Source organism: Lycium barbarum, chromosome 2 (genome assembly GCF_019175385.1).
Source record: "Lycium barbarum isolate Lr01 chromosome 2, ASM1917538v2, whole genome shotgun sequence".
NCBI lineage: Eukaryota > Viridiplantae > Streptophyta > Magnoliopsida > Solanales > Solanaceae > Lycium > Lycium barbarum.
Genome location: NC_083338.1, coordinates 28,698,331 through 28,986,688, shown reverse-complemented (window position 1 = coordinate 28,986,688; position 288,358 = coordinate 28,698,331). Strand labels below are relative to the sequence as shown.

General features: G+C 40.4%; 1 non-coding gene across 1 annotated transcript; it reads left to right on the top strand.

The window, feature by feature from the left end:
- The first annotated feature begins 188,074 nt into the window (after positions 1-188,074).
- Positions 188,075-188,180, top strand: LOC132629579 (small nucleolar RNA R71). The gene has a single exon (XR_009578347.1). It is a non-coding gene; the product is annotated as a small nucleolar RNA R71 (small nucleolar RNA).
- Positions 188,181-288,358: the final 100,178 nt, after the last annotated feature.

Sequence of the window (288,358 nt, the reverse complement as noted above, 5' to 3'; positions counted from 1 at the left end):
AACATTTTCCATATTCATTTACTAATCAAAATCATTCCAACACAATCCGGAAGTATTCCATATCATTATACAAAATATTTACAAAATATACCAAAATTTTCACCAAAATCATAATTCATCTAAAACCTCTAATCTTCAACATAAATATTCGTAACGCATCTTCATCTCCCAATTTCATTAACAACAATCATAATTTGCACCTTAGCAATTCATTTTCATAATTATATAAATTTCCCATAAATCCACAAATCTTCCTACAACACTTAACAACTACTTTTCTTACACATTTTTGGCTAACATTCTTCCATTTACTCCACAAGGCCATTACAACACAATTAACATAACAAATAGAATTTTTAATTTTCCCCCTCCATTACCTCATTTTCGGCCACATGCACACTTGCACACCCACCTTGCAAACTTCCATATTTCTATAAATTCTACCAATTTCTACATACTACAACATAAACAAGCCTTCATTACATAATTAAAAGGGATTAATTCTTACCTTTTCACTTCAACTTCTTCACTTGACCAAAGTGTTAATTCGACGGAACGAGCGGTCTATCTTCCGAAATAACTACACCACGTTATAGAGGACCCTTGAATTAGTGAAAATATCACAAGAAAACAATTTTTGAAGCAAGCTTTTTAAGGGCAATTTTTATGGGTCTTGGCCGAATGGCCCTTATTTTGTTGGTGTTCTTTCTCTTGTTCTCTCCCTTCTCAATTTGTCTTGAAGTTTCTAATGGATAAGGCTAATTTAATCACATGGAAATTAAATAAATTCCATGGGCTTGGGCTAGCATGGCCGGCCAAGCCTCTCAATTTAGGCCTCAATTCTCTTTTATTATTTGAGCCCAATAATTTATGGATTTTGTTTGTAATTCCCGAAACTAATTTCCAAAATCCCAAATTTGCCCTTGGCCTTCCTCCGTATTTCCGGATCAATATTTTTCATGAATATCACACATATGTTGAATAAAATAAAAATATAGCCTTATTTCCTACAAGGCAAGATTATTCCAAATTTTCCAAATGCGCAAAAACACGGGATATAACAAAATGAAAGCACCATGGACCTTATTTCCTTTTCAACTTCCTATGTCATCTCCTTGGTGTTCTTGTCCAGTCAGAACATTTCCACCGGCATCGCATTCTAAACCTTAGGTTTGCGAACCTACTGATCTCGATACAGTAACTGAATGTTTGGACAACTTCAACCTAAACACCTTAGGAAGGATCTCTGATATATTCTCGTAACAACAATAATAACCGAATTCTAACCCCGAAGGATTTTTAATTCATGAATTAATTTCCCCAACCTCTGAACAACTTGAGATGTCTTAGAGTATCGTGGATTTTTTCCTGTTCCGATTTCTTTGATCATCCTGTTGGAACCTTCCAGATCTCCACCTCAAACTCCAACCTCTAGCCTTAAGCTCCCGATCATGGTTTTCGCACGTTCCGGGCTACTTGCACTTGACCGCTGATCAAGTTCGCTCTCTTTACTACTTGAAGAATTAAGCCAGATCCATACTACCTTATTTTCCTGATTTTCAAACCATCCAACTAAAAGCCTGCTTTTGCGTCCATATCCTCTCTCATAAGGCACCATCTTAGTGCTAGGGCCCTGGCTATTGCTGTAACCCACTAGATAAATGATGGGCATTATCCCCGATGCTTCGAAATCCAAATATTTCTAAAATGACTCCAAGGAGGTAGCCACGAAATGAGCCCCTCCATTAATGTGATAAAACCGGCTCACCACGAAATCAAGCAATCTTCTTACGATACTATTTGACATAATTGTCGGCTATATAAGTTGTCTCAGCTAGTAAGAAATAGGCTAATGTTATGCGTCGATCCCAAATTTCCTGCATAAAATCAACTTGCGATATCACGATGCAACCTAGTAGCGAAGCCTATTTTAACAGTGCCCCACTTTCATATTGGAATTTTCCATGTTCCTGAATCTATCTTCGGTCTCTAGTGTCCCATCTACACTTGCTGACAACTCGGACTCCGAGCTAGAAGTTTTACCATACCTTTTTCTGCGTCCATCCACCAGTATGTTGTTCTATGCTCAGGATACATCTTCTTCAACTTAGAATTGATAGAATATATTCATTTAATGAGTTTCTTTCACGACCTCCCTTTTTCTAGCCTCTTCCTATCGGGTGCCCATAATTGCTCTCGATATCCTGGAGCTCTATCTTTCTCGTGTTTAGAACTGTGGTCTTATGACACTGAATCTCTTTCTTGCATTGCACTAAAATCGGACCCCTGTTCTGCTTTACTCTGACTACCAACGGTGGTTTTGTTGCATTCTAAACTACCATTCCTGTATTGACGATACCTAAGGGCCTATCCCCAACTTGTTCTAGTTGATGGAGTTCCTTGGTACGTTCCCTTATCTCTAGCTTCCCTATATATCATGCTATTCACCTGGTGACCTTTGCCTAAAACTACAACTAAGGCATCTATTATGATTGCGATGTGCTCTATACTCCGTAGACAATTTGTGCTTTACACCCTCCACTAGCAATCTAGATCATTGCCTTACCCATTTGCTGCCTGTTTTCTTCATTTTAGGGTGATGAAATTCCCATGACTATTACAAACTCGTGTTTTACTAACAGACACCCAACCTATCATTGTTTTTTCCTGTGAGGTGGCTAGTTTCTTTAGTTCCTTCTTTAGTGTCATCTGTTGGGTGATTTCTCCACTTGACCTTCCCCCGACACTTTCTATTTTTAGTTCCCATATGCTTTGGAACTCCTTTTGCGTGGTCTCAATGTTACCGCTGCGCCTTACTTCCTAGCCAACGTATTTAGCAGCAATAATGTTAATACTTTGCCTCCGTATTTAGTACCTACTACCACTTTTGGAAATCCGATGTTATGGGGTAACTTATCGTACTCCTTTTTTGTAGTGGTCTCAGCATATTCTTTACCATAGTAACTTTTTGTTGGTACCCTATGTATGATTTTCCTTGCATTGGCTGTCCTGAAGTCTTCTATTATGAACTTACTCCATTCCTTATCTGCTTTACTGCCGAAATGTATTCGTTCAGACTCATGATATTGTTTTGTCATCTTTTCCCAAAACATCAACAATCTCGCGTCTATAACTCGATCCTTCTTAGCTTGTTACTAACTTCTGAAACCATTTACCTTCTTCCATAGCCATAGTAGGTTCTTTTTAAGTCAACATCCCTTTGGATACCTTTACCTTCACCGCCTTAACCTTCTGAGTATTTTGATGTGTCACGACCCAACTAGAGGGCCATGATGGGCACCTGGAGCTAACCTACCGAGCGCCACAAAACGTACATACATCCCATATCTATACCAGAGGGGGCCATCATGCTAACGTATAATTATCATAAACTGTATGGGACAGAAGCCCAAAAGATAATATACATACATCATCAAGTGGATCCCAAGTATACATGCCGACAAGGCTATCAAAACGATGATAAAATAAAACATAGACCAAGAAGGTCATGGAACATCTGACTATGCATATCTGTCTACGTGCCTCTATTGGAGTGTGTAACATAAAAAGGATAGGACAGGCCCCTACCGTACCCATCTGTACACAAAAAGGATCATACCAACTGGACTGCAGCTCCAGAACAAGTGGAGTGCTCCGGTGCAACCGCTAAGAAGATAACCTATGAGTCTGAACCGTCTCCCTGTCTACCTGCAGGCATGAACGCAGCGTCTACAAGCAAAAGGATGTAAGAACGAATAATTTACCGAGTATGTAAGGCATGAGTAACAACATAGTAAAAGTATGAAGATAACATAAGATAAATGAGATCAATTTGTACCGCTGAATGCCTCTTAAGGCGGATGTCATGCATGTTGGGCTTTTTTTAAAAACATTTTCATACATACATACATACATACATACATACATACATATATATATATATATATATATATATATATATATATATATATATATATATATATATATATATATATATATATATATAATGTCTTACTCTGCCATATAGGCTCGGTGTTATAATCATATCATCATCATCCCGCGTCTGGGGTAATATCAAAACCTACCCACTGTAGTGGTGTGCATATTTATGCACCTGCCCGGCCGACTAGAGCGCGACGCGGTGTGAGAAAATACATATATATATATATAAAGTATGCATGAGAGCCCAAAGAAAAGCCATGACTCTATCGGAGTGACGTAAGGTCGGTAAACCTCCGATTATCATTATGGAACTATTATCATGGACATATCTCACCTTGAAGAAACAATGATCATAAGATGAGATTTACATCAATAAATGAGATCAATAACCATAAGATGAGATTAATAATCATTAGAAAAAGATTAATAATATCATAAGAACATCAAGAACCATAAGCTTCTAGTATTTCTAGGAATAGGAACATCATGGATATCATGTGTATAGGTTCATATCGATATGATCATGCCATAAGAATGAAAGGGACAACCTTAACAAACCTTGTCGTCTCCCTTTTAATCTCATCTTATGGTTATTGATCTCATTTATTGATGTTAATCTCATCTTATGGTCATTGTTCCTTCAAGTTGAGATATGTCCATGATAATAGTTCCATAATGATAATCGGAGGCTTACCGACCTTACTTTACTCCGATAGAGTCATGGCTTTTCTTTGGGCTCTCGTGCATGCTTTATATATATGTATGTATTTTCTCACACCGAGTCGCGCTCTAGTCGGCTGGGCAGGTATGTAGATATGCACACCACTGCAGTGGGTATGTTTTGATATTACCCCGGACGCGGGATGAGCCTATCCTCCCGAGCTTGTAAATCTACATTCAAGATGACTCACACTAAAGGTAAGTCATTGAAATGCTTATAAGGTCAAACTAAATTAATTGGTAAGCTAATGAAAATCGGACAGCATTTCCCTTATATATTCTACTTCCTCCAACTTCAAAACAACTCCCAAAACCACAATTAAGCATCAACAATTCCATAATCAAAAGATTACATTCAAATTATACTCAATTCAATTCCAAAACTTCTTTTCATAATCAACCCATAACAACTTCAACACAACCCTTTATACACTTGTATAAAATGCTTCCTCAACATAATTATTATCCCTCATAACAAAGATTATACTCATAGCATGCTAACAATTATAGCTCAAGTTAATTTGCAACTCAAAATATCACCGAAATCACATTTGAACTTTTCCTTCAATTTCTTCTCCTCATATCTTAACATATTTACCCCATGAATTCAGAAACATGAAATAAATGAAATGCTACCTTCAAAACTCTAATTACAAGATCATTCACTTTGAAATATCCTCCAAAGCTTTTACAAGAAATAAAAAGACAAGTTCCAACCACACTTTCAAACCCTTGGCACTTTTATCTTTACTTCGATCTTTGATTTATGCTTGGAGAAGTGTTTGAATGTGTTTGGAGAGGTCTCTAGAGCTTTCTAGGACTTGGGGTTCTGTCTAAAATGATTAAAATGAAGAGGGGTCATCATACTTAAAAGATGGAAAATTCCACTGACATTGTATTATACTGGCCATATTTCTTGGTCGTATAAATTATACGGTCCGTATCTCAAATCGTATAATTTTATGCGAGCCGTATCTTTTGCCGTACTTTTTAGATTTGCAATCTGTCAGTTGTATTGGAAAGATGACTCTCTAAACTTGAATTTACATATGTTATGCATTCGGTAACTCTTCATTTGCTAAGAGATATACCTCCCTAAAGTTGGACCAAAAATCCTGTCCAAAATTCTGTCAAGTTTTCCAAAGTTTCTACAAACTTAATTTCTTCGATTCGCTTGATCCCGGAACCTTTAGATACTTGCTTAACACTTATTAAAAGTCTTCCTTAACCTTATAAGGGTTCTATGGTATCTTCAGCTTACGCTAGTTTATCTATGACACAACCAACAGGAAAATTTACGTGGTGTAACATCATATATATATATATATATATATATATTGTCCCTATCCTTGGCCTATACGACCAACATCATGGCCGTATAAAATTATACGGACCGTATTTGGCCGTATAATACCACCTCCAAAACTGTCTTCTCTGAAAATTTTTAAAATCTTTCAATACGGTCCATATCCCAAAATACCGACCATATCTCAATTATACGGTCCATATTCTATATCTTCCAGAAACAACTTTTAATGAATCTTTCCGCTCCGATTCACTTATTCTCTAATCCTTCCGTAACTTACCAAACATGAAAAGAACTTTTAAGTATAAGTTAGGCATGTCTAATCTCTTATAACCTCTGAAGACAAATCCAGACGTCCAAACTAAAATAACTTACATACGATGGTTCTAAATTTATGAAACCCCTTATAAACATTCATCCTTGAATGTTAACTTTTAGGAATTCTACATAAATTTCGACAGAGTTTTCCCTGTAACTATACCACTACTAACCTGGCACACACCAACCCAAACCATAAAATGTCACACAGAGCCACAACAAGCAATAACAAAAATGGTCCCACACGACCAATAACAGTAACTAACAACATATACATCCTGAAGGCTATGATGTTTTATTTTGGGTCTTCCTCTTGGCAAAACAAGCGCGGTTATCAGAATCTCCTGTCTTCCCCAGCTTCTCAAATCATTTCCTTTATATTCACATTCTTTCATAGTACTTTTACCGAGGCTACCTCTTTGGTTCTCAATCCCCAAATTTGGAACTTAGTGATCTAATAGGGTAGTAGAGACTCTCTCAAGCGATCATTGTTCTGTAATCTGAAAAACATCAACTGGCGCAACTCTGGATGAACTTCCAACACATTTATGAGGCATGGATATATGAAAGACTAGATGTACAGATTCCTAATTTGAATTTGGCCCATCCTGCGTATAATCTCATGAAGTCTAAAGGATCAAGGGTAAACTTGTCTTCCTTATCAAATTTCATAAAGCTCTTCAGAATGAAATTCCAAATCTCAAATCGTCTGATACTCTTTCGTTCTTATAGGGCTTCATGCAGGCCATCTGAATATTGGAATATTGACTAGAACACACTAACTGGTCATCCCAACTTCCTTAAAGGTCTAACATACCTGTTCATGATATATATATTGAGACATTTGAAAAAAGCGCTATACATATCCACTCATTTCAAGGTGGAAGACAATACTGGGATAATCTATGTTTTCCAGGTTTCTCTTAATGTACTGATCCTCAGGCGCTAGTAGAGAATTGAACACCTTAACCGGATAACCCAAGATACTAGGTAACCGAATAATTCCACATATAGCTCATATAATTCCTTATAGTTATAAAATCCATACTGATCATTCCTTCATTTCTCAACTACATATCAATATGTTTCCTCAGTCTTTCAAGCTTCTGTTTATTTATTAGCAGACTATGAACTCTGTAATATTTCCTTTTTATCGATCCACCAAGGTCATGATACATTTTTGTTGCCTCTGAATAGATCATCTACCTTTGCTACATTTGATATAGGGTCGGTTTTGATATCTTATGAATCCACCTTATTGAGATACTCCTTTCTTGAATACCCTTTCAATATTTGGTTTAAGAGATATACCATATCTAGGATACTATATCTTTACTCAGGTTTCCCGACTTATATCGTATTGTTTTCCATTACTATCCTCGACTATGCTATGCTTCACTAGTTGAAACTCTACAGTGATATTGACAAGCTTCTCAGATACTTATATCATCTCTGCGGTATATATTTCTAGACCCTTCTACTACTTTCCAAAGTGAACGTATCGATATCGATGCTAGATCCATCCTTATTCATCTTAATGCAATGAAGTTGTTTTACACAAACTTACTTCCCATTATCCTCTTCACTACTGCCAATAGCCTTTTGTTCCTTATTTAAGCCCATCTTATTTCATTTACTTACAACGCGACTTCAATTCTTTTACGTCCGGAATCTTCTGTACCTGAAATTCTCGTATCATTTCGAAGCTTTTGTGTTACACCCCGTAGTTCTACACATTGAAATTTGTAAGTGTCGATCGCCCCAAGTGTGGATTTTGGAGTTACTTTCAAGGGCATGTATGGTTGCATGCGTTTAATTTACGATCATGAAGATTTAGTTCAGGTAATAAGCCACGAGAGGATTGGAAAGTAGGGGAATTTTGAAAACTAGTGTTGATGGTCCGACTTTAAGGGAGGATATCTTTTGGAACATGACGAGTTTTGAGATAAAACAAAAGCCCAGAGTGAAGTTCATGAAGTCCAGTCTCCAATGCAACAAACCGCTCCTCAATAGGACATTGGGTAAGGAGATATAGACGTTACAAGTTGGGATGGAAGGCTAGGAAAATAGCCTGCGCGAACGCGCCAGGGAGTAGCACGAATGCGTAGGAGGCCAAAGGCTAACTCAGTGCGAATGCGCTGAGCAAATCATAGGCTCAGGTCAGGGATGAAGATTATATGATCTGAGTATAATATATATATATATATATATATATATATATATATATATATATATATATATATATATATGACATTTGAAGACCGTATGATGTAAATTAGTCCATACGTTACTTGATGAGAAGCCCGCGTAACCGTAAGCTAAGGTGGGGCCCACATGTCACGGTTTTGTAAAGGACAGATGAAACATTATAAGATTAGTACATGGGAATTTAAGAGTCTTAAAAAGAACCCTTAAGACAAATGTGGGCATAAGCCATCCAAAAGGATGATTTAAGGATATGTTTTCGGATGACCTCACCTGGAGAGGCCAAAACGCCATGATAAGTTTTGAATTTGGAATCACACCAAAAATGAAAGTTGTAGATAATTGAATTAGCTTTCCAACCATAGGTCGTGGACCCTCACACGATATCAATATCAAAAGTTATGACCCTTTTACCGAACGAATGCGCAGGCAGTGAAATAAGCCAGCGCGAACGCGCTGACCATTTTTTAGGTCGGTGCAACCCGAGCCTAAAAACTTATAAAAGGGGCTTTACCCCTTAAACAACAACCAAACACCCTATAAGACTCCCCAAACCTCTGGAAACTTCCACCAACTTCCACTCATCAATTTTCACGCAAATCAAAGTATAATTTTCGGATTCCAGTCCAGACAGCGTATAGTTGTGATTATAAAATCGTACAGCGGCGCGCTTTGGCTTAAGTCCAAGAAGGAAAGTGAAGATATATCAATAATATTGAGTGTAAGGTATGGATCTCTTATCATTAATGTTAATTTCGATTTACTTATGGAGGTAAAGTCTCTAAACAATTGTGTAGCGAGTTGGTTAATTATGGAAATTGGAAAAAACCGTGTGGGGTGTTTTATGGAATATTTTGGTGTTGATAATTATGTTACTGTTGTGCTTGTCATTGTTGTTTTTATGGGTGGCTGAGTTATAATTTCGGGCTGGGCATATAAACAGGGGAGATGCTGCTCGATTTTTGGCAAGAAGTAGAACTGTTTAACTTGAAAGCTTAACACAAGTATTTTACGATGAGTCTAACGATAGTGTGAATCCTCTTAAATGTAGACTTACGAGCTCGGATGAATAAGTGTAGATAATTGGAGGTTGAGCAGGTATATAAAGTTATCCCTTCCTTCTTTTTGGCATGAATTACATAAAGTGAGCGAACGACGAACATACATGACTCGAATGAACTCTAGTTCTCAGTGGTACTTGACATGACAGTTGCCTTTGATTCTTAAGTGTTAGTTAATTCTAATTATTCTATCGAGACTCAAATGATGATTCAGTTTGTACATGATTGCTCCTAATATTCTATTCATGCACATTATTATGGCCTCACTTCACCGAGTCCCTCACTAGAGGGCCGGGTACGTATTCGTGCATAGTTTCCTTGCATTATTCACCAAGTCCCTCACTAGAGGGCCCGGTATGTATATTATATATTTCACCGAGTCCCATAATGGGTCGGGTATGCTATATATTTCACCGAGTCCCATAATGGGCCGGGTACGCTATATATTTTACCGAGTCCCATAATGGACCGGGTACACTATATATATATATATATGACTTTATTCACTGAGTCCCATAATGGGTTGGGTATGGTATATTATACATATGCATGACTCATCTTATAAGGTACAGATGCTTTGGTATTCCTTGATTATCATACTTGTCTTCTGTCATCTTTTCCTCAGTTATGATCTTTATTACTGTATTTCATGCTTTACTCACTCAGTACATTTTCCGTACTAAACCCCTTTCTTCGGGGGATGCGTTTTATGCCCGCAGGTACAGATACTCAGTTTGGTGATCCTCCAGCTTAGGACTGCTACTCAGCTACTTGGAGAGCTCCATTGTTCTGGAGCTTAAGTCATTTTGGTACAGATCCTTTTGACATAGACGTTGTTATACTCTTAGAGGTCTGTAGACATGCATGGATGGTATTTATGGTTTGGTCATCTATACAGATGTAGTTCATTTTGAATGTTCTCGTGTATAGTGGCAGCCTTATCGGCATGCAAATTTGTTATGTTTTGGCTAGCTGTGACTTCTGAGGAGACAGGTTCATTTTGATATATGACATGATGAGTTTATAACATGCTTTTACCGATTGCTATATTTTTTTCAGTTTCAGTCTGATTATGTCTAGCAGGTTCGTACACGGGGTGTCCAGCTCGGGCACTAGTCATGGCCATCAGTTTGGGTCGTGACAAAAGTGGTATCAGAGCAGTTCATCCTAGGGATTGTCTACAGACCGTGTCCAGTAGAGTTCTGTTTATGGGTGTGAAGCCGGCCACACTTATAAAGAGGAGGCTGTAGGGCATTTAGGAATTATTGATCTTTCTTTCTATCTTAGATCATGTGCTAGAGCCAGAGTCTGGGGGAGATCGTTTCTTACCCTTTTTTCCTGTAGGTAGGTGCGGACTAATGAGAGATGAAGAGATCAGCCTCGGATAGTGGGGGTGCTAAGAAGGCCACCAGAGTAGATCCAGGACCCCAAGCTCCAGGACCGAGACGCAAGAGCCTCAGTTATTCTATTGAGACTGATCCCTCAAAGGACCTAACGACGATTCCTCGAAAGGAGAGAAGAGAAAGGAAAAATAAGGCAATCACCAAGGACAAGCGAGAGGATAATGAATTAGCAAGCTAAACGGAAGGTAGTACATCAATAACTTAGGATGAGGATAAAAAATACCGAGATTCGATTATAGAGGAAACAAAAAGTGTATGGAAAATATTCATTAGTATGGACTAGCCTTGGCGACAGAAAGGCGAAGAAAGAAGGGAGTATATTGCAGGGATTTCACGACACGAATAAGAAGAGGCAGGATACTTGAAGAATTACAACGCATAGATTGGATGCAAATAAGTAGTTAAGGAAAATTTTGGATAAGTGAGCTAAGTGAGAAAAAGGGATTGATAGTGGGAGCGGAAGAGTGTAGTATATTAACTTTCAATGGTACATTGTAAATGTAAGGTGAAACTAGAAGCTCAGAGTAAGAAGAATTCCAGTGATAATTGTTGTGGAGGAAGACGAGGGACAAAACGGAGCAACGTGTGACCAAACGTTTCGAAAAACATTTTGATGGATTCCAATGTCCCCATTAAAGTAACCTAAGGGAAATTTGAATATACAGAGTGGTTGGAAACCCTCAAAGATCGCGAATGATGCGACGGACTAAACCGGCAAAGAGAAAGAAGGTGCATCACTGCTCTAGAACTACGATAAGTTTGAAAGGTATTCAAAAATACTTTGGCAGCGAGGCATTAGTAAATATATGTATGTTTGTGTATGACATCCCATATGCGGCCGCGTCAACCGATATGTGTGCCCCAGCAACTGGCGCTGCTATATATTGATGGTATTAATCGAACAGGGCATATTGAAGTTCAAGTGACATATGTTACCAGGTAAGTTGATGTTATTTTTACTACAGGTTAGATTTGGAAAGTCTTAATGCAATGACCTCCGGGAAAGGAAGAAAGTGAGTATACAGAAAGTAAGGAGACAAAAATGTCGTGAAAAAAAAATGTAAGGAACAAGGGTGAGTTAAGCTTCCAAGAGAGACAACGGGCAAGGCAAGGGACTATTGGATAAATTTCGACGGTAGGCATGCGAAAAGGATAAAGTGTAGTAATATGAAACAAAAGAGGAATGCGTGGGGTCAGAGAACATACTTCGATAAGTGGGACTAAATGATAGTGAACACAACTAGGAATGTGAAGTAAGAGAAAGCATGATCAGGCCTTGCAACGATGCTAAGAGATTTCCAGCTCTTGAGAGGTATGTAAAGGGATAAATGTGTAGTCATATTGACATGGTTGCCTCGGATGTGGAGAAGCTTTCCTAAAAGATGACTTAAGGATAGAACGGATTTGCACGTTTAAAGGAATATTTCATGAACTTTAGGGTCGATTCTGTAAATAAAAAGAGGAGAAGGGCGCTCGAGGATGAAAGAACCCAGGGAAGGTTGAGGATGAAGGTAGGAAAGGTATATTAATTATCTGATCGAAAGGAGAGAAGAGAAAGGAAAAATTAGGCAATCACCAAGGACAAGCGAGAGGATAATGAATTAGCAAGCTAAACGGAAGGTAGTACATCAATAACTTAGGATGAGGATAAAAAATACCGAGATTCGATTATAGAGGAAACAAAAAGTGTATGGAAAATATTCATTAGTATGGACTAGCCTTGGCGACAGAAAGGCGAAGAAAGAAGGGAGTATATTGCAGGGATTTCACGACATGAATAAGAAGAGGCAGGATACTTGAAGAATTACAACGCATAGATTGGATGCAAATAAGTAGTTAAGGAAAATTTTGGATAAGTGAGCTAAGTGAGAAAAAGGGATTGATAGTGGGAGCGGAAGAGTGTAGTATATTAACTTTCAATGGTACATTGTAAATGTAAGGTGAAACTAGAAGCTCAGAGTAAGAAGAATTCCGGTGATAATAGTTGTGGAGGAAGACGAGGGACAAAACGGAGCAACGTGTGACCAAACGTTTCGAAAAACATTTTGATGGATTCCAATGTCCCCATTAAAGTAACCTAAGGGAAATTTGAATATACAGAGTGGTTGGAAACCCTCAAAGATCGCGAATGATGCGACAGACTAAACCGGCAAAGAGAAAGAAGGTGCATCACTGCTCTAGAACTAGGATACGTTTGAAAGGTACTCAAAAATACTTTGGCAGTGAGGCATTAGTAAATATATGTATGTTTGTGTATGACATCCCATATGCGGCTGCGTCAACCGATATGTGTGCCCCAGCAACCGGCGCTTCTATATACTGAAGGTATTAATCGAACAGGGCATATTGAAGTTCAAGTGACATATGTTACCAGGTAAGTTGATGTTATTTTTACTACAGGTTAGATTTGGAAAGTCCTAATGCAATGACCTCCGGGAAAGGAAGAAAGTATGTATACAGAAAGTAAGGAGACCAAAATGTCGTGAAAAAAAAATTTAAGGAACAAGGGTGAGTTAAGCTTCCAAGAGAGACGACGGGCAAGGCAAGGGACTATTGGATAAATTTTGACGGTAGGCATGCGAAAAGGATAAAGTGAAGTAATATGAAACAAAAGAGTAATGCGTGGGGTCAGAGAACATACTTCGATAAGTGGGACTAAATGATAGTGAACACAACTAGGAATGTGATGTAAGAGAAAGAATGATCAGGCCTTGCAACGATGCTAAGAGATTTCCAGCTCTTGAGAGGTATGTAATGGGATAAATGTGTAGTCATATTGACATGGTTGCCTCGGATATGGAGAAGCTTTCCTAAAAGATGACTTAAGGATAGAACGGATTTGCACGTTTAAAGGAATATTTCATGAACTTTAGGGTCGATTCTGTAAATAACAAGAGGAGAAGGGCGCTCGAGGAGGAAGGAAACCAGGGAACGTTGAGGATGAAGGTAGGAAAGGTATATTAATTGGTTGATCGAAAGTAGATAAGAGAAAGGAAAAATTAGGCAATCACCAAGGACAAGCGAGAGGATAATGAATTAGCAAGCTAAACGGAAGGTAGTACATCAATACCTTAGGATGAGGATAAAAAATACCGAGATTCGATTATAGAGGAAACAAAAAGTGTATGGGAAATATTCATTAGTATGGACTAGCCTTGGCGACAGAAAGGCGAAGAAAGAAGGGAGTATATTGCAGGGATTTCACGACATGAATAAGAAGAGGCAGGATACTTGAAGAATTACAACGCATAGATTGGATGCAAATAAGTAGTCAAGGAAAATTTTGGATAAGTGAGCTAAGTGAGAAAAAGGGATTGATAGTGGGAGCGGAAGAGTGTAGTATATTAACTTTCAATGGTACATTGTAAATGTAAGGTGAAACTAGAAGCTCAGAGTAAGAAGAATTCCAGTGATAATAGTTGTGGAGGAAGACGAGGGACAAAACGGAACAACGTGTGACCAAACGTTCTGAAAAACATTTTGATGGATTGCAAAATCCCCATTAAAGTAACCTAAGGGAAATTTGAATATATAGAGTGGTTGGAAACCCTCAAAGATCACGAATGATGCGACGGACTAAACCGGCAAAGAGAAAGAAGGTGCATCACTGCTCTAGAACTAGGATAAGTTTGAAAGGTACTCAAAAAAACTTTGGCAGCGAGGCATTAGTAAATATATGTATGTTTGTGTATGACATCCCATATGTGGCCGCGTCAACCGATATGTGTGCCCCAGCAACCGGCGCTGCTATATACTGAAGGTATTAATCGTACAAGGCATATTGAAGTTCAAGTGACATATGTTACCAGGTAAGTTGATGTTATTTTTACTACAGGTTAGATTTGGAAAGTTCTAATGCAATGACCTCCGGGAAAGGAAGAAAGTGAGTATACAGAAAGTAAGGAGACCAAAATGTCGTGAAAAAAAAATGTAAGGAACAAGGGTGAGTTAAGCTTCCAAGAGAGACGACGGGCAAGGCAAGGGACTATTGGATAAATTTTGACGGTAGGCATGCGAAAAGGATAAAGTGTAGTAATATGAAACAAAAGAGTAATGCGTGGGGTCAGAGAACATACTTCGATAAGTGGGACTAAATGATAGTGAACACAACTAGGAATGTGAAGTAAGAGAAAGAATGATCAGGCCTTGCAACGATGCTAAGAGATTTCCAGCTCTTGAGAGGTATGTAATGGGATAAATGTGTAGTCATATTGACATGGTTGCCTCGGATATGGAGAAGCTTTCCTAAAAGATGACTTAAGGATAGAACGGATTTGCACGTTTAAAGGAATATTTCATGAACTTTAGGGTCGATTCTGTAAATAACAAGAGGAGAAGGGCGCTCGAGGAGGAAGGAACCCAGGGAAGGTTGAGGATGAAGGTAGGAAAGGTATATTAATTGGTTGATCGAAAGGAGATAAGAGAAAGGAAAAATTAGGCAATCACCAAGGACAAGCGAGAGGATAATGAATTAGCAAGCTAAACGGAAGGTAGTACATCAATACCTTAGGATGAGGATAAAAAATATCGAGATTCGATTATAGAGGAAACAAAAAGTGTATGGGAAATATTCATTAGTATGGACTAGCCTTGGCGACAGAAAGGCGAAGAAAGAAGGGAGTATATTGCAGGGATTTCACGACATGAATAAGAAGAGGCAGGATACTTGAAGAATTACAACGCATAGATTGGATGCAAATAAGTAGTCAAGGAAAATTTTGGATAAGTGAGCTAAGTGAGAAAAAGGGATTGATAGTGGGAGCGGAAGAGTGTAGTATATTAACTTTCAATGGTACATTGTAAATGTAAGGTGAAACTAGAAGCTCAGAGTAAGAATAATTCCAGTGATAATAGTTGTGGAGGAAGACGAGGGACAAAACGGAGCAACGTGTGACCAAACGTTCCGAAAAACATTTTGATGGATTCCACTGTCCCCATTAACCTATGGAATCGGGAAAAATATTCAGTCACAAAAAGGGTAAAAGTAGAAGGGCCTTAAAGAAGGTAGTGAGAATGGATCGATAATGCATAAACGCTTCGTTTAAATGCAAAGCCCTCAACTAGCAGAAAGGAAAATAAGTCCAGTTATGCGACGAGAGAAGTCTAGTATTGTAAGAGACCAAAAGAGTTGGAGGATCATTAGGTTGTAAGAGACCGGAAGAGATGACAATTGTAACAAAAGGAGCAATGGTTGGCAGTTTGGAAATTTCCAAAGGAAGGAAGAGCGTTGTTCGGCCATATCATCGGATATTAGGAAGAGCCTCTTAGATCACTAATTACACTGGATAGGAGGGCATATATTATTGGAATTATAGGAATCATAAACGTGAAGTGTTACCCAGCTAAAATAGGAAGTCGGCCACACTGGAAGGCTAACAGAAAAAAATTACTAACGAGGTAATCACCGGTACAAGGAAATCGAGGGTAAATATATTTACGTTGCGAGAAAGTTGTAATGAAGTAAGAATTTCTATAGCCCTATGCTTCTGGAATCATATCACGAGGTTGAGGAAAGGAAATTAGGGGAAAAGTTTTGGTAGGAATTCGAAGATGCGATGAGCTATGAAATTAGTTAGAACTCAGATTACAGGTTGTTCCAATCAATATGCATTGGAGAATAATAAAATGGTGAGGAAACATTATGTACATAAGAACAAAGAGGTGATAGAGTGTATAGATGAGTCCAATGAAGGAGTTAACAGCAAACAAGAAAAGATTGATCAATATACAACATAAAGATAAGGTGATCGGATTCTAAGAAAAGGCAACGAACCGATGGAGGTGTTGGGGGTTGTAAATTACAAAATTCCAGGACGAATGTTTTAAGGGGGAAGGATGTAACACCCCATAGTTCTATATATTGAAATTCATAAGTGTCGGTCGCCCCAAGTGTGGATTTTGGAGTTAATTTCAAGGGCATGTATGGTTGCATAGGAAGGATTGAAAAGTAGGGGAATTTCGAAAACTAGGGTTGATCGTCCGCCTTGGAGGGAGGATATCTGTTAGAATATGACGAGTTTTGAGACAAAACAAAAGCCCATAGTGAATTTCATGAAGTCCAGTTTCCAACATAACAAATAGCTCCTCAATAGGACATTGGGGTAGGGATATATGGATGTTACAAGTTGGGATGGCAGGCCAGGAAAATAGCCTGCGTGAACGCGCCGGAGGCCAAAGGACAACTCAGCGCGAACGCGCTACCACGGGGCACGAATGCGCTGAGCAAATCTTAGGCTCGGCTCGGGATGAAGATTATACGATCTGAGTATCAGAATATATATATATATGACCGTATAGTGTAAATTAGTTCATACATTACTTGATGAGAAGCCCTCATAAGCGTAAGCTAAGGTGGGGCCCACATGTCGAGGTTTTGTACAGGACATATGAAAAATTATAAGAGTAGTACATGGGAAGTTGAGCAAGTCTTAAGAAGGACCTTTAAGCCAAATGTGGGCATAAGCCCACCAAAAGGATGATTTAAGGATTTGTTTTTGGATGACCTGACTTGGAGAGGCCAAAATGCCATGATAAGTTTGGAATTTGGAATCACACTAATATGAAAGTTGTAGATAATTGAATTATCTTTCCAACCATAGGTCATGGACCCTCACACGATATCGGGATCAAAAGTTATGACCCTTTTACTAAACGAACGAGCAGGCAGTGCAATAAGCCAGTGTGAACGCGCGGACCATTTTTTACGTCGGTGCAACCCGAGCCTAAAAGCTTATAAAAGGGGATTTACCCCCTTAAAAAGCAACAAAACACCCTCTAAGCCTCCCCAAACCTCTGGAAACTTCCACTCATCAATTTTCACGCAAATCAAAGTATAATTTCCGAATTCCAGTGCAGACAGCGTATAGTTGTGATTATAAAATCGTACAGTGGCGCTCTTTGGCTTTATCATTAATGTTAATTTCGATTTATTTACAGAGGTAAAGTCATTAAACAATTGTGTAGCGAGTTGGTTAATTATGGAAATTGGAAAACACCGTGTGGAGTGTTTTATGGAATATTTTGGTGTTGATAATGATGTTATTGTTGTGCTTATCGTTGTTGTTGTTGTGGGTTGCTGAGTTATAATTTCGGGCTAGGCATATAAACAGGGGAGATGCTGCCCAATTTTTGGCAGGATGTAGAACAGTTTAACTTGAAAGCTTAACACAAGTATTCTACGATGAGGCCGACGATAGTGTGAATCCTCTTAAATGTAGACTTATTGTCACGACCCAGCTACGGGCCGCGACGGGTACCCAGGGCTGACCACCGAGCACCACTCCTTCTATCGCTTATCATGCTCGTTAGACATTCCTCTGCCAATTTCATACTCCATTTGTAAGAAAATCATTATACATTTCAAAACATAATACTTTTATATACATAAGCCTTTGGGCTATCAAAATAATATGTATATGGATGCATATATAAAAAATGGCAACCTCGTAAGACCACATAACCCACTCTGCGTATTTACGAGCCTCTACTGAAGTACAAAACGCATAGACGGGACAGGACCCCGTCGAGCCCAACATATACAAATATACACAAAATAATAATCAAGCACCTCGGGAACAAATGAGTGCTTTCAATCGGCTAACAGCTCCTACGAGTCTAGCTCAAGCTCGCCTCCCTGTCTATCTGTGGGCATGAACACAACGTCCAAAGAAAACAGACGTGAGTACGAGCATTGTACTGAGTATGTAAGGCAGGAATGAAACAAATATAATAAGAGGATCGTGAGCCATAAGAGAAATATATAACCTCCAAGAGTGTCATAAGCAAATACATTTCGTACATGTATCATATTTTACATAATCATCGTCACATCACATATCTCGTCACATCACAAGTCTCATCAAATCACATATCTCATCGACTATAAGAACGCGCTACTATTTCTTAGGAAAATTGGACAGCACTTCCTTTGTTTATACTACTTTCCTCATATTCTATATAAATTCCCAAACGCTCACAACACATTCACAATATTGCAAACAATAATCATCATTCGTATACATTGAGCATAATCCACCATTTCTCTCCAATTCTTTCACATTTATGGTCACAACTCATTATCGCATCTCCTCACATATAATAATTATTTCATGGTCTAAACATCATTTATGACTTATTCATAATCATAACACACCAACATTCGTGATTCAACCTAACTACCACCCAACTATGGCACTATTCACACATTAATGACCCATTTCCTATGTCCTTCTACAATTCAAGTATCTTAACCTTCCAATACCTTAAAAAATATGGTTTAGTCATGAAACTTACCTTAGATGATGGTTGAACAAATCTTGAGTGGAGTTTCTCCTCTAGCATCAAAACCCTACTTCGCTCCTTTTAGGTTTTCTTGAGAAAGATGAACTTCACTTGGGTTTCATACATTTTGTTTCATGGAGTTGGTGTTGTTGATCTTGGTTTTCCTTTGATTCTCTTGTGGAGGAGTATTAGAGAGTATTCTAGATGTTTCTTGAAGTGTGGAGTGAAAATGAAATGAAAAAGGGTCCCTTATACTTAACTTAAAAGCTGGCCGACCAACTTTATACGGACCAACTTAAGGTCCGTACTATTTATACGAACCGTATGTTTGGTCCAGTAGCTGGTGACCTCCTTGGCCAATTATACGGTCCAACATACGGCTGGTACAATTTATACGGTCCGTAGGTTGGGCAGTATAATGCCCAGTGGTTCCGTTTTCGTTCTCGTCGACTCGTTTGATCTCCAATCCTTATGGAACCTTCTTGGAACTTGTTTAACATATCAATATCAACCTTAGGGGCGTTATTACTTTTCTCTAAGACATCATTATGCCATCATAGACTTGTTGCTCGAAATTCTTATCCGATACACAACATATGATTCGCTTTCCTTGGCAACTTTAATTCCTTGCATTATATGCCTTTGAAATCTCGTTGAGGGTCATCAAATACTATCGCTTACTCATCAAAACATCGCATACGCTATGTCCATTGTTAGCCTACTCACTGTACATATACAGGGGATTTTCCAAGGTGTAACATTCTTCCCCCCTTTTGGAACATTCGTCCTCGAATGTTAAACACTCGGGATTCTACAAAACTTTTGCCAGAGTTTCCCCTGTAACTTGGCACTACCAACCTGTCACAACAACCCATAATATCATCGCCTTACAGGGCTACATCACAATATCAAATATCTATGGCCACACACGACCAAAAACATAAAGATAAAGCATACATACCTTATATTGTTGGCGTTTCATCTTGGATCTCCTCTGGGGGTTGGAATAAATGCGGGTACTTGGACTTCATCTTCTCTTCTGCCTCCCAAGTCATTTCTTCCCGATTGTTGTTTCGCCATAAGATTTTGACTGAAGCTACCTCTTTATTTCGAAGTCTTCGCCTTTGCCTGTCTAAAATAGCAATAGGCACTTCTTCATAGGTTAACTTTTTTGTCACTTGCACATCATTTATCGGGACAATATTTGTGGGATCTCCAACATATTTGCAGAGCATCGAAACATGGAAGACTGGATGAACTAATTCAAGCTCCGAGGGTAAGTCCAATTCATAGGCCACATGACCCACCTTGCGGGTAATTCTATAGGGTCCAATGTATCTAGGACTTAGCTTCCCCTTTTTGCCAAATCTCATCACCCCTTTCATTGGCAACACTTTCAAAAATACCCAATCATTAGTTGAAATTCCAAGTCTCGCCGGCGGTTGTCCACATAAGACTTTTGGCGACTTTGGGCTGTCAACAATCGATCTCGGATCACCTTGACTTTTTCCACCGCCTATTGAATCAATTCAGGGCTTATTAGTTGTGTTTCTCCTATTTCGAACCATCCGATTGGAGATCTACATTTTCTTCCATATAAAGCTTCATATGGAGCCATTTGAATGCTGGAATGATAACTATTATTGTATACGAATTCGATTAATGGAAAATGATCATCCCAACTTCCACCGAAATCCAGCACACATGCTCGTAACATATCTTTTAAGGTCTGGATAGTGCGCTCGGCTTGTCCATCGGTCTGCGGATGAAATACCGTGCTAAGCTTCACTTGGGTGCCTAGACCTTCTTGAAAGGACTTCCGAAACTTGGCTGTAAACTGTGCTCCTCTATATGTAATAATAGATAACGAAATACCATGAAGTCGCACAATTTCCTTGAGATACAACCTCGCATAGTCTTCTGCTGAGTACGTGGTTCTTACTGGAAGAAAATGGGCTGCTTTTGTCAATCTATCCATAATTACCCATATAGAATCATACTTGCCACGGGAACGAGGTAACCCCACGATGAAATCCATGTTGATCACTTCCCATTTCCAAGTAGGGATTTCTATTGCTTGCAATAAGCCTCCTGGCTTCTGATGTTCAACTTTTACTTGTTGGAAATTTGGGCACCGTGCTACAAATTCGGCTATATCTCTCTTCATGCCATCCCACCAATACACCAACTTAAGATCATGGTACATTTTAGTTGCACCTGGGTGAATGGAATACCGAGAAGAATGTGCTTCTAGAATTCGTCGGCGCAATTCTGCCACATTCGGCACACATTACCTGCCTCGGTATTAAATAATTCCATCCATAGAAACTTCAAATGAAGACTTCTCCTTTCCCTGAGATGTGTCTCTATAATGGCACAACTGAGGATCTTCATATTGCTGTTCTTTCACTTGAATATCCAAGGATGAAATTGTGGGATCATTGATACTAATCCCCATATTACCCGAATCAATTACACGTACTCCAAGATTAGCTAGTTGGTGGAGTTCATGAACCATGTCTTTCCTTTCTGGAGGGACTTCACATAAACTGCCCATTAATCGGCGGCTAAACGCATCGGCTACTACGTTCGCTTTTCTGGGGTGGTACAAAATGTTCACATCATAATCTTTTAACAATTCTAACCACCGCCTCTGCCGCAGGTTCAACTTCTTTTGCTTGAAAATGTACTAATGACTTTGGTGATCCGTATAGATATCAACATGCACAACATACAAATAATGCCTCCATATTTTTAAGGCATGAATAACCGCAGCCAATTCGAGATTATGAGTTCGATAATTCCTTTCATGTTTCCATAATTGTCTCGAAGCATATGCAATAACCTTTCCATGCTGCATCAATACGCATCCTAATCCGACACTGGAAGCATCACAATACACCACATAGCCCTCTGACCCTTCGGGAAGTGTTAAGATCGGAGCTGAGGTCAATCTATCTTTAAACTCTTGGAAGCTGCGCTCACAGTCATCATTCCATTGGAATTTTACCGACCTCTGGGTTAGCTTCGTCAATGGGGCTGAAATAGATAAAAATCGCTCTACGAATCTACTATAATAACCTGCCAACCCCAGAAAACTATGAACTTCTGTAGGCGTCGTAGGCCTTGGCCAAGTCTTCACAACTTCAATTTTCTGAGTGTCGACTCGAATACCATTATCTGAAATAATATGGCCCAAAAAGGTTATGGAATTCAGCTAAAACTCGCACTTTTAAAATTTTGCATATAATTCTCAAGCTCGAAGAATGCCAAGAACGATACTAAATGATCTGCATGTTCTGATTCCGTGCGAGAATACACCAGAATATCATCAATAAATACTATCACAAATAAATCCAAGAGAGGCCTGAATACATTGTTCATCAAATTCATAAACACGGTCGGAGCATTAGTCAACCCGAACGACATCACTCAGATTTCATAGAGGCCATATCTCATTCTGAAGGCTGTTTTGGGAATATCCGCTTCTCTAACTCTTACTTGATGATAACCTGACCTTAGGTCTATTTTAGAAAACCACTTGGCACCTTGCAGCTGATCAAATTAATCATCGATCCTTGAAAGAGGATATTTGTTTTTTATCGTCACCTTGTTCAATTGCCTATAATCAATGCACATTCGTAGAGAACCGTCTTTCTTTCACACAAACAAGACCGGTGCTCCCCACGGTGATGACCTGGGTCTAATGAATCCCTTCTCGAGCAAGTCTTTCAACTGCACCTTTAGCTCTTTTAATTCTGCCGAGGCCATTCGATAAGAAGGAATATAGATAGGCTTGGTGTCCGGCAGCACATCAATGGCGAAGTCAATCTCTGTTTCTGGAGGAAGACCTGGAAGTTCATCTGAGAACACATCTGGGAATTCATTCACTACCAGACCTGACTGGAAAGTTGGCGGCTTTGCCTCGGTGTCATGAACCCGAACTAGATGGTAAATATAGCCCTTGGCTATCATCTTCCTTGCCTTAAGGTAGGAAATAAACCTACCCTTTGGCGATGCCGCATTACCTTTCCACTCAAGCACAGGCTCTCCTGGAATTGGAATCGAACCACCTTCAACCGGCAATCAACATTAGCATAGCACGAGGCCAACCAATCCATACCCATAATTACATCGAAATCTAGCATTTCCAACTCAATCAAATCCGCTTTTGTTTGGCGATCACATATCACCACTACACAATTTCTATGCACCCGTCTTGCTATCACGGGATCACCAACCGAAATAGACACCTTAAAAGGTTTGATTGGCTCAGGTTTCACCCCAATACAACCAGCAACATATGGAGTAATATAAGAAAGAGTAGAACTCTGATCTATCAGTGCATATGCATCACGGGAGAATATAGATAATGTACCTGTAACCACATCCGGGGAGGACCAAGTTCCTGTCGTCCGGCTAACGCATATACACAGGGCTGAGTGGCACCTGAAGTAGATGCTGCCCCTCTGCCTCTACCTTGTCTTGCTGACATCTAGGGAATATGTCCTATCAGGCGCACTGAGGAAGAACCGTCTGTTGAACCTATGGGCTGAACCCCACCTCTACCATACCGCGAGGGACAATCTCGCATCAAATGCCCAGTCTGTTCACAAACATAACAAGCATCCGTGTCCTGGCGACATGGCCCAGAGTGTAATTTTCGGCACCAGCTACATCGTGGAACTGGTGGTCTCCTCTGACTGTAATCACCCCCAAACTGAGGACCCGAAGCTCTCGAACTCTGACCCTGTCCTGAAGGAAAAGAGCGATCAAATCCCCTAGCTGCGAATCGTGGAGGCGCACTAGTCACTGACTGGCCTGAATGTCGGGAATAGGTATGCCTTGATCCCCCTCTATAATCACTGCCGACTCCCATAGATCTGGCCATCTTGCTTTGCCTTCTATCGATATCACGGTCACCTCTTTGTTGTTATTGTCGCCCCTCCAGATTCTAAGCATGTGCTTGTATTCAGGAAATATCCATCCCGTCTTGCAAGGAAGCCGTCAAACAGTCTCTGAATAAATGTGGCCCTAGGCCACTCACAAATCTATGTACCCGATCTCCCAGGTCGGCCACCATAGCCGGAGCATATCTAGCCGATGAATTAAATTGAAGGCTATATTCCCAGGCACTCATATTTTCTTGCCTCAGATTTAGAAATTTTTCCGCTCTAGCTCGACGGACCTCGGGTGGCAAATAGTGATGAATAAAGGCATCCACGAATTCTTGCCAAACCGGAGGAGGCGCATTCTCTCCTCTTGATAATACCCAGTTGTTGTACCATAAAACTGCCACATCTCGGAGTCTATAAGATGCAAACCCCACGGATTCAGTTTCCGAGGCATGGAAAATCTTCAATGTCCTCAACAACTCATGTACGAAACTTTGCGGGTCCTCCTCCGGCTTTGACCCGAAGAACTCCAGCGGATTTAGGCTCACAAAATCACGGGCTTTGGTACTTGCTGCCCGGTCACTTAAACCCACATTTAGTCGTTGTGCCTGCGCGGCAACCAATTGTGTCAATAACTGGATGGCCTCAGTCAATTGTTGACCCGAAGCAACCGGAGGAGGAATTGGAGCTGGAGCTCCTCCTTGTTCTCCCACATCAGGCGGGGTAGAAGAAGTATTAGACAATGCCTCATTATATAATTCGCCTTCTTCTATATTCGTCGGAGGCTCTCTTTCTACCTACCTCTTTGTCGTAGTCTTGCCCTTCTAGGTGGCTGTAGCCTTCCCCTTTGGCGGCATTCTGAAATCACAACACCCTATTAGGGGGGATAAAAATCTCATGCATGGCTCTATCGCACGATCTCATAAGAAGAAAGATGGTCATTTTTCCTAAATGCCCTGTGGCCTCTTGTTTATTGATGTGGCGCGCAACACACCATAAACAAGACGCTACTAGACACAGCTCGTAGACACTTCCTAGGACTGAACCGCTCTGATACCACTTTTGTCACGACCCAGATAGGGGCCGGACGGGTACCCAGGGCTGACCACCGAGCACCACTCGTTCTATCGCTTATCATGCTCGTTAGACATTCCTCTACCAATTTCATACTCGATTTGTAAGAAAATCATTATACATTTCAAAATACAATACTTTTATATACATATGCCTTTGGGCTATCAAAATAATATGTATATGGATGCGTATATACAAAATGGCAACCTCGTAAGACCACATAACCCACTCTGCATATCTACGAGCCTCTACTGAAGTACAAAACGCATAGACGGGACAGGACCCCGTCGAGCCCAACATATAAAAATATACACAAAATAATAATCAAGCACCTCCGGAACAAAGGAGTGCTTTCAATCGGCTAACAACTCCTATGAGTCTGGCTCAAGCTCGCCTCTCTGTCAACCTGTAGGCATGAACACAGCGTCCAAAGAAAACGGACTTCAGTACAAACATTGTACTGAGTATGTAAGGAAGGAATGAAACAAATACAGTAGGAGGATCGTGAGCCATAAGAGAAAGATATAACCAGCAAGAGTGTCATAAGCAAATACATTTCGTACATGTATCAAATTTTACATAATCATCGTCACGTCACATATCTCATCACATCACAAGTCTCGTCACATCACATATCTCATCGTTATCCCGCATCCGAGTAACCATCATATGCCGCCCACTAGTGGTGACATGCCCGGCCATCTACGCACGGTGGAACCATATGCAGCCTGCCTTAGCGGTGAGATGCCCGACCATCTAGGCACGGTGGAATCTCATCATCACAAAATCAATCATTACCCATCACTATTACACATCTCATGAACGTATCACAATCTTATCACAGCTTGACATATTCATACATAACATAGGCATATTATAAGCTAGCATTATTGATCATCTTGTAGACATACCATGACTTTTCATCATTTCACATTTAGCATTAGGAGCATACGTTGGACTTTGAAGACAACCATAGCTATGTCGGGGTGACGTAAGGTCGTAAACCCCCGATTATATTATGAACATTTATGAGTACTTTGCCTCACCTTTAAGGAAATAGTACATAAAGTGAGTGTTAACAAGAATGACATCATCAGCGTTATGGGATCATCATATCATGAACTATCGAATCTCTATACTTTAACTCATTATCATCATTATCATGCTCGTATGTAATTTAGTATGTTTAAGGACTCATAAGTTCCATCATATAGGAGGATCATGGAAAGTTTAAAAGATTCATGCCTTTGAAGGAAGGGATAATCCTTACATACCTTTGACGTTTAATTTAGTCTAGCGTTCGCTTGTTCTCCTTCAATATCACGTTTCTACGTTCAAGAGAGAATTCGCACTACCGTTAGTTAATCGACTATAAGAACGCGCTTCTATTTCTGGGGAAAATTGGACAGCACTTCCTTTGTTTATACTACTTTCCTCATATTCTATATCAATTCCCAAACGCTCACAACACATTCACAACATTGCAAACAATAATCATCATTCGTATACATTGAGCATAATCCACCATTTCTCTTCAATTCTTTCACATTTATGGTCACAACTCATTATCGAATCTCCTCAAATATAATACTTATTTCATGGTCTAAACATCATTTATAACGTATTCATAATCATAACACACCAACATTCATGATTCAACCTAACTACCACCCAACCATGGCACAATTCAATCATTAATGACCCATTTCCTATGTCCTTCTACAATTCAAGTGTCTTAACCTTCCAATACCTTAAACAACATGGTTTAGTCATAAAACTTACCTTAGATTATGGTTGAACAAATCTTGAGTGGAGTTTCTCCTCTAGCACCAAAACCCTACTTCCCTCCTTTTGGGTTTTCTTGAGAAAGATGAACTTCACTTGGGTTTCATACACTTTGTTTCATGGAGTTGGTGTTGTTGATCTTGGTTTTCCTTTGATTCTCTAGTGGAGGAGTATTAGAGAGTATTCTAGATGTTTCTTGAAGTGTGGAGTGAAAATGAAATGAAATGGAATGAAAAATGGTCCCTTATACTTAACTTAAAAGCTGGCCGACCAACTTTATACGGACCAACATACGGTCCGTACTATTTATACGAACCGTATGTGTGGCCGTATGTTTGGTCCAGTAGCTGGTGCCCTCCTTGGACAATTATACGGTCCAACATACGGCTGGTACAATTTATACAGTCCGTAGGTTGGGCCGTATAATGCCTAATGGTTCCGTTTTCGTTCTCATTGACTCGTTTGATCTCCGATCCTTATGGAAACTTCTTGGCATTTGGTTAACATCTCAATATCAACCTTAGGGGCATTATTACTCTTCTCTAAGACATCATTATGCCATCATAGACTTGTTGCTCAAAATTCTTATCCGATACACAACATATGATTCGGTTTCCTTGGCAACTTTCTTTCCTTGCATTATATGCCTTTGAAATCTCGTTGAGGGTCATCAAATACTATCTCTTACTCATCAAAACATCGCATATGCTATGACTTTTGCTAGCCTATTCACTGTACATATACAGGGGATTTTCCAAGGTGTAACACTTACGAGCTCGGACGAAAACGTGTAGATAATTGGAGGTTGAGCAGGTATGTAAAGTTATCCCTTCCTTCTTTTTGGCATGAATTACATAAAGTGAGTGAACGATGAACATATATGACTCCAATGAAATCTAGTTCTCAGGGGTACTTGATATGACAGTTGTCGTTGATTCTCAAGTGTTTGTTCATTCTAATTATTCTATCGAGTCTCAAGTGATGATTCAGTTTGTACATGATTGCTCCTAATATTCTATTTGTGCACATTGTTATGGCCTCACTTCACCGAGTCCCTCACTAGAGGGTTGGGTACATATTCATGCATATTGTTATTGTATCACTTCACCGAGTCCCTCACTAGAGGGTCAGGTACATATTCGTGCATAGCTTTATTGCATTGTTCACCGAGTCCCTCACTAGAGGGTTGGGTATGTATATTATATATTTCACCGAGTCCCATAATGGGCCGGGAACGCTATATATTTCACCGAGTCACATAATGGACCGGTACGTTATATATTTCACCGAGTACTATAATTGGCCAGGTACGGTTTATATATGTATATGACTTTATTCACCGAGTCCCATAATGGGCCGGGTATGGTATATTATACATATGCATGAGTCATCTCATAAGGTACAGATGCTTTGGTATTCCTTGATTATCATACTTGTCTCCTGTCATCTTTTGCTCAGTCATGATCTTTATCACTGTATTTCATGCTTTGCATACTCAGTACATTTTCCGTGCTGACCCCTTTCGTCTGGGGTTGCGTTTCATGCCTGCAGGTACAGATACTCAGTTTGGTGATCCTCCAGCTTAGGACTGCTACTCAGCTACTTGGGGAGCTCCGTTGTTCCGGAGCTTGAGTCATTTTGGTGTAGATCCTTTCGACATAGACGTTGTTATACTCTTAGAGGTATGTAGACATGTGTGGGTGGTATATATGGTTTGGTTAGCTATATAGATATAGTTCGTTTTGGATATTCCCGTGTATAGTGGCAGCCTTGTCGGCTTGCAGATTTGTTATGTTTTGGTTAGCTGTGACTTCTCAGGAGACAAGTTCATTTTGATATATGACATGATGAGTTTACAGCTTGCTTTTATAGATTGCCATATTGTTTTCAGTTTCAGTTTGATTATATCTAGCAGGTTCATACACAGGTGTCCAGCTCGAGCACTAGTCATGGCCATCGATTTGGGTCGTGACATTTTGCTTCCATGTTATCATACCAATCCTTCTTTGTTTCTTCATTACTGCACCTTTCATAAAATCTTTGTCTAGTAACTTCAAGTAGATCCTTCCTTGGAATCCTATCTCCAAACCTTATCCTTTTGAGGTTGTTCCCGATTCCTTTTTGTTGCTATCATTCCATCTTCTAACAAAGCATACTCCTGATCCTATACTTGTCGCCTCATCTTCCCCTCTTAAGGTGTTAGCCCACTATTCTGTATTTAACATCCCATTTAGCTCTCTTTTTTTCTTGCAAGTACTTACTTCCAGTAATTTCTGCGACTAATCTTAGCTGTAATTGTCCATCGTCTAAGTCTATCTAGGTAGTTGCACATACTTGTAAGGAGTCATATATTCTTATACATGTACTGGCCCTGGATAGGTCTAATATTTCATCTAAAAGATCTTCATAATTTCCTTACCATTCTTCCAAAATCACGTTTCTTCTATTTCTCGCTTTCCCATTTCATCATCGTAGTGGTACCTAGCGCAAATTCTATTCTCAAAATCTACCCTGATTGTTAATATTCCTCCTTTTCTTCATTACATAAACACTCGATCTTTAGGAGAGCCTCTTTTAGACTACAAATTCATCTCATTAATGAAGGGCGCATCTTATATCAACTCGTGACTTCAGACTCATTCATCTGACATTATACAATTAATTCCTTCAAGCATTATTCACATCCTTCATTGGCTACTCAGCCTCATATTACTAACTTAATAATCCTGTGGTAAGAGAACTTCTGTACCTTGGCCTTACCTTTTTTTTGTACATTATTGCGAATCAACTCATGATTCATATATCTTTATACTCGTACCTCTGTACAACATCCTTGCCAATATACTTTATACGATAAGAAGGTCGTCGTCAATAGCTTGCTCATTACTAACACACATCGTTCTTTTACCTCTTCTAACCAGTCATATATTTTCTTTAACATTCAAACAATAACTATCCTTGGAGAACCTTTCATTCCGTATCCTATCCCCTTTAGACATTAAGCATCATCATCCTTATAACTGATACTCTTCTCCGTTTTTGTAATTCCTGTTTTACCTCTTTCTGCTCGTAGATCATTGGCATATTTTCACTCAAGGGTCATATTTAGACACATAAGTATCCTTTACACGTCTTACCTCAAGGGACAGTTACAACTCCCATCTAATCATATCGATGTCTCATTAATAAAACACTTCTAAGATTGCTAACCACTCCCTGTATAACCACAGTCGTTTGCAATCGCCCAACTGAAAATCCCATCAAACTTCTCTTCTCTTAAGTCTCGACAATAATACTCCAAAAATTTATCTTAACAGAATTGCATATAATATATCAAAATCACCCTCAAAGGTGTATAAATATTAATACAACACTAACTGTACCTGGCGTCATTACTCATCCCCCATTCTGTACTATCTCCTCTTATTTACAAGTTATTCATATCTTACGAATTCCTCTTGATACCTGTCATTCGTAATCCCGTAGATATAATCTCTCTATCTAACTATGTTCCCCACACATACCTTTCCTAACTAATCATACTATTGCCTTAATACCACAACATCTCTTCTTCCATCGTTCAATCAACATCTTCACAATTTTAACCCATTGTCTAACCACAGATTTCACTGAATGTTCCTCTTTAATATTACTCTTTCTCCTTTCCTTAATATAATCACTGGGGCATTATGACTTACCGTTGTTGCATAACATAAAAGATATCAAAATCATACTTGCTTAATATTAACGCTTTGATAAAGCGACAAATATACCTTCCATCATTAGTTGCTTTGGTCCTCAAACTCCGACGAATGTAGGACTTCCCATGGCCCTACTCTAGAACCCTGATCTGGCACGAATCGCTCTAACATGGGCTGGAAAAATTCCCCTTCCTATTGTCCCTCTATCGGATTTTCACTGCCACCCAAAACTTCCACAAATGTTCCGATTATACTAACCTGTCTGGTTTGACCACCACCGTCATTTGAACCTTGCCTCGAAGATTCTGTCAAGGCTTGGTTAATAGGCTCCTCAGGCTGTAAACTCTTCAGTTTCTTTGAAAGCCCGCACTCTCTACTAGTCTGCCACAATCCAAAACTTGTGGTTCAACTCTCAGCATTGGCCTTTCTCTTCCTTGCCTAGCTATGGCCAAAGGTGAAACTGGCAACATTGGAGCTTTTCTTGACTCCTCTACTCTTATCAAAGTTGATGATATCTGTAACACTGATTCATCGTGAACATCCAACGGGTCTGTTTCCATATAAGACATTATCCCATATGGGTCTGTCTCAATGGAGGATACATCCTCACATGGGTTCTCCTCTAAAGAGTAACTTATTCTTCCCCCTGTCATCATTACAATCCTCAAATCACTCGTGGTCCTTTCTAAAAGAGTCGTCGTCAATCTATAAAATAACAAAGGTCAGAGTTGAAGATTTACACCCTATAACTCAACTCTATAGCACGATCTAGGATACAAAGAAGGGTAACCATCCCAAATGCCCTACAGTGTCCTGTTTATAGGTGTGGTGCGCATCACGCCCATAAACAAGACTCTACTGGACACAGCTCGTTGACAAACCCAAAGACAGAACTGCTTTGACACACTTTTGTCACAACCCAACCGGGGGGCCATGACGGGCACCCAGATATAACCTACCAAGAACCACAACACATGCATTCATCTCATATCTACACCTAAGTGGTCCATCATGCTAACCCATAATTATCATAAACTGTATGGGACACAAGCCCAAAAATTAATATATATACACATCATTAAGCTAATCCCAAGTATATATGCCGAAAATGCTATCAAAATGATGATACAATAAAACATAGACCAAAAAGGTCATGGAATATCTAACTATGCATATCTTTCTACGAGCCTCTACTGGAGTGCGTAACATAAAAAGGCTGGGACAATACCCTGCCGTACCGATCTGTACACAAAAAGGATCATACCAACTGGACTGCAGCTCCGGAACAAGTGGAGTGCTCCTGTACAACCGTTGAGAAGATAGCCTATGAGTCTGAACTGTCTCCCTGTCTACCTGTGGGCATGAACACAACATCCACAAGCTAAAGGACGCCAGTATGAATAATATACCGAGTATGTAAGGCATGAATAACAACATAGTGAAAGTATGAAGATAACATAAGATAAAAGAGATCAGCCTGTACCTCTGAATGCCTCTTAAGGCGGATGTCATGCATGCTTAGCTTTATTAAAAAAACATTTTCATACATATATATATATATAATACCATACCCGACCATATAGTATTGGTATTATCATCATATTATCATCACCCCTCGTTCGAGGCATCCCGCGTCCGGGATACCATCATAATCTGCCCACTGCAGTGGTGTGCACATCTACGTGTTTGCCCGACCGACTATAGCGTGGCTTGGTGTGAGAAAAAACATTCATGTATATAAAGCATGCATGAGAGCCCAAAGAAAAGCTATGACTCTATCGGACTAAGGTAAGGTCGGTAAAGCCCCGATTATCATTATGGAGCTATTATAATGGACATATCTCACCTTGTAAGAATAATGATCATAAGATTAGATTAACATCAATAATTGAGATCAATAATCATGAGAAAAAGACCAATAATATCATAAGAATATCAAGAACCATAAGCTTCTAGTATTTCTAGGAATAGGAACATCATGGATATTATGTGTATAGGTTTGTATCGATAAGATCATGCCATCAGAAAGAAAGGGACAGCCTTAAAATACCTTGTCGTCTCCTTAACTACTCAACGTCTATCCTCCCGAGCTTGTAAATCTACATTCAAGATGATGCATACTAAGGGTAAGTGTCACAACCCATTTTAGCTTAGGTCATGCGGGAACCTATCATTCCCACCTCGATAGGCGAATCCTTAACTCAACGTTCACAATCAATAAATATAATAAAATAGCGAAAGAAGTAAATGACGTATGTCTAACAATATAATATAGTATAGGTAAGTGCTGAAGTAAATAAACTCACCCCAGTATCTGGTCTGATCATACAAGAGCATCTAAATCCAAATACTAAGGTCTGAATAATAATACATAAATGTCCCAAATCATGTCTTGAGTGAAAAGTAAGACATAAGCAAAAGAAGATTCTTTGAGGTTAGCGGACGCCATGGTCACCCTGGAAAACTCAAGTAGAAGTTGAGGAGTTGATCAGCCACGAGTCAGAGAAGTAGGTCCGACCTGATACTCTGCATCCATAAAAGAATGCAGTAAGTGCAGGTCAGTACAAACAACAGTACTGGTAGGCATCATAGGCCGACTAAGCATAGTTAACACAATTCAGAAAATAACGCAGATAAACAAGTAAACCAATCACGCATGGAACAATATAATCGTAATCGAGTATCCATCAACATCTATGCAAGTATCTAACCCCAATATAATAAGTCTGAGTATATCTGATCCTGGCACAACCAACACAATAGAATCAATAACACAATCCATCACAATAGAGTTATCAAGACATCTCACTCAAGTCATAATGTAATGCAATGCAATAATGGTATGAATGTGATACCATGCCATGCTATGCAAATGAGATGTACACATTTGCTCCGGACGGAAATATCGATGTCTCGGCAGCACAACCCAGTGTGACTCGCGAAGTATGAGTGCCACCCATCCCAGATCTTTGCCAAACAGACAGACGGGACCGTAACTAATTGCTCACAAGGGGATTCTCACCGACACCACTCTGGGGGAACCACGGAGCCCATGCATTACAATCGAATCCGGGATAACATCAGAAACAACCAAGCAACAACGATGCCCGAATATAACCGTCGGACATCAGCCTCCTCACAACCACTTAAAAGAGTTGTCAAATATCAGTTTCATAAATCAACGATTCCGGAATTGAACCTCGGACATCGACCACCTCACAATGACTCAAGTAAAAGAGTTTATCAAGTGTCAGTTTCATATAAACAACGATTCCGGAATGGATCTTTGGACATCAGACTTTTTCATAATCACTCAAGTGAAAGAGTTTATCAAATATCAGTTTCGCTCAATGAACGATATCGGATCATTCCGGATATCAGCCATGCATGATAAGTATGAGAGAATGCGTGCAATGCATATGTCAATCATCAACAAGCAAGCTCAATATCATAAGTACCTAAACGGGGTACGCCAACAATGCATCACATCACAATACCAACAGTGGGTATGCCAACATATATAATCAAGTACCAACAGCGGATACGCCAATAATATATCAATAATCTCAAGTACCACAACGGATACGCCAATAATATATCAAGTACAAATACCACCAATGGGTATGTCAACCCTATCCAAATCAGGACAACAAGCGACCCTCGTTATCTACCAACTAAAACATGGCATTAAGACAACAGAATTAAACAATCAAACACACATAACGGGGTGGCTAGTCCCAACACACATCAGGGCCCAACCTAAGTCAATGTCCATCCCAACTTCACATCCAAAGTTTCACATGTTGTCTCCGATATCATAATATAAATATGTAATTCACTATACTAAGTTCACCAAAGGTAAACCATAACTTACCTGGACTGTCGAACTGCAACACCAACAAGTCACTCTATCACGTTGACCTTTTTTTGAAGCTCAGAACCAAAGGAATCTAAGAATAATCCAATTCTAAGTTAGAAATCATGAATAATGATACTAATATTTCTAAGATACAAATTAGGTCCATTTCAACCCAAGAAATTGGAAAAACGGGCCCACAAGGGCGAAACGGGAAATTCACGGGTGAAATACCAAATTGAATCCTAGGTAATCATAACCCCATCATTAATTGTTGATTTAGCTCAAGAATCATCCCCAAATTTGATTCTAGTAAAAACCCCCAAATTGGGTATGAACCCCAATTCTCCAAATCCGAAATTCAACCTTAAAAGTGAAACATATATGATCACTAAGCCTAGATTCGTCATATTTTAGTATTACCATCATCAATTTTATCAATTATAACCTTAGGGAGAAGTCTCCCAAAACCCTTCTTCAAATTCTACTTCTAAGGGATTGAAAAGGGAAGGGATGATTCTAAGATGATAATGATTAAAGAGAAGTAAGCGATTAGACTAAGCTTTACCTCAAAACAATCCTCAATTTATCCCCAAGAGCAGCCTTTCCAAGCTCTAATATCGAGTTATGACATAATGAGGGTCTAAGACTTATTTTAAGACACATTTAATGAAATTCCCCTGCATGTAACCACCACAGTGGAGAGAGTGCTGCTACGGCAGCTAGGATACCGCCGCAGCGGTATGACCTATATTGCCCATCACCGCCCCAGCGGTCATCACATCGCCACAGCGGTGCCGCTGGGGCGGCTCTGGTGCCGCCATTGCGGGCACCAGACACCAGAATTTTCGAATTTCTCTAAGTCTTTAATCCGATTTTTGGGTTATTCCCGAGGCCATCAGCTCACAATACGACTACCTAAACCCATACAAAAATATGCTACGAACGCACTCGTGGTGTCAAAATTCCCAACGGAGGTCTCGTTGACCGAGTCAACCACCGGTGCCTACTTCCCATTTCTCATCCAAAGTCCCGAGATGCACCAAAATGCTTTGGGAATGGAACTAATCATACATACCAGTTCTAAACAATCATCCGTACCTCTCGGAGTTGATGAAACTCCAAAAAGGTCCATTCGCCCAATAGTCAACCTCGGGTCAAAAGTGAGTCAATCAATGCTCGAAAGTGGCGAAAGTGCCAAAAGAGCCATAACGCCTAAACGGGTCATTACAGTATGTCACTGAAACACTTATAAGGTCAAACTAAAATAATTGGTAAGCTGATGAAAATCGGACAACAATTCCATTATATCTTCTACTTCCTTCAACTTCAAAACAACTCCCAAAACCACAATAATGCATCAACAATTCCATAATCAAAAGATTACATTCAAAATTATACTCAATTCAATCCCAAAACTTCTTTTCATAATAAATCCATAACAACAACTTCAACACAACCCCTTATACACTTGTATACAACACTTCCTCAATATCATTCCTCATAACAAGATTATAGTCATAAAAAGCTAAAGATTATAGCTCAAGTTACTTTACAACTCAAAATATCACCAAAATCACATTTGAACTTTTCCTTCCATTTCCTCTCCTCATATCTTAACATATTTACCCGATGAATTCATAAACATGAAATAAAATGAAATCTTACCTCAAAAACTCCAATTCCAACATCACTTCTCTTTGAAATATCCTCAAAAGCTTTTACAAGAAATAAAAATACAAGATCCAACCACACTTTCAAACCCAAGGCACTTTTATCTTCACTTTGATCTTTGTGTTTGAAAGTGTTTGAGAGCTCTCTAGAGCTTTGTAGGACTTGGGGTTATGTCTAAAATGATTAAAATGAAGGGGGTCATCATACTTAAAATCTGGAAAATTCCACCGACATTGTATTATATTGGTCGTATTTCGTGGTATAAATTATACGGTCCCTATCTCAAATCGTATAATTTTATATGGGCCGTATCTTTTGTCGTACTCTTTAGATTTGCAATCTGTTAGTTGCATTGGAAAGAAGACTCTCTGAACTTGCATTTACGTATGTTATGCATTCTGTAACTCTTCATATGCTAAGAGATATACCTCCCTCAATTTGGACCGAAAATTTTGTCCAAAAATCTGCCAAGTTTTCCCAAAGTTTCGACAAATTTAATTTCTTCGATTTGCTTGGTCTCGGAACCTTTAGATACTTGCTTAGCACTTATTAAAAGTCTTTCTTAGCCTTATAAGGGTTCCATGGTCTCTCCGGCTTATGCTTGTTTACCTCTAACATAACCAACAGGAAAATTTGCGAGGTGTAACATATATATATAATACCACCTCCTAAACAGTCTTCTCTAGAAATTTTTAAATCTTTAATACGGTCCATATCCCAAATTACGGACCATATCTCAATTATATTTTATATTTTCCAGAAACAACTTTTAACGAACCTTTTTTCTCTGATTCACTTATTCTCTATTCCTTCCGTAACTTACCAAATATGAACTTAAACACTTTTAAGCATAAGTTCGGCATGTCTAATCTCATTCAACCTCTGAAACAAATCTCGATGTCCAAACTAAAATAACTTACGTACGATGATTCTAAATGTATAAAACCACAAGGTATAACATGATGTTACCTTATATTTCGCCTTTCATTTCTCCTTTCTTATTAAGCTTATCGTTCGTATACACGCACCCTTCTTGATTATTCCGCGTCATAGTTCCCCTTGCCCCTTAACCTTGCTATAATCCTCTTGTTTATTGATTGATGGAAGATCCAGTTTGCTAGATATTATTTTGACCTCCTCCCCCCCCCCCCCCCCCTCTTTTAGGGGTTGTAACTACCACCTTAGCTCCTTAGACTATTGCCTCCCACGTGTCTATTTGTTACCTTCAATTCCCTCTTTCCCCGTGACTTAATTTCCCATCGGGAAATACATCTCGTACTATGGAAGCTTAGGCGTTATTTAGGTGCCCAAAAGGGGCATGTACATATACACATACACATACTATATCTGACCGTGGTAGATATTTCTTTCCCTACGAAGATTAGTAGTGATGTTTCCCACTGTGGTTGACTTACAATAGTTATTCCTTCATTGCTTATCAGTATTCTCCCAATGTCTAGTCGCTCATCTTTTTAGTATCATAACGTCACCTAGTTCTGTTGAACTTTCTAAATCCCTAAATCGGCTTTATCTTGCCTCAAGTTTCCTGCTAACACTAGCATCCTTCTCTTCCTCTGAAAATGACCACTTTTTGACGAGCTCTTATTAGATCGTCAACTTATTTCCTTGTCCATAAGTACAACCATTCTGTTGTCAAGTTTGTCCTGTATAGCTGTTCTCGAATAATCATTTGATGCTGCAGTTAGTGTTTGTGAAAGGGACTCCCATGCTTGGGTAGTCTACCGTCACCCTATCCTACTTTCCCTATGACCCTTGTAGTTATCATACCTTAACGTATCTTTTCGTTTATTCCTTAATCAACTTATAATGCTTGGTTCGAAGGCTATCTGATTTCTCCGTCACCATTTTGCCTCTTATCTACTCACGAAGCTTCCAGAAGATGTTCTTTTTAGTACCGACAAGGCTATCATAACCACCTATGACAACATATGAAACCACAAGTCTGCATATCATCTGACAATACATAACTGTCTACAAGCCTCTACTCGAAAACAGAACACGACGTGGCCGAGACAGGGCCCCGCTATGCCCATACACATGTGCATACATACATATATATATATATATATACACACACACACACATAAGACCATGCTGACTCTCGATATCTCCGAAACAAATTGAGTGCATCAACCTCATCCGCTGAGCCGATGTCCTAATAGATGGATCACCAACTTGTATCTCAGAACCTGCGGGCATGAAACGCAGCCCCCCAAACAATAGGGGAGTCAGTACGAATAATGTACCGAGTATATAAGGCATGGAAAAAACATATACGTAAGAATCATGAAAGGAATCTGAGACATAAGTGCTTATCTATACATATCTGAATGTATCTATGTGACTGTCTATCTGGAAGTGCCTGTATAACTCTGTATAACTGAAAGTTCCTGTGAGGGAGTATGATATGCAAGCTTTCTTTCAAAAATCATATACATATATCATACTACAACTGTTAGTGTTGTAGAATGTACAGTCCAATCCATAGATGTTAGTGCTACGGAACGTGCAGTCCGATCCATATATCATATCATCCCACGTTCGGGGTAACATAGCGTTGTTCGGTGTGAGAAAATAGCTATACATATATATAAATGCGTGAAAGACTCGGGAAATACCCCTCTGAACTCTAGAACTATAGATATGAACTATGCCTGAATGTACATACGAAGCCAAAGGTATGAGTATCTCTAAAGCATTTACGAATAGAATTCTTTGGAACTTGATCGTTTATTTCTTTCGTTCGTATCATAAAGATCATGTCAAAATGAAAGAAAGGGGTAGCCTTAACATACCCGTCACTTGTTCAGCCACTCAAAGCGCTCAACTCGAGTAGCACTTTAATCTAAAACAATAATAAGGACGCTATGGTTAAACTTCGAACGAGTCCATTATTGTATATCAAAAATCAAACTTATTCTATAACTACATGGGCAGCATTTTCCCTGTTTCTTTCACTTTCCTCAAGTCCACAATAGGCATCACATGAACTCAAAACAACCAGTAACCTCTATAACAAGTTTTACAACCCAAACAACGATACAACGAGCGGTAAGCTCCGCTACGACTATCAAACACCCTTCTCCAATCTTTTCTTTCCTTCAAATCACATATCAATGACAATAACAACAATATATTCAAGTTACTCCAACAATCTCTATCCATAAAGTACTATAAATACACCTTCAATTCAGTTTAACAAGTTACCCTAACTCGAACATGAGTTCTCCATCAATATCCCATAAGTTCTAACTTCCACAACTTAGCTATGATCTAGATTAATTCAAATTCATCTAGAGGAGGAGAACTCTTACCTTATTTGACAAGAACTCTTCTTCTTCCACCTTAATCCACATCGAAGAAATCCCAGATTCAACAACAGGATGAAATGGAACAACGAGATCGAAGTAGAGAAAAATCCATAAGTTATTCTTGAGATGGATTACACATTTCTTCCCTAAAATATAACGTCACGTTGCTGTTACAAATGGTATTACATTTATCTATACAAAAAGGTAGCTGCTACATATATATATTTTTTTTGTTTATGTGAAATCCTACGGGAGTTAACTAATAGCGTTATCAAACCCTCTTTCTACCTTTACACGTGTAACCTCTTCAACTATGTTTTTCATCACTTAACAAATGCCACTTCACCATATATGTATTTAAATTGCATGATGCTCACCATAACACACGTCAACATGTCTACACCAATAATTATCCACCATTCACTAATTGATGCCATAATTAATCATTTACTCTCCCACATTATCCAAACATTTAACCAGTTGTACACATAATTAATTTCTTGATCTCAATCCACCTAAATAATAATCTTTTTGACACACTTCATATACTCATTATCATGATCAAGTGATATACCACTAGTCCATAGCTTCATTTGCCACACACAAAATATTATTTTCAACCATCATCGTCACACTTTTAAGTCTAAAATCATTTCCGGACTTCCTCTTATGATACAACGAGCTCTTGTTTTGCATGCTTGAATATTACCAATATCCTCCGTGGCTTGGATCTACTAATATACACCACGTGCTTCAAACCATAGCCGAAAGCCCGAGGTATTGCACAGCGAAACTTATACTCTTGATTCATCTAACCATAAATACTTATAACGTCAAAAATAATATTGTCCTTGAACTTATGTTGATTAACTTACGACAAATCCAACGTACAAAAGTACGGGATGTAACGACGCCTGTCTGACATAAAATCCGATATGCTTTTGGTACTTCGCCTCCATCCTTCCTTTATGTTACCTACTATGACTGTTCTCTATCGGCACATGCTTATTATAGTTTCTCTCATAATGAGTTAAACAATACGCCTAACCTACTCCCAATTGGATAACTCAACATAATGTAAGTCCGGGGAATTAAACATCCATTGGTGAAATCCCATATCTTATTAGCTTGCTACAGTAGTGTTGCGGTCCCGTTACTTCTACTTTGGTCCCTCATTTACAATCACATTCTATTGCTACTAGAGTAGCATTCGTTCCCGTATAACAAGTAATAAGTTGCTTCTTGGGTTCATAAGTGTATATATATATTTAGGAAATTTCAATAGAGGGATTAATATACCTGTAACCATCCTGGCTCGGTTCTATATGAGAGCCTCGATCAGACATACTTTGAAGCGGAATCCTCCTATCTTTATCATCTACCCTCATCCTCTTGGCCCAACTACTTACCTCTTTCTCCGTATATCTCATGACGTACACAGGCAAACCCTGATTGACGGACTCCCAAGACTGTGGACTATCCGGCATCTCAGAAGAGCAAATGTCTGTAAATACCCTAACATAGTGCTGAGCCTAAGGGGAACTCAGCTATGCCAATCCCTGCACCGCTGCCCTCATACCATGATCAACTATCCCCGGTAACAAAATAAAGGGCCTTGGCAAGGTCAGAACTCTTCTCACCCCATCTAATGTTGGCCGAACCGAAATTGCTCGAACGGGGGACTCATATGGATCCTTAGACGGATCCTCCTCAATAGAAACCATGATCTCCGAAGGGTATTACTCGATAGTTTAACTTATGCCTCCTTTTACCCCTTTCATAGCCTTATGACCCATACTTACGGGTGGCGCCTATCTAGCATCTATCCATACAGCCGTACCCACACTCCTACTAACCGGGGTCTTTCTTATCATAGGCATTACTTCAATTCAAAACTGGAAAATCAGTTTAAGAATGAATTTTCTTACGACTCGGCTCTATTGCACTGACTGTGACAACCCAAACAGCCGTAAGTGGCACCCACCCAAATCCCCTAGTGGGTGAACTACCTACTTGACCAACCATCCACTCTATTCTCAAATTACCTAGCCAAACTAAAGCATTCAAGGATATAACATTTAATAAAATCTACAAATATCTAGTCATGCCATAAATAAATAACATCTGCAGAAAGCTAAACTATTACAACCCCAAAATCCAAAAGTTATCGTACAAGAACTCTAACATAACTGTCTAAGAAAGAAACAATGTCTAATAATAACATAAATGTCTGAAATGAAATAGACATCTAGAATAGGAAAGATCTTCAAGCGACCTGGCATGGAGAATAGCTCACCCTCGAATCTGTTGGAATTTGGCCTCAGCTAAATATGAGGCCTCACAAAAGTCTATGGATCACAATTTGCACTCAAAGAATGCAATAAGGTAGTATTAGTACAAACACTATGTACTGGTAGATATCATAGGCCGACTAAGATTAGAATCATTCATACAATTACCAAATCAATAAAATAGACAGATAAGGACAACAACATATAATCTAAGGATCTATAAACAGAAATCATCCACTACCGAAATATCAGCCAACACAGGCATAAGGTACATCCATACAAATAAAATAAGAGTAACTCAACGCACATAATCACTAAACACAATCACAAATTATCTCAACTCTATCACATATCTATACACACATGCTAAATGGTAGTGTTTGACCCATTAGCCATAACCTGCATGGGACCCATGGTGTCCATGTACCCTCACTCCGGAATCTTACCTCGGATCACGAGCCTTTAACTTAGGCCGCGTCCTCACCCCCTGTAAAATCTGCCTTTTCATATTTATAATATCTTCCTCATCACAATGTATTTCCGTTCCACAAACGAAGAAGGAATGGGAACAATCAATAAATCGATATTAGGGAACACAAGTCACTATGTCAAAAGTCATATCAAGACTCAACAATCAATAACATGAATAAGGAAATTGTCCAAGTCAACAAGAAGAGTATATATGAACTCCTACTTTATCTTTTCATATCAATTCATCGTGTAATTAACCAATCTGTCTCAAACTGTATGAATTATCAACCACACTTTATGTCCCAAGCCCTAATCATGCTTCTCCTATCAATTTCGTGTCAAATACAATCAACTAATCAAAGTCTAACTCAAGTAGACTGTAACCTACCTCAAAACAAAATTGGAACAATGCAATCACTCTGTAATAGCTTTTCCTTTTCACAAAGCTTCAGAACCTTCAAAATCTAGAAATATAGAGCTACATAAGTATTCAATCATCAACTCCAATATTGAAACAATTTGGGGAAAAAAACCCCAACTACTTCTAACCTTTTCAAATGGGTGAACTATCATTCAAGCATTATTTCATCACAATATCAACCCCAATATTCATATACTATCCGGTCTTGGGTGTTCTAATTATTCCAACCCTATTACAAGCAGTTTTTATGCCAAAGTCATCATTTTTATGGAACCCTAGGTCCCAAACCACAAGTTCCACCATTGATAGCCAAGTTCTTATCCAACAAAGCAACAGGATATACTCCTTGATGATTTAGTAACAATAAAATCAACAACCCATTCAATAATCAAGGGTTTTCTTATGTTCTAGGGTTTTAGCCCTTTCATTCACCATTGATGGACCTTTAACTTGTCATGGATTCTAACATAACGATGGAATTTACAAAGTCAAGGGTTGAGAATTACCTTTCAAGTGCACTTTAGCCCTAGCCATAATTTTTCTCCACAACTGTTCTTGGAAACTATTTTGGTGTCATGTGAGGAAAGGGTTAGGAATAAAGAAAATAAATCACAGATTTTTCCCCCTATCGACCGCTGCAGTGGTCTCGACATAGCGGGAAGGCTTCCGCTATGGCGAACCTCACTAAAGCCCTACCTCCCGCTGCGGCGACCCCCTGACCGCTACGACGGACCCGCTACAGCGGTCCATTTTGACCAGTAGCTCGGGTTTTTGCATTAGTGTTTACCCAAAAATCCCAACACCAATTCAAGGCCCTACATACTCAAACAAAACATGCACAAACACATAAAATTATGCTACGGACTCACCCGCAGCCTCAGAATTCCCAACGGAGGTCTAGTTTTCTAAGTCACCCTCTCATAACGACCTAGTAGGTCGTTATATAAGATACCAATTAAACAACCGTTCGTCCCCGAACAGACAAAAGAAAGAACAAGGGGAAGCTAGCTGACTCATTCAAACTATGGGGATAATTCTTTCGTATATCAAAATTCGGTCTTCCAAATAGCTTCCTCAATAAGATGATTTTTCCATTGCACCTTTAAGGACGATATTTCCTTCGACCTCAACTTACGAACATTTCTATCTAAGATAGCAATAGGATCCACCTCATAGGACAAATTCTCATCCAACAAGACAGAATCCCAACGGATGATAAACACTACTAAAAAAATAGGTTTTACCGACCTCAAAAAATCGACCTCAGTTGAGGTCGGAAAAAAAATCGACCTCATGAGGTCGGTAAAGTCGTAATATTTATTTTTTAATTTTTTTAAAAATAAACCGACCTCATGATGTCGGTAATATTGTACCAAAATTTGAAAATAATAATGTACCGACCACACTAGGTCAGAAATTTATTTGATGACAAATATTATAACTTTATTTTTAATTTAAAAGAATACCTATTACTTTAAATAAAAAATAAAATTATTAAATATACCGACCTCATGAGGTCGGTATATTTTGTCAAAAAATAATTATTTAAGTTACCGACCTCGTGAGGTCGATAAATATAATTAAAAAAAAAATAAAAATCTGATCACTTAATTTATTAACCCTTTGTTCCTTTACCCGCATTTTTACTTTTCACTCAAAATTTAAAACCCCCACCCCTCTCCCCCGCCCACTCCTCTCTCTCTCCTCCTTTCACCACCACCGTATCCTCACCCACATTGCCGTACCTTCGCCGATAGCCAGCTCCGCCGCCAGCCAGCCAGATCCGGCTTCGTCGCCACCACCATCTATTCCAGGTATGTTTTTTAATTTCTTGGGTTCTACTTTAGGGTTCTTCAAGACACATTTAGTTTTTTGCTTCTTTGGTAAGTTTCTCACTGATTTGGTTTTATGGGTTAGTGTATTTGGTTGATTATAGCCTGAAACGTTAATGTGCATTGGTTTTTTGCTCCCTTTTTTGTGGGTCTTGTTGATTATTTTTTGGGTTATAGTTAAACGAAATTAATATTAGTGACCAGTGATTACTTTTATAATTTTGGCTGTAATTTATTTTTAGCTCATGTATCTTGTTCAAACGAGCATTTAGTCGTAACTCTATGGCATTTAGGTAATGGAAACATCTAGTTCTTAAACTAAGCAAAAGAATATTTTCTCTTTTTCCACTGGATTTGTAGAAGTATAAGTATGTTTATGTTAGTCTTGTGTTGAGTAGCTACAAGTTATTTTCTTACTGGTAATTCGATTTATATTACTTTATTTTTTGTTTTAACTTGGCTGCTTATTTAACCTTTTGAAAGATCTGTTTGTTTTTCTTGTTGTGGGTGTTACATATTTTCTGTCTCATCATAATTTGAGATTTTTTTACCAGAGTGGAACTGTGGTTGTTTGTTGAGAGAGACCTGATTTTAGCTATGGAAAATTACATTACTAGATTGAGAATTTTGAAAAAAAAAATGTAGTCTTTACATTCTTGTTCTTTTTTTTAAAAAAAAAAAAAAAAGTGGGGGTGTTAATGGTTCTTGATGTTTGATAACTCATTTCCATATTGCTTCTTGGTTTTGATTATGAATAGGTGCTTTGTGTGCTCTTGGATCGTGGGGTTAATCCATAAATCTTGAATCGCCACAAACAGGTAATTAGTAGTAGTTCTGATCCATGTGTTCTACTCCCTCTATTCCAAATTGGCTTCTCGAGAGTTAATTATACTAATCTTCAAACCAAAATTGGATTAGATTCAAGAATGTACGAAAAGTACTACAAGTTGCAACTTTTCTCTTATGTCAATTTGATGAAAAAATACATTTTAAAATGTTGGTCAAAGTTCATGTGACTCTCAAAAAGTGAAACACGACAACTAATTTGAGACAGAGGAAGTTGCGGTACCAGTAGTATTGTATTTTGCCAATTGTATACACCACTTCTCAAGAAGTTTCATCTTGTGATGTTCATTTGATTGCATGGATGTGAACTTTTTAACATTTGGCAGAGATGGTCATTGATTTTTTTTGGTTCTTTTTGCTGTTTTGATTTGTTTTGCTGTGAATTATTTCATTTTAGATGTAATTATCTAATCTTTCTAATGCATATTTACAGAAGTGGATTATGGAGCAGTGGGAGAAGAACTATTATATCAGTTCTCTTGCTGGTGCCACCAATGGAAGCTCTTTAGTAGTAATGTCAAAAGGTGGGTTCTCTTTAACATGTTGTAGGTTAATTCTTTGTGCTTGTTTTGATCTTTTAACCCACCTTTCAAGAATACAGCTAGATATCTTTTATTGCCTTACATTTTAACGTTGGTAATTTTGTTATAAAATAAACTTGATTGCTTATCAGAAAAAAAAGTTGGTAATTTTGGTGACCGACACAGATAGATGTTCCTGACATAGTATTCTAACATGCTAGAAATGTGCTTGAGACGAGTGATGGTATTGTGCGCTGTGGGAATCACATTAGTATTTGGTGTGTCGGTTTCTATAGTATTCTATTGAGTTGATTTGTAGATGCTTGGTGCCTATGGTTTTGGAGGGTTTTTTTCTATGCACAGGCAAATACAGACTAATGTTATGTCACGCAATTCAGGCTTCAGTGACCAGGTTGTTTGTCCCTCTCTTTAACACTCACACACACAATATCTATCCTGATTCCTTCTGCGCAGCTCTTTAAGACCTATTATAGCATAATCAATTTATTTCATTTTCTTTATTAATTACTCAATTATTCTTTTTGTAGGAACTAAAACAAGAGAGGATATTGCCTCAATATGAGACATTCAGAATCACTCATGTGAAGAAGAAGAAGAAGAAAAAAAAACAGTGAAGAACCCGAAGAATGGATTTATGGATTGTGTAAGTGTTTTGTGGATGTTTGCGAGGGGTGAAGTAGTCTAATATTGTAGAATAACTTAGTCTAATGTTGTAGACTAACTTAGTGTAGATCTACTAGTTTAATGTTTTGTGGATGTTTGCAAAGGTTGTGAAGTAGTTTAATGTTGTGTAGATGTTTGCGAATGTTGAAGTAGCTTAATGTCTCTTCGGAATGTTTGAATGACGTTTTGATTCAACTTTGAAGTAGTTTCGAATTGAATTTGACGTATTATTGGTTGTAATATATGTGTTTGTTGAAGTAGCTTAATGTTTATGTTTTTCAGTACTTTGGTTAATTGTTGGCAGCTATTTGAGCCGGTTTTAGTTGAATATAAAATTGTTTCATCTTGACAGGGGGCGGCTGGAATAGCAGCTGGATCCTAACAATTGTTTTGCAGAATAACGACCTCATGAGGTCGGTTTTCTGCAAAATTTTCCATGAAATTGCAAATTACCGACCTCATGAGGTCGGTTTTATGTGAAATATTCCCAGAAATTGCAAATTACCAACCTCATGAGGTTGGTTTTCTGCAAAATTATCTAGAAATTACAAATTATCTAAAACAATATATCATTTATTAATATAAATTACTGACCTCAGGAGGTCGGTACACTCATATCATTATATTATTAATATAATTTACCGACCTAATGAGGTCGGTATTTTATTTATTAATACCCGGCTAAAAAAACATTACCGACCTCATGAGGTCGATTTTTTGCGACCTCAAATTCCGACCCACTATTTTCCGACCTGATTTTGAGGTCGTTTTTTTGCCTAAAACCGACCTCATAGGTCGGAAATTGCCGTTTTTTTTGGTCGGTAAAACTTGTTTTTTTAGTAGTGAAACAAACCATCACCATGATATCTCTTTAACATAGATACATGGAACATTGGGTGGACACTTGACAAACCTAGGGGTAAAGCCAACTCGTATGCTATATCACCCACGCGATTGAGAATTTCAAACGGACCAATGAATCTGGGACTAAGCTTACATTTCTTCCCAAACCTCATCACACCTTTCATGGGTGAGACCTTCAAAAACACTTGTTCCTTAACCATGAACTCAAAATCTCGAACCTTTCGATCCCCATGGCCATACCTCAAAAGCATCAAACCATGCAATACGAGATCTATATCTCCTCCCATAAAGAGCCTCATACGGGGCCATGTCAATGCTCGAGTGATAACTATTGTTATAAGCTAACTCAGCTAGTGATAAGAACTGATCTCAATGGCCACCAAATTCAATCACACAAGATCGGAGCATATCTTCTAGGACATGAATCGTCCGCTCAGACTGACCATCCGTTTGAGGGTGGAAAGCTATGCTAAGGTCTAATCTAGTACCCTACTCCAAATGCAAATGCTTCCAAAATTGAGATGTAAATGTTGTGCCTCTATCGGATATGATGGAAATATGAACCCCATGCAAATGAACAATTTCACGAATATAGATTTAGGATAACTTTTGGGTGGTATGGGTAATCTAAACCAATATGAAATGGGACGACTTTCTCAGTCTATCAACAATGACTAAAATCGAATCAAACTTGCCCAAGGTCGTTTGAAGACCAACAATGAAGTCCATAGCTATCCTCTCCCACTTCCACTCGGAAATGGGCATCCTCTGAATGGTACCTCCGGATCTCTGATGCTCGTACTAAACCTGCTGGCAATTCAAATACTGTGAAACATATTCAACAATATCACGCTTCATCCTAGCCCACCAATAGTATTGCCTCAGGTCATGGTACATCTTGGTAGCACCAGGATGAGTGGAATATCTAGAACTGTGAGCCCTTACTAGAATTATTTTAATAAAATCACCAACATGGGGAACACAAACATTCCCCTTAATTCTCAAGACACCCTCATTGTCGATCACGCCCTCCTTGGGGCCTCACCACGCAAAACCTTGACGTGAATCTTAGACAAACTCGCTTCCTCGAACTATCTGGCTTTAATTTGCTCTAGAAACGATGACCTCGCCTCAACAAAAGCCAACACCCTGCCTGAATTAGACACCCCTAGCCTCATGAAACTGTTAGCCAGAGTCTGAACCGCCTTGGCCAATGAACGCACTAATGCAATCAAACGAGCCAAACTCCCCATACTGGCTGAATTCCTACTCAAGGCATCCGCCACCACATTTTCCTTGCTAGGATGTTACAAAATGGTGATGTAGTAATCCTTAAGCAACTCCATCCATCTCCGCTGCCTAGACTTTAGGAGTCTCTGAGTAAACACATGCTGAAGACTGCGATGATTAGTATATACCTCGCAATGGGCACCATAGAGACAGTGCCTCTAAATCTTGAACGCAAACACCACAACTGCCGACTCTAAATTTTGAGTAGGATAGTTCTTCTCGTGAACCTTCAACTGTCTGGAAGCATAAGCAATCACTTTATTTCCTGCATTAAAATAGGACCCAAACCAGAACGAGAAGCATGGCAATAAACTACAGAGTCCTTGCCCTCAACGGGTAAAGGTAGGATAGGAGTTGTAGTCAATAAAGTCTTAAGCTTTTGGAAGCTCTCCTCACACTCATCAGACCATTGAAAAGGTACCTCTTTCTGAGTCAACCGCGTCAAATACGAAGCAATGGAGGCCAACCCCTTCACTAACCGATGATAGTAACTAGCCAACCCCACGAAACTGCGGATCTCTGACACATATGCGGGTCTGGCCCAATCCCTGACTACCTCAATTTTCATCGGATCTACTGTAATCCCTTCATTCGAAACCACATGACCCAAGAACGACATCGACGTAAGCCAAAACTCACCCTTAGAGTACATAGCATAAAACTCCCTGTCTCTCTGCAACCTAAGAACAACCCTCAAGTGTTTTTCATGATCTTCCTTACTCCTCGGATAAATCAAAATATCATTGATGAACACAATCAAGAAGGAATCCAAGTATGCTTAAAAATAGTGTTAATCAAATCCACGAAAGCGGCTGGGGCGTTAGTAAGCCCGAAAGACATAACCAGAAACTCATAATGCCCATACCGGGTCCGGAATGCAATCTTAGGAATATTTTTTGCCCAAATTTTCAACTGATGATACCTCGACCACAAGTCAATTTTAGAAAACACAGAAGCGGCTAAAGCTGCTCAAACAAATCATTAATACGAGAAATAGGGTATTTATTTTGGATGTGACTTTATTAACTAGCGGTAATCAATGCACATCCGCATAGTCCCATCTTTCTTTTTCCCAAAAACAATAGGAGCGCCCCATTGGGAGACACTCAGATGAATGAAACCCTTACTAATAGGATCCTGAAGTTGTTCCTTTAATTCCCTCAAATCTGCTGGTGTCATCCGATATGGCGGAATGGAAATGGGATGAGTCCCTGGTTCTAAGTCAATGAAAAAAACAATGTCATGATCCAGTGGCATGCTTGGAAAGTCTGCGGGAAACACCTCTGCAAAGTCACGTACTATAGGAATTGACTCAAGAGATGGACTATCAACACTGGTATCGCGAATACGCACCAAATAAGCCAAACACCCCTTCTCAATGAATTTATAAGGTTACCATTACACTCAAGTCTAGGCACCTCGGGCATAGCTAAGGTGACTGTCTTGGCATGACAGTCCAGAATTGCATGATAAGGAGCTAGCCAACTCATACCTAAGATGACATCAAAATCTATCATATCGAAGATCACCAAATCCACCCAGGTGCCATACCCCATAAGTGTGACAGTACAAGACCAAAAAATTCTATCTACAAGCACAAAATCTCTAACTGGAGTAGATATAAGTATAGGGGCATTAAGTAAATCACAGACCATATGAAGACCCATAGAGAAGTATGCAGACACATAGGAAAACATAAAACCTGGGTCAAACAATACAGAAGCCATCCGGTGACAGACTGAGATTTTACCTGTAATAACTACATCTGAGCCCTCAGCCTCTGTCCTGCCAGGAAAGGCATAACAATGAACCCGTCCACCAGTAGCCTGTGAACCGTTACGGTCAACCTGCCCTATCTAAGCTCCGCCTCTACCGTACTGATGACCACCTCTACCATACTAAGACCGACCTCTGTTAGGTTGGGGGTCAGCTTTACCAGCTGTGTGACAACCACGCCTAGACTGAGCACGACTCTAACCGTAAGATCCTTCCCTTCTACCTTATGTTGGGGCTTGGGAAGCCTGAAACTGAGTACCCTGACCACCCTGCCTAAGTCTGGGACAATTTCTCTTAAATGCCCCGTGTCACCATACTCAAAGCATCCATGGTCTGGCGTCGGACGCTGAACTGAAATGGACGAAGTCGATTAACCTCCATAATCTGGAGCTTTGGTCAGTGAATCCCCTAGCTGACTGGAATATTATTGACTGACCCCTGATGGGACTCTAGCTGAAACTTGCATAGCTGACTGAATAGGGCATCTCGAATAAAGCTGGGAACTTTGGTGCTTAGCAAAAGAACCACTGTAACCACCACCCTTTCGGACCTTCTTCATCGCGTGCTGATGTTAACCCTGCTACTGAACTCCTTCGATAGTCCTAACATGATCCACCATTTTCTAAAAGAAAGCACCTGTCACTGCAAGATGAAAACCCAAAAACTAAAGGGCAGTATTCAACCCCTTCACAAAGCGCCTAACCCTCTTCTCCTCAGGAGGAAAAAGCTGGAGAGCATAATAAGCCTAGCAGTGAAATCGAGACCCGTAAGCAGCCACAAAAGAATTTCCCTGCTTAATATTACTGAACTCATCACGCCTCCTGTCCTTCAAAGTACGAGGAACATTCTTCTCAAGAAAAATTTGGTAGAATTGAGTCGAAGTTAATGGAGGTAAATTCGCTGCCCTACACTCTACAAATGCCCTCCACCATAACTTGGCATCTCCCATGAGCTGGAAGGTCACGAACTCAACGCCACATTTCTCCACTGCCCCCATCTTATGGAGCCTCTTATGACAGTCCATAATGAACTCATAAGAATCATCAACCTTAGTGCCATAGAACTCTGAAGGTTTTATCTTAGTGAACCTCCAAAATAAATCATGCTCCTCCCCGGTCAACACAGGACTTCCTACTGGCCTAGGAAATACATCTAGTTTTGTAGCCTCACCTGAATGAGGAGCCACATCTGCAGCATGTTGTAACCCCAAAGCATGAACTCCAATCGGAGCTGGATCACCCACTCTAGCCCCCTGTGTATTTGGAACAGCTGTTAACATACCTGCCTCTGTCAAACCATTCAACTGGTTCAACACTTGGACCATCACATCTAACAACACTAGAGGAGCTATAACATCTGGTTGTGCCGGTGCTGCTGTAAACTTTGTTGCCTCATTTGGAATTTCCTGAGGCTCAGGGACTCAGCGCGTTGTTGACTAGCCGCAGGAGCACTGCCCCGGGCTGGTGCTGCAACTCCCCTACCTCTACCATGACCATATCTGTTATATCCCGTATTTTACACGTTCGGAAATTTCAAGGTAGTCGTGGTAAGTTAAGGGAATGACCATCTTCCAAAATAATTTTTAGTGTACAAGTGGGTTATGGATATTATTTATGGACATAGTTGGTAAGGAAATATTGAGAAAGAATAAGGTTAAAAAGGGGAAATTCACAAAAACGGTTTATGGTAATATTGTGGAAAGGCTAGGGGTAAAATGGAAATTTTACACAAAGTCTTGAAAATTCTTAAAGAATGCCATGTTGGCCGTATGGTGTGCCATATTTTTATTTAATGGGGCTAAGTATAAATATGCATGGGTCAAAGCTTGCTTAAGAAGACAAATGATCATCTTTGACTATTTTAGGAAAATTCAAGGAAAAAGAAGAAATTTCTAGAAAAATATGGAGAGAAGGGCATGTGCCCCTCACATGCTAGTAGAACTATATATATATAAGAGGTCATCTTTTAATTCAAGACATTTTGGAGAGAGAGCAAGAACAAAAGAGAGGGAGAAAAAAAATAAGAAGGCCATTCGGCCATGTCCTAATCCACAAGAACCTTGGAAAATTTTTCATTAAAAATTATTCTCTTCTAGCCAAGCAACTAATTGAAGGGCCCCTAGCAAAGTGGAGTGTTCATTGGAGCAAGAAAAGCACATATTCTTGTGAGTGGCAAGACCTAGCCGTGAAGGGAGATAAGAGGAGAGGTAAGAATTTATCCTCTTTTGTATGTTATGGATGTTTGTGCATGTTGTAGTGTATGAAATTGAGTGAAATTCATGAAGAATGTGGATGTAGGGGTGGTGGCCGTGAGGTGTGGTGTGTGTGTATGGCCGTGTATAATTGTTGTTATTGTGTGGATTCTACGTTGCTAATAAAAGCTTAATGACCTTAATGAAGTTGTAGTAGTTGGAGACTTGTTTTAGAGGTTTATGTAAATTGAATATAATGTTCTTGCATGCATGAAAGGTAATGTTGTTAGTGTAATGTTGTTAGTATGATGTTGTTAGTGTGTAGTTCATGAATTTGGAAGGAAAAAGGAAATGTGTTGTTATTGTTTTTATTGGAGTTGAAAGGTCTTGGAGGAAGTGGTATATTGATTGAGTTGTTAGAGTGTATTTTGGATGAATTGTTAAAGTTATTAGTATGATTGTTGGTATTGTTGTTGATAGTTTGGCCGAGTTGAATTCTCGGATTGTTAGTTGATGATTTGGGCCGAGTTAGATTCTCGGGGATGGTATATTTACAGGGGAGATGCTGCCGAAATTTCGGCAGATCATAAGTGAATTTATTTGAAAGGTTAAGACAAGTATATGCCGATGAATCTACCGATAATATCAGTCTTCTTGAATGTAGACTAACAAGTTTGGGCGAATAAAGTAGCTAGTAAGGCGCGGCGCAGGTATGTTAAGGCTTGTCCTTTTCCTTCAAGGCATGATCCCGACGTTATGATTTCATACTTGCTTCCATATTTTCTTTATTTTCAAAAGTTAGATGTTTATGATTTCAAAGCATGATTACTTTCCCGATAACCCGTCAACGTTTCCAAAACGTCCATACTTTTCTAGAATAAAGGTTTGTGGTACTATAAGTTTTTAGGACAACAACGATAGATATGTTTTACAGTGACAATGATGGTATTAAGGATGAGTATATTTTATGAAGACTATGATAAGGATGATTTTTTTTAAAAATGACCTTTGAAATGATCGTAGAATGTTCTGTACTTCAAAAGCTCGTAACGTTTGTATACTAATTCCGATTGACCCGAAATTTGTTTTTGAGTCTTCATATGTCGAATTATGTACGTACCTGTCGAGTCTTAACGTTGCTATTCGTTGTTAGTCTCCCCATATGATTATCGTTCCTTCAAGGTGAGACAAGCGACCACGGTTATTCCATAAAGTCATCGGAGGCTACCGACCTTATGTCACTCCGATAGATACATGATTTTCTTTGGGCTCTCGTGCATGCTGCTTACGGGATATATGTATATGTATTTGGGGAAGATGGGGAAAGGGAGATATGTTGCGCTATAAGACGCATTGCCACCTGGTCAACTGGCGTATTCATCCCGGACGCGGGATATGTGGGGGAGACGACGTATTCGACGCTATGATATGATATGTTCTATTTTTCTACATATGTGGGGGAGCCGACGGGGGTCGGCGCTATGACATGTTCTATTTTCTATACATATGAAAAGAAATGTTTTCAAAGGAAAGCTAGCATGCATGGCATCCGCCCTAAGGGGCACTCAGATGTACAGGTTATTCTTTTATCTCATGATATGCTTAGGCAGAAATACACCATACCTATATGGTCGGGCAGTTTACTTGTAAATACTTATATGTTGTTTCAAAAGGTAAAGTTATCTTACATGATATCTGCCTTAATAGGCAAACAGAGGTACAGGTTATTTTCTTACCCTATGTTATGCTTTACATCCCTTACCATGATCTTATGTTACTACTCTTGCCTTACATACTCAGTACATTGCTCGTACTGACCCCTCTTCTTCGGGGGCTGCGTTTCATGTCGCGCAGGTACACCCAAGATGAGTTGAAGCTATTATAGAAGATGTTCCAGCGAAGTTGGCGAGCTCCATTTGGCCCTGGAGTGTAGCCAAGTCAGCGTACTATGCTATGAGGTCTTGTTTGAAGTTAGAGACTTTGCAGACAGAGTCGTGGTTATTGGTTGTCAGTTCGGTAAGCGGCTCCACCGGCCGATGTGTCATTTGTGTTATGATATAAGTTTCGTATACTTACAGATTTTGTTTAAATTGAGTACAAAAAAAAAAATTCTGAAGGCTTTACTACGTTTTCATTTCTTATTAATGTAAGAATCTAAGGAAATTAAGTATGTAATAAGAGTCATCGGGTTCGCTCGGCCCCGGATATGGGGTCGGGTGCCCATCACACCCTAGTAGGATCGGGGTGTGACGAAGTGGTATCAGAGCGGGTCGTCCTAGGGGTTGTCTGCAAAGTCGTGTCCGGTAGAGTCTTGTTTATGAGTGTGAAGCCGGCCACATTTATAAACAAGAGGCTGCGGGGCATCTAGGTATTGTTGACCTTCTTTCTGTCTTAGATCGTGCGATAGAGCCAAGTCATAGGAAATAAGATTCCTTATGTTAATTGTTGATTTCCGCAGGCGCCTAGTGGACATTTGTTCTTGAAGTTCTGGATGGCTGGACTATGTCATATAGCCGTATGTTATGTGAAGTATTGTCGATATTTGATGCAAACAGATCTTGAATAGTAGAAATGGTAAAGGAGATTTTGCCATAATGGATACGTCTAGCAGGAAGAAGCGTGGAAAGGAAATACTGTAAATGGGTAATAAGTAAGATGCGTTGTTGCGGAAAGGTTATGGGTTTGGCATGGCGATGAAGGTGTGATCATTACCATCGAGAATCTGGAGGCCCAGGACAGGAAGTAGGCATACACACAGGTGGGAAGTGAATATTGGGCATTAAAAAGGGTAAAATGGTAATTGAAAAAGAAAAGACGTGTTACGAGAGTGTCTCGGAATCTGTAAGACCTCGACTCGCTCCAGATCATGTAATAAAGGTCATGCGATAAAGTGGACGCGATTATATCAGCAGTAAGACACCAGATTCTGTCGAAGTTTTTAGGTTAAGCATGCTCAGGTGGGAGCAATTTCATGATGGGTGACCCCCTGGGAAGTATGCAAGAATTCTATAAATTGAGACATGAGAGGCAAATGAGAAGTTAGGGTAGCCTAAGGGAAACTAGAGCATATGGGATGTTTGGAGACCATAAGAAGACGCGTAGGACGAGGCAGACCAGCTCGGTGACGGGACAGAAAGTGCATCACAGCCTTGGAATTAGGATAGGCTTGAACAGTGGTTGGAGGTATTTTGTGGACTAGTTGATAATATATATACATATATGGAGGCGTAGGATATCCCACATATGATTGTATCGGTGGACATGTAAGTTCCAGCAACCGGCTCTACGGTGAGGAAGGCATTGTCACGCAAGGGTACCGAAGTCCGAGGGACGACAAAAAAATAAATGGTACAAGTGTTACCAGGTAAATGCTATTATTTTTACCATAGGTTAAGCTTGGAAATTCTAGTATAACGATATTTGAAAAAGAAAGGGGGTGAGTAGATGGAAACGAAGAGAACAAAGTGTCGGAGGGAGGTAAAAGGTAAGAAACCTCAGTAAGTGAAGTTCTCGAGAGAAACTACCGGCTAAGTACGAGACAATTTGGGCAAGAAGTCAAAGTAGGCATGTGAAAAAGAGATAGAGTGTGGTAAAAGGAAACAGTGAGAGGAGTGAATGAGTTTCGAGAGCCGATTTCGATAAGTGGGGCTAAAGGAATAGTGACTAGGATAGAGGGAATGCGAGGTAAGAGAAGGAATGTTTAGGCTTTGCGATGGCATTAAGAGACTTAGGTCCTTGAAAGGACTATATATAGGAATAGATATGCGACTATATTAAAATAGTTAAAGGATCGCGAGCAAGGATAGGGAGAGTAAAAACTGTAAGGATTCTGTGCTGAGAACAAAAGTAGCGGAACGCTTGGGAAATATGGATGCACGGCTACAGCACAAACGCGCAGTTAAGGAAGAATTACGAACAAGTGAACTAAGCAAGTGAAAGGACGAATAGTGGATGGAAATGTGGACAAAGGATGACATAGACAGAAAGTAAGAGAAAAAGAGTGAGGAATAAGGTATAAACGAGGATTTTATAGAAGAACTGTTGGCATATAGGGGACCCCCTTAAGGGGGGGGGGGGAGACTATATTATATTAGGCCAAAAAGGGGGTCACAATATTTTCAAGTACCAGAAAAGGAAACCCATGACATGGAATGAGGACTCGTGTAAAGGTCTAGGAGTTTGATTATGAGGAAAATAGGATAAAAGATATGGAATGGGCATAGAGAAAAGGACAACTATAGAAGGGACCCTCCCGAGGTATTATGACACCCCATAAGGTCAGTTGAACATTCGAGGACGAATGTTCTAAAGGGGGGGAGGATGTTATATCCCGTATTTTACACGTTCGGAAATTTCAAGGTAATCGTGGTAAGTTAAGGGAATGACCATCTTCCAAAATTATTTTTAGTGTACAAGTTGGTTATGAATATTATTTATGGACATAGTTGGTAAGGAAATATTGAGAAAGAATAAGGGTAAAAAGGGGAAATTCACAAAACGGTTTATGGTAATATTGTGGAAAGGCTAGGGGTAAAATGGAAATTTTACACAAAGTCTTGAAAATTCTTAAAGAATGCCATGTTGGCCGAATGGTGTGCCATATTTTTATTTAATGGGGCTAAGTATAAATATGCATGGGTCAAAGCTTGCTTAAGAAGACAAATGATCATCTTTGACTATTTTAGGAAAATTCAAGGAAAAAGAAGAAATTTCTAGAAAAATATGGAGAGAAGGGAATGTGCCCCTCACATGCTTGTAGAACTATATATATATAAGAGGTCATCTTTTAATTCAAGACATTTTGGAGAGAGAGCAAGAACAAAAGAGAGGGAGAAAAAAAATAAGAAGGCCATTCGGCCATGTCCTAATCCACAAGAACCTTGGAAAATTTTTCATTAAAAATTATTCTCTTCTAGCCAAGCAACTAATTGAAGGGCCCCTAGCAAAGTGGAGTGTTCATTGGAGCAAGAAAAACACATATTCTTGTGAGTTGCAAGACCTAGCCGTGAAGGGAGATAAGAGGAGAGGTAAGAATTTATCCTCTTTTGTATGTTATGGATGTTTGTGCATGTTGTAGTGTATAAAAATGAGTGAAATTCATGAAGAATGTGGATGTAGGGTTGGTGGCCGTGAGGTGTGGTGTGTGTGTATGGCCGTGTATAATTGTTGTTATTGTGTGGATTCTGTATTGCTAATAAAAGCTTAATGATCTTAATGAAGTTGTAGTAGTTGGAGACTTGTTTTAGAGGTTTATGTAAATTGAATATAATGTTCTTGCATGCATGAAAGGTAATGTTGTTAGTGTAATGTTGTTAGTATGATGTTGTTAGTGTGTAGTTCATGAATTTGGAAGGAAAAAGGAAATGTGTTGTTATTGTTTTTATTGGAGTTGAAAGGTCTTGGAGGAAGTGGTATATTGATTGAGTTGTTAGAGTGTATTTTGGATGAATTGTTAAAGTTATTAGTATGATTGTTGGTATTGTTGTTGATAGTTTGGCCGAGTTGAATTCTCGGATTGTTAGTTGATGATTTGGGCCGAGTTAGATTCTCGGGGATGGTATATTTACAGGGGAGATGCTGCCGAAATTTCGGCAGATCATAAGTGAATTTATTTGAAAGGTTAAGACAAGTATATGCCGATGAATCTACCGATAATATCAGTCTTCTTGAATGTAGACTAACAAGTTTGGGCGAATAAAGTAGCTAGTAAGGCGCGGCGCAGGTATGTTAAGGCTTGTCCTTTTCCTTCAAGGCATGATCCCGACGTTATGATTTCATACTTGCTTCCATATTTTCTTTATTTTCAAAAGTTAGATGTTTATGATTTCAAAGCATGATTACTTTCCCGATAACCCGTCAACGTTTCCAAAACGTCCATACTTTTCTAGAATAAAGGTTTGTGGTACTATAAGTTTTTATGACAACAACGATAGATATGTTTTACAGTGACAATGATGGTATTAAGGATGAGAATATTTTATGAAGACTATGATAAGGATGATTTTTTTCAAAAATGACTTCTGAAATGATCGTAGAATGTTCTGTACTTCAAAAGCTCATAACTTTTGTATACTAATTCAGATTGACCCGAAATTTGTTTTTGGGTCTTCATATGTCGAATTATGTACGTACCTGTCGAGTCTTAACGTTGCTATTCGTTGTTAGTCTCCCCTTATGATTATCGTTCCTTCAAGGTGAGACAAGCGACCACGGTTATTCCATAATGTCATCGGAGGCTACCGACCTTACGTCACTCCGATAGATACATGATTTTCTTTGGGCTCTCGTGCATGCTGCTTACGGGATATATGTATATGATATATGTATATGTATTTGGGGAAGATGGGGAAAGGGAGATATGTTGCGCTATAAGACGTATTGCCACCTGGTCAACTGGCGTATTCATCCCGGACGCGGGATAAGTGGGGGAGCCGACGTATTCGGCGCTATGATATGATATGTTCTATTTTTCTACATATGTGGGGGAGCCGACGGGGGTCGGCACTATGACATGTTCTATTTTCTATACACATGAAAAGAAATGTTTTCAAAGGAAAGCTAGCATGCATGGCATCCGCCCTAAGGGGCACTCAGATGTACATGTTATTCTTTTATCTCATGATATGCTCAGCAGAAATACACCATACCTATATGGTCGGGCAGTTTACTTGTAAATAATTATATGTTGTTTCAAAAGGTAAAGTTAGCTTACATGATATCTGCCTTAAGTGGCAAACAGAGGTACAGGTTATTTTCTTACCCTATGTTTTGCTTTACGTCCCTTACCATGATCTTATGTTACTACTCTTGCCTTACATACTCAGTACATTGCTCGTACTGACCCTTCTTCTTCGGGGGCTGTGTTTCATGTCGCGCAGGTACACCCAAGATGAGTTGAAGCTATTATAGAAGATGTTCCACCGAAGTTGGCGAGCTCCATTTGGCCCTGGAGTGTAGCCGAGTCAGCGTACTATGCTATGAGGTCTTGTTCGAAGTTAGAGGCTTTGCAGACAGAGTCGTGGTTATTGGTTGTCAGTTCAGTAAGCGGCTCCACCGGCCGATGTGTCATTTGTGTTATGATATAAGTTTCGTATACTTACAGATTTTGTTTAAATTGAGTACCAAAAAAAAAAATCTGAAGGCTTTACTACGTTTTCATTTCTTATTAATGTAAGAATCTAAGGAAATTAAGTATGTAATAAGAGTCAGCGGGTTCGTGTTACACCTCGGAAGTTTTCCCGTACTGGTATGATGAGTGTATGGTGTTTCACTAAGTCGGGAATGGCTAATTATGAAATCTCGGATAAATAATAAAGTTGCAGAGAAATTCATTGCCAGTGGTCGTATATGGCACTATACGGACCGTATAGTGGTTTACGGACCGTATGGTGCACTCGTCCTTCAACCTGCCAAAAATCTCAACTTTCTGGAAATTGTTGAATATGGTTAAATACGACCCAGTTTACGGCCCGTAAACTGGTTTACGGACCGTAAACCAGGTCGTAAACTGCCCTGTCCACCAGCCAAACTCTCTGTTTTTGGAGAATGCTTAAATACGTTCACTGGGACGGACCGTAAATAAGAATACGGTCCGTAAACTGCACATTACAGTCATTGTTCATCCCGACAGAAACTCATTAAAAATTAGCTTTTGAGTTATTAAAAGGAACTTAGGCCTCATTTTATTTCATTCATTATTCATGCAACTCAGGAGACCTCTAGAACTTTCCAAATATTTTCTCCACAAGAATTCAAGAGAATCACAAGGAACATCAAGATCAACACCACCAAGCTTATGAAATCAAGTGTAAGAACACCATAAAAGATCATCCAGGTCAAGAAATCCCACCAAGGGTGGAACTAGGGTTTTAGCTAAGTGAAGAATCTCAACTTAAGGGTTGTTCAACCTTCATCCAAGGTATATTTTATGATTATTCCATATTGTTTGAAGTATTGGAAAACATAGACACTTGAAATGTAGAAGAACATAGAAATGGGTCATTAGTGAGTGAATAGTCACATAAATGAATGATAGTGGAATTGAACTATGAATATTGAAGTGTCGTGAATACAAATACGTTATGAATGATGTTTATATCATGAAACAAGTATTAAATGCATGAAAACACAAGAATAAGCTAGAGGTAGGAATAAGGGAAAATTGGAGGAAAATGGTGGAGTTTGCCAATTGTATGTAAATGACGAATGTTGAGTACGATATTGAGAGTAGTATCATAAATGTTGGGAGTGATATGAAACATGAGAAAAATGGTATGAACGATGGAAGCGTTGTACGACGTTTCCTAGAAATTGCGATACGTTCTTGTAGTTGGTCTATTAATGTTGATATGAATTCTTTATGAAGGTAACGACGCGATATTGAAGGAGAACGAGTGAGCGGTATCTTAGCTAAACGACCAAGGTATGTGAGGCTAGTCCCTTCTTTCTGATGGCATGAATCTTGTAGCACGAAATTCGTATTCTCTTCATGAGTTCTTATAGCCCGAAAGGCTAAGAGTATAACTCCTTAATGTCTATATAAGATGAGGAATACGATATGATGATGCTAGTATAATGATGATGTTAATTATCGCTTACACTCACCTTATGTACTAGTTCCTTCAAGGTGAGGCAGAGTATCAATAGTTGTTCCATAATGGAATCGGGGAATCACGACCTTACGTCACCCCGATAGAGTAAAGTTGATCTTGAGCCTTATGCATGTATTACAATGAGATAAGTATTTTATGATGAGTATATTATTATTATGAGCCTTTTATGATAAGCATGACATGAGCATTTCACACCGTGCCTAGTTGGCCGGGCAGTCACCGCCAAGGCGGGCAGCTATACGGATACACCATGACCTTCGGGCGTGGGCAGACACCACTAGTGGGCGGCATGAGATGGTACCCCAGACGCGGGATGCCTGGACGCGGGATTATATTATTGATTATCATACCGTTCCGACATGGACGGGCAGCTTGCATATGATGCATATATGTTACGAGGATGAGTATGAGTAAGATGGCACGCATGATTTCCTTTATGATTATCAGACAGATCCAGATATTTCATGTTGATGTGATTACTATATTGTTGATGTTTTCTTTCATTGTGTATGCTTCTCATACTCAGTACAACATTCGTACTGACGTCCTTTCTTCGGATGCTGTGTTCATGCCCACAGGTAGACAGAGAGGAGAGCTTGGCCCAGATCCTCAGTAGCAGTCAGCTGGTTGAAAGCACTCCATTGTCCGGAGGTGCTTAGGATTATCCTTTTGGTATATATATACATGCATATTTTGGGCACGACGGAGTCTTGTTCCGTCCATGTATATACAGTATGTTAGTAGAGGCTCGTAGATACGCAGTGTGGGTTAGATGGTGTCACAAGACGTTTTCATATGCGTGTATATTATTTTGATGATCGAAAGGCAATTGTATATAAAGTAATTATGTTTGTTAAATTATGATTTTCCTACAACTGGTATGTAAATTGATAAAAGAATATTAGATGGGCAAGATAAGTAGTAGAGTGTGTGGTGCTCGGTAACTAGCTCCGGGTACCCGTCGCGGCCCCTAGCTGGGTCGTGACAGAAGTGATATCAGAGCAGTTCGTCCTAGGAAGTGTCTACGAGCCGTGTCTAGTAGAGTCTTGTTTATGGTGTGTTGCGCGCCACGCTAATAAACAAGAGGCTACAGGGCATTTAGGAAAATGACCATCCTTCTTCTCATGAAATCGTGCGATAGAGCCATGCTTAGGATTATGTTGTTCCTAAAAGTGCGTTATGGTTTCAGAAAATGCCGCCAAAGGGAAAAGCTACAGCTGCCCCGAAGGGCAAAGCTACGACAAAGAGGCAGGCGGAAAGAGAGCCTCCGGCAAATGTAGAGGAAAGCGAATCGCAAAGTGAGGCCGCGCCCAATGTAGGAGAGCAGGGAGAAGCCTCAGCCCCGATTCCTCCACCGGGTGTTTCGGGTCAACAAGTGTCCGAAGCCATCCATTTATTGACACAATTGGTTGCCGCTCAGGCACAACGACAGGATGCGTGTCCAAGGGATCGTTCAGCTAGCACGAGAGCCCGTGACTTTATGGCCTTAAATCCTCCAGAATTCTTTGGGACAAAGCCAGATGAAGATGCGCAAAATTTTATCGATGAGATGTTGAGGACTTTAGAGATTATCCATGCTTCCGAGACCGAATCCATGGAGTTGGCTTCTTATAGACTCCGCGATGTGGCGGTGTTATGGTATAAGAATTGGGTGATAACAAGAGGAGAAAATGTTCCACCTCCCGTGTGGCAAGAGTTTGTAGATGCCTTTATTCGTCACTACTTGCCACCCGAAGTCCGCCGAGCTAGAGCGGACAAGTTCCTGAATTTAAAGCAAAGGGGTATGAGTGCCCGAGAGTATAGCATGCAATTCAACTCATTGGCTCGATATGCTCCGACTATGGTGGCCGACATGGGAGACAGGATCTATAGATTTGTGAGTGGTCTGGGGCCACATTTGTACAGAGATTGTTTGACGGCCTCCTTGCAAGACGGGATGGATATTTCCCGGATACAGGCCCATGCTCAGAATCTCGAGGAACGACAACGACAGCAAAGAAGTGATCGTGATGGTGACAGAAGACAAGGTAAGAGGGCTAGGTCTATGGGAGAGAACAGTGAGTATAGAGAGGGATCGAGACAGAAACATCCCAGGCACTCAGGTCAGTCCGCGACTAGTGCGCCTCCCATATTCTCAGACGGAAGGTTCGATCGCTCTTTCCAGTCAGGGCAGGGTCAGAGTTCGAGGGCCCCAACTTCTCAGTATCAGGGATATTTTAGTCAGAGGAGACCTCCAGTACCGCGGTGTAGCCAGTGTGGCAAATTACATTCCGGACGGTGTCGTCAGGGTTCGGATGCTTGTTATGCTTGCGGGCAAGTTGGTCACATGATGAGAGATTGCCCCTCAGCAAGAGATAGAGTGGGGACTCAGCCTATAGGTTCAGCAGCGGGTTCTTCTTCAGCACGCCCGACAGCCCAGACTACGGCAGGGAGAGGCAGAGGTAGAGGGGGAGCATCTACTTCAGGTGTTGTTCAGCCCCGTGTGTATGCTTTAGCGGGGCGACAGGATCTTGAGTCTTCCCCAGACGTTGTCACAGGTACCTTAACTCTATTTTTTCGTGATGTATATGCTCTGATTGATCCGGGTTCTACCTTCTCATATACTCCGTATATCGCTGATTGTGTTGGGGTGAGACCTGAGCAAATTAAACCTTTCGAGGTATTCATTCCGGCTGGTGATCCCTTGATAGCGAGACAAGTATATAAGGACTGTGTAGTGGTTATATGTGATCGTCAAACGAGAGCTAATTTGATTGAACTTGAGATGATAGATTTCGATGTAATAATAGGTATGGATTGGTTGGCATCGTGCTATGCTGATGTTTGTTGCCGGACAAAAGTAGTTCGATTCCAATTTCCGGGAGAGCCCGTACTTGAGTGGAAGGGTAATACGGCTTCCCCAAAGGGTAGGTTTATTTCCTACCTTAAGGCAAGGAAGATGATAGCCAAGGGTTACATTTGTCATCTAGTTCGGGTTCATAATACGGAAACGGAAGTGCCAACTTTGCTGTCGGTTCCGGTAGTGAATGCCCCGGCAGTGTTCATGAATTTGATGAATAATGTGTTCAGGCCGTTCTTAGACCTTTTTGTGATAGTGTTTATCGACGATATCCTGGTATATTCTCGCACAGAATCAGAACATGCAGATCATCTAAGAATTGTTCTTGGTGTTCTTCGAGATCGGGAATTGTATGCAAAGTTTTCGAAGTGCGAGTTTTGGCTAAACTCGGTGGCATTTCTAGTTCATGTTATTTCAGATGATGGTATCCGAGTCGACACTCAGAAAATAGAAGTTGTGAAGACTTGGCCAAGGCCTACGACACCTACGGAAGTTCGTAGTTTTCTTGGGTTAGCAGGATATTACAGGAGATTTGTAGAGGGCTTCTCATCTATTTCTGCCCCATTGACGAAGTTAACTCAGAAGTTGGCTAAGTTCCAGTGGAATGATGCCTGTGAGCGTAGTTTTCAAGAGTTGAAAAACAGGTTGACCTCAGCACCAGTGCTAACACTTCCAGAGGGATCAAATGGCTACGTAGTATATTGTGATGCCTCCGGTGTGGGATTAGGCTGTGTATTGATGCAGCATAGGAAAGTCATTGCATATGCCTCAAGACAGTTGCGAAAGCATGAACAGAATTATCCCACTCATGATCTTGAGTTAGCCGCGGTCATTCATACATTGAAAATATGGAGACACTACTTATACGGTGTGCACGTGGACATCTATACGGATCACAAAAGCCTTCAATATATTTTCAAACAGAAGGAGTTGAACCTGCGGCAAAGGCGATGGTTAGAATTACTGAAGGATTACGATGTGAACATTCTATATCACCCAGGAAAGGCGAATGTAGTGGCAGATGCACTTAGCCGCCGATCGATGGGTAGTTTATGTGGAGTTCCTTCGGAAAAGCGAGAAATGGTTCGTGAGGTCCATCGGTTATCAAGTCTTGGTGTACGACCAATTGATTCAGGAGATGCAGGTATTAGCGTTAATAACCCCACAGTTTCATCATTGAATCTAGAAGTGAAGGAACGACAATATGAAGATCCTCAGTTAAGCCATTATCGAGATCTAGCTCATGAAAAGGGAAAGTCTCCATTCGAAGTTTCCATAGAAGGGGTCCATAGATATCAGGACAGGTTATGTGTACCGGATGTGGCAAACTTGCGCCAACGGATTTCAGAGGAAGCACACTATTCCCGGTATTCTGTTCATCCAGGTGCAACCAAGATCTACCATGATCTTAAATCGATATATTGGTGGGATGGCATGAAGCGAGATATAGCAGAATTTGTAGCCCAATGTCCGAATTGCCAGCAAGTAAAAGCCGAGCATCAAAAGCCAGGAGGCTTATTGCAAGCAATGAAAATTCCTACGTGGAAATGGGAAGAAATTAATATGGATTTTGTGGTAGGATTACCCCGTGCGCGAGGGAAGTGTGACTCTATATGGGTGATCGTGGATAGACTCACGAAATCAGCTCATTTTCTCCCCGTTAGAACCACATACTCAGCGGAAGATTATGCTAAATTATATCTCAAGGAGATTGTACGACTTCATGGTATTCCTTTGGCCATTATCACAGACAGAGGGCACAGTTCACAGCCAAGTTCTGGAAGTCCTTTCAAGATGGTCAAGCTCAGCACGGCGTTCCATCCGCAGACCGACGGACAAGCCGAGTGCACTATTCAGACCTTAGAGGATATGCTACGAGCATGTGTATTGGACTTTGGCGGTAGTTGGGATGAGCATTTGCCTCTTATTGAATTTGCCTATAATAACAGCTATCATTCCAGCATTCAAATGGCCCCGTATGAAGCCTTATATGGAAGAAAATGCAGATCTCCAATTGGATGGTTTGAAACCGGAGAAGTACAATTGATAGGCCCCGACTTAATCCAACAAGCGGTTGAAAAGGTTAAAGTGATTCGAGACCGACTATTAACAGCTCAAAGTCGCCAAAAGTCTTATGCGGACAACCGTCGACGGGATTTAGAATTTCAAGCTAATGATTGGGTATTCTTGAAAGTCTCGCCAATGAAGGGAGTAATGAGGTTCGGCAAAAAGGGGAAATTGAGTCCAAGATACATTGGACCTTATCGAATCATCCGCAAGGTGGGTAGAGCAGCCTATGAATTGGACTTGCCTTCAGAGCTCGAATCTGTACACCCAGTATTCCATATTTCGATGCTTCGCAAGTGTATTGGAGACCCCACGAGGATTGTTCCGATTGATGATGTACAAGTGACAGAGAAGTTGACATACGAAGAAGTGCCCATTGCTATTTTGGATAGACAAGTGCGAAGGCTTCGGAATAAAAAGGTTGCTTCAGTCAAAGTTCTGTGGCGGAACAATAATCGGGAAGAAATGACTTGGGAAACGGAGGAGAAGATGAAATCTATGTACCCCCATTTGTTCCAATCCCCAGAAGAGATTCAAGATGAGACGTCGACGATATGAGGTATGAATGTTTTAATTTTATGTTTTTCGTCGTGTGTGGTCGTAAATGTGTTGATATTGTGATATAGCCCTGTGAGGCGATGATATTATGGGTCGTTGTGGTAAATTGGTAGTGCCAAATAACAAAGGAAACTCTGCCAAAAATTTTCTAGAGTCCCCGAGTGTCGAACATTCGAGGACGAATGTTCCAAAAGGGGGGAAGAATGTTACACCTCGGAAGTTTTCCCGTACTGGTATGATGAGTGTATGGTGTTTCACTAAGTCGGGAATGGCTAATTATGAAATCTCGGAAAAATAATAAAGTTGCATAGAAATTCACTGCCAGTGGTCGTATATGGCACTATAGTGCACTCGTCCTTCAACCTGCCAAAAATCTCAACTTTCTGGAAATTGTTGAATATGGTTAAATACGACCCAGTTTACGGCCCGTAAACTGGTTTACGGACCGTAAACCAGGTCGTAAACTGCCCTGTCCACCAGCCAAACTCTCTGTTTTTGGAGAATGCTTAAATACGTTCACTGGGACGGACCGTAAATCAGAAAACGGTCCGTAAACTGCACATTACGGTCACTGTTCATCCCGACAGAAACTCATTAAACATTAGCTTTTGAGTTATTAAAAGGAACTTAGGCCTCATTTTATTTCATTCATTATTCATGCAACTCAGAAGACCTCTAGAACTTTCCAAATATTTTCTCCACAAGAATTCAAGAGAATCACAAGGAACATCATGATCAACACCACCAAGCTTATGAAATCAAGTGTAAGAACACCATAAAAGATCATCCAGGTCAAGAAATCCCACCAAGGGTGGAACTAGGGCTTTAGCTAAGTGAAGAATCTCAACTTAAGGGTTGTTCAACCTTCATCCAAGGTATGTTTTATGATTATTCCATATTGTTTGAAGTATTGGAAAGCATAGACACTTGAAATGTAGAAGAACATAGAAATGGGTCATTAGTGAGTGAATAGTGACATAAATGAATGATAGTGGAATTGAACTATGAATATTGAAGTGTCGTGAATACAAATACGTTATGAATGATGTTTATATCATGAAACAAGTATTAAATGCATGAAAACACAAGGATAAGCTAGAGGTAGGAATAAGGGAAAATTGGAGGAAAATGGTGGAGTTTGCCAATTGTATGTAAATGACGAATGTTGAGTACGATATTGAGAGTAGTATCATAAATGTTGGGAGTGATATGAAACATTAGAAAAATGGTATGAACGATGGAAGCGTTGTACGACTTTTCCTAGAAATTGCGATACGTTCTTGTAGTTGGTCTATTAATGTTGATATGAATTCTTTATGAAGGTAACGACGCGATATTGAAGGAGAACGAGTGAGCGGTATCTTAGCTAAACGACCAAGGTATGTGACGCTAGTCCATTCTTTCTGATGGCATGAATCTTGTAGCACGAAATTCCTATTCGCTTCATGAGTTCTTATAGCCCGAAAGGCTAAGAGTCTAACTCCTTAATGTCTATATAAGATGAGGAATACAATATGATGATGCTAGTATAATGATGATGTTAATTATCGCTTACACTCACCTTATGTACTAGTTCCTTCAAGGTGAGGCAGAGTATCAATAGTTGTTCCATAATGGAATCAGGGAATCACAACCTTACGTCACCCCGATAGAGTAAAGTTGATCTTGAGCCTTATGCATGTATTACAATGAGATAAGTATTTTATGATGAGTATATTATTATTATGAGCCTTTTATGATAAGCATGACATGAGCATTTCACACCGTGCCTAGTTGGCCGGGCAGTCACCGCCAAGGCGGGCAGCTATACGGATACACCATGACCTTCGGGCGTAGGCAGACACCACTAGTGGGCGGCATGAGATGGTACCCCGGACGCGGGAGGCCTGGACGCGGGCTAATATTATTGATTATCATACCATTCCGACATGGACGGGCAGCTTGCATATGATGCATATATGTTACGAGGATGAGTATGAGTAAGATGGCACGCATGATTTCCTTTATGATTATCAGACAGATCCAGATATTTCATGTTGATGTGATTACTATATTGTTGATGTTTTCTTTCATTGTTTATGCTTCTCATACTCAGTACAACATTCGTACTGACGTCCTTTCTTCGGATGCTGTGTTCATGCCCACAGGTAGACAGAGAGGAGAGCTTGGCCCAGATCCTCAGTAGAAGTCAACTGGTTGAAAGCACTCCATTGTCCGGAGGTGCTTAGGATTATCCTTTTGGTATATATATACATGCATATTTTGGGCACGACGGAGTCTTGTTCCGTCCATGTATATACAGTATGTTAGTAGAGGCTCGTAGATACGCAGTGTGGGTTAGATGGTCTCACAAGACGTTTTCATATGCGTGTATATTATTTTGATGGCCGAAAGGCAATTGTATATAAAGTAATTATGTTTGTTAAATTATGATTTTCCTACAACTGGTATGTAAATTTATAAAAGAATATTAGATGGGCAAGATAAGTAGTAGAGTGTGCGGTGCTCGGTAACTAGCTCCGGGTACCCGTCGCGGCCCCTAGCTGGGTCGTGACAGTTCGCTCGGCCCCGGATATGGGGTCGGGTGCCCATCACACCCTAGTATGATCGGGGTGTGACAATATCCTCTGGTCTGGCCTCCTTCACGAACTACAGCCCCAGCGGCCTGACTTCCACCGGGAGCTGCGGCCCCAGCTGCCAGCGCGGGTGCCTTATTTGCTGTTGTCGCCGCACGAGTCCTCACCATCTATGAGAGAACAGAAAGAAAAGTCAGATACCAATTTGAATCATCCACATACCAATTGGAATGTAGTAGCGCGAAAGAAAGAAAGAAATTGAAGTTTCCCAGTGTCATATAGCCTCTCGAGGATAAGTACAAACGTCTCCGTACCGATCCGCAAGACTCTACTCGACATGTCCTTATACAATGAGATCGATGAACCTAAGGCTCTAATACCGACTTTTCTTCGACCCAAACAGTCGTGAGTAGCCCCACCTAAATCCCCTAGTGGGTGAACCATCTACTTTACCAACCATCCAATCCATTCCAAAATTATCTAGCCAAATTAAAGCATCCAAGGATATAACAATTAATAAAATATCCAAATATCTAGTCATGCAATAAATAAATAACATCTGCGGAAGTCTAAACTATTGCAACCCGAAAATCCGAAAGTCATCATACAAGGACTCTGACATAACTGTCTAAGAAAGAAACAATGTCTAACAATAACATAAATGTCTGAAACAAAATAAACATCTAGAATAGGAAAGTTCTTTAGGCGGCCTGGCATGGAGAATAGCTCTCCCTCGAATCTGTCGGAATCTGACCTCAGCTAGATATGAGGCCTCGTAGAAGTCTTCGGATCATAATCTGCACTCAAAGAATGCAGCAAGATAGTATTAGTACAAACAGTATGTACTGGTAGATATCATAGGCCGACTAAGATTAGTATCATGCACACAATTACCAAATTAATAAAATAGACAACAAATAGTCTCAAGAACTATCAACATAAATCATCCAACACAGGGATAAGGTATATGCACACAAATAAAATAAGAGTAACTCAACCCATGTAATCACCAAACACAATCGTAAATCACAAATTATCTCAACTCTGTCACATATTTGTACACACATGCTAAATGTTAGTATTTGACCCATTAGCCATGAACTGCAGGGGTCCTATGGTGTTCATGTACCCTCGATTCGGAAAAACATGAATAAGGAAATTCTCCAAGTTAACCAGAAGAGTATATATGAAATCTTGCTTTATCTTTTCATATCAATTCATCGTGTAATTAGGCAATCTGTATCAAACTATATTATCAACCACACTTTATGTATGAAGCCCTAGTCATGCCTTTCCTATCAATTTCATATCACATACAATCAGCTAATAAAAGTCTAACTCAGGTAGACAGTAACCTACCTCAAAGCAGAACTGGAATAGTGCAATCACTCTGTAATAACTTTCCCCTTTCGCAAAGCTTCAGAACATTCAATGTCTAAAAATATAGAGCTATATGAGTATTCAATCATCTACTCCAACAATGCAACAATTTAGGGAAAAGAACCCAACTACTTCTAATATTTTTCAAATGGGAGACATATAATTCAAGCGTTATTTCATCACAATATCAATCCCAATAGTCATATACTATCCGTTCACGGGTTTTGTAATTGTAAGTCACCCTCCCATAACGACCTAGCGTGTCGTTACAGAGGCAATCCTAAATGTTCTATAGCTTTCTGTTTATAATTATGGCATGCCATATACCTTATTAACTAAAACACTATAAAGACTATAAAGAGGGATAATTTCCCGATAGACTAGACTCACCAATGGCTGATACGAGATGTCCTAGCAAGCAGAATTGTCAACCTGTAATCATTACCTGCATCACGAGATGCAGGCCCCGAGCAAAAAGGTATGTCAACATATTTGAATTGCACTAGTATGTAAAAGAACTGAACGAAACAACTATAAATACTGAAACTGAAACTGAACTGATAACTGATAACTGAACTGAACAAGGAAGTAAAGATATGAATACTCCCTATTCTAAATAAGAAACCACCTGCTTATCTAAGTAAATAATCTACGGCCTCAGGCCCAATATATAAGTGCACAAACTGCGGCCTCGGGCCCAAGTATACATATACATAACTGCGGCCTTAGGCCCAATATCACAAGTGTTCAACATTAAACAATTTACATAAAAGAACTGAGAATCATGCTGAAAGATACAACTCTGACATACTGGGAATTGATTTATTTAGACATGTATACATGAACTAATTATGAGACCTGAAGCTTTAACTATTTATAAAGATGCCGAGTATTCTAGGATGAGACTCATGGATATCAAACACAAGTCTATATTAATTACGTACTGAGCTCACAACATTCGAAATGAAGGTCATGAACGAATTATGAAACTAGAGGATAGAAGTTCTGAAACTATTCAAGGAGCTAAGCTTAACTATATTTCTGAGGCAATTAGTAACGTTGTAAAAGAACGCGATGTAGGGAGAATCATTAACATTCCCAAATGTAGAGAGTTAGCCTAACATTCCTTAAGTTCCAGCTTTTGAGCGTAGTACAACGTTCGTCAACGCTTTCAACTTGAATATATAGCAATACAAGTCAAATAGATGTCCATATTAGCAATAATATCCATGCTTTGGCCATCTAAGCATTTTATCAAACAATTGGTGGGCGTAAAGCTTCATAGCCCTTACTAGTGGTGTTTTCTTCACCCAATTCTCATTCTCTTGCTTCTAGGTTATTTGACAATCCCAAATAGATATTACTAACACCATTTTTTATCACCCATATGACTATAACAATCCCAAGTTAACAATCTAAAACCCTAGCATAGTTCATATAATTCTCTTTATCAAACCCATTTACTATTCTCCTAAGAACTCATCTATTCACAACCATAAATTATGAAAGAGTAGAAGCATTACCTTTTTGAAGTTCAATCCTCTTGAATTCAAGTTCTAGGGTTCTTTTGTACAAAACCAAGTCTCTAGTGATTATCTATAGATTTGAAGGGTTTAATCATGTTAATAGAGTACTGAGGAATTGAAGACAACTTAGAATAATCATTAGAACTTAATTTGAAAGGTTCTTGAGGCTTGGGATGAGTTTTATATCTTTCTAGGTCATTTTTCGTGTTTGGGGAAGTTAGGGAAATAAATCCCGACCTTAAATACATAATACATACGTAACATGGAAAAATACAACCCCTACGGGACCCTTGCAGCCGCACAAGGGCAAAATTTTGGTCAGAAAAGGCTTCTACTCGTGCCACCCTTGCCATGCGAGGGTGCCGCAATACTGTCTTCAGTAATATAGGCATAACTCTTTGCACAAATCTCTATTTGGGATAAATAATATATCGTTGGAAAGATATTTTAAAGGGCTACAACTTTCATATTTTGAGTTTTCTCAAATTCTGAACGAATTTCTACAAAATTGGGCTTGAAGTAAGACTTGTCGTAAACTTAGTCGATTCTATCGAACCTTAAGCACCTCACTATTCGTCTTGATTCCAAAACAACTATTTCCATCCATACTCATCCCGATTGGAATTCACATGCCTAAAATTTCATATCAATACTCATTTAACATATTCATATCTAATCTAAATTTACAGGGTGTTATATTATCTACCCTTTAGGATCATTCGTCCTCGAATGATTATGCTAGTTGTAACTACGACTAATTCTGAATCATAAATGTGACTGATGTAAACATGTGGACACTAAACTAATATGAACACGTGAATACTGAACTAAATGAATGCTGAAATGAATAAATATTGAACTGAATAAATGCTGAGCTGACTGAATTCTAGACTGAGTGAATACTGATAGACGTGGAGGTTATAATATAAGGTCTGAATGAAAGGTTAATTACCTTCAACACTTTCGGCTTGCTATTCAATTAGATAAAGGTACTTGGACTTCATGTTCTCTTCAGCTTCCTACGTAGCCTCTTCAACTTTCTAATTTCTCCAAAGCACTTTTACTAAGGCAATTTCCTTAGTTTTCAGCTTGTGGATTTGACAATCAAGAATAGCCACTAGAATTTCTTCGTAAGTCAGGCTATCTTTAACCACTGTAATTTCTATAGGAACTACAAGAGATGGGTCTCCCATGAATTTCTTCGACATAGACACATGAAATACTGGGTGTACAGAAGCTAATTCTTGTGGCACTTCTAACTTATAATCCACTTGCCCAATCCTTTGGGAGATTTTATATAGCCCAACATAGCAGGGACTAAGCTTCCTCTTCTTCCTAAATCTCATGAAATCTTTCATAAGTGAAACTTTCAGAAATAACCAATCATCAACTTGGAACTCTAGGTCTCTACGCTGCACATTTGAATAGGACTTTTGGCTACTCTGAGTAATTTTCAACAGCTCCTGAATTAACTTGTCTTTATCCATAGCCTGATAAACGAAGTCTAGGCCTAACAACTCTGCTTCACCAACCACAAACCATCCAATTGGCAACGAACATCTCTGCCCATACAAGGCCTCAAGCGATGCCATTAGGATACTAGAGTTGTAGCTGTTATTATAAACATACTCAATGATGGGTAGATTTTCACGTCCCAAAATACCCGCTAGACGTGATTAGCACCTGTTATACCCTATTTTAACCGGAGTCAAAATAGTTTACAACATCTGGGTAATTTCGAGGTTATTTAAAGTTAGGAGTCGTCACCTAGTTATTTACGGTGAATTAGGGCACCTAAAGTTTATTAAAGTCATTTATTTAAAGTCAACTCTATTTTAAAGTCTACGAAACCAAATGATTCTAGGTACGGGTTCAACTAACCTAGAGGAAAGGTATTAGGCATCCTCTAAGTTCCATTAATAATGGTTAACCGACCGGACTTAGGTGATTTAATTAGGCTAAGTATAAGTTGTAAAAATATGTATTAACCTATAAGGTAGTTAAACTAAGAGGAGTAAAAATTAGCATTTAAAAGTGAAAGGTAGTGACTAACTTTGCATTTGAAACCAACTGACACTTAAAAAAGAATGTTGTGGGATTTTAAAAAAAAACCTCTTTCTTTATTGGATCTAATAACCTTTCTAATTCCTTCCAATGTGAAATTACTTCTTCACTACGACCTAACTGAACTTGAACTTTCTTTAATCTCAATTTCTCTTTCTTTTTAATCTCGTCTTATTTTGCTTTAACATTGGCAGTGTTTAATTTTGACATTTCTGCATCCTTTTACTCGCATCCCATTAGAACATAGGCTCCCTATTGTTTGTCCACTTTGAATAAGTGTTTACAACTATTTTTGCTATTTATTGATTCTGCATTTTCACACATATTGTTTTTACTAAGGAATGGTAACAAATAGCAAAACAACCCTAGTTATTCTTTATATTGTTAGTCTCTTCTAACGGAAAACACATAATTCAAGATAAAGTCATTTCAACATAAGAAAAATGAAATCAAGCAAAAATAAATAAGACGACCCATAGCCATGTTCGGCTTCAACAGAAGGACAAAGTTTCTTATATCTTTCGCTGTCCAAGCAATGCAAAGTCGTGGAAGAGCAAGAGTATGCGGACTTCCGTAAGCGGTGTCGTTGAGTTTCGAAGTGAAACTCTCCGGCTCCGATTGTACATGCAAAACGGGAAAGAGACAAAATAATTAGAAAAGAAATCTGATTTGGAATAACATATAAAGATGGAAATTAAAAGAATCCTACAGTACTTAGTTTCAGCTTCAATGCATAAGAGACACGATGTTTGTATAGCACATGGGTAAAAGCATGTCATCACATGCAGTGGTTGGAAAGTCCAATTCAATCTCGTGAGTGTTTACGCTATGTCACATAATGTTTAACTACTCTTGCTAAACTTATTCTAATGTGACTTAGAGATTGCAGAAGACATTCTGATAAATGATAATAGGTAGGCATCACAAATATGCCATCAGTAGCCAAACGTGGGTTCTAAATATCCCTAAGCATGGAATTATTACGAAAAAAAATCAAAACCAACAACAGCAAACTGGACATGGCAGCGGGGTTTTTTTTTTTTTTACCAGCAAGACCAACCAACAATCTCAGTTTTATTTAACCGCAAACATGTAGTATGTTGTATGCACATAAGAGTAATTCAAGATCTCGCAAACATGATTTTCGGAGTAGAGTAATCTCAGTCATAGTTCAATAAGAATTCGTAGGCATTGTTTTACGAAAATAGAGTCATATATCACACTTCGTCGCAGCATTCAAACAAGAACAATACAAACTATGAAAAGCCTTTAAATATTATTTCTAATATTAAAGGAACACATAATCTTATTGGACAGAGACAACAATATTACAAGTTCAAATTTACACCACAACTACAACTAAAGAGGGTAACACACAAATCTGGTTTAACTTATTTTAGCTAAGCCCAAACGAACCCACGTTTAGACATGATCCCAGAAACTCAAACAACTTTAAAAATTATACCAATCTATCATATTTCCTCGAACAAGATAAGGGAGAAAGTGGTGTGGTATAGTAGAAAAACTTAACAGGAAAACTGAAAGAAGAAAAGAAAGTAAATGGAATTCAACACCTAGAACTTAAATAAAAAATGATCATGAAAACACCGAACTAAAAAAACGTAAGATCGATTTATACACTAAACTCATACAATTGCCAAAGTACAGCTAAACTATCCATGAAATCAAACTAGCTAGTTCTTGATTTAAAACAAGCTAAAACAGAACTAGTAAATAAACATAACAAAGCAACAGAACTGAAATTGAACTAATTCATCCTATTTGAACAAAATTGAAGGTATTCAGAGAAGAAAAATTATACTAAAAGTGAACTACAAAATCAGTAACCTAACTTACGACATTAAAACTAAATTAAACTAAAAAAATTACATAATCCTACATTGAACTGAAAAGGAGAGGAAGTAGAGTTACTGACCTTTTGTTGGTGCAGTGAAGTGGACGTCTAGCCTCGAATCTACTCTCGTATTGACAGATTCGACACTCGAGTCAAAATTAAAGTATTTCTATCTTAATTTAAATGCCTTTTCCGAACAGCGACGGAAGTTAATGAATCGTCAAGAATTTAATCTTTCGGCATAATTATCATATTTCAACAAGAAGTGTTTTTCTGATTTTTAAAGTTCAAAACCAGATTAAAAAAAAAAGGGAAACTCAAGACTGTTGTGAGAGAAAATATTCCTATCTCCAAAAAAAATCCCCAATCAGTCTTCAACAAATCCCCCTTTCGGCTGAGGCATAAGATGGTATTTATAAGAAAAAGGTTAGGGTTCTCTATTTGGGCGGGATAAAAAATTTCGAAATCTGGTCAAAACTTGTTTGAGACTCGAACGTTGGAGGAGTTTTTGGACGAGCTTGTAGCCCGTCCACGTGATTTGGTCAGATTTTTCTCGAAATGGTGAGATTTAGTTTGAGTTCGGGTCTACTATATTTGGCTTCATCCGGTTTTGATACGCACGGGATAAGTGTGGGGAAACTTGCACGAAAATGGGGTCTGTTAGGTTCTGCCATGGTTGAAAAAAGGTTTAGCTCTTTGCTAGAAATTGAGAGGGAGAAGGAGAAGTGAGGCGTGAAGAGAGAGGGAGAAGGGAAAGAAGGAGGCGTGGATCTGTTGAAAGGATTAGGTTTAGGGGGCTGAAATGTGTTATGCGTTGGGCCGGGTCGGGTAGTCTTTAGGCGGGTATGGGCTGGATATCGAATTCAACTAAGTGGGCTGGCTAGTGAATTATAGAGTGGGCCGCGGATTTGAATGGATAGTGGACTGATTTGGGCTATTAATTGGCTGAAAATTGTGGTCATTCTTCCTTCATTTAATTATTCTTGGGATTTTAACTTAATGACTAGTACAAAATATATTATGTGAAGACAAATAGTAATTAGTGTGTATAAAGTAAAAAATTAATTTAACGAGTATAAATCCTAAAGTAAAACGATGACGACAGGCCTGATATCGTATCCCTTTTGAACGGTTTCATTCTATTGTTGCTTGTGATTCGAAGAGTAGATCTGTGCTCAGCTGGATTCGTTGGACCATTTGGGAAGTTGGTCAAAATGATTTTTTAGTTTGAGTGAACACCCTGAGAGAAATTCTTTTTAGGAGCTATTTCACGCCCTAGGTCCTATTCCTTTCTTTCTCGATGCTTTTCATAGCCGAGTTTCGTAAACAAGGGAATGACCCATGGCATCAGTTGACTTAAACGAGTTGGGGAGCGAAGCAACTTCCGGTAGCTACCGGGCGTAGAGTTTGCTTTTGGCAGCTCATGAACCGACCGAAGGAGGGGTTGACTCTGCTGCCGGGCTTTGAGGAATGGGATTTGTGATAAAGTAATGAAAGTAACGCTGTTAATAGTACTAAAAATAGTAGTGAAACAAAGTATTTAGCTCGTTAATAAATTTAAAAGCCCAAGGAAATAAATTGGAATAAAGGAGAGACAAAATTAGGTGTCAACAGATGCCCCTCTTCGACCGGAGACGATGTAAGAGTTTTCGGGCGAAGAAGTTGACGTAGTAGCCAATTTTGCTCCGACCAACGAATACGAACTTGGAAGAACTTGAGAAAGAATGAGTTAGGAGAATCGGTGGAAAATATTACGGGGTGGAAAGAGTTATGGCCGAACCCGGTCTCGAGTTGCCTATATATCTCGTGTTCTATGAGAATCAAGTTGTATGTAGTCCGAAAGAATTGGATCGATACCTACGCTATGCTTTTTGCCCAGTGTTGAATTACGGTGAGACCGAATATAGAAAATGCTCACCAGATCGTGAAAGGAGTTGATTAAGTAGAGTTTTAGTGGTGGATATGAAAGAGAATTAACCTTACGTATCACGTGTTTGTTGACGTAGGCGGAGTCGAGTTCGAGAGTATATTTTTTGACCTTTGCTTATGAGTTTGGTATTCCTTTTCAGCAAATTTGCCCCAGTTCACTACGTAAGATAAAGTTCCACGTTGTGCTGTGTCTCTGTAGATTGTACTTTCTGCCAAAACTGAAATTCATGTCAAAATCAGTAATAAAATTTGGGGTAAAGTTGAAAATGTAAAGTAAACATGAGTGTGAGAATGAAGCCGTGTGGCTTATAATGAAGCAGTGTGGCCAAATGTTGTCTCTAGTTGTCTTCAGGGACTTGAATGAATGTGTGATGTTTAGGCTGGAGATGTAATAATATTTTGAGACTTTAATGATGATAATAAGGCCTCCGACTGTCTTCCGGGACTCGATGATAAGTGATGTCTGTGGAATTTGAGGTAAAGTCGTTAAAGTAAGTAAAATGGATGATAAAATAAAGTAATAAAGTAGAGAGTAAGGTAAAAGTGTAGCCGTTTGATTTATGCAGATGAGGTCGTGTAGCCATGTGATGTCTCGGGTTGTCTTCGGAGACTTGATGGTAAATGATATGCCGATGAGCCGTACAACCTAACGGTGTCTCCGGTTATTTCGGGGACTCGATGATATCTGTGAAATTAAGGTAAAGTTATTAAAGCGAATGATAAGGTAATTGATGAAGTAGAAAGTGAAGTAAGAGTGCAGCCGTCTGGCTTATGAAAATGAGGTTGTATAGCCATATATCTCCGGTTGTCTTCGGAGACTTGATAAAGATTCCCGTAAAGTCCGGGGTAAAGTTGTAAAGTGGATGATGTCTCCGGTTGTCTTCGGAGGCTTAATGATAATTCCTATAAAGTTCAGGGTAAAGTCGTTAAAGTTGGTAAAGTAAAGAGTAAAGTCATAGTGTAGCCGTCTGGCTTATGCATATGAGGCTGTATAGTCGAATGATGCCCCCGGTTATCTTCGGAGACTTAATGATAATTCCTGTAAAGTTCAGGATAAAGTCGTTAGAGTTGGTAAAGTAAATGATAAAGTAATTGGTAAAGTAAAGTGATAGTGTAGCCGTTTGGCTAATGCGGAAGAGGCTGAATAGCCAAATGATGGCTCCGGTTGTCTTCGGAGACTTAATGACGATTCCTGTAAAGTTCAGGATAAAGTCGTTAAAGTTTGTAAGGTACGATAAGAATGTAAATTCCTGTAAAGTTCAGGATAAAGTCATTAAAATTGGTAAATTAAATGATAAAGTAGAGAGGGGAAAGTAATAGTGTAGCCGTTTGGCTACTGATGAAATTGTGATAAGCCCAATTAATGACGTCTTCGATGTAATATTGATTTAACTCGTCTTCTATCTCGACAAAATACAAAAACAGGTGTATCTGTTAACAAAGTCATAAAGGTATTGTGATAAAAATGAAATTAAAGATAAAGTTGGAAATAAAGTTGTTTGGCTTTTAAGGTGATGCCATAATGGGCCAAATGATGCTTTTCGGCCATGACTGATCAACTTGACATGTTGGTCTCGCGGCCTTTTAATTCATGCACTCAAAGAAAAATTCTTAGTTTTGGATGGGAGGGGGAAGTTGATTCGTGTTGACTCGAAGCTTGACGTTGTTGGCGCTCCATTCGTCTTGTTTGTTTGGATCTTGTGATCTCCGTTTAAGCCTCGGTAGATGAACAGAAGTGAAAATGGTTGAAAGAAAGTGTTTCATTTGAAAGGTATATATGTAAATATATGTATAAGGAAAGATATTTACGCGAGTATACGTATATAAGGAAAGATATATATGTAAATATATGTATGTAAGTTGTAAAATATTTTTGCCAACTTCAGATTGTGACACTTCTGAAACGATTGAGACGTCATTTTTCTATAATACTTCCTGTCTGGTAGCCTTAATCTTATCGATGTCCAACATTTCTCTTGTCTAATCTTTCGAAATATGCCCCAGTTTTGGGTTCATAAGGGTGTACTAAACTTATGTTGTGGTGTGACCGAACCTTATATAGGTTGCCTACGTATCCCTCAAAGGGAATCAGGCAGAACGTAGTTCGTAAGGTACATGAAATGGTTTGAAATATTCTGATAAAGGGACCGAACCCGATATGGATTGCCTACGTATCCCACCAAGGGAATCAGGTTAGCGTAGTTCGTATGTAAATGGCTAAAGGTTTGTCGGATTTCTAACTAAATGTGACTGTCCGTATGTTGATAGTCTGCGATGCCCGCCGAGGGAATCAGGCTATGCGTAGTTCTCCTTACATAAGGATTTTTTAATTTTCTGTTATAGCGCAACCGAACCCTATGTGGGCTGCCTACGTATCTCGCCACGGGAATCAGGTCAGCGTAGTTCGTATTGATTGTTAAAGGAAAGGTGGAAAACTAGGGTGTCTAACCTAATGTCGTCCTTTAATTTATTCTTGACTGATAGCCTTCATGCTTGTGTCGTTATCTATTGGCTATTTCAATTTCTTCCGAGTATAATCTTGTCTTGTCCTCTAATTTCTTTGTCACTCTCTCGAGATGTATGTTATTCATTCGTTCATTTTATGTTACAGTCATAGAGTTGGCAGATTTGATAAATAAAGTAGAAAATAACAATAATAGATGATTAAGGGAAATCAGAAATGCATTCATAGATTGTGCAATTTAAGTGTCCAAAAGATGAGGCAAAGTAACAAAGTTTTGAGGCACGATTTAAGCCTCAATTTTAAAATCGTGCTATCACAAAAAGTTCACTACAGTTTAATCTACCAAGACTCCCGGCGAACCAGGGATAGAGTACGAGTCCAATTCCTCAAAGTTTCTCCTGGTTCGGCACCCCGGATGGTCGGTCTCTCGGTTTCGCGAGTAGTTGTAGAAGTAATCTCCATTAGTATTTGTCCTTCGATTGTTCCCACGGGAGCAACAAAAGTTGATGACATGATGGCTTTATTCAAATCTCCATCCTCCTCAACAGTTATCATGTTCACGTTGGCATTTTCATGAGTAGGTAGAGGGCTGTTGTCCACGTTGGGCCGAGCTCCAGTAAGTTGGATTGCTCCTTCCTTAATCAAGGCTTCAATTTTGTTTTTGAGCCCATAGCAATCCTCAGTGTCGTGCCCAGCAACTCCAGAATGGTATGCACAACGTTTGGAGCCATCAAACCATCTTGGGATAGGATCGGGAATTTTCCCTTCAATCGGCTGTATCACGCCTGCAGCTTTCAGTCTTTCGAACAATTGAGCCAAAGGTTCAACGAATTGAGTGTAATTACGGGTGATTTTGATGTCAGGGTTTGGGCGGGCTTTAGGTGTAGTATGTGGTCGATTTTGGTAAGTGGGAGCTTGAACAGATTGGTGTGGACGTGGTTTTTGATCTGGAGGTGCTCGGGGTTGGTAGTACTTTGCTTGCGTATTATAGACAGGGTAAGGAGATAGTGGAGCTTGGTAGGGTTCAGTGTAGTGGTAAGGGTAGAAAGGTTGTTGTGGGTGGTTAAAGTATGTAATGGCTTGGCTCGGCTTATGTCCTTGGACGTTCATGATTGCAGCGACATCTTCTTTTTAACCCCGCTGATAGAACCAGATTGAATAGCTTTGTTTACAGCTTACAAAGCTGTAAGATCTTGAATTTTCCTTGATTTGATTCCCTCTTCTAAGGCTTCTCCCATTCTGATAACTTCTGTGAATTTTTGTCCCATCATGCCTATCATTTTCTCATAGTATATGCCAGCCTAGCAGTCATTTCTCTATCATTCATCGGTGGTTGAACCCTGGCTGCTTCTGACCTTCAACGCAGTGCATAGTCACGAAACGACTCAGTTGACTTCTTTGTTAACTTAGTCATGTAGACTCTGTCTAGTGTGATGTCGGTGTTGAAACTGAATCGGTCCATAAAGTCTTGGCCCATGTCACTCTAACCACGCCACTTGTGGACGTCTTGTTGTGTATACCAGGTAAGAGCTTCACCAGAAAAGATTCTTATGAATAGCTTCATTCGTATGTTCTGATCTCTACTTACTCAAACCAGCTTGTCACAGTAAGCCCTTAAGTGTGTATGGGGATCGCCGGTTCCATTGAATGTATCAAATTTTGGCGGTTTGTAGCCTGCGGGTAAGTCAACGTTAGGCTGAACACACAGATCCTCATATTCTACACTCTTGCTTCCTCTGGAAACTTGAAGGTTTCTCATTGCCTCTTTAAGGCTGTGGATCTCTTTTAGCAATATGTTATCTGCCCCTGCTTTTGCTTCCTTTTCCATTTACTCGTATTGATCTACCTCGGGCTGGAACCTGACCGTTACTGGGTTAGTGAAGGCTTGTGTTTCTGCTGCATATACCGGAGGAACATATTGTGCATTAGGAGTGACAAAATGTACCCCTTGTATATGCTGGGTTGGATAAGTTTGGACGGTGGGAGTGTTTTGGGCTAGAGGTAGTGTGTTGTAGGTGGTATTTGTAGGTAGTTGGTTTGGTGGGCTTAGAGGAGTAGTTGTAGGTGGTGGATTAATGTTGGTGGATAAAGGAATGTAAGGAGTATGAACTAGTGATTGATTTGGTGGGTTGACAGGTGGTGGATTTGGAGTAGCATAAGTAGTGTAGGTCGGTGGTTGACTTTGTGGAGGAATATAGACGTATGATGGATTCGGTGGATTTGCGAGGGTGATTGGAGAAAAGTTACTGTTGGTGGGTGCATTGTTCTGTGGAGGAAAATGTTCAGGCACTGGAGATTCAAGTGATGGAAAACGAGGTGGATTTGGTGCGACAGTTCTGGGTTCAGGAGGTGGACTTTGGAGTGTAACAAATAAGCTGGTCAGGTCCCTAACCCGATTCAGTTCTCCACGTAGGTCCTCAATCTCTTGAGTCAGGCGGGCGATGTGTTCATCATGTTAAATAGTAGTTCTGTATTCAGAAGTCTCAGGGGGATCACTAGAGATCGCGATGTTTTCCAAACCAGTTGAAATGGATGCGACTGGATCATACATGATAATTTCTTTTCCTTGCACGGCCCAGCTACGTCGAGGTAATGATGACGTTCTTGACCTTGTGCGGTAAGGATGGTCGGCCAGCTCGAGAGTCAACACGAATCAACTCTTTGGGAATAAAATAAAAAGAAACATAAAGTGCAAATGATGTTAGTCTAGGTAAAGTCATGATCACGTAAAATCAAGTAAGTCATGTACCAAATAATTCATCAAATAAAGTCAAACAAGTAGTCAAACAAATGTACATGGGTATATCAAACAATAACGCGTCCTAATATGCATGTGACCTCTTTGTGCCAGAGGTAGGCCTAACGTTTGTTTGAAGGTTAAAGTGTACCATAATACATCATCCCATTTCTTTTTAATTAATTAAACAAATTCTATTTCCCAAAATAAAGTACAAAAGTAACGTAATTTTATTACATACCAAATGAATACAATGTAAAGTATTTCCTAATCTAAGTAAAGTAAATACAGTTTCCTATGTCTAACTTCTAGCTCCATTTGTGATGCCACTGGTCTTCGTCGATTGTTGATCGAAACATCGTCCAATGTAAAGTCTTCATACCTGCCATAGAAATGTTAGTCATTCCCTCCCTCCTAAAGTTTAATTAATTAGAGCAAATAGTCAATAATTAGGCACAGTTATCCTTCAAACATGCACATAAAGTATGATTTAGTGTCACTTGGGGTCGTGAACCCACTTGGACGTTTTGGGTAAAGTCATCTAATGGGTTTAATACACCAAGGGTATTAAACCTCCTAGGTCATGAAATGTATGCTCCTAATAAAGGGTGTTGGTTTATCGCTATCTTAGGCTGACTAAGAGTTGGCTTCCTATGACACAAGGTTCTCCCAAGTGGACAACTTGGGAGTGGAAAGTCCGTGGCTGTCGACTACACCGCCGATCGACTAAGTCCACAAGATCAATCCAACTAAAGGGTGATTTTGTAGTGTACGGCCGCGAACCGCGAAACCGCTTTAAGTGTGTGAATTTGTGTGAATTTTCCAGGAGTGGAGGAAAGTGAAACGGAATGACAGTTTTATCAAAGCAAGTAACACATAAACAGTTTATAGTAGACAAACAATTAATAACATGTAAAAAACAGTTAATCAACAAATAAAGTAATAAAAAAACACACAAAGCCTATTTAAACTAAGTCCGTTATGGTTAGAACCTAAGATGATCCCCAGTGGAGTTGCCAAGCTGTTATACCCTATTTGAACCAAAGTCAAAATAGTTTAAAACATCCGGGTAATTCCTGGGTTATTTAAAGTTAGGAGTCGCCACCTAATTATTTACGGTGAATTATGGAACCTAAAGTTTATTATAGTCATTTATTTAAAGTCAACTCTATTTTAAAGTATACGAAACCAAATGATTCTAGGTACGGGTTCAACTAACCTAGAGGGAAGGTATTAGGCATCCTCTAAGTTCCATTAATAATGGTTAACCGACCGGACATAGGTGAATTAATTAGGCTAAGTGTAAGTTGTAAAAATATGTATTAACCTATAAGGTAGTTAAACTAAGAGGAGTGAAAATTAGCATTTAAAAGTGAAAGGTAGTGACTAACTTTGTATTTGAAACCAATTGACACTTAAAAAAGAATGTTGTGGGATTTAAAAAAAAAAACCTCTTTCTTTATTGGATCTAATAACCTTTCTAATTTCTTCCAATGTGAAATTACTTCTTCACTACGACCTAATTGAACTTTAACTTTCTTTAATCTCAATTTCTCTTTCTTTTTAATCTCGTCTACTTTTGCTTTAACATTGGCAGTGTTTAATTTTGACATTTCTGCATCCTTTTACTCGCATCCCATTAGAACATACGCTCCCTGATATTTGTCCACTTTTCATAAGTGCTTACAACTATTGTTGCTATTTATTGATTCTGCATTTTCACACATATTGTTTTTACTAAGGAATGGTAACAAATAGCAAAACAACCCTAGTTCTTCTTTATATTGTTAGTCTCTTCTAACGGAAAACACATAATTAAAGATAAAGTCATTTCAACATAAGCAAAATGAAATCAAGCAAAAATAAATAAGATGACCCATAGCCATGTTCGGCTTCAACAGAAGGATAAAGTTTTTTATATCTTTCGCTGTCCAAGCAATGCAAAGTCGTGGAAGAGCAAGAGTATGCGGACTTCCGTAAGCGGTGTCGTTGAGTTTCGAAGTGAAACTCTCCGGCTCCGATTGTACATGCAAAACGGGAAAGAGACAAAATAATTAGAAAAGAAATCTGATTTGGAATAACATATAAAGATGGAAATTAAAAGAATCCTACAATACTTAGTTTCAGCTTCAATGCATAAGAGACACGATGTTTGTATAGCACATGGGTAAAAGCATGTCATCACATGAAGTGGTTGGAAAGTCCAATTCGATCTCGTGAGTGTTTACGCTATGTCACATAGTGTTTACGAGATTGGAGAAGACATTCTGATAAATGATAATAGGCAGGCATCACAAATATGCCATCAGTAGCCAAACATGGGTTCCAAATATCCCTAAGCATGGAATTATTACGAAAAAAAAATCAAAACCAACAACAGCAAACTGGACATGGCAGCGGGTTTTTTTTTTACCAGCAAGACAAACCAACCATCTCAGTTTTATTTAACCGCAAACATGTAGTATGTTGTATGCACATAAGAGTAATTCAAGATCTCGCAAACATGATTTTCGGAGTAGAGTAATCTAAGTCATAGTTCAATAAGAATTCGTAGGCATTGTTTTACGAAATTAGAGTCATATATCACACTTCGTCGCAACATTCAAACAAGAACAAGACAAACTATGAAGAGCCTTTAAATATTATTTCTAGTATTAAAGGAACACATAATCTTATTGGACAGAGACAACAATATTACAAGTTCAAATTTGCACCACAACTACAACTAAAGAGGGTAACACACAAATCTGATTTAACTTATTTTCGCTAATCCAAACGAACCCACGTTTCGATATGATCCCAGAAACTCAAACAACTTTAAAAGTTATACCAATCTATCATATTTCCTCGAACAAGATAAGGGAGAAAGTGGTGTGTTATAGTAGCAAAACTTAACAGGATAACTGAAAGAAGAAAAGAAAGTAAATGGAATTCAACACCTAGAACTTAAATAACAACCGAACGTGAAACCACCGAACTAAAAAAATGTAAGATTGATTTATACACTAAACTCATACAATTGCCAAAGTAGAGCTAAACTATCCATGAAATCAAACTAGCTAGTTTTTGATTTAAAACAAGCTAAACCAGAACTAGTAAATAAACATAACAAAGCAACAAAACTGAAATTGAACTAATTCATCCTATTTGCACAAAAATGAAGGTATTCAGAGAAGATAATTTATACTAAAAGTGAACAACAAAATCAGTAACCTAACTTAGGACATTAAAACTAAATTAAACTAAACAAATTACATAATCCTACATTGAACTGAAAAGGAGAGGAAGTTGAGTTACCGACCTTTTGTTGGTGCAGTGAAGTGGACGTCGAGCCTCGAATCTACTCTCGTATTGACAGATTCGACACTCGAGTCAAAATTAAAGTATTTCAATCGTAATTGAAATGCCTTTGCCGAACAGCGACAGAAGTTAATGAATCGTCAAGAATTTATTCTTTCGACATAATTCTCAAATTTCAATTAAAAGTGTTTTTCTGATTTTTAAAGTTCAAAACCAGATTAAAAAAAAGGGAAACTCAAGACTGTTGTGAGAGAAAATATTCCTATCTCCATAAAAAAACCCCAATCAGTCTTCAAAAAATCCCCCTTTCGGCTGAGGCATAAGATGGTATTCATAAGAAAAAGGTTAGGGTTCTCTATTTGGCCGGGATGAAAAATTTCGAAATCTGGTCAAAACTTGTGTGAGACTCGAACGTTGGAGGAGTTTTTGGACGAGCTTGTAGCCCGTCCACGTGATTTGGTTAGATTTTTCTCGAAATGGTGAGATTTGGTTTGAGTTCGGGTCTGCTCTATTTGGCTTCATCCGGTTTTGATACGTACGGGATAAGTGTGGGGAAACTTGCACAAAAATGGGGTATGTTAGGTTCTGCCATGGTTGAAAGAAGGTTTAGCTCTTTGCTAGAAATGGAGAGGGAGAAGGAAAAGTGAGGCGTGAAGAGAGAGGGAGAAGAGAAAGAGAGAGGCGTGGATCTGTTGAAAGGATTAGGTTTAGGGGGCTGAAATATGTTATGCGTTGGGCCAGGTCGAGTAGTATTTAGGCGGGTATGGGCTGGATATCGAATTCAACTAAGTGGGCTGGTTAGTGAATTATTGTCACAACCCGTCTCGAGGGCCGCGACGAGCACCCGGTGCTAGCCCACCCGGGCACCCCTTGCCTTATATTTCCCCTTACATCTAGGTGAGCCACATAATTAAACATAAATTTCTAATCATTATTCATATTAGTCCCACTGGACGACACTACTTTTATATCATCATTGGCATCTATGCCACATCAACGTACATGAGCCGACAAGGCTATCAAAATGATACACAAAGTATAGGCCGACAAGGCCAGAAATATCTAACCACATACACGTGACTACGAGCCTCTAAGAAGAGTATAACATATCACATAAGCGGGATAGGACCCCGCTATGCCCATAATTATGTACACAAAAGAATAGGTACCCAAAAGCTATAGCTCCGAATGAAATGGAGCTCTGGTATATAATCTCCGAGAAAGCAGCTATGGATCAAGTCTATCTCCCTGTGCACCTGCGTGCATGACACAGCGTCCACAAACAAAAGGACGTCAGTACGAAGAATGTACTGAGTATGTAAAGCATGATCAATATCAGAATGAAAGAATAATAGACAACATATGAAATAGCATGGGGTAGGAGACAACAATATCATCATCATGGCACTTACTTGCTTGCCATAGGGACATCCCATTTCTATTGCGTATTCGCGTGCATACATCCATATCCATACTTATTTACCCTCATATTCCTTTCCGTAATCGTATTCGTATTTCCATTCGTATTTTTATTCATATCATTTACATCTCATATACATAACATATTCGTACTCTTATTGATGTCATATACATAACAGATATACATATGAATATATATACATAGCGTACCCAACCATGAAGGTTCGGTTCATACATACTTGGCCAGCCAAGGCGCAAGGTTATATCTACCTGGCCCTACCAAGGCTTAAGGGTTATATCTACCAGGCCCTACCAAGGCTTCAGGGTTATATCTACCTAGCCCTACCAAGGCTTCAGGGTTATCCGTACCATCTGCAGATGTGCGCGCGCGTTACGTACTCATATACATAATCTATATACATCCATATACATATATTCTACCCGGGATTATAAGCTCGGGGTTTCATTATATCCCTTCATGGGCATACATACGTATAATAGCCCATAGGCACATTTAGCATCATCATTATCATTACTGCCAATATCACTATATTCGTCGTTATCATTACATCTATCTTATAGCCTTACTAGTCATATGAGGAACGTGGTACAATCGTAGTATATATATATCAAGGATAATAAGCTCAGCAGCTTTCGAGAATACAATCAATTGGAGCGCATCATGGGTTCATAGAAGGATTAATGATTGGCCAAAGAACCATGCCTTATGAAAGAAGGGTTAGCCTTACATACCTTTCCGTTCCACTATTCTATACTTGCACGTTATCCTCCAAGCTCAGATTTCTACCTTCATTAAAGTCATACTATCATGAGAATTGATAATTAGCACACATGGCTAAAGCTAGAGAAAATCGGACAACATTTCCTTTATTTATACGACATGCTTCCATATCGTGATTCAACTTCCAAACGTAAACAATACATTTACAATATCACAATAATAGCCTTTAGTCATCTACATTATCCATATTCTCAATTCACTTCCAATTATCCATATTGAAGGTCGTAACACATAATTTTGTCCATTCACATACAATGTCTATGTCATGATCTTGACGCCATTTATAACCCATTCATGTCACAACACAACAACAATCATGATTCAATTCAAACTATTCCTCAAAATGGCACTATTCAACATTCTTGACCCATTTTACCATATTCTTCTACAGTCCAAGTATTTTAACTCTCTAATACCTTAAACAACATATAAATGTCATGAATCTTACCTTAGATGTTGTAGGAACAAGCCTTAGTTGATAATACTCCAGTTGAGCAAAAACCCTAGTTTTCCTCCAATGAGATTTCTTGACTTGAATGACCTTTAATGGGTTTCCCTACTCTTGATTCACTTGATTTATGTTGTTGATGATTAATAATCCTTGAAAACTTGTGGAATAAATGTAGAGAGATGTTTTAGAGAGAAGGGATGAAATGTGGAAATGAAATAATGAACTTGGTCCCTTATTTAATAACCCACAACTGTTCTGTCGGGGCCATTATACGGTCCATTATACGGTCCGTATAATCGACCGTGAAATGATCCTGTCTTGCACCCTTCACTGTGACCATTATACGGGTCATATAAATTTATACGGTCCATATAACTGACCGTATAATCCCACCAGTGACCAACCTTCACTATGATGGTTCTACGGTCCATTATACGGCCCGTATAACATTATACAGTTCGTATAGTAAGCCGTATAACCCACCAGTTCACTGAACTTGATCTCGTCACTTCGTTTGATCTCCGATCCTTATGGAACCTTCTTAACACTTGTTCAGTACTTCATTATCAAACTAAGGGACGTTATAATTCTTTCCCAAAACATCACTAAGTCGTTATTAGCTCGTTACTCGTATTTCCTTTCCGAGACTCATCGTATACTTTGCCTTTTCTTTGGCAACCCTCTTCTCTCATCTCTAACATCTTTAAAATCTCAACTAGGGTCATGATCGTTCTTTACATATCGAAATACCGTATACTCCGTGCCCTTCGTTAGTCTATTCGTTGTCCATCAACGGACGATTTTCCGAGGTGTAACATTCTTCCCCCCTTAAGAATATTCGTCCTCGAATGTTAAGCACTCGGGGATTCTACAAAAATTTCGCCAGAGTCTCCCCTATAATATGGCACTATCATCCTGTCACAACAACCCATAATAACAATGCCTCACAGGGCAACAACATAATAGCAATAGAATTTGGCCACACACGACCAAAAGGCATAAAAAGGAAATCATATATACCTTATGATCTTGACGTCTCGTCTTGAGCCTCTTCTTGGGGCTGAAATAAATGGGGGTACTTGGATCTCATACTTTCCGCTTCCCATGTCATTTCTTCTCGGTTATTATTTCTCCACAAAACTTTAACTGAGGCAACTTCTTTGTTTCTAAGCTTCCGTACTTGCCTATCTAAAATGGCAATGGGTACCTCTTCATAAGTCATCTTCTTTGTCACTTGAACATCATTTACTGGAACGATCCTAGTAGGATCTCCAACACATTTTTGAAGCATCGAGACATGGAATACTGGATGGACAGACTCCAAGTCAGGGGGTAAATCAAACTCATAGGCCACTTTGCCTATCTTTCGTACAATTTCATACGGCCCAATATACCGGGGACTAAGCTTCCCCTTTTTGCCAAATCTCATAACTCCCTTCATTGGCGACACTTTCAAAAATACCCAATCTTTCACTTCGAACTCCAAGTCTCTTCGACGATTATCTGCATAGGATTTCTGACGACTTTGAGCCGCTAATAGCCGATCTTGTATAAGCTTGACTTTCTCTATGGCTTGTTGGACCAAATCTGGCCCTATCAACTTAGCCTCTCCAGTTTCAAACTGTCACGACCCAACCCCGTAGGCCGTGACTAAGTACCCGAACTGGGCACTCATATACACTCCCGTTAGATACATGTTCAGTCCACAACAACACCATATGGAATTCATAACGATCAACCCATATTCTCAGATTTGTCGCATAATTATACATATAAAAGCAAGCCGACAAGGATGCCATCACATATCAATATCATATGCAAGCCGACAAGGCTGCCACTATAGACGAACAACATACCACAGCACATCATATAGACACAGCTGAACAGAACCCATACACAACCCACACATATGTCCACAGACCTCTAAGAGTTTCAACAGTGAAATATGACGGGACAGGGCCCCGTCGTACCCTTTAGACAACATATGCATATATTTAGATAAAAAAGGATCTATACTAAAGTCTGGGCTCCGGAACAACGAAACTCTTCAAGATAGCAGAAGGGAAGTCTTAAGTTGGCGGTTCACCAAAACGTGTATCCGTACCTGCGGGCATGAAACGCAGCCCCCCGAAGAAAGGGGGTCAGTACGGAATATGTACTGAGCATGTAAAGCATGAAATACAGTAAACAGGATCATATCTGAAATGAGGAGTACAGAACACAAGTACAATATCTAGAATACGAAGATGCTTGCCTTTGAAACATAAATCATGCATGTCCGTATCATATATCATATTCAACCCGTTTTGAGACGTAGTAACATAATTAGATAATCATCTTGTACGTATGTATATAGAACATGTCCCAGCCCTATAGTGAGGGACTCGATAAATAAAATCATATCATCATCATGCATATATATATATATATATATATATATATATATATATATATATATGTATATGTATATAACGTGTCCCGGCCCTCTAGAGAGGCGCTCGGTGGATAAAGTCATCATATGCCATCCTGGCCGCCATCACCGTATCATCATATCATCATATCATCATATACATATACAAATAACGTGTCTCGGCCCTCTAGTGAGGGACTCGGTGAACAATGCAGTGAAGCTGTGCACGAAAACATACCCGGCCCGGGACTCGATGAAAGATATATTGAGGTATGCACGAGCAGAGTAGTGAGAAACTATATGCAATTCAAAACATTTTTAAGGACTCAATATAATAGTGAACACGAACCATCGTTCGCAAATTCAATAATATTCATATCATTTACCTTTCGGATGTCCCTGCGGATTATATCAAAATGGAACTTTGAAATCATATGTACATATCAAAATATATATATAAAATGTAAATTATGAGAATCAAGATCATTAGCCATCCTAGTGGTTCTAGGAATAGGAAGTCCTTTGGAATCATATATATATCGTATATTCATTTCACAACGATCATGCCAAAAAGAATGAAGGGTTAGCTTCACACACCTTTAGCGCTTATTTGTCACACAATATGTATACGCGGCCCAATAATACTTCAACCTATATTAAGACGCCAACAACTACGGTTAAGCTACGGGGAGATTCAAAACGTATTCTAACGTTAGCAACTCCTTTCTAGATGTTTAGACGACCTTTTCTCTTGTAGACAAACCAACTACATACAACCAATCCCACATCAATAATTATACATTCAATACCAATCCGGACAGCCCACACAACATTCCAAACAACCCACATTCACAACATTCAATAGCGATTCACATACGGCTACTACATTCTCAAGTTATTCGTAATAGTTTGTAGCCTTAACGTTTGCATGTAACAACTTTATAACAGCCCTTTCAACATACCTCACAATGCATAATCTTAATTATCATTAATCTTCGAATCTCAATAAGAACAACAACAACGTGTCAAAACAGCCCGTATGCGATTTCAAATCAATCCATACCTTACAACATTCGATAATAGTTTACATGCGGTTATGACGCCTCTATTTTATTCTCATTAGTCTATTGTCGTAATACTTCATCAAAATGATTCTATAACATCCCAATTACTATGACAACATGATGTATACTCTTAATTATAATTAGTTTTTCCAACTTAACAAAAACAACAACATGTCCAAAACAATCCTTTACAAACAACATAAAGATGCTCGGAATTCTTGCAAACGTTTACGAACATATTAAGCGAACTACATACGATTCTTACACATTATTTCATGTCTTCTTTTCATATAGTTTCAGTAAGTTACGACCAGCAACCACACAACATGTACATCATCACTTCATACGCAACTAAGCTACCTTGTCATCACTATAATCCTTACAACAACCCACAAACGATTTTAGTTCCATCTCCAACCATTAAACACCTTCATTTCCATCATAAAATTCATGACAACAACAATCAAAATATCAAGTAAAATCAGTTCATTATCTTCCACACAAAACAGTCCCTACACGGTTTCAACATGCTTCAACATCTGACACAAGATTTCATGGATTCAATTTATATTCATACTAACACAACTTCACCTTTAACCTTCCAATTCTTTTCATTCTTTTTACCATGAAATATATGATAGCATCATCCATAATTATTAAGGAAAATCAGTCCACCATGGCCACTAAAACAGTCCTTACGGCCACATTAACATTCCAACACCAACATTCATGATCTTATGCATGCAATTCATGTTCATCAAGTTACAACCATACTTCAACATCAACATATATAAGTTCATGTCTAATATCATGTTCCAACATCAACACACATCATTTCATGCATGAAACTTATATTCACACATCTACATCACCCTTAACACATGTAAAACAAAGTTAGATCTTACCTTGACAATCCGACTTCTCAACTTGGCTAGAGTTTGTGAATTGAAATGATAATGGTTCTTGTTGCTCCAATGACTATCTTCACGTTTATAGGGACATTCTAAAGGGTTGAAATGATTGAATAAATATTTTTTTGATCAACACATAAAGAGCTCAAAATTCAGCCACTTGGCCGAGAGTTTTTCTCTCCTTCTCTAGTCTTTCTATTTTTGTGTTGTGAAGTTGAAATGAGAAGATGAGCTCTCTTAGTCATCCATTTGATTAAACTAAGATGACTACAAGTTGGACACAACACATTCTCCACTCATGACATTGAGCACTCAATTAACTTTACCCTAAAATTCAAGTCTTTTCTCTAAACTTTCGGCTGAACTTCCCTCTTTGTTTCCTTTCTTCTTCTTTCCATTTAATTGTTTACAAGACAATTGCATGTGTAGTGGATGATTCATACACTAACCTTGTACATTTCAATCATACAAAGATGAATGGTCAATATTTAAATGTGCAATGACTCATCCAACTTGTATACCTTCATAAAATAATGCATGCCTTCATAAAATAATGGATACTTTCAATATTCAAATGCATGCCTCAACTTTTTCTCCTCTTATTTTCATCCATCTTGGCCGAATTTTACATCCCTTTTTCTTTCCATTTGGTTGTCATAATATAATGAAAGTGTAGTGGATGAATCAACATTAAATGCATATTTGTATGTCTTCCATAATAGCCTTGTTTTAGATGACTTTGAGTCATCTTTTGGACATGGCATGTTAATGTTCATATTGGCTCATTGTTGCTACTAATTTTTACTTAACACCACAATTAAGTAGTTCCTAATTTCCAACAACATTCTTATACTAAGTAAAATTTATAACCGATTAGTTTTAGTTTAGAAATTAAAATCCGAGGATTCTATCTCACGTCGATTCTTTCGCGAATAACTCGACGTATAAGATATGGGGTATAACACAAACCACCCAATTGGGGATCTACATTTTTGCCCATATAAACTTCATACGGTGCCATTTGAATGCTAGAATGATAACTGTTATTGTAAGAAAATTAAATGAGTGGCAAATGATCATCCCAATTTCCTCCAAAATCTATCATACATGCTCGTAACATATCATCAAGAGTCTGAATGGTGCGTTCAGCTTATCCATCGGTCTGTGGGTGAAATGTCGTGCTAAGGCGCACTTGGATCCCTAGACCCTCTTGGAAAGACTTCCAAAAATTAGTCGTGAACTGAGTCCCCCTATCAAAAATAATAGATACTGGAACACTATCGAGTCTCACTATCTCTTTAAGATAAAGCTTTGCATAATCTTCTGCTACATAGGACGTTCTGACCGGTAAGAAATGAGCTGACTTTGTGAGTCTATCCACAATCACCCATATAGAATCATACTTACGTCGATAACGGGGTAAGCCTGAAATGAAAACAATATTAATCACTTCCCACTTCCAAGTTGGGATTTCTATAGCTTGCAACAATCCACCCGGCTTTTGGTGCTCGATTTTCACTTGTTGACAATTAGGACATTGAGCTACGAATTCCGCTATGTCTTTCTTGATCCCATTCCACCAATATGTAGACTTGAGGTCGTGATACATTTTTGTCGCTCCGGGGTGAACAGAATAACGGGAACAATGAGCTTCCCTCAATATCTGGTGGCGTAAACCTGCCACGTCGGGAACACATAATCTGCCTCGGCATCGGAGAACTCCGTCTCCTGAAATATCAAATGGTGACTCCTCCTTCTGAGGGAGTGTATCTCCGAACTGCATTAGCATGGGATCCTCATAATGTCGCTCCTTCACTTCTGCTACTAGCGACGAGACTGCAGAGTTCTGAATAGTAGCTCCTCTGCTACCTTAGTCTACTACTCGGACTCCTAGGCTAGCTAATTGTTGGAGCTCACGGGCCATTTCTCTCTTCTCTGGTCGCACACCACATAGACTTCCCATCGATCTACAGCTAAGAGAATCAGCCACAACATATGCCTTTCCGGGGTGATACAAGATATCAACATCATAATCTTTTAGCAATTCCAACCATCGTCGTTGCCGCAAATTCAACTCTTTCTGCTTGAAGATGTACTGAAGACTCTTATGATCTGTATAAATGTCCACATCGAAACCATATAAATAATGTCTCCATATCTTTAATGCATGAACCACTGCGGCCAACTCTAGATCATGGGTTGGGTAATTCTGCTCATGTTTCCGCAATTGCCTTGAAGCATACGCAATCACTTTGCCATGCTGCATCAATACACAGCCTAGCCCAACACATGAAGCATCGCAATACATAACATATCCTTCCAATCCCTCTGGAAGTGTCAAGACTGGGGCAGAAGTCAATCTACCCTTTAACTTTTGGAAACTACGTTCGCAAGCATCCGTCCATTGAAACTTTGCCGATTTCTGGGTAAACTTTGTGAGCGGTGCCAAAATAGAAGAAAAACCTTCAACGAATCTTCTGTAATAGCCTGATAACCCCAGAAAGCTACGAACCTCCATAGGAGTCGTGGGCCTTGGCCAAGTCTTCACAACCTCAATCTTCTGACTATCTACTCGAATACCATCGGCTGCAACAATATGCCCCAGAAATGCTACTGAGTTCAACCAAAACTCGCATCTGGAAAACATTGCAAACAATTCTCAAGTTCGAAGAACTCATAGGACAATGCGCAAATGATCCGCATGTTCCGCCTCGGATCTAGAATACACCAAGATATCGTCAATGAATAAGATTACAAATAAATCCAGATAAGGCCTGAACACATTATTCATCAAATCGATAAATACCGCCGGTGCATTAGTTAGCCCAAATGACATTACCCGGAACTCAAAATGACCATATCTTGTTCTGAAGGCCGTCTTAGGGCTTTCTCCCTAACTCTCACTTGGTGATACCCGGACCTCAAATCTATCTTTGAAAACCATTTGACACCTTGTAATTGATCAAATAAGTCATCAATCCTCGAAAGAAGGTATTTGTTCTTAATTGTCACCTTATTCAGTTGTCGATAATCAATGCACATTCTTAAGGACCCATCTTTCTTTCGGAAAAATAATACCGGTGCTCCCCACGGGGATGAACTAGGCCTAATAAAGCCCTTATCAATCAAGTCTTTCAATTGTTCTTTCAACTCTTTCAATTCTGCGGGAGCCATTCTATAAGGAGGAATACATATAGGATTAGTTCCTGGTAACACGTCAATGGAAAAATCAATCTCCCGCTCGGGAGGATGGCCTAGAAGCTCTTCCAGGAACACATTCGGAAATTCATTTACTACAGGAACTGACTGAAGAGTCGTCGATTCAGCTTCTACATCTTGGACCCGAACTAGATGATAAATGCAACCTTTTGTGATCATCTTTCTTGCCTTTTGATAGGAAATAAACCTACCTTTCGGTGACGCCGTATTCCCTTTCCATTCTAAAACTAGTTCTCCCAGAAATTGGAAACGAACCATTTTCATTCGGCAATCAACATTGGCATAACAAGAAGCCAACCAATCCATGCCCATAATGACATCAAAATCTACCATCTTTAATTCATGCAAGTCAACTATAGTACGACAGTCACATATCACAACTACACAGTCTCTATACACTCAGCTAGCTATTACCGATTCACCCACGGGTGTAGACACCTCAAAAGGTTTAATCGACTCGGGCTTGACTCTAAATCGGCCCGTAATATATGGAGTGACATATGACAATATGGAGCCCCGATCAATCAAAGCACATACATCATGAGAGAATGCCGATAAGATACATGTAACCACGTCAGGAGAAGACTCAAGATCTTGGCATCCAGCCAAAGCATAAACGCGGTGCTGAGGACCGCTAGAACTGGGGACTCTCCCTCTGCCTCTACCATGACCAACCGGCGCATGTGAACCTGGCCCCATAGGGCGTATAGACGCTGAAGATCCGGCTATCGACCCTGAAGGCTGGGTCCTACCTCTAACATGAACTGAAGGGCAATCACGCATAATGTGGCCCGGCCGACCACATAAATAGAAACTATCTGAACCTGATCGACATTGACCCCAATGCAACTTTTCACACTGGGAACATCGTGGCATGGGTGGCCTCGTCTGACCCGAATCACCTCTAAACTGGGACCCCAAAAAACTCAGACTCGGCTCTGAATGAGCAGATCTATCAAATCTCTGGCCTGAAAACCGTGGAGGTGCGCTGGTCATAGAATAGCCTGAATTCCTGGGAAACTGCTGCTTGTGCCCACCTCTAAACTCGCTCGTCAGACCCAAAGATCTAGCCCTCTTGCCATGTCCCCTATCTTGCTCGCGCTCATTTCTCTGCTGCTGTAGGCTTTCTTCTAAGTTCTGAGCATGAGCCTGAATACGTGCAACGTCCATACCGTCCTGAAGGGACGCAGTCAAGCATCTATCCATCAAGTGTGGCCCTAGGCCCTTCACAAACCAGTGTACCCGGTACCCCATATCCGCTACCGTGGCTGAAGCATACCTAGGCAAGGGGTTAAAGAGGAGACTATACTCTAGGACACTCATACTACCTTGCCTCAAGTTCAAGAACTTATCGGCCCTAGCTCGCCGAACTTATGGAGGCATATAGTGTCGGAGAAAAGCATCGACAAACTCTTGCCGTACCGGGGGAGGTGCATTGGCTCCCCGTGAAGCCATCCAAACTGTATACCATTGGATCGAGACATCTCTCAATCTATACGACGCTAACTCCACCGACTCGGTGTTCGAAGCATGTATCAATAGAAGCGTCCTCAACATACCATCAATGAAATCCTGAGGGTCCTCCTCCGGCTTTGACCCAAAGAATTTCGGAGGGTTTAAAGTAATGAAATCACGGGCCCTTGCAATAACAGCCCTATCACCTTGCCTTGAACTTTGCCTCTGAGTCTGGGCCGCAACCAATTGAGCCAGCAAATTAATAGCCTCTTTCACATCTTGGCCTGAAGCATCCGGTGGGGGAGCTGGAGGTGCCGGAGCTGGGACTGAGGCTCCCTCATGCTCCTCTGTAATAGGCACTGTCTGGGAGGACTGAGATTGAGCCGCATTCTGGTGGCGGTGCTCTTTCAGCCCGCTTTTCTGCCACCGTCTTTCCCTTTTGGGCCGCTGTAGCCTTTCTCTTTTTAGGCATCTCTGAAATACACAACACAAGATTAGGAAACAAGAATTTCTTACATCATAGCTCTATCGCACGATTCTTATGAAGAAAGAAGGTCATTTATTCCTAAAATGTCCGCAGCTTCTTGTTTATAAGTGTGGCGCGCAACATACCCATAACCAAGACTCTACTAGACACGGCTCGTTGAAACACCCTACGACTGAACTGCTCTGATACCACTTTTGTCACGACCCGTCTCGAGGGCCGCGACGAGCACCCGGTGCTAGCCCACCCGGGCACCCTTGCCTTACATTTCCCCTTATATCTAGGTGAGCCACAAAATTAAACATACATTTCTAATCATCATTCATACTAGTCCCACTGGTCGACACTACTTTTATATCATCATTGGCATCTATGCCACATCAATGTACATGAGCCGACAAGGTTATCAAAATGATACACAAAGTATAGGACGACAAGGCCAGACATATCTAATCACATAAACGTGACTACGAGCCTTTAAGAAGAGTATAAGATATCACCTAAGCGGGACAGGACCCCGCTATACCCATAATTATGTACACAAAAGAATAGGTACCCAAAAGCTATGGCTCCGAATGAAATGGATCTCTGCTATATAATCTCTGAGAAAGCAGCTATGGATCAAGTCTATCTCCCTATGCACCTGCAGGCATGACACACCGTCCACAAACAAAAGGACGTCAGTTCGAAGAATGTACTGAGTATGTAAAGCATGATCAATATCAACATGAAAGCATAATAGACAACATATGAAATAGCATGGGGTAGGAGACAACAATACTTGCTTGCTTGCCATAGGGACATCCCATTTCTATTGCGTATTCGCGTGCATACATCCATATCCATACTTATTTACCCTCATATTCCTTTCCGTACTCGTATTCGTATTTCCATTCATATTTTTATTCATATCATTTACATCTCATATACATAACATATTCGTACTCTTATTGATGTCATATACATAACAGATATACATATGTATATATATGCATAGCGTACCCGACCATGAAGGTTCGGTGTTCATACCTACTTGGCCAGCCAAGGCGCAAGGTTATATCTACCTGGCCCTACTAAGGCTTCAGGGTTATATCTACCTGGCCCTACCAAGGCTTCAGGGTTATATCTACCTGGCCCTACCAAGGTTTCAGGGTTATCCGTACCATCTGCAGACGTGTGCGCGCGTTACGTACTCATATACATAATCTATATACATCCATTTACAAATATTCTACCCGGCATTATAAGCTTGGGGTTTCATTATAGCCCTTCATGGGCACACATACGTATAATAGCCCATAGGCACCTTTAGTATCATCATTACCATCATTATCATTACTACCAATATCACTACAATCGTCGTTATCATTACATCTATCTTATAGCCTTACTAGTCATATGAGGAACGTGGTACAATCGTAGTATATATATATATATATATATATATATGAAGGATCATAAGCTTATCAGCTTTCGAGAATAGAATCAATTGGAGCGCATCATGGGTTCATAGAAGGATAAATGATTGGCCAAAGAACCATGCCTTATGAAAGAAGGGTTAGCCTTACATATCTTTCCATTCCACTATTCTATACTTGCACGTTTTCCTCCAAGCTCACGTTTCTACCTTCATTAAAGTCATACTATCATGAGAATTGATAATTAGCATAAATGGCTAAAGCTAGAGAAAATCGGACAGGATTTCCTTTATTTATACGACATGCCTCCACATCGTGATTCAACTTCCAAGCGTCAACAATATATTCACAATATCACAATAATAGCCTTTAGTCATCTACATTATCCATATTCACAATTCACTTCCAATTATCCATATTCAAGGTCGTAACACATAATTCCGTCCATTCACATACAATGTCTATTTCATGATCTTGACGCCATTTATAACCCATTCATATCACAACACAACAAAAATCATGATTCAATTCAAACTATTTCTCAAAATGACACTATTCAACATTCATGACCCATTTTACCATATTCTTCTACAATCCAAGTATTTTAACTCTCCAATACCTTAAACAACATATAAACATCATGAATCTTACCTTAAATGTTGTAGGAACAAGCCTTAGTTGATAATACTCCAGTTGAGCAAAAACCCTAGTTTTCCTCCAATGAGACTTCTTGACTTGAATGACCTTTAATAGGTTTCCTTACTCTTGATTCACTTGATTTATGTTGTTGATGACTAATAATCCTTGAAAACTTGTGGAATAAATGTAGAGAGATGTTTTAGAGAGAAGGGATGAAATGTGGAAATGAAATAATGAACTTGGTCCCTTATTTAATAACCCACAACTGTTCTGTCGGGGCCATTATAAGGTCCATTATACGGTCCGTATAATTGACCGTGAAATGAGCCTGTCTTGCACCCTTCACTGTGACCATTATACGGGCCGTATAAATTTATACGGTCCGTATAACTGACCATATAATCCCACCAGTGACCAACCTTCAATGTGATGGTTCTACAGTCTATTATACGGCCCGTATAACATTATACAGTCCGTATAGTAAGCCATATAACCCACCAGTTCACTGAACTTGATCTCGTCACTTCGTTTGATCTCCGATCCTTATGGAACCTTCTTAACACTTGTTCAACACTTCATTATCGATCTAAGGTACGTTATAATTCTTTCCCAAAACATCACTAAGTCGTCAATAACTCGTTACTCGTATTTCCTTTCCGAGACTCATCGTATACTTTGCTTTCTCTTTGGCAACCCTCTTCTATCATCTCTTAACATCTTTAAAATCCCAACTAGGGTCATCAAATGTCGTTCTTTACATATCGAAATACTGTATACTCCGTGCCCTTCGTTAGTCTATTCGCTGTCCATCAATCGACGATTTTCCGAGGTGTAACAATTATATAGTGGGCAGCGGATTGGAATGGATAGTGGACTGATTTGGGCTGTTAATTGGCTGAAAATTGTGGTCATTCTTCCTTCATTTAGTTACTCTTGGGATTTTAACTTAATGACTAGTACAAAATATATTATGTGAAGATAAGGGCAAAACCCACTAAAGTCACTACTACAAACCCAACTACCATTACCAAAACAAGGAAGCCAAATAGTTCAACATCCAATACAAAATATCCAAACATTAGCCAAAAACAAGGCTAACCAAAAACCAAAAAAAACACTATCCGAAATGAAAAGATGCTAACAAACCAAGGAAAAGATTGTTTCAATATGCAAGCCCGACATGAGCAACCGAAACAACAGCATAATAAGAGGGGGAAAGGGGAAGAGAGATATCTAATCCATCCGAGTACTCGTGGCCCCCGTACCATCTGAACTACCTGCATACTCCGCTGATTTGCTCCTCTTGTCACCTCCCTTGTTGTCGCTCACAAATGAGTACAGGTCAGGGTCATCCTCGTCCTGCACAAGCATCTCCTTACTGGGGTCCATCTTCCTCCATAAGACCTTGACACCCCTCCAAGCTCTCAGATAGACCTTTTCTCGAGACTTATTCTTGGCCTGCTCCTTCTCAAAATCAGTCTGAAGGTGGACGTAGTCTGTAGCCAGAGAAGTGTAGACAGTCTGTAAAGTAGTGAATGACTTACCCATCTCTTTCTGAGCCTCGAGTTTGTCCTTCATCTCCTCTCTAGTAAAGTAACCCCCACCAGCACTGGATGAACCTGCCTCCATAGAACACCTCGGCATACCCTGGAACATCGCCACCATCTTACCAAAATGAGTATCAATACGCTCAAATGGGCCCTGAGCAGGGGCAGCCCCAATCCCAGCCTCAACTCTATCTCCACCTCCACCCGCACTGGTACTAGCACTCATCCTCTACAGTTTTCCGCTTCTTACGCTGGACGGCAGTGCCCTGGCCATACACCCGCAATGGGTCGAAGTCAACATAAGAATATACCATGTGATCATCAAGCCTCCTACAGACCCTAGCTCTCTATCGAGACATTTGTAGATTGAGTCTGTTAATTGACTTGCTTGAGGACAAGCAAAGACTTTAAGTTGGGGGTGTTGATGTGTCGTGAAATTATGGCACATCTAATGCTTTTGTACTCTAAGTTTTACTTGTTTTCAAGTATGTTTATGTTAGTTTGATGTGTTTTGTGTATTGTGCAGGTAATTCGAAGTTAGAATGCTTGGCAAGCGAAAAAAAAGGAAATCAAGTGTTTTGTACTGATATTCACTAAGTACTGACCGTCAACATGTTTGACAGTTCGTCGAGGTGCCTTGTCGATCAACATCTTGCAAATTGTAAAATGCATCAGACCGTCGACTTGCACTGTCGACATGATCGACGGTCGTCAAAGTGCAAAGACGGTTGAAGTCCTGTGAGTTGAAAATCTATCATCAGATCATCGTCATGCACGTTGACATGTCGACGATCGTTGAAGCACAACAACAACTCGTCAAAGTACAAGCCGACCTAGAATAGGATTGGGATTGATTATTCCGAGTTTAACTTGTATAAATACCTATTTAGGTTTAATTTTTCAGACATCTGGATTTTTAGACTTGTAGTAATTACTTTAGGGTTTTTAGTACAATTGAAGATTTCTAGACAATTACATTCCTTTACTTAAAAGTGTTATTCGTAAGTTCAATACAAAATTCAATTATGCAATCTTTAATATTTTATTTCTTTCTTGTTGCCATGAGTAGCTAAACACCTTTACTAAGGTTGTCAACCCAAGGATGGGTGTTTTGTGATTGGGGATCGTGAATGATATACGCATAATGGATTGTTAGGTTTTATTTGTTCTTCGTTTCATCATATAGTTAGTGGTTGCAAAAACATTAGCTAACGCCATAAACTTTAGTTTGTTTTGTAAAATAACTAGGGTTCGGTAAGAACATGTCACGACCCGACTAGGGGCCATGATGGGAACCCGGGGCTAACCACCGAGCACCGCTCATACTATTACCCATTGTACTCATCCTGCTTTCATTCATTATTCTTATACTCAAAATCCTAGGAAAACCATTTGCATTTTGAACATAATTACCTTTATATACATAAGCCCTTCGACTAACAAAACAATATATACATATACACATGGGAAAATTCTTGAGACCATACCACCCACACATGCGTATCTACGAGCCTCTACTAGAATACTAGACATATGGACGGGACAGGACCCCGTCATGCCCAAAACATATATACATACATACATACATATATATATATATATATATATATATATATATATATATATATATATATATTGCACCTCCGTAATAATGGGGTGCTCTCAAAGTCTGCTAATAGCTCCTACGAGTCTGGATCACCTCCTTGACTACCTGTGGGCATGAACACAGTGTCCAAAGAAAACGGACGTCAGTACGAACATTGTACTGAGTATGTAAGGAATCAACAATAATAATACATCAATGAAATAAGGAAGAATCAAATGAGGAGCAACATATAACTGACTATCAATTATAACAGAAATAATGCATGCTGGCTAACTCCATAATCATCATCATATCATGTATGCATATATGTATAAACTTCCCAACCATATAGTACCGTGTGATAATCATTAGCCCACGTCCAGGCCTCCTGCGTCCGGGGTACTATCTCATGCCGCCCACTAGTGATTTCTGCCCATGCCATCTGGACATGGTATATACGCTACCCGCCTTAGCGGTGTCTGCCCGGCCATATAGGCGCGGTGTAATATCATCATTATATACTCGTCATAATGCATGCATAGAATTCAAAGACAACTATACTTTATCGGAGTGACATAAGGTCGTGAACCTCCGATTCCATTATGGAGCATTCATAAGCATTCTGCCTCATCTTGAAGGAATTTGCATATAAGGTGAGTGTATACAATGAACAACATCGATGGATCGTAGTTAACATCATTATCTTGTAGAAACATCATATTCCTGAACTCTATAATCTTTGGACTTAATCTCATCATCATCGTGTTCATAATATCTCTTATCTTTAACTCATATGGCTATTCATGAACATAGACTCTTAGTTTTCCGGAATATAGGAAACTGATGGAGAAGGATGGAAAATCAATCCATAAGATTGATGCCTTAGAAAGAAAGGACTAGCCTCACATACCTCTTTTATTTAACAATTCTATCGTTTGATTGTTCTTCTTCAAAGCTCACGTTTCTACCTTCAAGAGAATTCGCATCAACATTAGCCAATCGGTTATATGAACGTGCTTACTAATGCTAGAGAAAATTGGGCAGCTTTTCCTTTGTTTATACAACTTTCCTCATTTTTCATATCAATTCCCAAACACCCATAACAACATTCACAATATTATAAACAACAATCATCATTCATCTACATTATCCACATTTCACAATTTCACTTCAATTCCTCCATAATCGTGGTCATAGTTCACTATTGCGTTTTCTCACATATAATACTTATCCCATGTTCTAAATGTCACTTATAGCATACTCATAATGACAACATATAAATATTCATGATTCATTCCGAACTACTACTCAAAATGTCACTATTCTTACATTCATGACCCATTTTCTATATCCTTCTACAATCAAAGTGTTTCAACTTCTAAATACCTTAAGCAACATAGAATGATCATAAAAATTACGTTATATAGTGTAGGAGTAAGTTTTGGATGATAATCTTTCACTTGAAGAAAAACCCTAGCTTCAATCCAAAGAGTTTTCTTGACTCTAAGCAATCCTAGAGAGCTTCTTGCATTTGATTTCCTTGGTTTGATGAACTTTGATCCTAAACTTCTCTTGAGTTCTTGTGGATGAATAGTAGAGAGAGTTATAGAGTGTTCTTGAGGTGAGGAGAGGAAAATGAGAAGACGGGAAATGAAAATAATGAACTTGGGTCCCTTATTTAAAACTCAAAATGCTGTCCCGACATATTTATTCTGACACACATACGGTCCGTACAATTTATACGGTCCGCATGTGTGACCGTAGAATGGTTCCAGCGGAGGCTCTTCTCTGTACAGGTTATACGGCCATACATACGGCCCGTATCTTTTATACGGTCCGTATAGTGGACCATACAATCCACATTTTTCCCGATACTCGTTCTCGTCGACTCGTTTGATCTCCAATTCTTATGGAACCTTCTTAACACTTGTTTAACACCTCATTACCAATCTAAAGGACGTTATAACTTCTCTTCAAGACATCCTTAAGCCATCATTAACTCATTACTCGTAAATCGTCTTCTGATACATAGCATATACCTTGCCTTTCTTGGCAACTTCCGTCTCCTACCTCGAATATCTTTGAAACCTCTTTTAAACTCATCAAATGTTATTTATTATTCACCAAGACATCGTATACTTCGTGCCCTTCGTTAGTCTATGCACTGTACATTAACGGGAAATATTTCGAGGTGCAGCATTCTTCCCCCCTTTTTGGATCATTCGTCCTCGAATGTTAAGCACTCGAGAATTCTATGAAAATTTCGCCAAAGTTTCCCTTGTAATATGTCACTACCATCCTGTCACAACAGCCCACAATAACATTGCCTCACAGGGTCACAATACAATAGCAATATAAGTTGGCCACACACGACCGATATACATAAAATGAAAACATACATACCTCATAATCTCGGTGTTGCATCTTGGCTCTCTTCCGGGGCTGAAACAAGTGCGGGTATTTGGATTTCATACTCTCTTTTGCTTCCCAAGTCATTTCTTCTCGGTTTTTATTTCGCCATAAAACTTTAACTGAGGCTACTTCCTTATTTCGAAGTCTCCGTATTTGCCTGGCTAATATGGAAATGGACACTTCTTTATAGACTAGCTTTTCTGTCACTTGAACATCATCTACTAGAAAAATCCTTGTAGGATCTCCAATACCCTTGCATAGCGTTGAGACATGGAAGACTCGATTGACTAATTCAAGTTCTGGAGGCAAGTCCAATTCATAAGCTACTTGACCCACCTTGCGAATAATCTTCTAGGGTCCAATGTATCGAGGACTTAACTTTCCTTTCTTACCAAATCTCATCACTCCTTTCATTGGTGACACCTTTAAGAATACCCAATCATCAACTTGAAATTGTAAGTCTCGCCGGCGGTTGTCCGTATAAGATTTTTGGCGACTTTGGGCTATCCATAATCAATCTCGGATCACCTTGACTTTTTCTACTGCTTGTTGAATCAACTAAGGGCCTATTAGTTGTACTTCTCCTATTTCAAACCATCCAATTGGGGATCTACACTTCCATCCATATAAAGCTTCATACAAAGCAATTCGGATACTGGAATGGTAGCTATTGTTATATGCAAACTCAATAAGGGGTAAGTGGTCATCCCAGCTACCACCAAAATCTAGTACGCATGCCCGTAGCATATCTTCCAAGGTCTGAATAGTGCGTTCAGCCTGCCCATCAGTTTGCGGATGAAATGTCGTGCTGAGTTTTACTTGAGTACCCAAACCTTCTTGGAAAGATTTCCAAAACATAGCTGTAAATTGTGCTCCTCTATCTGTGATAATAGACATCGGAATACCATGGAATCGCACAATATCCTTAAGATACAACCTTGCATAATCTTCTGATGAGTATGTGGTTCTGACAGGAAGAAAATGAGCTGCTTTCATCAATCTATCCACAATCACCCATATAGAATCATACTTGCTTCGGGAACGAGGTAATCCCACAATAAAATCCATATTAATCACTTCCCATTCCCAAGTAGGGATTTCCATTGCTTGCAATAATCCTCCTAGCTTTTGATGTTCGATTTTCATTTGCTGGCAATTTGGACATTGGGCTACAAATTCTGCTATGTCTCTCTTCATGTCATCCAACCAATATATCAAATTGATATCATGATACATCTTTGTTGCATTTGGGTAAATAGAATACCGAGAATAATGAGCTTCTTCTAGAATTCGACGGCACAATTCTGCAACATTCAGTACACATAGCCTGCCTCGGTATCTAAGAATTCCATCCATAGAAGTTTCAAATACATACCTCTCTTTTTCATGAAATGTGTCTCTGTAATGGCTCAACTGAGGATCTTCATATTGACGCTCTTTCACTTCCATATTCAAGGATGAAGCTGTGGGATTATTAATGCCAATTCTTGCACTACCTGAACCAATTAGATGTACTCCAAGATTAGCTAGTTGGTGGAGCTCATGAATTAATTCTTTCTTCTCCGGAGGAACTTTACATAGGCTGCCCATCGATCGGTAGCTAAGCGCATCAGCTACTACATTTACCTTTCCGGGGTGGTATAAAATACTCACATCATTATCTTTCAATAATTCTAACCACAGCCTCTGCCGCAAATTTAACTCCTTCTGTTTGAAAATGTATTGTAGACTCTCGTGATCTATATAGATATCGACATGTACACCATACAAGTAGTGTATCTACATCTTTAATGCATGAATAACTGCAGCCAATTCGAGATCATGAGTTGGGTAGTTCTTTTCATGTTTTCACAGTTGTCTCGAAGCGTAAGCGATGAATTTACCATGCTGCATTAACACACATCCTAGCCCAACACCGGAAGCATCACAATATACAACATAACCATCTGGTCCTTGTGGGAGTGTTAAGACCGGAGCTAATGTTAACCTATCCTTCAATTCCTAAAAGCTACGCTCACAAGCATCATTCCACTGAAATTTAGCTGACTTCTGGGATAGCTTTGTCAATGGGGCTGAAAATAGAGGAAAATCCTTCTATGAACCTTCTATAGTAACCTGCTAATCCCAGAAAACTATGGACTTCTGTAGGCGTCGTCGGCCTTGGCCAAGTCTTCACAGCTTCAATTTTCTACGTATAAACTCGAATGCTATCATCTGAAATAACATGGCCCAAAAATATCACAGAATTCGGCTAAAACTCGCACTTTGAAAATTTTGCATACAATTCTCGACTCCGAAGAATTCCAAGGACAATACATAAATGGTCTGCTTGTTCTGATTCTGTGCGAGAGTATACTAGAATATCGTCAATGAATACTATTAGGAATAGATCCAAGAGAGGCCTGAATACATTATTCATCAAATTCATGAACACTGCCAGAGCATTAGTTAACCTAAATGACATCACCCGGAATTCATAAAGGCCATACCTCGTTCTGAAAGCTGTTTTGGGAATATCTTCTTCTTTAACTCTCACTTGGTGATAACTTGACCTCAAGTCTATTTTGGAAAACGACTTGGCACCCTGTATTTGATCAAACGAATCATCAATCCTTGGTAGAGGATATTTGTTCTTTATCGTCACCTTATTCAACTGCCTATAATCGATACACATCCGTAAGGAACCATATTTCTTTCTCACGAATAGGACAGGTGCTCCCCACGGTGATGAACTGGGTCTAATTAACCCCTTATAAAGAAAATCTTTCAACTGTGCCTTTAATTCTTTCAATTCTGTCAGAGCCATTCGGTAAGGAGGAATAGAAATAGGCTTGGTGTCCGGCAACACATCAATGGCAAAATCAATCTTTTTTTCGATGGGAGACCTGGAAGTTCATCTGGAAATACATCCGAAAATTCATTCACTACCGGAACAGATTGGAAAGTTGGATAGTTTGCTTCGGTATCATGAACTCGGACTAAGTGACAAATATAACTTTCTTGCCTTAAGGTAGGAAATAAACCTACCTCTTAGAGATGTTGTACTACCCTTCCATTTAAGCACAAGCTCTCCATGAAATTGAAATCGAACTACTTTCATTCGTCAGTCAACATTAGCATAACATGAGGCCAACCAATCCATACCCATAATCACATCGAAATCTAACATCTCCAGCTCAACTAAATCAGCTTTAGTCTGGCGGTCGCATATCACAATTACATAATTATTATACACTGTCTAGCTATCACAGGATCACCAACCGGAGTAGATACCTCAAAATGTTTAATTGACTCAGGTTTCACCCCAATACGACTAGCAACATATGGAGTAATATAAGATAGGTTAGAACCCGGATCTATCAATGCATACACATCATGGGAAAATATGGATAATATACCTATAACTACATCCGGGGAGGACTCAAGATCCAGTCGTCCGGCTAAAGCATACATACGGGGCTGAGTGGCACCTGAAGTAGATGCTCCCCCTCTGCCTCTACATCGACCTGCTGGAATCTGGGGAGTCTACCCTACCGAGCGCACTGAAGAGGAACCAGCTGCTGATCCTGTGAGCTGAACCCCAACTCTACCACTCATCGACGGGCAATCTCGCATCATGTGCCCAACCTGGCCAGAGGCATAGCAAGCATCTGAACCTTGGCGACACTGTTCGGAATGTAATATACCGCACTGGCTGCATCGCAGTACTGGGGGTCTCCTCTTGCTATAATCTCCCCTAAACTAAGAACCTGAAGCTCTCGAACTCTGACCCTGTCGTGAAGGAAATGAGCGATAAAATCTCCTACCTGCAAATCGTGGAGGCGCACTAGTCGCCGACTGGCCTGAGTGTCTAGAATATGCCTGCCTTGATCCCCCTCTATAATCACTACCTGCCCCCATCTAGCCCTCTTTCTTTGCCCTCTATCAATATCACGATCTACCCTTTTTGGATGTTGTTGTCCTTCTAAATTCTGGGCATGGGCTAGAATGCGGGAAATATCCATCGTATCTTGCAATGAAGCCGTCAAGCAGTCTTTCAACCAATGTGGCCCTAATCCACTCACGAATCTGTGCACTCTATACCCCATGTCGGCAACCATAGTCAGGGCATATCTAGCCAATGAATTAAACTGAAGGCTATACTCCCGGACACTCATATTTCCTTGTTTTAGATTTAAGAACCTATCCGCTCTAGCTCGGTGGACCTCGGGTGGAAAATAGTGGCGGATGAAGGCATATACAAATTTTTGCCAAATGAGAGGAGGCGCATTCTCGTTTCTTGAAGATATCCAATTATTGTACCATAATACCACCACATCTCGGAGTTTATAAGATGCCAACTCCACAGATTCAGTTTCGGAGGCATGAATAATCTTTAATGTCCTCAACATTTCATCAATAAAGCCTTGCGGATCTTCATCCAGCTTTGACCCGAAAAACTCCGGAGGATTCAAACTCATGAAATCACGAGCTCTGGTACTAGCTGCCCGATCACTTGAACCCGCATTCTGCCGCTGTGCCTGGGCAACAACTAACTGTGTCAATAGATGAATAGCCTCGGTCACTTGTTGACCCGAAGTAGCCTGTGGAGGAACTGGAGGCATAGGTGTCACGACCCAACCCCGTAGGCCGTGACTAGTGCCCGATCTGGGCACTCAAACACATTCTAGTATATATAGCTTTATATATAGCAGAAGCCGACAAGGCTTTATTTCCAATTTAGATAGTTTCCAGAAAAATTTTGGCAGAGTTTCCTTTGTTTTACGGACTATCCCATATAACCTACACGCAGACAATACCAACAAAGGCCACACAGGGCCAACAGAGTGATATTTAAATATATGCGGACCGGCCGCCGCGGCGAATGGGATCGCCCAAACACAACATATACACACAGCTGTACAGAAAGATCCCAACCCACAAACATGTCTACAGACCTCTAGATGGACCAACAGAATCATATGGCGGAACAGGGCCCCGCCGTACCCATGAACGAGAATATACATATATAGAAGTGAAAGACTATACCAAAAGATGGCTCTGAATAAAAGAGCGCTCCAAAAATAGCAGAATGAGATCCTAAGCGGACGGATCAGCAAACCTGTCGTCGGTACCTGCGCGGCATGAAAACGCAGCCCCCGAGGAAAGGGGGTCAGTACAAAATGTGTACTGAATATGTAAAGCCTGAGTTACAGAAACAAAATCATAACTGGTGCAGAACATACAGAAAGTAAACGGAAAATCCAAAGTATCAGATACATATTTCCAAAACATGCAGAGTGTGTACAGAATATATGTCATATCAAATCCGGCCCCTGCCAAGGGACTCGGCAGACAGAACGTGGCCACCCTCCCGACGCTGGTGCCACAACACAGAAGAATCAGAATAGGGGCATAACCCCGTAACATAATATGTCATATCAGATGGCCATAGTAAATCATATCAGAACAAACGTACATGGCACAACATACTCCACAAACCCATGTACGCATATACCTGCCCCCTCACATCGAGGCACGGCGAACAATGCAGGGGATTACGCTTGACAACATATCCTGGCCCGGGCTCAGTGTGGGAAACATTGGGGCATCCACGAATAGAGTCGTGAGAAACTAATGCAAGTAAAATATCATGAATGTTTCCATAGACTCGATGAGGCATATCAAAGACAAACCGATCCGATGAAGTCGGAAGGAATCATAGTAAATGAGTTTCGAGTATCAAAACAATTTATCAGACATAATGGAATATTTAAAACCATATTAGTTAGGTAATTAAAAGGGTAGTCGAAACGTTTCTTTCAAAAATCGTTCAAAAAGGGGACTTTAGTACATTAAGGGCAAAACCGGGAATAGCGGGCCCACCTCGGAACAAGCAAGGCGGTGGGCTCAAATTACGCCCTTTAAGCTTATGGGGTCACCTATAAAGGTTCTACGGACATTCTATAGCTTTTCAAGGAGTTTAGAGAAAGTTTGTATAATTTCAGGAAAAGCATATCAAAATGGTTCAATTCTACTGAAGGAAAAACTGAGATTTTCTCTTGCGGATTCCGATGGCCAAGAAGGTCTTTTGAGGCCCGAATCCGATCATAAAACACTTAGACATGCCAAAAGAAGGATCGGGGTAGCTTTACATACCTTTCACGCTCCTTAAGCCTTTCCAAACTCAGTTCCCGTTTCGTCGAAAAACTGCAATTGGTCAAGTTTACCAATTGTGAGTTATGAATACCATTATTCCAACTTAAAGCATATTTGTCTACCGAAATTTCGGCAGCACTTCCCCTATACCTATAGCACCCCGAGAATTCAACTCGGCTAGAAATCATCAACAACAACCCAAACAACAACATTAACATCAACCAAGAACATCAAAAACACAAATATCCTTCAACTAGTCATTTTTCCCACAAGTTGGCATAACCTTCATTCTAATCCAAACCTTCACTAATATCAATGATTTCACATCCATTATCACTCAAGATCATCACAATATAGATTTAGAGACATTTCATATCATTTTCCTTAAGTTATACACTTGATATACATAATATACAACTTTTCGCCAAAGTCACAATTTATGGAAAACATCAAATCTTTGGCATACAATTTCATAACAAGTTTCCAACTTCCAATTTCATCAATGATCAACATAATTCACAACCAAACAACTTCATTTCCTTAATGTCGGAAAATCATACTAAAACGACATAAGTTTCTACATTCCAATTCAATACAAACTTATATCATTCTAACTTCATTTACATTACAAACATCACAACAACATACTAACACACTAAACAACTTAACTCATTTCTATCCCAAATCCAATATACCACACGGCCATATGCTTATTTTTCCATATCAACTAAATTCATCCAACTTTCAATTCCCATATGCATTTCATCACAATCACGACTAGAATATAGCATGAATTCTATACATTTTGGCTATACAACATATATATACACACGGCTACACCTCCAATTCCAAACCCACATTACAAACTTCCATTTTTCCATATAATCAACACATTTCTACATACTACAACACAAACAAAACTTCATAACACAAGAACAAGGGATAATTTCTTACCTTTTTACTCAATCTTCTTCACTTGAATATAGGGTCAACTTGAAGAAACAAGACTTCTTCCTTCCAAACCAACTACACCAAGTTGCAAAGGGGCCTTGAATTAGTAGGAAAATCACAAGAAATGAATTTTTAAGACAAGATTTTTGGTACCTATTTTTCTCCTCCAAACCCGAGACCTCTTCTTGTTCTTCTTCTATTTTCTTTTGTTGTTCTTATCTCTAATTCCTTAAGTCTTCAATGGTATAAGTAGTTGAAGTGCTTGGTCACATGACCAAGCACATGACCAACTAAAAAATGGGTTTGGGCCAAGGCCTAATGTGGCCGGCCACCCTTAAGAAAATGGGCCTAATTTTTAATTCAATTTTTGAGCCCAATAGCTTATGGATCGTATTTTGTAATTCCCGAAACTAATTTCCAAAATTCCAAAATTACCCTTAGCCTTGTCCCGCTCTTTCATGACTTTATACTCTCATACATAACTCTTATGTTCAACAAACTATCAAATTTGACCTTATATCTCAAGAATCCAATATTTATCGAATTTTTCCAAACGTGTGAAAACACGGGATAAAACATCCTCCCCCCCTTTAAAACATTCGTCCTCGAATGTAAAATTAATCTTATAGGGTTGGAAAATACTTTGGGGGAGTTTCTAATTATAGACAACACATACGACATACGATTGGTATTAAAATGAAATTAAGTAGGGATTCAAGGTTACCTGTGGGCATAGGGAACAGATGAGGGTATTTCTTCTTCATTTCCTCTTCGGCCTCCCATGTCATTTCCTCCCTATTCTCGTTCCGCCACAGTACCTTAACAGAGGCTACATCCTTATTACGGAGCCTCCGTACCTGACGGTCCAAAATAGTTACGGGCTGCTCCTCATAAGATAACTGCTCCGTCACCTGAATATCATCCGCAGGGAATATTCTGGAGGGATCACCAATGCATTTGCGGAGCATAGACACATGGAATATCGGATGTACTGCTTCCAAATCAGATGGCAGGTCTAACTCATAGGCGACATTTCCAATTTTCCGCACGATCAGATAAGGCCCAATATAATGCGGACTAAGCTTACCATTTCTGCCGAACCGCATTACGCCTTTCATAGGCGATACCTTCAGAAATACCCAATCACCAACCTGGAATTCCAAAGGACGACGTCGTTTGTCAACGTATGATTTCTGTCGACTCTGGGCTGCCAATAGTCGTTCCTGAATAAGTTTCACCTTATCAACGGCCTGCTGGATCATATCTGGGCCGATTAATTCTGTCTCACCAATATCAAACCAGCCGATAGGTGACCTGCATTTCCTACCATATAAAGCGTCGTACGGAGCCATCTGGATGCTGGAATGGTAGCTGTTATTATAAGAAAATTCAATCAATGGCAAGTGATCCTCCCAGCTACCTCTGAAATCAATAACACAGGCTCGCAACATATCTTCAAGCGTCTGGATAGTGCGCTCGGCCTGTCCGTCACTCTGAGGATGGAAAACTGTGCTCAGGCTCAGCTGAGTCCCTAATCCTTCCTGAAAAGATCTCCAGAAGTTCGCCGTGAACTGAGCACCACTGTCAGTGATAATAGATATAGGAACTCCATGAAGCTTCACTATTTCTTTAATATAAAGCCTGGCATAATCCTCGACGGAATAAGTAGTCCTGACGGGGAGAAAATGGGCTGATTTTGTCAACCTATCAACAATAACCCAGATGGAATCATACTTCCGTGGAGTGCGAGGCAACCCTGTAATGAAGTCCATATTAATGATCTCCCACTTCCACGTCAGAATTTCCATTTCCTGCAACAGTCCACCCGATTTCTGGTGTTCAATTTTGACCTGTTGACAATTGGGACACTGGGCGACGAATTCTGCGATATCCCGTTTCATGCCATCCCACCAGTATAAGCATCGGAGATCATGGTACATCTTCGTAGACCCAGGATGGACCGAATAGCGAGCATAATATGCCTCGCTCATAACCTGCTGCCGAAGACCTGCAATATCAGGTACACACAACCTGCCCCTGAATAATAAAGTCCCGTCCGGAGTGAAATCGAACGGAGTCTTTTCTGTATCGTGCAAAAACATGATCTTCATATTGATGCCGTTTGATATCTTCCTTAATAGATGATTCAGAAACCCCTCGGACAGAAATCTGTGTACCTCCAGAATCGGCCAGACGAACCCTAAGATTAGCCAACTGATAAATGTCACGTACTATCTCTCTCCTGTTATGTCCCGTATTTTCGTATAACGGGAAATCAAGAAATAAATAAGACTTGTGTGCGTTGAGGAAATATTTTGATTCGAGTTGCTATGCTCATGTGATTATGAAATCATTGATGTCAAGACCTCGGGGAAGGCCGAGGGTGAATTTGGAATTTTGGAAATTAGTTCGGGAATTTCAAAACGGGACGTTTAGTGAATTGGGCCAAGAAAGTGAAACAAGAAATGAGGCCCAACAATTTGAAGGGGGGCCGGCCACTAGGTTGGCCCAAACCCATTTATTTAATGTCATGTGCTATGCACATGACTTCCTATATTGGATATATATCATCTAGTAGCTAGTAATTATCTAGAACAAAGAAAAATTTTAAGAACACCAAAGAAAACCCCATTCGGCCGTAGCTAAGGGAGAAGAGAAAGAAAATTTCCAAGCTTGGTTATTGATCAAAAATTTCGTGTTCTTCACATATTGTGAAGTGCTCAAGACGCTCTCCGACGTGATACAAGTAGTTTGGGAAAAGGTCGACGTTTGCGGCGAATCGGAATCTTAAGAACAAGGTAAGGTTTTTATGTTTTAATGATATGAAATGGATGTATATGTGTTAGTGATTGAATTGGCATAAAGATTTTGGAATGGTGTTGTGTTTGTGCATGGCGTGTGTGTGCAAAGAGAGTGTGTTTGGCCGTGAGTTTTATAAGGTTTAAGGCACAGGAATTTGATCTTATTTAGCTTGAATGATGTGATGTTGTGGTCATTATGTTGTAAAGGATTGATTAAGGAATTGAGTTGGTGTTAGAAAATAATTTCGAACGTTATCGGAAAGTGTATACATTCGGTATATTTGTGTATATCATAGTATATATGATACTAAAGACCTTAAATAAGACTTATGGTTGATGATGACGAATTTGGAATGAAACGACGCAAGTTAGAACGTTCGTCGTAACTTTTGGTGTTTTGAATAAAAATTGGAAAGTAGTGAACCTTGGGGATGTTTGTATATGGTTTGGAACTTGTTTGTTATGTAATGGAACAATCTTGAATGAATGAATACAATAATGTGGATATGAGTTGAAATTGCGAAGTTTGGAAATAGGATTACCAACTTATGAAATAAGGTGCAATTGTGAAGTTAATGTGTTTGATTGTGATTCGTATTGTGTAATGATGTTTGGGCTGTTGATGTTGTTATATTTTGAGCCGAGCTAAGTCTCGGGGGTGTTAGATTTATAGGGGAAATGCTGCCGAAATTTCGGTAGCCAAATATAGCCCAAAGACTAAAATGTTAAGTCTCATGAATAGTAACTGGTAAAAGTGACCATTTGCAGTTTCTGGACGAAACGGGAATTGCGATTTGAGGAGCGTAAGGCGCCAACCAGGTATGTAAAGCCTACCTCTCATTTTTTTGGCATGTCCTAGACCCACTAGGTAAATTTCGGAATCTCGGGAATAACCCTGCTCTTGGAAATCGAAGTTGAAGTTCGAGCACTATTCACTCAGCGCGATTGAACCCCTTTTTGTCACTTTTGGTTAAAAGAATGTTCGTACCTCCATAACTTGTGCTGTTGTGTCCGAAACCCTTCGAAACTTTCGTAGATGGCTCTATGGAGCCGAAAGTCTGTGATTTGTGTCCGCCGCCTCAATTTGACCCGAGGTGGGCCCGCGAGCCCCGAGGCTCCCCTTATTCGGTTTGTCTGGTCCGTTTGTGTCCGTTATGATCTGCGACTGTCTGTTTATGACCCAAGGATGTGTTTGAAACTTCCTATGCCATTAATGCACGTTCTGTACTTTGGGATGATGTGAGAATTCCGGAAAAATGACTTATGAACAGTTTTCTTACGAATTTGACAGTTTGGAACTTCGTAACCTTTATATGCCTACTTTTATCAATTCGATCCCTACTCCGAGCCTTCTGGCGTCAGTATCTACCTATATGTAAACGATATGTTGAGTCCAACAAATTATTTTTAATATGCATATGGTTTCGGCACTACTCTGTTCGTGCTGTCTGCTATGACTTCGTTCGTCGGTACCCGGGCCGACTTTGTGATCGTGCGCGCTATAATATATTCGGGAGTTATGATGTGTTACGGTTTCCGAGGCCTCGCCATAGGGCCGGTTACCGTTTATGGAGTTATGATGTGATATGGCATTTGATATGTTCTGATGATATGATGTGCGTGTGATATGATGTGTCTGGAGACTGTACGGAGATTTGAAAACTTCTGGAGTTATGATGTGTTGTGGCACCAGCGTCGGGGGGTGACCACGTTCCTAAACCCTATACATGATTTGATTTGCATTTGTACGTTCGCCTCCCGCACAGGTTTGCTTTGGTTGCGATGTTGGTGTGTTTGTTCTTTCTGACTCCAGCTATGTTTGTGATTTCTGTATCTTCTGCTTTACATACTCAGTACTTCTCCCGTACTGACCCCCGTTTCTTCGGGGGCTGTGTTTCATGCCCGCAGGTACAGAAGCTCGTTTGGGTGGTCCTCCAGTTTAGGCTACTCATTCTGCTGTGTTGGAAAGCTCCCCTTGATCCGGAGCCTACTTTTGGTACATTTCTTTTGTTGTGTCTGTATTCTGTATATTTGGATGAGTGGGTACGGCGGGGCCCTGTCCCGTCCTATGTTCTTATGTTCTGTTTTGTCTAGAGGCCTGTAGTCAGATTTGTGGGTCGTGGGTCCGGTGTGTTTGCATGTGAGTCTGTTTTGCATTCTTAAGCGGCCCGTACGCTGCTATGGCCAAGTCGGCCTCTGAGTTTGTATGTATGTGTATGTACTTGGGGGTGATGTGCATTCCGCCACCCTTCTGATGTGTGTGTGTGAAATTTGGCGATGTATATTCCGCCTCCTTTCTGATTTGTGATTTGTCTGATCTGTACGGGCGACTGCTTAGGATAAGTGTTCGGTAGAGATCTGATTACGATGTTGAGTTCGAATAACGTACGTTGAGTTTGGTCGAGTCTGATTACGATGATCTGGGTGTGAGTTCGTTTGGGGTGTCCCGAAAGGGCACCAGTCGCGGCCCACGGGGCTGGGTCGTGACAAAAGTGGTATCAGAGCGGTTTGTCCTCGGAATGTCTACAGGCCGTGTCTAGTAGAGTCTTGTTTATCGATGTGTTGTGCACCACATCTATAAACAGGAAGCTACAGGACATCTAGGATGTTGTGTTACCCTTTCTTGGGATCTTAGATCGTGCGATAAAGCTATACTGTTAGGATGGTTCCTCCCAACGAATTGTTGTGTTCACAGCAAGGCTCCGAAAAGAGTGTTAGCGTCAGTATTTTGGGAAATTATTTCTGACCCTCTCCGTGCAGGTGATTGTAGGTTGGTGAAGGATGAAGAGGACGGCTTCCGACGATGAGGATAGGGGTGCCAAGAAGGCCCCCAGGCTGTCACCGGGGCCGAGTAGGCAGGGCCCCAGTTACTCGATCGAGACGGATCCTTCGGAGGATTCCCCGGAGGATAGCTACGATACGGATCCGTCGGAGGACCCCTCTACGACCCCTCCAGAGTCCCCGATTCCTGGGGCGGAGGATCCCGTGGAGGATGGCTACGACACAGATGTCTCCGAGGATCTGGCGATGACCCCTCCGGAGCTTCTTACCTCCGCGGAGGAGGATAGTGATGAGGCAGGCCCATCGGAGCATTCTTCTGGGATGACTCAGGAGGAGATTTTCAAATATGCGCCAGCTCTTATCGTTAGGGAGAACCCTGATAGCCCAGCCACCTCGGAGAGTGCTATGGATTTCTCCGGTTCTTGGCCTGGGTCGTCAGTGAGCCGGGATTTGTCTGATCGTCCGTATCCCTCCGATTCAGATGCGGGTGATAATGGAGACCGGATAGGCAGGGAGCAGACAGACGTGGATGATAGTGGACATACCTCTCACGGCAGCTCCCCAGGTCAGACCCGATATTGATTATTTATAAGTGTATGAGTTTTTAGAATTTTCTATATGTGTATGATATTCGCAAAACGTTGTCCTATGAAGACGACGGAAATTTAAAGGAATTAGAGACCGGGTGACCCAAGGCAAGGGCGACTAAATATCCCCACCGTCCGAGTGATTTTGGAAATCCTGGATGAAGGTAAACAGGAAAACGCCTCCGATGCCGTTTGAGTTGGGCACGTGTGGTAAGTGTCGACGATGTTATAATTCCTATTTGAAGTCATCAGCCCTGTGTGGCTGCGTTACGACGTGATATGATGTGTATGTGTGTACATATGTGTTGGCCCTGTGAGGCGTGGTTGGTATTTCTGGTGTACAGGTTTCGGATAGTAAGAAATACAGAGGAAACTCTGCCCAAATTTTTCCAGAAATATAGAAGTAAATATGTAGACTAAGTACAAAAGGCCCCGCGATACTTATCGGGCTTTAGTTTTCTTCTGTCGGTGGCCAGAGAAAACCTTACGGTGGCATTTCTATCGGATCACATCGACTATTTGGAGGCTTAAATTCGTGGGTTAGTTGTGATCATATGTATATGTGTATGAAAGTGAATGTTTGAAATTCAGAAAGGCGACAAGGTAATGGTACGGCTTAGCCGAGAGTGGGACCCGCTACGAAAAATTTCCGAAAGATTTGCTAAGACCCCGTTTGGCCTAAAATTGCGTGACAAAGGTCGTGCAGGGCAATTGATGGAATTATATCAGCCCTAACGCATCAAAATGCGTGAAAGTTTCGGGGTTAAGCGTGCTCAAGCCAGGGCAATTCTGGGATGGGTGACCCCCTGGGAAGTAATGCAAAGTTTTTCATAAGTGTAAGTATGATTAATGTAGATGGGAATTTGAGGTAACCAAAGGGTAATAGGATGTGTGTGGAGTAATTAGTGCCCTTTCGAGAGTCGCGCGGAATGAGGCGGACTAAATGGGCAACAAGGAAAGGGTACAACACTTCTTGGGAAATTGAGCGAATTTGAATAACAGCCAGGGATTTTCTCCAGTAAGGTCCGAATAAGTGTGTGTGTGTGTACGTGTATGTGTATGTGTGTGTATGATTTTCATTCAGTGCCATGTGGGTTAAGAGCCGAGCCCCGGAAACTGATGTTGTGATAAATAAAAGATAAGCAGTGTGAGTAATTGGAATCCTTGAAGGAGTTGGTACGTAAGACGCAAGGTAAATTGTGTGACGACTTGGTGAGTGAGTTTGCAAATAAAGGGAATTATCATGAATTATTGAATCCTTAATAGGAATGATTTGATCCTAAATTGACATCCTATCTGTGGCGCTTTTGCATTTCCGAGTCTGATAAGGCTCTGCCTAGTACGCCTCTATATTTCTGAGTTCGACTATGTTCCCGTCCGATGAACCTTTTGTGCGTTTGATTCTGAATCCGTTCCTGTCTGGCGCACCTCTGTGGGTCTGAATCTGGATATAAATCCGTCTGATATGCTTCGGTGCGTTTGATTTTGACCGCGTGTGTGTTTGATACACTTCGGTTTGACTGGTCACAACTTTGTATGAAACAATCCTGTATATTTGATTCTGATTTCGGATCCGTTCGATATGAGTCCATACGTTTGACTTCAAGTGTGAATCTGTCTGGTGTATCTTCGTGTGTTGATTCTGCTTACAAATTCGTCCGATACGCCTTTGTACGTCTAACTCTGAGCCCAGATTTGTTTGACACATTTCAGTCTGTCTGATATACTTCCGTACCTCTGACTTCGACTACGAATCCGTCCGCCATAGTTGAGTATGTCTGCCTCCGATTATGAATCTCTTCGGTTTTGGTTCTGAATCCGTTTGGCAAGAAGTGTCTGATATGAAGAAAAGTGAGATTACGACGATGTGGTAAGGAAACTAAGGAGTGTGAAAAGAAGATGATATTGACGATGATGTCTGGAAAGCGTCCGTCCCTTACAAGAATATAGTGCAGAGTTCGGTGATTACGTAAAGTATGAGAAAATGCATTATGGAGGTATTTGAGTCAGTGATGTGAAAAAAAAAAATCTACCCCAAGTATTTGTAAAGAAGACATGTCGGAGAAATCAATAAAGGACCACTATCAAGAGAACCCTCCCGGAGTAGTACGACACCCATGAGTTCGATTCAACATTCGAGGACGAATGTTCTTAAGGGGGGAGAATGTTATGTCCCGTATTTTCGTATAACGGGAAATCAAGAAATAAATAAGACTTGTGTGCGTTGAGGAAATATTTTGATTCGAGTTGCTATGCTCATGTGATTATGAAATCATTGATGCCAAGACCTCGGGGAAGGCCGAGGGTGAATTTGGAATTTTGGAAATTAGTTCGGGAATTTCAAAACGGGACGTTTAGTGAATTGGGCCAAGAAAGTGAAACAAGAAATGAGGCCCAACAATTTGAAGGGGGGCCGGCCACTAGGTTGGCCCAAACCCATTTATTTAATGTCATGTGCTATGCACATGACTTCCTATATTGGATATATATCATCTAGTAGCTAGTAATTATCTAGAACAAAGAAAAATTTTAAGAACACCAAAGAAAACCCCATTCGGCCGTAGCTAAGGGAGAAGAGAAAGAAAATTTCCAAGCTTGGTTATTGATCAAAAATTTCGTGTTCTTCACATATTGTGAAGTGCTCAAGACGCTCTCCGACGTGATACAAGTAGTTTGGGAAAAGGTCGACGTTTGCGGCGAATCGGAATCTTAAGAACAAGGTAAGGTTTTTATGTTTTAATGATATGAAATGGATGTATATGTGTTAGTGATTGAATTGGCATAAAGATTTTGGAATGGTGTTGTGTTTGTGCATGGCGTGTGTGTGCAAAGAGAGTGTGTTTGGCCGTGAGTTTTATAAGGTTTAAGGCATAGGAATTTGATCTTATTTAGCTTGAATGATGTGATGTTGTGGTCATTATGTTGTAAAGGATTGATTAAGGAATTGAGTTGGTGTTAGAAAATAATTTCGAACGTTATCGGAAAGTGTATACATTCGGTATATTTGTGTATATCATAGTATATTTATGATACTAAAGACCTTAAATAAGACTTATGGTTGATGATGACGAATTTGGAATGAAACGACGCAAGTTAGAACGTTCGTCGTAACTTTTGGTGTTTTGAATAAAAATTGGAAAGTAGTGAACCTTGGGGATGTTTGTATATGGTTTGGAACTTGTTTGTTATGTAATGGAATAATCTTGAATGAATGAATACAATAATGTGGATATGAGTTGAAATTGCGAAGTTTGGAAATAGGATTACCAACTTATGAAATAAGGTGCAATTGTGAAGTTAATGTGTTTGATTGTGATTCGTATTGTGTAATGATGTTTGGGCTGTTGATGTTGTTATATTTTGAGCCGAGCTAAGTCTCGGGGGTGTTAGATTTATAGGGGAAATGCTGCCGAAATTTCGGTAGCCAAATATAGCCCAAAGACTAAAATGTTAAGTCTCATGAATAGTAACTGGTAAAAGTGACCATTTGCAGTTTCTGGACGAAACGGGAATTGCGATTTGAGGAGCGTAAGGCGCCAACCAGGTATGTAAAGCCTACCTCTCATTCTTTTGGCATGTCCTAGACCCACTAGGTAAATTTCGGAATCTCGGGAATAACCCTGCTCTTGGAAATCGAAGTTGAAGTTCGAGCACTATTCACTCAGCGCGATTGAACCCCTTTTTGTCACTTTTGGTTAAAAGAATGTTCGTACCTCCATAACTTGTGCTGTTGTGTCCGAAACCCTTCGAAACTTTCGTAGATGGCTCTATGGAGCCGAAAGTCTGTGATTTGTGTCCGCCGCCTCAATTTGACCCGAGGTGGGCCCGCGAGCCCCGAGGCTCCCCTTATTCGGTTTGTCTGGTCCGTTTGTGTCCGTTATGATCTGCGACTGTCTGTTTATGACCCAAGGATGTGTTTGAAACTTCCTATGCCATTAATGCACGTTCTGTACTTTGGGATGATGTGAGAATTCCGGAAAAATGACTTATGAACAGTTTTCTTACGAATTTGACAGTTTGGAACTTCGTAACCTTTATATGCCTACTTTTATCAATTCGATCCCTACTCCGAGCCTTCTGGCGTCAGTATCTACCTATATGTAAACGATATGTTGAGTCCAACAAATTATTTTTAATATGCATATGGTTTCGGCACTACTCTGTTCGTGCTGTCTGCTATGACTTCGTTCGTCGGTACCCGGGCCGACTTTGTGATCGTGCGCGCTATAATATATTCGGGAGTTATGATGTGTTACGGTTTCCGAGGCCTCGCCATAGGGCCGGTTACCGTTTATGGAGTTATGATGTGATATGGCATTTGATATGTTCTGATGATATGATGTGCGTGTGATATGATGTGTTTGGAGACTGTACGGAGATTTGAAAACTTCTGGAGTTATGATGTGTTGTGGCACCAGCGTCGGGGGGTGACCACGTTCCTAAACCCTATACATGATTTGATTTGCATTTGTACGTTCGCCTCCCGCACAGGTTTGCTTTGGTTGCGATGTTGGTGTGTTTGTTCTTTCTGACTCCAGCTATGTTTGTGATTTCTGTACCTTCTGCTTTACATACTCAGTACTTCTCCCGTACTGACCCCCGTTTCTTCGGGGGCTGTGTTTCATGCCCGCAGGTACAGAAGCTCGTTTGGGTGGTCCTCCAGTTTAGGCTACTCATTCTGCTGTGTTGGAAAGCTCCCCTTGATCCGGAGCCTACTTTTGGTACATTTCTTTTGTTGTGTCTGTATTCTGTATATTTGGATGAGTGGGTACGGCGGGGCCCTGTCCCGTCCTATGTTCTTATGTTCTGTTTTGTCTAGAGGCCTGTAGTCAGATTTGTGGGTCGTGGGTCCGGTGTGTTTGCATGTGAGTCTGTTTTGCATTCTTAAGCGGCCCGTACGCTGCTATGGCCAAGTCGGCCTCTGAGTTTGTATGTATGTGTATGTACTTGGGGGTGATGTGCATTCCGCCACCCTTTTGATGTGTGTGTGTGAAATTTGGCGATGTATATTCCGCCTCCTTTCTGATTTGTGATTTGTCTGATCTGTACGGGCGACTGCTTAGGATAAGTGTTCGGTAGAGATCTGATTACGATGTTGAGTTCGAATAACGTACGTTGAGTTTGGTCGAGTCTGATTACGATGATCTGGGTGTGAGTTCGTTTGGGGTGTCCCGGAAGGGCACCAGTCGCGGCCCACGGGGCTGGGTCGTGACATCTCCTGTCTGGCTGTAAATCTACCAAGCTGCACATAGATTTCCGGCTAAGCGCATCTGCAACAACATTTGCCTTGCCCGGATGATACAGAATATCCACATCATAGTCTTTCAGGAGCTCCAGCCACCTCCGCTGCCGCAAATTAAGCTCTTTCTGCCTGAAAATATACTGGAGACTCTTATGATCTGTATAGATATCAACATGAACGCCATATAAATAATGTCTCCATATCTTCAGGGCATGGATCACCGCTGCAAGCTCCAGATCATGAGTAGGATAATTCTTTTCATGCTTTTTCAATTGCCGAGAAGCATAAGCTATAACTCTGCCGTGCTGCATCAATACACAGCCCAATCCCACGCCAGAAGCGTCACAATAAATAACATATCCATCGGGTCCCTCTGGAAGAGTCAGAACTGGGGCTGTAGTCAGCTTCTCTTTCAGCAACTGGAAGCTTCGTTCACAAGCATCAGTCCACTGGAACTTGGCTCCCTTCTGAGTTAGCCTTGTCAAAGACGCTTAAATCGAAGCAAACTTTTCCACAAATCTTCTGTAATAGCCTGCTAACCCCAGGAAACTACGTACCTCTGTGGGCGTCGTGGGTCTGGGCCAATTTTTCACGGCATAAATCTTCTGTGTATCCACCCGGACACCATCAGCTGCAATAATATGGCCTAGGAATGCCACTGAAGCCAGCCAGAATTCACATTTAGAAAATTTTGCATATAATTTCTCATGCCGAAGTACCCCTAATATCACTCTCAGATGATCTGCGTGCTCTGCCTCGGACCGAGAATAGACCAGAATGTCATCGATAAATACAATTACGAACATATCCAAGAATGGCCTGAATACCCGGTTCATTAGATCCATGAATACCACAGGAGCATTAGTCTGCCCAAAAGACATAACTCTGAATTCATAATGCCCATATCTGGTCCGGAATGCTATCTTAGGAATATCGGCCTCCCGTACCTGATGATAGCCAGACCGAAGATCTATCTTCGAAAAATACTTGGCGCCCTGCAACTGATCAAACAGATCGTCAATTCTGGGGAGGGGGTATTTATTCTTTATGGTTACCTTATTCAGCTGTCGATAATCAATACACATACGAACGACCCGTCTTTCTTACGCACAAATAATACCGGGGCTCCCCAAGGCGAAGTGTTGGGTCTAATGAGGCCTTTTTCTAACAGATCCTTCAACTGCTCTTTCAGTTCTTTCAATTCTGCCGGTGCCATTCTATACGGGGGAATAGATATCGGCTGAGTATCTGGAAGCAAATCAATAGTAAAATCTATCTCCCGCTCTGGAGGAAGGCCTGGAAGCTCTTCTGGGAACACATTTGGAAATTCATTAACCACGGGAACTGACTGAAGAGTCGGTGTTTCTGCTGTCAAGTCTTGTACCCGAACCAGATGATAAAAATAACCCTTTCTGATCATTTTCTTTGCCTTAAGGTATGAAATAAACTTACCTTTCGGCGATGCTGTATTACCGGCCCATTCTATAACTGGCTCCCCAGGAAACTGGAAACGAACTACCTTATTTTAGCAACCAACATTAGCATAACAGGAGGCTAGCCAGTCCATTCCCATAATAACATCGAACTCGACCATATCTAACTCCACCAGATCTGCCTTAGTGTCACGGCCACATACAATTACAGAACAGTTCTTATATACCTGTTTTGCTACAATAAGTTCCCAATCGGTGTGGCTACCTCAAACGGCTCTATAGGTTCAGATGTTATACCAATTTTACAAGCAACCAGAGGCGAAATATATGACAAAGTCGAACCTGGATCAATCAATGCATACACAGACCGAGAGAAAACCAATAATGTACCTGTAACGACATTAGGCGATGCCTCCTGATCCTGGCGGCTGGACAGAGCATAGATGCGGTTCGAAGGACCGCTAGTACTAGAAGCTCCACCATGGCCTCTGCCGCGACCCGCTGGTGCTGAAGTACCTGTCCCCGTAGGGCGCATAGCCACTGATGAAGATGAAGACCCGGCGGCTGATCCGGTAGGCTGCGCTACACCACCCGAACTACCCTTATACAGGCAATCTCTCACAGAATGGCCCTTACGGCCACAAGAAAAACATGCACCGGTGGCTCTGTAGCACTCCCCAGGATGGTATCTGCCACAATAAGAACACTGAGGCCTAGGTGGCCTCGTCTGACCAGAACCCCTGTCTGTCCGTGAACCTGAAGCCCTGGAGCTCTGACCTGCTCCTGAATAACCTGGGCTATCAAATCTGCGACCTGTAGGCTGTGGAGGTGCGCTCTGTGCCGGCTGGGATAGATGTCTGCTAGGCTGCTGCGGCTGCTGAGGCTGCTGAGGCTGCCTGCCCCGAGAATCTCCAGAATACCCAAATGATCTGGCCCTCTTGGGCTGTCTCCGATCCTGGCTCCTATCAGGCTGACGCTCCCTATGCCGGTTCTCCATACCCTGGGCATGGGCCCGAATCCAGGCAATATCCATGCCGGGCTGAGCAGCCAATACCGAACAACTATCGACAAAATAACGGTCCAGCCCCATAATGTACCTGTGCATCCTGTCAGCCATAGTAGCTACCACAGCAGGTGCGTATCGGGTCAATGAGTCGAACTCCATACTATACTCTCGAACACTGCGACCCCTCTGCCTCAGCAATAAGAATCTGTCAGCCTTGGCCCGCCGTAACTCCGGAGGCAGAAAGTGGCTAAGAAAAGCCTGAGAAACATCATCCCAAACTGCTGGGGGAGCGCTGTCGCCTCTGGATAACTCCCACAACTCGTACCAATTTGCCGCTATATCATGCAGCCGGTAAGAAGCTAATGTGACTGACTCTGTCGCGGAAGCATTAATAAACTGTAAGGTGCGCCGCATCTTCCTGATGAACTCCTCGGGATCCTCCTCGGGCTTTGTCCCGAAGAATTCTGGAGGGCCACAAGTCAAGTACTCACGGGCTCTCGAACTGTCACGCCTGTAAGCCCGGTCACCTCCCAGTCCGTGCCCCTGAACCTGTCCTGCCACAAGTCTAGTCAATAGCTGGACTGCCTCTCTCATAGTCTGATCCTCAGTCCCTGGCCATGGAGTTGGAGGCTCAGGTACTGGAATCTCGAGAGCTGGCGGTGGAGCCGCCTCTCGACCTGCAGCCGCTGCTGCTCCAATATCCTCTACGTGTGGCGGGGTGGAAGAGCCCTCTGCCAGGGGCAAAATATCAGGAGCAATATGAGCATGGGCCCTGGTAAGCCTCTGGGCCCGACTAGTCTCTCCCACAGCTGTTGCCTTGGCCTTTTGGGCCGCTGTCGCCTTTTTTGGAGGCATAACTGCAAATGTAACAATTCGTTAGGGAGGAATCATCCTAATAACACAGTTCTATCGCACGATCTAAGACAGAAAGAAGGGTAGTATCCTAAATGCCCTGTAGCCTCCTGTCTATAGGTATGGTGCACAACACACCGATAAACAAGACTCTACTAGACACGGTCTGTAGACATTCCGAGGACGAACCGCTCTGATACCACTTTTGTCACGACCCAACCCCGTAGGCCGTGACTAGTGCCCGATCTGGGCACTCAAACACATTCTAGTATATATAGCTTTATATATAGCAGAAGCCGACAAGGCTTTATTTCCAATTTAGATAGTTTCCAGAAAAATTTCGGCAGAGTTTCCTTTGTTTTACGGACTATCCCATATAACCTGCACGCAGAAAATACCAACAAAGGCCACACAGGGCCAACAGAGTGATATTTAAATATATGCGGACCGGCCGCCGCGGCGAATGGGATCGCCCAAACACAACATATACACACAGCTGTACAGAAAGATCCCAACCCACAAACATGTCTACAGACCTCTAGATGGACCAACAGAATCATATGGCGGAACAGGGCCCCGCCGTACCCATGAACGAGAATATACATGTATAGAAGTGACAGACTATACCAAAAGATGGCTCTGAATAAAAGAGCGCTCCAAAAATAGCAGAATGAGATCCTAAGCGGACGGATCAGCAAACCTGTCGTCGGTACCTGCGCGGCATGAAAACGCAGCCCCCGAGGAAGGGGGGTCAGTACGAAATGTGTACTGAATATGTAAAGACTGAGTTACAGAAAAGAAATCATAACTGGTGCAGAACATACAGAAAGTAAACGGAAAATCCAAAGTATCAGATACATATTTCCAAAACATGCAGAGTGTGTACAGAACATATGTCATATCAAATCCGGCCCCTGCCAAGGGACTCGGCAGACAGAACGTGGCCACCCTCCCGACGCTGGTACCACAACACAGAAGAATCAGAATAGGGGCATAACCCCGTAACATAATATGTCATATCAGATGGCCATAGTAAATCATATCAGAACAAACGTACATGGCACAACATACTCCACAAACCCATGTACGCATATACCTTCCCCCTCACATCGAGGCACGGCGAACAATGCAGGGGATTACGCTTGACAACATATCCTGGCCCGGCCTCAGTGTGGGAAACATTGGGGCATCCACGAATAGAGTCGTGAGAAACTAATGCAAGTAAAATATCATGAATGTTTCCATAGACTCGATGAGGCATATCAAAGACAAACCGATCCGATGAAGTCGGAAGGAATCATAGTAAATGAGTTTCGAGTATCAAAACAATTTATCAGACTTAATGGAATATTTAAAACCATATTAGTTAGGTAATTAAAAGGGTAGTCGAAACGTTTCTTTCAAAAATCGTTCAAAAAGGGGACTTTAGTACATTAAGGGCAAAACCGGGAATAGCGGGCCCACCTCGGAACAAGCAAGGCGGTGGGCTCAAATTACGCCCTTTAAACTTATGGGGTCACCTATAAAGGTTCTACGGACATTCTATAGCTTTTCAAGGAGTTTAGAGAAAGTTTGTATAATTTCAGGAAAAGCATATCAAAATGGTTCAATTCTACTGAAGGAAAAACTGAGATTTTCTCTTGCGGATTCCGATGGCCAAGAAGGTCTTTTGAGGCCCGAATCCGATCATAAAACACTTAGACATGCCAAAATAAGGATCGGGGTAGCTTTACATACCTTTCACGCTCCTTAAGCCTTTCCAAACTCACTTCCCGTTTCGTCAAAAAACTGCAATTGGTCAAGTTTACCAATTGTGAGTTATGAATACCATTATTCCAACTTAAAGCATATTTGTCTACCGAAATTTCGGCAGCACTTCCCCTATACGTATAGCACCCCGAGAATTCAAATCGGCTAGAAATCATCAACAACAACCCAAACAACAACATTAACATCAACCAAGAACATCAAAAACACAAATATCCTTCAGCTAGTCATTTTTCTCACAAGTTGGCATAACCTTCATTCTAATCGAAACCTTCAGTAATATCAATGATTTCACATCCATTATCACTCAAGATCATCACAATATAGATTTAGAGACATTTCATATCATTTTCCTTAAGTTATACACTTGATATACATAATATACAACTTTCCGCCAAAGTCACAATTTATGGAAAACATCAAATCTTTGGCATACAATTTCATAACAAGTTTCCAACTTCCAATTTCATCAATGATCATCATAATTCACAACCAAACAACTTCATTTCCTTAATGTCGGAAAATCATACTAAAACGACATAAGTTTCTACATTCCAATTCAATACAAACTTATATCATTCTAACTTCATTTACATAACAAACATCACAACAACATACTAACACACTAAACAACTTAACTCATTTCTATCCCAAATCCAATATACCACTGTCACGACCCAACCCCGTGGGCCGCGACTGGTACCCTAACTGGGTACCCATACGTACCTACCCGACCGAATTTCGAATCTTACGGATTTTTTTTTTTTTTAAAACAGAAGTACAGAAGTAGGCCGATACAATTACGGCACGCGCGTAACTTACATATATATATACATATATCTGAACATACAGACATTTACAGATAAGCCGAAAAGGCTAACATACAGACGAAACCCGTAACCCACATATCCATCTACAGGCCTCTACAGACATACAAAATCATATGGCGGGACAGGGCCCCGCCGTACCCAGAATATACACACATACGGAGTACACAGAAGACAGAAAATATATACCAAAAGATATGCTCCGGGTCAAAGGAGCTCTTCAAAAAGCAGAGTCGGGAACCTACGCGGGCGGCGTATCACCTGGTGCGTCTGTACCTGCGGGCATGTAGCGCAGCCCCCGAAGAACGGGGGTCAGTACGGAAAATGTACCGAGTATGCAAAGCAGAAACGTAACAGATATAAACATAGTCCGAACTAGAGTCACAGAAATATAACGGGCAAAATCATAAGTCAAACTAACGGACAGAGTTATGATCCAGACAGACATACAGAATCGTGTTACACACAAATGAACAGAATTATAGTTCGGACAGACAGACGGAATCATAATACGGACAGACGAGCAGAATCTGAATCCATACGGACATACAGAAGTAGAAGCCATACGGACATACAGAAATAGTTGTAACACAGACGGACAGACAGTAGTATGACGGACAGAATTATGCATGCAGAGTAGCACAGAGTCATACAAAATCATACAAAGGCGTGTGCTTCATAAATACAGATGGCACACGCATATATTCATACAGATCCCGGCCCTGTCTGGGGGCGCGGTAACAGAACCCGGCCCTCTTAGTACGGGACGCGGTGGACAGACAGAATCAAATCAGATCATATGCCATCCTGGCCGCCATCCCCATACACAGATCATACAGACATACAGATCCCGGCCCGTACGCCGAGGGACGCGGTGAACAATGCAGAGAATTATGCACGATAACAGAACCTGGCCCGGGTCGCAGTGAAAGAATGCATTGAGACAAACACGAATCGATAAATGAGAAACCACCTACCTACAGACTCAACATACAGACTCGATCAATCAGAAGGGTGCCAAACGGCGAGCCAAAATCAGAATATCCAGATAGTATGCATAGCACGCGCTCATATCCTAGTTAGGAAGGCACGACAGATTATCAGAATGGGATGCTCGGATGTTCAGAAATAATATTGTATAAATTACACAAAAATATCCATAATATTCACAAAATAATAGTTCAGAAGTTTTTGGAGAAGATCGGACCAAAACAGATGTATTTTAAAATCGTACCGGGAGTATCGGGCCTTGTGGGCCCACCTCGGACCAACCCAAGGCTACATACGTAAATTACTGATGATTGACCTTATGAGGTCACCCATACTCATTCGGAAGTGTTCCGACTCCGTTTGGGGAAGTTTTGTGCAAAATCTCACTTTAAGGACAATTTGTAAGAAAATAGGTTCAATTGAATTGAAGGAATTGGAGCGGTTTTCCGTCTCGAATTCCGGGGAACGGAGTCGGACTTAAGGCTCGCGGCCGAGCCTACCACATCCAGAACATGCCTAGAAGCGTATAGAAGTGCTTCACATACCTCGATGGCGCCTTATGCTCGCTCGGCATCAATCCAAATTTCGTCCAAAATCTGGAAATGGTCAAGTTTACCATTTGGTTAGTTTCATTCTTTCAATACTCTATCTTTACACATAATTGCCTACCGAAATTTCGGCAGCATTTCCTCTGTATATACGACATCCTCGAGACTTAGCTCGGCTCAATTCCTCAACACAACAGCCCAGAGAAAACATCCAAACAACAACAAACATCAATAAACACTAATTCATACACTATGGCATTATTAGCCATCTTTCGACACAACGAGTTATTTTTCGTTTTAAACTTGCATTTCCAACCAAACTTATTATTTTCATATCCATTATCCATCAAAATCATTACGACACACATCGGAGGCATCCATACCATATTCACATAACATTCATAAGTTACTCAAACATTCAACTTCCTATCAAATCACTACCTTTCCAATCTTTCCTAACTTCCAACATACAAGTTCATAAACACATTTTCATATTCCAAGTTCGTTATCGTCAATCACAATTTCAAGACATTAGGCTAACGCAACATACTTTCCGACAACGACTTAACAAACAATTCTTCGTTTTGGCTTAACCATTATCCTTCAATCTACTTCACAAAGCCATAACACAATTAACATACAACCAAAATCAAATTCACATCCCATATTACACATAGTACCATACGGCCAACATACTATATTTTCCAACTCTCACTAATTCATCCCACTTTCCTTTCTAATACAATTTCCACCATACTACAACTAACTTACACAAGAATTCAAACCATTACAATCATGCAATACATATATATGCATTCGGCCACCACCCAAAAATTCCAACACACCAAATTTCTATATTTTTCATTCATTCACACATACTACAACATACATACATCATTTTTTAACACAACAAAAGCATGAAATCCTTACCTTTCTTCAAGTTCTTCACTTGGGGTTGAAGTTGTTTTCTTGCCAAAATCTTTATATCAACTTGTAGATAATCTTGTGCTTAGCAATAATCTCTCAAGAGAGGAACTTTTTAAACCCAAGAATTAGCTCCAAAATTTTTTTTCTTTCTTTTCCTTTTCTTTCTCCTCTCACCCGAACCCTCTCTCTTTTTTTTTTTTTTTTTTTGTTTTGATCTTGTTTCTTGAATGATCTTGTGATAAGGATGCATATATTTATCACATGGTAATTATATAACAACCATGGGCTTGGGCTATGCCTTGTGGCCGGTTGGGCCATTCCCAATTGGGCCTCTTCTCTTATTATTATTTTTTTTTTTGAGCCCACTTGGCTAATTTTTGTAATTCATGGAACAAGTTTCCAAAATTCCAATTTTTGCCCTTGGCCTCCTTTCGTAATTCCACACCAAGGTATTCCTAACTTACACATTCATGCCAAGTAAGGTCCAATTGTGGCCTTATTCATCACAAGTCAATTTATCCTGAATTTTCCGAATGAACAAAAATGTCGGATGTAACATTCTCCCCCCCCCCCTTTAGAACATTCGTCCTCGAATGTTAAATTGACCTTATGGGGCGCCATACTACCCCGGGAGGGTTCTCTTTATAGTCGTCCTTTGCTGACTTTCCGACATGGCTTCTTTACCAACATTATGAGGTAATTTTCCACATCACAGATTCAGATGCCTTCATAATATATCTTCTCGTACCCCACGCAATCGTCGAACCATAAGCTATATTCTTGTAACCGACGAACGCTTCCTAAACATCATAGTCCACCTCATTTCTTATTACACTCCTGAATTCCCTACCACATTATCGACATCCCACTTCATACCAGACACTCCTTACCAACAGATTCAGAATTAGGGCCGGACGTGTAGAAGCATATCGGATGGATTCGTAATCAGAAGCAGACATGCCAAACTATGGCGGATAGATTCATAATCAAAAGAAGAGATACGGAAGTATGTCAGACAGATCTAAGATCAGAGTCAGATGTATAGAAAGGTATCGGACGGATTTCGAAATCGGAATCAGGCTTACAGAAATGTATCATACAGAGTCACACTTAGAATCAGACATGCGGGGATGTATCAGACAGACATGCGATCGAAATTAGACGTACAGAGGCACACCAGACGGATTTATATCCAGAGTCAGACATACAGAGGTGTGTCAGACAGAGTCGTAATCGGAGTTAATTGTACAGAGATATGTCAGACAGGAACGTATTCAGAATCAATCATACAAATCGTCTTGGGTGTCGCTTATTGACTTTTTCAAAGATTCTTCTTATTTGCCCTTTTTATCTCTCTTCTTCCCTACTATCCATACACTCTTTCCTTTTACAACCATCGCCATACCAGACTAACTTATGATGTAATTGGGCGTTTTCTATCCCCTGATAACATTCGGGTCGTTGCTGACTGTTATCCAGATTCGTTCGATTTTCCGAGCGGTATCGCACCTTTTCTTTTTGCCCATTTAATCCGCGTCGGTCTGTGTGGTGTCTGTAAAGGCGCTAATTACTCCATACATTCTCTTTTCCTTTAGATTACCCCAAATTTTCATTTATATCAGTCATACCTACACTTGTGCAAAACGCTGCATTCCTTCCCAGGGGGTCACCCATCCCAGAATTGCTCTGGCCTGAGCACGCTTAACTCCGAAACTTTCATGCATTTCGACACGTTAGGGCTAATATAATTTCGTCGATTGCCCCTCACGACCTTTGTCACGAAATTTTAGAGTAAATCGGGGTCTTCGCAGATTTTCTGAAAAATTTTGGTAGCGGGTCCCACCCCCGGCTAAGTCATACCATTACCATATTGCTTTTCTGAATCTCGGTATCCACCAAATTAACATTTATCTTACTATTTCCAATACCCAGAAGTATAAGATCACGTAATTCAGCAAAATACAAACTTATCCATACATACATTTCTCAAAAAGGATTGGCTGGCGTACCTGGGCGTGCACTCGAAGACGCTCCTGGATCCTGCCGGCCGGTTAAAGCAAACACGCGGTTCGAAGGACCGCTGTAACCAGAAGCTGCACCTCGTCCTCTGCCACGACCCGCTGGCGCTGGTGCTGGTGCTGGTGCTCCTCGCCCCGCAGGGCGCATGGCTGCTGAAGGAGAAGATGAGCCTGCAACGGACCCAGCAGGCCGGGCTGAACCCGAACTGCCCTTAAGTGGGCACTCTCTGACTCGATGGTCTGGGCTCCCACAAAAATAACAAGCGCCCGTAGCGCGGTAACACTCCCCCGGGTGTGGTCTCCCACAGTAAGAACACGGGGGTATGGGTGGCCTCGACTGTCCGGGACCTCTGGAGCTCTGTCCTGCGAACTGTGGGGGCGTACTGTAGGCTGGCTGGGACGAGTACCTGTTACCCTGCCGCTGGGAAGGCTCGCCCTGGAACCCCTCTGAATACCCAGCCGATCTGGCCCTCTTAGGCCGGCCCCTGTCGTAACTCCTATCAGGCCGACGTTCCCTACGTCGGTCCTCCATGCCCTGGGCGTGTGCCTGTACCCGGGCTACATGCATCCCTGGCTGAGCAGCCACAGCCAAACAACCATCAATAAGATAAAAGTCCAGTCCCATCACATACCTGTGCACCCTGTCGGCCATCTCAGCTACTATGGTGGGTGCATACCTAGCCAATGAATCGAACTCTAGGCTGTACTCGCGAACACTCCTACCATTCTGTCTCAAGTTCAAGAACCGATCGACCCTAGCTCTTCGTAGCTCTGGTGGTAGAAAATGGTCAAGAAAGGCCTTAGTAAATTCGGCCCAAACCGCTGGGGGAGCATCGTCACCCCTGGAGAGCTGCCAAGACTCATACCAATTTGCTGCCACCTCATATAATCGATACGAAGCCAACTCCACAGACTCAGTCGGCGAAGCCTTAATCAGTCGTAGTGTGCTCTCCATCTTTCTAATGAACTCCTGGGGATCCTCCTCAGGTTTTGCCCCGGAGAATTCTGGAGGATTACATGTCAGAAACTCACGAGCCCTGGAGCTCTCGTACCTATCCGCACGACCACCCCCAAATCCATGCCTGCGAACCTGCTCCGCCATCAATGTGGTCAATAATTGAACCGCATCTCGCATGGCCCTACCCTCCGCCCCTGCCTGTGGAGCTGGAGGCTCGGGCACTGGAACCTCAGGGGCTTGCGGTGGAGCCGTCTCCCGATTAGCAGCTCCTGCTGCTCTGATATCCTCCGGCAAGGGGGGTGTAACAGATCCAGACGACTGGGGCACATCCTCAAGTGCAGGGTGCACACTGGCCCTGGTAACCCTCGGGGCCTGGCTGGTCTCTCCTGCCTCAATCCTGGCCTTGCCCTTCTGGGCAGCTGTTGCCTTCTTCGGAGGCATCACTGAAACATAGCAGATCGTTAGGAGAGGTTCATCCTACTAATACAGTTCCATCGCACGATCTAAAGATCCAAAGAAGGGTAACATCCTAAATGCCCTGTAGCTTCCTGTTTATAGATGTGGTGCACAACACATCGATAAACAAGACTCTACTAGACACGGCCTGTAGACATTCCGAGGACTAACCGCTCTGATACCACTTTTGTCACGACCCAACCCCGTGGGCCGCGACTGGTACCCTAACTGGGTACCCATACGTACCTACCCGACCGAATTTCGAATCTTACGGATTTTTTTTTTTTTTTTAAAACAGAAGTACAGAAGTAGGCCGATACAATTACGGCACACGCGTAACTTACATATATATATACATATACCTGAACATACAGATATTTACAGATAAGCCGAAAAGGCTAACATACAGACGAAGCCCGTAACCCACATATCCATCTACAGGCCTCTACAGACATACAAAATCATATGGCGGGACAGGGCCCCGCCGTACCCAGAATATACACACATACGGAGTACACAGAAGACAGAAAATATATACCAAAAGATATGCTCCGGGTCAAAGGAGCTCTTCAAAAAGCAGAGTCGGGAACCTACGCGGGCGGCGTATCACCTGGTGCGTCTGTACCTGCGGGCATGTAGCGCAGCCCCCGAAGAACGGGGGTCAGTACGGAAAATGTACCGAGTATGCAAAGCAGAAACGTAACAGATATAAACATAGTCCGAACTAGAGTCACAGAAATATAACGGGCAAAATCATAAGTCAAACTAACGGACAGAGTTATGATCCAGACAGACATACAGAATCGTGTTACACACAAATGAATAGAATTATAGTTCGGACAGACAGACGGAATCATAATACGGACAGACGAGCAGAATCTGAATCCATACGGACATACAGAAGTAGAAGCCATACGGACATACAGAAATAGTTGTAACACAGACGGACAGACAGTAGTATGACGGACAGAATTATGCATGCAGAGTAGCACAGAGTCATACAAAATCATACAAAGGCGTGTGCTTCATAAATACAGATGGCACACGCATATATTCATACAGATCCCGGCCCTGTCTGGGGGCGCGGTAACAGAACCCGGCCCTCTTAGTACGGGACGCGGTGGACAGACAGAATCAAATCAGATCATATGCCATCCTGGCCGCCATCCCCATACACAGATCATACAGACATACAGATCCCGGCCCGTACGCCGAGGGACGCGGTGAACAATGCAAAGAATTATGCACGATAACAGAACCTGGCCCGGGTCGCAGTGAAAGAATGCATTGAGACAAACACGAATCGATAAATGAGAAACCACCTACCTACAGACTCAACATACAGACTCGATCAATCAGAAGGGTGCCAAACGGCGAGCCAAAATCAGAATATCCAGATAGTATGCATAGCACGCGCTCATATCCTAGTTAGGAAGGCACGACAGATTATCAGAATGGGATGCTCGGATGTTCAGAAATAATATTGTATAAATTACACAAAAATATCCATAATATTCACAAAATAATAGTTCAGAAGTTTTTGGAGAAGATCGGACCAAAACAGATGTATTTTAAAATCGTACCGGGAGTATCGGGCCTTGTGGGCCCACCTCGGACCAACCCAAGGCTACATACGTAAATTACTGATGATTGACCTTATGAGGTCACCCATACTCATTCGGAAGTGTTCCGACTCCGTTTGGGGAAGTTTTGTGCAAAATCTCACTTTAAGGACAATTTGTAAGAAAATAGGTTCAATTGAATTGAAGGAATTGGAGCGGTTTTCCGTCTCGAATTCCGGGGAACGGAGTCGGACTTAAGGCTCGCGGCCGAGCCTACCACATCCAGAACATGCCTAGGAGCGTATAGAAGTGCTTCACATACCTCGATGGCGCCTTATGCTCGCTCGGCGTCAATCCAAATTTCGTCCAAAATCTGGAAATGGTCAAGTTTACCATTTGGTTAGTTTCATTCTTTCAATACTCTATCTTTACACATAATTGCCTACCGAAATTTCGGCAGCATTTCCTCTGTATATACGACCTCCCCGAGACTTAGCTCGGCTCAATTCCTCAACACAACAGCCCAGAGAAAACATCCAAACAACAACAAACATCAATAAACACTAATTCATACACTATGGCATTATTAGCCATCTTTCGACACAACGAGTTATTTTTCGTTTTAAACTTGCATTTCCAACCAAACTTATTATTTTCATATCCATTATCCATCAAAATCATTACGACACACATCGGAGGCATCCATACCATATTCACATAACATTCATAAGTTACTCAAACATTCAACTTCCTATCAAATCACTACCTTTCCAATCTTTCCTAACTTCCAACATACAAGTTCATAAACACATTTTCATATTCCAAGTTCGTTATCGTCAATCACAATTTCAAGACATTAGGCTAACGCAACATACTTTCCGACAACGACTTAACAAACAATTCTTCGTTTTGGCTTAACCATTATCCTTCAATCTACTTCACAAAGCCATAACACAATTAACATACAACCAAAATCAAATTCACATCCCATATTACACATAGTACCATACGGCCAACATACTATATTTTCCAACTCTCACTAATTCATCCCACTTTCCTTTCTAATACAATTTCCACCATACTACAACTAACTTACACAAGAATTCAAACCATTACAATCATGCAATACATATATATGCATTCGGCCACCACCCAAAAATTCCAACACACCAAATTTCCATATTTTTCATTCATTCACACATACTACAACATACATACATCATTTTTTAACACAACAAAAGCATGAAATCCTTACCTTTCTTCAAGTTCTTCACTTGGGGTTGAAGTTGTTTTCTTGCCAAAATCTTTATATCAACTTGTAGATAATCTTGTGCTTAGCAATAATCTCTCAAGAGAGGAACTTTTTAAACCCAAGAATTAGCTCCAAAATTTTTTTTCTTTCTTTTCCTTTTCTTTCTCCTCTCACCCGAACCCTCTCTCTTTTTTTTTTTTTTTTTTTTTGTTTTGATCTTGTTTCTTGAATGATCTTGTGATAAGGATGCATATATTTATCACATGGTAATTATATAACAATCATGGGCTTGGGCTATGCCTTGTGGCCGGTTGGGCCATTCCCAATTGGGCCTCTTCTCTTATTATTATTTTTTTTTTTGAGCCCACTTGGCTAATTTTTGTAATTCATGGAACAAGTTTCCAAAATTCCAATTTTTGCCCTTGGCCTCCTTTCGTAATTCCACACCAAGGTATTCCTAACTTACACATTCATGCCAAGTAAGGTCCAATTGTGGCCTTATTCATCACAAGTCAATTTATCCTGAATTTTCCGAATGAACAAAAATGTCGGATGTAACAACCACACGGCCATATGCTTATTTTTCCATATCAACTAAATTCATCCAACTTTCAATTCCCATATGCATTTCATCACAATCACGACTAGAATATAGCGTGAATTCTATACATTTTGGCTATACAACATATATATACACACGGCTACACCTCCAATTCCAAACCCACATTACAAACTTCCATTTTTCCATATAATCAACACATTTCTACATACTACAACACAAACAAAACTTCATAACACAAGAACAAGGGATAATTTCTTACCTTTTTACTCAATCTTCTTCACTTGAATATAGGGTCAACTTGAAGAAACAAGACTTCTTCCTTCCAAACCAACTACACCAAGTTGCAAAGGGGCCTTGAATTAGTAGAAAAATCACAAGAAATGAATTTTTAAGACAAGATTTTTGGTACCTATTTTTCTCCTCCAAACCCGAGACCTCTTCTTGTTCTTCTTCTATTTTCTTTTGTTGTTCTTATCTCTAATTCCTTAAGTCTTCAATGGTATAAGTAGTTGAAGTGCTTGGTCACATGACCAAGCACATGACCAATTAAAAAATGGGTTTGGGCCAAGGCCTAATGTGGCCGGCCACCCTTAATAAAATGGGCCTCATTTTCAATTCAATTTTTGAGCCCAATAGCTTATGGATCGTATTTTGTAATTCCCGAAACTAATTTCCAAAATTCCAAAATTACCCTTAGCCTTGTCCCGCTCTTTCATGACTTTATTCTCTCATACATAACTCTTATGTTCAACAAACTATCAAATTTGACCTTATATCTCAAGAATCCAATATTTATCGAATTTTTCCAAACGTGTGAAAACACGGGATTTAACAATAGGAGCTGGACCTGAAGCCCCTTCTTGTTCTTCTATAATAGGCGGAGTGGGAGAAGTATTAGATGGAGCCTCATTATGTGATTCGCCCTCTTCTACATTCATTAGCGGCTCTCTTTCTACCCGCCTTTTCATCGTAGTATTGCCCTTCTGGGAGGCTGTAGCTTTTCCCTTTGGCGGCATTTTTGAAATCATAGCACACTATTAAGGAGGAAAAAATCTTATAACACAACTCTATCACACGATCTCTTGAGATGAAAGATGGTCTTTTTTCCTAAATGCCCTGTAGCCTCCTGTTTATAAGTGTGGCATGCAACACACCATAAACAAGACTCTACTAGACACGGCTCGTAGGCACTTCCTAGGACTAAATTGCTCTGATACCACATTTGTCACGACCCGACAAGGGGCCTTGACGGGTACCCGAGTCTGACCACCGAGCACCGCTCATACTATTACCCATCGTACTCACCCTGCTTTCATTCATTATTCTTATGATCAAAATCATAGGAAAACCATCTCCATTTTGAACATAATTACCTTTATTTACAAAAGCCCTTCGGCTAACAAAATAATATATACATATACACATGGGAAAAATCGTGAGACCATACTACCCATACAAGCGTATCTATGAGCCTCTATTAGAATACCAGACATATAGACGGGACAGGACCCCGTCATGCCCAAAACATATATATATATATATATATATATATATATATATATATATAGGCAAAAGGATAAATCAATGGCACCTCCGGAATAATGGGGTGCTCTAAAAGTCTGCTAATAGCTCCTACGAGTCTAGATCACCTCCCTATCTACCTGTGGGCATGAACATAGTGTTCAAAGAAAACGGACGTCAGTACGAAACTGAGTATGTAAGGCATCAACAATAACAATACATCAATGAAATAAGGAAGCATCAAATGAGGAGCAACCTGTAACTGACTATCAATTATAACAGAAATAATGCATGCTAGCTTACTCCATAATCATCATCATAACATGTATGCATATATGTATAAACTTCCTGACCATATAGGTACGGTGTGATAATCATTAACCTGCGTCCGGGGTACTATCTCATGCCGCCCACTAGTGGTGTCTGCCTATGCCATCTAGACATGGTGTATATGTTGCCCGCCTTAGCGGTGTCTGCCCGACCATATAGACGCTGTGTAACATCATCATTATGTACTCATCATAATGCATTCATAGAATTCAAAGACAACTATACTTTATCGAAGTGACATAAGGTCGTGAACCTCGGATTCCATTATGGAGCATTCATAAGCATTCTGCCTCACCTTGAAGGAATTAACATATAAGGTGAGTGTATACAATGAACAACATCGATGGATGGTAGTTAACATCATTAGCTGGAAGAAACATCATATTCATGAACTCTAGAATCTTTGGACTAAAGCTCATCATCATCGAGTTCATAATATCTCTTATCTTTAACTCATATGGCTATTTATGAACATAGACTCTTAGTTTTCCGGAATATAGGAAATTCATGGAGAAAGAGGGAAATTCAAGCCATAAGATTATGCCTTTGAAAGAAAGGACTAGCCTCACATACCTCTTTTGTTTAACAATTCTATCGCTTGATTGTTCTTCTTCAACGCTCACGTTTCTACCTTCAAGAGAATTCGCATCAACATTAGCCAATCGGTTATATGAACGTGCTTACTATTGCTAGAGAAAATTGGGTAGCATTTCCTTTGTTTATACAACTTTACTCATTTTTCATATCAATTCCCAAGCATCCATAACAACATTCACAATATTATAAACAACAATCATCATTCATCTACATTTTCCACATTTCACAATTTCACTTCAATTCATCCATAATCGTGGTCATAGTTCACTATTGCGTTTTCTCACATATAATACTTATCCCATGTTCTAAATGTCACTTATATCATACTAATAATCACAACATGTCAATATTCATGATTCATTCCAAACTACTAAAAATTTCACTATTCTTACATTTATGATCCATTTTCTATATCTTCCTACAATCCAAGTGTTTCAACTTCTCAATACCTTAAACAACATAGAATGATCATAAAACATACCTTAGATAGTGTAGGAGTAAGTTTTGGATGATAATCTTTCACTTGAAGAAAAACCCTAGCTTCAATCCAAAGAGTTTTCTTGACTCTAAGCAATCCTAGAGAGCTTCTTGCATTTGATTTCCTTGGTTTGATGAAGTTTGATCCTAAACTTCTCTTGAGTTATTGTGGATGAGGAGTAGAGAGAGTTATAGAGTGTTCTTGAGGTGAGGATAGGAAAATGAGAAGATGGGAAATGAAAATAATGAACTTGGGTCCCTTATTTAAAACTCAAAATGTTGTCCCGACACATTTATACGGACACACATACGGTTCGTACAATTTATACAGTCCGTATGTGGGACCGTATAATGGTTCCAGTGGAGGCTCTTCTCTGGACAGGTTATACGGCCATACATACGGTCCGTATAGTGGACCGTACAATCCACAGTTTTCCCGAAACTCGTTCTCGTCGACTCGTTTGATCTCCAATTCTTATGGAACCTTTTAACACTTGTTTAACACCTCATTTCTAATCTAAGGGACGTTATAACTCCTCTCCAAGACATCCTTAAGCCATTATTAACTCATTACTCGTAAATCGTCTCCCGATACATAGCATATACCTTGCCTTTCTTGGCAACTTCCGTCTGCTACCTCGAATGTGTTTGAAACCTCATTTAAAGTCGTCAAATGTTATTTCTTACTCACCAAGACATCGTATACTTCGTGCCCTTCATTATTCTATTGACTGTATGTTAACGAAATATTTTTCGAGGTGTAACATTACAAATAACAAGAACTCAAAGCTTTAAACCTTGTTTAATAAATTCACTTAAGAATAAGAAGAAATTTGCTTGGCATAATTAACCATTCGTCATGCACTCTTTCTTATATTTGGAAAAACCATAGAAAGAAATAATATTTTCTTATTGGGAAATAGTCTAGATTCACGTAGAGGTTAAGTGCATCCATACAAATGATCCATGAGAAGTAAATCAAGATCGATACCCATGATCATACACTTTAACTGATGGGGACACAACCTTGGTTCTTTTTACCCATATATTTACAACTTTAAATTTCTAGTCACTTTTAAATTAGTCCACAAATCAAAAATCCTATAAAACCCTTTTTTTGGAATACGCCAGGACCGCAAGACTAGTATAATACTTATTTAGTAAACGTTTCACACCATATTTTCCATGGGATTCGACCCCAACATCGTTGGGTTACTATATTTTACAACGTTCGCTTTACGCTATTAAAAGGTGTAATTTGAGTGTATCAGTGACTCAGAACACTTCCTAGTCATGATGGGTCTACATTAGGGATCCGTTCTTAGCTCATTTTTATTTTTTTTGTCGATGGATGCACTGACACATCATATCCAAGGAGAGGTGTCATGGTGCGTATTATTTATTGATAACATTTTACCGATTGACGAGACACGAAGCGGTGTTATCGCATGGTTGGAGGCTTGGAGACAGACCCTAGAGTCAAAAGGTTTCAGGTTGAGAAAGACAAAGACAGAGTACTTAGAGTACGAGTTTAGTGACATGATACATGTAGCGAATAAGGACGTACAGCGTGATACTCAGGTTATCCCCAAGAGAGAAATTTTCAAGTACATGGGGTCGATCATCCAAAGTAATGGTGAGATTGATGATAATATCACACATCATATTGGAGTGGGATGGATGAAAATATAGCTTGCATCAGGTGCGTTTTACGATAAGAATATGCTTCCTAGACTTAAGGAAAAGTTCTACAATGTGGTGGTTAAACTGACTATATTATATGGGACGGAGTGTTAGCCAGTTAAGAAAGCACATGTCCAGAATATAAAGGTAATAAAGATGCGGATGTTGAGATGGATGTGCGGTCATACCTGCAGAGATATGACTTAGAATGAAGTATTCAGGACAAGGTGGGTGTGGCCCCTTTGGTGAATAGATGAGATGGTTCGGTCATGTGCAGATGCGCTAGTGAGGAGGTGTGAGAGTCTGTCAGTGGTGCGCATGAGGAGAGGGAGTGGTAGTACAAATAAGTATTAGGAGAGGTGATTCGGCAGGATACGGTGCAACTTCAGCTTACAGAGTACATGACCCTTGATACTAGTGTGTGGAGGTCTTGTATTAGGGTAGAGAGATAGGAGGCGACAATGAGGATTTCTTTTCCATACTAGGAGTATTACTTTCGTTGTTCATTTGTTTATTTTTTAGATCTCTAATACAACTTGATTATTTTTTCACTTCATTTATCTTACTATATGTTGCTACTACTGTCTATTATTATTGTTGTCTTGACACCTTCTCTTAAGCCGACAGTCTATCGGAAACTGCCTCCTTACCTCCCAAGGTAGGGATAAGGTCTACGTACAGTCTACCCACCCCAGACCCCACCTAGTGGGATTATACTGGGTATGTTGTTGTTGTTGTTATATATCTTTAGGAGAAAAGTTAGGGTTTGTGACTTTGGGACCAAGCTACTTTTCCCTTATAAATAGAGAAGTCCTCTTCATTGTATTTCACCTCTAGAGAAATAAAATAATTCTCCTCTCTCTTTCTCTACAATATTATTCTTTTAGTTTTATTATCTATAGCACGTTATCGGCACGAGACTTTAACCAATTGAGAAATTGAATATTAGTGTAAAGTTGTCGAATGTTGTCTTTCTGCTACCTAATCATTCCAAAGGTATGATTTACTTTGTTAAGTGCTTATCTGGTTCTTAAACTACTGTGAATGACTATTTAAGCTTTTTGAGGTGAAACACATTTTTGTAAAGTGGTTAATGATGAGAAGGATGGCTCAATCGAAAGGAATACAACACTAATATTATATGGCCATCTCCACACGTTTCTAACTTATTTTTAGATTTCTTTAACACTATGTCCTTAATATTATGTTATCACATATCATGAAGCGTATTAGAATTGTCATGTGTTTCCTATCACTGCATTAATAGGAAAAATTATAAAGTGGAAAGAATAGGCTCACTTAATCTCCAGGAGAGTTCATTAGAAATATGTAACTACCAAAAGTAATAATATTTCCGAAGTCTTATTATAATTAAATTTATATATGCCTATAATCACCAGAAGTGATAATTTTTATAAGTTTATTGTGAAGGACGAAAATATCTCTCTAGGGCTCCAACACTAAGGTAAGAAAATCGTTAGCTCATTTATTAATTGAGTTTGACCAACTGCTCTCTTCTCTCTACATGAAAAACCCTAAAAAGTGAGCAAACCCTACACCATGGCAGTGGCCGGTGGCCAGCCTCCAATGGTGGCTGGCCTGGACAATGCCTCCTCCTCGCATTTTCCTCCATTACCTCAATCCCCAAACACAAATCCTACCTTACATGAACACAAAACCCTTGTTACCTATGCGGATGCTACAAGCCCTAAGTTGATTCAGGAAGCCATGCAGACGTCAAAAACTCATATTGAACCCATACCCATTAAAACTATGGAGATAAGAGATGGAAAGGCAGTGGTGAGATGGACAGAGCAGGAAGTTTCATGTATGAACTTGATAAAAGAACTCAACTATGCTGTAGTGCCAATCAATGTGGGATGAAGGGAGATTGTAGAATAGGTCTATTACGACATAGACATATACTGATGCGTTTTGATTGTTGGAAGATTTTATTACAATGACATCTAAGGGTGTTCATTATATCAATTCAAAAGATGGATATTATTATCCTATGAGACCACTGATTTATGATCCTAAGTTTAGAATTGACGAGGAGACAACAATGGCTATGGCATGGATATCTTTTCCTCATCTCTTACCTACTTTTTTTTGTAAAGGAAGCTTTGTCTTCATTGGCCTCAGCAGTTAGTAAGCCTTTACAATTATATTTGGCCACAATAAACAAAACCAGGCCTAGTTTTGTCAGGGTCAAGGTATTAGTTGATTTGGTAGCAGATCTGCCTGATTCTGTTAGTATGGAGATTATTGATGAAAAGTCTGGTGAAGTAAGATTTGTTGATGTGATTATTCAATATGATGTTCTTCCCAAATATTGTAAGAAGTATAAATTACAAGGCCACAATGAAGAGAATTGTAGAACTATTAAAAAAGGGTTCTCCAATGAGGCATTTGCATGATGTATTTTCACACAATATACCAGATGAGGAGAAGATCCTATTATCAGAAGACAATGCAATTTCTTTGATAGAAGACAAGGAAGAGAGCATGCAAGAATCTCAAATAAGACTTAAAACTTTGTCCCCAATATCTCTGGCAAAAGGTGGAAAAAAAGGAAAAAAGCAAGTGAAAGCACAAGTTTCAGTTAGAATGATGCCAAAGAGGGGTGCTACAAAATCCAACTGTAAATGATGATAAAAGAATTTATATGGAATATAAGATCTGTTAGAACTCAGCAAGCATTCCACAAGCTTCAAATGTTGCATAGACATCATAAATTCACTTTCATAGCTCTGATGGAACCTTTTCAACAAGCTAGGAATGTTGAAATCTATAAGAAGAAACTAGGAATGAATATTGTTGGTGCAAATAGTACTGGCAAAATTTGGTATTTTATTGGGACCAATGTAGATGTGCAAGTTTTGTAAGATACAACTCAGCAAATCTCTTTAAAATTAGTGCTTCTTGATCAGAACAAATCTTTTGTTATTACTTTAGTATATGCTAAATGTAATGAATAAGAGAGGTTTTACTTATGGGATGACATTTATCAGGTGGAAGACTCTGTTAATCTTCCATGGCTTGTTGGAGGGGATTTTAATGTAGTTTTGCATGAAGATAAGAAGATAGGTGGGATTCCAATCCAATCTCAAGATTATGAAGATTTTGCTTTCTGTGTAAATTCCTGTGAATTGATGGAAACCAGTTTCAAAGGCAGTCATTTTACTTGGTGGAATGGTAAAGGGGGTTGAGACTGTATCTTTGAGAGGTTGGATAGAGTTTTCATTAATCAACAATTTCAGCAATGGTTTGCATAGGTAGAAGTTGAACATCGCACAAGGACAGGTTCTTACCATGCTCTTTTGTTCATTACATTGGGAGAACAAAGTCAGGCATATATTAGGCCATTCAGATTTCTGAAGTTTTGGACTGAGCATCAAGGTTTCTTGGACATAGTTAGGGATAATTGGTCAAATAATCTGGATGGGAATCCTTTTATGTTGTTTAAACAGAAACTGAAGCATATAAAAAAGATTTTGTCTACATGGAGCAAGGAAGTTTATGGGGATATTTTCAAGCAACTGATTATTAAAGAAGGAATTGTGAGGATCAAATAAGAACTCTTTGAAGGGAATCCTTCTCCTTTCAACAGAATGGTACTACAACAAGCACAGGCTGAACTAAAGAAGTATTTGCATTTTGAAGAGGAATTCTGGAGACAGAAGGCTAATGTTACTTGGTTTGCTGAAGGGGATAGAAATACTAGATTTGTCCATAATCTGGTAAATGGTAGAAGGAAAAGGTTACAAATTAAAAGAATTCCGAATTCAAATGGAGATTGGGTAGAAGAGGCTACAAAACCCTACAAAACCCTTTTTTCTGGAGTACACCAGGACCGCAAGATTAGTATAATACTTATTTAGTAAACTTTTCACACCATACTCTCTGTGGGATTTGACCCCAACGTTTTTGGGTTACTATATTTGACATCGTCCGCTTTATGCTATTAAAAGGTGTAATTTGAGCAAATCAAATTTTAGTGTCGTTGCCGGGGAATACGGTTTTGAAATTACTAAATAGTGTTTAGTCTTCTCAAATTCTTTGTCATATTCCAACACACCTTGTTTACTACCTTGTAAACCAGGTGATCATGGCTAACAACGAACTTCCAATCGACAATGTTTTTACTGATTAGTCAGAACCAGAGAAAGACTTTGCATCTGTAATAATTTATCCGAGGGTGACTTCTACTACTATTAAGTTTGATCATTATTATTCCCTCTATCATAAGCTCATACAAGAGGGATACTTTCGCAATGCAGTCGATGATGACCCTTACCTACATATAACAAACGTTTTAGTGGTATGCGCTCAGCATATCCAATGGGGTCTGACTCAAGAAGCAGTCCGGCTGAAACTCTTCAAATATTCGTTAGCCGGAGAAGCAAAAAAATGGCTCACAAAGCTGCCCCGAAAATCTATTGCTATATGGGAAGAGATGGTCCAAGTGTTTCTCAGGAAGTGGTATCCCCCAAGTAAAAGAGATGAAATTCATTATCAGATTTACGAGTTCAAACAACGTAATGGGGAACAACGTTTTGAAGCTTGGGAGAGATACAAAGAATATTTGGATAGGAGTCCAAACCATGGTTACCCATATCATATTCTAAAGGAGCAGTTCTACAGAGGGTTGGATCCTATGACTTAAAGCAATAGCCAATAATGCTACTGGCGGGTGTTTCATGAATAAGTCCTATGCTAATATTATTGATATACTTGATCGGTTGACCACACAAAGTCAAGCATGACATTCGAGTAATTCTGATGGGTTATCACTTTGGACACCATTGATTCAAAATATTATGAAAGATAGCCAAGAAACACAGTAGACATTGGCACAATTAGGCACTAGTCTCTCTTTACTAACAGAGAGGCTTGATGAGAGAGAATCAAAGAAGGTAAACGTTTGTGAAGATATCTGAGGCATGCCACTTGGAATGTACCAAGTCCAAGAGGGTCCATATCAAGAGCGTCCCCCTTCGCTAGTTGAGAATGTTCAATATGCAAATTACATAGAGAAAGGGGATATTCCTAGGCCAATTCAGAGATGCTAGAGACCTCAACAAGGGCAGGTTACATATAACGACAACCAAGGGAACTACAATAACAACTATGGTGGAGCGAACCAAGGTAAATATAACAACAACAATGGTAACTTCGGAAACAGAAGTTCCAACCCTTACATTCCACCAAAAGGGCAGTCTAATGATCATGGTAGTTCGAGGTTGGAGTCAATGCTTGAAAAAGTGTTGGCAAGTCAGACAAATATTGAAAAGACATTATCTGGGCTATCAGAGACAATGGTTTCCTATTCAGAAGCTATTCATAACCTTGAACAGCAGATGCGTGATTTTTCGAGAGAATAACATCCTGATAGAAAAGGAGGTCTTCCTAGTGATACTATTCCAAACCCGAAGAATGGTAGTGGCATGGAACGTACTTTTGCTATTAGCACGAGGAGCGGTAAAATACTTCAAGGTGCTGACAACAAGGTGGTTGATCTAGATCCAATTTTATAAGAAGAAGAGGTGCATTCTGATGGGCCTATCGTAGATGATGAGGTCTATGGTGAAGAAACAGTTGCTGATATTCCATAGGTCGCTGCTGATACAAGGAAACACATAATAAATGGGGCTCTTCACCCTTTGACTCAGATGTACAAAGAAAAATCTCCCTTTCCTTAGAGGTTGTCAAAGAAGAATGATGATACTAAGTGTCAAAAGTTCTATGATTAGTTGAAGCAGTTAATAGTCAATTTTCCATTCTTAGATGTTGTCAAAGAGATGCCCGGATTTTTTAAATTTGTTAAAGACCTGCTTACGAAGAAAAGGTCTGTTCAACATGAGACAGTGAATTTAACTCATCGTGTGAGTTCGATTATTGCTTCCACCACAGTTCAGAAGAAAGGAGATCCGGGAGCGTTTACCATTCCGTGTAATATTAGGCTTCATGTATTCGCTCGTGCTCTGTGTGATAATGGGGCGAGTATCAACTTAATACCCCTTCTTATTTTTAAACAATTTAGATTGGTAATGTCTAGACGGACTTCTATGCGATTACAGATAGCGGATAGATCCATCAAGAAACTAGTTAGGGTTATAGATGATGCGGTTGTGCAAGTGGGAACGTTCATGTTGCCTGCTAATTTTATTATTCTGGATTGTGCGGTTGATAAAATTATTACCATTATCTTAGGAAGACCCTTCCTAGCTACGGGTAAAGCGCTTATGGACTTTGAAAAGAATGAAATCAAGTTCCGAGTGAATGATGAAGAAGTGACTTTCCAAGCAAGCAAGGGGATGAAGTTGCCAAGTGCTTATGAGAGTATCTCAGTTATTGATTCGTTTGATGGGATTGATGATACTGCCGAAAATAAAATGGAAGAAGAAAGTTTGGAAGAAGCTCTTGATGTAGTTCTGGTGAACTTTGATGCTGATGACATGGAGGGCTACATGGAAACTATAAATGTGCTTGAGGATCTGGGTTCTTACACTTACCACCCAAGAAAGATTGATCTTGACCTTGCAAATAGAACTACCCCACCAGCTAAGCCTTCTATTATTGAGCCACCAAAGCTTGAGCTTAAGCAGCTTCCATCACACTTGAGGTATGAGTTCCTTGATCCGAACAATACATTGCCAGTGATCGTTTCAGCATTATTTCCTGAGGAACAAATTGAGCGATTAGTGGAGATTTTGCGCGAGTATAGACGTGCTATTAGTTGGACCATAGCAGACATTCGGGGTATTACTTATGGCATTTGTGAGCATAAAATTCAGCTAGAGGAGGACAGCAAGCCGAGTGTTTGAACATCAGCGAAGATTGAACCAAAGCATGCAAGAGGTCGTGAAAAAAGAGATCATAAAGTGGTTAGATGATGGGGTAGTATATCCGATTGCAGATAGCAAGTGGGTGAGTCCTGTTCAATGTGTTCCAAAGAATGGAGGTATCACTGTGGTGCCTAATGCAAAGAATGAGATGATTCCCACTCGTACAATTACTGAATGGCATGTTTGTCTGGACTATAGAAAGCTGAATGTTGCCACTTGTAAAGACCACTTTCTCATGTCGTTCATAGATCAGATGCTGGATAAGCTAGCTGGGAGGTCTTACTATTGCTTTTTAGAGTGATACTCTGGCTACAATCAGATCAACATTGCCTTAGTAGATGAAAAGAAGATGACTTTCACTTGTCCTTATGGGACGTTTGCATTCAGCCGAATGCCATTTGGGTTGTGTAATGCACCAGCTAATTTTCAGAGGTGTACGATGTCGATCTTTTCTGACATGGTAGAGGATTTCTTAGATTTATGGATGATTTCTCTGTTGTGGGGGTTTCGTTTGACGATTGTCTTGACCACCTAGGTTAAGTACTGAAAAGATATGAAGAGACAATCTCGTTCTAAATTGGGAGAAGTGCCACTTTATGGTGAAGGAAGGGATTGTCCTCGGTCATAAAATCTCTAAGAAGGGAATTGAGTTCGATTAAGCAAAGATAGATGTGATTGCAAAACTTTCTCCACTCATCTCAGTCAAAGGTGTCCGGAGTTTCTTGGGATATGCTGGGTTCTAACGGAACTTCATCAAATATTTCTCCAAGATTGCTAACCCGATGTGTAAGCTTCTTGAAAAAGAGGCTAAGTTTGTGTTTGATAACAAGTGCCGAAAGGCATTTGATGAATTGAAGGAGCGCCTCACTACTGCTGTTGTTATTGTTACTCCTGATTAGTCCCTGTCATTTGAGTTGATGTGTGATGCGAGTGGTTTCACGATTGGTGTTGTGCTTAGCCAGAGGCACAATAAAATTATGCACCCGATCTACTATGCTAGTAGGACTCTTAATGCAGTGCAGATGAACTACACAGTGACTGAGCAAGAGTTGATGGCTATATTATATGCTCTTGAGAAGTTTCGGTCCTATTTATTGGGGTCCAAAGTTGTGGTGTACACTGACCATGCTGTATTGAGGTATCTTATGGCAAAGAGGGTAGCTAAGTCATGAGTGATTCATTGGGTCCTTTTATTATAAGAGTTCGATTTTGAGGTGAAAGATTGAAAAAGGTCCGAAAATCAGGTTGCTGACCATCTCTCTAGGCTTGAGGAAACTGGGGTGCCAGTAGAAGAACTTGATATTGAAGATGCATTTCTAGATGACCAAGTTTTGGCCGTATCTATGCAAGTGGCACCTTGGTATACGGGTTTTGCTAATTACTTAGTGACTGGTGTCATTTCTAACAAGATCGAATCTTCTCAGAAAAAGAAGTTTTTACGGGATTCTCATCAGTACTATTGGGATGAACCATGCTTAATCAGAGCCTACACTGATAACATTATTCTACGTTGTGTTCTAGAGAGTGAGGAAATGGAGATTTTGAAAGCTTGCCATGACTCTTCAGTTGGGGGACGTCATAGTGGTACGAGGACTGCTGCACAGATTCTCGAATGTGGTTACTATTGGCCTACTCTATTTTATGATGCTAATTTAATAGTGCGTTCTTGTGATCAGTGCCAATGGCAGGGGAATATTGGTAGGAGGCAAGAGATGCCTATGAACTTTGTAATGGAAGTTTAGGTGTTCGATGTTTGGGGGATTGATTTTATCGGGCCCTTTGTAAGATCTTATGGCATGAAGTACATCTTGGTGGCTATTGACTATGCTTTTAAATAGGTAGAAACTATGGCTTTACCTAACAACAAAGCCAAGAGTATCATAGGTTTCTTGAAAAAAAACATATTTACTTGTTTTGGTACCCTAAGGGCGATAATTAGTGATTGTGGTTCTCACTTTTGCAATAGAGCCTTTGTGGGATTGATGGAAAAGTATCGAGTCAAGCATAGGGTGGAGACCCCTTATCATCCTCAGACAAGTGGGCAAGTTGAAGTCTCTAATCGGGAGATAAAGAGTATTTTAGCCCAAACGGTGAATGCGAACAGAACTGATTGGGCCCCCAAGCTCGATGATGCTCTATGGGCTTACCGAAATGCCTTCAAGACTCCGATTGGGACTTCACCTTTCAAGCTAGTTTTTGGTAAAGCATTTCATCTACTATTTGAACTTGAACATAAGGCCATGTGGGCCTTGAAGAAATTGAACATTAATTGGGAATAAGCGACCAAACTCAGGTTATTTCAGCTCAACGAGATGGATGAGTTCTGCTATCAGGCCTATGAAAGTGCGGCATTATACAAAGAGAGGATGAAGCAGTATCATGACAAGAAAATCCAGAAGTGGGAATTCTACAAGGGTGATCCTATCCTGCTATTTAATTCTATATTGAAGCTGCTACCGGGTAAATTGAAATCATAGTGGTCAGGTCCCTTTGAAGTGGTAAGTGTCTCACCCATGGAGCAAATGAATTGAAGTCTGAAGATGGAACTCGGACATTTAAGGTGAACGGACAGAGGGTGAAGCACTACCATGGTTGAATTTCGGGGATAGAATTGTTGACCAATATCAGTTGAAGCACCTTAGAAAGAATGCTGACTCGGCGAGTCCTAACCAAAAGTAAATTGGTAACACCGTCGTGCCGCGATGTTAAATCAAGCACTTCATGGGAGGCAACCCATGTTTTACAGCTTTCCCTAGAGTAGTGTAACGTTTGTTCATTTTGTAGAAAGCACCAGAGAAAAAGTGAAGTTCGATGGTCCAAGTACGGGCTGAAAATATATCCTATACTTTATTGTACGGGGCATGATTCATGCCCATACTGGTCGTGGAAAACTTGATAAACTCACTGGAAATAAACTCAAAGTACGGGATAAAAGAATGGGTCGTACTTTATTATACGTCCTGTACGTCGTCCTCGTACTTTGACAAGGATGCAAAGGTGGGCACTGTAAGTTGGAGGTCAAGTACGTGATACAATGTACACCCCTTACTTCATTGTACGTGGCATACTTATATCACGTACTTTATCAGGTAAGTCAAATGGGATCACTGGAACTTCACAGCAAGGTGCGTGCTAATAGTACGTCCCGTACTTCATTGTACGGGACGTACCTTTTCCTTAATATATATTTTGGTTTTAAAAGAAATCAAAAAAATGAAAATTTCAAATAAAAGAAACGACCGGTTTCTTTCCCTCTTCCACAAGTAACTCACACCCTAAACGCGCTATATAATCTCACAATCACTAAAGCACACACTTTCATATTTTGTACCCAACAAATAAGTGCAGGGAAAGGAACTTGTATCAACCTTTGTCGTGTAGTCATTATTCTCATCATAGTTTAACTCTCAGGAATGTTGATCTAGTTTATTTGCTCTACTGATTGTAGGGTAGTATGTATAGTAATTTCTTAATTTGGGATCATGTGTGGGCTTTATTCGGGGTGGGGATTGGTATGCTGTCGTGATTATAGAACTCGTGGGGGTGAATATTTCATATCCCCACTGGGTTGGAGGGCATTCCAACGAATGGTTTTAGTTTTGAAGCCTAAAGTTGTTAAGCCTGCCAATTGCTCGATGAATTGTCACAAAGAAAAAAAATTATAAAACAGGTGAAGTCTGAATAACCCGCCCCCAAAACCCCTTAATTGAAGCATTAAAGAAGTGATTTACGTGCTGGTGATGTTGTGTAATTCGTCAGAAATCAATAGAGGGTCTGATGGCAGTTCTCGAGAGTACGTGATGAATGTACGGGCCGTACTTGATTGTACATCACGTACATTGATCACGTACATCAGTAGAAGATTACAGAAACTACTAAGTTGTATACCTATAAATACGTGAGCACGGTACATCCCGTACTTTATTGTACGTCACGTACCTTGATCACATACTTCAATAGAACATAATAGAAATTGCTAAGTTGTATACTTCTAAGTGCATGCACAAAGTACGTCTTGTACATCAATGTACGTCACACACCTTTTGCCTATACTTCAAAATATGCCCTATACTTCGAATACAGCTTACACAGCTGAAACACTGCATTTGCAAGCGAAGAACTTGCCGCTTCGTTCGTGATTTATATCCCAACTCTCTAACACACTTAATGTTTTCCTTCACATGTGTGCTGCCCAAACACAAAGGTGGAAGCTCTACAAAGGGCAAGAGGGGCAGGGTGACCACGTAGCTTAAATATGTCCCCTCTGACCAAGAGTTGTCTGACGATGACAACAGATCCTTGAAATAACTGAGAGCCTCAACTCGAGACCGAGCTAACCCAGTACAGGTGTCCTCCCAGTCTGAAGAGGAGGACTCCTCTAGCTCAAATGAAGAAGGGTCCGAGCAGGAACTAGTCCAAGCATCAGAACTAGCTTAGAGACTAGTGGTAACCCCTGCCACCCCCCAGGAAGTGGCAGACTATCAAAGAGAGGAGGAAAGTCAGAGAAGGGTGGAAGCGGAAGATGCCTTTCCATTCTCGATAGAAGGCGCATGAGAGCGGTTTGAAAAGGGCATTGAAAGCATAAAGAAAGGGGGTGCTCCTAGGTGAAATATTTGGGAAGAAAGGCGAATAGGATTCTGGGACTTAGAGGAACACCCGCGGATCAGGGAACTGCTGACCCGCTACAAATTAGAGGTTTTTATCAAAGAATCGAGCGAATATTGCCCAATGCTCGTGCTGGAATTCTATGCAAATTATGGTACGCACTTGAGCACCATTGTGAAGCCAGGAATGCTGAAGCAGGATGTCCCACTGGCGGACAAGGTTATGGTTTGAAAGGTGAACGTGGATATATCACTCGCTACTATAAATAGGTACTATTTTGGGGCTGAGTTTGCTCCGCCTCTTCGCACGGTTAAGTACGATGATAAGATTAATAGGAGGATGACACAATTGCTAATGTAGTGGTTGCCTCAGTCATAGCAAAGGGTGACCCATGGTTTAGAACAAAGTCGAAGATATTCAAGAACACTCTGTCGCTTGAGGAAAAGTTTTGGTGGCATGTAGTGCGGTTTCGGATGCTTCCGACACAAAGTGACAATTCACTCACCCTCGATCGAGCGGTGGTAGTGGTAGCTCTCATGACCCGCTACCCACTTCACATGGGGCTGATAATTTTGCGGGAGTTTCGGGATAGAGCACAGCATGAGGCTACTTCATTGGAATATCCGTGCCTTATAACTGCTCTATGGTCGACAGGAGAATGTGGAACCACTACTTCTTATAGACTATTGTGTCATAGCCACTCATATATATGATATCCACAAAACAAAAGAGAAGGAGAAAAAAGTTGAATTGTTACTCGAAGGTCCAGCCGCAGCAGTGCCTGAAGAGCAAGTTGCGGATGAAAACTAGGCAGATTTTTAGGCCACGGGAGCTGACACCACCGAGGCGCCCGCCTTTAAGGTGCTTCCAAAAGTAGTGACCCAGCCTCCGAACGCTACTGATACCACTACTTCTGTAGGTCCTCATGCTAGCACTGCACCCCTACATCCGTTTGGAGAACAGAAAGCCCACACTACTTCTCCAGCTACCCAGCAGTCTTCCCAAGGCCTATTTGTATTCAACAAGGAGAATTTTCGATGAGTGATGGTTCAAGCCGCACAAGCTCACGTGTGATCAAAGATTTTAGCTCGGCGGATAGGGAGGTATGTGAAGAAGCAGATAGAAATCTCCTTAGCATCGGTGACAGCCGCTTCCAACCTGGCCCAGGAGTTGTATCACGCGAGACTTGATAGATTTGAGGCATGATTGACTACTTTGGAGTGTGCAGGTCCAGGTGGTGATTTGATGGGTATTAGAGCTGAGCTAGACCAGCTAAAGGTCGATACGCTGTCATTATAGACTCGTGAGTAGGTGTTGTGGAAGAGCCCCCTCAGCTGAGCAAAGTGGACCTCTCATCATTAGTAAATGTGGTGAGTTTGATGCCCGAAGAGGATACCGCTCCCCGACCTGACAGAGGCTGTCAGGTAGTGGGAGATAAAGTTCCTCGGGAAACAGAGTTGAAGATTCGTGTCATGACCAAACTAGAGGGCCATGACGGGCACCCGGAGCTAACCCACCGAGCACCTCTGAACATACGTCTTGTAATCATTTCTGGGTGGACGATAAAATAGCTCATGGATATCATAATCAATAAGGACATATATCCCAACATAACGACACATCTTTATATAATCTTCAAATATTATGCCCATCGTCACCAGCCGACAAGGCTTCTAGAATGTTACACAACGATATGAACCGGTACCGTTATGAAATGTCTAGTTATACCCACATGTCTACAAGCCTCTACATAGAATACATGTGACCATAAAGACCAATATCAAATAGACTGTAACTCCGAAGTAAGTGGAGTGCTCCTGGGAATCCGCAGATAAAGCACCTACGGATCTGATCCATCTCCCTGCCTACTTGCGGGCATGAGCGAAGCATCCACAAGAAGGAACGTCAGTACGAACAGTGTACTGAGCATGTACGACATGAATAACAACATAAACAAGAGGTATGGAACATAACATGTGATAAGGATAACCTGTACATCTGATTGCCTCGTAAGACGAAAACCATGCATGCTTAGCTTTCAAAAGAAAACATTTCTCATATACATATATAACATAATGGTGTTGCGGAACGTGCAGCCCGATCCATAAATATAGTATATTCCTGCGAACGTGCATCCCGATATATATATATATATTATATTGCTGCGGAACGTGCAGGCTGATCCATTTACCCATATATCCCGCGTCCGAGATGATATCATAGTATACCAACTGATCAGGTGGCTATGCGTATATAATGCCTCACCTTTCCCCATACCCCGTATATACATATATATATATATATATATAAGGGTTCAAAACACACTCAAATTATAGCCAAAGTTGCCATAACACACCTCAACTTTGCGGGGGTCCTATGGCTAATTGCCGCTAATCTCATCTCTTGTAATCTATTTTTCATTTTCTTCCATAATCCAAGTGTTTCAACTTTTCCTTACCTTAAACAACATGGAATAATCATGAAACTCACCTTTGAATGCGTAGGAACGGGTTTTGGTTGGCAATACTTCACTTGGAGAAAACCCTAGCTTCACTCCTAAGAGAATTCTTGACTTGGAGGAACCCTAGTGAGCTTCTTGCACTTGATTCACTTGAATTCTTGATATTGATCTTTGCTTTCCTTTGTATTCTTGTATATGAAGTGTGTGTGGAACCCTCTAGAAGCTTGGAGAGAAGTGGAGAAGTGAGAGGAATGAATATAATAAAGTGGGATCACATTTAAATACTTGGAATAACTTAGCCTGTCAGGACTTATACGGACCACTTATATGGTCCGTATAACATTATACGGTCCGTATAAGTGTCCGTGGTTCATGACCATGGAAAACATTGTTGTTGTTGGGTTATACGGACCATTATACGGTCCGTATAAAATTCCACGGGCTGTATAATGTGGTCGTGTAACTCATTGTTTTTCCGAAGTTGTCCTCGTCGTTTCATTTGATCTCCAATCCTTATACAACCTTCTTAACACTTGTTTAATACTTCATTAATGATCTAAACATCCCTATCACTCACCCTCAAGACCTTACCAACAATTCTTAACACAATAATTTACGAAACCTTTCACAAACCCCACTTGCCCTTACTAATCCTTATTTTTGTCAATTCATATGACTTCAAAATCTTAGCGTATGCATTCTAAACCACTAAATATCCGTCTTATAGCCTTAAGAACTTCCTATCATCTTTAAGTTCGCTTTGGTCCATTCACTACATGACGACATGAAATTTCCAAGGTGTAACACTCTTCCCCCCTTTTTGGAACATTCGTCCTCGAATGTTAAGCACTGGGGAATTCTACGAATATTTTGCCAGAGTTTTCCCTATAATATGGCACTACCATCCTGTCACAACAACCCATAATAACATTGCCTCACAGGTCCACAACACAATAGCAATATAATTTGGCCACACACGACCAATATGCATAAAAAGAAGTACACATACCTCATAATCCTGACGTTTCATCGTGGATCTCTTCTGGGGTTTGGAACAAATGCGGGTATGCGGATTTCATTTTCTCTTCCGCCTCCCAAGTCATTTCTTCTTAGTTGTTGTTTCGCCACAAGACTTTGGCTGAAGCTACTACCTTATTTCGAAGTCTCCGTACTTTCCTATCTGATATAGCAATAGGCACTTCTTCATAGGCCAACTTCTTCGTCACTTCAACATCATCTATCGGAACAATCCTTTTAGGATCTCCAACACACTTGTGGAGCATTGAGACATGGAAAACTGGATGGACTGATTCAAGCTCTGAAGGAAAGTCCAATTCGTAAGCTACATGACCCACCTTGCGGATAATTTTATAGGGTCCAATGTATCGAGGATTTAACTTCCCTTTCTTGCCAAATCTCATCACCCTTTTCATTGGCGACACCTTCAAAAATACCCAATCATCAACCTGAAATTCCAAGACTCGCTGGAGATTTTCCGCATGAGATTTTTGAAGACTTTGGGCTGTCAATAATCGGTCTCGGATCACCTTGACTTTTTCTACTACTTGCTGAATCAGCTAAGGGCCTATTAACTGCACTTCTCCTATCTCAAACTATCCAATTGAGGATCTCACTTCCTTCCATATAGAGCTTCATACTGGAATGGTAGTTATTGTTGTATGCAAACTCGATTAGAGGTAAGTGGTCATCCCAACTACCACCAAAATCTAGAACACATGCCCATAGCATATCTTTCAAAGTCTGAATAGTACGTTCGGCTTGCCCATCAGTCTGCGGATGAAATTCCGTGCTAAGCTTCACTTGAGTACCTAGACCTTCTTGGAAAGATTTCCAGAACTTGGCTGTAAATTGCGCTCCTCTATCTGTGATAATGGATATCGGAATACCATAGAGTTGCACAATTTCCTCGAGATACAACCTTGCATAATCTTCTGCTGAGTATGTGGTTCTAACTGGGAGAAAATGAGCTGCTTTTATTAATCTGTCCACAATCACCCATATAGAATCACACTTTCCTCGGGAACGAGGTAATCCCACAATGAAATCCATGTGGATCACTTCCCATTTCGAAGTAGGGATTTTCATCACTTGCAATAATCCTCCTGGCTTTTGATGTTCGATTTTCACTTGTTGGCAATTTGGACATTGGGCTACAAATTCTATTATGTCTCTCTTCATGCCATCCCACCAATATATCAGTTTGAGATCGTGATACATCTTTGTTGCACCTGGGTGAATAGAACACCGAGAATAATGGGCTTCTTCTAGAATTTGACGGCACAATTCTGCGACATTCGGAACACATAGCCTGCCTCGGTATCTAAGAATTCCATCCATAGCAATTTCAAATGGGGACTTCTCTTTTTCATGAGATGTGTCTCTATAATGGCTCAACTGAGGATCTTCGTATTGCCGCTCTTTCACTTCCATATTCAGGGACGAAACTGTGGGATCATTAATACCGATTCCTGCATTACCTGAATCAATTAAACGTACTCTAAGATTAGCTAATTGATGAAGCTCATGAATCATCTCTTTCTTTTCCATAGGAACTTCACATAGGCTGCTCATTGATCGGCGGCTAAGCGCATCAGCTACTACATTTTCTTTTTCGGGGTGGTATAAAATGCTCACATCATCATCCTTAAATAACTCTAACCGCCGCCTCTACCGCAAATTTAACTCCTTCTGCTTGAATAGGTATTGAAGACTGTTGTGATCTATATAAATATCGACATGCACCCCATACAAGTAATGTCTCCACATTTTTAATGCATGAATGACTGCTGCCAATTCAAGATCGTGAGTTGGGTAGTTTTTTTCATATTTTCGCAACTGTCTCAAAGCATAAGCAATGTAATTATTTTTTGTGTATTTTGTACGCTTTTATATGGTGACCTGTACAAGCGATTGTATCTACTCTCTTTGAGCGCGTAAGATTCCATATAAAAGTGTAAATAATACATTAAAAAATAAGTCTAGGGGGGTCATAGGACCCCCGCAAAGTTCAGGTGTGTTATGGCAACTTTGGCAAAATCTGGTCAGCAAATTACTGTTCATCTTCTTCATAGAGAACTGGACTAAAATTTGATCCTAATGCATTTCAAATCTCAACCAAGAATCACCAAATTTTAGATTCAAATTCCTCTCAACGTTTCGGTTCTTTTGATATATCACCCACTCGAAATGGAGCTCATTTGCGGCAACCCGAGAATTCAAGTTTGAAGCTTCAAGCTTTCTTTCGTGGTAGTCATGGAGTCGCTCAGTTCTTCTTCACGCTCCAAACGTCTTCTAAGCTCGAGTTCAGCTTCAAACAATCAGCAACCAAGAATTTTATTCATCAAATCCAGAATTTGAAGACCCAGATCTGAAAGCTTCAAGTCGAAACTCGACGTCCCTAATGGAGTTTTTGTTTACTGGTTCTACTATCTTAATCCACTATGATTAATCTTGTTTTCAATGTCGACAATGTCACAAATCCTATATAATATCAAAAAAGAACCGTTTGATTTGGTCGTTACAATGGAGTTTTTTTGGGTTTGAAATTTTGGAAAGTGGATAAATGAAAAATACCCAATTGAAGAATAATTAAATCTTTTAAACTCAACACAAAGGAAAGAAAAAAGGCACAAATTCTTGAACAGTCACAAACTCAACACAAAAGGCACGATAATTGAAAGAAAAATTAGCTCTAACGACTGGGAAAAAATTTGGTCACTGTAAGTGCACTTATAACGATCGGATTCATCTCCCTTCGTTAAGAAGTGGTCACTAAATATCAAAATTCCTGTAGTGGAGCGCGTGCATACACTCAAACGAGTTTGGGTGACTTTATCCATTTGAAAGCGTAGATAATACACAAAAAATAAGTCCAAGGGGGTCATAGGACCCCCGCAAAGTTTAGGTGTGTTATGGAAACTTTGGTCATAGTTTAAATGTGTTTTGAACATTTTTCCCTATATATAATCATATACATATATAATATAAGTAGCATGCATGAGAGCCCAAATAAAAGCTACGACTCTATCGGAGTGAAGTAAGGTCTGTAGCCTCCGATTTATATTATGGAACAATCATCATCACTATATCTCAGCTTGAAGGAACAATTATCATAAGGTGAGATCAACAATAATGAATAAAATCAAGGAAATCATGAAATAAGCTCAATAATCTCATAAATAGCATTAAAATCATAAGCTTTGGAATTTCCAGAATTAAAATCATCATCATCATGTTCATCATAGAAAACATCTCATCTTTAGTATCATAAGAAGCTTTTAAGAATTATGGACTTCTAACTTTTGAGAATAAGGATGTTATGGAAAACATGTGTGGATTCATAAGAAAAAAAGGTTATGGAAACATCTATAGAATCATAACATAGGAATCATGCGTTTTGAAAGAAAGGGACTAGCCTTTAACATATCTATCGGTCTACTTAGCCACTCAACGTTTATCCTTCCAAGCTTGTAAATCTAAATATAAAAAATTCATACTATTATTAGAATCAATGCCATACGCTCTTCTTAAGCCTTCAATTTAATTCCGCTTAGAATCAGTTGAAATTCGGGCAGCATCTGCCCTATTTATATGCCTACCCTCGAAATCACAATCCAACAACCAACCACAACAACAACAATACCAACATCACAACAATATTATCAACACCAATAAGCTCCATAAAACAACCCACACGATGTTTTCCAAATTTCTCAACTAACCATAAAAATATCCATAATACCACAATCAAAGAATTATATTCAATTTAATCTCAAATTAATCCAAAATCTCCTTTCGAATTCATTCCATAGTCATCATCTTAACTTTAATAATTTGCAACTTCTCTACTATGATTCTCTTCTTTTATAGGACTTGATAAACCTTCAAGTCAACTTAATCATGAGAAATATGTCATGACCCAAACCTGAGGGCCGCGACTGACACCCAAGACCCTACTCGGCTGAGTGCCATACTACCATTCCATCCATGATTCACAAGTTTTGGTGAACCTTTAATTTACAAAATAATTCTTCTGTCAGGTAAAACATGAAAAACTTTTCAATAAACCTCTTTCGTCAAATCAAGGACTTCTCTCTTATCGTTAATTTAAAGCAAACCTTTAGTCACGATAAAATCTTTAAAAATAAAGCATAAAAACACATCGACCTATATGGTCGCTTTACACAACTGTCGACACCTCGACACAATATCCACAGAACACTGTCTGCAAAAGTCTCTAACATACACGAGATACCATAACATAAGTACTCTAACTCAGCAACACTCTGAACTAAGATGGAGCTCACCAACCCAGTTGACAGCCTGGGAACATCCTATAGCCAATGTCTTCGAATCATCTGTATACACCTGCGTGGCATGAAACGCAGAGCCCCCAGGTAAAGGGACGTCAGTACGAATAATGTACCGAGTATGTTAGGTAGAACTGAAACAATATATCTCGACTTGGATGATAAAAGAGTAACAGACTCAATCTGCATCTGTAACTAACTCTGATAACATGTATGTGCATATGAAATTTTGATGCAGCATGAGTGTGTGTATATATATATATGCATGCCTTCACCCTGCTCGCAGCTCCTTCGGGCATAATAGAATAATGGCCCCTTCGGGCATCATAATCATCGTATACCAGCTGATCAGGTGGTTTACATATGTAACGCCTTAGACCTTTTCCCCTTCCCCATGAAATGATGTCGTGCATGTATGTAAATATGAAAATGCATGAAAATCCTTAGAAACCATCAAAAGACTCCCTTCGGAGAAACTTTTTGTTCAAAACGGGAACTTCTTCCCTTTTCTTAAAAATGGGAACTTCTTCCCCTTTTTCTCAAAAATGGGAACTTCGTCCCCTTTTTAACAAAAATGGGAACTTCTTCCCCTTTTTACTTGTCTCCTTGGAGACTCAAAATCAAATGTGAAATGCATGGGAATAATGAACCTTAAGAATGTCCCCTTCGGGAATTAAACATCGTCATGAAATCGTACAACTTATGGATGCCCCTTCGGGACATAAGAAGTCAAGGAACTCATGATATCCTACATCTAGGAGTGGATTCATTATGGATATCATTACGCTTCGCACTTGTCACAAATCATGCCAAAAAGAAGGAAATGATAGCCTTAACATACCTGGAAGATTGCTTCTCGACTTTCCAACCTACCTCCTGTCTTGAATCTACATATAAAATCATTCATACTATTATTAGACACACCATCATACACTTTTCTTAAGCCTTCAATTTAAATCCATTTAGAATCTGCCGAAATTCGGGTAGCATCTCCTATGTTTGTATGCCTAGCCTGAAATCACAATTCAGCAACCAATCAACAACAACAACAATATCAGCATCAACAACAATATTATCAATATAAATATATTCCATAAAACAGCCCACACGCTATTTTTCAACTTCCATGACTAACCAACTTACCATACAATTATTTAACGACTTTATCTTCGTAAATAAGCCTTAAATAATACCAAAAGAGAACGATTCATACCTTTTTCCTGTCCAAACGATAATATCTTCAAGATTCCACCTTGAATCCACGCTAAAATCAACCACAGAACAATTCTAGAATCACACCCATGCTTTATTCGGACCTAAACTACTACTCCGCTACTTGGAAATTGCTCACTTTTTTATTCCCTCACCCCCTCTTCTAATTTTCTGGGCAAAATCTGGTGAAAAGGGGGGTTATTACCCTTTATATAGAGGTCAAATTCGGGGGGTAACTGTAGCAGCACTGTAGCAAGTCGGTTACTGTAGCACGCGTTTCTGCTTTGTCAGCCGAACTTGTAAGGTCCATAATTCTCTACTCCTATGTCCTATCGACGAGCGATTTGTTGCGTTGGAAACTAGACTCAACGAAATTCATTTTACGCTTTTTAAACAGCTTAAGATATTCTTCCTTCAAGTTACACTGAAATCTTCACACGAAACTTTACTCATCCTTTCTCCAAAGTCGTACTACTCCATTTCTTCCACTCATTTCCTTATAAAACCTTCTGGTATACCTTATATACATCCTCCACTCATTATGTATACTTGATAATGCTTGCTCCTTATATTCAAAAGTGGTTTTACTTAACCCTAACTCAACGTACTTATGTTTCAAATTTGATAAGTGTTGTTCGATGATACGGGATGTAACATCCTTCTCCCTTTAAAAACATTCATCCTCGAATGTTCAAACTAGTCTTGTACTCTGTCCCTGATCCCCTTTCTCTAGTACATCCCCTTATCGAATCATTCTTCCCGTTAACATATAGCATTTAATCATACCATCTCCATAACAGGTCTCCATTGGTTATATACTCACTCTTTCCTACGCTTACTTCTATCCTTCTCGAAATCTTGTTGTCCATTCCCCGACTTTTAACCTGTTTAAATCTGCTCATACCCTTCATAGCCTTATACTGAATTTACTAACATCATAGGTTTACGAACCTTTCTCTACTCTTGTAGCTAATCTCTTTGCTCTTAAAACTCATAAGTCTGAAAACATGCTTCTGAAGAAATCACAAAGATGCCTGGATACCGAACCACGGCGCTTCTGGCCTCTTCACTGAGGTCTGAACCAATTATGACCTCATGTACCTCAATTTTTCTCTTTTCTACCTTACTTACCTTTAAATCTCATAACTTTCCACTTGATACTCTCGTAACCCTCGCTCTGCAATTGTGTTAACTCTCTAACTAGTCGTAGATCTGCTCAACATAATCATCTTTGCATCAATGGCAAACATAAGTTCTGACTATACTTCGTTTTACCGACAACTCCTGATCTGTAGGAACTAAGTAGCCCCAATTCACTAACCTAACTTATATAAAATCATCTTAATATCTCCAGTATCCTAAAGTATAATAGGAACAATCCATATCTTTATGACATCCTTTAACTCAACCTTAACATATAATCAATTACATAATCCTTTCTATAAATCATTTCTTTTGAGTTAGTCGTGAAAACCTTCTCTTTATGTAAGCCACAACATAACTCATTTGTCGACTTTCCCTGAATCCCCCCAATAGACCTGTTCCTACAAAACCTCGAATGTAACCCATATTAATCCTCCAGACTATTAATCATCTTCCTCATAAACCATTCTTCATGCACACCAAGACCATCTTAAAACTCCCTTGCATTCCCTTCTATTTTCTAGTCAGATCCTTCCCATTTTGTGGACATTATGTTCCCCTACTGGAATATCGTTCAATTTCTTTTCTTCCCCATGAATTATTTTCAGTCCAGTCTCAAAAGATACTCTTTAGTCACTCTATCATTTGCTGACTTGCCTTCAGATTTTGTTAATCTTATTTCCACAACAATTCTTACTTCGAACTATCTCTATAATCCATTCCCAATACAACATCTACCACATATTATTTCAGTCCTTGGGCTTGTACCCAAGCTTACTCGCTTCCCCCCTTAAAGGCTTTACCTTATGGTGTTGTATTCCATTGCCATTCTCGATCGATATTTCATCCCATAATAATCCTTTCGTCATCGCTTTTGCTTTTTCACTTACGAATCCTTCAAGTTCCCTACTTGTCATAACCCAAAAATACTACTTTAAATCTCAAATCTATCCTACAATAATCCCTAGGGATACTCGAAATAATGAGGTACCCAACTATCTATCCAGCCGGAATAGTACTTTTTATTCCAATAACTAATGCCCAATGTCCACTTGTAGTGACATCTTAATCTTATCATTCCATATCATCTTGTCCCATACTTTCCCATTAATCAATCTGTAGCAATCATAGACGTACAATCTTCATGATCTCCTAAATCTTTGGTCCTTGTCCTTCTTTGGTCCTTGATACGCTCAAATTACACCTATTAATGGTATAACGCGGACGTTGTCAATTATTGTAACCCAACAAGGTTGGGGTCGAATCCCACAGGGAATATGGTGTGAAAAGGTTACTAAAGTCGTAGATGCTAAGTTCTAGGTCTAATGTCTTAATCCGATGATGTTGGTAAAAGTTGGTTTTCCTATAACTAATTGCTAAACTATTTCTTTGGTGGAAATTTATGGTAAAAGAAACTAAGGTTGTGTCCCCGCTAGATAGGGTGTATGATCATGGGTATTGATCTTGATATACTTATAATGGATCATTATATGAATGCACTTAATCTCTATGTGAATCTCTACTATTTCCCAATAAATAAAGATTATATCTTTCTATGATTTTCCCAAATATAAGAAAGTGACCATGAAGAACGATTAATCATGCCAAGTAAATTCATCTTATTCCTAAGTGAATTTATTAAACAAAGTTTAAAGCTTTGAGTCGTTGTTAGTTATTCTTACCAACCCTAATTATTTTCCCAAAAAAATTAAGGTTTATGGCTTTAATCAATGTTTGCAACCATTAATTATGAATGGAGAATGAAGAATAACTAAACCCTAATAATCCATTATGTGTATATCATTCACAAAACCCAATCACAAAACACCCATCATTGGGTTCACAACCCTAGTAAGGGAATTTAGCTACTCATGACAAAGAACAAGAAATAAGAAATTTAAGAATTCATAATTGCTTAGTTTTGAAGAAAAGAGGAATTGATAATACTTGAATTGATATTTGAGTCTTCAAAAACTAGAGAGACTTTTATGTTCTAAGTCAAGAGACAAAAATATAATAACTGATGACTATTAAAAACCCTACAATGACTATTTATAGGTTTTGGAAATATAAAAGTTACAGATTTGCACTTTGGTCCCGTCATTACGAAATACGGTCTGTAAACTGATATACGGACCGTAAAGTCCGTTTACGACCCAATCGTCCTTCAGTTGTGAGCAAATTCCATCTTTTGAAATACAGACCGTAAAGTGGTTTATGGCCCGTAAACTGCATGATCGTCTTTCACTTGCCAAAACTCAGACTTTTATGCCAAATGCTTGAATGATTAAATACGTGATGGAATACGGACCATAAACTGAAATACGGTCCGAAAACTGAGCTCGTAAATCACCATCTTCTCAACCTGCCTTTCTGGTTCTGTTATCCTTTAACACGACCATGGAATACGGACCGTAAACTTCATTTATGACCTGGTTCTGCACTTCAACTGTTGTCATGTCAAATCTGTTCCTTCACCTGAAAAACACTAGAAACACGTCAAATCACATGGACTTGCTTAAAAACAAGTAAAAATTAAAGCAGAAAAGCATCAATTTGTGGCGAAAAATCACGCCACATCAACACCCCCAACTTAAAGTATTTGCTTGTCCTCAAGCAAGCCATACAAAACAACGACTCAATCTAACACCTAGATATCACAGAATAACAGTGTCTACATTGGTTTTGACTCTGAACCACTGGTATGCATGTTTTTCTTCAAAGGACCAACCCAATTTTCTACTTCAAAGCAATATAAACAACTCAAGAAAGTTATGACTAATAATGAAGCTTCAATACATGACATTACGTTATCGAACATATTATGATGTACACAAACGCTACTTTCAGCGGTCACTTTATTTTGCTCAATTCTATTCCTTATGCCCTCACATAGACCAAAGAATGTCTCAACGCATATATATACAACAAGAATGGGACGAAGATGAAAGAGAAGAGAAAAAAACTCACACTCCCAAAGAATTCATATCTACACATGCAAATACCATAGGCTTGCCCTTATTTTCTCGGTTCTCATCCAAGGCTCGTTCGGTTGTGATCACATTAGGACTTGTTTCGGCTTGTAATGTAGGCTTGGGGACGGGTAGGATACTTTTTGGGTATTAGTGACTCACCCTCCTTGACACTACAACATCTCTTTACCTTGATTTCCTCTTTTCTTTCCAACCCCTTTATTTTCTTTCATGTTTTCGACCTCGATGTGGTTTTATTCCTATCCAACTTGCAGTCTTTTTTGTGTTCCAATTTTCGTTTTTTTTCTTTTTTTTTATATATATTATATGCCACCACCACATCGATTCTCTACTAGCAAACTCCACCACCCCCAACATTTGTTCTCAACATCTACGTCACATTTAATTTACCCCTAACTTAGGCGCTTTGCCTCGTCTATCTAGTAGCATCAAGGAGGGAACGGGTGCGAAGATGAATAAATTTCACAACGGGTGAGGTTTCATTCGGCTAGCCAAGCAAAAGGTCAAAAAGGCTCAAAAAGGGAAACTAGTGGTATTTTCAGCTTTTGGTAAGGCTTATTTAGGCACAGTGACTATTTGCACAAAGACAGCCTAAGATCATTTCACAACCAAACTAACTTTCGGATTTCAAACAAGACCAACCAGGCAAGTTCTAGATTATACATGCATAAACAGAATTAAACTAACAACTCACACACACATCGGCATAAAGACAATCATTTTGTTACACTTGTGGCCTCCTAAGTAGTTATTCATCACACACAATACCCCAATAATCACAATGTCATATAAAGAATCAATCATGTTAAACAATAACTGTTCTAAGTATGCATTTTTCAAAAAATTCTGAGGGGTCCAAAAATTTCAACAAACCACGACACATGCCATCAGTTACAAAGTAACACCAAATAAGTCAAAATTATTCTACTCAACCTAAGCAACATCCTAAACATGCCAGTTTCAACAAAATAAAACCCCCCTCAGGAAAAGAACTCTGGCAAAGAAAAGCCAAGAGGGTTCCTAAACACATATTTACACTACCCTACTATCAATTAGTCCCACCCCCAACTAAAGAATCAAGCACTATCTCAGTTCTTCAATAATAAGAACGAGGGAAAAAAAGAATGGTACCTTGATGTTGTGAGCATCTTATAGCTGGCCCGCCGCATCCGGCGGTTGGCTTGAAGACTCTCCTGGTTGGCGCTGCGGCTCAACTAATGACTAAAAGATCTCCTACTGTAGTTCCTTCTTTTCAGTCTTCTTTAATCTCATGGCCAACTCCTCCGGGTCCTCAGATGACTCACGGACCACCCACTTTCCAGTACCGCGAACAGAGGGTTCGGCATCCTCCGTTTCCACCTCAGAATCTAGCAGATCCAGCACCTTAAATGTACTAGGCAAAATAGAACGTGGTGCTGGCACTGTTGCGGCTACCATACCTTGCACTTTGAGTGCCTCAAGCTCCTTCTTCAGCTAATCCAACTCACTCCTCAATGAGACAGACTCTCCACCGAGTGTGTTCTGCGCTCGAGTCAATAATTTTGCCTCAAAAATATCCAGGCGAGCCTGATACACCTCGTGCTTTTTCTCAAACTCGGCACGGATTTCGGTGGTCGCTTCTGTCACCAACTGTTGCACTATTTTCACTACTTTCAGCCTGAATTGTTTCAAGATTTTATCTACTTGCCTTTCGGTCCGCACCACTTTGACTACAATCTGGCTGTAGTTAGCATGGCTGATGTGCAGCAACCCCAGCTCTGGATCAGCAGGCTCGGCTGTCGCAGCGGCAGTGGCAGACCCCGAAGGAGGGCCCTGTGTGGCCAGAGGTGGTGGTGGAGGTCGTGCCTCAGAAATACCCAGTGTGGCTGCAGCACCCTCTGTATCGACAGTATCTGGAACACCTGTCGTGGGAGCCTCAGGCCCAGTAGTAGCAGCACCAATCTCGAACCCTACTGGATCAGTCCCATAAGCACGGCTCGGACTCAACTCTAGTCGTCGTCATCACCGGACTGATCTGCCTCCCGGTCCTTTTTGCTTACCACCTTATTTTTCCTCCAATCCCCTACATGTGCAGCTGTGATGGTACCGTCCCAATCTGGAAGCTGAAATATCCTTGCCCGTCGACACAATTCTGTGATAAGACACGGAAATACCATGTTCTGGTTGGGCTTGTGTGCCAGCACATGCAGCTCCTCATCTATTAACTCTCCAATATCCATCGGGTACCTTGACATCAAAGAGGTAATAGTAACTGCCTGACTGGTGGACAAGGTATTATCTACCTGGGTTGGAGTGATCCTGTACCGCAGAAACGTCCACCAAAATTTATCCTCCGTGGATAAACAACTTTTAGTGATCTTGACTTTCCTATCAGTAGTCCATTTTTGCTCATGTGGCTCCGATGTGATAATTGCCGCAGTCCGTTCCCTGACGGATTTCTTGTCCTTCCTATCTCGTTTGTCTAGGAACAGGCTCAGATCAGTAGGAGCCACAAAATCATCACCAAACAGGACCTTGTTGATGGCTTTGGAGGAAATATCAACCAGCGAGTTCCGGACTGTCACATTCTCCAGCATGGGAATCTGATGCCAAGCACGACTCGGCTTCTTCATCGACATTAAGATGGCCCCATATGATGCATAGAACTCCCGCACAATATGCGTAGCATACTGTCCCGGCTCATGAGTGAACGCATCTAACTTGTACCCTTTGATGGTATCATCCAGCTGTGGATGAGCTGAAATACCATCGAAAATCAGTCGCCGTTCTTCAAATATTTTCCACGGCGGTTGTCCCCCAGTCTCTGTCCCGGCCATCCATTGGTCATACAACTTCTTTGACCCCTTTACCGAGAACCGCAACTTCTCTTCCTCCAGCCGTTTGGTCCTTACGACAAGCTTACGACCCTTAGGCGGCGTACCATCAACCGGATCATTACCCTCACTAAGCCCTGCTGAGTCACTCTCTGGTGGAGTTTGGGTGTCATCCTCCCTGCTTGATACTTCCGCGTCAGAATCCCCCTCTTCAGACTGGGAGGCTTCCGACGTAGACTTGGACGGGGTCATAGTTGAGGGATGTGATGTAGTTGCCGCTGTGTCTTGCATGGGGGCCCCCCTGACTTTTGGTGGCGGTATAACCTTGGCGTACTCGGATCTTGATTGTTCCCCTTCCAAATTAGAAGGTTCATCTATCAACCTTGAATCCGAGCGCGCTTTCTTTCTCTTGCCCGTGCTTTGGGCCCCCGCTTTCTTGGCATTCCTTTTCTGACCCATTCCTGCAAAAGACACAGCATATTAGTTACCATGGAACATCCAACCAAAGATAAGATAGTTTGACTATGCACAAAATATATGTTCTGTCTGTGGTCGTAAACACAAAAGACGGATCGTAAACTCGTTTACGGTCCGTAAAGTACGATCGTAAACAGGGGCAATTTTCTTGAGAACATTCTGTCCCTTCATGAAATCCGTAAATACGGACCGTAAACTGAAATACGGTCCGTAAAGGTATGTTATGTCCCGTGCTTTCGTATAATTGGAAATCGAGAAATAAACAAGACTTGTGTGTTATAAGGAAATATTTTTGATTTTGGTGAATATGACAATGTTGGTTGTGGAATCATTAATGTTAAGACATCGGGGAAGGCCGAGGATAAATTTGAAATTTCGGAAATTAGTTTCGGGAATTATAAAGCGGGACTTTTAATGAATTGGGCCAAGAAAAACTGAATACAAAATTGAGGCCCAAAGAGTTGGGATGGCCGGCCATTGGAGAGGCCCAAACCCAATTTTAAAAGTCATGTGCTATGCACATGACCTCTATATATGGATATATACCAATTCAACACTTAGACTTATCTAGAAAAATCACATTTCAACTTTGACTCCAACAAAAACCCATTCGGCCGAAGGCTAGGAGAAAGAAAAAAAAATTCCCAAGCCCTTGTTGTGATCCAAAAATATTCGTTTCCACATAGTTGTAAAGTACTCAAGACGCTCTCCGACGTGATACAAGTAGTTTGGCGGAAGAGCGACGTTTGCGGCAAATCCGGATTTCAAGAAAAAGGTGAGAAATCTATGTTTTTATGTTATGGAATGGGTTTACATGTTTTAGTGATTGATGTTGCGTGAAGATTATGGAATGGTGTTGTGTTTGTGCATGGCGTGTGTGTGGGAAAAAGGGTGTGTTTGGCCGTGTGCCCTTAGAAGGGGAAAGAATATGAATTTGATCTTGTTTAGTTTGTATAATGTGTCGTTGTGACCTTTGTGTCGTAAATGATTGATTGATGAATTGGATTGGCGTTGGAAAATGATTTCGGAACGTTATCGGAAAGTGTATACCTTTGGTATAATTGTGTATATCATTGTACATCTAGGGTGCTAAAGACTTTCAATGTGATTTATGGTTGATGTTAATGAATTCGGAATGAAACGACGCAAGTTAGAATGTTCGTCGTGACTTTTGGTGTTTTGAATGGAATATGGAAAATAATGAATTTCGGGAACTTTCGTATATGGTTTGGAACGTATTTGGGATGTGATTGAACAATCTTGAATGAGTAAATAAATATAATGATGTGGATATAGATTTGGAGTCTTGGAAGTTTGAATGAAAAGTTGCCACTTGTGTACTAAAGTAGAACTTTGAAGCTAGAGTGATTTGATTATGATTTGTGTTGTTTGATGATGTGTGGGCTGTTGTATTGATGTAATTTGAGCCGAGCTAAGTCTCGGGGATGTTAGATTTATAGGGGAAATGCTGCCGAAATTTCGGTAGACAAAAATGAAGTTAAAGGCATTTTTAAGCCTAAGAATCTCAATTGGTAACTTTGACCATTTGCAGATTTCGGACGAAACGGGACTGGACTTTTGGGAGAGCGTAAGACGTCCGTAAGGTATGTAAAGCTTCCCACTTCTTCGTTTGGCATATCTTAGTGTGATAGGCGAATATGGGAACTTCCGGAGCATTTCTGCTCCTCGAAACCCGATCCACAGAAAAGTTACTATTCATTCAATTCAATTGAAGCCTAAGGGCTCTATTTTGGCTAGAATGCCACCACTCGTCCGAAACCTATCGAAATGTGGTCGGGTAACTTAGAAATGATTATGTATGACCCTTTGGCCTATAAATGTTCGTAAAATATGTTCGCCACCTCAATTCGACTCGAGGTGGGCCCGCTAACCCCGAGACGCCCTATTTGTCTTATTGGGCTGTCCTTTTGAATAAAGTTTGAAATGATACCTTCGATTTTGGAACTTCCTCCTATGGGATGTGTTTTGAATATTACGATACGCTAAGTTACGTTTTGAGCTATACGTACTATTTTGAAAACGTTTTGTGAAATGACTAAGTATTCGATTACTTTGTATTATGAAATGACTTATGGGATTACTCTGTTTTGAAAGACTATTTTGAAGTATGATTTGCATTTGTTTGCTCACGACTCCGCTCGTGCCTTATTATGACTTCGTTCACCGGTTCCCAGGCCGGTTTTGATTCGTGCGCCTTATGATAATTCGGCCGTATGCTGTGTTACGGTTCCCGAGGCTTCGCCATAGGGCCGGGTTCCGTTTGGAGTTATGCTGTGATATGGCTCGTGATGCGATACGCTCACCTCTGATTATGTTTGTGTTCGGGGATGTACGGAGATTTGAAACCTTCTGGTGTTATGCTGTGTGTGGCGCCAACGTCGGAGTGGCGACCACGTTCCTAAGCGTTTGCATGATTTCGTTTGCATTATGTATACGTATATGATTTCGATACGGATTTTGACATACCGATTTGTACTCCATTTTGTATCTGGTTTGCTTTCGGTTTTGATCCATATTTCTGTACTCCGTGCTTTGCATACTCAGTACATATTTCGTACTGACCCCCTTTCTTCGGGGGCTGCGTTTTATGCCCGCAGGTGCAGATATCGGTGATCCTCCACAGTAGGCTTCACTTTCTGCTATTTTGGAGTACTCCTTCTGATCCGGAGTCCACTTTTGGTACAGACTCCTTTTGCTATGTATATGCTCTGTATATTTGACGATTTGGGTACGGCGGGGCCCTGTCTCGCCATATGTCTTTGTTTTGAGTTCGTAGAGGCCTGTAGTCATATTTGTGGGGCGAGGGTCCTATATATGTTCGTTTGATTTTGTTCTCTGGTCTTAAAGCGGTCCGTTGGTTTTGATGGCCCTAAATGGCCCTTATGCTTATATTTGCACTTCTGACCGGCGATGCCTATTCTGCCCCTCCGTTTGGATTTGATATGACATTTTGATTTGTGCGACCGCTTAAGACATATTTGATAAAGATTCAGTTTGATATGACTTTTATGAATTTTTGGAATATGCTCGGATTTGGTAAATGAATATGCGGTTTGGTCTGGGTATCCAGATAGGGCGCCAGTCGCAGCCCACGGTGCTGGGTCGTGACAAAAGTGGTATCAGAGCAGTTTGTCCTCGGAATGTCTACAGGTCGTGTCTCGTAGAGTCTTGTTTATCGATGTGTTGTGCACCACATCTATAAGCAGGACGCTACAGGGCATTTAGGGTGTTACTTTCTTTGGAATCTTAGATCGTGCGATAGAGCTGTGCTATTAGGGTCATTCTGATCTGACCCGTTATTATGTTGCAGTGATGCCTCCGAAGAAGGCAACGGCGGCCCTGAAGGGAAAAGCGAGGATGGGAGAGACCAGTCAGGGACAACGATCTACCCGGGCTCGTGTCTATGATTTGCCCGAGGTTGTGCCTCATTCTGAGGGGTCAGCTACACCCCCACTAGTACAGCCTGGAGCAGGACCTTCAGCAGCTCCAGAGGTCCGTGTACCCGCTCCTGAGACTCCAGCTCCTCAGCCAGGGGCGGAGGATAGGACCCTGAGGAAGGCTGTACAGCTGCTGACTACACTAGTAGCAGGTCAGGCTTGCAGATGCGGGCGGAGGGACGATGATGACGATGACAGGCGGGACAGCCTGAGAGTTCGGGAGTTTCTATTATGTGGCCCTCCAGAGTTTTTCGGGTCTAAGCCCGATGAGGACCCCCATGACTTTATTCGGGGGATGCGGCGCTCACTGGACTTAGTCAGGGCTTCAGAGACCGAGTCGGTCGAGCTGGCTTCGCACAGACTTCGAGATGTTGCTACCCACTGGTACGAGACTTGGGAGTTGTCTAGGGGAGAGGGTGCCCCTCCAGCCACTTGGGATCAGTTTGTGACAGCATTCACCCGCCACTTTCTTCCCCCAGAGTTACGACGGGAGCGAGCTGATCGGTTTTTACATTTGCAGCAGAGGGGTCGAAGCGTTCGTGAATATAATTTGGATTTTGATTCCCTGGCCCGGTATGCACCTGCCGTGGTAGCTGATATGTCTGATCGGATGCATAGATATGTTATGGGGTTGGATCGTTACCTGATTGACGGCTGTATGGCGGTGTCATTGCAGACAGATATGGACATTGCCCGTCTACAGGCCTACGCCCAGGGGATGGAGAACCGGCACCGAGCAGATCGGCCCAGCAGAGAGTATGATGGGAGACGACCCAAGAGGGCCAGATCAGTGGGGTATTCTGGAGATTCTCGGGGCGGGCAGCCTCAGTATCAGTCCAGTGGATACTTTCCTCCGTTAGGCTGGGACACGCAGTCTGCTAATAAGCGATTGGATAGTGCGGGACCGTCTGGGGCCGGTCAGAGTCCCAAGGTGGCAGGTTCACAGGTATCCAGGGGTCCCAGCCAGGCCAGACCACCCAGGCCCCGTTGTTCTCATTGCGGGAAGTCTCATCCTGGGGAGTGCTATCGAGCGATTGGAGCTTGTTTTTCTTGTGGTGGTCAGGGCCACTTTATGAGAGACTGTCCGCTGGCTAGCGGTTCTGGTAGTGTGGCTCAGCCGACAGGGTCAGCCGCCGGTTCATCATCTGCTCCATCTGTTGCACGTCCTTGAGGGCGAGGTATGCCAACACCGGCAGGACGCGGTCGAGGTCGCGGTGGCGGTTCAGATTCTAGCGGTCCCTCGAACCGCATATACGCTTTGACTGGTCGGCGTGACCCTGAGGCATCACCAGACGGAGACCCAGGTATGTTACTAACCTTTTTCTGAATAAATGTGTGCATGGATAGGTCTGTATTTCAGTATAGCACGCGATGTTCTCTTTCTACGTGTCAGTAAAAGTAGGGTAAGAATTCGAATCAATGAAAATATTCGAGGCGGTTATCTATGCATGTGGGGGGCGAATATAGGGAGTTTGGCAGGCTAAAACAAGAAACCACATAGCTAGGAGAGCAAACGACCTATTTGGGTCGGAGTGGGACCCGCTACGAAATCTTCCCGAAAAATTTGCTAAAACCCCGATTGGCCCTGAAATTACGTAACAAAGGTCGTGCGGGTCAATTGACGAAGTTATATCAGCCCTAACGCGTCAAAATGCATGAAAGTTCCGGGGTTAAGCGTGCTCAAGCCAGAGCAATTCTGGGATGGGTGACCCCTGGGAAGTAATGTAAAGTTTTTCATAAGTGAGAGTGCAATAAATATAGATGGAAATTTGGGGTAACCAAAAGGTAAATAGAATGTGTGTGGAGTAATTAGTGCCCTTTCGGGAGTCGCGCAGAACGAGGCGGACTAAATGGGCAAAAAGAAAAGGGTACAACACCGCCTAGAAAATTGAACGAATTTGAATAACAGTCAGAGACGTTCGCCAGTAAGGTATTAGTAAATGTGTGTGTGTGTGTATGTATGATTTTCGTTTGGTGCCCATGTGGGTTACGAGCCGAGACCCGGCAACTAATGTTGTGATAGACGGAAGGTTTTACTAAATCGAATACATGAAGCGAAGCGGGGGCGACGATCCGAATGTTGTCAAGGGATAGAAAATCCCCAATTACATTATAACTTAGTTTGGAATGACGATGTCTGAAAGAGAAAATGAGTATGGAGGGTAGGAAAGATGAAAGATAAGCAGTGTGAATAAGTGGAATCTTTGAAAGAGTCGATACGCGAGACGCAAGACAATTTGTGTGACAGCTTGGCGAATAAGTTTACAAATAAAGGGAAATTTTTCATGAATCATTGGAGCCTTAATAAGAGTGATCTGATTCTATCTGCTAAACTTCTGCACTCCCGATTTTGATAAGGCTCTGTCTACTACGCCTCTATGTTTCTGGCCTCGATTGTGTTCCCATTTGATAAACCTTGGTACATCCGGTACTGAATCTGTTCTTGGTTGATATACCTCTGTATGATTGGCTCTGATTGCGAATCCGTCCGACACATCTCTGTATGTCTGACTCTGGATACGAATCTGTCTGATATATCTCTGGTGTGTTTGTATGTGAATCTGTTTTGCGTTCTTAAGCGGCCCGTATGCTACGGTGGCCAAGACGGCCCATGAGTTTGTACGTGTGTGTGTGCATTTGGGCGATGTATATTCCGCCACCTTTATGATTTTGATAGGATTGTTCTGCACGGGCGACCGCTTAAGATAAGCGTTCGATAAATGTTTGTGTGACGTATGTTGTTAATTTCCAGTTCGAACAACGTATGTTAAGTCTGGATGAGCCTGAATACGATGATCTAGTTGTGAGTCTGTTTAGGGTGCCTAAGTAGGGCACCAGTCGCGGCCCACGGGGTTGGTTCGTGACAAAAGTGATATCATCTGAATTTGATTTTGAATCCGTCTGATACGCCTTTGTACGTCTGACTCCGATCTCAGACTTGTCTGATATACTTCCGTACCTCTGATGTTGACTATGAATTCGTCCGACATGCTTATACGCGTCTGGCCCTAGTGCTGAATCTGTTTGGCATGAAGTGTCTGGTATGAAGTAAAGTGAGATTACGACGATGTGGTAAGAAACTCAGCAGTGTAACAAAGAAAATGATATTGACTATGATGTCTGGAAAGCGTTCGTTTGTTATAAGAATATATCTTATGGTTCGATGATTACGAGGGGTATGAGAAAATAAATCAGGAAGGCGTTTGAATCAGTGATGTGAAAATTTCCCCATGACGTGGTGAAGGGGCCATGTCGGAAAATCAATAAAGGACATCTATAAAGAGAACCCTCCCGGAGTAGTATGACACCCCATGAGGTCAATTTAACATTCGAGGACGAATGTTCTAAAGGGGGGGAGAATGTTATGTCCTGTGCTTTCGTATAATTGGAAATCGAGAAATAAACAAGACTTGTGTGTTATAAGGAAATATTTTTGATTTTGGTAAATATGACTATGTTGGTTGTGGAATCATTAATGTTAAGACATCGGGGAAGGCCGAGGATAAATTTGGAATTTCGGAAATTAGTTTCGGGAATTATAAAGCGGGACTTTTAATGAATTGGGCCAAGAAAAACTGAATACAAAATTGAGGCCCAAAGAGTTGGGATGGCCGGCCATTGGAGAGGCCCAAACCCAATTTTAAAAGTCATGTGCTATGCACATGACCTCTATATATGGATATATACCAATTCAACACTTAGACTTATCTAGAAAAATCACATTTCAACTTTGACTCCAACAAAAACCCATTCGGCCGAAGGCTAGGAGAAAGAAAAAAAAATTCCCAAGCCCTTGTTGTGATCCAAAAATATTCGTTTCCACATAGTTGTAAAGTACTCAAGACGCTCTCCGACGTGATACAAGTAGTTTGGCGGAAGAGCGACGTTTGCGGCAAATCCGGATTTCAAGAAAAAGGTGAGAAATCTATGTTTTTATGTTATGGAATGGGTTTACATGTTTTAGTGATTGATGTTGCGTGAAGATTATGGAATGGTGTTGTGTTTGTGCATGGCGTGTGTGTGGGAAAAAGGGTGTGTTTGGCCGTGTGCCCTTAGAAGGGGAAAGAATATGAATTTGATCTTGTTTAGTTTGTATAATGTGTCGTTGTGACCTTTGTGTCGTAAATGATTGATTGATGAATTGGATTGGCATTGGAAAATGATTTCGGAACGTTATCGGAAAGTGTATACCTTTGGTATAATTGTGTATATCATTGTATATCTAGGGTGCTAAAGACTTTCAATGTGATTTATGGTTGATGTTAATGAATTCGGAATGAAACGACGCAAGTTAGAATGTTCGTCGTGACTTTTGGTGTTTTGAATGGAATATGGAAAATAATGAATTTCGGGAACTTTCGTATATGGTTTGGAACGTATTTGGGATGTGATTGAACAATCTTGAATGAGTAAATAAATATAATGATGTGGATATAGATTTGGAGTCTTGGAAGTTTGAATGAAAAGTTGCCACTTGTGTACTAAAGTAGAACTTTGAAGCTAGAGTGATTTGATTATGATTTGTGTTGTTTGATGATGTGTGGGCTGTTGTATTGATGTAATTTGAGCCGAGCTAAGTCTCGGGGATGTTAGATTTATAGGGGAAATGCTGCCGAAATTTCGGTAGACAAAAATGAAGTTAAAGGCATTTTTAAGCCTAAGAATCTCAATTGGTAACTTTGACCATTTGCAGATTTCGGACGAAACGGGACTGGACTTTTGGGAGAGCGTAAGACGTTCGTAAGGTATGTAAAGCTTCCCACTTCTTCGTTTGACATATCTTAGTGTGATAGGCGAATATGGGAACTTCCGGAGCATTTCTGCTCCTCGAAACCCAATCCACAGAAAAGTTACTATTCATTCAATTCAATTGAAGCCTAAGGGCTCTATTTTGGCTAGAATGCCACCACTCGTCCGAAACCTATCGAAATGTGGTCGGGTAACTTAGAAATGATTATGTATGACCCTTTGGCCTATAAATGTTCGTAAAATATGTTCGCCACCTCAATTCGACTCGAGGTGGGCCCGCTAACCCCGAGACGCCCTATTTGTCTTATTGGGCTGTCCTTTTGAATAAAGTTTGAAATGATACCTTCGATTTTGGAACTTCCTCCTATGGGATGTGTTTTGAATATTACGATACGCTAAGTTACGTTTTGAGCTATACGTACTATTTTGAAAACGTTTTGTGAAATGACTAAGTATTCGATTACTTTGTATTATGAAATGACTTATGGGATTACTCTGTTTTGAAAGACTATTTTGAAGTATGATTTGCATTTGTTTGCTCACGACTCCGCTCGTGCCTTATTATGACTTCGTTCACCGGTTCCCAGGCCGGTTTTGATTCGTGCGCCTTATGATAATTCGGCCGTATGCTGTGTTACGGTTCCCGAGGCTTCGCCATAGGGCCGGGTTCCGTTTGGAGTTATGCTGTGATATGGCTCGTGATGCGATACGCTCACCTCTGATTATGTTTGTGTTCGGGGATGTACGGAGATTTGAAACCTTCTGGTGTTATGCTGTGTGTGGCGCCAGCGTCGGAGTGGCGACCACGTTCCTAAGCGTTTGCATGATTTCGTTTGCATTATGTATACGTATATGATTTCGATACGGATTTTGACATACCGATTTGTACTCCATTTTGTATCTGGTTTGCTTTCGGTTTTGATCCATATTTCTGTACTCCGTGCTTTGCATACTCAGTACATATTTCGTACTGACCCCCTTTCTTCGGGAGCTGCGTTTTATGCCCGCAGGTGCAGATATCGGTGATCCTCCACAGTAGGCTTCACTTTCTGCTATTTTGGAGTACTCCTTCTGATCCGGAGTCCACTTTTGGTACAGACTCCTTTTGCTATGTATATGCTCTGTATATTTGACAATTTGGGTACGGCGGGGCCCTGTCTCGCCATATGTCTTTGTTTTGAGTTCGTAGAGGCCTGTAGTCATATATGTGGGGCGAGGGTCCTATATATGTTTGTTTGATTTTGTTCTCTGGTCTTAAAGCGGTCCGTTTGTTTTGATGGCCCTAAATGGCCCTTATGCTTATATTTTCACTTCTGACCGGCGATGCCTATTCCGCCGCTCCGTTTGGATTTGATATGACATTTTGATTTGTGCGACCGCTTAAGACATATTTGATAAAGATTCAGTTTGATATGACTTTTATGAATTTTTGGAATATGCTCGGATTTGGTAAATGAATATGCGGTTTGGTATGGGTACCCAGATAGGGTGCCAGTCGCGGCCCACGGGGCTGGGTCGTGACAAGGTAGATCGTAAACTGCTCAGTTCTCTGGATAACATTCTGCTCATTTGTGACATGCTTAAATACGGACCGTAAAATGAAATACGGTCCGTAAAGCATAGTCGTATTTCTCATCACAGACAGATACATATCATGATTTCAAAATTTCGTTGCACATCTCGGTTTCACGTTGTTTTGGGGATTAGGTTACTCAGACTTCACCTATATTTCTTCCAATTTTTCATAATTCCCGCAAGAGTCTAGCCATTGGTGGGCAGACCAAAACTTCAAATTTTGAATTTTGAAGTATGGAATGCCCTCCAACCCATTTGGGTTTTATTAACAATTACCCACGAGAATTTAAAGAGTTTAACATATCTGTCCCCTCACAAGATCATTAACCAAGATAGACAAGCACTTCATTTCACAATCCTAGCCTAATCAAAACTTACCATTAAGGGAAACTCGCTACTGGAAAGTAAAAGGAGAGAGTGTCAATCATACCTTTCTATTACGAACCCACAGATCACTATAAGCACAGATGTTGGAGAGAACACAACTTGAATCACAAACAATTTTAAACCTAGGGCAGAGATTTCAAATTTTTGGTGAGATGGGTTTGTTGGTGGATGTGAGTTGTGTATTTATGTTGATTTGAGAGAAGTAAGATGATGGGTTTAAGTTTTGAGATCGTGGGGTGAGGAGAGTTAAAGAGGAAAACGTGAAGATGGAGGGAGAATTAATGGAGGGAAGTCGATGGGGTGACTGTTCTCTGCCCTTAGTTTAAAAAAATGCTGGCCTTTATTATATTTCAATCATGTCCCAGATATATATATTTTTTTCATTTTTTTTAATTCAAAATACGGTCCGTAAACTAGTTTACGACCCGTATTTAGAGAGGTTGATGAGGGCAGAACACTGCAATGTCGCATGTTAGTTTACGATCAGGTTTACGGACCGTATTGTGAAATACGGTCCGTCCTCCATGGTCGTAAACTAGCATGTTACATTACAGTGCTCACTATTTTGTAACATTGTTAAATACGCCCTGGTTTACGAGCCGTATTGTGAAATACGGTCCGTAAACTTCAGGCGTATTTTGCAATGTTGCGAAACAGTGTCTTACAACTGAACTTACCTGCTTCTCAGTAGAATTTTTCTGTAATATATTCCTGCACAAAAACAACCATTACCCTATATGTAAGAAAAAAAAAACAAAGAAAAATAAACATTACACGTGGGTTGCCTCCCAAGAAGCGCTTGATTTAACGTCGCGGCACGACGGTGGTGACCAATCACTCCTTATCTTTGTACACCAGATCATTGTTCGTTCTGAGGTGTTTCAACCTGTAGCGATCAACAATCCTATCCTCCGAAATCATTCCGTGATAGTGCTTCAATCTCTGCCCATTCACCTTAAATGTCCGAGTACCATCTCCGGACTTCAATTCAACTGCTCCATGGGGTGAAGCACCTACCACCTCAAACGGACCCGACCACCTGGATTTAAGCTTACCCGGTAGCAACTTCAGCCGAGAGTTAAAAAGTAATACAGAGTCACCCTTGTAGAACTCTCGCTTCAGAATCTTCTTGTCATGGTATTGCTTCATCCTTTCTTTATAAAAGGCTGCACTCTCATATGCCTAGTACTGAAATTCATCCATCTCATTTAATTGAAACAACCGCAGCTTGGTTGCTTCTTCCCAATCCATATTCAGTTTCTTCAGTGCCCACATAGCTTTGTGTTCAAGTTCAACCGGCAAGTGACAAGCTTTCCCGAATACAAGCTTGAAGGGTGAAGTCCCAATTGGAGTCTTGAAAGCAGTCCGGTATGCCCATAGAGCATCATCGAGCTTGCGGGCCCAATCAGTTCTATTGGCATTCACTGTCTTTGCTAGAATACTTTTGATCTCCCTATTGGACACTTCAACCTGTCCATTTGTCTGCGGGTGATAAGGCGTCGCCACCCTATGTATTACACCATATTTCTCCATCAGTCCCGCGAACGCTCTATTGCAAAAGTGGGATCCACCATCGCTGATTATCGCCCTTGGAGTACCAAAATGAGTAAATATGTTCTTCTTAAGGAACCCCATCACACTCTTGGCCTCATTATTTGGCAAAGCAACCGTTTCTACCCATTTTGACACATAGTCCACAGCAACCAAGATGTATTTCATGCCACCCGAACTCACAAAGGGTCCCATAAAGTCAATCCCCCAGACATCAATCACTTCTACCTCCATAACAAAATTCATAGGCATCTCTTGCCTTCTGCCGATATTCCCTTGTCTTTGACATTGATCACATGACCGCACCAATAGATTAGCATTGTGAAATAATAGTCAGCCAGTAATAGCCGCACTCAAGTACCTTAGTTGCAGTCCGGTTTCCGCTATGATGACCCCCAACAGGAGAGTCATGGAATGCCTTTAGAATTGCCATCACTTCACTTTTCGGAACACAACGCCGAATGATGTTCTCAGCGCATGTTCGGAACAAATAAGGCTCGTCCCAATAGTACTGTCGAGCATCCCGCAAGAATTTCTTCTTTTGGTAGGCTTTGATATCATCGGGAACTATACCTGTTACCAAATAATTGGCAATATCAGCATACCACGGTGCTACCTCCATTGACACTGCCAACACCTTTTCATCTGGAAAAGCATCATCGATATCAAGCTCATCAGAAGGTCTCCCAGCTTCTTCAAGCCGAGAGAGATGGTCAGCCACCTGGTTTTCAGTGCCATGTTGGTCCTTTACCTCAAAATAAACTCTTGCAGCAATAGTACCCATCTGATCAGTCGCGGCTTTGCTTCCTTCTTTGCCATTAGGTATCTCAAGGCTGCATGATCAGTATAAACCACAAGTTTGGACCCCAACAAGTAGGCCCGAAATTTCTTGAAAGCAAACACATTGGCAAGCAGTTCTTGCTCTGTCACTGTGTAATTCATCTGTGCAGCATTCAGTGTTCTGCTAGCATAATAGATCGGGTGCATAATTTTATTGTGCCTCTGCCCAAGCACAGCACCTATTGCAAAACCACTAGCATAACACCTCAGTTCAAATGGCAGGGACCAGTCAGGAGCAACAATAATAGGAGCAGTAGTGAAATGCTCTTTTAACTCCTCAAACGCCTTCTGTCACTTATCATCAAACACAAATTTAGCCTTTTTTTCAAGAAGCTTGCACAATAGATTGACAATTTTGGAGAAATCTTTGATGAAGCGCCCATAGAACCCAGCATGTCCCAAGAAACTTCGGACACCTTTGACTGAGATAGGCGGAGGAAGTTTTGCAATCACATCAATTTTTGATTGATCGACCTCGATTTCCCTTTTTCAGAGATTTTGTGACCAAGGACGATTCCTTCCTTCACCATAAAATGGCACTTCTCCCAGTTTAGCACCAGATTGGTCTCCTCACACCTTTTTAGCACTTGACCCAGATGGCCAAGACAATCTTCAAACGAATCACCCACCACAGAAAAATCATCCATGAACACCTCCAAGAAATCCTCTACCATGTCAGAGAAGATTGACATCATGCACCTCTGAAAAGTGGTTGGTGCATTACACAAACCAAACGGCATCCGACTGAATGCAAATGTCCCATAAGGACAAGTAAAAGTGGTCTTCTTCTGATCCTCTAAAGCGATGTTGATCTGATTGTAGCCTGAATAACCATCAAGGAAACACTAGTAGGAACTCCCTGCTAACCAATCAAGCATATGATCAATGAAGGTCATAGGGAAATGGTCCTTGCAAGTGGCTGTATTGAACTTGCGATAGTCCATGCAAACTCTCCATCCGGTGACAGTTTTGGTCGGGATCAACTCATTCTTTGCATTCGGCACAACAGTGATGCCGCCCTTCTTAGGAACACATTGGACCGGGCTCACCCATTTACTATCAGCAATCGGGTAAACCACGCCTGCATCCAGCCATTTGATGATCTCTTTCTTGACGACCTCTTGCATATTCTCGTTTAGTCGCCTTTGATGCTCTACACTCGGTTTGCTACCCTCCTCCAACTGAATTTTGTGCTCACAGATCCCAGATGGAATACCTCGAATGTATGCTATGGTCTAACCAATAGCACGCCTATACTCCCTCAACACCTCTAAAAGCTGCAAAATCTGCTCCTCAGTCAATAAGGCTGAAACAATCACCGGGAATGTATTGTCCGGACCAAGGAACTCATGTCTCAGATATGATGGGAGCTGCTTAAGCTCCAACTTAGGTGGCTCATTGATCGAAGGCTTTGCTGGAGGAGTTGTTCTATTTTCCAGATCAAGGTTCAGCTTCTTTGGGTGGTATGTATATGAGCCCAACCCAACAAGTGAATTAATTGTCTGCACATAGCCTTCCATGGTGCCCAATAGAACAAGGAATGGTGAATGCTCCAGGATCTCCCTTTTTCTGCACAGTTGTAGTTGAAATGATGGAACTCACAGTGTGAGTCAAACTCACGGTTTCATGCTGCACCGTTTTCTTCTTGGTCAGCAGATCCTTCAAATATTTCGCAAAATCGGGCATCTCCTTGACAGCTTCCAAGAAGGGAAAATTCAGAGATAACTGCTTCAACTGATCATCAAACTTCTCAAATTTAGCATCTTCCTTCTTCTTTACCAACCTCTGAGGAAAAGGAGGTTTAGATTTGAAAAGCTGAGTTAAAGGGCGGAGAGCCCCTTTTACAGCCTGGTTGCTTGTGTTATCAGCTTCCCTCACCATCTCTGGAATATCAGCAACCTTCTTGTCAGTAGGAATCTCATCAGCATTAATGGGTGCTTCAGACTGCACCTCATTCTCTTCATCTATCGGCTCAAGATCAATCACCTTCTCAGCAGCCCCCTGTATTGTTTTACCACTTCTAGTAGTGATGGAAAACACACGGTCTACACCACCTCCCCCATTCTTGGGATTTGGAATAGTGTCACTTGGATGTCCTCCCTTTTTCGGAGGGTGCTGCTCTCTAGAAATATCCCTCATCTGCGACTCAAGCTTCTGAATAGCCGCTGTATGGGAACCCACTGTTTCTGTCAGCCCAGATAAAGTCCTTTCAGACTTAGATTGTTTAGCCAGAATCTTCTCAAGCATTGCTTCAACTTTCGAACAACCCTGCTCTGTTGACTGCCCTTTCGGTGGTATATAAGGATTGGAACTCTTGTTCCAAAAATTGTTGTTGTTGTTGTAGCTCCCTTGGTTCGCACCACCATAATTATTGTTGTAGTTCCCAGAGTTGTTGTAAGCACCTTGACCTTGCTGAGGTTTTCATTGATTCTGGTTCTGATAGCCACCTTGGTAATTTTGTCTTTGATAACCCCTTTGAGAGTTATTAACATAATTTGCATCCTCAACCTGCATAGGTGGCCCATCAAGGAATGGACCATCTTGAGCATGGTACAACCCTTTTGGCAAAACTGTATCATCCTCACAAACATTTACCTTCTTGATTTGAGATTCATCAAACTTCTTCGTCAGCAAGAAAATATTTGTTGCAAGTTCTGCCAATATTTGCTGGGTGTCTTGATTCTCCTTCACTATATTCTGGATCATAGCACTACCATACGGTACCACATCAGTATATTGTTTGAGTGCCAAGCCTGATTATGAGTTGTCAGCTTGTTGAGTATGGTGGTCACTTGTCGGAAGGTCTTGTTCATAAAACAACCATGAGCTGCATTGTTAGCTACTGACTGTGTTACTGGATCTAACCCTCGGTAGAACTTCTCCATCAATATATGTTCCGGAAAACCATGATTCGGGCTCTTTTGCAAATACTCCTTGAATCTATCCCAAGCTTCATATAGTTGTTCCCCCGGTCGCTGCTTGAATTCATATATCTTGTCACGAATCTCAGCCTTCTCGCTAGGGGGGTACCACTTTGTGAAAAAAGTAGTCACCATCTCTGCCCATGAAGTAATCGAATTTCTGGGTAGCTTCTCTGTTGCACCTCAGAAAATTCCCCGTTGGTACGCAAGTAAACGAATTAGTGATGAGTGTGAGGAGTGCGAGTGTATAATGTTTCATGAGCAATGTGCGTATATGGACGAGAATGATTAGAATGAAAAGTCGAGAAATGTGAAAAGTGGAAAGTTGGCAAAACTGCCCAGTGGTTGTAAAGTGCAAAATACGGACCGTAAAATGGAATACTGTCCGTAAACTGGCAGTCGTAATTTGACATGCAAGGTTTCAACTTTCTGCCCAGCTGAGAGGTGGTAACATACGACCTGGTGGACGGACCGTAAAGTGATTTACGACCCGTAAACCGTGGTCATAAATCACCATGCATGCAGCCAAAGTTTCTGGTTCTGCTTAAGGTTAAAGACGACCACGAGGGACGGTCCGTAAACTAGAATACGGACCGTAAAACTCCATGGACGACCATTGTACACCTCAGCACAGAATTTCAATTCATTAAATATGAGGACCAAGACTTGTTTTATTTCATTTCTACATTACACCACTTCTCTCTAGAATCATCTCTCTACATTTATTTCATAAGTTTTCAAGGATTATAAGTCACCAATAACATAAACAAGTGAAGCAAGTGTAAGCAAGCCATTAAATACCATTCAAGTTAAGAAATGCAAATGGAGAAAAACTAGGGTTTTGCTCAAAGTGGAGTATTATTAACCAAAGCTTGTTCCTACAACTTCTAAGGTAAGATTCATGATTTTTACATGATGTTTAAGGTATTGAATAGTTGGAATACATGGATTGTAGAAAATATGGTCAAGTAGGTCATGAATGATGAATAGTGACATTTTGTGGAATAGTTGGAATTGAATCATGAATGTTGTTGTGTTGTGATATGAATGCATTATAAATGGTACTAAGATCATGAACTAGACACTTTAGACGAATAGGTGAAGTTGGATGTTATGACCATGAATATGGGTGAATTAGAGGCAAATTAAGGAATCTAAATAATGTGGATAACGTGAATGACTAATGACCATTGTTATGATGTTAATAAAGGTATAGACGCTAGCATTGGAAGGAAGCAAGCAAGTGTAGAATAGTCCGACGAAAAGGTATGTAAGGCTAACCCTTCTTTCATAAGGAATGGTTCCTTGGCCAAACTCTTAAATCCTCTATATGAGTATGTTGTATTCAAGTGATTGACACTCCGAGCTCATAAGCTCACGACCCTCGATACGTGCTACGAATGTACTACGCACCCCATTGACGAGTAAGCATAAGATAGAGATGTAGCGAAAACCATGATGATAGTGATGATGATGATAATAATAATGATGCTAAAGGTGCCTACGGGCTATTATATTCACATGTGCCAATGAAGGGCTATAATGACACCCCGAGCTTATAATGCCGGGTAGAATATATGTATATGGATGTATATATATATGTATGTATATGATTACGTAACGCGCGCACACATCTGCAGATGGTACGGATAACCCTGAAGCCTTGGTAGGGCCAGGTAGAAATAACATCGAGCCTTGGTTGGCCAAGTATGTATGAAACACCGAACGTTATGGTCGGGTACGCTATGTATGTATATAAGTGTATGGCTATGTATATAATATGAATATGAATGTGAAAAGACTATGTATATGAATGGGAATAGGGGCATGTATATGAAATACGCATGAGAAATGGAAAGTTCTTATGAAAGGCAGGTAAGTGCCATGACGATGATACTATTGTCTTCCCTCCTATGCCACTTCATATATTGTCTATGATGCTTCTATATTGATGTTAATCAATGCTTTACACACTCGGTACATTCTTCGTACTGACGTCCTTTTGTTTGTGGACGCTGCGTCATGCCCGCAGGTGCACAGGGAGACAGACTTGATCCATAGCTGCTTATTCAGAGATTACATAGCGGAGCTCCATTTCCTTCGGAGCCATAGCTTTTGGGTACTTATTCTTTTGTGTATATAATTATGGGCATAACGGGGTCCTGTCTCGCTCATGTGATGTGTTATACTCTTCCTAGAGGATCGTAGTCATGTGTATGTGGTTAGACATGTCCGACCTTGTCGGCCTATGTTTTGTGTATCAATTTGTCGGCCACGTTGGCCCATGTACATTGATGTGGCATACAGGCCTATGGTGATATAAATGTACTGTTGTCCAATTGGGACTCGTTGACGAATGAATGGAAATGTATGCATAATTATGTGGCTCACCTAGATGTAAGTATAAGAGTAAGCTAAGAGGGTGCTCGGGTGGGCTAGCACCGGGTGCTCGTCGCGGCCCCGACTCGGGTCGTGACAAAAGTGGTATCAGAGCAGTTCAGTCCTAGGGTATGTCTACGAGCCGTGTCTAGTAGAGTCTTGGTTATGGGTGTGTTGCGCGCCACACTTATAAACAAGAAGCTGCGGACATTTTAGGAATAAATGACCTTCTTTCTTCATAAGAATCGTGCGATAGAGCTATGATGTAGGAAATTCTTGCTCCTAAATCGTGTGTTGTGTATTTCAGAGATGCCTAAAAAAGGAAAGGCTACGGCAGCCCAAAAGGGCAAAAAGGTGGCAGAGAAGCGGGCTAAGAAAGCACCGCCACCGGCAGTAGAGGAATGTGAGTCCCAGAGTGCGGCTCAATCTCAGTCCTCCCAGACAGTGCCTATTACTGAGGAGCGTGAGGGAGCCTCAGCCCCAGCTCCAGCACCTCCAGCTCCTCCACCGAATGCTTTTGGCCAAGATGTGAAAGAGGCCATTAATTTGTTGACCCAGTTGGTTGCGGCCCAGGCTCAGAGGCAAGGTTCAGGGTATGGTGATAGGGCTGTTACTTTGAACCCCCCGGAATTCTTTGGGTCAAAGCCGGAGGAGGATCCCCAGGACTTTATCGATGGTATGCTAAGGACGCTCCGGTTGATACATGCTTCAGACACCGAGTCGATAGAGCTAGCGTCATATAGATCGAGATATGTCTCGATCCAGTGGTATACGGTATGGATGGCTTCACGGGGGGCCAATGCACCTCCCCCGGTATGGCAAGAGTTTGTCGATGCTTTTCTCCGTCACTATATGCCTCCAGAAGTTCGGCGAGCAAGGGCCGATAAATTCTTAAATTTGAGGCAAGGTAGTATGAGTGCCCTAGAGTATAGCCTCCGCTTTAACTCCTTGGCTAGGTATGCTTCGGCCATGGTGGAAGATATGGGCAACAGGGTACACCGATTCGTAAAGGGCCTAGGGCCACACTTGGTGGATAAATTCTTGACTGCGTCCCTTCAGGACGGTATGGATATTGCACACATTCAGGCACATGCTCAGAACTTAGAAGAAAGCCTACAACAACGGAGGAGTGAGCGTGAGCAAGATCGGGGACATAGCAAGAGAGCTAGATCTTTGGGTCCGACAAGCGAGTTTAGAGGCGGACACAGGCAGCAGTTCCCTAGACATTCAGGCTATTCTATGACCAGTGCATCTCCTCGGTTTCCAGGCCAGAGCCTCGATAGATCTGCTCGTTCAGAGCTGAGTCCCAGTTATTCAGGACCTCAGTTCAGAGATGATTCAGGCCATTAAAGGCCACCTGTACCACGATGTTCCCAGTGTGGGAACTTGCATTGGGGTCGATGCCGATTGGGCTCGGATGGTTTCTATTCATGTGGTCAACCAGGCCATATCATGCGTGATTGCCCCTCAGTACAGGGTAGAGGTAGGACCCAGCCAGCAGGGTCGGCAGCTGGATCATCAGCATCTATACGCCCTACGGGTCCAGGTTCACATGCGCCAGTCGGCCATGGTAGAGGTAGAGGCAGAGCTCCCAGTACTAGCGGTCCTCAGCACCGTATTTATGCTTTGGCTGGATGCCAAGATCTTGAGTCTTCTCCTGATGTGGTCACAGGTATATTATCGGTATTCTCTCATGATGTATATGCTTTGATTGATCTGGGCTCCACATTATCATATGTTACTCCATATAATGCGGGTCGATTTATAATTGAGCCGGAGTCTATCAAACCTTTTGATGTGTCTACACCCATGGGTGAATCGATAATAGCTAGCCGAGTATATAGGAATTGTTGGATTGTGATTTGTGATCGGCGTACCCTGATTGATTTGCATGAGCTAGAAATGGTAGATTTTGACGTTATTATGGGCATAGATTGGTTGGCTTGTTGTTATGCCAATGTTGATTGCCGAATGAAGATGGTTCGTTTCCAGTTTCTGGAAAGGGAATGCGGCATCACCAAAAGGTAGGTTTATTTCCTATCTAAAGGCAAGGAAAATGATCACAAAAGGGTGCATTTATCATCTAGTACGAGTTCAAGATGTAGAAGCTGAGTCGCTGACTCTACAGTCAGTTCCAGTGGTGAACGAATTTCCGGATGTGTTCCCGGAAGAGCTTCCAGGCCTTCCTCCCGAACGGGAAATTTATTTTTCCATTGATGTGTTGCCATGCACCACACCTATATCTATTCCGCCATATAGAATGGCACCCGCAGAGTTGAAAGAGTTGAATGAGCAATTGAGGGACTTGCTTGATAAAGGCTTCATTAGGCCTAGTTCATCCCCGTCGGGAGCACCCGTATTGTTCGTCCGAAAGAAGGATGGCTCCTTGAGAATGTGCATTGATTATCGGCAGTTGAATAAAGAGACGATTAAAAACAAGTATCATCTTCTGAGGATCGATGATTTATTTGATCAATTGCAAGGTGCCAAATGGTTTTCAAAGATTGATTTGAGGTCCGGGTACCACCAAGTAAGAGTTAGGGAGAAAGATATCCCTAAGACAGCTTTCAGAACAAGATATGGCCATTTGGAGTTCCGAGTAATGTCGTTTGGGTTAACTAATGCACCGGCAGCGTTTATGGACTTAATGAATAATGTATTCAGACCTTTTCTGGATCTATTCGTGATTGTATTCATCGACGATATCCTGGTGTATTCTAGATCCGAGACAGATCATGCGGAGCATCTGCGTATAGTCCTTGGAGTTCTGCGAGCTCAAGAGTTGTTTGCAAAATTCTACAAGTGTGAGTTTTGGTTGAACTCAGTATCATTTCTGGGCCATATTATTGCAGCTGATGGTATTCGGGTGAATAGCCAAAAGATTGAGGCCGTGAAGACTTGGCCAAGGCCCACGACTCCTACGGAGGTTCGTAGCTTTTTGGGCTTAGCAGGTTATTACAGAAGATTTGTTGAAGGTTTCTCTTCTATTTCTGCACCGCTCACAAAGTTGACTCAGAAGTCAGCTAAGTTTCAATGGACAGATGCCTGCGAGCGTAGCTTCCAAGAGTTGAAAGGTAGATTGACTTCTGCCCCAGTCTTGACACTTCCAGAGGGATTGGAAGGGTATGTTGTTTATTGCGATGCTTCAGGCGTCGGGCTAGGTTGTGTACTTATGCAACACGGTAAGGTGATTGCGTACGCTTCTAGGCAATTGCGGAAACATGAATAGAATTACCTGACCCATGATTTAGAATTAGCCGCAGTGGTCCATGCATTAAAGATATGGCGACATTATTTATATGGTGTCCATGTGGATGTTTATACAGATCATAAGAGCCTTCAGTATATCTTCAAGCAGAAAGAGTTGAATTTGCGACAACGACGATGGTTGGAGTTGCTAAAGGATTACGATGTTGATATCTTGTATCACCCCGGAAAGGATAACGTTGTGGCTGACGCTCTTAGCCGCAGATCCATGGGAAGTCTAAGTGATGTACGACCAGAAAAGAAAGAGATGGCCCGTGAGCTTCAACAGTTAGCGAGCCTAGGAGTCCGAGTAGTGGACTCAGGTAGCAGCGGAGCTACTATTCAGAATTCAGCGGTGGTCCATGCTTTAAAGATATGGAGACATTACTTATATGGTGTCCACGTGGATATTTATACAGATCATAAGAGTCTCCAGTACATCTTCAAGCAGAAAGAGTTGAATTTGCGGCAACGACGATGGCTAGAGTTGCTAAAAGACTATGATGTTGAAATCTTGTACCACCCCGGAAAGGAAAATGTTGTGGTTGATGCTCTTAGCCGTAGGTCTATGGGAAGTCTAAGTGATGTACGACCAGAAAAGAAAGAGATGGCCCGTGATCTTCAGTAGCTAGCTAGCCTAGGAGTCCGAGTGGTGGACTCAGGTAGCAGCGGAGCTACTATTCAGAATTCAGCAGTTTCATCGCTAGTAGCGGAAGTAAAAGAGCGACAATATGAGGATCCCATGCTAATGCAGTACAGAGATACACTCCCTCAAAAGGAGGAGTCATCATTTGATATTTCGGAAGACGGAGTTCTCCGATGTCGAGGCAGGTTATGTGTTCCCGATGTGGTAGGTCTACGTCACCAAATATTGAGGGAAGCTCATTATTCCCGTTACTCCGTACACCCCGGAGCGATGAAAATGTATCATGATCTTAAGTCTATATACTGGTGGAATGGAATAAAGAAAGATATAGCGGAATTCCTAGCTCAGTGTCCTAATTGCCAACAAGTGAAGATTGAACACCAAAAGCCGGGTGGATTATTGCAAGCTATAGAAATCCCAACTTGGAAGTGGGAAGTGATTAATATGGATTTCATTACAGGGTTACCCCGTTCTCGACGTAAGTATGATTCCATATGGGTGATTGCGGATAGACTCACAAAGTCAACTCATTTCTTACCGGTCAGGGCGACCTATGTGGCAGAAGATTATGCGAAGCTTTATCTTAAAGAGATAGTGAAACTCCATGGCGTTCCGATATCTATTATCTCCGATAGAGGGACCCAGTTTACAGCAAAGTTTTGGAGATTGTTCCAAGAGGGTCTAGGGACCCAAGTGCGCCTAAGCACGGCATTTCATCCACAGACCGATGGGCAAGCTGAACGCACTATTCAGACTCTCGAGGATATGTTACGAGCATGTATGATAGACCTTGGAGGAAATTGGGATGACCATTTGCCACTCATTGAGTTTTCTTACAATAACAGTTATCATTCTAGCATTCAAATGGCACTGTATGAGGCTTAATATGGGCGAAAGTGTAGATCCCCGATTGGGTGGTTTGAAACTGGAAAGGCCAAGTTGATAGGGCCAGATTTGGTCCAGCAAGCTATAGAGAAAGTCAAGCTCATACAAGATCGGTTGTTAGCGGCTCAAAGTCGCCAGAAGTCCTATGCGGATAATCGTCGAAGGGACTTAGATTTCCAAGTTAAGGATTGGGTAGTCTTGAAAGTGTCGCCAATGAAAGGCGTTACGAGATTTGGCAAAAAAGGGAAGCTCAGTCCCCGGTATATTGGACCATATGAGATTGTGCGCAAAATAGGCAAAGTGGCCTATGAGTTAGATCTACCTCCGGAATTGGAGCCAGTCCATCCAGTATTCTATGTCTCGATGCTTCGAAAATGTGTTGGAGATCCCACCAGGATCGTCCCAGTCAATGATGTGCAAATGACAGAGAAATTGACTTATGAAGAGGTACCCATTGCCATATTAGATAGGCAAGTACGGAGGCTTAGGAACAAGGAAGTGGCCTCAATTAAAGTTCTGTGGAGGAACAGCAATCGAGAGGAGATGACATGGGAAGCAGAAGAAAGTATGCGATCTAAATACCCACATTTATTTCAGCCCGTGGAAGAAGCCCAAGATGAGACGTCAAGATCATAAGGTATGTACATTTCCTTTTATGCTTTTGGGTCATGTGTGGCCAAAAAATTTTATGTTGTTACGTTGTGGCCATGTGTGGCATGGATATTATGGGTTGATGTGGCAGGATGATAGCGCCACATTATAAGGGGAACTCTGGCAAAATTTTTGTAGAATTCCCCGAGACTTTAACATTCGAGGACGAATGTTCCTAAGGGGGGAATAATGTAGCACCACGGAAAATTCCCCGTTGGTACGCAAGTAAACGAACTAGTGATGAGTGCGAGTGTATAATGTTTCATGAGCAATGTGCGTATATGGACGAGAATGATTAGAATGAAAAGTCGAGAAATGTGAAAAGTGTAAAGTTGGCAAAACTGCCCAGTGGTCGTGAAGTGCAAAATACGGACCATAAAATGGAATACGGTCCGTAAACCGGCAGTCGTAATTTTCCATGCAAGGTTTCAACTTTCTGCCCAGCTGAGAGGTGGTAAAATACGACCTGGTGGACGGACCGTAAAGTGATTTACGGCCCGTAAACCGTGGTCGTAAATCACCATGCATGCAGCCAAAGTTTCTTGTTCTGCTTAAGGTTAAAGACGACCACGAGGGACGGTCCGTAAACTGGAATACGGACCGTAAACCTCCATGGACGACCACTGTACACCTCAGCACAGAATTTCAATTCATTAAATATGAGGACCAAGACTTGTGTTTATTTCATTTCTACATTACACCACTTCTCTCTAGAATCATCTCTCTACATTTATTTCATAAGTTTTCAAGGATTATAAGTCACCAACAACATAAACAAGTGAAGCAAGTGTAAGCAAGCCATTAAATACCATTCAAGTCAAGAAATGCAAATGGAGAAAAACTAGGGTTTTGCTCAAAGTGGAGTATTATTAACCAAAGCTTGTTCCTACAACCTCTAAGGTAAGATTCATGATTTTTACATGATGTTTAAGGTATTGAAGAGTTGGAATACATGGATTGTTGAAAATATGGTCAAGTAGGTCATGAATGATGAATAGTGACATTTTGTGGAATAGTTGGAATTGAATCATGAATGTTGTTGTGTTGTTATATGAATGCATTATAAATGGTACTAAGATCATGAACTAGACACTTTAGACGAATAGGTGAAGTTGGATGTTATGACCATGAATATTGGTGAATTAGAGGCAAATTAAGGAATCTAAATAATGTGGATAACGTGAATGACTAACGGCCATTGTTATGATATTAATGAAAGTATAGACGCTAGCATTGGAAGGAAGCATGCAAGTGTAGAATAGTCCGACGAAAAGGTATGTAAGGCTAACCACTCTTTCATAAGGCATGGTTCCTTGGCCAAACTCTTAAATCCTCTATATGAGTATGTTGTATTCAAGTGATTGACACTCCGAGCTCATAAGCTCACGACCCTCGATACGTGCTACGAATGTACTACGCACCCCATTGACGAGTAAGCATAAGATAGAGATGTAGCGAAAACGATGATGATAGTGATGACGATGATAATAATAATAATGATGCTAAAGGTGCCTACGGGCTATTATATTCACATGTGCCAATGAAGGGCTATAATGACACCCCGAGCTTATAATGACGGGTAGAATATATGTATATGGATGTATATATATATATATATATATATATATATATATATATGTATATTATTACGTAACGCGCGTACACATCTGCAGATGGTACGGATAACCCTGAAGCCTTGGTAGGGCCAGGTAGAAATAACATGGAGCCTTGGTTGGCCAAGTATGTATGAAACACCGAACCTTATGGTCGGGTACGCTATGTATGTATATAAGTGTATGGCTATGTATATAATATGAATATGAATGTGAAAAGACTATGTATATGAATGCGAATAGGAGCATGTATATGAAATACGCATGAGAAATGGAAAGTTCCTATGAAAGGCAGGTAAGTGCCATGACGATGATACTGTTATCTTCCCTCCTATGCCACTTCATATATTGTCTATGATGCTTCTATATTGATGTTAATCATGCTTTACACACTCGGTACATTCTTCGTACTGACGTCCTTTTGTTTGTGGACGCTGCGTCATGCCCGCAGGTGCACAGGGAGACAGACTTGATCCATAGCTGCTTATTCAGAGATTACATAGCAGAGCTCCATTTCCTTCGGAGCCATAGCTTTTGGGTACTTATTCTTTTGTGTATCTAATTATGGGCATAGCGGGGTCCTGTCCTGCTCATATGATGTGTTATACTCTTCCTAGAGGCTCGTAGTCATGTGTGTATGGTTAGACATGTCCGACCTTGTCGACCTATGTTTTGTGTATCATTTTGTCGGCCACGTTGGCCCATGTACATTGATGTGGCATAGAGGCCTATGGTGATATAAATGTACTGTTGTCCAATTGGGACTCGTTGACGAATGAATGAAAATGTATGTATAATTATGTGGCTCACCTAGATGTAAGTATATGAGTAAGCTAAGAGGGTGCTCCAGTGGGCTGGCACCGGGTGCTCGTCGCAGCCTCGAGTCGGGTCGTGACATTCTCAAACCATGATCTTGCCTCTGCAGCTAAGGAATATTTGAATAACCTCAACCGAATAGCATCTTGTGGAACGTTGTTCTGGATGTGATTAGCACACACATCCACAAAATTCTGCAAATGACGTTGAGGGTCATTCTCGGTAGAATTCTGAAAGTACCCCTCAAGCTTCAACAGCTGGTATAGAGAAGAGTCAATTTTCACAGTAGCAGCTCCAACTCGAGGCTGAACAATAGCAGATGCATAGTGCTCCTCTGGAACAAGATCAGCAAAAATATTCTCATCATCAGATTCATTCGCCTAATTGTTCAATCGATTACCCTGATTACCAGCACACTGATTTTGCTGATTTTGATTCATGTTCATCTGGTTTACACAAAGTAGCAAACAAGGTGTGATGGAATAAGCAAAAGACTTTAATCAAAGCAAACACTATTTAGTAATTTCAAAACCGTATTCCCCGGCAACGGCGCCAAAATTTGATACACCTATTAATGGTATAACGCGGACGTTGTCAATTATAGTAACCCAACAAGTTTGGGGTCGAATCCCACAGGGAATATGGTGTGAAAAGGCTACTAAAGTCGTAGATGCGAAGTTCTAGATCTAATGTCTTAATCCGACGATGTTGGTAAAAGTTGGTTTTTCTATAACTAATTGCTAAACTATTTCTTTGGTGGAAATTTATGGTAAAAGAAACTAAGGTTGTGTCCCCGCTAGATAGGGTGTATGATCATGGGTATTGATCTTGATATACTTATAATGGATCATTATATGAATGCGATTAATCTCTACTATTTCCCAATAAATAAAGATTATGTCTTTCTATGATTTTCCTAAATATAAGAAAGTGACCATGAAGAACGATTAATCATGCCAAGTAAATTCGTCTTATTCCTAAGTGAATTTATTAAACAAAGTTTAAAGCTTTGAGTTCTTGTTAGTTATTCTTACCAACCCAAATTATTTTCCCCAAAAAATTAAGGTTTATGGCTTTAAACAATGTTTGCAACCATTAATTATGAATGGAGAATGAAGAATAACTAAACCCTAATAATCCATTATGTGTATATCATTCACAAAACCCAATCACAAAACACCCATCATTGGGTTCACAACCCTAGTAAGGGAATTTAGCTACTCATGACAAAGAACAAGAATAAGAAATTGAAGAATTCATAATTGCTTAGTTTTGAAGAAAAGAGGAATTGATAATACTTGAATTGATGTTTGAGTCTTCAAAAACTAGAGAGACTTTTATGTTCTAAGTAAAGAGACAAAAATATAATAACTGATGACTATTAAAAACCCTACAATGACTATTTATAGGTTCTGCAAGTATAAAAGTTACAGATTTGCACTTTGGTCCCGTCATTACGAAATACGGTCCGTAAACTGATTTACGGACCGTAAAGTCCGTTTACTACCCAATCGCCCTTCAGTTATGAGCAAATTCCATCTTTTGAAATACGAACCGTAAAGTGGTTTACGGCCGTAAAGTGGTTTACGGCCGTAAACTGGATGATCGTCTTTCACTTGCCTGAACTCAGACTTTTTGCCAAATGCTCGAATGATTAAATACGTGATGGAATACGGTCCGTAAACTGAGCTCGTAAAACACCATCTTCTCAACCTGCCTTTCTGGTTCTGTTATCCTTTAACACGACCACGGAATACAGCTTGTATTGTAGAATACGGACCGTAAACTTCATTTACGACCTGGTTCTGCACTTCAACTGTTGTCATGTCAAATCTGTTCCTTCACCTGAAAAACACTAGAAAAACGTGAAATCACATGGACTTGCTTAAAAACAAGTAAAAATTAAAGCCGAAAAGCATCGATTTGTGGCGTAAAATCACGCCACATCAATCCTTGTCCTTCTATTTTAGAAAAATTTAAGAAGAGTGTCCCTTGTATTTCTTACTATCCAAGACCTGTACGCAGCCTAGAAAATACATACAGTGCCTCCTAGAGCTAATTATATACATACTTAGCACACCTTAGCCATACAGGGCTCTCAACATAGAATAAAAATGCAAAGAGGACGAAACTTACCTCATGCGTCACAACTCGGAATATACCTGAACCTTTATTGATTGCCTTTTTATACTTCCCTAGTCGCTTCCTCTTCCATTTATTAGCTATACATTTCAATCATACTTGCAACATCCTTACCATATCTGACTTATAATCCTTTTTACCAATACTTACCTCTGTGCAGATTCCTTCAACTTCTATTGTCCCTATAATCCCAATATCTTCATTCACTTCCTTTTCCAGTGCCATTCTTCCACTGAAATCAAGGGTTAGTGCAAGGAATTTCATTTCCTATGACTTGGCTCTCATCGCACGATCTTAGATATGAAAGAAGGGTAACAATCCTAAATTCCCTGTAGCCTCCTTTTTATAAATGTGGAGTGCAACACACCATAAACAAGACTCTACTGGACACGACTTTGCAGACAACCCCTAGGACGAACTGCTCTGATACCACTTCTGTCACGACCCAAATCGGAGGGCCGCGACTGACACCCAAGACCCTACTCGGCGGAGTGCCATACTACTATTCCATCCATGAGTCACAACTTTTTGTGAACCTTTAATTTACGAAATAACGCTTCCGTCAGTTAAAACATGAAAAACTTTTCAATAAAACTCTTTCGTTAAATCAAGGACTTCTCCCTTATCGTTAATTTAAAGAAAAGCTTTAGTCACGATAAAATCTTTAAAAATAATGCATAAAAACACATCGACCTATACGGTCGCTTTACACAACTGTCGACACCTCGACGCACTATCCACAGGACACTGTCTGCAAAAGTCTCTAACATACACGAGATACCATGACATAAGTACTCTGACTTGGCAACACTCATAACTGAGATGGAGCTCACCAATCCAGCTGATACCCCGGGAACATCCTATATCCAATATCTTCTACTCATCTATATATACCTACGTGGCATGAAACACAGCACCCACAGGCAAAAATACGTCTCTACGAATAATATACCGAGTATGTAAAGCAGAACTGAAACAATATAACTCGACTCAGATGATAAAAGAGTAACAGACTCAATCTGTACCTGTAACCAACTCTGATAACATGTATGTGCATATAAACCTTTGGTGCAGCATGAGTATGTATAATGCATGCCTTCATCCGGCTCGCAGCCCCTTCGGGCATCATAATCATCGTATACCAGCTGATCAGGTGGTTTTGTATATAACACCTTAGCCCTTTTACCCTTCCCCATGAAATGATGTCGTGCATATATGTAAATATACAAATGCATGAAATCCTTGGAAACCATCAAAAGACTCCCTTCCGAGCAACTTTTAGTTCAAAACGGGAACTTCTTCGCTTTTCTTAAAAATGGGAACTTCTTCCCCTTTTTCTCAAAAATGGGAACTTCTTCCCCTTTTTAACAAAAATGGGAACTTCTTCCCCTTTTTACTTGTCTCTTTCGAGACTCAAAATCAAATGAGAAATGCATGGGAATAAGGAAACCTTAAGAATGTCCCCTTCGGGAATTAAACATCGTCATGAAATCGTACAACTTATGGATGCCCCTTTGGGACTTAAGAAGTCAAGGACTCAAGATATCCTACATGTAGGAGTGGATTCATTATGGATATCATTACGCTTCGCACTTGTCACAGATCATGCCAAAAAGAAGGAAATGATAGCCTTAACATACCTGGAAGCTTGCTTCTCGACTTTCCAACTGACCTCCTGTCTTGAATCTACATATAAAACTATTCATACTATTATTAGGCTCACCATCATACAATTTTCTTAAGCCTTCAATTTAAATCCATTTAGAATCTCCCGAAATTCGGGCAGCATATCCTTTGTTTATATGCCTAGCCCGAAATCACAATTAAGCAACCAATCAACAACAACAACAACAATACCAACATCAATATATTCCATAAAACATCCCACACGTTGTTTTCCAACTTCCATGACTAACCAACTTACTATATAATTATTTAATGACTTTATCTTCATAAATAAGCCTTAAATAATACCAAAAGAGAAAGATTCATACCTTTTTCCTTTCCAAATGATAAAATCATAAAGATTCCACCTTGAATCCATGCTAAAATCCACTGCAGAACAATTCTAGAATCACACCCATGCTTTATCCGGACCTAAACTACTACTCCGCCACTTGGAAATTGCTCACTTTTTTATTCCCTCACTCCCTCTTCTGATTTTCTGGAATTTTCTGGGCAAAATCTGGTGAAAAGGGGGGTTATTACCCTTTATATAGGGGTAAAATTTGGGTCGGGTCACTGTAGCAACACTGTATGAAGTCGGTACTGTAGCAGTATTGTAGCACGCGTTTTTGCTTTGTCAGCCGAACTTGTAACATCCATCATTCTCTACTATGATGTCCTATCGATGAGCGGTTTGTTGCGTTCGAAACCACACTCAACGAACTTCATTTTAGGCTTTTAAAACACCTTAAACCACTTCATATGATAAGAGATATTCTTCCCTCAAGGTGGACCAAAATCTTCACACGAAACTTTACCCACCGTTTCTCCAAAGTCGTACTACTCCATTTCTTCCACTCATTTCCTTATAAAACCTTCCAGTATACCTTATATACATCCTTCACTCATTAATTATACTTAATAATGCTTGCTCCTTATATTCCAAAGTGGTTTTACTTAACCCTAACTCAACGTACTTATGTTTCAAATTTGATAAGTGCTCTTCGAAGATACAGGGTGTAAGAAAATAGGTAGAAGAACAAACCTTACACTAGAAGAACTTCACCCTACTCAACTTCTTTCAAGACCAAATTTATCACAACATTAACTAGAGACAAGAACAATCCTTCTCCATGACTTAGCTTGGGGTTTTGGAGTTTAATTCTCTTTTGTGATGGTATCGAATGTTTTGGAATGGTGGAGAGCCTTCAAGAATATTCCTATAGTGGTGAGAGAAGTGTGGAAAACTCTAGAGAGGTGTGGAGAGGTTAGGGGAGTTCTAGAGGATTATGGAGTTGAAGAAAAATGACTAAAATGAAGTACAGAGACACTTTTATAGGTGCCAAATTCGGATTGGACCGGGTCAAAACATAAGTTGGCTTTTAAGTGGATTTTTCGAATTTCCGCCCAGGTACTGTTACACCTCGGAATATTTTCTGTTGGTATGCAAGAGAACGAAATAGTGATGAATATGAGTGCATGATGTCCATGAGCAAGAAACGACGTTTGATGACCTTAGGCGAGATTTCGAAAGTATCCGATGTGAGACGAGAAAGTTGGCTAAGTTAAGATGAGATACAAGGTGAGCAATGCATGTGCATGGACGGGGGTGATTGAAAATGAGAAGTCTAAGAAATATGGGAAGTTGCAGAATTGCAACTGCCCAGTGGTCATATATTGAAAAATACGGACCGTAAAGTGCAATACGGTCCGTAAACTAGCAGTCGTAAACTGCCATGCAAGGCTTCGACTTTCTGCCAGCCGAGGAAATGGTTAAATACGACCTGGTGGACGGACCATAAAGTGATTTACGGCCCGTAAACCATGGTTGTAAACCACCATGAAGGCAGCCCAGCTTCTGGTTCTGGAAATGGCTAACTATGCCCATGGAGGACGAGTCGTATAGTGGAATACGGTCCGTAAACCTCCATGGACGACCACTGTTCACCCAACACAGATTTTCCAATTCATTAAATATGAGGATCAAGACTTATTTTATTTCATTACAACATTACACCACTTCTCTCTAAAACTTCTCTCTACATTTATTATATGAGTTTTCAAGGATTATAAGCCATCAATATCATTAAGACAAGTGAATCAAGGATAAGGGAATCATCAAGGATCATCCAAGTCAAGAAATCCAAATGGAGAAAAACTAGGGTTTTGCTCAAAGAAGAGTATTATCAACCAAAGCTTGTTCCTACAACTTCTAAGGTAAGATTCATGATTTTTACAAGATGTTTAAGGTATTGGAGAATTAAAATACATGGATTGTAGAAAATGTGGTCAACTAGGTCATGAATGATGAATAGTGACATTTTGAGAAATAGTTTGAATTAAGTTATGAATGTTGTTGTGTTGTGATATGAATGTGTTATAAATGGTATTAAGATCATGAACTAAACACTTTAGACGAATGGACGAAGTTAGGTGTTATGACCATGAATGTGGTTGAATTAGAGGCAAATTGAGGAATCTAGATAATGTGGATAATGTGAATGACTAATGGCCATTGTTATGATATTAATGAAGGTATAAACGCTAGCATTGGAAGGGAACGTGCAAGTGTAGAATAGTTTGACGGAAAGGTATGTAAGGCTAACCCTTCTTTCATAAGGCATGGTTCTTGGCCAAATTCCTAATTCCTCTATATGAGTATGTTGTCTTCACATGGTTGACATTCCGAGCTCATAAGCTCACGACCTTTGATATGTACTATGATTATACTATGTTCCTCGTATGACGAGTAAGTCTATAATGTAGATGTAACGATAATGATGATGAGAGTAAAATGAGATTAGAGATGCTTACGAGCTATGATATATGTATATGTATGCCTATGAAGGGCTATGATAAGACCCCGAGCTTATGATGCCGGGTAAGACAATATGTATATGACTATGTATAAATTATGTATACGATTACGAAACACGCGCACACCTTTGCAGATGGTACGGATAACCCTGACGCCTTGGTAGGGCCAGGTATGTATGATCTTGAGCCTTGGTTGGCCAAGTATGTATGACACACCGATCCTACGAGGTTGGGTATGCTATGTAAATACTATGTATATGATATGACCATGTATATAATATGAATATGAGTGTGATAAGACTTAGTAAGGGCATGTATACGAATATGAACACAAGGTGGTATGGCTATTATTATGGGATACGAACGACGATGTATGCAAGTAAGCGACATGATGATGATGATGATATTACTGTCTCCCCTCCTATGCTATTTCATGTGATATCTATTATGCTTCTATATTGATGTTGATCATGCTTTACATACTCAGTACATTCTTCGTACTGACGTCTTTTTGTTTGTGGACGCTGCGTCATGCCCACAGGTGCACAGGGAGACAGATTTGATCCATAGCTGCTTATTCAGAGATTGCATAGCAGAGCTCCATTTCTTTCAGAGCCGTAGCTTTTGGGTACTTATTCTTTTGTGTATATAATTATGGGCATAGCGGGGTCCTGTCCCGCTCATACGATATGTCATAGTCTTAGAGGCTCGTAGTCATGTGTATGTGGGTAGAGATGTTCGGCCATGTCGGCCCATGTTTTGTATATATTTTGTTAGCCACGTCGGCCTTGTACTTATGATGTGGCATAGATGCCTATGATATGTTAAATGATCATGGTCTTCTAATGGGATCAATATGATTAACGATAAAAAAAGCACGAATTGACTTATGGTTCACCTAGATGTTATGTTATGTACGATAAGGGGGTGCTCGGGTGGGGTAGCACCGGGTGCTCGTCGGGCCCCCTAGCCGGGTCGTGACAAAAGTGGTATCAGAGCAGTTCAGTCCTAGGATGTGTCTACGAGCCGTGTCTAGTAGAGTCTTGGTTATGGGTGTGTTGCGCGCCACACTTATAAACGAGAAGCTGCAGACATTTTAGGAATATATGACCTTCTTTCTTCATAAGAATCGTGCGATAGAGCTATGATGTAAGAAATTCTTGTTCTTTAATCGTGTGTTGTGTATTTCAGAAATGCCTAAAAAGGGAAAGGCTACAGCAGCCCAAAAGGGCAAGACGGTGACAGAAAAGCGGGCTAAAAGAGCACCGCCACCAGTAGTAGAGGAAGATGAGTCCCAGAGTGCGGCTCAATCTCAGTCCTCCCAGACAGTGCCTATTACCGAGGAGCACGTGGGAGCCTCAGCCCCAGCTCCAGCTCCTCCACCGAACGCTTCGGGCCAAGACGTGAGAGAGGCCATTAATTTGTTGACTCAGTTGGTTGTGGCCCAGACTCAGAGGCCAAGCGCAGGGCAAGGTGACAGGGCTGTTAGTGCAAGGGCCCGTGACTTCATTGCTTTGAAACCCCCAGAATTATTTAGGTCGAAATCGGAGAAGGATCCCCAGGACTTTATTGATGGTATGCTCAGGACGCTCCGGTTGATACATGCTTCAGACACTGAGTCGGTAGAGCTAGTGTCCTATAGATTGAGAGATATCTCGAATCCAGTGGCATACAGTATGGATGGCTTCGCAGGGAGCCAATACACCTCCGCCGGTATGGCAAGAGTTTTTCGATGCTTTTCTCCGTCATTATATGCCCCCAGAAGTTCGGCGAGCTAGGGCCGATAAATTCTTGAATTTGAGGCAAGGTAGCATGAGTGCTACAGAGTATAGTCTCCGCTTCAATTCCTTGGCTAGGTATGCTTCGGCCATGGTAGCGGATATGGGTGATCGGGTGCACCGTTTTGTGAAAGGCCTAGGGCCACACTTGATGGATAAATGCCTAACTGCGTCCCTTCAGGATGGAATGGATATTGCACGCATTCAGGCACATGCTCAGGAATTATAGGAACACCTACAGCAGCGGAGAAATGAACGTGAGCAAGATAGGGGACATAGCAAAAGAGCTAGACCTTCAGGTTCGAGGAGCAAGTCCAGGGGTGGACACAGACAGCAGCTTCCCAGCCATTCAGGCTATTCTATAACCAGTCCACCTCCACGGTTTTCAGGCCAGGGCCTTAATAGATCTGCTCGTTCAGGGCCGAGTCCGAGTTATACAGGACCTCAGTTCAGAAGTGATTTGGGCCAGTCAAGGCCACCCGTACCACCGTGTTCCCAGTGTGGGAAGATGCATTGGGGTCGATGCCGATTTGGTTCAGATGATTTCTATTCATGTGGTCGGCCAGGCCATATTATGCGTGATTGCCCCTCAGTACATGGTAGAGGTAGGACTCAGCCATCAGGGTCGGTAGCCGGATCTTCAGCATCTGTACGCCCTACGGGGCCAGGTTCACATGCGCCAGCTGGCCATGGTAGAGGCAGAGGGAGAGCTCCCAGTACTAGCGGTTCTCAGCACCGTATTTATGCTTTGGCTGGATGCCAAGATCTTGAGTCTTCTCCTGACGTAGTCACAGGTATATTATCGGTATTCTCTCATGATGTATATGCTTTGATTGACCCAGGCTCCACATTGTCTTATGTTACTCCATATATTGCGGGTCGGTTTATAGTCGAGCCGGAGTCGATTAAACCTTTTGAGGTGTCTACGCCCGTTGGCGAATCGGTGATAGCTAGCCGAGTGTATAGAGATTGTGTAGTCGTGATATGTGACCACCGTACTATAGCTGACTTGCATGAACTAAATATGGTAGATTTTGATGTCATTATGGGCATGGATTGGTTGGCTTCTTGCTACGCCAATGTTGATTGTAGAATGAAAATGGTTCGCTTCCAGTTTCTGGGAGAACCAGTCTTAGAATGGAAAGGAAATATGACGTCACCAAAAGGTAGGTTTATTTCCTATCTAAAGGCAAGGAAGATGATCACGAAAGGGTGCATTTATCACCTAGTACGAGTTCAAGATGTAGAAGCTGAGTCGCCGACTCTTCAGTCAGTTTCGGTAGTGAACGAATTTCTGGGTGCATTTATCACCTAGTACGAGTTCAAGATGTAAAAGCTGAGTCGCCGACTCTTCAGTCAGTTTCGGTAGTGAACGAATTTCTGGATGTGTTCCCGGAAGATCTTCCAGGCCTTCCTCCCGAGCGAGAGATCGATTTTGCGATTGATGTGTTGCCAGACACTAATCCCATATCTATTCCTCCCTATAGGATGGCACCCGCAGAGTTGAAAGAGTTGAAGGAGCAATTAAAAGACTTGCTTGAAAAAGGCTTCATTAGGCCTAGTTCATCCCCGTGGGGAGCACCCGTATTGTTCGTTCGGAAGAAGGATGGCTCCTTGAGAATGTGCATTGATTATCGGCAATTGAATAAAGTGACAATTAAGAACAAGTATCCCCTCCCGAGGATTGATGATTTATTTGATCAATTGCAAGGTGCCAAATGGTTTTCAAAGATTGATTTGATGTCCGGGTATCACCAAGTAAGAGTTAGGAAGAAAGATATCCCTAAGACAGCTTTCAAAACAAGATATGGCCATTTCAAGTTCCGAGTAATGTCGTTTGGGTTAACTAATGCACCGGCAACGTTTATGGACTTAATGAACAATGTATTCAGGCCTTTTCTGGATCTATTCGTGATTGTATTCATCGATGACATCCTAGTGTATTCTAGATCCAAGGCAGAACATGTGGATCATTTCCGAATTGTCCTTGGAGTTCTTCGAGCTCGAGAGTTATTCGCGAATTTTTCGAAATGCGAGTTTTGGTTGAACTCAGTGGCATTTCTGGGCCACATTGTTGCAGCTGACGGTATTCGAGTGGATATCCAAAAGATTGAGGCAGTGAAGACTTGGCCAAGGCCCACGACCCCTATGGAGGTTCGTAGCTTTTTGGGCTTAGCAGGTTATTACAGAAGATTTGTTGAGAGTTTCTCTTCTATTTCTGCACCGCTCACCAAGTTGACTCAAAAGTCAGCTAAGTTTCAATGGACAGATGCTTGCGAGCGTAGTTTCCAAGAGTTGAAAGACCGACTGACTTCAGCCCCAGTCTTGATACTTCCAGAGGGATTGGAGGGATATGTTATTTATTGTGATGCTTAAGGCGTCGGGCTAGGCTGTGTATTGATGCAAAACGGTAAGGTGATTGCGTATGCTTCTAGACAATTACGGAAACATGAGCAGAATTATCCTACCCATGACTTAGAATTGGCCGCGGTGGTCCATGCTTTAAAGATATGGAGACATTACTTATATGGTGTCCACATGGATATTTATACAGATCATAAGAGTCTCCAGTACATCTTCAAGCAGAAAGAGTTGAATTTGCGGCAACGACGATGGCTAGAGTTGCTAAAAGACTATGATGTTGAAATCTTGTACCACCCCGGAAAGGAAAATGTTGTGGTTGATGCTCTTAGCCGTAGGTCTATGGGAAGTCTAAGTGATGTACGACCAGAAAAGAAAGAGATGGCCCGTGATCTTCAGTAGCTAGCTAGCCTAGGAGTCCGAGTGGTGGACTCAGGTAGCAGCGGAGCTACTATTCAGAATTCAGCAGTTTCATCGTTAGTAGCGGAAGTAAAAGAGCGACAATATGAGGATCCCATGCTAATGCAGTACAGAGATACACTCCCTCAGAAGGAGGAGTCATCATTTGACATTTCGGAAGACGGAGTTCTCCGATGTCGAGGCAGGTTATGTGTTCCCGATGTGGCAGGTCTACGCCTTCAGATTTTGAGAGAAGCTCATTGTTCCCGTTACTCCGTTCACCCCGGAGCGACGAAAATGTATCATGATCTTAAGACTATATATTGGTGGAATGGGATGAAGAAAGACGTAGCGGAATTCGTAGCTCAGTGTCCTAATTGCCAACAAGTGAAGATAGAACACCAAAAGCCGGGTGGCTTATTGCAAGCTATAGAAATCCCAACTTGGAAGTGGGAAGTGATTAATATGGATTTCATTATAGGGTTACCCCGTTCTCGACGTAAATATGATTCTATATGGGTGATCGTGGATAGGCTCACAAAGTCAGCGCATTTCTTACCAGTCAGAATGACCTATATGGCAGAAGATTATGCCAAGCTTTATCTTAAAGAGATAGTGAGACTCCATGGCATTCCGGTATCTATTATCTCCGATAGAGGAACTCAGTTTACAACCAAGTTTTGGGGGTCTTTCCAAGAAGGTTTAGGGACCCAAGTGCGCCTAAGCACGGCATTTCACCCACAGACCGATGGGCAAGCTGAACATACTATTCAGACTCTTGAAGATATGTTACGGGCATGTATGATAGATTTTGGAGGAAATTGGGACGACCATTTGCCACTCATTGAGTTTGCTTACAATAACAGCTATCATTCTAGCATTCAAATGGCACCGTATGAAGCTCTATATGGGCGAAAGTGTAGATCCCCAATTAGGTGGTTTGAAACCGGAGAAGCTAAGTTGATTGGGCCAGACTTGGTCCAGCAAGCAATAGAGAAAGTTACGCTCATACAAGATCGGTTGCTAGCGGCTCAAAGTCGTCAGAAGTCCTATGCGGATAATCGTCGAAGAGACTTAGAGTTCGAAGTGAAAGATTGGGTATTCTTGAAAGTGTCGCCGATGAAGGGCGTGATGAGATTTGGCAAAAAGGGGAAGCTCAGTCCCCGGTTGTCACACCCTAATTCCGCTAGGGTGGGATGGGCACCCGGCCCCACATCCGAAGCCGAGCGAACCCACAGACTTTCATTTCGCACATAATTTTCTTTCCGGACTCTTAATCAAATAGAATATAATACGTAGTGAAACTTACAGAAATATGTATATTTTGTAGCTTCCAAATCAAACAAATCTGTAACCATACGGACTTTATAAACATAATACAAACGACACATCGGCTGATGGAGCCGCTTACTAAACCGACATACCATACCCATGACTCTGTTTGCAAAGTCTCTAACATTAACCAGAAACTGTATCACATATACTTCTGACTCGGCAGTTGTCTAGAAGCAAATGGAGTTTGCCATCTTCGCTGGAACATCTTCTATAATGTCTTCATCTCATCTGGGAGTAACTGCGCGGCATGAAACGCAGCCCCCGAAGAAGAGGGGGTCAGTACGGAAATTGTACCGAGCATGTAAGGCATAAAATATAGAACGAGGAAACATAGTCAGAAATGGAAACTTTACAGAACCAGTAAAACTGTATAAAATCATCAATACGTTTTCTTTTAGGTAACGAAGTAGTATCTCTTAAATCTTGAATCATATACGTATACATACCTGTATATATACGACATGTCCCGGCCCTTTAGTAAGGGACTCGGTGAATAAGGTCAGACGTATCAACATCACGTACCATATACACATATAACGTGTCCCGGCCCTTTTTGTGAGGGACTCGGTGAATAGGATCATGTATGGCGACATCATGTATAGTGTATGCATATATAACGTGTCCCGGCCCTTTTCTAAGGGACCCGATGGATAGAATCATGCATAGCAGAATCATATATCACATATATACATAACGTGTCCCAGCCCTTTAATGAGGGACTCGGTAGATCATATATCATGTATGCATAACGTGTCCCGGCCCTCTATTGAGGGACTCGGTAGGTACATATAACGTGTCCCGGCCCTCCCTTGCGGGTCTCGGTGAATAAAACATCATATGCCATCCTGGCCACCATCCCCATATCATCATAACATCATATACATGTAACGTGTCCCGGCCCGCAAGTGAGAGGGACTCGGTGAATAATGCAGTAGAATACGCACGAGAACATGTCCTGGCCCGGGCTCAGTGAATAGACATATCAAACTTGCACGAACAGAATAGTGCGAAACCATATGCACACAAATCAGGACCCGAGATACAACATACTTATCGACATATGAAGGTTCAGAACAAGTTTCGGGTCAATCGGAATTAGTATACAAAAGTTACGAGCGTTTGAAGTACAGAACGCTCTACAATCGTTTCAGAAGCTCTTCTTGGAAAATCAAAGCCGTAATCAGGTTAACTACCTTTTAGACATGGTTATGGATCAAACCAAATAGAACTCTTGGGATCATACGTACATATCAAAGACTGTCAAAGACTCGCTGGAATCATCAAACGTGCCATCATACTTACAGAATCCTTTTAGAAACATTTTCCGTGATAGTTGGAGACATTAAATCTTACAGAACTCTTTTAGAAACACATTTCTTTATACATATCTCGTTACTGAATCATATCATAGGCTCGATCATGTCAGAGATACTTATATCAAAAGTGACTCAGAATCGTGGGCAGACTCAAAAACATATTAAACAGAACTTCAGAGACAAATCTCTTTCGAATATCATATGGACCAAATCAAGTATAACTTTTAGGATCATATGTACATACCAAAGTATATTAAAAACTCAATGGAACAGTTAAACGTACTATTGTTTGGAAATCAAAATATTAATCATACCAATTGTCTTTCGAATGCCATTTAGAACATATCAAATAAAGCTTTGGACATTTACGCATACAGAACTTTTTAGAGACAAAACTCAGAATTCAAGAGTAGAATTTCCCCGAGGTACATATCGTATCATACCTTATGTAGCTCTAAGACATGCCAAGAAAGAAAGGGTAAGCCTTACATACCTGTGCCACGCCTTATTAGCTACGCTTATTTGTCCAAGCTTGCTAGTCTACATACAAAAGAATTCACATAATCATTAATCCATTGTCATCTACTTGTCTTAGCTTCTCAAATAAATTCACTTATATTCTGCCGAAATTTCGGCAGCATCTCCCCTGTAAATATACCATCCCCGAGATTCTAACTCGGCCAATTTTAATCAACAACAATCCGGGAATTCAACCCGGCCAAACCAACAACAATACTAGCAATTATTCTAGAAACACTTCAATATTCAATTCCATTCAATTAAATTCGATTCAATTCAACTCAATTGAATTCAACTCACACACTACTTCATCTCTAACCATTAAGTTCTCACTTTTCATCATAAAATCTGTCACAACAACGATTAATATACCAAGTAGAACCAATTTATCACATCACACCAACATGGCCTCCATTCGGCCATGATACACACACACACCTAAAATTTTCCAACTTCCATAAAAATATTGGCAACCCATTTTTCTTATTCTAGACTCATAATCTATATCATAACCATGCATTAACAACATCATTCATGCAACTATGAAAATTCATGCTAATGTCGCATTAACTTTTCCAACCACATCATAACGACCATAACTTCATTCTAAACCATTAAATCCTCGTTTTCATCATTGAGTCCATACAACAACAACCAAAATGTTAAGTAAAATTGGCCCCTTAATTTTCACAATACACGGCCACAACCACTTCCATCCGGCCACACACACACACTACATATTTTCATGAATTTCATGCATTTCTACATACCACAACATCCATAATCATCCATAACATATAAAAGGAGATTGGTTCCTTACCTTTTTCCTTCAACTCCCCACTTAGCTAGGGTTGTAAACTTGCAACCATAAGAGGGATTCTTGCTTCACCAATGGTACCATGTTGAAGAGGACCTTCAAGTTAGTAGGAAAACATATATATATATATATATATATATAGATATATATATATTTTGGATCAAAATTGAAGGCTCCATTTTTTTTCTTTCCTCTCTTCTTGGCCGAAGGCCTTGTTCTTTCTCTTCCTTTGTTTTGTTTTGTTTCTTTCTCCAAATTTCTTGAAGGCTCCCCATATATATATATATATATATATATATATATATATATATATATATATATGTATCTTCCACCTCCTACTCATAATTATTTTTAAGTCCCTCAACTAAAGAAGTATGGACCCTAGACCCTTCTTTTATTTTCTAGAAATTTCTTAAAATGGCATTAAGAAGACTAATAAGTTTTCATTTTGCCATCATTTCTTTCCATATTTTCATGCATATACCACACGGCCAAATGGCCCCCTTTTTTTTTTTTTGGAACTTTCATGAACCCTTTTGTGAAATTCCCGTTTTGCCCCTCGACTTTCCTCAATATTACCATTTTGCCCCTAGCCTTCCACATTATTTCCATGAACCATTTTACGAATTTCTCTTTCTACCCATGGCCTTTCCAAATATTTCCATACTACCAATGCTCGTAAATAATATTCCTAACAACTCGTTCATCGAAATAACTCTTGAAAATGATCTTGTCCTTGACTTGCCACGACTTTCTCGGATTATCCGAATGTATGAAATACGGGATATAACACCGGTATATTGGGCCATACGAAATTGTGCGCAAAATAGGCAAAGTGGCCTATGAGCTAGATCTGGAGTCAGTCCATCGAGTATTCCATGTCTCGATGCTTCGAAAGTGTGTTGGAGATCCTACGAGGATCGTCCCAGTGAATGATATTCAACTGACAGAAAAGTTAAATTATGATGAAATACCCATTGCCATATTAGATAGTCAAGTACGGAGGCTTAGAAACAAAGAAGTGGCGTCAATTAAGGTTCTAAATAACAATCGAGAGGAAATGACATGGGAAGCAGAAGAGAATATGCGATCTAAATACCCACATTTATTTCTGCCCTTGGAAGAAGTCCAAGATGAGACGTCAAAATCATAAGGTATGCATGTTTTCCCTTTTATACATTCAGGTCGTGTGTGGCCAAATTTCTAGTGCTGTTGTATTATTGCCCTGTGAGGCATTGTTATTGTGGGTTGTTGTGACAGGGTGGTAGTTCCACATTACAGAGGAAACTCTGGCCAAATATTTATAGAATTCCACAAGCCTTTAACATTCGAGGACGAATGTTCCTAAGGGGGGTAGAATGTTACACCTCGGAAAATTTTCCGTTGGTACGCAAAAGAACGAACTAGTGATGAATATGAGTGCATGATGTCCATGAGCAAGAAACGACGTTTGATGACCTTAGGCGAGATTTCGAAAGTATCTGATGTGAGACGAGGAAGTTGGCTAAGTTAAGATGAGATACAAGGTGAGCAATGCATGTGCATGGACGGGGGTGATTGAAAATGAGAAGTCTAAGAAATATGGGAAGTTGCAGAATTGCAACTGCCCAGTGGTCGTATATTGCAAAATACGGACCGTAAAGTGCAATACGGTCCGTAAACTGGCAGTCGTAAACTGCCATGCAAGGCTTCGAATTTCTGCCAGCCGAGAAAATGGTTAAATACGACCTAGTGGACGGACCGTAAAGTGATTTACGGCCCGTAAACCATGGTCGTAAACCACCATGAAGGCAGCCCAGCTTCTGGTTCTGGAAATGGCTAAATACGCCCATGGAGGATGAGCCGTATAGTGGAATACGGTCCGTAAACCTCCATGGACGACCACTGTTCACCCAACACAGATTTTCCAATTCATTAAATACGAGGATCAAGACATATTTTATTTCATTACAACATTACACCACTTCTCTCTACATTTATTATATGAGTTTTCAAGGATTATAAGTCATCAATAACATTAAGACAAGTGAATCAAGGATAAGGGAATCATCAAGGATCATCCAAGTCAAGAAATCCAAATGGAGAAAAACTAGGGTTTTGCTCAAAGAAGAGTATTATCAACCAAAGCTTGTTCCTACAACTTCTAAGGTAAGATTCATGATTTTTACAAGATGTTTAAGGTATTGGAGAATTAAAATACATGGATTGTAGAAAATGTGGTCAACTAGGTCATGAATGATGAATAGTGACATTTTGAGAAATAGTTTGAATTGAGTTATTAATGTTGTTGTGTTGTGATATGAATGTGTTATAAATGGTATTAAGATCATGAACTAAACACTTTAGATGAATGTACGAAGTTGGGTGTTATTACCATGAAGGTGGGTGAATTAGAGGCAAATTGAGGAATCTAGATAATGTGGATAATGTGAATGACTAATGGCCATTGTTATGATATTAATGAAGGTATAAACGCTAGCATTGGAAGGGAACGTCCAAGTGTAGAATAGTTCGACGGAAAGGTATGTAAGGCTAACCGTTCTTTCATAAGGCATGGTTCTTGGCCAAATTCCTAATTCCTCTATATGAGTATGTTGTCTTCACATGGTTGACATTCCGAGCTCATAAGCTCACGACCCTTGATATGTACTATGATTATACTATGTTCCTCATATGACGAGTAAGTCTATAATGTAGATGTAATGATAATGATGATGAGAGTAAAATGAGATTAGAGATGCTTACGAGCTATGATATATGTATATGTATGCCTATGAAGGGCTATGATAAGATCCCGAGCTTATGATGCCGGTTAAGACTATATGTATATGACTATGTATAAAGTATGGAGACGATTACGAAACGCGCGCACACCTCTGCAGATGGTACGGATAACCCTGACGCCTTGGTAGGGCCAGGTATGTATGATCTTGAGCCTTGGTTGGCCAAGTATGTATGACACACCGATCCTACGAGGTTGGGTATGCTATGTAAATACTATGTATATGATATGACCATGTATATAATATGAATATGAGTGTGATAAGACTTAGTAAAGGCATGTATACGAATATGAACACAAGGTGGTATGGCTATTATTATGGGATACGAACGACGATGTATGCAAGTAAGCGATATGATGATGATGATATTACTGTCTCCCCTCCTATGCTATTTCATGTGATATCTATTATGCTTCTATATTGATGTTGATCATGCTTTACATACTCAGTACATTCTTCGTACTGACGTCTTTTTGTTTGTGGACGCTGCGTCATGCCCGCAGGTGCACAGGGAGACAGATTTGATCCATAGCTGCTTATTCAAAGATTGCATAGCAGAGCTCCATTTCTTTCGGAGCCGTAGCTTTTGGGTACTTATTCTTTTGTGTATATAATTATGGGCATAGCGGGGTCCTGTCCCGCTCATACGATATGTCATACTCTTAGAGGCTCGTAGTCATGTGTATGTGGGTAGAGATGTTCGGTCATGTCGGCCCATGTTTTGTATATATTTTGTTAGCCACATCGGCCTTGTACTTATGATGTGGCATAGATGCCTATGATATGTTAAATGATGATTGTCGTCTAATGGGATCAATATGATTAACGATAAGAAAAGCACGAATTGACTTATGATTCACCTAGATGTTATGTAATGTACGATAAGGGGGTGCTCGGGTGGGGTAGCACCGGGTGCTCGTCGCGGCCCCCTAGCCGGGTCGTGACAGGTTCGATTTCCTCTGACTTTCCGTTTTAAAATGTTCATAACTCCCTGCTCCGATGTCGCATTGATGAACGGTTTGTTGCGTTGGAAACTAGATCAACGAAATTTATTTTAGGCTTTTGAAACACCTTAAAACTCCTAATATACCCGGAGATATAGCCTTCCAAAGTGGACCCAAAATTTTGCCAACTTTTTTCAAAATTTTCGACAAACTTATTTTCTTCGATTTACTTGATCCTGGTGTCACGACCCAAACCAATGGGCCATGACTAGTGCCCGAGCTGGGAACCTATATACGACCCGCTAGATATAATCAGACTGAAACTGAAACAATATGGCACTCTGTAAAAGCATGTTGTGAACTAATAATATCAAACATCAGAAAGAACCTATCTCCTGAGAAGTCACGATTAACCAAAACATAACAAATATGTAAGCCGACAAGGCTGCCACTATACACGGGGACGTCCAAGACGATCTACATCGATATAGCTGACCAAACCGTATATACACAACCCACATATTCCTACAGACCTCTAAGAATATAACAAGGCCTATGTCAAAGGATCTGTACCAAAAAAACTCAAGCTCCGGAACAATAGAGCTCTCCAAGCACCTGAGTAACAGTCCTAAGCTGGAGGATCACCAAACTGAGTATCTGTACCTGCGGGCATGAAACGCAGCCCCCGAAGGAAGGGGGTCAGTACGGAAAATGTACTGAGTATGTTAAGCATGCAGTACAGTAATGGAGATCATGACTGAGTAAAAGATGACAAGAGACAAATATGATAATCAAGCAATAGCAAATCATCTGTACCTTATGAAATGAGTCATGCATATATATATATATAATATACCGTACCCGGCCCTCTAGTGAGGGACTCGGTGAACAATGCAATGAAACTGTGCACGATTACGTACCTGGCCCGGGACTCGGTGAATGATATATTAACGGTATGGGCGAGTAGAATATCATGAGCAACCATATGCAAACTAAATCATCATCTGAGACTCAATAGAATAATCAGAATGAACCAACACTTTAGAATTAAAGACAACTATCATGTAAAGCACTATTGAGAACTAGAGTTCCTTGGAGTCATATATGTTCGTTGTTCGCTCAGTTTATGTAATTCATGCCATAAGGAAAGAAAGGGTAATTTTACATACACTTTGGAGCCTTTAGAAGTAGAGTCATCATCATAAAATCATTCCTATCCTTGACATCTTTGGAAGTTTTAAGAACCATGGACTTTTAGCTTTTGAAGACAACAAGGTTACAGAAAAATTTATGAAGTCATACCATAGGGATCAGGCCTTTGAAAGAAAGGAGACGAGCCTTAACATACTTGTTCAGCCACCAACTACCTATGCTTATCCGTCCGAGCCCGCAAGTTGTTATGTCCCGTGTTTTCGTATAATTGGAAATCAAGAAATAATTACGACTTGTATGTTATAAGGAAATATTTTGATTTTAGTGAATATGACTATGTTGGTTATGGAATCATTAACGTTAAGACATCGGGGAAGGCCGAGGGTAAATTTGGAATTTCGGAAATTAGTTTCGGGAATTACAAAACGGGGCTTTTGTGAATTGGGCCAAGAATTAGCACATAAAAAAATTGAAGCCCAAGATGATGAAGTGGCCGGCCAAGGTAAAGGTCCAAGCCCACATTTTAATATATCAACTCCACACTTAGTAATTATCAAAAAAAAAATTATAACTCAACTTTGAGCCAAGAACACCTCTCGGCCGAGAATAGGAGAAAGGGAGAAAAAAAATTCCCAAGCTTGGTTGTTGATCAAAAAAAATTCTTGTTCTTCCCATAGTTGTGAAGTACTCAAGACCCTCTTCAACGGGGTATAATTAGTTTGGCACAAGAACTACGTTTGCGACAAGTCGGGGTTTCAAGAAAAGGTGAGAATTCTTACACTTTTATGTTATAGAATTGAAATGAATGTGTTGAGGATTGAGAATAGACGAGAATCCCGTAGTCTTGATGTGTAGAAAACCGTGTGTGCATGTGTGATTGGCATAGGGGCCGTGTGCCCTTAAGAAGGAGAACTAAATGTGAATTGATCTTGTTTAGTTTGTTTGGTTGCGTCGTAGTAACCTTTATGTCGTAAACGAACGTTTAAAGAATTGAAATGGCGTTGGAAAATGATTTCGGAACGTTATCGGAAAGTATATACCTTTTGTATATTTGCGTATATCATTGTATATCTTTGATGCCAAAGACTTTAAATGTGACATATAGTTGATGTTAATGAATTCGGAATGAAACGACGCAAGTTAGAATGTCCGTCGTGACTTTTGATGTTTTGAATGAAATATGGAGAATAATGAATTTCGGGAACTTTCGTATATGGTTTGGAATATATTTGGGATGTGATTGACTAATCTTGAATAAGTAAATGAATATAATGATGTGGATATAGATTTGGAGTTTTGGAAGTTTGAATGAAAAGTTTCCAACTTGTGTACTAAAGTAGAACTTTGAAGCTAGAGTGATTTGTATTGTTTGATGATGTGTGGGCTGTTGTTGTTGATGTATTTTGAGCCGAGTTAGGTCTCGGGGGTGTTAGATTTATAGAGGAGGTGCTGCCGAAATTTCAGTAGGCAAAAATGAAGTTAATGGCATTTTTAAGCCTAAGAATCTCAATTAGGTAACTTTGACCATTTGCAGATTTCAGACGGAACGGGACTTGACTTTTGGGAGAGCGTAAGACGTCCGTAAGGTATGTAAAGCTTCCCACTCCTTCGTTTGGCATATCTTAGTATGATAGGCGAATATGAGAACTTCCGGAGCATTCCTGCTCCTCGAAACCCGATCCACAGAAAAGTTACTATTCATTCAATTCAATTGAAGCCTAAGGGCTCTATTTTGGCTAGAATGCCACCACTCGTCCGAAACCTATCGAAATGTGGTCGGGTAACTTAGAAATGATTATGTATGACCCTTTGGCCTATAAATGTTCAGAAAATATGTTCGCCACCTCAATTTGACTCGAGGTGGGCCCGCTAACCCCGATACGCCCTATTTGCCTTATTGGGCTATCTTTGTGAATAAAGTTTGATATGATACTTTCGATTTTTGAACTCCCTCCTATGAGATATATTTGGAATATTATGATATGCTAAGTTACGTTTTGAGCCATACGTACCACTTTGGAAACTTTTGTGAAACAGATCTTTGTATCGACTAAGTATTCGCTTATTTTGTGCTATGGAACGATTTGTAAAACTATTATGTTTTGAAAGACTATTTTGAAGTATGATTTGCATTTGCTTGCTCACGACTCCGCTCGTGCCTTATTATGACTTCGTTCACCGGTTCCCGAGCCGGTTATGATTCGTGCGCCCTATGATAATTCGGCCGTATACTGTGTTACGGTTCCCAAGGCTTCGCCATAGGGCCGGGTTCCGTTTGGAGTTATGCTGTGATATGACTCGTGATGCGATACGCTCACCTATGATTATGTTTGTGTTCGGGGATGTACGGAGATTTGAAACCTTCTGGTGTTATGCTGTGTGTGGCGCCAGCGTCGGAGTGGCGACCACGTTCCTAAGCGTTTGCATGATTTCGTTTGCATTATATATACGCATATGATTTTGATACGGATTTTGACATACCGATTTGTATTCCACTTTGTTATCTGATTTTCTTTCAGTTTTGATCCATATTTCTGTACTCCGTACTTTACATACTCAGTACATATTTCGTACTGACCCCCTTTCTTCGGGGGCTGCGTTTCATGCCCGCAGGTGCAGATATTGGCGATCCTCCACAGTAGGCTTCCCTCTTTGCTATTCCGGAGTACTCCTCTTTGATCCGGAGTCCACTTTTGGGACATACTCCTTCTGCTTTGTATATGTTCGGTATATTTGATTATGTGGGTACGGCGGGGCCCTATCTCGCCATATGTCTTTGTTTTGAATTCGTAGAGGCCTGTAGTCATATATGTGGGGTGAGGGTCCTATGTATGTTTGTTTGATTTTGTTTTCTGGTCTTATAGCGGTCAGTTTGTTATGATGGCCTCAAATGGCCATTATGCTTACGTTTGCACTTTTGACCGGCGATGTCTATTCCGCCGCTCAGTTTGTATTTGATATGGCATTTTGATCTGGTGCGACCGCTTAAGACATATTTTGATATAAATTACGTTTGATATGATTTCGTAAAATTCGGAAATAAGTTTGGATTTGATAATGAATATGTGATTCGGTCTGGGTACCCAGGTAGGGTGCTAGTCGCGGCCCACGGGGCTGGGTCGTGACAAAAGTGGTGTCAGAGCAGTTTGTCCTCGGAATGTCTACAGGCCGTGTCTCGTAGAGTCTTGTTTATCGATGTGTTGTGCACCACACCTATAAACAGGAAGCTACAGGGCATTTAGGATGTTACTTTCTTTGGAATCTTAGATCGTGCGATAGAGCTGTGTTGTTAGGGTGATTTTGATCTGACTCGCTATTGTGTTTGCAGTGATGCCTCCGAAGAATGCAATGGCGGCCCAGAAGGGCAAAGCGAGGATGGGAGAGACTAGTCAGGCACAGCGATCTACCCGAGCTCGTGTCTATGATTTTCCTGAGGTTGTGCCTCGTTCTGAGGGGTCCGCTACACCCCCACTAGTACAGCCTGGAGCAGGACCTTCAGCAGGACCTTCAGCAGCTCCAGAGGCCCGAGTACCCGCTCTTGAGACTCCAGCTCCTCAGCCAGGGGCGGAGGACAGGACCCTGAGAGAGGCTGTACAGTTGTTGACTACATTGGTGGCAGGGCAGGCTCGCAGACACGGGAGGAGGGACGACGATGACGATGACAGGCGGGACAGCCTGAGAGTTCGGGAGTTTCTGTTATGTGGCCCTCCAGAGTTTTTCGGGTCTAAGCCCGATGAGGACCCCCATGACTTTATTCGGGGGATGCGACGCTCACTGGACTTGGTCACGGCTTCAGAGACCGAGTCGGTCGAGCTGGCTTCGCACAGACTTCGAGATGTGGCTACCCACTGGTATGAGACTTGGGAGCTGTCTAGGGGAGAGGGTGCCCCTCCAGCCACTTGGGATCAGTTTGTGACTGCTTTCACCCGCCACTTTCTACCCCCAGAGTTGCGGCGGGCACGGGCCGACCGATTCTTACATTTGCAGCAGAGGGGTCGGAGTGTGCGCGAGTATAATCTTAAGTTTGATTCTCTGGCCCGATATGCACCTGCCGTGGTAGCAGACATGTCCGATCGGATGCACAGATATGTTATGGGATTGGATCGGTATTTGATCGACGGCTGTATGGCAGTGTCATTGCAGACAGATATGGACATTGCCCGACTTCAGGCCTATGCGATGGGTATGGAGGATCGTCACAGGTCTGATCATTCTGGTAGAGACCGGGACAGGAGGCCGCCCAAGAGGGCTAGGCCCGCAGGTTATTCCGGGGATTCTCGAGGCGGACAGCCTCAGCAGCAGCAGTCAGGCAGACAGCTACCTCCGTCCGGCCGGAGTACTCAGTCAGGCAGCCGGAGATTTGACAGTGCAGGACCGTCTGGGGCCGGTCAGAGCTCCAGAGCGGCAGGTTCACAGGTATCCAGGGGTCCCAGCCAGGCCAGACCACCCAGGCCCCATTGTCCTCATTGCGGGAAGTCTCATCCTGGGGAGTGTTATCGAGCTACTGGAGCTTGCTTTTCTTGTGGTGGTCAGGGCCACTTTATGAGAGACTGTCCGTTGGCCAGCGGTTCTGGTAGTGTGGCTCAGCCGACAGGGTCAGCCACCGGTTCTTCTTCTGCTCCATCTGTTGCACGCCCTGGAGGGCGAGGTATGCCAGCACCGGCAGGTCGCGGTCGAGGCCGCGGTGGCGCTTCAGGTTCTAGCGGTCCCTCGAACCGCATATATGCTTTGGCCAGCCGCCAGGATCAGGAGGCTTCGCCAAACGTCGTCACAGGTACATTGCTGGTTTTCTCCTGATCTGTATATGCATTGATTGACCCTGGCTCTACTTTATCATATATCTCCCCGCTTGTTGCTAGTAAAATTGGGATAGTGTCTGAGCCTATAGAGCCATTTGAGGTAGCTACGCCAGTTGGGGATTTTGTTATAGCAAGACAGATCTATAGAGATTGTTCTGTGACCATTTATGATCGTAGCACTAAGGCTGATTTGATAGAGTTAGACATGCTTGAGTTTGACGTTATTATGGGTATGGACTGGTTGTCTTCCTGTTATGCTAATGTCGACTGCCAGCAAAAGGTAGTCCGTTTTCAGTTTCCAGGGGAACCAGTTATAGAGTGGTTTGGATCCACTGCATCGCCGAGGGGTAAGTTTATTTCATACCTCAAGGCTAAGAAGATGATCCAGAAGGGTTATATCTATCATTTGGTTCGTGTGCACGATACTGCAGCGGAGATACCTACCCTTCAGTCCGTACCGGTCATCAGTGAGTTTCCAGATGTATTTCCTGACGAGCTTCCTGGCCTTCCGCCTGAGCGGGAGATTGATTTTACTATCGAGTTGATGCCGGATACGCAGCCTATATCTATTCCTCCGTACAGGATGGCACCAGCTGAGTTGAAGGAGTTGAAGGAGCAGCTGAAAGATTTGCTGGATAAGGGTTTTATCAGACCCAGCACATCACCCTGGGGAGCGCCGGTATTGTTTGTCAGAAAGAAAGACGGGTCACTGCGGATGTGTATCGACTACCGGCAGCTAAATAAGGTGACTATTAAGAATAAATATCCCCTCCCCCGGATTGATGATTTGTTTGATCAGCTGCAGGGTGCTAAATATTTTTCAAAGATAGATCTGCGCTCAGGTTATCATCAGGTGCGAGTACGGGAGTCAGATATCCCGAAGACTGCTTTCAGGACCCGATACGGGCATTATGAGTTCAGAGTTATGTCTTTCGGGCTGACTAATGCTCCAGCAGTATTTATGGATCTGATGAACTGGGTATTTCGGCCTTTTCTGGATATGTTTGTTATTGTGTTTATTGATGATATCTTGATTTACTCGCGATCAGCCGAGGAGCATTCAGATCATTTGAGGACGGTACTTGGCATTCTCCGTCAGCAGAAGTTATATGCTAAATTCTCTAAGTGTGAGTTCTGGTTGACTTCTGTGGCATTTTTGGGCCATATTGTCGGCGCAGACGGTATTCGGGTCGACACGCAGAAGATTGAGGTTGTGCAGAATTGGCCCAGGCCTACTACTCCGACAGAGGTGCGCAGTTTTCTGGTTTTAGCAGGGTATTATCGTAGGTTTGTGGAGGATTTTTCTTCTATTGCAGCACCACTGACGAGGCTTACTCAGAAAGCAGCAAAATTCCCGTGGACAGATGCCTGCGAGCGCAGCTTTCAGGTGCTGAAGGAGAGATTGATTACAGCACCAGTTTTGGCTCTTCCAGAGGGATCTGACGGGTATGTTGTCTATTGTGACGCCTCTGGTATTGGGATAGGTTGTGTATTGATGCAGCACGGTCGAGTCATAGCCTATGCTTCCCGGCAGCTCAGACCGCACGAGAAGAACTATCCCACTCATGATCTTGAGTTGGCCGCGGTGATTCATGCTTTGAAGATTTGGCGGCATTATTTATATGGGGTCCATGCTGATATCTATACGGACCATAAGAGTCTCCAGTATATTTTTAAGCAGAAGGAACTAAATTTGCGGCAGCGGAGATGGCTTGAGCTACTAAAGGATTACGACGTTGATATTCTGTACCATCCGGGGAAAGCCAATGTGGTAGCGGATGCACTTAGCCGCAAGTCTATGGGCAGCTTGGCCGATGTACCGTCTGGTAAGAAATATTTGGTTCGTGACATTCGTCAGCTGGCCAGCCTCGGAGTTCGTTTGGCGGATTCTGGAGATTTTGGGATTTCTGTTCATCCAGTTGCTGAGTCATCTATTATTCAGGAGGTAAAGTAGCGCCAGTTTGAGGATCCTCTTTTGATTCAGTACAGAGATGTGGCCCTTAATAAAGCAAAGACTCAGTTCGAAATCTCGCCTGAAGGAGTATTATTATACGACGGCAGATTCTGTGTACCGGACGTTGCGGGCTTACGGCGGCAGATTATGGGCGAGGCCCATAATGCACGGTATTCTGTTCATCCTGGTTCCACCAAAATGTATCGGGATCTCAGGTGTTTGTATTGGTGGGACGGCATGAAGAAAGATATTGCTGAGTTTGTTAGTCAGTGCCCGAACTGCCAGCAAGTTAAGATCGAGCATCAGAAGCCCGGTGGATTATTACAGGAGATGGAGATTCCAGCCTGGAAATGGGAGATGATTAATATGGATTTCGTTGTTGGGTTACCGCGCACTCCACGCAGGTACGTCTCTATCTGGGTTATTGTTGACAGGCTGACGAAATCAGCCCATTTCCTTCCGGTTCGGACTACCTATTCGGCTGAGGACTATGCCAGATTGTATATCAGAGAGATAGTCAGACTTCACGGAGTCCCTATATCTATTATTACTGACCGAGGTACCCAGTTTACAACTAATTTATGGAGGTCATTTCAGGAGGGATTAGGGACTCAGGTGAGCCTCAGTACAGCTTTTCACCCTCAGTCCGACGGACAGGCCGAGCGCACTATTCAGACGCTCGAAGATATGTTGCGGGCCTGCGTTATTAATTTTCGGGGCAGCTGGGATGATCATTTGCCGCTTATTGAGTTTGCCTATAATAACAGTTATCACTCCAGCATCCAGATGGCTCCGTACGAGGCCCTTTATGGCAGGAAATGCAGATCTCCTATTGGTTGGTTTGACGTGGGCGAGACTAAGCTGATTGGGCCAGATGTGATTCAGGAAGCTGTAGATAAGGTAAAGCTTATTCGAGAACGATTATTGGCTGCTCAGAGTCGACAGAAAGCTTATGCAGACAGACGACGTCGACCGTTAGAGTTCCAGATTGGCGACTGGGTATTCCTGAAGGTGTCACCCATGAAGGGTGTCATGAGATTCGGTAGAAAGGGTAAGTTGAGCCCCCGGTACATTGGGCCGTATCAGATCGTTCGAAAGATAGGCGAGGTCGCCTACGAGCTAGACTTACCATCCGACTTGGAAGCCGTACACCCGGTGTTTCATGTGTCTATGTTGCGAAAATGTATTGGTGATCCTTCCAGGATATTCCCAGTTGATGACATTCAGGTGACGGAGCAGTTATCCTATGACGAGCAGCCTGTATCTATTCCGGATCGACAGGTGCGGAGACTACGCACTAAAGAAGTGCCCTCCGTCAAAGTCCTGTGGCGCAACAATAATCGAGAGGAGATGACTTGGGAGGCGGAGGACGAGATGAAGAAGAAATATCCCCACTTGTTTCCTACGCCCACAGGTAATCTAAACTTTTAAGTTTGTTGCATTAATTGACGAATAAATCATATGTGCTAGTTTTAGAGAGAGACTCCCCCGTTACGCTCATAAGACTAATCTAACATTCGGGGACGAATGTTCTTAAGTGGGGGAGAATGTTATGTCCCGTGTTTTCGTATAATTCGAAATCAAGAAATAATTACGACTTGTGTGTTATAAGGAAATATTTTGATTTTAGTGAATATGACTATGTTGGTTATGGAATCATTAACGTTAAGACATCGGGGAAGGCCGAGGGTAAATTTGGAATTTCGGAAATTAGTTTCGGGAATTACAAAACGGGGCTTTTGTGAATTGGGCCAAGAATTAGCACAAAAACAAAATTGAAGCCCAAGATGATGAAGTGGCCGGCCAAGGTAAAGGTCCAAGCCCACATTTTAAAGGTCATGTGATATACACATGACCTATGGATGGATATATATCAACTCCACACTTAGTAATTATCAAAAAAAAAATTAGAACTCAACTTTGAGCCAAGAACACCTCTCGGCCGAGAATAGGAGAAAGAGAGAAAAAAAATTCCCAAGCTTGGTTGTTGATCAAAAAAAATTCTTGTTCTTCCCATACTTGTGAAGTACTCAAGACCCTCTTCAACGGGGTATAATTAGTTTGGCACAAGAACTACGTTTGCGACAAGTCGGGGTTTCAAGAAAAGGTGAGAATTCTTACACTTTTATATCATAGAATTGATATGAATGTGTTGAGGATTGAGAATAGACGAGAATCCCGTAGTCTTGATGTGTAGAAAACCGTGTGTGCATGTGTGATTGGCATAGGGGCCGTGTGCCCTTAAGAAGGAGAACTAAATGTGAATTGATCTTGTTTAGTTTGTTTGGTTGCGTCGTAGTAACCTTTATGTCGTAAACGAACGTTTAAAGAATTGAAATGGCGTTGGAAAATGATTTCAGAACGTTATCGGAAAGTATATACCTTTTGTATATTTGCGTATATCATTGTATATCTTTGATGCCAAAGACTTTAAATGTGACATATAGTTGATGTTAATGAATTCGGAATGAAACGACGCAAGTTAGAATGTCCGTCGTGACTTTTGATGTTTTGAATGAAATATGGAGAATAATGAATTTCGGGAACTTTCGTATATGGTTTGGAATATATTTGGGATGTGATTGACTAATCTTGAATAAGTAAATGAATATAATGATGTGGATATAGATTTGGAGTTTTGGAAGTTTGAATGAAAAGTTGCCAACTTGTGTACTAAAGTAGAACTTTGAAGCTAGAGTGATTTGTATTGTTTGATGATGTGTGGGCTGTTGTTGTTGATGTATTTTGAGCCGAGTTAGGTCTCGGGGGTGTTAGATTTATAGGGGAGGTGCTGCCGAAATTTCGGTAGGCAAAAATGAAGTTAATGGCATTTTTAAGCCTAAGAATCTCAATTAGGTAACTTTGACCATTTGCAGATTTCGGACGGAACGGGACTTGACTTTTGGGAGAGCGTAAGACGTCCGTAAGGTATGTAAAGCTTCCCACTCCTTCGTTTGGCATATCTTAGTATGATAGGCGAATATGAGAACTTCCGGAGCATTCCTGCTCCTCGAAACCCGATCCACAGAAAAGTTACTATTCATTCAATTCAATTGAAGCCTAAGGGCTCTATTTTGGCTAGAATGCCACCACTCGTCCGAAACCTATCGAAATGTGGTCGGGTAACTTAGAAATGATTATGTATGACCCTTTGGCCTATAAATGTTCAGAAAAATGTTCGCCACCTCAATTTGACTCGAGGTGGGCCCGCTAACCCCGATACGCCCTATTTGCCTTATTGGGCTATCTTTGTGAATAAAGTTTGATATCATACTTTCAATTTTGGAACTCCCTCCTATGAGATATATTTGGAATATTATGATATGCTAAGTTACGTTTTGAGCCATACGTACCACTTTGGAAACTTTTGTGAAACGGATCTTTGTATCGACTAAGTATTCGCTTATTTTGTGCTATGGAACGATTTGTAAAACTATTATGTTTTGAAAGACTATTTTGAAGTATGATTTGCATTTGCTTGTTCACAACTCCGCTCGTGCCTTATTATGACTTCGTTCACCGGTTCCCGGGCCGGTTATGATTCGTGCGCCCTATGATAATTCGGCTGTATGCTGTGTTACGGTTCCCGAGGCTTCGCCATAGGGCCGGGTTCCATTTGGAGTTATGCTGTGATATGACTCGTGATGCGATACGGTCACCTATGATTATGTTTGTGTTCGGAGATGTACGGAGATTTGAAACCTTCTGGTGTTATGCTGTGTGTGGCGCCAGCGTCGGAGTGGCGACCACGTTCCTAAGCGTTTGCATGATTTCGTTTGCATTATATATACGTATATGATTTTGATACGGATTTTGACATACCGATTTGTATTCCACTTTGTTATCTGATTTGCTTTCAGTTTTGATCCATATTTCTGTACTCCGTGCTTTACATACTCAGTACATATTTCGTACTGACCCCCTTTCTTCGGGGGCTGCGTTTCATGCCCGCAGGTGCAGATATTGGCGATCCTCCACAGTAGGCTTCCCTCTTTGCTATTCCGGAGTACTCCTCTTTGATCCGGAGTCCACTTTTGGTACATACTCCTTCTGCTTTGTATATGTTCGGTATATTTGACTATGTGGGTACGGCGGGGCCCTGTCTCGCCATATGTCTTTGTTTTGAATTCGTAGAGGCCTGTAGTCATATATGTGGGGTGAGGGTCCTATGTATGTTTGTTTGATTTTGTTTTCTGGTCTTATAGCGGTCAGTTTGTTATGATGGCCTCAAATGGCCCTTATGCTTACGTTTGCACTTTTGACCGGCGATGTCTATTCCGCCGCTCAGTTTGTATTTGATATGGCATTTTGATTTGGTGAGACCGCTTAAGACATATTTTGATATAAATTACATTTGATATGATTTCGTAAAATTCGGAAATAAGTTTGGATTTGATAATGAATATGTGATTCGGTCTGGGTACCCAGGTAGGGTGCTAGTCGCGGCCCACGGGGCTGGGTCGTGACACAAGTCTACATATAAGACCATTCATACGATGATTAGGCCCATTATCATATACTTATCCTAAGCCTTCAAATAATTCTTACTAAAATCTACCAAAATTTCGGCAGCATCTCCTCTATTTATATGCCTAGCCCAGAATCGTAATTCTGCAACCTGTTATATCTCGCATTTTTTACATTCGGATGATTCAAGATAATTGCGGGAAGTTAAGAGCAACGTTATATTTTTTATCTTATTTAACACACAAGTTGCTTATGAAAGTTTTGATGTGGAAATATTAAGAATGGCTAGGGGTAAAAAGGGAAATTCTCAAGATGTCTTATAAAAATATGGAGGAAGGCTAAGGGAAAATTTGGAATTTGGAAAATAAATTTTCATGAATTGCAAAAAAAAAAAAAAAGAGTGGGCTTGAAAAAGGGGCCAAGTGGCCGGCCAAATGAAGTGGGCCAAGGCCCACATGGGAGCCCAACATTGATACATAAAAGATGATAATTACAACACATTTCTCATCTTTTCCATTTAGATTTTCAAGAAACTTGGAGAAGACCCAAACACAAGGGCCATTCGGCCAAGCAAGCAAAAATTGAAGCCTTCAATTTTGATCCAAAAAAATAATTTCTTCAAGTATTCCATTGAGTCTCCAAAAAAATAATTTCATCAACCATGACTAATGTCTTGGTTTTCAAATGATAGCACATTTGATTATTCCATTGAGTCTTCGATATATTTTGATACGTACATATGGTTCCAAAAGCTCTATCTGATTTTATCCATAGCGTTATTCAAAAGGTACCTAACATGATTGTTGCTTTGATTTTCCAAAAATGGCTTCTGAAACGTTCGTAGAAGGTTCTGTACTTCAAATGCTCATAACTTTCTTATACTAAGTCGGATTGACCCGAAACTTGTTTCTCAGCCTTCAGGTGTCGGTAAGTATACTTGTCTATCGAGTCTTGATTTATATGCATATAGTTTCTCACCACTCCGCTCGTGCACGCCTCACTATGACTTTCACCGAGTCCCGGGCCGGGTATGTTATCGTGCGCACTTCACTGCATTGTTCACCGAGTCCCTCATTAGAGGGCCGGGTACGGTATATGTATATGATGAGATGATGAGATGATGATATGTTACGGCGGCCAGGAGGGCATATGATTATTTGATTCACCGAGTCCTTCACTAGAGAGCCGGGTACGGTATGTATATATGTATATGCATGATGATATGATGGCATACTGATATGATGATATGACTTCATTCACCGAGTCCCTCACTAAAGGGCCGGGTACGGTATACGTATACATATGTTCATTGTGACGTGATGACATGATTTTATTCACTGAGTCCCATAATTGGCCGGGTACGCTATGTGGTATTGGTATGTTTGGTTCTGTCTCGTACTGTACAGGTACAACAGTTTCTTTGTTATCACACTTGACTTTTGGAATCTCTACTTCTGTTATGATCTTTTCAGTTGCATTTCATGCCTTATATACTCAGTTCATATTCCGTACTGACCCCCTCTTCTTTGGGGGCTGCGTTTCATGCCCGCAGGTACAGACGTTCACGTGAGTGACCCGACAGCTTAGGCTATCCATTCTGCTGCTTTGGAGTGCTCCCTTGTCCTGGAGCCTACATTTTGGTACAGACTCTTCCGTTGTATATATGTATGTATATATTCAGGGGTACGGCGGGGCCCTGTCCCGTCATATGATTCTGTTGTCTTTGTTAGAGGCCTGTAGACATGTATGTGGGTCATGGGTCGTTATTGTTCGGTTATGTCTGTGTGATATGCGTCCTAAGTGGTTCCAGTTGCTATGATAGCCTTAACGGCTTGTGCGTATGTATATGTATGTATATGTTTTTGGGCGATATGTCTTTCGACAGCCTTGGTGGCTTCTGTATGATATGTTTGTTATATGTGACCGCTTAAGACGACATCTGCTCTTAGTATCTGCATAAATTAAAGTATGCTGAATATGGATAAGTCGTTGGTATGCCGATTTGGTAAGTAAGTGTGTATGGGTGTCTAGCTCGGGCACTAGTCACGGCCCACGGGGTTGGGTCGTGACAAAAGTGGTATTAGAGAGGTTTGTCCTCGGAATATCTACAGGCCGTGTCTAGTAGAGTCTTGTTTATCAGTGTGTGGTGCACCACATCTATAAACAGGAAGCTACAGGACATTAAGGGTGTTACCTTTTCTTTCGATCTTAGATCGTGCGATAGAGCTGTAATATTAGGCTGGTTCCCTTCTGACGAAATGTTTTGTTTTCAGCGATGCCTCCGAGAAAAGCGACAGCTGTCCAGAAGGGCAAGTCAGCAGTAGTTGGAGAGACTAGCCAGGCCCAGAGAGTTACCAGGGCCCGTGCCCAGACTATGCCCGAGATTATGCCCCAGTTAGCGGGCTCTGCTACGCCACCATTATCAGAGGAGCCTAGAGCAGCAGCCGCTGCCGCTATGGATCAGGGGGCGGCTCCACCATTAGCTCCAGAGGCTCCAGCACCCGAGCCTCCAGCCCCTCAGCCAGGGGCAGAGGATAGGGCGATGAGAGATGTCGTACAGTTGCTGACGAGATTAGTAGCAGGGCAGTCTCGCAGACGCGGGCTAGGGGTGATGATGTGGATAGATATGAAAGCTTGAGAGTTCGTGACTTTTTGACTTGCAATCCCCAGAGTTCTACAAGTCAAAGCCCGAAGAAGATCCCCAGGACTTTATTCGACAGATGCAGCGTACGCTGAGGTTAGTCAAAGCTTCTGAGACGGAGTCTGTCGAGCTGTCTTCATATCGGTTGCGTGATGTAGCTGTTAATTGGTATGAGTCCTGCGAGCTGTCTAGGGGTGAGGATGCTCCCCCAGCGGTGTGGGCCGAGTTTACAGAGGCCTTCCTTGGTCACTTCCTGCCTCCCGAGGCGCGGCGAGCTAGGGTTGACAGATTTCTACAGTTGAGACAGAGGGGCAGAAGCGTTCGGGAGTATAGCCTAGAGTTTGACTCCCTATCCAGATATGCACCCACCATTGTAGCTGATATGACTGATCGGGTGCACCGATACGTGATGGGGTTGGATGATTACCTGGTTGATAGCTGTATGTCGGTGGCATCCCAGCCTGGGATGGATATTGCTCGGGTGCAAGCATATGCTCAGGGGATGAAGGATAGACGTAGAGGGCGTCAGCCCAACAGAGATTATGACCGGGGCCAGCCCAAGAGGGCTAGATCAGCTGGTTATTCTGGGGAGTTTCAAGGCGGGCATCCTCAACAGCACACTAGACATCCTTCTCAGCCAGCACGAAGTGCACCCCCACAGTCTACTAGTAAGAGACTTGATAATACAGGATATTCAAGAGCGGGTCAAAGCTCCAGGGCCTCGGGTTTGCAGTCGAGCAGAGGGTTCAGCCAGACGGGGCCACCTTTGCCTCGGTGTTCTCGTTATGGTAGGCCCCATTTCGGAGAGTGTCATATTTCTACAGGTGCTTGCTTTACTTGCGGCCGTCCAGGCCATGTTATGAGGGAGTGCCCGTTTAGGGGTGGTTCAGCCCAGCCCACTGGGTCAGTTGCTGGCTCATCTTCCTCTTCTGTAGTCATGCGCCCTATGGGGCAGGGTATGCCGGCACCAGCAGGCTGTGGTAGAGGCCGCGGCGGAGTTCCTAGTTCTAACGGTCCTTCGAACCGCCTATATGCTCTGGCCAGCCGACAGGACCCGGAGGCGTCACCAAACGTGGACACAGGTATATTATTGGTCTTTTCCCGAAATGTATATGCATTGACAGATCTAGGCTCTACTTTATTGTATATTTTCTCCCTCCTAGTTACTAATAGAAGTGGGATAGAACCCGAATCGACAGAACCGTTCGAGGTATTCATACATATAGATGAAAGTGAATATTGAGGATTTAAAAGGGCAATACGACAATTGTATAATAAAAAAAAAAGTAAAAGACCCTCTCTAGATCGGAATGAGATACGTTACGAGAACCTTTCGGAAATTGTTAAGACCCCGATTTGCCCTAGATTACATGATAAAGACCGTACGGGGAAGTGGATGCAATTATACCGGCATTAACGCATCGAAATGCATTAAAGTTTCGAGGTTAAGCGTGCTAGGGTGAGAGCAATTTTGGGATGGGTGACCCCCTGGGAAGTGTATTAAAATTTCCACAAATGTAGATATAAGAGACAAATGGGAAATTGGGGTAACCTAAAGGAAATCAGAATATGCGGAGTGGTTAGAAACCTTAAAGAGGTCGGGTAGGCTAAGGCGGACTAGACTGGTGAAAAGGAAGAAAGCGCAACACAGCTCTGGAATCAGAGTAAGTTTGAATAGCGTTGGGAAAATATTCTGTAAGCGAAATGGTAATAAATATATGTGTATGCATATGACGCCCCATTTATGACTGTATTGATCGATGGGTGAAACCCAGTAACCAGCGTTACGATGTAGGGAAAACATTAACTGAACGGAATTCAAGAGACAAAGCGAAAGGTATGGTACAGATGTTATGAAATAGACTGATACTGATTTCACTACAGGTAAGATTGGAAAATTCTAATACAACGATATTTGGAAAGGAAAGAGAGTGAGTAAATGGAAGGCAAGGAGATCAAAACATCGAAAAAAGTGAAAAGTAAGAAACATGATTGAGCAAAGCCTCCAAAAGAGCCGACGGGCAAAGCATGAAACTATTTGCGTAGAAATTTGAAGGACGGGTCTGCAAAAGAACTAGAATGTGATAGTATAGGACAAGAGAGGAACAAACCTGAGGAAGGTTAACGGTGAAAAATAGGACAAGCATATGGGAGTACGAAGGATACTTAAATAATTTGGCGATAGCAAACCGATTACTTGCCAAGGGAAGGACAAGGATAGTGAGTTGGTGTAATTGATAAGAAAACCTATGACGTAGAATGAGGATTCATATGAAGACTGAGAAATTCGATTGCCGAGAAAATAGAATGAAAGATAAGGAACGGGCATGAAGGAAAGGACAGCTTGGCCGAATCCTCTATTGTGGATGGATGTAATTACTAAAGGATAAATGCGAAGCCATATCAATATGGTTGCTTTGAACATAGAGAAGCCTTCCTGGAGGGTGACTTAAGAATGGAACCGATTTGCGCGCATGAAAGAATACCTTGCGAATTTCAGAGCCGATGCTACAAACAACGAGAGAAGAAAGTTACTCCTTAAGAAAGATTAAGGATACTGATGGCTTGATCGAAGGAAAAAAAGAGTGGTTAGGAAGAAAGTAACTGGAAACGGATACGCACCAAAAGGTTAATGACATTGCTAGACATAAAGGACAGAGGTATGTCAGAATGAAAAAAAAAACAGAGAGACTTATTAGCTCGGGGCCAGAGTTTGGGGTATGTTGGCATATCGTGAAGGTTACGAAAAGACGTAGAAATAAATTTACAATAAGGGTACCATGAGGTAGATACAGGGAGAAAATATGGAAGACACCTGGAGAGGTTAACAAAAATAAAGAGGACAGCCCGAAATGGCACCATATGAGGCTCTGTATGGCGGGAAGTACAGGTCACTGATCGGTTAGTTCGATGTTGACAAAACTAAGTTGATTGTCCCGGACATGATTCAACAAGCGGTAGGTAAGGTGAAGCCATGCGGGAACAACCAATAATCATACTGGATCGTCAGGTGAAAAGACTGCGTACCAAAGACGTGGTTCCGGTTAAGGTATTGTGGTGAAACAATAATAGAGAGGAGATGACCTGGGAAGCCGAAAGAAGAGATGAAGAGGAAGTATTCCTAATTATCTCCTACGCCTACAAGCAATCTAAGCTTCTAAGACAGGCATGTTAAATGACCGTATGTGACTACCGCAAAGGAGACCTCCCCGAAGTATTATAATACCCCATGAGACTAATTCAACATTCGAGGACGAATGTTCTAAAGGGGGGAAGGATGTTATATCCCGTATTTTGTACATTCGGATGATTCAAGATAATTGCGGGAAGTTCACAGCAAGGTTATAATTTTGATCTTGTTTAACAAACAAGTTGCTTATGAAAATTTTGATGTGGAAATATTAAGAATGGCTAGGGGTAAAAAGAGAAATTCGCAAGATGACTTATAAAAATATGGAGGAAGGCTAAGGGAAAATTTGGAATTTGGAAAATAAATTTTCATGAATTGCATAACAAAAAAAAAAGAGTGGGCTTGAAAAAGGGGCCAAGTGGCCGGCAAAATGAAGTGGGCCAAGGCCCACATGGGAGCCCAACATTGATACATAAAAGATGATAATTGGAGCACATTTCTCATCTTTTCCATTTAGAATTTTCAAGAAACTTGGAGAAGACCCAAACACAAGGGCCATTCGGCCAAGCAAGCAAAAATTGAAGCCTTCAATTTTGATCCAAAAAAATATATTCTTCTAGTATTCCCACTAATTTGAAGGTCCTCTTTAATGTGGTATAATTGTTGGAGCAAGTAGACCTCTCTTTGTTGCAAGTTCATAATCATAGCCAAGTGAGAAGTTAAGGGAAAAAGGTAAGAATTAATCCTCTTTTATATGTTATGGATGGTTGTGTATGTTGTAGTGTGTAGAAATGAGTGAAATTTATGAAAATATGGATATATGTTGGGGCCGTGTGGTTGTCGTATGGTATGGAACAGAATGAATCAATTTTTCTTAAGTATTTTGGTTGTTGTTGTAATGGAATCTATGATGGAAATGAAAGTTTAATGTTTCTAGTTGAAGTTGTAAGTGTTGGAGAGTTGTTTAGAAGCTAATGTGATGTTAAAAGCCATTTCTTGTATTTATGGAAAACAATGTTGTTAGTGTGTGAATTGTTGGTGGAGTTCATGAAGTTGAAGGAAGGAAATGTGTTGTTATTGTTCTTGTTGAATTTGGAAGGTTTCGGATGAAATAGAGTATTGGTTGAATTGTTTAGAATATTGTACGGATTGTTTGAATGGTTGCGGATTAGTACTTGAATATGTAAGCAATTATGAATTGAACGTAAATGAAACGCCGTCGATGTTTGTAGAAAGAAGTTGCTAACGTTAGTATGCTTTTTGAATTGATTGTGGATATTGCTAGAATAACTGTTGGTATTGTTGTTGATAATTTGGCCGAGTTAAATTCTCGGATTTGTTGTTGATGATTTAGCCGATGTGGATTCTCGGGGATGGTTGTATTTACAGGGGAAATGCTACCGAAATTTCTGTAAATAAAGTGTTGGTTGAAGATTGAACTTTAAAGTATCTATAGCTAATGTTTGGTATACATTAATATTGTTGTAGATCTTGCGAAGCCAAAGACTTATGTTTGGATTAGCGTAGAAAGCGGGCAAGGTATGTAAGGCTTACCCTTTCTTTCTTTTGGCATGATCTTTATGAAACGAACAAATGACGTATATGTATGATTTCAAAGAAATTCCTATTCTTAGAGCGACTAGGATGGCTAATATCCTTGATATCCATAAGCTGTTCATATGGTTTTGATGCGTATCTATGATGTTCGAAGTTCGGTTGATATGTTTCCGAATGGCATTCGAGAGATAATTGATATATTTTGATACGTACATATGGTTCCAAAAGCTCTATCTGATTTTATCCATAGCGATATTCGAAAGGTACCTAACATGATTGTTGCTTTGATTTTCAAAAAATGGCTTCTGAAACGTTCGTAGAAGGTTCTGTACTTCAAACGCTCATAACTTTCTTATACTAAGTCGGATTGACCCGAAACTTGTTTCTGAGCCTTCAGGTGTCGGTAAGTATACTTGTCTATCGAGTCTTGATTTATATGCATATAGTTTCTCACCACTCCGCTCGTGCACGCCTCACTATGACTTTCAACGAGTCCCGGGTCGGGTATGTTATCGTGCGCACTTCACTGCATAGTTCACCGAGTCCCTCATTAGAGGGCCGGGTACGGTATATGTATATGATGAGATGATAAGATGATGATATGTTACGGTGGCCAGGAGGGCATATGATGATTTGATTCACCGAGTCCCTCACTAGAGGGCCGGGTACGGTATGTATATATGTATATGCATGATGATATGATGGCATACTGATATGATGATATGACTTCATTCACCGAGTCCCTCACTAGAGGGTCGGGTACGGTATATATATGATATATGATGTTGACATGCATGCCTCTATTCACCGAGTCCCTCACTAGAGGGTCGGGTACGGTATACGTATACCTATGTTCATTGTGATGTGATGACATGATTTTATTCACCGAGTCCCATAATGGGCCGGGTACGCTATGTGGTATTGGTATGTTTGGTTCTGTCTCGTACTGTACAGGTACAGCGGTTTCTTTGTTATCACACTTGACTTTTGGAATCTCTACTTCTGTTATGATCTTTTCAGTTGAATTTCATGCCTTACATACTCAATACATATTCCGTACTGACCCCCTCTTCTTCGGGGGCTGCGTTTCATGCCCGCAGGTACAGACGTTCACGTGAGTGACCCGACAGCTTAGGCTATCCATTCTGCTGCTTTGGAGTGCTCCCTTGTCCTGGAGCCTACATTTTGGTACAGACTCTTCCGTTGTATATACGTATGTATATATTCAGGGGTACGGCGGGGCCCTGTCCCGTCATATGATTCTGTTGTCTTTGTTAGAGGCCTGTAGACATGTATGTGGGTCATGGGTCGTTATTGTTCGGTTATGTCTGTGTGGTATGCGTCCTAAGCGGTTCCAGTTGCTATGATAGCCTTAACGGCTTGTGCGTATGTATATGTATGTATATGTTTTTGGGCGATATGTCTTTCAACGGCCTTGGTGGCTTCTGTATGATATGCTTGTTATATGTGACCGCTTAAGACGACATCTGCTCTTAGTATCTGCATAAATTCAAGTATGTTGAGAATGGATAAGTCGTTGGTATGCTGATTTGGTAAGTAAGTGTGTATGGGTGTCCAGCTCGGGCACTAGTCACGGCCCACGGGGTTGGGTCGTGACACAACCAACAACAACAACATCAATACCAACATCAATAACATCATGGCCAACACCAATATGTACTATAAAATAGCCCACACGCTGTTTTCCAACTTAACTAACCAACTTACTACACAATTATTTAACGACTTTGTCTCCGCGAATAAACCTTAAATAATACCAAAAGAGAAAGATTCATACCTTTTTTCTTGTTAAGACAGCAATATCCACGCTAAAATCCACCGCAAAACAATACTAGAATCACAACCATGCGTTACTCGGCCCTAAACCACTACTCCACTACCTGAAAATTGCTCACTCTTTTATTCCCTCTCTCTCCCTCTCTTCAAATTTCTGGAATTTTATGGGAAAATATGATGAACAAAAGGGGTTATTACCCTTTATATAGGGGTCAAATTCGGGGTCACTGTAGCATTACTGTAGCACGCGTTTCTGCTCTGTCATCCAAACTTGTAACGTCCATAATTCTCTACTCCGATGTTCTATCGACGAGCGGATTGTTGCGTTGGATACTAGACTCGACGAACCTCATTTTAGGCTTTTGTTTCACTTCAAAACACTTCATATGCTAAGAGATATTCATCCCTCAATTTGGACAAAAATTTTCACATGAAACTTTACCCATTTCCTTATAAAACCTTCCGGTATACCTTATATACATCCTTCACTCATTAAATGTACTTCATAATGCTTTCTTATATTTCGAAGTGGTTTTACTTAACCATAACTCAACGTACTTACATTTCAGATTTGATAAATGCTTCTTCGAAGATACGGGGTGTAACATCCTTCCCCCCTTAAAAACATTCGTCCTCGAATGTTGTAGTGCTCCGATCCTCAAGATCCTCATTTAATTTTTGTTCGATTAGCACATACTTATACTATAATTTGGTCGGTTTCATCCTGTTCTCTCTTAGCTCGTCATCAAATACATTTGTGAGTCGTACTGTCCTCAATCCTCAAGTATACAAGTCAGCTAGTACTGCGTTCTCATTCTATCTTCCTTTGTGTAGTTTAACTAGCCACGCCACGGCTACTCGCCGTCCTGCGAGCGTCCTTCCTCTTCGTTCCTCGTTTCTTTATTAACGGATAACTCCCTTGCTCGAATACAACACTTTCCTTTGTTGACTCCTCTGATGCTATCTTGGCTATCCCTACTTGTACTTGCTGAGCTTATATACGTGCTAGACTATCCCCTCGTAATTCAACATCCAAGCTTTCCGATTCATCATAATTTTTTTTATACTAATGTCCTATTGCTTGTTCAGCGTTACTCTGCTACTGACAGATCCTCACTCTTAATGGTTGCGTTTCTTCAACTATCCATTTTCATTCCTTTCCATGATCAGTTATAACCATATCCTCAATACGATTTTTTAAATATGTACATTCCTAATGTTCCATCACCATCTCTATTATTCCTCGTAGCAAGATTATATATTGCGATGAACCAATAATCATAGTTCGAACCGGTCTATAGCTCACAATATCTTCGAGTTCGTATCAAAACTCTCCATTTAATTCCTTTTCCTCAAATTTTGCAATATAACTTATAATTATAAAGTTAGGGAAATTCTCACTTTACCATAGCTTCTTTTCCAACATCAGTATGGTATACTTACCCTTGACTTCCTCATTCCATTGATCACTTAGTTAGCTGTCATTCCTGTTGGCTTTCCGGTGTGCCCATTCCCATCTGTGGGGCATAACCTTACGCTGATGGTTCATGTAATTCTATAATACATACCCTTATGCTCAGTATAATTAGTGACTCGTGATATACTTTCTAATTTCTGGTGATGCTGCTGCCTTTCTATCTGCACCCCCATCGTTCTTTCTCTTTTTAGAGATCGCCACACCGCTTATCGTTACTCCCTTGTTAAGATTCTCATATTTTTCCTTCAATATCAAGATTTTCTTCCGTTGTAACCCGAAGTGTCCTTTGTACTCATCATCCATTTCATCATTTTCTTTGTTGTTAGCTTGCAGAGCTTTCCTACTCTCTTTATTACTCTTTAGGATACGTCACTGCCTATTTAGGTGCGGCACAAACTTCCCTGGTCTAGAAATATCATATCTCACGTCCGTATAAAGTATTCTCTTTATCCATTTTAATTCCTTTTCAAATCTGCTTTATGGCACGGTTATCTTTAATTTGTTCCTACTCCCTCTTAATGAATTCTTGATATGCCACTACGTCCTGAATTTTGGCCTCCTTAAGCTAACCTCTTTCTTTCCTTGGACTTTTGACAATGCCATACCTCGTTTCAGGACTAGATCTGCTCTTCCCCCCCTTTTAAGGGTGTTCTTATACACTAGTAACTCCCGAGTATCAGTAGTCATCGGCCTACCCTAACGATCCTCCGACTCTTTTGGTCTCTTATTGTCACGACCCAGCCCTGTGGGCCATGACTAGTGCCCGAGCTGGACACTCGTATACGTACCTGTTAGATATAGGCAAACTGGACCTAAGAATAATATGGAAACATGCAAAAGAACTTCAAAGGTTCATAACGTCGTCATATATATATCCCGATAACCTGCTCCTGAGGAGTCACAACTAATTAAGACATAATATGATACGCAAGCAGACAAGGCTGCCACTACATATCAATACCATACGCAGGCCGACAAGGCTGCCACTACAGACGAACATATCCATAGCACATCGTATAGACACAGCTGAACAAAACTTATACACAACCCACACATATGTCTACAGGCCTCTAAGAGTATCGATAGTAAAATATGACGGGACAGGGCCCCGCCGTACCCCTGGATAAACATATATATGCATCAAAAGATTTGTACCAAAAGTCTAGGCTTCGGAACAATAGAGCTCTCCAAGACAGTTGAGTAGAAATCCTAAGCTTGAGGATCGCCAAATCGAGTATCTGTATCTGCGGGCATAAAATGCATCCCCCCAAAGAAAGGGGGTCAGTACGAGATATGTACTGAGTATATAAAGGATGAAATACAATAAAGAGGATCATGACTGAAATAGAGATCACAAGAGACAAGTATGACATTCAAAATACCAATACACTTGCCTTATGAAATGTAAATCATGCATATCAATATCATATATCATACCCGGCCCATTATGGGACTCGGTGAATAAAGTCATCACATGTCATCCTTGGCGCCATAATCACATTATCATATCATCATATCATCACATCATCATATCATATATATATATATATATATATATACCGTACTCGGCCCTCTAGTGAGGGACTCAGTGAACAATGCAGTGAAACTGTGCATGAAAACATACCCGGCCCGGGACTCGGTGAATGATATATTGAGGCATGCATGAGCAGAGTAGTGAAGAACCATATGCAAACTAAATCACCTCTGAGACTCGATGGAATAATCAAAATGAGCAATCATTTGTTAATCAAGACAACAGTTATATCAAGTACCCTTTGAATATCACTATGGATTATATCACAATAGGATGTCTGGAATTATAGACATGTATCAAGACACAATGAAATAGCTTCTGGAAATCAAGAACAGTGGCTCTAAGAATAGGAATTTCTTTGGAGTTATACATATGTGGTCTGTTTGTTTAATAAAGATCATGCTAAAAAGAAGTAAGGGTTAGCTTTACATACCTTAAGTCGCCAAAACGAACCAACAATGAACTCGTTAATGCTTACGCCAATCCTATAACAAGGGAATGCGTATATGAACTTAGATGACACTAGTATATGATGTATATCAAATGGTAATTCAATTCTAAAATGAAACGGGCAGCGTTTCCCCTATTTTTTATTCACTATAATGTAACCAGCAGCCCGCAACAACAACAACAACCTCATTTAAGTCCCTTTGAATTAAGGTCATCCATATACAAGGGTATACGTCAAACAGCCCAATATACACTTCGTATACGATACGTTATAATCTTGTTTCCTTCCAAATTTATAAGCCAAATCAACAATAACACGACAACAACACCAATTACTCATACAAAAGAAAACTGTCTTAATATCACAATAAGTTCTAAAATAACCCATCAACTTACAACAAGAACGGCTCCTAACCTCATGAACGTCTAATCCAATTCATATTTCAACAATTCCATATAAACCACTACAACTTTAATTACCATGATTCCTTAAATTTTAACACACTACCAACGACGCCAACAACAATCAAACTCGATTAAATTGAAGCAACTCCAATTCAGCCCAACTTACAATACCAACGAATTCATGCAATTTTCTTGCTTCCAATTTCGTCTAATATAATTTAATCTCTCCATTACAACATCATTGACTCCAAGGTTAGGAAGAAAGTAACTGGAAACGGATACGCACCAAAAGGTTAATGACATTGCTAGACATAAAGGACAGAGGTATGTCAGAATGAAAAAAAAAAACAGAGAGACTTATTAGCTCGGGGCCAGAGTTTGGGGTATGTTGGCATATCGTGAAGGTTACGAAAAGACGTAGAAATAAATTTACAATAAGGGTACCATGAGGTAGATACAGGGAGAAAATATGGAAGACACCTGGAGAGGTTAACAAAAATAAAGAGGACAGCCCGAAATGGCACCATATGAGGCTCTGTATGGCGGGAAGTACAGGTCACTGATCGGTTAGTTCGATGTTGACAAAACTAAGTTGATTGTCCCGGACATGATTCAACAAGCGGTAGGTAAGGTGAAGCCATGCGGGAACAACCAATAATCATACTGGATCGTCAGGTGAAAAGACTGCGTACCAAAGACGTGGTTCCGGTTAAGGTATTGTGGTGAAACAATAATAGAGAGGAGATGACCTGGGAAGCCGAAAGAAGAGATGAAGAGGAAGTATTCCTAATTATCTCCTACGCCTACAAGCAATCTAAGCTTCTAAGACAGGCATGTTAAATGACCGTATGTGACTACCGCAAAGGAGACCTCCCCGAAGTATTATAATACCCCATGAGACTAATTCAACATTCGAGGACGAATGTTCTAAAGGGGGGAAGGATGTTATATCCCGTATTTTGTACATTCGGATGATTCAAGATAATTGCGGGAAGTTCACAGCAAGGTTATAATTTTGATCTTGTTTAACAAACAAGTTGCTTATGAAAATTTTGATGTGGAAATATTAAGAATGGCTAGGGGTAAAAAGAGAAATTCGCAAGATGACTTATAAAAATATGGAGGAAGGCTAAGGGAAAATTTGGAATTTGGAAAATAAATTTTCATGAATTGCATAACAAAAAAAAAAGAGTGGGCTTGAAAAAGGGGCCAAGTGGCCGGCAAAATGAAGTGGGCCAAGCCCACATGGGAGCCCAACATTGATACATAAAAGATGATAATTGGAGCACATTTCTCATCTTTTCCATTTAGAATTTTCAAGAAACTTGGAGAAGACCCAAACACAAGGGCCATTCGGCCAAGCAAGCAAAAATTGAAGCCTTCAATTTTGATCCAAAAAAATATATTCTTCTAGTATTCCCACTAATTTGAAGGTCCTCTTTAACGTGGTATAATTGTTGGAGCAAGTAGACCTCTCTTTGTTGCAAGTTCATAATCATAGCCAAGTGAGAAGTTAAGGGAAAAAGGTAAGAATTAATCCTCTTTTATATGTTATGGATGGTTGTGTATGTTGTAGTGTGTAGAAATGAGTGAAATTTATGAAAATATGGATATATGTTGGGGCCGTGTGGTTGTCGTATGGTATGGAACAGAATGAATCAATTTTTCTTAAGTATTTTGGTTGTTGTTGTAATGGAATCTATGATGGAAATGAAAGTTTAATGTTTCTAGTTGAAGTTGTAAGTGTTGGAGAGTTGTTTAGAAGCTAATGTGATGTTAAAAGCCATTTCTTGTATTTATGGAAAACAATGTTGTTAGTGTGTGAATTGTTGGTGGAGTTCATGAAGTTGAAGGAAGGAAATGTGTTGTTATTGTTCTTGTTGAATTTGGAAGGTTTCGGATGAAATAGAGTATTGGTTGAATTGTTTAGAATATTGTACGGATTGTTTGAATGGTTGCGGATTAGTACTTGAATATGTAAGCAATTATGAATTGAACGTAAATGAAACGCCGTCGATGTTTGTAGAAAGAAGTTGCTAACGTTAGTATGCTTTTTGAATTGATTGTGGATATTGCTAGAATAACTGTTGGTATTGTTGTTGATAATTTGGCCGAGTTAAATTCTCGGATTTGTTGTTGATGATTTAGCCGATGTGGATTCTCGGGGATGGTTGTATTTACAGGGGAAATGCTACCGAAATTTCTGTAAATAAAGTGTTGGTTGAAGATTGAACTTTAAAGTATCTATAGCTAATGTTTGGTATACATTAATATTGTTGTAGATCTTGCGAAGCCAAAGACTTATGTTTGGATTAGCGTAGAAAGCGGGCAAGGTATGTAAGGCTTACCCTTTCTTTCTTTTGGCATGATCTTTATGAAACGAACAAATGACGTATATGTATGATTTCAAAGAAATTCCTATTCTTAGAGCGACTAGGATGGCTAATATCCTTGATATCCATAAGCTGTTCATATGGTTTTGATGCGTATCTATGATGTTCGAAGTTCGGTTGATATGTTTCCGAATGGCATTCGAGAGATAATTGATATATTTTGATACGTACATATGGTTCCAAAAGCTCTATCTGATTTTATCCATAGCGATATTCGAAAGGTACCTAACATGATTGTTGCTTTGATTTTCAAAAAATGGCTTCTGAAACGTTCGTAGAAGGTTCTGTACTTCAAACGCTCATAACTTTCTTATACTAAGTCGGATTGACCCGAAACTTGTTTCTGAGCCTTCAGGTGTCGGTAAGTATACTTGTCTATCGAGTCTTGATTTATATGCATATAGTTTCTCACCACTCCGCTCGTGCACGCCTCACTATGACTTTCAACGAGTCCCGGGTCGGGTATGTTATCGTGCGCACTTCACTGCATAGTTCACCGAGTCCCTCATTAGAGGGCCGGGTACGGTATATGTATATGATGAGATGATAAGATGATGATATGTTACGGTGGCCAGGAGGGCATATGATGATTTGATTCACCGAGTCCCTCACTAGAGGGCCGGGTACGGTATGTATATATGTATATGCATGATGATATGATGGCATACTGATATGATGATATGACATCATTCACCGAGTCCCTCACTAGAGGGTCGGGTACGGTATATATATGATATATGATGTTGACATGCATGCCTCTATTCACCGAGTCCCTCACTAGAGGGTCGGGTACGGTATACGTATACCTATGTTCATTGTGATGTGATGACATGATTTTATTCACCGAGTCCCATAATGGGCCGGGTACGCTATGTGGTATTGGTATGTTTGGTTCTGTCTCGTACTGTACAGGTACAGCGGTTTCTTTGTTATCACACTTGACTTTTGGAATCTCTACTTCTGTTATGATCTTTTCAGTTGAATTTCATGCCTTACATACTCAATACATATTCCGTACTGACCCCCTCTTCTTCGGGGACTGCGTTTCATGCCCGCAGGTACAGACGTTCACGTGAGTGACCCGACAGCTTAGGCTATCCATTCTGCTGCTTTGGAGTGCTCCCTTGTCCTGGAGCCTACATTTTGGTACAGACTCTTCCGTTGTATATACGTATGTATATATTCAGGGGTACGGCGGGGCCCTGTCCCGTCATATGATTCTGTTGTCTTTGTTAGAGGCCTGTAGACATGTATGTGGGTCATGGGTCGTTATTGTTCGGTTATGTCTGTGTGGTATGCGTCCTAAGCGGTTCCAGTTGCTATGATAGCCTTAACGGCTTGTGCGTATGTATATGTATGTATATGTTTTTGGGCGATATGTCTTTCAACGGCCTTGGTGGCTTCTGTATGATATGCTTGTTATATGTGACCGCTTAAGACGACATCTGCTCTTAGTATCTGCATAAATTCAAGTATGTTGAGAATGGATAAGTCGTTGGTATGCTGATTTGGTAAGTAAGTGTGTATGGGTGTCCAGCTCGGGCACTAGTCACGGCCCACGGGGTTGGGTCGTGACACAACCAACAACAACAACATCAATACCAACATCAATAACATCATGGCCAACACCAATATGTACTATAAAATAGCCCACACGCTGTTTTCCAACTTAACTAACCAACTTACTACACAATTATTTAACGACTTTGTCTCCGCGAATAAACCTTAAATAATACCAAAAGAGAAAGATTCATACCTTTTTTCTTGTTAAGACAGCAATATCCACGCTAAAATCCACCGCAAAACAATACTAGAATCACAACCATGCGTTACTCGGCCCTAAACCACTACTCCACTACCTGAAAATTGCTCACTCTTTTATTCCCTCTCTCTCCCTCTCTTCAAATTTCTGGAATTTTATGGGAAAATATGATGAACAAAAGGGGTTATTACCCTTTATATAGGGGTCAAATTCGGGGTCACTGTAGCATTACTGTAGCACGCGTTTCTGCTCTGTCATCCAAACTTGTAACGTCCATAATTCTCTACTCCGATGTTCTATCGACGAGCGGATTGTTGCGTTGGATACTAGACTCGACGAACCTCATTTTAGGCTTTTGTTTCACTTCAAAACACTTCATATGCTAAGAGATATTCATCCCTCAATTTGGACAAAAATTTTCACATGAAACTTTACCCATTTCCTTATAAAACCTTCCGGTATACCTTATATACATCCTTCACTCATTAAATGTACTTCATAATGCTTTCTTATATTTCGAAGTGGTTTTACTTAACCATAACTCAACGTACTTACATTTCAGATTTGATAAATGCTTCTTCGAAGATACGGGGTGTAACATCCTTCCCCCCTTAAAAACATTCGTCCTCGAATGTTGTAGTGCTCCGATCCTCAAGATCCTCATTTAATTTTTGTTCGATTAGCACATACTTATACTATAATTTGGTCGGTTTCATCCTGTTCTCTCTTAGCTCGTCATCAAATACATTTGTGAGTCGTACTGTCCTCAATCCTCAAGTATACAAGTCAGCTAGTACTGCGTTCTCATTCTATCTTCCTTTGTGTAGTTTAACTAGCCACGCCACGGCTACTCGCCGTCCTGCGAGCGTCCTTCCTCTTCGTTCCTCGTTTCTTTATTAACGGATAACTCCCTTGCTCGAATACAACACTTTCCTTTGTTGACTCCTCTGATGCTATCTTGGCTATCCCTACTTGTACTTGCTGAGCTTATATACGTGCTAGACTATCCCCTCGTAATTCAACATCCAAGCTTTCCGATTCATCATAATTTTTTTTATACTAATGTCCTATTGCTTGTTCAGCGTTACTCTGCTACTGACAGATCCTCACTCTTAATGGTTGCGTTTCTTCAACTATCCATTTTCATTCCTTTCCATGATCAGTTATAACCATATCCTCAATACGATTTTTTAAATATGTACATTCCTAATGTTCCATCACCATCTCTATTATTCCTCGTAGCAAGATTATATATTGCGATGAACCAATAATCATAGTTCGAACCGGTCTATAGCTCACAATATCTTCGAGTTCGTATCAAAACTCTCCATTTAATTCCTTTTCCTCAAATTTTGCAATATAACTTATAATTATAAAGTTAGGGAAATTCTCACTTTACCATAGCTTCTTTTCCAACATCAGTATGGTATACTTACCCTTGACTTCCTCATTCCATTGATCACTTAGTTAGCTGTCATTCCTGTTGGCTTTCCGGTGTGCCCATTCCCATCTGTGGGGCATAACCTTACGCTGATGGTTCATGTAATTCTATAATACATACCCTTATGCTCAGTATAATTAGTGACTCGTGATATACTTTCTAATTTCTGGTGATGCTGCTGCCTTTCTATCTGCACCCCCATCGTTCTTTCTCTTTTTAGAGATCGCCACACCGCTTATCGTTACTCCCTTGTTAAGATTCTCATATTTTTCCTTCAATATCAAGATTTTCTTCCGTTGTAACCCGAAGTGTCCTTTGTACTCATCATCCATTTCATCATTTTCTTTGTTGTTAGCTTGCAGAGCTTTCCTACTCTCTTTATTACTCTTTAGGATACGTCACTGCCTATTTAGGTGCGGCACAAACTTCCCTGGTCTAGAAATATCATATCTCACGTCCGTATAAAGTATTCTCTTTATCCATTTTAATTCCTTTTCAAATCTGCTTTATGGCACAGTTATCTTTAATTTGTTCCTACTCCCTCTTAATGAATTCTTGATATGCCACTACGTCCTGAATTTTGGCCTCCTTAAGCTAACCTCTTTCTTTCCTTGGACTTTTGACAATGCCATACCTCGTTTCAGGACTAGATCTGCTCTTCCCCCCCTTTTAAGGGTGTTCTTATACACTAGTAACTCCCGAGTATCAGTAGTCATCGGCCTACCCTAACGATCCTCCGACTCTTTTGGTCTCTTATTGTCACGACCCAGCCCTGTGGGCCATGACTAGTGCCCGAGCTGGACACTCGTATACGTACCTGTTAGATATAGGCAAACTGGACCTAAGAATAATATGGAAACATGCAAAAGAACTTCAAAGGTTCATAACGTCGTCATATATATATCCCGATAACCTGCTCCTGAGGAGTCACAACTAATTAAGACATAATATGATACGCAAGCAGACAAGGCTGCCACTACATATCAATACCATACGCAGGCCGACAAGGCTGCCACTACAGACGAACATATCCATAGCACATCGTATAGACACAGCTGAACAAAACTTATACACAACCCACACATATGTCTACAGGCCTCTAAGAGTATCGATAGTAAAATATGACGGGACAGGGCCCCGCCGTACCCCTGGATAAACATATATATGCATCAAAAGATTTGTACCAAAAGTCTAGGCTTCGGAACAATAGAGCTCTCCAAGACAGTTGAGTAGAAATCCTAAGCTTGAGGATCGCCAAATAGAGTATCTGTATCTGCGGGCATAAAATGCATCCCCCCAAAGAAAGGGGGTCAGTACGAGATATGTACTGAGTATATAAAGGATGAAATACAATAAAGAGGATCATGACTGAAATAGAGATCACAAGAGACAAGTATGACATTCAAAATACCAATACACTTGCCTTATGAAATGTAAATCATGCATATCAATATCATATATCATACCCGGCCCATTATGGGACTCGGTGAATAAAGTCATCACATGTCATCCTTGGCGCCATAATCACATTATCATATCATCATATCATCACATCATCATATCATATATATATATATATATAAATATATATATATATATATACCGTACTCGGCCCTCTAGTGAGGGACTCAGTGAACAATGCAGTGAAACTGTGCATGAAAACATACCCGGCCCGGGACTCGGTGAATGATATATTGAGGCATGCATGAGCAGAGTAGTGAAGAACCATATGCAAACTAAATCACCTCTGAGACTCGATGGAATAATCAAAATGAGCAATCATTTGTTAATCAAGACAACAGTTATATCAAGTACCCTTTGAATATCACTATGGATTATATCACAATAGGATGTCTGGAATTATAGACATGTATCAAGACACAATGAAATAGCTTCTGGAAATCAAGAACAGTGGCTCTAAGAATAGGAATTTCTTTGGAGTTATACATATGTGGTCTGTTTGTTTAATAAAGATCATGCTAAAAAGAAGGAAGGGTTAGCTTTACATACCTTAAGTCGCCAAAACGAACCAACAATGAACTCGTTAATGCTTACGCCAATCCTATAACAAGGGAATGCGTATATGAACTTAGATGACACTAGTATATGATGTATATCAAATGGTAATTCAATTCTAAAATGAAACGGGCAGCGTTTCCCCTATTTTTTATTCACTATAATGTAACCAGCAGCCCGCAACAACAACAACAACCTCATTTAAGTCCCTTTGAATTAAGGTCATCCATATACAAGGGTATACGTCAAACAGCCCAATATACACTTCGTATACGATACGTTATAATCTTGTTTCCTTCCAAATTTATAAGCCAAATCAACAATAACACGACAACAACACCAATTACTCATACAAAAGAAAACTGTCTTAATATCACAATAAGTTCTAAAATAACCCATCAACTTACAACAAGAACGGCTCCTAACCTCATGAACGTCTAATCCAATTCATATTTCAACAATTCCATATAAACCACTACAACTTTAATTACCATGATTCCTTAAATTTTAACACACTACCAACGACGCCAACAACAATCAAACTCGATTAAATTGAAGCAACTCCAATTCAGCCCAACTTACAATACCAACGAATTCATGCAATTTTCTTGCTTCCAATTTCGTCTAATATAATTTAATCTCTCCATTACAACATCATTGACTCCAAGGTTAGGAAGAAAGTAACTGGAAACGGATACGCACCAAAAGGTTAATGACATTGCTAGACATAAAGGACAGAGGTATGTCAGAATGAAAAAAAAAACAGAGAGACTTATTAGCTCGGGGCCAGAGTTTGGGGTATGTTGGCATATCGTGAAGGTTACGAAAAGACGTAGAAATAAATTTACAATAAGGGTACCATGAGGTAGATACAGGGAGAAAATATGGAAGACACCTGGAGAGGTTAACAAAAATAAAGAGGACAGCCCGAAATGGCACCATATGAGGCTCTGTATGGCGGGAAGTACAGGTCACTGATCGGTTAGTTCGATGTTGACAAAACTAAGTTGATTGTCCCGGACATGATTCAACAAGCGGTAGGTAAGGTGAAGCCATGCGGGAACAACCAATAATCATACTGGATCGTCAGGTGAAAAGACTGCGTACCAAAGACGTGGTTCCGGTTAAGGTATTGTGGTGAAACAATAATAGAGAGGAGATGACCTGGGAAGCCGAAAGAAGAGATGAAGAGGAAGTATTCCTAATTATCTCCTACGCCTACAAGCAATCTAAGCTTCTAAGACAGGCATGTTAAATGACCGTATGTGACTACCGCAAAGGAGACCTCCCCGAAGTATTATAATACCCCATGAGACTAATTCAACATTCGAGGACGAATGTTCTAAAGGGGGGAAGGATGTTATATCCCGTATTTTGTACATTCGGATGATTCAAGATAATTGCGGGAAGTTCACAGCAAGGTTATAATTTTGATCTTGTTTAACAAACAAGTTGCTTATGAAAATTTTGATGTGGAAATATTAAGAATGGCTAGGGGTAAAAAGATAAATTCGCAAGATGACTTATAAAAATATGGAGGAAGGCTAAGGGAAAATTTGGAATTTGGAAAATAAATTTTCATGAATTGCATAACAAAAAAAAAAGAGTGGGCTTGAAAAAGGGGCCAAGTGGCCGGCAAAATGAAGTGGGCCAAGGCCCACATGGGAGCCCAACATTGATACATAAAAGATGATAATTGGAGCACATTTCTCATCTTTTCCATTTAGAATTTTCAAGAAACTTGGAGAAGACCCAAACACAAGGGCCATTCGGCCAAGCAAGCAAAAATTGAAGCCTTCAATTTTGATCCAAAAAAATATATTCTTCTAGTATTCCCACTAATTTGAAGGTCCTCTTTAACGTGGTATAATTGTTGGAGCAAGTAGACCTCTCTTTGTTGCAAGTTCATAATCATAGCCAAGTGAGAAGTTAAGGGAAAAAGGTAAGAATTAATCCTCTTTTATATGTTATGGATGGTTGTGTATGTTGTAGTGTGTAGAAATGAGTGAAATTTATGAAAATATGGATATATGTTGGGGCCGTGTGGTTGTCGTATGGTATGGAACAGAATGAATCAATTTTTCTTAAGTATTTTGGTTGTTGTTGTAATGGAATCTATGATGGAAATGAAAGTTTAATGTTTCTAGTTGAAGTTGTAAGTGTTGGAGAGTTGTTTAGAAGCTAATGTGATGTTAAAAGCCATTTCTTGTATTTATGGAAAACAATGTTGTTAGTGTGTGAATTGTTGGTGGAGTTCATGAAGTTGAAGGAAGGAAATGTGTTGTTATTGTTCTTGTTGAATTTGGAAGGTTTCGGATGAAATAGAGTATTGGTTGAATTGTTTAGAATATTGTACGGATTGTTTGAATGGTTGCGGATTAGTACTTGAATATGTAAGCAATTATGAATTGAACGTAAATGAAACGCCGTCGATGTTTGTAGAAAGAAGTTGCTAACGTTAGTATGCTTTTTGAATTGATTGTGGATATTGCTAGAATAACTGTTGGTATTGTTGTTGATAATTTGGCCGAGTTAAATTCTCGGATTTGTTGTTGATGATTTAGCCGATGTGGATTCTCGGGGATGGTTGTATTTACAGGGGAAATGCTACCGAAATTTCTGTAAATAAAGTGTTGGTTGAAGATTGAACTTTAAAGTATCTATAGCTAATGTTTGGTATACATTAATATTGTTGTAGATCTTGCGAAGCCAAAGACTTAAGTTTGGATTAGCGTAGAAAGCGGGCAAGGTATGTAAGGCTTACCCTTTCTTTCTTTTGGCATGATCTTTATGATACGAACAAATGACGTATATGTATGATTTCAAAGAAATTCCTATTCTTAGAGCGACTAGGATGGCTAATATCCTTGATATCCATAAGCTGTTCATATGGTTTTGATGCGTATCTATGATGTTCGAAGTTCGGTTGATATGTTTCCGAATGGCATTCGAGAGATAATTGATATATTTTGATACGTACATATGGTTCCAAAAGCTCTATCTGATTTTATCCATAGCGATATTCGAAAGGTACCTAACATGATTGTTGCTTTGATTTTCAAAAAATGGCTTCTGAAACGTTCGTAGAAGGTTCTGTACTTCAAACGCTCATAACTTTCTTATACTAAGTCGGATTGACCCGAAACTTGTTTCTGAGCCTTCAGGTGTCGGTAAGTATACTTGTCTATCGAGTCTTGATTTATATGCATATAGTTTCTCACCACTCCGCTCGTGCACGCCTCACTATGACTTTCAACGAGTCCCGGGTCGGGTATGTTATCGTGCGCACTTCACTGCATAGTTCACCGAGTCCCTCATTAGAGGGCCGGGTACGGTATATGTATATGATGAGATGATAAGATGATGATATGTTACGGTGGCCAGGAGGGCATATGATGATTTGATTCACCGAGTCCCTCACTAGAGGGCCGGGTACGGTATGTATATATGTATATGCATGATGATATGATGGCATACTGATATGATGATATGACTTCATTCACCGAGTCCCTCACTAGAGGGTCGGGTACGGTATATATATGATATATGATGTTGACATGCATGCCTCTATTCACCGAGTCCCTCACTAGAGGGTCGGGTACGGTATACGTATACCTATGTTCATTGTGATGTGATGACATGATTTTATTCACCGAGTCCCATAATGGGCCGGGTACGCTATGTGGTATTGGTATGTTTGGTTCTGTCTCGTACTGTACAGGTACAGCGGTTTCTTTGTTATCACACTTGACTTTTGGAATCTCTACTTCTGTTATGATCTTTTCAGTTGAATTTCATGCCTTACATACTCAATACATATTCCGTACTGACCCCCTCTTCTTCGGGGGCTGCGTTTCATGCCCGCAGGTACAGACGTTCACGTGAGTGACCCGACAGCTTAGGCTATCCATTCTGCTGCTTTGGAGTGCTCCCTTGTCCTGGAGCCTACATTTTGGTACAGACTCTTCCGTTGTATATACGTATGTATATATTCAGGGGTACGGCGGGGCCCTGTCCCGTCATATGATTCTGTTGTCTTTGTTAGAGGCCTGTAGACATGTATGTGGGTCATGGGTCGTTATTGTTCGGTTATGTCTGTGTGGTATGCGTCCTAAGCGGTTCCAGTTGCTATGATAGCCTTAACGGCTTGTGCGTATGTATATGTATGTATATGTTTTTGGGCGATATGTCTTTCAACGGCCTTGGTGGCTTCTGTATGATATGCTTGTTATATGTGACCGCTTAAGACGACATCTGCTCTTAGTATCTGCATAAATTCAAGTATGTTGAGAATGGATAAGTCGTTGGTATGCTGATTTGGTAAGTAAGTGTGTATGGGTGTCCAGCTCGGGCACTAGTCACGGCCCACGGGGTTGGGTCGTGACACAACCAACAACAACAACATCAATACCAACATCAATAACATCATGGCCAACACCAATATGTACTATAAAATAGCCCACACGCTGTTTTCCAACTTAACTAACCAACTTACTACACAATTATTTAACGACTTTGTCTCCGCGAATAAACCTTAAATAATACCAAAAGAGAAAGATTCATACCTTTTTTCTTGTTAAGACAGCAATATCCACGCTAAAATCCACCGCAAAACAATACTAGAATCACAACCATGCGTTACTCGGCCCTAAACCACTACTCCACTACCTGAAAATTGCTCACTCTTTTATTCCCTCTCTCTCCCTCTCTTCAAATTTCTGGAATTTTATGGGAAAATATGATGAACAAAAGGGGTTATTACCCTTTATATAGGGGTCAAATTCGGGGTCACTGTAGCATTACTGTAGCACGCGTTTCTGCTCTGTCATCCAAACTTGTAACGTCCATAATTCTCTACTCCGATGTTCTATCGACGAGCGGATTGTTGCGTTGGATACTAGACTCGACGAACCTCATTTTAGGCTTTTGTTTCACTTCAAAACACTTCATATGCTAAGAGATATTCATCCCTCAATTTGGACAAAAATTTTCACATGAAACTTTACCCATTTCCTTATAAAACCTTCCGGTATACCTTATATACATCCTTCACTCATTAAATGTACTTCATAATGCTTTCTTATATTTCGAAGTGGTTTTACTTAACCATAACTCAACGTACTTACATTTCAGATTTGATAAATGCTTCTTCGAAGATACGGGGTGTAACATCCTTCCCCCCTTAAAAACATTCGTCCTCGAATGTTGTAGTGCTCCGATCCTCAAGATCCTCATTTAATTTTTGTTCGATTAGCACATACTTATACTATAATTTGGTCGGTTTCATCCTGTTCTCTCTTAGCTCGTCATCAAATACATTTGTGAGTCGTACTGTCCTCAATCCTCAAGTATACAAGTCAGCTAGTACTGCGTTCTCATTCTATCTTCCTTTGTGTAGTTTAACTAGCCACGCCACGGCTACTCGCCGTCCTGCGAGCGTCCTTCCTCTTCGTTCCTCGTTTCTTTATTAACGGATAACTCCCTTGCTCGAATACAACACTTTCCTTTGTTGACTCCTCTGATGCTATCTTGGCTATCCCTACTTGTACTTGCTGAGCTTATATACGTGCTAGACTATCCCCTCATAATTCAACATCCAAGCTTTCCGATTCATCATAATTTTTTTTATACTAATGTCCTATTGCTTGTTCAGCGTTACTCTGCTACTGACAGATCCTCACTCTTAATGGTTGCGTTTCTTCAACTATCCATTTTCATTCCTTTCCATGATCAGTTATAACCATATCCTCAATACGATTTTTTAAATATGTACATTCCTAATGTTCCATCACCATCTCTATTATTCCTCGTAGCAAGATTATATATTGCGATGAACCAATAATCATAGTTCGAACCGGTCTATAGCTCACAATATCTTCGAGTTCGTATCAAAACTCTCCATTTAATTCCTTTTCCTCAAATTTTGCAATATAACTTATAATTATAAAGTTAGGGAAATTCTCACTTTACCATAGCTTCTTTTCCAACATCAGTATGGTATACTTACCCTTGACTTCCTCATTCCATTGATCACTTAGTTAGCTGTCATTCCTGTTGGCTTTCCGGTGTGCCCATTCCCATCTGTGGGGCATAACCTTACGTTGATGGTTCATGTAATTCTATAATACATACCCTTATGCTCAGTATAATTAGTGACTCGTGATATACTTTCTAATTTCTGGTGATGCTGCTGCCTTTCTATCTGCACCCCCATCGTTCTTTCTCTTTTTAGAGATCGCCACACCGCTTATCGTTACTCCCTTGTTAAGATTCTCATATTTTTCCTTCAATATCAAGATTTTCTTCCGTTGTAACCCGAAGTGTCCTTTGTACTCATCATCCATTTCATCATTTTCTTTGTTGTTAGCTTGCAGAGCTTTCCTACTCTCTTTATTACTCTTTAGGATACGTCACTGCCTATTTAGGTGCGGCACAAACTTCCCTGGTCTAGAAATATCATATCTCACGTCCGTATAAAGTATTCTCTTTATCCATTTTAATTCCTTTTCAAATCTGCTTTATGGCACGGTTATCTTTAATTTGTTCCTACTCCCTCTTAATGAATTCTTGATATGCCACTACGTCCTGAATTTTGGCCTCCTTAAGCTAACCTCTTTCTTTCCTTGGACTTTTGACAATGCCATACCTCGTTTCAGGACTAGATCTGCTCTTCCCCCCCTTTTAAGGGTGTTCTTATACACTAGTAACTCCCGAGTATCAGTAGTCATCGGCCTACCCTAACGATCCTCCGACTCTTTTGGTCTCTTATTGTCACGACCCAGCCCTGTGGGCCATGACTAGTGCCCGAGCTGGACACTCGTATACGTACCTGTTAGATATAGGCAAACTGGACCTAAGAATAATATGGAAACATGCAAAAGAACTTCAAAGGTTCATAACGTCGTCATATATATATCCCGATAACCTGCTCCTGAGGAGTCACAACTAATTAAGACATAATATGATACGCAAGCAGACAAGGCTGCCACTACATATCAATACCATACGCAGGCCGACAAGGCTGCCACTACAGACGAACATATCCATAGCACATCGTATAGACACAGCTGAACAAAACTTATACACAACCCACACATATGTCTACAGGCCTCTAAGAGTATCGATAGTAAAATATGACGGGACAGGGCCCCGCCGTACCCCTGGATAAACATATATATGCATCAAAAGATTTGTACCAAAAGTCTAGGCTTCGGAACAATAGAGCTCTCCAAGACAGTTGAGTAGAAATCCTAAGCTTGAGGATCGCCAAATAGAGTATCTGTATCTGCGGGCATAAAATGCATCCCCCCAAAGAAAGGGGGTCAGTACGAGATATGTACTGAGTATATAAAGGATGAAATACAATAAAGAGGATCATGACTGAAATAGAGATCACAAGAGACAAGTATGACATTCAAAATACCAATACACTTGCCTTATGAAATGTAAATCATGCATATCAATATCATATATCATACCCGGCCCATTATGGGACTCGGTGAATAAAGTCATCACATGTCATCCTTGGCGCCATAATCACATTATCATATCATCATATCATCACATCATCATATCATATATATATATATATATATAAATATATATATATATATATACCGTACTCGGCCCTCTAGTGAGGGACTCAGTGAACAATGCAGTGAAACTGTGCATGAAAACATACCCGGCCCGGGACTCGGTGAATGATATATTGAGGCATGCATGAGCAGAGTAGTGAAGAACCATATGCAAACTAAATCACCTCTGAGACTCGATGGAATAATCAAAATGAGCAATCATTTGTTAATCAAGACAACAGTTATATCAAGTACCCTTTGAATATCACTATGGATTATATCACAATAGGATGTCTGGAATTATAGACATGTATCAAGACACAATGAAATAGCTTCTGGAAATCAAGAACAGTGGCTCTAAGAATAGGAATTTCTTTGGAGTTATACATATGTGGTCTGTTTGTTTAATAAAGATCATGCTAAAAAGAAGGAAGGGTTAGCTTTACATACCTTAAGTCGCCAAAACGAACCAACAATGAACTCGTTAATGCTTACGCCAATCCTATAACAAGGGAATGCGTATATGAACTTAGATGACACTAGTATATGATGTATATCAAATGGTAATTCAATTCTAAAATGAAACGGGCAGCGTTTCCCCTATTTTTTATTCACTATAATGTAACCAGCAGCCCGCAACAACAACAACAACCTCATTTAAGTCCCTTTGAATTAAGGTCATCCATATACAAGGGTATACGTCAAACAGCCCAATATACACTTCGTATACGATACGTTATAATCTTGTTTCCTTCCAAATTTATAAGCCAAATCAACAATAACACGACAACAACACCAATTACTCATACAAAAGAAAACTGTCTTAATATCACAATAAGTTCTAAAATAACCCATCAACTTACAACAAGAACGGCTCCTAACCTCATGAACGTCTAATCCAATTCATATTTCAACAATTCCATATAAACCACTACAACTTTAATTACCATGATTCCTTAAATTTTAACACACTACCAACGACGCCAACAACAATCAAACTCGATTAAATTGAAGCAACTCCAATTCAGCCCAACTTACAATACCAACGAATTCATGCAATTTTCTTGCTTCCAATTTCGTCTAATATAATTTAATCTCTCCATTACAACATCATTGACTCCAAGGTTAGGAAGAAAGTAACTGGAAACGGATACGCACCAAAAGGTTAATGACATTGCTAGACATAAAGGACAGAGGTATGTCAGAATGAAAAAAAAAACAGAGAGACTTATTAGCTCGGGGCCAGAGTTTGGGGTATGTTGGCATATCGTGAAGGTTACGAAAAGACATAGAAATAAATTTACAATAAGGGTACCATGAGGTAGATACAGGGAGAAAATATGGAAGACACCTGGAGAGGTTAACAAAAATAAAGAGGACAGCCCGAAATGGCACCATATGAGGCTCTGTATGGCGGGAAGTACAGGTCACTGATCGGTTAGTTCGATGTTGACAAAACTAAGTTGATTGTCCCAGACATGATTCAACAAGCGGTAGGTAAGGTGAAGCCATGCGGGAACAACCAATAATCATACTGGATTGTCAGGTGAAAAGACTGCGTACCAAAGACGTGGTTCCGGTTAAGGTATTGTGGTGAAACAATAATAGAGAGGAGATGACCTGGGAAGCCGAAAGAAGAGATGAAGAGGAAGTATTCCTAATTATCTCCTACGCCTACAAGCAATCTAAGCTTCTAAGACAGGCATGTTAAATGACCGTATGTGACTACCGCAAAGGAGACCTCCCCGAAGTATTATAATACCCCATGAGACTAATTCAACATTCGAGGACGAATGTTCTAAAGGGGGGAAGGATGTTATATCCCGTATTTTGTACATTCGGATGATTCAAGATAATTGCGGGAAGTTCACAGCAAGGTTATAATTTTGATCTTGTTTAACAAACAAGTTGCTTATGAAAATTTTGATGTGGAAATATTAAGAATGGCTAGGGGTAAAAAGAGAAATTCTCAAGATGACTTATAAAAATATGGAGGAAGGCTAAGGGAAAATTTGGAATTTGGAAAATAAATTTTCATGAATTGCATAACAAAAAAAAAAGAGTGGGCTTGAAAAAGGGGCCAAGTGGCCGGCAAAATGAAGTGGGCCAAGGCCCACATGGGAGCCCAACATTGATACATAAAAGATGATAATTGGAGCACATTTCTCATCTTTTCCATTTAGAATTTTCAAGAAACTTGGAGAAGACCCAAACACAAGGGCCATTCGGCCAAGCAAGCAAAAATTGAAGCCTTCAATTTTGATCCAAAAAAATATATTCTTCTAGTATTCCCACTAATTTGAAGGTCCTCTTTAACGTGGTATAATTGTTGGAGCAAGTAGACCTCTCTTTGTTGCAAGTTCATAATCATAGCCAAGTGAGAAGTTAAGGGAAAAAGGTAAGAATTAATCCTCTTTTATATGTTATGGATGGTTGTGTATGTTGTAGTGTGTAGAAATGAGTGAAATTTATGAAAATATGGATATATGTTGGGGCCGTGTGGTTGTCGTATGGTATGGAACAGAATGAATCAATTTTTCTTAAGTATTTTGGTTGTTGTTGTAATGGAATCTATGATGGAAATGAAAGTTTAATGTTTCTAGTTGAAGTTGTAAGTGTTGGAGAGTTGTTTAGAAGCTAATGTGATGTTAAAAGCCATTTCTTGTATTTATGGAAAACAATGTTGTTAGTGTGTGAATTGTTGGTGGAGTTCATGAAGTTGAAGGAAGGAAATGTGTTGTTATTGTTCTTGTTGAATTTGGAAGGTTTCGGATGAAATAGAGTATTGGTTGAATTGTTTAGAATATTGTACGGATTGTTTGAATGGTTGCGGATTAGTACTTGAATATGTAAGCAATTATGAATTGAACGTAAATGAAACGCCGTCGATGTTTGTAGAAAGAAGTTGCTAACGTTAGTATGCTTTTTGAATTGATTGTGGATATTGCTAGAATAACTGTTGGTATTGTTGTTGATAATTTGGCCGAGTTAAATTCTCGGATTTGTTGTTGATGATTTAGCCGATGTGGATTCTCGGGGATGGTTGTATTTACAGGGGAAATGCTACCGAAATTTCTGTAAATAAAGTGTTGGTTGAAGATTGAACTTTAAAGTATCTATAGCTAATGTTTGGTATACATTAATATTGTTGTAGATCTTGCGAAGCCAAAGACTTATGTTTGGATTAGCGTAGAAAGCGGGCAAGGTATGTAAGGCTTACCCTTTCTTTCTTTTGGCATGATCTTTATGAAACGAACAAATGACGTATATGTATGATTTCAAAGAAATTCCTATTCTTAGAGCGACTAGGATGGCTAATATCCTTGATATCCATAAGCTGTTCATATGGTTTTGATGCGTATCTATGATGTTCGAAGTTCGGTTGATATGTTTCCGAATGGCATTCGAGAGATAATTGATATATTTTGATACGTACATATGGTTCCAAAAGCTCTATCTGATTTTATCCATAGCGATATTCGAAAGGTACCTAACATGATTGTTGCTTTGATTTTCAAAAAATGGCTTCTGAAACGTTCGTAGAAGGTTCTGTACTTCAAACGCTCATAACTTTCTTATACTAAGTCGGATTGACCCGAAACTTGTTTCTGAGCCTTCAGGTGTCGGTAAGTATACTTGTCTATCGAGTCTTGATTTATATGCATATAGTTTCTCACCACTCCGCTCGTGCACGCCTCACTATGACTTTCAACGAGTCCCGGGTCGGGTATGTTATCGTGCGCACTTCACTGCATAGTTCACCGAGTCCCTCATTAGAGGGCCGGGTACGGTATATGTATATGATGAGATGATAAGATGATGATATGTTACGGTGGCCAGGAGGGCATATGATGATTTGATTCACCGAGTCCCTCACTAGAGGGTCGGGTACGGTATGTATATATGTATATGCATGATGATATGATGGCATACTGATATGATGATATGACTTCATTCACCGAGTCCCTCACTAGAGGGTCGGGTACGGTATATATATGATATATGATGTTGACATGCATGCCTCTATTCACCGAGTCCCTCACTAGAGGGTCGGGTACGGTATACGTATACCTATGTTCATTGTGATGTGATGACATGATTTTATTCACCGAGTCCCATAATGGGCCGGGTACGCTATGTGGTATTGGTATGTTTGGTTCTGTCTCGTACTGTACAGGTACAGCGGTTTCTTTGTTATCACACTTGACTTTTGGAATCTCTACTTCTGTTATGATCTTTTCAGTTGAATTTCATGCCTTACATACTCAATACATATTCCGTACTGACCCCCTCTTCTTCGGGGGCTGCGTTTCATGCCCGCAGGTACAGACGTTCACGTGAGTGACCCGACAGCTTAGGCTATCCATTCTGCTGCTTTGGAGTGCTCCCTTGTCCTGGAGCCTACATTTTGGTACAGACTCTTCCGTTGTATATACGTATGTATATATTCAGGGGTACGGCGGGGCCCTGTCCCGTCATATGATTCTGTTGTCTTTGTTAGAGGCCTGTAGACATGTATGTGGGTCATGGGTCGTTATTGTTCGGTTATGTCTGTGTGGTATGCGTCCTAAGCGGTTCCAGTTGCTATGATAGCCTTAACGGCTTGTGCGTATGTATATGTTTTTGGGCGATATGTCTTTCAACGGCCTTGGTGGCTTCTGTATGATATGCTTGTTATATGTGACCGCTTAAGACGACATCTGCTCTTAGTATCTGCATAAATTCAAGTATGTTGAGAATGGATAAGTCGTTGGTATGCTGATTTGGTAAGTAAGTGTGTATGGGTGTCCAGCTCGGGCACTAGTCACGGCCCACGGGGTTGGGTCGTGACACAACCAACAACAACAACATCAATACCAACATCAATAACATCATGGCCAACACCAATATGTACTATAAAATAGCCCACACGCTGTTTTCCAACTTAACTAACCAACTTACTACACAATTATTTAACGACTTTGTCTCCGCGAATAAACCTTAAATAATACCAAAAGAGAAAGATTCATACCTTTTTTCTTGTTAAGACAGCAATATCCACGCTAAAATCCACCGCAAAACAATACTAGAATCACAACCATGCGTTACCCGGCCCTAAACCACTACTCCACTACCTGAAAATTGCTCACTCTTTTATTCCCTCTCTCTCCCTCTCTTCAAATTTCTGGAATTTTATGGGAAAATATGATGAACAAAAGGGGTTATTACCCTTTATATAGGGGTCAAATTCGGGGTCACTGTAGCATTACTGTAGCACGCGTTTCTGCTCTGTCATCCAAACTTGTAACGTCCATAATTCTCTACTCCGATGTTCTATCGACGAGCTGATTGTTGCGTTGGATACTAGACTCGACGAACCTCATTTTAGGCTTTTGTTTCACTTCAAAACACTTCATATGCTAAGAGATATTCATCCCTCAATTTGGACAAAAATTTTCACATGAAACTTTACCCATTTCCTTATAAAACCTTCCGGTATACCTTATATACATCCTTCACTCATTAAATGTACTTCATAATGCTTTCTTATATTTCGAAGTGGTTTTACTTAACCATAACTCAACGTACTTACATTTCAGATTTGATAAATGCTTCTTCGAAGATACGGGGTGTAACATCCTTCCCCCCTTAAAAACATTCGTCCTCGAATGTTGTAGTGCTCCGATCCTCAAGATCCTCATTTAATTTTTGTTCGATTAGCACATACTTATACTATAATTTGGTCGGTTTCATCCTGTTCTCTCTTAGCTCGTCATCAAATACATTTGTGAGTCGTACTGTCCTCAATCCTCAAGTATACAAGTCAGCTAGTACTGCGTTCTCATTCTATCTTCCTTTGTGTAGTTTAACTAGCCACGCCACGGCTACTCGCCGTCCTGCGAGCGTCCTTCCTCTTCGTTCCTCGTTTCTTTATTAACGGATAACTCCCTTGCTCGAATACAACACTTTCCTTTGTTGACTCCTCTGATGCTATCTTGGCTATCCCTACTTGTACTTGCTGAGCTTATATACGTGCTAGACTATCCCCTCGTAATTCAACATCCAAGCTTTCCGATTCATCATAATTTTTTTTATACTAATGTCCTATTGCTTGTTCAGCGTTACTCTGCTACTGACAGATCCTCACTCTTAATGGTTGCGTTTCTTCAACTATCCATATTCATTCCTTTCCATGATCAGTTATAACCATATCCTCAATACGATTTTTTAAATATGTACATTCCTAATGTTCCATCACCATCTCTATTATTCCTCGTAGCAAGATTATATATTGCGATGAACCAATAATCATAGTTCGAACCGATCTATAGCTCACAATATCTTCGAGTTCGTATCAAAACTCTCCATTTAATTCCTTTTCCTCAAATTTTGCAATATAACTTATAATTATAAAGTTAGGGAAATTCTCACTTTACCATAGCTTCTTTTCCAACATCAGTATGGTATACTTACCCTTGACTTCCTCATTCCATTGATCACTTAGTTAGCTGTCATTCCTGTTGGCTTTCCGGTGTGCCCATTCCCATCTGTGGGGCATAACCTTACGCTGATGGTTCATGTAATTCTATAATACATACCCTTATGCTCAGTATAATTAGTGACTCGTGATATACTTTCTAATTTCTGGTGATGCTGCTGCCTTTCTATCTGCACCCCCATCGTTCTTTCTCTTTTTAGAGATCGCCACACCGCTTATCGTTACTCCCTTGTTAAGATTCTCATATTTGTCCTTCAATATCAAGATTTTCTTCCGTTGTAACCCGAAGTGTCCTTTGTACTCATCATCCATTTCATCATTTTCTTTGTTGTTAGCTTGCAGAGCTTTCCTACTCTCTTTATTACTCTTTAGGATACGTCACTGCCTATTTAGGTGCGGCACAAACTTCCCTGGTCTAGAAATATCATATCTCACGTCCGTATAAAGTATTCTCTTTATCCATTTTAATTCCTTTTCAAATCTGCTTTATGGCACGGTTATCTTTAATTTGTTCCTACTCCCTCTTAATGAATTCTTGATATGCCACTACGTCCTGAATTTTGGCCTCCTTAAGCTAACCTCTTTCTTTCCTTGGACTTTTGACAATGCCATACCTCGTTTCAGGACTAGATCTGCTCTTCCCCCCTTTTTAAGGGTGTTCTTATACACTAGTAACTCCCGAGTATCAGTAGTCATCGGCCTACCCTAACGATCCTCCGACTCTTTTGGTCTCTTATTGTCACGACCCAGCCCTGTGGGCCATGACTAGTGCCCGAGCTGGACACTCGTATACGTACCTGTTAGATATAGGCAAACTGGACCTAAGAATAATATGGAAACATGCAAAAGAACTTCAAAGGTTCATAACGTCGTCATATATATATCCCGATAACCTGCTCCCGAGGAGTCACAACTAATTAAGACATAATATGATACGCAAGCAGACAAGGCTGCCACTACATATCAATACCATACGCAGGCCGACAAGGCTGCCACTACAGACGAACATATCCATAGCACATCGTATAGACACAGCTGAACAAAACTTATACACAACCCACACATATGTCTACAGGCCTCTAAGAGTATCGATAGTAAAATATGACGGGACAGGGCCCCGCCGTACCCCTGGATAAACATATATATGCATCAAAAGATTTGTACCAAAAGTCTAGGCTTCGGAACAATAGAGCTCTCCAAGACAGTTGAGTAGAAATCCTAAGCTTGAGGATCGCCAAATCGAGTATCTGTATCTGCGGGCATAAAATGCATCCCCCCAAAGAAAGGGGGTCAGTACGAGATATGTACTGAGTATATAAAGGATGAAATACAATAAAGAGGATCATGACTGAAATAGAGATCACAAGAGACAAGTATGACATTCAAAATACCAATACACTTGCCTTATGAAATGTAAATCATGCATATCAATATCATATATCATACCCGGCCCATTATGGGACTCGGTGAATAAAGTCATCACATGTCATCCTTGGCGCCATAATCACATTATCATATCATCATATCATCACATCATCATATCATATATATATATATATATATATATATATATATATATATATATATACCGTACTCGGCCCTCTAGTGAGGGACTCAGTGAACAATGCAGTGAAACTGTGCATGAAAACATACCCGGCCCGGGACTCGGTGAATGATATATTGAGGCATGCATGAGCAGAGTAGTGAAGAACCATATGCAAACTAAATCACCTCTGAGACTCGATGGAATAATCAAAATGAACAATCATTTGTTAATCAAGACAGCAGTTATATCAAGTACCCTTTGAATATCACTATGGATTATATCACAATAGGATGTCTGGAATTATAGACATGTATCAAGACACAATGAAATAGCTTCTGCAAATCAAGAACAGTGGCTCTAAGAATAGGAATTTCTTTGGAGTTATACATATGTGGTCTGTTTGTTTCATAAAGATCATGCTAAAAAGAAGGAAGGGTTAGCTTTACATACCTTAAGTCGCCAAAACGAACCAACAATGAACTCGTTAATGCTTACGCCAATCCTATAACAAGGGAATGCGTATATGAACTTAGATGACACTAGTATATGATGTATATCAAATGGTAATTCAATTCTAAAATGAAACGGGCAGCGTTTCCCCTATTTTTTATTCACTATAATGTAACCAGCAGCCCGCAACAACAACAACAACCTCATTTAAGTCCCTTTGAATTAAGGTCATCCATATACAAGGGTATACGTCAAACAGCCCAATATACATTTCGTATACGATACGTTATAATCTTGTTTCCTTCAAAATTTATAAGCCAAATCAACAATAACACGACAACAACACCAATTACTCATACAAAAGAAAATTGTCTTAATATCACAATAAGTTCTAAAATAGCCCATCAACTTACAACAAGAACGGCTCCTAACCTCATGAACGTCTAATCCAATTCATATTTCAACAATTCCATATAAACCACTACAACTTTAATTACCATGATTCCTTAAATTTTAACACACTACAAACGACGCCAACAACAATCAAACTCGATTAAATTGAAGCAACTCCAATTCAGCCCAACTTACAATACCAACGAATTCATGCAATTTTCTTGCTTCCAATTTCGTCTAATATAATTTAATCTCTCCATTACAACATCATTGACTCCAATTACATTTCAAGAAGAATAAATCTTACCTCGAATTAGTTAGGACAGATCCTACAATCACTCGCACCAATTGCACCACTTCTTCTTTTTCGATTTAAATCCAAGTTTGCTGCCTCCTTGAATGTGTAGAACACCTCTAGGGAATTAAAATTCTCTTCCTTTCAAATTATTGAACTTGGACGAGACCTTGGCAAGAATAAGTTTTTGCTCCTTTTCACCTTCTATATTTGAGTAAGAACCGAATATTTCTTAAGATTCCAAATGAAAACGTTGTTGAATTGAGAAAGCAAGGTGACCCCTTTCTTTTGGTTGCTGGCACGTTTTTTTCCTTCAATGCAATATGTGCATTTAGCAACAATGTTGAAGCAAGTTGCTTGCTCTTTTCTATAAATTGTTTCAATGTTTAATAGATTACAATGCCACCTCTTAAGCCTAATTATCATGAGGATGACAAGTGTCCCTCCCTAACTCTACCACTAGCCACCTAAGTTAATTAGTATCTTAATTTATCATGGAAATTGGAAATCCACGTGCTGCTCTTTGGACCAAATATTGGTCTTTCTCCAATATTATTTATTAATGGTGATCATTCTCTTGTGGGACCCACTTAGTAATCTGGTCATGGTTAATTAATCCCTAATCTCCACTAATATTTCCACACCAATTGTAATTAATTAGTAAACCGAGCAATAATAAAAATCGGGATTAAAAGTCCTTGTCTCTTATCTCAAAATTAATCTTGTCCTTAAACTTATTTCGATTAGCTTACGAATAATCCAATGTATAAAAATACAGGATATAACATCCTTCCCCCCTTGGGAAAATTCGTCCTCGAATGTTAAACTAGTCCTGCACTCCCAATATTTCCTTGAATGTTATTTTATTGAATTATGCCCTTCGCATGCCTCTTTCGTTGGTCGATTCTCTTCAATTTATTATAACGCATTCCAGATCCCTAAGTAACCATTCCCGTAATATTTCCTCCTTCTGTTGTTTCTCGAGATAATAATTCCGCGTCGTTGTCTTTACCCTCCTCCTTATTTCACAGTTGGTTAACAGTTGTATTGCGAGCTCTTCTGCTGAAATCTTGCCCTCTTCCTGGTGCACTTAGTCACAACTCAATTCTTTCTTCTTCTATAGTTACTCCCTTAAGATGTATCGTTCCCTTCATCTTACTTCTTAAACTTTGAATAAGATTTTATAACGCGCAGACGTCCCTCGTCGATTTATTAGACTTTACAAACCTTGGAGTATCCCATGCCTCTGGTAACCTGTAGACCCTTCGCAGATTCTACGAGTAAAATGAAATTTTCAAAGGTGTTACATTATTTTACTTTAACAACCTTACATGCTCTACCGTTACAACCCGTATCCTGGAATCTTCAGCATTGTATATCACTTCTCGACTTCCACTGTCACTTTACCTTTTAGCTCTTATGATCCTTAGAGTTGGCTATCAAGTAGCACTGGAGTTCCCTCATAATAACTTTACAAAGCTGCTCTGTAATCTGTCTATCACCAACTGTTATAATTCTGAAAGAATTTTTGATTTGACATATAACTTCATTGTCATTCAGTAACCAGCTTGTTCTGATCGCCTCGCTTAAACTATTTTGCAATTTCCCTTAATCCAACTTGTAACACTTTAGGCATATTATCTCGTGTCGTTTCTTTATTTTTAATTCAAACTCTTTTATTGCCTCTTAGTCCTTCTAATTTGTGCGAAGGTGCTCAAATTAGCCCAAGAAATACCTTGCGTTGTTTGACTAGTCTTCATGCTTTACCTTTCATTCTCCTCTCGTATCTTACAATTGGTATCGAGATAAATCTCCAGCTCAACTATGGCCATGTCCTATTTGCCCTCAGTACTAATTCTATCTCGATAATTTGGCTCAAACCATCTTACACCTTCCCTTAATGCACCCAAAATATCACAACCGCATTGTTATTACTGAACACTTACTCTTCTTATCAAGTACTCACTTGGTTTCATTCTTATCATACAAATGTTCGTAGGTTGCATAACTATTCTTGTACAACTTGTATAAAATATATCCAATCTTAGTCATAGTCTTTCCTTCTCCTGGTTCATTAAGATTTACAAAACCCATCCGTACTAAAACTCGCTCGTAGCATATCTTGTCATACTCCTTTCCCTTCCTTTATTCACCCCTTCGATTTTCTCATATTCTTCCCTTTGTTACTTATAAATCGCAATATCATTAGCGCACAACTCTATTGCCAAATCCTAGCCTCTAATCTAGTATAGCATTGCTCCTTTTATAATACCTGTTAAGTTACTCGTTACCATTCTCTTGTCGTACTCTTTCTTTTTATAAGCACCCATCTTTTTAATGTCATATCACTCAAGATATTTACAAATGATTCTCAATACCATCCCAAATATCATCCTGACTTCTATCCGTTTATTGCTGGTTTTCAGATCTTACTAACTTGTTTCAGCAAGGGATCTCAATTGAAGTTTAAGTATCCATATCAAACATATTGCAGTGTCAATTGCTTCAATTTTAAACTTGCTTTTCTCACACCCGCTTCCCCCTTTTAGGGTGTACTTATACCATTATCTATTGATATTCCGCTCTACGTCCCCATTTTCGATCTTCAAATTCATCTGATTCCCTTTTTTTCAATTCACTTGGCACACTGTACATATCCATATCTTTTATTTATAATTTATGACTTTGATTATCCACGTACGAAACCTTAACAACAATCTCGAAGCGACGAGAACCTTTCTATGTATAGTACAAAATCTCATCTGATAATCCGTAATCGAATAATCTAACCAACGTAGCAACTCATCCAAAATCACCTTCCACTCACTCCAATCAACAATTATTTAGTACTTGTAGTCGTTCCAATTTCTCAATTAGGTAGCACTTATATTCTGATGGTATGTGTCCAAAGCCCTCTTATAATATTATCTTTATCCCAACCTGTACATAATCAGAAAGCACACTATACAGGTAGTTTTTCCATGTCCCATGATTTTATGCTCCTCCTGAATAGTTATTGTACCCAAAGTCGTTAAATGGTAGTGGACTCTTGCCTCTCCTTGTAAAGCTTAGAACCCCTTACTAGCAATAGCCGCCTTCTTTAATCGTTTAATTTGTATACCCCTCTTAACCATCCAGTCATGAAGATGTACAGGGTACATGAACTCCTGGACACCGCTCTGGGACTTCAGTCTTTGTGTTACAATGCCCGTCTATCATAGTCCATCGCAGATTACCCCAAGGTATAAAAGTACTGTAGTCATGTGAGCTTACCTCAGACCAAGTGTTTCTACTCTCATCCTTTTCTTATAGTCAATTTCAAGCTTTATCCTTGGTGTCGACTTTACTGTTTCCGACTTGATAATTCCTTTTTATTCATTCCTTCTCAATTTATCTTATTACCTCCCGTTATAATCAATCCTCCAGTTCTCGCACGAGGAACCCTATTCTTAATCTCGATAGCGCCTTGTCCTTTAGGATATATTACTTCTATACAGTCCATTCTTCGCTTCCAAAACTTATGTTGTTCATTCTGGTCATCCCCTCTCATTCTTATTATCCCAGTCATTTTCTAGCACTCGTTCTACTCGTTGCTCATCTTCCTATAGTTTGGCCTTTCACAGTTCCATCACTTATAGTACTCGTGTTCTCGACTATACATGTCATGACCTATTACTGCACGGTTATCTCGCTTTCTTCTTATTTCCCTTTTTCAGTTAACTCCTTCTACACTTATGCTCTCTATCATTTCCGTTATCGGATAATCTTTATTCTGAACTTTCCCTATTTAAGAACTTCATAAGTCTTTCTTATTCATTCTATAGCTCGCCTTTATACTTTAATCACATAGATCACATCATATCTTTTAGTCACTTCCTCGCTAGGCTTTACTCATTTTCATACAACCCTTATGATATTCACATTACATCTTGTTCGTAATCAATCCTATAGCGTAACACTTCTTAACCTTTTACCCCTTTCTAGTCAATCTTAACCTTAATACCTCACAAGTTGTCTTGTCAATACATTCATATTCGTCATAATTCTTCTTCCTCTGTTCTCTTGTCTCAATCATACTAGTACTTCTTCTAACTATAAGCTTGTCGTAATTTATCCCTACTTATCAGTTCACTCGATACCTCAATAAAACGTTCTGTTAAGATTTACCACCTTTTTATAAATCATCCCTTAGTGTCACAAGCCCTTCCAAATTATCCTAGCATTTCGTCAACAACATATGATCTAAGACAGCCCACATGTTTGAGTTTTCCTTCTACAAATTCCATCTTCAATTAGTTGCTTAAGAACTAATAAACTCAAGGACATAAAGATATGATGAAATGTTACCTCAAGAACACAAGAACACTCCAACTCCAAGATTACGTCACAATGAAGTATCCTCCAAAACCATCACAAGAAGAACTAGAATCCAATAAGCACCACGGGACTTCTAATGCTTGATTCACCCAGTTTACCTTCAGATTTGTTTTTGGGTCATGAACGAACTCTTTAGTTCATAAACTACTTGTTGTATGCTTTGTACTCTTCAAATGAAAGTGAAACTTAATTGTGGACGTTTTTGCTCTTCAACATGAGCCTCTTCTAAGGTAACATGTGGCTGGAAAGTATTCTGATCCATTCAAATGAATTCCAAATTTTGCTGCTCATATTTGCTTCTTCGAAATAAAATTTCCCAAGTAAGAATGATGCCTCTTACGGATGACATGGAGGGTATCTCTTAAAGATTTAATCTAATATGATAAATTTACCCTATCGATATCGACCTCATAATTACAATTACTATCAATTCAACAGTTAACTTTATTTCTCGAAGTCAGACTTGCAACTTGGTCAAATCCTATTATTACTGTTGACATGACCTTTCAAGACATATTACGAACTTATATCTCATTCCCTTTTTATTTCTAAGAAAATTTTGGCAGAGTTTCCTCTGTATTTCTTACTATCCCAAAACCTGCATGCAGGAAATACCAACAACGCCTCACAGGGCCAACAAATATACGCATATATCATATCATATCATAGCCACACAGGGCTCCAAATTTCAAGTAAAAGTATAAAGATGTCGAAACTTACCTCATATCTCACACCTCGAGACGTACCTGATCCTTTAACGATCTGTCCTATTATATCTTCCTATCTACCTTCCCTTTCATTCTTCAACTTTACATTTCAATCATACTTCAATATTCTTACCTTATCCGATATACATCTTTCACACCGTTGCTTACCTGTGTACTTTGTAACTTTCAATATCATCAGTCACTTTCTTCTGTCGATGCCGTTCGTCGGCTGAAATCAAGGGTTAGTATAAGGAATTTCATTTCCAATGGCTGGGCTCTATCGCACGATCTTAGATATGAAAGAAAGGTAACATCCTAAATGTCCTGTAGCTTCCTGTTTATAGAAGTGGTGCATAACACACCGATAAACAAGACTCTACTAGACACGGTCGGTAGACACTCCAAGGATGAACTGCTTTGATACCACTTTTGTCACGACCCAGCCCCGTGGGCCATGACTAGTGCCCGAGCTGGACACTCGTATACGTACCTGTTAGATATAGTCAAACTGGAACTCAGAACAATATGGAAACATGAAAAAGAACTTCAAAGGTATATATATATATATATATATATATATATATATATATATATCCCGATAACCTGTCTCCTGAGGAGTCACAACTAATCAAGACATAACATGATACGCAAGCCGACAAGACTGCCACTACATATCAATACCATACGCAGGCCGACAAGGCTGCCACTACAGACAAACATATCCATAGCACATCGTATAGACACAGCTGAACAAAACTTATACACAACCCACACATATGTCTACAGACCTCTAAGAGTATCGATAGTAAAATATGACGGGACAGGGCCCCGCCGTACCCCTGGATAAACATATATATACATCAAAAGATTTGTACCAAAAGTCTAAGCTCCTGAACAACGGAGCTCTCCAAGACAGCTGAGTAGAAATCCTAAGCTGGAGGATCGCCAAATCGAGTATATGTACCTACGGGCATGAAACGCAGCCCCCCCTCCCCCGGAGAAAGGGGATCAGTACGAGATATGTACTGAGTATATAAATCATGAAATACAATAAAGAGGATCATGACTGAAATAGAGATCACAAGAGACAAGTATGACATTCAAAATACCAATACACTAGCCTTACGAAATGTAAATCATGCATATCAATATCATATATCATACCCAGCCCATTATGGTACTCGGTGAATAAAGTCATCACATGTCATCCTTGGTGCCATTATCACATCATCATATCATCACATCATCATATCATCATATATATTTACCGTACCCGGCCCTCTAGTGAGGGACTCGGTGAATAATGCAGTGAAACTGTGCATGAAAACATACCCGGCCCGGGACTCGGTGAAAGATATATTGAGGCATGCACTAGCAGAGTAGTGAGGAACCATATGCAAACTAAATCACCTCTGAGACTCGATGTAATAATCAAAATGAACCATCATTTGACAATCAAGACAACAATCATATCAAGTACCCTTCGAATATCACTATGGATTATATCACAATAGGACGTCTGGAATCATAGACATGTATCAAGACACAATGAAATAGCATCTGGTAATCAAGAACATTAGCCATCCTAGTGGCTCTAAGAGTACGAATTTCTTTGGAGTTATACATATGTCGTCTGTTTTTTTCATAAAGATCATGCCAAAAAGAAGGAAGGGTTAGCTTTACATACCTTAAGTCACCAAAATGAACCAACAATGAACTCGTTAATGCTTACGCCAATCCTATAACAAGGGAATGCGTATATGAACTTAGATGACACTAGTATATGATGTATATCAAATGGTAATTCAATTCTAAAATGAAACGGGCAGCGTTTCCCCTATTCTTTATTCACTATAATGTAACCAGCAGCTCGCAACAACAACAACAACCTCATTTAAGTCCCTTTGAATTAAGGTCATCCATATACAAGGGTATACGTCAAACAGCACAATATACACTTCGTATACGATACGTTACACTCTTGTTTCTTTCCCAATTAATAAGCCAAATCAACAATAACACTACAACAACACCAATTACTAATACACAAGAAAACTGTCTTAATATCACAATAAGTTCTAAAACAGCCCATCAACTTACAGCAAGAACAGCTCCTAACCTCATGAATGTCTAATCCAATTCATATTTCAACAATTCCATATAAACCACTACAACTTTAATTACCATGATTCCTTAATTTTTAACACACTACCAACGACGCCAACAACAATCAAACTCGATTAAATTGAAGCAACTCCAATTCAGCCCAACTTACAATACCAACGAATTCATGCAATTTTCTTACTTCTAATTTCGTCTAATATAATTTAATCTCTCCATTACAACATCATTGACTCCAATTACATTTCAAGAAGAAGAAATCTTACCTCGAATTAGTTAGGACAGATCCTACAATCACTCGCACCAATTGCACGACTTCTTCTTTTTCAATTTAAATCCAAGTTTGCTGCCTCCTTGAATGTGTAGAACACCTCTAGGGAATTAAAATTTTCTTCCTTTCAAATTATTGAACTTGGCCGAGAGCTTGGCAAGAATAATTTTTTGCTCCTTTTCACCTTCTATATTTGAGCAAGAACCGAATATTTCTTAAGATTCCAAAAGGAAAACGTTGCTGAATTGAGAAAGCAAGGTGACCCCTTTCTTTTGGTTGCTGATACATTTTTTTCCTTCAATGCAATATGTGCATTGAGCAACAATGTTGAAGCAAGTTGCTTGCTCTTTTCTGTAAATTGTTTCAATGTTTAATAGATTACAATGCCATCTCTTAAGCCTAATTATCATGACGATGACAAGTGTCCCTCCCTAACTCTACCACTAACCACCTAAGTTAATTAGTAGCTTAATTTATCATGGAAATTGGAAATCCACGTGCTGCTCTTTGGACTAAATATTGGTCTTTCTCCTATATTATTTATTAATGGTGATCATTCTCTTGTGGGACCAACTTAGTAATCTGATCTTGGTTAATTTATCCCTAATCTCCACTAATATTTCCACACCAATTGTAATTAATTAGTAAACTGAGCAATAATAAAAATAGGGATTAAAAGTCCTTGTCTCATATCTCAAAATTAATCTTGTTCTTAAACTTATTTCTATTAGCTTACAAATAATCCAATGTATAAAAATACGGGATATAACACTTATAATGCCGGAATGCTCTCATCGTATAGCTTGACTTATTTTCCTTTCTGCTAATTGAGGGCTTTTCATTTGAACGAACCGCTTATGCATTACTTCTACCTTTGACTGAACATTTCCCGAATCAACGGGTTAATGGGAACATTGGAATCCATCAAAACATTTTACGGAGCGTTTGTTCACACTTTTCCCTTTTATCCCTCGTCTTCCTCCACAACTATTATCACTAAAATTCTTCATACTTCGAGTTTCCGGTTTCACTCTACGTCTACAATATATCATTGAGGGTTAATGTGCTACACTCTTCCACTTCCACTATCAATCCTTTTATTCACTTAGCACACTTATCCAAAATTTTCCTTGACTACTTATTTGCATCCCACCTATGCGTTGTAGTTCTTCCAATGTTCTGCCACTTCTTATTTGTGTCGTGAAATCCTAGCAAATATACTCTCTTCTTGCTTCTCCTTCCTGCCGCCAAGGCTAGTCCATACTCATGAATTTTTCCCATACATCCTTCTATTTCCCTTGTAATTAAATCTCGGTATTCCTTATCCTCATCCCATGTCATTGGTGTACTACCTCCCGATTAGCTTTGTTAGCTCATTATCCTCTCGCTTGTCCTTGGTGATTGCTCATTTTTTATTTTTTTCCCTTCTCCTTCTCTCCTCTCCTTTTGACCAATCCATTAGTGTACCTTTCCTGCTTTCATCCTCAAACCTTCCTTGAGTTCCTTCCTCTTCGAGCGCCATTCTCCACTTGTTATTTTATAGTATTGACCTTGAAGTTCGTGAAATATTCCTTTTAACGTGAAATCCGTTCTATTCTTAAATCATCTTTTAGGAAAGCTTCTCCGTTTCCGAGGCAACTGTGCCAGTATGACATTTATCCCTTTATACACCTCTCGAGAGCTGGAAATCACTTAATATCGTTGCAAGGCCTGATCATTCTCTCTCTTACTTCACATCCTTATTTGTGATTACTATCCTTTAGTCCCACTTATAGAAGTCCATTTCCTGACCCCACACATTCATCTTTTGTTTCAAACTACCACACTTTATCCCTTTCGCATGCCTACCTTCGAATTTTATCCAAATAGTCCCTTGCCTTACCCGTCGTCCCTCTTGAAAGCTTCACTCACCCTCATTTCTTATACTTTACTTTCTATATATTTACTTTCTTCCTTTCCCTGATATTATCGCATTAAGGCTTTCCAACTCTAACCTGTAGTGAAAGTAACATCGACTTACCTTGTAACATTTGTAACTTGAACTTCACTACCCTGTTCGGTTGATGCCTTTAGTATACCGCAACGTCGGTTGATGGGACACATATACCGGTTGGCGTAGCCACACATGGGATGTCATACACATACATACATTCATACATATATATATATATATATATATATATATATATATATATATATATGTTTACTAACGCCTCGCTTACAAAGTACTTCCCAATACTATTCGAACTCATCGTTATTCTAGAGTGGTGATGCACCTTATTTCTCTTTGCCGGTCTAGTCCGCCTCATCCTTCGCGATCTTTTAGAGTTTCCAATCACTCCACATACTCCAATCTCCCTTAGGCTAATCTAGCTTCTCATCTTTCTCTTATGTCTGAATTTGTAGGACTTTTAATATACTTCCCAGGGGGGTCACCCATCTTAGTATTTCTCTCACCTTAGCATGCTTAACCTTGAAAATCTAATGAAATTCGGTGTGTTAGTGCTGCTATAATCGCATACACCTTACTGCGTGACCTTCCTCACATGACCTAGAACCACTTGAAGTTCTAACGGGCCCCAATAAATTCTCGTAATGCATCTCCCTCCGGATTAAAAGGATCTCTTACTCTTCCGACTAAGCAAATTCTATTTTGGCCTTTGAAATCCTCAATAATTACCTTTCATCTGTGTATATGACTACCTTCCATCCTAGATTTCAAGATTCCCAATGGTGGCGACAACACCTTAATCGCAGCTACCTCCAAATACTTAAGTCACTGATTCCCTTTAGGATTTCCGCTCATCACTATTCAGTATTACCCTGAAGTAATTACATACGCACATAGGAAATTCCAATAAGAACTCGTATACCTGTAGCCGATCAGTGCTTAGCCTGATCTGGTCGGCTATAGAGTGAAGTGTGCTCTTCATCGTTGTCTTCCCACCGTCTACTAGTCTGGCCTAACATAAAGCTAGAACGCAGCAAAAATCTAGATGTGCCAAACTCTGTACTTCCTCAATTACGTCTTCGCCCACAGGAGTCTCGTGAACCTTCAAACATGTCTTTATCATATGATTTCTTAGTCGGGTCTCCTCCTACTGGAGCCACATCTCCGAGGGGTCCGTCTCTATGGAATAGATGATTCTCTTTCCTATACCTCTTGACATCTTCGATCTTGAGTCGACGGGCGATACGAGTCTCATGTCCCCCTTCGGAGCCTCACTTACGCTCCCATTAACTGAACTTGTCCTTTCCTCCAATATAATCCTGCAATTTAACAAAAATCGTACCAAGAACGAGCATTCCTGTCATTGGCTGTACTGCACGATGTATGATCAGAAAGAAAGATGACATCCTAAATGTCCTGTAGCTTCCTGTTTATAGATGTGGTGCACAACACACCGATAAACAAGACTCTATTAGACACGATCTGTAGACACTCCGAGGATGAACTGCTCTGATACCATTTTTGTCACGACTAAAACCGATGGGCCATGACTAGTGCCCGAGCTGGGCACCCATATACGACCCGCTAGATATAATCAGACTGAAACTGAAACAATATGGCACTCTATAAAAGCAAGCTGTAAACTCATCATATCATACATCAGAAAGAACCTGTCTCCTGAGAAGTCACAGTTAACCAAAACATAACAAATATGTAAGCCGACAAGGTTGCCACTATACATTGGGACGTCCAAGACGATCTACATCGATATCGCTGACCAAACCGTATATACACAACCCACATATGTCTACAGACCTCTAAGAATATAACAAGGCCTATGTCAAAGGATCTGTACCAAAATGACTCAAGCTCCGGAACAATGGAGCTCTCCAAGCAGCTGAGTAATAGTCCTAAGCTGGAGGATCACCAAACTAAGTATCTGTACCTGCGGGCATGAAACGCAGCCCCCGAAGAAAGGGGGTCAGTACAGAAAATATAGTGAGTATGTTAAGCATAAAGTACAGTAATGGAGATCATGAATGAGTAAAAGATGACAAGAGACAAATATGATAATCAAGTAATACCAAATCATCTATACCTTATGAAATGAGTCATGCATATATATATATATATATATATATATATATATATATATATATATATATATATATAATATAACGTATCCGGCCCTCTAGTGAGGGACTCGGTGAAATAATATAACATATACTGTACCCGGCCCTCTAGTGAGGGACTCGGTGAACAATGCAATGAAACTGTGCACGATTACGTACCCAGCCCGGGACTCGGTGAATGATATATTAACGGTATGCACGAGTAGAATATCGTGAGCAACCATATGCAAACTAAATCATCATCTGAGACTCAATAGAATAATCAGAATGAACCAACACTTGAGAATTAAAGACAACTATCATGTCAAGCACTATTGAGAACTAGAGTTCCTTGGAGTCATATATGTTCGTTGTTCGCTCAGTTTATGTAATTGATGCCAAAGGGTAATTTTACATACACTTTGGAGCCTTTAGAAGTAGAGTCATCATCATAAAATCATTCCTATCCTTGACATCATTAGAAGTTTTAAGAACCATGGACTTTTAGCTTTTGAAGACAAGAAGGTTACAGAAACATTTATGAAGTCATACCATAGGGATCATGCCTTTGAAAGAAAGGGGACGAGATTTAATATACCTGTTCATCCACCAACTACCTACGCTTATCCGTCCGAGCCCGCAAGTCTACATATAAGACCATTCATACTATGATTAGGCCCATTATCATATACTTATCCTAAGCCTTCAAATAATTCTTCCTAAAATCTGCCAAAATTTCGGCAGCATCTCCTCTGTTTATATGCCTAGCCCAGAATCGTAATTCAACAACCAACAACAACAACATCAATAACATCATGTCCAACACCAACATGTACCATAAAACAGCCCACACGCTGTTTTCCAACTTAACTAACCAACTTACTACACAATTATTTAACGACTTTGTCTCCGAGAATAAACCTTAAATAATACCAAAAGAGAAAGATGCATACCTTTTTTATTGTTAAGACAGCAATATCCACGCTAAAATCCACCGCAAAACAATACTAGAATCACAACCATGCGTTACCTGGACCTAAACCACTACTTCACTAATTGAAAATTGCTCACTTTTTGATTCCCTCTCTCTCTCTTCAAATTTCTGGAATTTTATGGGAAAATCTGATGAAAAAAGGGGGTTATTACCCTTTATATTGGGGTCAAATTCGGGTCGAGGTCACTGTAGCTATACTGTAGCGGTACTGTAGCAGTACTGTAGTACGCGTTTCTACTATGGCAGCCAATCTTGTAACGTCCATAATTCTCTACTCCGATGTTTTATCTACAAGCGGTTTGTTGTGTTGAAAATTAGACTCGACGAACTTCATTTTAGGCTTTTGTTTCACTTCAAAACACTTCATATGCTAAGAGATATTCGTCCCTCAATTTGGACCAAAATTTTCACATGAAACTTTACCCATCCTTTCTCCAAAGTCGTACTACTCCATTTCTTCCACTCATTTCCTTATAAAACCTTCTGGTATACCTTGTATACATCCTTCACTCATTAAATTTACTTGATAATGCTTGCTTATATTTCGAAGTGGTTTTACTTAATCATAACTCAACGTACTTACATTTCAGATTTGATAAATGCTTCTTCGAAGATACGGGGTGTAACACCTGGAATCTTCTGAAACCCTCCATACATGATATTTATTATTAATCATACTTGATAATAGTCATATCCTTTGGTTCCAAGGTTGTCCGTCCCGATTACGACTTACGAGATCGTAGTTCATCCTTTACTTCATTGTTACGTACTTCCCATGGCTTGTACCTTTCAAACCTTCATGGGACGTCTCCGATACTCACTTAATATGGTGAAATACATGGCGTGCTCATGCTCTGAAATTGCGAGGTATAACATCCTTCCCCCTTTAGAAACATTCGTCCTCGAATGTTGTAGCTTGCGAGATTACGACGCTTTCATTAGTTTCTTGAAATGGTTGTCCTCCTTTAGTTCCTGATTTCCATGCCGTTACACTATGGGATCATTAGTCTTCTTTCATATTCTCCCAATTATTTGTCGAATTCATTTATTAGTTTCATATCCTCATGTTCTTATGTATGTACCCAGTGTTCACCTGATATTTAGCTACCGTCCTGGGACCTGTTGCCATTAAGATGGTCTTAGCTCATGATTGCTACAACTCTCTGTCGATCTGTGAGCACTCTTAATTGTTGTACTCTTTTTCCTTGCTCCTTATTTCTCTACTAGTAAACAAATTCTCTAGTTCCGATATGGCACCTTTCGTTGTTTGCTTTTTTTTTTTTTTTTGTGCTATTTTAGATTATCCCTTTTTGTACTAGTCACCTTATATACATACCATATCATCTCCTTTTAATTCCTTGGTCGAACCCCCCTTAACTCCTTACAATATCATCATATTCATGTTTGAACTTTTTCTCTAATTTCCTCTCCTCAGTTTTGTATAATTACAAAATAAACTCATGAACATGGAACTAAGATAAAATCTTACTTAATCATAACTTCCTTTCACTACGAGTATACTTTCTTCTTAAGTCCTTGGCTCTCTTATACTGGTGACTAATTGAGACTTAAACTAACCTCCATTCTTTTTCGGCTCCTTATCATCGTCGTTGCACCATTCTGTTAGCCATTTCATCATGGTGATTTTTCATATGGTTCTATGTCATACACTCTCACGATTGATATAACCAGCAGCTTGGAATTTTACAAATTACAAGGTACTCCCTAATCTCAGGCAGTACTGCTATCTTGCTATCCATAGGCACACTATCTTCCTTTCCTCTGAAGAGTATTGAACTTCCTATGGATATTCCTCTTTTAAAGCTTTCATCTCTTCTAGTGCTACAAGTTCTTATTAGTAGTCCCGATGGTCCCTTATACTTATTCCTAGTCAGCTTGTAGGCCCTTCTTACTCTTTCTGTTAGCTTTTAGAGTACTTTACTGCATATTTAGTTGTAACCAAAATTTCTCCGGTGTGAGTAATTCGAGTCATCGCCCAGAACACAATGTATCACGTTGACAAAACTTATTCTCTTTGATTCGCTAAACCTCCATCATCTTGTCATGCCTCCCTTTCCACATTTGTCTCATAATATACTTGCATTTAGTCCATTTTCACTTTTCTTTAGCGCATTCTTGATATATCGGTTCATCCCGAAATTTGACTCCTTCAATCCAATATGTTTCCTTCTTTTGAGCTTAGGCATATTGTAGCTCATCTTAGAACTGAATTTGTTCTTCCCTCCTTTTAAAGGATACTCTCATATACCAATAACATTCAAGTATTAACCATCTTTGATAGTCATCTGACCGACCTTAGCGATCCTTCAACTCCTCTATTCCATATAATGCCGGAGTTTTTTTCATCGAATGGTTTAACTTATTTTCTTTTTGCTAACTGGATTCTTGTACTAGGTCAAATGCTTACGCATATCGGATATAATTCAGATGCTTTCTTTATTGATCACCTCTTCCTTTCATAACTAACAGTTCCCTAGGCTCATGAATTAATGGGGACATCGAAATTCATTAGGCCCCTTATCGAGTGTTCGACTCTACCACGCTCCTTTAGCCATAGTCTTTCTCCACGACTATCTTCTTAATATCCTTGAAATTCTCTTTGCTCTAGATTCCCAATTCCGATTTATGTCTATACTATACCATTAGAAGTTGATACTCTCTACCATTCATTCCTACGACTCATCCTTTCATTAGCTTAGCTCATATTGTCTTGTAGTTCTCTTAACTACTTATTGGCATCATAGTCATAGATCATAGTCCTTCTAATATTCTGCCAGTTCCTGTTCTTATCATGAAATCTTCACGAAGTACACCTTTTTATTTCTCCTTGCGTCAAGTCCTCATCTTTCCCATATGATACTACAACTTGTTCGTATTTATACATACCCCGTACGTTCATTTTATTTCCTTTACGATTGATTTTTTGTACTCCTTATCAAGAATTTTATCCCATGTTACCGATGTTTTGCCTCTTGGCCAGACTTATTGGCTTATTATCCTTCCTCTTGTCCTTGATGGCTACACAACTTTCTTTGCCAATTCATTAGACAACTTTACTTACTTTTTCCCTTAGGGTCTTTCTTGACTTCCCTTGCTCATAGAGCGCTCTTGAAGTACTCTTTTCCCCTTGCCATTTTATAGTATGTGCCTAGAAATCTGTAGAACATTCCACTATAAGTACAAACCCATCATCAACCCATCCGGATCTTGTATGTGTATATATATAAATTTTTAGAGTAAACCTTTCCCCAACTCGTTAACTTCCTTTCCCATATCAGTATCCCCTCATCATCTCTTACTCACCAATCTATAAATCGTAATACTGCATTTGAATTTTTAGTGTCAACTTTCCCTATATCTTCAATAAATCATTTTCCCCTCCAGGGTTCTTCCCTTAAATTAAAATCTTTCTAAAACTTCTCTTTGAAAGCATTTCATAATTGTTCATTCAATCATGACTTACCAAACATCCGATTGTCACATTTTCCCTTCATTCTTTCTCTATAGCATAAATATTCAAACAATTCAATTTGTAAAAATTTCGGCAGAGTTTCCTCTATACTTCTTACTGCCTCACATCCAATGCCTCACAGGGCGATCACAAATACCCGTAACATCTAACTCAAATTCTTATATCAAAGTCAATCACTATCAATGAAGTAGGAAACATACCTTTCGGAGTAACAACTTCAATTATCATCAATTACCTCATAGCGGCATAATCAACTGCTTGTCCACAATCAAAACATTTAGGGTTAGAATCAAGGACATCACATCCTAATAATTTAGCTCTACGACATGATCTAAGATGAGAAGGAAGGGTCAATCATTCCTAAATGCCCTGCAGCCTCCTGCTTATAAGTGTGTCGCGCTTCACACCCATAAACAGGACTCTACCGGACACAACTCATAGACATACACTAGGACGAACTACTCTGATACCACTTTTGTCACGACCCAACTAGAGGACCATGACGGGCACCCGGAGCTGACCCACCGAGCACCTCTAAACATACGTATTATAATCATTTCTGGGTGGACCACAAAGATAGCTCATGGATATCATAATCTGTAAGGACATAAATCACAACATAACGACACATCTCTATATAATCTTCAACAATTATGCCCATCGTCACTAGCCGACAAGGCTTCTAGAATGTTATGAACCGGTAGCGTTATGAAATGTCTAATTATACCCACATGTCTACAAGCCTCTACATAGAATACATGTGACCATAAAGACCAATATCAAATAGACTGCAGTTCCGAATTAAGTGGAGTGCTCCTGGGAATTCGCTGATAAAGCACCTACGGATTTGATCCATCTCCCTGCCTACCTACCGGCATAAGCGTATATAACGCCTCACCTTTACCCATACCTCATATACATATATATATATAATCATATACATATAAAATATAAGTAGCATGCATGAGAGCCCAAATAAAAGCTACGACTCTATCGGAGTGACATAAGGTCGGCAGCCTCCGATTTATAATATGGAACAATCATCATCACTATATCTCACATTGAAGGAACAATTATCATAAGGTGAGATCAACAATAATGAATAAAATCAAGGAAATCATGAAATAAGCTCAATAATCTCATAATAGCATTAAAATCATAAGATTTGGAATTTCCATAATTAAAATCATCATCATCATGTTCATCATAGAAAACATCTCATCTTTAGTATCATAAGAAGCTTTTAAGAATCATGAACTTCTAACTTTTGAGAATAAGGATGTTATGGAAAACATGTGTGGATTCATAAGAAAAGAAGGTTATGGAAACATCTATGGAATCATAACATAGGAATCATGCCTTTTGAAAGAGAGGGACTAGCCTTAACATACCTTTCGGTCTCCTTAGACACTCAACGTTTATCCTTCCAAGCTTGTAAATCTACATATAAACCATTCATAATATTGTTAGGCTCAATGTTATACGCTCTTCTTAAGCCTCCAATTTAATTCCGTTTAGAATTTGTCAAAATTCAGGCAGCATCTCCCCTGTTTATATGAGGAGCTCGAAATCACAATCCAACAACCAAAAACAGCAACAATACCAACATCACAACAATATTATCAACACCAATAGGCTTCATAAAATATCCCACACGATGTTTTCCAAATTTCTCAACTAACCATAACAATATCCACAATACCATAATCAAAGAATTATATTCAAGTTAATCTCAAATTAATCCAAAATCTCCTTTCAAATTCATTCCATAGTCATCATCTTCATTATAATAATTTGCAACTTCTCTAGTATGATTCTCTTCTTTTATAGGACTTGCTAAACCTTCAAGTCAACTTAATCATGAGAAGTAGGATGGAGAACAACCTTACACTAGAAGAATTTCACCCCAATCAACTTCTTCCAGGACCAAATTTATCACAACATTAAGTAGTGACAAGAACAATCCTTCTCCATGACTTAGCTTGGGGTTTTGGAGTTTAATCCTCTTTTGTGATGGTATAGAATGTTTTGGAATAGTGGAGAGCCTTCAAGGATATTCTTGTAGTGGAGTCAGAAGTGTGGAAAATTCTAGAGAGGTTAGGGGAGTTCTAGAGGATTATGGAGTTTAAGAAAAATGACTAAAATGAAGTGTAGAGGCCCTTTTATAGGTGCCAAATTCGATTGGGCTGGGTCAAAACATAAATGGGATTTTAAGTAGATTTTTCGAATTTCCGCCCAGGTTCGGTTTCCTCTGACTGTCCCTTTTAAAATGCTCCTAACTCCTTGCTCCAATATCGCATTGATGAACGGTTTGTTAAGTTGGAAACTAGACATGCCAAACTTCATTTTAGGATTTTGAAACACCTTAAAACTCCTAATATACCCAGAGATATACCATTCCAAATTTGACCCAAATTTCTATGCAAAATTCTGCCAACCTTTTTTCAAATTTTCGACAAACTTATTTTCTTCGATTTTCTTGATCCCGAAATCTTCTGAAACCCTCCATACATGATATTATAATTAATATTACTTTACAATGGTCATATCCTTTGGTTCCAAGGTTGTCCATCCCGATTATGACTTACGAGATCGTAGCTCATCCTTTACTTCATTATTACGTACTTCCCATGGCTTTTACCTTTCAAACCTTCATGGGACATCTCCGATATTCCATTAATACGGTGAAATATGTGGCGTGATCATGCTCTGAAAGTGCGAGGTGTAACAATTCGGGCCCGAACAGCGTAGGAGGAGCATATTCAGATTGCTACAGAGAGATCTATATTTGACAAGTGCATCCTCTAGTAGCACCACGAGGGATGAATTAGCATTAATCCCAGTCCAGACATCTGGGGGACCAGCGCCTCCGACTGACCCTAGCACCCAGTGCTGCCAGGTATCCTTTACCCTTAGAGTATTTACAGTTGATGCATTGGGGACATTGCATGATTTTCAGCTGGGGGTGGGGATTTCTGTTGTTGTTGTAGTGTAAATACTTATTTAGGAACCCCTCTCATCTTTTCTTTGCCAGAGGTCCTTTCCCGAGGGGTCTTATTTTGTTAAAACTGGCATGTTTAGGTTATTTCTTAGGTTGAATAGAGTAGTTTTGACTTATTTGGTATTGTCCGGTAACTGTTGGCATGGTTTTTATGGTTTGTTGAAAATTTTTGACCCCTCAAAATTTTTGAAAGATGTATACTTAGAACAATGAATAATTGACATGAATGATTCTTTGTATGACATTATGATTATTGGGGTATTGTGTGTGTGGGATGGATGATTACTTAGGAAGTCACAATTGTAAAAATAATCGTCCTTATGCCAATGTGTGTGAGTTGTTAGTTTCGTTCTATTTACGCATGTATAATCTAGAACTTGCCTGGTTAGTCTTGTTTGATTCTGAAAGTTAATTTGGTTGTGAAATGATTTTAGGCTTTCCTTGTGTAAATAGCCACTTTTCCTAAACAAACCGTACCAGAAAAAAATTCTAAATATCCCTAATTTTCCCTTTTTGAGACTTTTGACCTTTTTCTTGGCTAGCCAATAATGAAACCTTACCCTTTGAAAATCAATCGATCTTAGCAACCGTTCAATAGATGCTGCGAATAGCCTAAGTTGGCGGTGGAATAAATGTGCAGTAGATGTTTATAACATAAGTTGGGGGTAGTATAAATTTGTTAGTTGAGAATCAATGTGGTGGTTGTCATATTTAAAAAATAAAAATAAAAATAAAAAAGAGAGAAAAATCAGAAAATGGTAACACAAAAAGAATTGTAAGTTGTGTAGGAATAAAACCACGTCGAGGTTGAAAACCTGAAGGAGAATAAAAGGGGTTAAATAAGAGGCAAATTAAGGTGAAGTGATGCTGTAGTGTTCTTGAAGGGTGATTCACTAATACCCAAAAAGTATCCTACCCGTACCTAAGCCTACATTATAAGCCAAAACAAGTCCTAATGTGATCACTACCGAACGAACCTATGATGAAAACCTAGAAAATAAGGGCAAGCCTATGGTATTTGTATGTGTAGATATGAACTTCTCTATGAGTGTGAGTGTTTTTCTCTTCTTTTTCGTTTTTGTCCCATGATTGTTGTATATATGTGTGTTGGGACATTATTTGGTCTATGTAAAAGCATAAGGATGAGAATTGATCAAAATGAACTAACCGCCTAAAGTAGCGTTTGTGTGCATCATAATATGTTAAATAATGTAATGTCATGCATTGAAGCATCATTGTTAGTCATAGCATTCTTGAGTTGTGCATATTGTTTGAAAATAGAAAAAAGGGGTGGTCCTTAGAAGAAAAATGTGCATGCCGATAGTTCAGAGCCAAAACCAATGTAGAAATTATTACTCTGTGATATCTAGGTGTTAGATTGAGTCATTGTGTAGTACGACTTGCTTGAGGACAAGCAAAGACTTTAAGTTTGGGTGTTGATGTGCCGTGAAATTATGGCACATTCGATGCTTTTTTGCTATAAGTTTTACTTGTTTTTGAGCAAGTCTTGGTCAATTTGATGTGTTTTTGTTATGTTCGGGTGATTGGCATTATAGGAGTCCAAACATGGAAGTTTCAGAGAAAAAAAGATGAAAATTCGAAGAAGGACGGGACGTACATCAAAGTATGCCCCATACGTGTTCCCCGTATTCCAGCAGAAGGTGACTTAATTGTTCTGTTAAAATCTCGCAAAGTATGGGTAGGAATATACGGGATGTACATCAAAGTACGACCCCTACTTTTTGTCCCGTACTTCACTGAAGGATGGCAGAGAGTACTGAAGCTCAGAGAGAAAGGACAAGATAAAAGTACGTCCCGTACAAAGGACGAGATGAAAGTATGTCCCATACTTTAAAGGATGGGATGCAGTCAGTGTTGTTGTCACCATCACCATTGCCCTCAGTATCAGTCAGAAAAGAGTACTGCTCATTGTCATCCTTGTCCTTGATCGGAAGCAGCGCATTCGGGTTCATCATCTTGAATAATCCTTTGACACCCCTCTAGAACATTATCAGCAACTTTCCTCGAGACTTGTTCTTCATCTTCTCATCGTCGAAGTCCCCACGAAGCTTACCATAGGCCTTATCCATGGAGGTATAGGCTGCCTCAAGGGTGCTAAACAAAGTCCCCAGCCCTTTCTAAGCCTCCAAGTATTGCTTCATTTATTCATTAATGAAATAGCGAGCAGCAGCCACTATAGTACCGGCCCTGGTGGGAGGTTTAGAAAGCTCGGCTATCAAGTTCTGCAAATCGTGCATCTGGGTAGTTCATGAATTCAAAGGGCCCCTGCGATTGCGAAGGTGTAGCATTATCCTCGTCATCACCATCCCCTTCAGACTCATCAATCTTCCTCTTCTTGTTTTATGTCGTGCTACCCTCTCACTTCATATTCAAGGGGTGGAGGCATTATCCGGA